General features: G+C 42.9%; 10 protein-coding genes, 1 long non-coding RNA gene and 7 other non-coding genes across 25 annotated transcripts in view; 11 read left to right on the forward strand and 7 right to left on the reverse strand.

Moving 5' to 3' along the window:
* Positions 1-2,115: 2,115 nt before the first annotated feature.
* On the reverse strand, positions 2,116-23,580 carry HEPHL1 (hephaestin like 1). Its single transcript, XM_090146950.1, has 20 exons — positions 23,571-23,580; positions 22,755-23,036; positions 21,641-21,853; positions 19,783-19,962; positions 18,555-18,809; positions 17,559-17,727; positions 16,736-16,875; positions 16,432-16,563; positions 14,186-14,397; positions 13,597-13,747; positions 12,248-12,460; positions 10,868-11,081; positions 9,556-9,695; positions 8,594-8,734; positions 6,144-6,250; positions 5,505-5,727; positions 4,694-4,833; positions 3,963-4,122; positions 2,872-2,952; positions 2,116-2,788 (listed from the first exon to the last, which is right to left on the reverse strand). Exons 1-20 carry the CDS (start codon positions 23,578-23,580, stop codon positions 2,586-2,588), a joined length of 3,366 nt encoding a protein of 1,121 aa, XP_090003076.1. The 3' UTR covers positions 2,116-2,585.
* A 25,877-nt stretch (positions 23,581-49,457) lies between these two features.
* On the reverse strand, positions 49,458-57,795 carry LOC149920318 (uncharacterized). Its single transcript, XR_016463432.1, has 2 exons — positions 57,732-57,795; positions 49,458-49,933 (listed from the first exon to the last, which is right to left on the reverse strand). It is a non-coding gene; the product is annotated as an uncharacterized LOC149920318 (long non-coding RNA).
* LOC116244470 (transmembrane 4 L6 family member 1-like) lies at positions 49,721-63,462 on the forward strand. The gene is made up of 5 exons (XM_031616158.2): positions 49,721-49,891; positions 53,808-53,873; positions 59,957-60,102; positions 60,871-61,057; positions 61,560-63,462. The coding sequence occupies exons 1-5, from the start codon at positions 49,721-49,723 to the stop codon at positions 61,578-61,580; spliced, it is 591 nt and encodes a 196-aa protein (XP_031472018.2). The 3' UTR covers positions 61,581-63,462.
* Positions 63,463-65,451: 1,989 nt separating this feature from the next.
* Positions 65,452-73,978, forward strand: LOC116244469 (high-affinity choline transporter 1-like). Its single transcript, XM_031616157.2, has 8 exons — positions 65,452-65,629; positions 66,621-66,734; positions 68,352-68,507; positions 69,429-69,577; positions 70,051-70,194; positions 71,191-71,344; positions 72,196-72,413; positions 73,144-73,978. Exons 1-8 carry the CDS (start codon positions 65,452-65,454, stop codon positions 73,663-73,665), a joined length of 1,635 nt encoding a protein of 544 aa, XP_031472017.2. The 3' UTR covers positions 73,666-73,978.
* A 14,034-nt stretch (positions 73,979-88,012) lies between these two features.
* Positions 88,013-96,248, forward strand: VSTM5 (V-set and transmembrane domain containing 5). 2 transcript variants are annotated; one of them, XM_090134033.1, is made up of 5 exons: positions 88,013-88,539; positions 90,568-90,897; positions 90,997-91,134; positions 91,926-92,050; positions 96,110-96,248. In XM_090134033.1, the coding sequence occupies exons 1-4, from the start codon at positions 88,455-88,457 to the stop codon at positions 91,967-91,969; spliced, it is 597 nt and encodes a 198-aa protein (XP_089990159.1). In that variant the 5' UTR covers positions 88,013-88,454; the 3' UTR covers positions 91,970-92,050; positions 96,110-96,248. The 2 variants fall into 2 exon arrangements, with proteins under 2 accessions (XP_089990159.1, XP_031471973.2); XM_031616113.2 differs by having other exon boundaries at positions 90,568-91,134.
* Positions 94,046-108,633, reverse strand: MED17 (mediator complex subunit 17). Its single transcript, XM_031616111.2, has 12 exons — positions 108,262-108,633; positions 107,048-107,214; positions 106,367-106,586; positions 105,006-105,142; positions 104,807-104,891; positions 104,129-104,281; positions 103,275-103,405; positions 102,394-102,578; positions 101,864-102,001; positions 100,674-100,791; positions 99,351-99,510; positions 94,046-96,399 (listed from the first exon to the last, which is right to left on the reverse strand). Exons 1-12 carry the CDS (start codon positions 108,491-108,493, stop codon positions 96,194-96,196), a joined length of 1,932 nt encoding a protein of 643 aa, XP_031471971.1. The 5' UTR covers positions 108,494-108,633; the 3' UTR covers positions 94,046-96,193.
* An 84-nt stretch (positions 108,634-108,717) lies between these two features.
* On the reverse strand, positions 108,718-118,232 carry BKGD (beta-keto-L-gulonate decarboxylase). Of its 2 annotated transcripts, XM_031616112.2 has the most exons (9): positions 118,095-118,232; positions 115,940-116,062; positions 114,676-114,774; positions 113,730-113,803; positions 112,843-112,944; positions 112,437-112,613; positions 111,532-111,681; positions 110,824-110,940; positions 108,736-109,100 (listed from the first exon to the last, which is right to left on the reverse strand). In XM_031616112.2, the coding sequence occupies exons 2-9, from the start codon at positions 115,995-115,997 to the stop codon at positions 108,927-108,929; spliced, it is 951 nt and encodes a 316-aa protein (XP_031471972.2). In that variant the 5' UTR covers positions 115,998-116,062; positions 118,095-118,232; the 3' UTR covers positions 108,736-108,926. The 2 variants fall into 2 exon arrangements, with proteins under 2 accessions (XP_089990158.1, XP_031471972.2); XM_090134032.1 differs by lacking the exon at positions 110,824-110,940 and having other exon boundaries at positions 108,718-109,100.
* On the forward strand, positions 117,148-129,052 carry TAF1D (TATA-box binding protein associated factor, RNA polymerase I subunit D). Of its 3 annotated transcripts, XM_031616109.2 has the most exons (14): positions 118,282-118,341; positions 119,049-119,287; positions 119,385-119,844; positions 120,083-120,258; positions 121,259-121,319; positions 121,605-121,881; positions 123,086-123,129; positions 124,221-124,276; positions 125,340-125,377; positions 125,878-125,950; positions 126,687-126,739; positions 127,613-127,689; positions 128,286-128,352; positions 129,019-129,052. In XM_031616109.2, exons 2-6 carry the CDS (start codon positions 119,061-119,063, stop codon positions 121,722-121,724), a joined length of 1,044 nt encoding a protein of 347 aa, XP_031471969.2. In that variant the 5' UTR covers positions 118,282-118,341; positions 119,049-119,060; the 3' UTR covers positions 121,725-121,881; positions 123,086-123,129; positions 124,221-124,276; positions 125,340-125,377; positions 125,878-125,950; positions 126,687-126,739; positions 127,613-127,689; positions 128,286-128,352; positions 129,019-129,052. The 3 variants fall into 3 exon arrangements, with proteins under 3 accessions (XP_089990156.1, XP_031471969.2, XP_031471970.2); XM_090134030.1 differs by lacking the exons at positions 118,282-118,341; positions 126,687-126,739 and adding an exon at positions 117,148-117,727; XM_031616110.2 differs by lacking the exon at positions 126,687-126,739.
* Positions 122,878-122,949, forward strand: LOC116244474 (small nucleolar RNA SNORD5). The gene has a single exon (XR_004170200.1). It is a non-coding gene; the product is annotated as a small nucleolar RNA SNORD5 (small nucleolar RNA).
* Positions 123,928-124,054, forward strand: LOC116244473 (small nucleolar RNA SNORA40). Its single transcript, XR_004170199.1, has one exon. It is a non-coding gene; the product is annotated as a small nucleolar RNA SNORA40 (small nucleolar RNA).
* On the forward strand, positions 124,668-124,799 carry LOC116244476 (small nucleolar RNA SNORA1). The gene has a single exon (XR_004170202.2). It is a non-coding gene; the product is annotated as a small nucleolar RNA SNORA1 (small nucleolar RNA).
* On the forward strand, positions 125,523-125,595 carry LOC116244472 (small nucleolar RNA Z40). Its single transcript, XR_004170198.1, has one exon. It is a non-coding gene; the product is annotated as a small nucleolar RNA Z40 (small nucleolar RNA).
* Positions 126,505-126,636, forward strand: LOC116244477 (small nucleolar RNA SNORA18). Its single transcript, XR_004170203.1, has one exon. It is a non-coding gene; the product is annotated as a small nucleolar RNA SNORA18 (small nucleolar RNA).
* LOC116244475 (small nucleolar RNA SNORA8) lies at positions 127,361-127,499 on the forward strand. The gene has a single exon (XR_004170201.1). It is a non-coding gene; the product is annotated as a small nucleolar RNA SNORA8 (small nucleolar RNA).
* A 318-nt stretch (positions 129,053-129,370) lies between the features above and the next one.
* On the reverse strand, positions 129,371-168,748 carry CEP295 (centrosomal protein 295). 4 transcript variants are annotated; one of them, XM_090134026.1, is made up of 29 exons: positions 168,632-168,748; positions 166,520-166,653; positions 165,278-165,478; positions 163,985-164,109; positions 163,159-163,252; positions 161,114-161,227; positions 159,873-160,013; positions 157,753-157,936; positions 155,922-156,089; positions 154,816-155,040; positions 153,599-153,705; positions 151,941-152,138; positions 150,550-150,647; positions 149,371-150,427; positions 148,520-148,694; positions 148,220-148,372; positions 146,267-146,488; positions 142,079-142,182; positions 140,821-140,959; positions 138,493-138,726; positions 136,240-136,394; positions 135,884-136,043; positions 134,430-135,091; positions 133,477-133,650; positions 133,122-133,239; positions 132,234-132,437; positions 131,518-131,626; positions 131,041-131,140; positions 130,198-130,510 (listed from the first exon to the last, which is right to left on the reverse strand). In XM_090134026.1, exons 2-29 carry the CDS (start codon positions 166,625-166,627, stop codon positions 130,424-130,426), a joined length of 5,616 nt encoding a protein of 1,871 aa, XP_089990152.1. In that variant the 5' UTR covers positions 166,628-166,653; positions 168,632-168,748; the 3' UTR covers positions 130,198-130,423. The 4 variants fall into 4 exon arrangements, with proteins under 4 accessions (XP_089990155.1, XP_089990152.1, XP_089990153.1 ...); XM_090134027.1 differs by having other exon boundaries at positions 168,592-168,668; XM_090134028.1 differs by lacking the exons at positions 130,198-130,510; positions 131,041-131,140; positions 131,518-131,626 and having other exon boundaries at positions 132,233-132,437; positions 133,122-133,211.
* On the reverse strand, positions 141,229-141,311 carry LOC116244478 (small nucleolar RNA U2-19). Its single transcript, XR_004170204.2, has one exon. It is a non-coding gene; the product is annotated as a small nucleolar RNA U2-19 (small nucleolar RNA).
* A 26,279-nt stretch (positions 168,749-195,027) lies between the features above and the next one.
* Positions 195,028-211,777, forward strand: part of SMCO4 (single-pass membrane protein with coiled-coil domains 4) — a 27,429-nt gene continuing 10,679 nt past the window's right edge. Inside the window, exon 1 of the mRNA XM_031616104.2 lies at positions 195,028-195,182. The gene's annotated coding sequence lies outside the window, so the exon portion shown is untranslated. The remainder of the gene's footprint in view (positions 195,183-211,777) is intronic.
* Positions 210,570-211,777, reverse strand: part of DEUP1 (deuterosome assembly protein 1) — a 65,379-nt gene continuing 64,171 nt past the window's right edge. The window contains exon 15 of the mRNA XM_090134037.1: positions 210,570-210,629. Coding sequence (XP_089990163.1) covers positions 210,577-210,629 — 53 coding nt within the window. The 3' untranslated portion in view covers positions 210,570-210,576. The remainder of the gene's footprint in view (positions 210,630-211,777) is intronic.

Below are 211,777 nucleotides of genomic sequence, written 5' to 3' on the forward strand. Positions count from 1 at the left end.
CCTTTTGGCCCAGCTAACTTTGTCTCTGAACTATCATAGCTAAGGTTCCATTTTTGAGATGCATATGTGGTGCTTATACAGCTGGGACTGCTTTTTTCAGCCACCAGTAACTTATCAGAATGTTTTTTATCACTCAGAACCACAGTGTACTTTTGCAAGTTTTTACACTCGGCATCATTTTTCTTGCTGCATGCACTTGTGTCTGTCACTTAACTCAGCCACCCTTTTTCTTTGCCCAGAGAGCGGTGGTGCCCATCACTGCAGGTGCTCAAGGCCAGGTTGGATGGGTCCTGAGCAGCCTGAGCTGATGGAAGCAACCAACCCATGGCAGGGGTTGGAACTGGCTTCAAGGTACTTTCCAACCCAAACCATTCTGTGATTCTATGATTTTTTCACATCACTTGCAGAAAGCAGTGAAGCGCAGAGGTCTTTGTACCCCATGGGTGATTTCCCATCTTTCTGTACCCCATGGGTGATCTTGCTATCTGTCCACTTATCCCTGTCTCTTAACCAGTTAGTTAGCCTGCAAGGGCCTTTCCTCTCACCCTACAGTGACTTTGAGAAACTTTAGCTAACTTTGACTTCCCAGATGTTTTATGGAGATGTAAGCAGGCTATTGTTCAAAACCATCAATAAGGCACAATTTCCTTTGAGGGAAAAAAAAAGAAAAAAGAAAGGTTTATTCTGCTATCATCTGCTTGGCTCTTTTGATCACTTTTTCCGTGGTTTTAGAACAGTAACTGCCAGTTTCAACTTTTGGGTCTCAGGGCTGCTCACAGAGCCTCTCTGGATGGCATCCTGTCCATTGGGCACGTTGACTGCACCACATTTGGTTGATTTGCTCTGCATTCCTGCTGGTGCTTAAGCCCATCACAGATGCTGCCCTTCACTGAAGATACTTTCCACAACTCCTCAATACAGGGCATGCCTCTGCCTGCACGAGGCAGGCAGGTAAGACTAAATGCTGTGCTTTATGCTCTCTGTGACACCTCCTGGTCTCTGTGACAGCCTCTGTCACCCAGGCAAACTGTGATGACGTCCCAAGGCCTTGAGGGCCTCTGGAGGCTTCGTTCTTGTTTCTCAGCCACCATTCAGCTGAGAAGTGTGCCAAGTGAAACAAGCTGTGCCAGAAGGTTTGTACAAATAACCAGATCTTTATTAGCCTTGTCATCATTTTGGCTGGCTACTATGGAAAAAAATATATTTATGATTCTTTTTCTAAAATGTCAGACCCGTTAGCTACTCTAAAAGGAAAAGTATCAAATAATTTCCTTTATTAACTGAATGTTTAAGTGAAAGGCTTTAGTTTTTGTATGTAGACAGAGAGCAAGTGTTCTGTGCAGTGCTTTTGGACAGAAACAGATCTCAATCTTAATGTTTACAAAGTAGAAAGATAACAGGGTATGGGGGTATCTATTTTTATCAGCTCAAGGGATTTAGAAAATGAGTGTGGAAGTGTTTATTGCTATAGCATAGCTCCTGTGTGGGCTCAGTCTTGCAGTTCTACCTCACGTGCATGCTCTTAAATAACTGCAGAAAACAAGGAATCAAGAATCAACTGATAAGCACCCAGGAAACTTCTGCATCTCAAATACCCAGGCATCGACCCAGGACATCGCTAAGCTGCAGAAGGAGGGATGGGCAGCAAAATTCCCTGCATTTGAACGAACTTCAAAATACAGAACTGAAAAGAAAAAAAAATAGAAAAGAACAGCAAAGTGGATTTACATTCAAAATCAGCATTGGATCAATAGTTTCACAGATGTGTTTGTTCTGAAGTTCCTCTGCAAGAGCTGTAGCTGACGTGAGCAGCTGGCTGGCAAGAGTGAGTGCTATGTAATTAGACATGAGCTATAAACATTCAAGTAGTATTAAACATGGCCTGATTCTGTCTGTCTTTTCTGCAGAGCACAGATATCAGCATCCCAGTTAAAGTTTGGGAATGAAGCACTGCTCGATGCAGAGAAGAGTTACAGAATCAGGACCACAACGAGCAGCAATCACAAAGTATTACTTCATTGGGGCTGCTCAGGGCTAGATTTTTAAAGGGATTAACAAATCTGTCGCAGATGCTGAGCTTCATCAGGTGCTAAAGTATTTTGGTAGGTACTTAAATGCCTTTAAAAATCTGTCCCCAGTGCACAGCTTCCTCATTTAACAGGACAAAGGGAACAAAAAAAAAAAAAGGGAAAATCAGTTAAATGCCAGTGAATTCATTGATGCAGACTCTGGTGTAAGACTGGCTTCCCTTTGGGAAACCTCAGGGAACTTCCAAACTTACACCTGTGCCTTCAGGAGCTGGATGCTGAAGCAGTGTGTGCCCCATGGTTCTGCACAGAGCACGTGGGTGCAAACCTGCCTGCTCCATCCTCCAGTGGGAACGTTGGCCAAGAGGTGTGGTGCCTCAGGCACAGCTGAGTGGTGGTGGGGGTGGGGATGGCAATGGGTGATATGTGGACCTTTCCTGCAGTTCTCAGGAGTGCTGGCAATGGGATGGGACTTCCAGAGTGTGTCTTGTTCTAGTTGTAGCAGCAGCATTTTGTGAAACCTGGCACAGCTCTGTGGATGGTGCTGAAAGTGGGGATTTACAGGGAATCTGCTAGAAGTGCACTTTTGTCATGCAGAGCCTGATATTGGATCCTGCTTCCTTGGCGGGTGATGAGGGAGAGGAAGGCCAATGTTGTCAACAGCAGAATGAGTCCAACAGAAACAAAGGCTGCGAGCATCAGGCTGGCTTCTCCAGGATTCAGAGTTTTGCCAAAGACGTTGTCCCCTTGGCTGTCAGGATCTGTGCAATGAGAGGTGAGAGCTTCATGAGAAATCCACACATAAACATGGAAAGTTTGAAGTGATGTTGTAAAAAATCCATACCCTTTGCAGTGGTCCTGTTTTGTGCAGTAGTTGTACCGTAAGCTGCGGTCGTCAGTCCTTCTTCTGAAGGGGCTTCCAGCTCTTTGCAGGGAGAGAAAAAATGCAGTGGAGTTGAAAGCCTTGAAAAATAGTGGGAAAGTAGCACTGCTTTTCCTGAGTTCCTTCTACTTTTCTAATCTGAACAGAAATCCTGATTACATCAGCACAGTTATAAATATATTGCTCCAGGCAGCTCTGTGGACTAAGTCCATTTTGTCTACAAGGATCTGTTGCTTCACTTCTGTATTTGCTTATTCATTTGAAATTTCAAAGCCAGGAGGGGTAAAATGCATAAAATAAATTCACCTTGTCTAAGGAAGGATTTGGGCTACATATGGCATTACATTTCTCATTCTGCCCCGCCAGGGTTACAGGTACAAGGCGTGCCTGCTGGGGCTGTGCAGTCCCTGCAGAGGAATGTGGGAAGCATCGACTGTGCTGCCTGAGATGGGAGATGCTGAGCCTGGGTGTTTTGTGAAATTTTGTGACATGGAGGTGCTCACAAAGCACTTTTGACTTCACTTGCAAGTGGTGGAAGGGATCAGCAGCTCTTAAAAAGTTTGCCAACTTAACTTAATTAAAGGAACACCTCTTTCTTGGGCTGCATGAACAAGAAAATGGAGCATCTTATAGCCCAGCTGATCTCTGCCTGGGCAAGAAGGAATGAGAGCATTCCTGGGAGCCAGAGCTGACTGTAGGAAGGAACCAGCCCTGTGCTTGTCTTGCAGCAGGACTAAAAGACAACTTTGCAGTTGCCTTCTGCACCACCTGTGGATGACTCATGCTCTGCAGGCTGTCAGTGCCTCCAGGGAGGCTCTGTTGAAGCACCAACTGCTTTCACATTGCACAATGCAGCTAAGCTAACTGTTCCTTGCCACGTCATTCAGGCACCCCCATATGATGCTAACTGCACAGGGCAGCATGATATGATTTCCAGGTGCTTCCCTGGAATGTGTGCAGTGCTGATAACTGAGTTGCCTTATTTCCCTGCCTTTCACCCACGTCACTGTGATACCACTTCAGAGCCCTAGGACGTATTTCTGCCACTGCACCTGATTTATTGATGGTGTAGGTCGTTTCCATGCCAGCGTGTATGTGGTCAGCTACATGGCAGTGCAGAAGCCACGTTCCAGGGTTTTCTGCTACAAGTTCAACAGTTTGGAAAGTCCCAGGAAAAAGGTCATATACATCTCCTCTGTGGTCTTTATCTGTCTGTGGCAAGGCAAAATCAGCATTGTAAGTGTCCTGCCTTACTGCATCCAAATACCCCCCAGGCACTGAAATATTCCAAGTAGACTTTTCCCTTTTTGAGGCAGATAAAAGGCTTCTTGTCAACCTTACAGAGGGAAGCTGAGGCTCCCAGGAAACCTACATTTTATCAACTAATTAATTAGCAAAAGGGGTCTCCTCCTAAAGACTTCAGGTTGAGCTCAGGTACTGATAGTCATCCCAGTGCCAAGCTGTCACAACATCAAACTGTTCTGTAAGTATGCAGAACTCTGCTCTCCTCCCTTCATCTTCCCTTATAGCTGTGGATAAGCATGCATTTCAACCCACATGACCATTTCCTCTAACAGTGACATGCATTCATGTTCTATAATAGGTTCAGACTTGTAGAACTTGCAAGAAACCCTTTCATTTTGTGTCTCCTTTACAGGCATATCTGCCACTGATCTCAGTATCAGTAGGGCTATGTGCTCACATTGCAGAAATAGCCCAGAACTTGGACTTTTTTTTTCAGGAATTTCCCATCACACTGTTAAATGTGATTCATTTTACCAACCTTGAAGATGAAGGTCTGTGCATGGAAATGGACTGTATGTACATCTACTTCATTACCCATTCCTATCAAATACCAGTTTGTCGTATCACCTTCATTCATGGTCAGACCCAGGAGACTGTTATAAATCTTCCCATTGATTGCTGGAAGAATGACAAAATAGGACTGATTAATAACTGGCTATGAAATGGGTGATGATAACCATCAGGCACCATCTGTACTTTCTCTCCAAGGAGAACGGGTGCCCAGCACATGTGTCAGGTCAAGGGCTCTCTGTAGTGGCTGCAGGGAGACAGTCATGTTTTTGTTTCACCTAAGTGCATAGCAGCAACCATTTAGTTGTCTCGAGAAGCACCAGGTAGTGTTTGCACCTGTTGAGATCAATCTCCTGAACAAACAGAGGTTTTGCTGACAAGCCTCGTGGAAGAAGAGGGAACAGTAATTGCCTAAAATGGGTAGAGTCTGTAGAAGCAGAAGTTTGCTTTGCCAGAGCTGTTCCTGCCTCCATTTGTTCTGTTCTGTCTGGCTCTGGGCTGATTGCTTCTACAGACACAGATTTAAAACGTCATCCTTGCATTCCTACAAGTCAGCAAGGAAGGCAGCTCCCAAATGACAAGGGAATTTTGGCAAGGCAGCCTCTCCCCACAAGGATAAGACTGAACTAGCTTGTCTTGGCTGGGCCTCATGAAATCTTTTTGTTTGCTGTGCTGCAGTTTATGAAGGTGTCACATGGTTGGATAGTTGCAAGCTAAGCCAACATCTTCCTAAAAGTAAACCTCTATCCTCTTGGCTGCTGCCACCGAGTCCTACATACCATGCTTGCTGTTGCCTTCCACAAAGTTCTTAGTGTAATTAAAATCATCAGGACTCTTGTGAAGGTATGTTTCAATATTCTCTTTCAAATACCACGATTTGTTTTCATCGAACACCATAAACAGAAGAGTAAATTCACGATCAATGTCTTTTCTCAGGCCATTTTCATCTAGAATTCCTTTTCTGCAAACTACAAGAGGGCCAATCAGACCACTATATGTGTCCTGAAATGAAATAAAAATGTGTTACAGGTTTTCTAGTTCATCCAGTTATGAAATAAACACAAATAGGCAACACATTAAATAAAGATAGAATATCTGAGGAAAAAAGTGAGAAAAAAATCATGACTACATCTGCTTAAGCATGCCTTTCTTCTTACATTATAGTCCCAAGTTTTGAAGTGCCATCACCCCAAATCCCTTCAACTATTCTTTAAGGAGGGAATCACATTACCACAGTGTATCCCTGAGGATTTCAGTAGATTAAAATAACCAAGACACATGCAGCTGTTAGCAAAGATGACAAAGCATCCAGCTCAGTAAACCTTTCCTCCAACTTGTGCTCCTTGTGGAAACATCTTGCAAGATGGGATACTCCATCTAAAACAACTAACTGTAATAATAATAACCGTCTTGGTTACCTTTACAAAGTTTGCTGTTGAATAGTAAACCCAAGTGATACAGTTGGGATCTGTTTTCCCAGGGCCAGATCGCTCTGGGACATTCCATCTGTAGGTGTTTATTTCCCCTGAAACAAAGAAAAAATTTAGCAAGAACAGCTGCATGTCAGAAGCTTTGAATAGCATGTTACTGATAGCTGTTACCCTCCCCCATCAAAAAATGATCTGCATCAAAGCTCCCTGTGAAAGCATGCAGGAATGGCATGTGCTCATGTTCCTGTATTCCAGAATGTCGGTGAGGTTCCAGTGGTGTAAAAGAAAGCAGATACCACCTCCAAAAGGAGATCTGCAAATGGTGCTGGAAGCAGTAACACCCCACAGAGGGAATCTGTTCAGAGATTCAACTTCTCAGCCTTACTTCTCAGCCTTCACCCTGGGCAAATTGGTAGATAAATGGTCTTGGAGGCCAATGCTTTAGGTCTGTTGAAATTGTAGGGAGCCAGGCTCCAGAAAATATTTCCTGGACTTTCTCAGTTGAAAGGGGCACCACAACATGGCCATTGCCAGCAGGACTTTGGAGAAGATGCTGCAGCACTGTATTGGCTCTTGTCTGTGAAAGGAGAGCTGATTAAATATCAGAACTGCTGCTGACTGGGAATGCCAGGAAGGGCGGAAGGGCCCTTCCCTCTTCCCACTAAGCCACTGTTCCTCTGCAGTTGCTGAAGAGCCCCTGTTCCTTCCCCAGATCCATCACCTCTCTCACGTCCTTCCTGAGGGTGAGCAGAGATTCACTGATCTCTCACTCTTAAAACAATCTGATGAGGAAATGACTTGTTTGGATGAGGCTCAGTTCTCTGCATTGAACACAAACGTGTCTGTATTCAGATGAACTGACTATGTTATGTGTTCCCATTTGCTGGGAATTTATTTTTTTTCTGGTGCTCCAGCAAATAAAGGTCAGAAGGACAAGAAGTGGTCAACACCTTGTCCTTCTAAGTGCCAGACAAATGCTGAACAATTTATTTCCTAGAAGTTTTCAGGGCAACAAAACCTGAGAAAAAAACTGGTAACATAGAATCATAGAACCACCAAGGTTGGAAAAGACTTCCAAGATCATCCAGTCCAACCATCCACCTATCACCAATAGTTCTCACTAAACCATGTCCTTCAACATGCTACAAGCCAGGGTAAAACAGAAATCCTGGAACTGTTGACCATTGCCTTGGTACAGCCACAACCCAACAGCTGCCAAGGCTGTGGGCACTGGACCAAAGAGAGTTTTCAAGCTTAAATGGTCATGAATTGAGTGGACTAGCTTTCTGTCACAGAGCCACTGCACTGTTTTGGTGGTTCAGGGACATGGTTTAGCAGAGGGTTATTAGGGTGGTATGGTTAGACTGCAGTTGGACTTGATGATCTTTATGGTCTTTTCCAACATGAGCAATTCTATGATTCTGTGATTATGATTCATGCAATAGTGGCTGCTACTGTATGCAATAACTGAAGACTCAAATAGCACTGTATATAGGATGGGTCTATACAGGATGGTCTCACAATGTAAATTAAGCAATGTCATTTATTCTTATAGCAGAAGAATCTTTTGTGCATTACAGCACAGGCTTATTGACCTAGCAGAGAACAAAAAGGCTTTCAAGATGTACCACTACACTAACAGGACTGAAAACTAACAAGAAGCTCATCAGTCTCAGAGCCATTCAGCCATTCTTGCCATGGGGGCATACATCACTTCTATAAGTGGGAGTGATGACTTGTTTGGCTTAAATAGGACTGGATGGGCTCTGGGTAGCTTAGGGTGAGCAGCCAGCCAGGACCTCTAGGTGCAGGTGGGGGTGCTGAACAACCTAGGAATTATTCGGGCTTTGAGACATTTGTTCTCCTTGTTAACTGCTGCTTGCAAAAGCCTGAGGAAAAGCCTGCCCTGCAGTCTGGCTGACAGTACTCCTTTTGCAGACACCTTCCCTAAACCATCCCAAGCCTGCTCCCATGTGGATACGGGAGATATTACAGCAATGTGCACAGCACGCCTCCACTCAACAAACCCGGTGAGCAGAAAGAGGCAGGGCTAAATACTCCAACTGCAACTGTACCCCCGAGTTTCTCCATTTCTGAAACATTTTTAGAGCATCGCCCTGGCACTGACCACTTTTAGGCTTCCCTGACCGTGACTACGGGCTTTCTAATGCATTTTGGAAATTGCCAAGGGAAACTACGTTCCTGTTTCTACCCTGATAGGAACAAAGGCTCATTCTGTGCCTGAACGTGCTCACTTGATCAAGAACCTACACACACAACAACACAGAGAATTGCATCTGAATAAAGGCTAAGCATACTTTGCCTGGAAGAACACATAAGTGTGAATAAGCTTGAAGGAGGGAATATCATTCATATGTTAACATTTTTTTTATATATGTCCTTTGTAGCTGAAAGAAAAACAAAAAGCACAGCCTTACCTGGGAGAGTGATTGGTGCCTCGGTTTGTTCCTCACAACCCACTTCTTCTACTCCATGTGCACTTACTGAATAAGGCCTGCTGGCTTTGTTCTTAAACACAATCAGCACCGAGTCACCCACCTCGGCATGAAGCAATGGCCCTAAATGGAAACAGAAGACGCCAGTGATTAATGCTTCTTTTCTGAATTGTAACCATCTTCCAGTAGCTCGGCCTTGGAAAGGAGCCTTGGTCTGTCCTGAAGCCCTCAGGTTCTTCTGTTCTTCCCATGAAGCCATCAAAACCGGTCTGTTATCTCTGCCACTGCAAAATTCCATATATAGACATTATTTCTTTTTTCTTTATAGACAGTAAGAGAGGAACAGGTCTCTGAGCAGCCTGTTTTTCAGGAAAACCTTTGTGGATAGTTTTCAGTAGCTTTTGACAGGTGTTTATCTAATATCAAACTATTTCTTCAGTTTCGCTCTTCAAAAATAAAAAGGAAATGTCAAATATATTCCTATGTAGAAGTAGCATTTATATGGAGTTGACTATTCTATGATTGGTTGTTGCCCACTTCTCATCCCATAGAAAAAAATGAGCTGGTGGTTGTTTTATGACATATATAAAACTTTATCTTGCCCAGTTCCAGATACAAATCTGTCCCCTTGTTGAATTATCTACCTACAACGCTTTCCCCATATTGCATGCTCTGATGTTAGGGTGCATCCTGTAAGGTCCATTTTCGCATCTTCCCTGTTAGGATTCTTTCAGAAACTCTGTACTTCATATCTGAGAATAAATCATCCAACTGAAAGCATTCTTACACTCAGCATTTATGCAAGCTTGATGTAAAATCACCAATAGCCAGGAATAGGCATCAGTGTTATCTCTTTTCCATGTTAACAAAGCTGGAAAAACTCTTTGTTTCTAAGCTACCCTCTCACTTATCATGTCAGTCTATGAGCCATGAGAGCTACTTGCCCAGGATTTCCAAGTGCTCCTCCTCTTCTGTCCTCTCTTTGCGCTGCGTAAAGTTGCCGTTTGTGTACTCCCTGTAAACCACTTTCTTGTATTTCGTACCAATTAGATCTTCCCCTTGGCTGAGAAAAATGTGCCCGTAGCTGCAAAATAAAAGGGGGAAAATTTAAAGCACAAAGCTCACCTGTCTAAATGCTCATTATAGTTGTGTTATACATTATAGATGCGACAGGAATGTATGGCTTGGTCCAACGTGATGATTTACACAAAGCCCTGTGTGCTGTAGGAGCTTTTAAACAGCAAGTAACAACAGTGATAATCCTCCCTAAATGCACGCTGTCTTCAAAGCCAGGGACATACTGCACTCACACAAATATCTGGGAACACAAATCCTTCAGAACAGCCAAGAGAACAGCTTCAAGCTGTGGGTGGCTTTGGTCACTCACCCCAGTGCATCCATACCCCAACAAGAGACACTGTCTTTCCCAGCAGACCTGAATCATGGAATGGCTTGGGTTGGAAGGGACCCCAAGGATCACCAAATTCCAGCTCCCTGCCACAGGCAGTGTTGCCAGCCACTAGATCAAGTTCTAGATCACATTGCCCTGGGCCCCAACCAACCTGGCCATGAGCACCTCCAGGGATCCACCACTGGGCAACCTGTTCAGCATCTCACCACTCCCAGTAAAAACTTCCCCCTGACATCTCACCTAATTCTCCCCACCTTTAGTTTTGAACTGTTCCTTCTTGTCCTATCACTATGTAAGTTGATTTCCCTCAAGTTTATAAGCTCCCTTTAAATAATGGAAGGCATGTTATCACAATGCCTTCTTTCACTATTTTTGATATGGGTGATATCAGGGAATGTTAGGAAGATAATCACAGTCTAACCTTGCGAGAGCAAATGCAATCACCAGAGGTAACAGAAGGCTGCTTTACCCTGGAGAAATCTCCTTTCCCCTCCCGCACCTTGCTGGAAGATGCTCTTTGTACCCCCAGCACCTGCTGCTGAGGCGTGTCCTAGCGCCGCCTGGCCGCCAGGGGGCACTGCCGAGCTGTCCTGCTTATGGCTGCTCCTCCCCGAGCTCCCCCTGGCGGCCGAGCTCCCAGCGCACTGCGTACGAGCTGAAAACGCCCAGCAGCGTGCAGTGAACAGCACCCTTTGGGCAGTAGTGGATTTAATACGCTCTTCATCACTCATAAGACTGTGCGGTAGAAGCCTTAGAAGCCTTCTGCGCGGAGCAGAATGGACAGTCCCTTACCTCGGCTGGCTGGCATTGCTGCGCCCCACACCCACCGAATTTGTTTCGCGTACCTTTCCTCGTTGCTGCTGATGTTGTAAATCTTTGGTGCTGAGCTCTTATTTGAGGCGTAGTCCCACTCCACCTCCTCCGCAGCGATGTAGTAGAGCCTGACGGCACTGCGCTGCTGCCGGGCTCGGCTGGCATTGCGGCAGCTGCTGACCTCGTAGAGGTGCTTCATCCCTCCGACAAAGTGATCGAAAGTCCTGCAAACCACTTTGAATGTGCCTGGGAAGGAAAGTTCTTGAGATGGAGGTGACTGTGAAAGCAAGTAACCTGGCACCTTGGCTCCCCTGCTTTGTTCATCTCTGGCCTGTCCTCCAAAAAAATGAACCCTAATCTGTGATGCTGTATAGAAAGCCAGGTGGTGGGCAGTTTATATCAGCCAGAGCCCATTTGCAAAACTAAGATGGCTGAAGGGGAAACTGGTTGGTAATGTGGGCAAGCATCAGTCATCTCCTTTAGTCAGCACATGGACTGTGGCCATGAGATGTCTCAGAGTGGGCACCCAGGAGTCCTACATGTACCTCACCAACCCCAATTAAGGCATGGAGGAACAGAGTGTGTGTTTCAGTTATGCATGCTCAGCTCAGCGGACCAAGATTAGAGGCATAATCCTGTCTAGTCTGGATCTCAGTCTATTCATTCTGCTTCTAGGGTAGGAGTGGGGGAAAAGGTAAAGTAACATGCTGTTAAAAAAAAAAATCACAGGTGGTGGTGACTGTAAAGATCTGATCATTCATTCATGTCTGCTTGTGGCCGGTACAGGGTTAGCTCTCAAAAAATAAAGGACTCCCAGACACTGTTGTTCAGTGTAATTCCTAAGGTGCAGTTTCATGATGGACAGTGGAGTGTATAGAAAACACACAAGAAAGGAACCTGCTGCCTTGTAGAGCTCTCCTCTTTGGTGTACATATACATTTCGTTTACAGCACCTTGCCAGAAAAGCAGTCCTGCCTGAATTCTCAGCTGCACTAAGTCCCCAAAGTCCAGATAGAATCACAGAATGTCTGAGGTGGGAAAGGACCTCTGTGTTCATCTGCTCCAACCCCTGCTTCAGCAGGGACACCCAGAGCAGGATGCCCAGGGCCATGTCCAGGTGGCTTTGAAAGTCTCCAAGGAGGAAACCCCACAGCTTCTAGGCAGCCTGTGCTCTGTGCTCTGTCATCCATGCAGCACAGAATCACTTTCTGGTGTTGAGAGAGAACCAACTGTTCTCCAGTTTGTGCCCATTGCCTCTTGTCCTGGCACTGAGCACCACTGACAAGAGCCTGGCTCCATCTTCACTGCCTATCCCCACTCTCCCTCCCTCACACTTCCCATCTCTCTGGTTGCTATTTAGGCTGCCTGATTTCTGTGAGTGCCAGAACACCAAGATAAGCAGAGGAACATACCCACACGGTCTGGCTGCATCAGTGCTGTCCCTGATAAATGAGGAAACAAGGCCAGGCCATCCCTCGTTGTCCCTCTTAGGTCGATATTGTTTCCTTGAAACTGAACTCCGTGCATGTCATAGTGACTTCCCAGTCCGATGAGGTGCCAGGAGACCTTGTCATCCTTGCACATGGCCAAGCCTGGCAGGTTACCAAACAAGTAACCATTGATGGCTAGAGGAGAAGGAAAGAGCCTGGTTAGTGGCTCAGCACAGAGCCTCCCATCACCTCTGTGGCAAGAAGCTTGCAACTGAGCAAGTCATAACATTAATTAAAGGAGCATTCTGTGAAGCAAAGGTAGCAGCAGATGACACCACGTTAATACTTAAATGCTGTTCTTACAAGCTCTTAACTCCTACATTTCTCTTAACCTATAAAATCTTGTAATAATCCTTTGCAGGGGTTTAAAGATTCTCCTCCAAACCTTCCGCAGTGCTTCACAGTTGCTGGTTAAATATATAAATTAGGTGGCTCCTTTTCAGTCTGAAGAAAGTATAACCAGATAATCACGGACATGGAGTGGGACATAAAAAAATTCAGTTCTGATGCAGCTTTCCTGTGTGATACTGACTTCTGATTTCCACCTTTACTCCCAAAATGCCTCTATTTAAAATTTCATCATGAGATGCCACCTCATAATAGACAAATAAAATAGAAGGCTCCAGAAAGTCTAGAGGTGAGTTTACAGTAAATGCATTCAAAGAGGAGCAGTCACTGCAGGGTGACATTTCACTCAGTAGTTAACTGTTCACTATCAGTACATGTTCTCAATGCTCTCAGTACAACCAAATCACGGGTTGGGTGAGTTGCTCAAGTCTGTCATGTCAGGAATAATGTTGAGGATATCTGTGCCAAAGTCAGGCATTTATATACAGAAGTGATGTTTTAAACCGACTGGACATTTCCTTAGTCTTCATCCCTCCTTTGCTGGAGTGGTCACTGCCCAAGTGGATCTGGCAGAGCAGAGAGGATGAACCTTCATTGCTGGAGTCAGTGCCAAGCCCTGTAGCTACACTGGAATCACCAGTGAACATCAGCTGTTTCTGCAGCTGATGTGTGACTCTGGCATGATACCTTCTTACAGACCCAAGGCTACACTTCATTCTCTTTCTCCAGCTGTAGTTGATAGGTGGTTGCAGTCCTTGTTAATATGACAAGGATTCAACATTCAAAGGACATCAGGAACCAGCCATATCCTGACTGACAACTTCCCACCTCACCCTGCAAGGCACTGCAGTCACCTATGAATGAGGATAAATTTTGCCATTGATGACTGAAGAAAAGATATCATTAACAGATATATTTCATACCATGCATTTTGTTGGATTCCTTGAAATCTGCATCATTTTCATCTACTTTTGAAGGGTCTCCTGTAAAAGCTTCAATATTCTTGTTCAGATACCAGCTGTCATTTTCATCAAAGATTGAAAAGAGGAGGTAGAATTCTCTGTCTATTCCTTTCTGTAGCCAAGAAGAAAGCCAACACACTAAAATGAGTCTGCAAAGAATTATCCTAGTGAAAAATTATCTTTTTTTTTATAACAACAACAAAAAATATATATATATATATAAAGCTGCAACTGCTTTCTTACTATGTTCTTTTAGAGGATTTGGATTGGCACTCTTCCATAAGCCAAAAGAAAAAAGAAATCTAGAGAGGATGGAAAGATGCAGTCATTGCTAATGAATGCATGGAAAAGATGGAAAACCAAGGGAGTGGTTCCCCCTGAGTGCTGGGGAATACCAGTTTCGCCTTCCTATCCACCCCGTAGGTCAGCTTTTACCCTGAGAATGACATTTCTTCAAACTCTTAAATTTGAGCTGGGAACAGTGAAAATCCATTCTCCCCACAGCCCACCACCCTGCTGTTTCGGAGAAGCCATTCTCCACTTTGAGCACCTGCATCCCATCCTCATTCAGTGAGTTCTTCCGACAGACCAGCAAAGGCCCCACCAGGCCAGAGTTGGTGTCCTTGACAGCGTCAGTGGCTGAGTAGTACAGGTAGGTGAGGCATGGTGGGTCACTCTCACTCGGACCTCCATTTTCAGGCACTCTCCACTTGTACGTGAAGGTTTCACCTGGCTTAACGTGGGCTCCTGGTTTCATATATCCTGTAGAGAGAAAGTAGAGAAAGACAAAAGTTATTGGAAGGTTATGTCCTCCAGAATACAGCTGTTGGATGGGAGTCAGGCATAGCCTCTGGTTTCTACAGACAGGTTCAAGCACCATCCTATAGACTGGTGACTTCTACCATAGGGACATCTCCCAGAGCCCTGTGCCATGGGGATACATGGAGCCACTCCTCGCAGAACAAGTTTGACACAGACACTGACATAAAGCTATTTGAATTATCTGGATTTGGTGAGACTAAACATGCAGAGCTCATCTTTTCTTTTAATTGGCTTCCTCTAATGTCTGTAGCTTACCTGCCCTATCGTGAGATTCATCTGAGGTGCAACCGCAGACTCTGAATTCTCATTAAGCACCAACAAAGCAATTACATCAGCAAGTGGAGCTAAAGCTGTGACTGCTTAGAAAATCAAAGCAAATCCTATAATTGTTTCTTTTTGATTTTGCAGCAATGCACAGGAAGCTCTGTCAGAGTCTCCAAAGAGAGGTTGGTGTTACTTTTTTCAGAAGTTAATTCTGGCGATTGTCTGTTGTCCTGTATCCTATCCATAGGGTGGATGGAGCATCACTCAAGCAGTGTAGCCACATTAAGAGAGAGCTGATATCCACACAGAGAGCATTGTTATGAAGAAATAAATCTGGCATCAAATCTTCCTCTCCAAAGACCCAGAGGTGAACCAGTCATACTACTGCTTCATGGTCAGATTTGGTTTCATTCTGCTCCACACCAAAGGGTGCAATGCCAATGGATGCTGTTAACACAGGGTTTAAACAGAAGCACAACAGGACTACAAGGAGAGAGAAGAAGCTGCCTTTCCATTAGGGAACTATATCTGGTGTGGGTGGTATTAGAATACAGTGACTTCAGGGCTGAAATCAGCCTAGATATTTTAGGATATACATCAGAGCCTGCTAGAAAATGGGCTGTGTTGCACAGTCAACAACTGGAGACAAAAGAATTAGATTCAAGCCTTTTGTGTGATTTTATGACTTTATGTGTTGACCTAATTCCCTTAGCACAGTTCTCCAAAGAAGGATTATATCGTGGGAGTTTCTTTTTGATGTGTTGTGGTGGAAGCAAAACAATTTAGACAACAAGAAAACTAACTTTATCTTCAATGCTGCAAATGAGCAAACACATTTCCACCATATTATCTCTGTAGGTGCTATGGTTGGGATTCAACTCATCTAACACGAGCTCTCTAAATCTTGGATATGTTGTCCTTTTGTAGTCAGCAGAGACAGAGACATCTGCAGGGGTGACCTACTGTCTCCTGAAATAAGTGTTCAAAGTAAATGGGACTTTGCACCTTCTGAAGGGGCTGTTTCTTGCCTCTGACTGAAGGAGTTTCCTACCAATTAGACATGACACAGCACATTTAATGGTTAAATTTCTATTATAAAGATCCTATCTTTGCACAAAATGAGAGGAAGCCTTGGTGAATGTTCTGCTCCAGTATTTATGTATTTAAGAGGATCAGTAAGAATCATTACTGCTTCACATTCTGGGTCAATCAGATAAAAGATGCCTGGATGTTGACTATCCTGGGAATGAAGAAACTAAAATACCTGACCTGGGTTAGAAGATCAGACGTGAAGCAGTTCAGACCTGTGGATAGCTATATGCAAAAACTCTGCAAGATCATCATGGCATCATCATGCCAGATCCTATGCAATACTGTTTTGGAGCATGCCCAGAGTACAGCAACTAGCTGGGGATGTATACTGTTAGATCAGAAATAATGTGAATTGGACTGGGCTTCTGGCTTGTACTCGGTGTTAATGGATGGACCTCAGCTAATTTCAGCCACCTTGCTGGGCACACGTCCAAGGGAAAGAACCAGAACAGAGGCAGACGAGGGGGTTCCTTGTGGCATTTAGGGAAGACACGAACTAACCAAATCATCCCTTCTATGCCTTACTATCCACAAAAAGGGCAAAGCTACAGAGCAACAGAAGATCTGTAGATTCATGCATTCTGGATGCGACAATGCCACGTTGCAGTAAAAACTTACCATCTAAGTAGGGTGCACCTTCTGACAGTTTGCTGAAGCTCACACCGTGGGCCATAATGCTATAGCTCCTTCTGGCTTTGTTGGCAAAAGTAACTAGCACTGTATCTCCCACTTCAGCTTTTATAACGGGGCCTTAAAGAGAGAGGGTAAGGGAAGGTATTAGTAGAACTGCCAACAAATGTATTTCCATCTAAACAAGACGAAGCTGGCTGGCAGCTGAATCCATTAATTTCCCCTCTGGATCCAAGGGGACATCTGCTTTCAAATCCAATGGAATTGCAGGATGGGAAAATATTCACTGTACCAAGTATTCCCAGGTGTTTCATGTTCTCTGGCTGAGTCTTCCTTTTACTGAATGTTGCGTCGGTATATTCCACATAGCGAACCTTCCAGTACAGCCCTCCTATTCTGTCAATCCCTTGTGTAAAATATATTGCAGATTCACTGTGGAATTAACAAATTGAACTGGTTAATTAACTGGACGTTCAGGCAGAAACCTTAATTCAGGATAAAGGTATCACCCCAGCCATGGGAGACATGATCTCCCAAGTCATTAGTTTGCATACACTTTTTCCAGTTCTCTAGAGGAGATGTTACTGACCTGAATTACAGCTATATATTAGTTAACAAATGGGCATTCACTCTGCATTAGACTTCAGGGTGTTCAACTTAGGACAAGTGCCATGTCAACTTACCTCTAACTACCTTAGGGCAAGACCTGTGCCATTGCTTGTTCTCAGTGGGTTTCTAATCTTTAGTTTTCCTGGGCTGCAATACAATTCATCTCCATCAGCAATCCCGAGGAGGTTATCTGCCATTATGGCACCCTGTGATACACTCATTTCAAATGTGAAAGCTGCCTGAGGAATCTCAACATAAGGGCTTGCTTACATCACCAGGGCTCACTTTCTCCACAGACATAATTGCGGAGAGAGATAAGTGCTTCCAGAAGGCAACTACTAAGCATCGCAGTTACAGATCCAATTTCTCAACAAGGATGTTTAAATCCTCCCTGCCCTATGCAATTAAAATTAATAACAGTGCAGGCCCTAGCCCTGGTGAATCACAGCGGGATGTCATCCAACTCTTGAAATAAAAGCATGGCAGGAGAAGATGAGAAAGCTTACCTGCCAGTGGCATTTAAGCCCTGCCCAGTGAATTTATCATAACCGTCAGGTCCGTAATTCCAGAGCACTTCTTCAGCAGCAATATAGTATCTTCTTTTGTGACTGAGTGGTGAAGGTCGAGACAGGTTTTTTTGGCAGACCTGTACATCATACAGTGCCTCCATGCCACCTGGGAGGAAAAAGAATCTGGAGACAGTCCTTGGCCAGCTGCGCAGGCAGTAATCTCATGGATACAGATGCACATTCAGAACCCTCTAGGCAGGAGCTACACGGGTTGGAAAACGTGACTAGGATCATTTGTGTAAATTTCTATTTCGAGACACTTCCTCCTTCTACAAGGGTCTAGATGCTAGCATGCTTCTATTGCAAGCAGTGCATCATCCCACTGGTGAAAACTGCTGAAACCTATGATGCACTTTCGTGGGTTTATTTACTCAATTCCCCAATCTGGGTAAGGATGCAAGGGGATTCTGGGGACTGCAGTGCCTGCTGAAATGTCAACGTGGTATCACCTTGTCTGGACTTCCATTGAAAAAACTGGTTCATTACAGCACTGAAGATGTTTGTTGTTTGCCAAAATCAAGTCTCTTTGCATAATATAAATCCCACTGAATGCAATGTGTAAGTTCTTAAACGTAAAAATGATCACAACTCGTGACTGTCTCTGATATCATAATTACACATTGCCTGCTGCTGCCAACCTAGTTTATGCTTTCAGGCTCTTGCACCATACAAATACATCATCATTATCATCATTAAATTGCTTCACGTAAAGGTTTCTTACCAATCCATATTTACAACTTTGGCCCAACATATATAATTTACCCTGGAAACTGAACTCATGATATATTTGTGGTGAAGTACTTCTGAAAGTGCCAGATAGTCAGAAATGTCAAATCTCACTTCCAATGGAAACATCTCTGCCTTCTTTTTCTAGAGCAACAGAGGCTGAAATTTCTGTATCTGAAAAGATCAGGGATATCAGTCACACCATACCTCGTAAATGCTCGTTAACTTGGCACGTTATCAGCCACCTCCCGGGGTTCCCAGGAGTCATCTCTGCTGTGATGAACGTTGCTGCAAACAGACCGACGACATCTGCCCTCTGGTCTCTGTTAGTGAACGTGTGGCCATAGAAATACGCAGCGTGGATATCTATTTCACTTCCCATGCCAAACAAGTGCCAGGACATGGGAGTGTCAGCACACATCTCCAAGCCAGGGAGATTTCCATAAATATAACCATTAATAGCTAAAAACAAAAGTAGAAGATTTTATGAGAGGGAAAAGAGAAGTGCCAAATGCATCTGACTTCATTTCAGAAGACAATTCTTTCCTGACCCAGAAAAGAAACTACCGATACCCACACTCGTTCCCTAGCTGAATAAAATATTCACAGGCTCCCAGATGAATGATGCATTTTTGAACAGCCAGCTTACAGCTCTGGATGATCAATCTGCCCAAATTCACTGGTTGGATCTATGAAAAACTTCCTGGGTCATATCAAGATATTACAAAGGCCCAGTCAGCAGCAAGAAGGCCTGATAATGAAGTTAATTTGTTCTGCAGGCACTTAAGATGTCTGGAATCTATTCTCTTTAATTCTGAGTCACAAGTACACTGCTGTACATCCGGCTCAGGCAACATAAATTAAAAAATCATCTTATCAGACAAATCAGTTCAGTCAGCCTTGTCTTCTTGAGCTTCCACACCTGACAACGTATCAGGACATTAGAAGAATGAGATTCACATTTTGCAAAATACTTTAGCTCCTAGGTTCCATGGAATGACCAATTTAGCTTCTTAGCCCAAATCTCCAAATAGCACAAAGTACTCTTACTGAACTCCGAAGGGCAGAAATAGCAGTACCAGCCAGCCCACCAGTCTTGAGGCCTTTTGAGAGCCAGAATTGTTGGACTCTTCCAACACACACATCTCAAAGTGCTCTTCAGCCTTCTTTTCTCTTTTCACAGCTCATTAATTTTACATCTGTTGCCCTAGGTAACATGCTAAACAAGTGGCAGAGCTGGATATGAAAGCCAAATCTCCTTACCATGTTGTGCTATGTTTAGGGAAAGGCTTTTATCAACACAGTACTTCAACATCTCAATCCGTTTCATACTGACACAGATAAGGGAGAGGCATCACAAGAGACAGAAAGTCCTAGTGATATGAAGAGCCTGATTACTGCTGTAAGTCACCATTTGCTCAAGAGTCCTGCTCACCATGCATTCGGTTGCTGGTCTGGAAACCTTCATCCTCTTTGTTAACTGTGGCTGGTTCTAAGCAGAAGGTATTTATATTCTCATCGAGGTACCAGCTGACATTTTCATCTATAATGCTAAACATCAGGGCAAAAGCATTAGCAGCACCAGTCCTTTCTATTGAGGTCTCATCTGCAGTTCCTAAATCGCAAACGAAAAGAAGAGTGCTAAAAAAAGACTTGGAGGGGATTGAATTTTAAAATGACAGTAGCTTTGGAGCATTCAAGGAAATACAGCAGTCTGCCCATGGTCAGGTTGAATCACCTGACTTTACCCTTTCAAGACACCTTAGTTCCACCTCCCAAACCTTTGAGTAGATGGGTGCATCCAGTAGGCAGCTTACCTCATCTAAGTCATATCGAGCTGCTATTTAATGAGCTTGACACAAGCACAAGTAGCTGCCAAAAGCTGTGGTGCCCGTTTCCCTATCTTTGTGCTACTGCTTCCAACCCTGCCCCTTAGTATTACCATCTGTGTGCCAATGCAGTAAGGCAGATCAGAAAGCCTAACCCAGCTGGTCAGAAATTAAGGAGAGGCAAGTGATGGCCTGCATTCCTGTTGCATTGAAGCAGCCTGTGAGGTGTGCCCTCAAAACAGCTAAGCATATGTGGCTCACTCTCCATGGAGTAGCAAGGAATGCTAGACAGTTAACTAGGACTAAATATTTACATTTTAATAGTTTTAAGATGGGAAGAGTACAATCTATTCAGGCTAAGCTGAGAATCACTATCTGAGGGACCACAGGAGCAACAACACTGAGTAGCTTATTATTAACCACTGACAGATTTATATTTCATCTACTTCTCCTGCCTGTCTCTGAATCCCTGAATACTTTTTGCTTCCCCAGTGTTGCCTGGGATGGGACCCCAGAGCCTCCCAAACCACCCATCACCATCAGAGGGAAGAGAACTGAGGCAGTGGCATGATGTAGATATCCACCTTGACAAAGTCAAGACTGAACATGCAGATAAGCCAGGCTCTCAGGCTGGGATTGTTTTGAGCATGTTATCTCCCAGCTTCATGTATTATCCTACAGTCTTTGGATCAGTTTCACCTATTCAGGAAGTGCTGTACATTCCCCAGGATAAAAAAAAATCTGAGACATTTTATTGTCAATTATTGGGAAATCAAGTCTGTCCTCTCCACATTTAAGCCTTTTTCTGGACATATAACCATTGTTTCTGGTATATGTTCTGTACTTTTATAAAATTAGAGCTGGTTTTGTACTACAGGAGATACTGGAAAGGTGGAAAATTTACATGTGTCCCAAATGGAGAAGGGACAATTGCTCACCTGACAGATAGAGTTAGTACGTGGCTATTGCAATACAGTACAAGGGACAGGTGTCCCCTCAGCTGTTTAGGGCACATTCCCACGTGGCTGTGATATAAAACCAATATGCAAAACTCCATAAGAAAAAAAAATGACAAGGAACATTGGGGTTTCAAGTATGTAAACGCCAATGTTGAAGCCACCCACCCAAATCTAATTTCACTTCCTGGGCCAGGAGTCTTTTGATTATCCTGAAATGATCCCAGTTTGGTGTCAGTCATGAGCAGCTGGCCACAGAGCATGCTGTAGTACCTTCACCAGCTGAGGGAAATCTCTTGTGAAACTAAAGGGAAGCAGAAGGGGATTGTCCCAGAGCCATACCTACCCTGGGATGCTCCTGGAATGGCCCAGCTATTCCTTGCCCCTTTTTATGGGCTATGTAGGGATAGATTCTAGACCATCATGTTTATACCTGTAAGCAAAAATGACTGTTAAGATGCCAAGCTTGGCAGAGGGGCTTGCTTTATCAGTGTTTCTAGCTCAGTACCTTTTTTACAAACCAGCAGTGGCCCAATTAAACCAGATGCAATATCTCTTGGGGTGTCAATGTGAGAATGGTAAATCCAAGTCAAGCAGTTTGAGTCTGCCAAAGCTGGGGAATAACTTTTCCTTACTGGCCATGTGTAGGTGTAATTTCCACCAGGAACAACAAAATCATCCTCTTTGCTTTTACCACCAGTTCCATCAGGGTAAAGTGCTCCTAATAAATTTAAAAAGAGAGAAAGAAAGTTCTTAGCCTCACCTTAGCTGTTCTCCTTCAATAAATGTGTAATTTCTTCTTTTTTATCACAGCTTTCAAAGACAAGAACTGCACTCACAAACTAAGAATCACTAAAAAACTGTGAAAATTTTCAGATGTTCTGGTAAAAAAGCCAAAACATGCTGACAGTTAAAATCAGTTACTTGTCAGTAGATGAAACTTTACAGTTTATTTAAGACACTTTAGTTCTTCTGTTTCTCTTTACTTTTATCAAAGATATAGACATCTTGTTTGTTAACACTGTGTATCTTCTCACGGAATACTGGTGAGAGCAACAAGTATGGGCACGTCATGGAATTGTTAAGGTTGGAAAGACTGCTAAGATCATCTGGTCCAGCCATCAGCCCATGCTTGTGACAGCTCTAGAACATGTCACTCAGTTATCTTTTTTCTTGGAAACCTCCAGGAATGGTGACTCCACCACCTCCACCACTTACACAAACGTAAGTTTTGGATTCTGAAAATGAAATCATGCATGTTACAAGCCTACAAAGAGTAAAAACATTTACTTACAAGAACTTTATCAATTGAAACAGGCTAGAAGTAGAAAGAAGGAGGGAAAATACTTCAGTGACTAATAATTTGGGAAAATAATTCAGGAAAAAAGACCCACCCAACCTGTTTCAGTGCTGGATTTATCCTGGGCATCAAAGGTTTGTGGCCAAAAGTTTTAAGAAATTAGTATGTTCCTGGTTTTAGTCATCAGTTGCAACCACCAATGAGTTTATGAGAGGATGATCTAAAGTCCTCTGATGTCAATGGCCAGAACAATAAGTACTTGGACATTCACTACTCCAGGGGAAATGGAGAAGAAGAGAGAAAGGCGCAAACCAGCTTTTACCTTCAGAGTCCTTGTCGTAGAAGACCCCATGTGGATGCACTGAGTATGGACGGGAAGCAAAGTTTTTTAAATGGACGATAAAGACATCCTCTTCTTCTGCCTTCAGGACTGGTCCAAGGAACCCCAGCCAGGCTGCCTTGGGGATTTCCTGGGAGTATGTGTCATCTGTGTATTGCCTAAACATAGCCTTTTTGTACACACGCCCTATCCGGTTGGCTCCTCTTGTTGCGTACACACTTGCAAACCTAATGTTGAGAAGGGAAAATAATTCAGAGACAAAAACTCATTGGAGAGTTGATCAACTGATGCTTACAGTGCAGATGACTGGTTCCCTGAGGCATATCACACAGCCTGACATGTGAGGAGTCAATCTGGACAACGCTATTGGCGCCCATTCCCCTTTCTGTTCAGTAACAGCTATCCACAGATCTGGTCTTTGGTGCAAGTGCTACAACTCCTTCCTTGAGAACCAGGCACTCGGGCCCTTCTGTGCAGTTTTAGCACCTTCTCCCTCTTTCAAGAGGGTGAAAACTCACATCTAAATGCTTGACAATTCAGAAAGAGAGGAAAACCAAATTCTTTAAAGGTTTCTCTAAAGCCAGTAAGAGTGATTGTAAATGATTAGTTTGGCAACCCAGAAGAGTAGCATATTTTTGCATGAAATTAATAATTTCTACATTCCAGAACCTATATCTTCTAGCAACTTCAAGTGATGGACAGCACATCTCGTGGTCAGTGGTTGGCTCTTAAATTCCTACTCCCTTTAATTCCTGAAATGCATTTGCAATCTAAAATCATCCAGCTCCACGTTCCCACTGGTTCCCATCGTGCCCTTCCTCACATCAAAGAGGCCACACACCATCAGGAATTTCTTTTCTATGCAGGCACTTGCACAAGTTTTAATTAATTGATTAAATTGCCTCCTACCTTTCCTCTGGACAAAACAAATGCACTGACATTCTTTATGCCACAAGTTTTCCCTGACCCTCTTTTCTGAAAGCTTTCCAATATTTCTCTTTCCCTTTTGAAGTCAGAAACAAGAACTTCACATAATATACAAATAATATTCCAGCTAAAGGAGGACATACACCCAGTCAGTACTTCTTACACAACCAGAAATTGGTTTTGCTCATTTAACTATAACTGTAAACCAATTTTAGGCTATTTGTTATGATATTTAATCTTCTTTATTTCTCTCTAGACTGCATCTAACAAGTACAGTGCACACTCTCCATGTCTAAATATCTTACACAGTGTCTGGAGGACACCTCCTTGCCACACAAACATGGCTATTACACCTCTGTGGCCACTATCTAAAGCAAATCCATGAAGCCATTCATATTTAAAGGTCTCCAAAAAGAATGCTTTTACATTTGTTTATAACATAGACTCATCAAGAGCTACTTTGGTATAAATGAAAGCACTGCCATAACACTGCTGTGTCAAAAGCAGTCGCTTAGGACAGAGGGGGAGAGACAGAAGCTTCTCAGTCTGATCCATCACTAAATAAGTTATGGTAGATATTAGTTAAGGAATGAGTTGCCAATAAGTCTGGATTTTTAGCAAATCAGCAGCTCTGCAGTAACTATCTGTGCACAGCAAGACTTGGCATGTAACCCTGTGCTCACTGAGGAGAAGATACCTTCCACTGCCTGGGGGAAGAGGTGCTACCTCAGAATAGTAGGTGGTGGTGGTAGTAGTGCAATGTAAACACCCATGCTTTCTTACCTCATGGCAATGTATTCCTGTGGCTAAGCCCTAATTTGAATTATAAATTGCCCTTATGGCTCTGGCTCTCTGGCCAGACAACATTGCACGCATAACTACGGACCCCTGGATACACTGCCTGCTCTGCAGAAAAACTCTACTCCAGAGAAACTGTACGCTTTTGAACAGGCATGGCCATGCTTGACATGAGCCTCATTCCTGTGAATGCATAGAACAAAGATCCCAAAACTCATTTAGGAATTTAAGTTCCAAGGAAATCACCCTGGTAAAAACCTGTAGGTTCAGGCACCAGAAACTTCCTTGGTCCTAAAGCTGCGCTACAGGACTTCTTAGATAGCATTTCTCTTGATCTGATCTGTGCCACTTAAGGACAGCTAGGAGATGGGAAAATAAAGTCCTTTTAATGCCAGCTTTCTGAAAGGATATCCATTCAAATCCTCCATCCTTTCAGACCTGCCAAGCCTGCTGTCCATGTAACAATTACCAGCCAGTCACAAAGCAGGTGATGCTCTTCTGTGCTGAACATCAAGGGATAAAGCAGTCATGGGGCCAGAAAGGGATCGCAGCGCAGATGAAGCAACCACCTGACTCTGTTTAACCATGGGTTTTAGTTAAATATTTTCCAAGAGCAAACATCAAATCAGCTCTGAGAGACAAATTCCCACACCTCAATACTCCCTAAGCTGTGGTTCCAGATTCAGGCTCATCCATAGCTCCCTTCCTTCCAGACCAACACTTTCCAGAGGGCAGAATAGTTTCCTGCTCAAAATGCCCTGATGATGCCCTGACATTTCTTGGAGTGCAGACACTTCAGCCTCACTCCTTCTACAATCCAGGAAGGGGTAGAGTCCACTTCTTCTGCTTATACAGAAACATGCATGGATTTTCAACATGTCCTTATTGTCACCCTCAACAACTTGAGAGCAGAGCACAATGGCTGTTGTGAGTTCCACTCTTAAGTATCTGGGCTTCCCCATTTCCTCCCAGAGGATTTCTGCAGTCCCCACCTCATCTTTTCAAGCAGCTGGTAGCTCTGTGTATCTTTACATGTGTTGCTGTGCTGCACAATACAATGTTTAAAATCCTTTTCAGAAAGACTGACTACACTGGAACTAATGCTATCAGCCATGAGAAGCTCATAGAAAAGATGCATGGGCGTGAGTGACTTCTCCTTTTCAACCCCATTTGACTGGACCAATTGGTCACCATCATGTGAGCACATTGTGGGGCTGATAGCTCTACACAGTGCCAGAAAGCAGCCAGAGGATGGGTCAGAGGGTGCTGGCACTGGCTTGTTCCCATGTCTTCTGCTTCTCTTTCTGTTTCACCCCTGTCCCTCTTTCTTTCATCTCAGTGTTTCACAATGTCTCTGCTGTTGTTAGCACACCCTCATTCCTTCCTATTTTCAGAGTCTCTTAGAGAGATTTTCACTGCTATGGGACTTCATCTTGCATCTTTGACAACAGCATTCTCAAAGTTCATTCCCATCTCCTGATGGAGTGTGCTTCCTGGGGAAACACAGTCCCATTTCAGCCACCTAGTTAAACATCCCCCTTCGCTGTATCTCCTGTTTCATTCTTTCCCACTCACTGTCTTTCCAACATATATTATTACGGCAGCAACTTCTCCAAATGCTGTAACAGGTAAACAAATCCAAATCTCCAAAACTGCCTTCGCTTTTTACTTCAAGTGATTAAGATGTGTCTGTTCTACTTGGTACCATGTGCCAAATGTCCCCTATCTCTCATTTGTCATGCGCTTCAAGCAGATAAATCTCCCTGTTTCTTCATGACCGCCTGCTCACTAGAAATCATTTCATCTTCCTCATGGCTTCATGATATCAGTGCCCGAACCTCCTGAACGTCCTGTGTGGACTTCTCTTGTTTCTGCATCTGATTTCAATTTGCCAGTTGACCATTCCCAGCCATTCTTAAGCTCCAAGAAAAGAGGGCAGTGCACATGAGAGGGACAGGGAGTTATTAATAGGCAATGAACTCTCATTCTTTTACATGAATATTAATGTAATTATAGTAAGCCATTCCTCTGCAGAGATGAGTATTGCATCTCTTCCAAACAAGAGTGTCGTGTAGACTCAACTTCAATGAATTCAAGATGAGACATACAGATAATCTGCCATCTCAAGCAAAGACCGTGAGCTAAGTGTAGTTTCCACACCTATTTGTTTTATCACACAAAAAAAATGCATTTTATCTTATTTATGTTACCTTCGATCTTTAGAAATAAGGTGCTTCTGTACAGTAAGAGAGCTGCACACTAGAACAAATGGTACAGTGCATGGAGTCAGATTCCTCGCTGATACAGTTCTGAAGCCTGCTGAGTTGGTTTGTCACTTTAATCCCCGCTGAAAACACTTCAAACAGCTGCCAGATGCAGAGCCTTGAGTTTTCTCCCACTGTTAACATGCCCAATAGCTGATGCATGCTCCTAGGTACGACCATGGGTAAATACGAACTTTCTTTTCTGGTTATTATTCCACTGAAGTCCCATAGGTTTTGCACTGGCAATACAAACTTTTTCCCTAAAATCCACTGCTGATGAAACTTTTTTCTCTGTTGTCTTCACATAAACTCTACCACGGGGTTTATAAGAGATCTTTTCTCTGAAATCCCCCCGCTTTCCGAGGGATGGAGTTGGTGGGAGAGTGCCCATGGTTCCAAGCTGCCCCTGTCACGTTAACCTCTGGATGGTGCCTTCTGTTCAGCACAACCCTCTGCCAGCCAAGTTCAAGATCTATGCCATGGGGGTGGCTGGTCGAGGGGTTCAGTGCTACCTGCTACCATTTGTTGATGGTGTCCTGATCACACAGCATCAAAAAGCAGGATGAACTGTGTGTCCTCAAACAACAGAGAAACTTTGTGCTCAAGTGACATCTGAGACCTTATCTGAGACCCACAGTTGCAGCTAGCGAGGTCAATAAAGCCCCAAAACCTTCGATGAAGCTCTGAAGTGTCATTGGTTAACTATGGCTATAATGGTTAGGATGATCTCTTCCTTCCACTGGATTCAGTGATGAAACTCCCCCTAGACTTCACTATAGCCAGGATTTCATCTTTAATACCCTTTGGATGTTGACTCTTCCCACAGGGATCTTTTCTGCTGATGCAACTGGGTCATTTGGCCACATAATGACTCAGCCATGAGTTTAGCACCTGTGACGGCAGTTTTACTGTCATCCTCTGGGTGGGATCTCCTCACAGGCAAGTTACACAAACTGTGTTTGACATTGTGGTAACAAAAAATACCCGTTAGTGCTGGTGGGTGCATGACTTAACCCAGATAAATGCAGGCTTGGTGGCCTAAGGAAAGGGATGAGTGGTTACATCAGACAAAACTTAATGACCTCTATCACCAGCAGAACAAGATTTAAGTGCCTATCGTATAAACTAGCACCAAATTAATTTAAGAGAGGTTATCAACCAAACTTTGATCCTGAGGGCTGAGCCATAGCAGGGAGGGAAAGACTAATGTAAGTCAAACCACATCATCCTGTTGCATTTTTCTTTTGAAAAGGGAGCAGGCAATATCTGAACTTGCCTTCCCACTGCAGCGATATCCATATCCTAACCCACAACATCTCACAGGGATCTGCAGCATGTCTGGCAAAACTGACAGCATCTTGCATCCTGCACGTTCTATCCACTATGGTTTAATGATGTCAGCTCTTTCACCAGTTGTATCAGGTGGGACAGGATGCTGAACACCTCAGCTCGCCCATATCCAATGGCTGTAATTTGGATCCAGCTGTAGTTTCCAAAGTCCTGGGTGCTTCAGCAAATGTCACTTTGATGTTTGAAGGAAGAACTGAGAATGTAATGCTTTAGCCTCATTCATAACAGCCCAAATTATGAGAGCTGACAGAACAGCTTAAGGCTTCAGGTAGACTAGACAGATGGCAGAGGCAGCAGCCTCATTATCCTCTTTACACAAGAAGAACTGTTGCACAGCGAGATACACGAGCTGTGCAAGCAGCAGGCTGGCCCTTGAGCACTGCAGCAACACAGATCATCATGAAAATTAACATCCAAGCAGAATAGTGACGTTAACACAGGGCTGCGTTTGGGTTAATCAGCTCTGACGAGAGGCAGCCTTTTCCTCTCACACCCAGGGAGGTGCTGATGCAGCTCCATGGCTGCTGGCTCACTCAGCACCAGCAGGAACCCAGCAGCACAGCCTTGTGCCAGATCCTACTCCCCTAATTTTTATCCCCATGCCTCAGCCACAGCAGTCTCCTTTCTTTAAAGCAACCTCATAGCTGCAAAGAACTGAAGACTGAGGGAGAACTCAGCTTTGGCATGGCAGTGTTGAAAATCATCTTTATAATCTCACTATCTGATCCAGGTAATGTGACACTCTCCATTACATGGTTGTAAACTCAGCACTTTTCTGTTAAGTTGCAAAGAATAAGTGGTTTTGATTATATCTCTGTGGGCTAGCTGGAATCAAAGCGAACATCCCTTTTTGTATATGCACCAGCACTTCTAGAGATAATCAGTTTGTCTGCAAGGTCTTCATTTGCACTCCCCTATCAATAAAACTGGGATAGTGCCCCATCAGATGGGTGCTGCAAGGATGCATCAGTAGGTGAGAAGTGCTGGGCTCAGCAAGCCTGAGTGCTGCTGTATGCAGAACACGGCTGGCTCAAAATGCATCCCTGCCTCAGTCTAGGAGCTGATCCTTAAACTTCATTAATGCAACTGTGCTTTTCTTACCACCCATAAGAACCAGTTAGTTAGCTGAAGGGTTAAGCCATTAGTATGCACCTTTAAATTCACATTAGAAGCTACCCTAAAGAATAGTCCAAAAAAACTGCTATTTGTTCACTTCTTCCACGTGTCCATGCCAACACACCACTAATCTAGAATACAGCAGCTTTATTCCTAATTTTATACAGTTTACAAAGTAAACTAGTTACAGGAATCTTTTTTTTTGCAATAGAAGGCTTCATGTAGGGACTGCACCACAAACAATTCCCAAGCTTGGGATGCAGAGTCCACCTTAAAATCCAGATTACATTTCCTCTGTGGGTAAAGCCTTTGGAATTTGCATTCTCTAATTATTACATTACAACACTGACTGAAGACGCAAGCTATCATTTCTCCCTGTTGTGCCATGAAAAAGGCATTACATTAATGTCTCAGACTTTAAAGTAAATGTGCCACATGGTATCCAGGGATCTCAGAGCACAGACAGACTTAAAAGTACATTTTACAGAATAGTCTTTCTGCAAAATGAGGGAGGATCTGTCAATAGCTGCCCTTCACTTAAAGCTCCTTCCTTTCCAGTGGGGAGAAAGTTTTCCTGTGACAAAAAGTAGGACGTGAGAAATTCCAGCATTTGACACAACTGAAGAACAACTTTTCCAGCAAAGAACATTTTAATAGGCTGGGAAAAAAGTATCACCCTGAATTCAGTCTAAAAGGGTAACAAATATTGACTTGGATGCTAACTGGGACCTCCAGTTGTTAGTAGCGTAAGATTTTGGTGGAAAATAAAACTCCTTCTTGCCTCCTTACAGTGGAAAAAATATTTACTTTACGAAATCTATACAATAGTGATTCTGAATTTGCTAGCCACTAGAGAAAAGTCCTGCTTTGCCTGGGGCTGTCAGAAAGGACATCCATGTCTAAATCATGGGACAAAATACAGTGCTTTCAGTGTGCCTACAGACCTGGTATAGACACTGGGACCTCTTCACTCACTCACAGCTCTCATCCCATTCCTAAGCTTAAACTCTGAGGAAAGATCCCAAATTGTGTTGCCAAAGATACTGATTAAATCTGAAACTATTCCCAGGCACGTCTGAAGGCCACATGGCAGAAAGGCACTGAGGGTCTGTGCCATCTCCAGTTCATGCTTAAGGCAGTTCTTCTGGCACAGGAAGGATGTGCAGCCAATCCCAGCAGCGTGGGATGACAACTGATGCCTGCTTTCCTCTGAACTGAGGCAGTTCATCACAGTGTTACCTATGCAGTCCACTTTCAGCACAGGCAGTTGCCAGGACTTCAGTGTGACCATTCACAGTTGTACGTAAATACTTGCTTAAACAGATATCCTAAATGGAGATCTTTACACCTGCACACATTGCAGGGCTGTTCAAATAATATCCTTGTATCACGTTGCAACTATTATACACATTTGAATTTTACAATGTTATATCAAACTTCCAAATTATTCATCTCACCAAGAGCAAACTCAAAAGTGTTTGCCCACCAAACTCTCGTCTATGTCTTATTGCCAAGATATGTGCTTGACTGTGGTGAAGTTTCACTTTGGACGACATGTCCCAGAAATGTTTGCCTCTACATGAAATGCACACAGATGATTTTTTAATCCCTTTTGAACCTGTTCTAAAATCCTCTCTTGTATTGTCTAGAGTGACTGTAGGGTCTCCTCCTTTCTCCTCCTTGGAGATCTTCCAAAGCTGCCTGGACATGGCCCTGGGCACCCTGCTCTGGGTGTCCCCAATGGAGCAGGGGTTGGCCAAATGGACCTGGAGGTCCCTGCCAACCTCAGCCATTCGGTGATCTTGTAACCCACCATGTGTTGACTCTCTGACGAATACCAGTTACTTAATGTCACCATCAAGTACACAAAAACTACCACGTGGCTTAATCGGCCATGATGGAAGAGAACTCTTGCCTTGAAGACAAAATCCTGCCTATGAGAACATCACCGATAGAACACAAAATGAAAAGAAATAAAAATAGAAAAAGCACATCATACATCTTAAGACACTTACAGTGACATTAACCACGTTAGTCTATTTCATTTAGAACTGTCACTACCTCTCCAAAATGAGAGCCCCAGGTGACTTACTTGTCCTCTAAGAGGTTCTGTCCCGTGATCAGATTCTTCCCAGACGGTGCATAGTCCCAATTCTCTTCCACAATCCCGAGGTAATAGGTTCTGATTCTTGTTTCCACCACCGTGAACAGGCAGAAGAACCCAATGGTACGAAGGCAGCCACCACCCCACAAGGGAGGCATTTGTAGTGATTGCAGGCTGGCAGCAGGCAGGCAGCAGCAGGATGCACCAGGGAGAGCTCACCCCTCCCTCCTGGCTCTTGACAAGTTATAAATAAGGAATGGACAGAGCAAAGCTCCTCCTTTCCAGCAGGTTAGGACTGGGATAGGTAGAGAGCTCAGCTATGCAGAGCAGGGTTAGGGAGGAGGTTGCTGCCATAGCGGGACTCTTGCCAACCCTTTGGTGAATGCATAAATTGCTCATCTACCTGTCCAGGCTGCAGCCAGTCAGTGCTTCTTGGAAGATGCACTGTTTTTTTTGAGGGGGGAGTGGGACTGGTTTTTTATCCTCCCTTTTCCAGATTGATTGGTATGGCATATTGGGATAAGGGGTTTTTGTTTGTTTGTTTGTTTGTTGTTGTTATTGTTTTTTGTCTCTTTACCATCTCTTTCAACTTCTTCTTTTCTAAAAATTTTATTATTTTTAACTCTTTAATCTGAGATTTATAAAGTTAGCATCTTGCTGCCTCCATTGGGTTTATTCAATGACATATCAACAGTTTATAATTCAGCTTTATCAGAGAGAGAAAAAGGGAATTTGCCAGTACCTCTTGCATTTCTAGGATTTTCTAACCAATTTCTTAAGATGTCACATTGTCTGGATGTCAGATTTGGGATGACCAAAAATCCCAAGGGACAAAAAAATCTTTTTACAAAGATTACTGGAAATCAGCGCTTCTGTAAGGTCCTTCTGTTTGGACATTAAGAATGAAGGCACAAAGATGAACTCTATCTTAAACTTGCAAGTTAACATGCCCACGTAGCCCTCTAGAAATTCCCTTCTTTTGTAGTCTGACTCCCTCTAGGAGGATATCATAGAATCATATTGATATTACATCTTGGCAAAGACAAATGCAATCCTATGTGAGTATGAATCAATAGAGTTTCCTAAACCATTTAGGTAATATTCCCAAGAAATCATCTAGGTCTCAAGAGCTTTGAAGTCATTAAGAGAGACATTAAATATTGCTGTTCTGGAATGCAGCATTACACTCGGAACTCATTTCCAGCTGTGACAGTTGTGAAATTCCCTTTCTACTGCAGAGCTATCTGATTTGTTTCATTCGCAATTAATGGCTACCATTTGCTAAGGATGTCAGAGGCTTCTCAGATGAATTTGGTGGCCACAAGTTTATCTACATCAATAACAACCTATCTCTGCAATGTAAATGCATTTTACACGGCAGTTGCATGAGGTTCACCCTCTGGCATTCAACAATAACAGCTACACATACCTTCAGCAGCACCAGGTGCCACTCTGTCACTGGCGTGCGAGTTGCTCTGAAGCCACATGCAGAATAACTTAAAAAAGCAGGTGAAGTTCACAACAGCCCAAAAGGACTCACCTCGAGTAAGACACAGTGCACAGACGCAAGGAGGATCTGACCAAAGAAGATGTCTATTTCTTCAAGTTATGTTTTGCATCTCTTCAGTGGGAAGCACTGACATACCAATACACTTGGGTAAGGATGCAAACAACTGCAAATGATCGTTTCAATTTAGGTGTAATAGCAAAAGACCTTTAGCTGTGAGCTGCTCTCTGATACATGCTGATGCTCATTATCCCAAGGGGATATGGTTTATCCCAAGGGGGAATGGTTTTAAACTGAGACAGGGGAGGTTTAGGTTAGATATTAGGAGGAAGTTTTTCACACAGAGGGTGGTGACACACCAGAACAGGCTGCCCAAGGAGGCTGTGGATGCCCCATCCCTGGAGGCACTCAAGGCCAGGCTGGATGTGGCTCTGGGCAGCCTGGTCTGATGGTTGGTGACCCTGCACATAGCAGGGGGTTGAAACTGGATGAGCATTGTGGTTCTTTTCAATCCAGGCCATTCTATGATTCTATGATTCTCTGATCCCAGCCAGGCCAACTGACCAATGGACAATGAGAAGAAGTGACATAACAGCACAGATGCTGTTCAGAGATGCAGATCCTCAGAAATGGCACCCACTGGCTTCCTGGTAACCTTGAAGACTTTGCTCATCTCTGTGCTCTGCTGCTGAAAAGCTGTGCTTCCCATCCTCTTCACATCCCACATCAGCCCAAGTCAACTCTTTCAAAATACCAACACTTAAAAATCCGCTTCCACTGCTTTGTTGGGTCACTCAGTTCTCAAATGATACCAACTAATAGTACTGGGATAACTGGGAAACAAAAAAAAAGACAATGACTGCAGTACAGGCAGAGGCTTTCCAACTGGTGGCACAGCTGTCAAACATGCAGCTATGGTGGGACCAGCATCCAGCTGCTGGCGATGGAGCTGGGAAAAGGCTGAAATGATGCTTACAGGTAGATCCCACTGTGGTCTTTGCATAGAGCCTAGGACCCTGCAACTCCTGCTCTCACTGCTCTCCTTTGCTCAGTGTAGGTGTCTTGAGCCCAGGCAAACTCTGAGCATTGTGTTCTGTCTTTCATGCACTTGAGTTTACAGAACTGGGTGCCTGTTATGTGAATGTTTATTGCCAAGGTTTTACATTTGAATAGGACAAACCTTTCTTTAGAAGTTAACGTGCACTCAGAATGAGATTGTATACAGTTCAGTTGCTTAAATCAACAATTTTGATTGGCTTTGTAGATATTTAATAACCAGATACAGGGCAGATTTCATCCAGACATATATAACCTGCTGTCTCTTTGCTTTTTTGTAACCAAGGAGTTCTGTTACATGTTTAACAGAAGTCTATGGATATGGACTCTCATAATTCAAAGTACTTCGAGCTGATGGGGAAGAGGAAGTGTCTAATTGTGAGCTGGCACGTGATGACACTATGGGCATATAAACAGTGTTATGTCCTAGTTTTCCTATTGCTTCTCATGCCTGGGATTGGGTCCTGGCTGCTCAGTGCCAGAAAAATCACTCAAATTCCAAATAGAAAGTTAACTTCCTTGTCTTGTACTGTAAAATTTATTTGTGTAACAGGAATAATGTATAGACACCAGCATCCTATATCAGAAATGTGTTGTAAGCCTGGTAAACGCCTTAGCTTGGCTTCAGTATTTACTAGATCTGGCACCCTGTATACCCTTTGTATCCACATATTAACACTTAATTACCTTGTCACATCATTAAAACCAGGCACATTTACATTCCGGAGAGGTGCTGTGGAGGTGAGTCAGAGAAAGATGAAAGAATGGCTGTTTTGTCCTTGCATCAGGAATATTTCTGGGAAGTTCCCCTCCGGCAGTGAAGTAATAGGATCAAGTCTGTCCCTTTGTTCAGGATCTTTTCAGCAGCAGGGTTGGACACAGGCTCCTCGGAGACTTTTTGTCCTTCTGAAGGCTAAAATTAGTGCATGACTGGGTTTTGAAGTTTTGTAATGAGGAGCAATATTTACAGGTCTGAAGGGCGAATATCTTGAGTACCATTTTGTGCATGAGCCCTGAAACATGACCAAAGAAATTGGAGCTTTCTTTTGAAGTACATCAGAAATGATTGCAATAATTAATCTATTAAAACCTCGACTCGTGCCACCTAATGATAATAAATTAACTACAATACCTCAGTTAACCTCATGATGGACATAAGGTCAATGGAGAGAGATTTTGGATATGCTAATCTGGATTGGCTAGCCTTTAGTTCCTTTATGTTAGCTGTCATGAATTCAAAGATGAGCACTTGAATTAAATTACCTTCTGCTAAAAGCTGGTTTGTACTCTCCACTGAGCAGAGGATGAGCTGCTGCTCAAGCAGATTAGCTCTCCAGTTCCCTCTGTTTCTTCCTGAGAGCAATACAGCTCCCATTCCTAAATGCTCATTCCTGGTTCATCTGCTATCACAGAATCACAGAATCACTAAGGTTGGAAAAGACCTATAAGATCATCCAGTCCAACCATCAATGGAAGTTTAGTGTCTGTGCTGCAACCCAGGTTGGGGGATTGATCCACCTGCTTCCTGGTGGACAGGCCCAGGTAGGACCAGGTACCTGAGCTGGTACTGCCACCAAACCTGGAGCTGTGCCTATAGCTATCCCAAGGGGACAGAGAGCACCTGTAGTAAGGCTGGAAACTGAGTTACACCCTCCCAAACTTCACACCACTCTTTTAACCAAGCCATCCTTTCCCTCCCTTTGTTTTTCCCCACTCCCCAGCCATGAACACGTTAAATGCAAAAAACCTCACACTGGCAAAGAGCAGTTTCACTTGCACTTTCTGCTTGTTTTCTGAATCACAGCAGTAGTAAGCAGAAGGTAAGGCTCACTTCATAGATTTGGATAGTCACACAAGCTGTATTTGAATAAGTTGAATCTTTTGAGTTCGGACTGATAGGTTGGGAATCTGAAAAACCATCTTATCTCTATGGCTTCCACCATTTCTGCTTGCAGTTCTGCTTGTGACTTTAGTGAGAAAGGCTTTCTTGAAAAGTTGTCCAGATACCACTACTGCAAAATAATTGCCTGCATGCACCTTTGTGCAGACATTCTCCTTGCACAACAGCTACTTTGGTACATTAGAATTTGCAGCCAAACCTTGAGCCAGGGTGTGCCATGTAAAGAGGGCTCCTGCTATGTCAGAACCAGGTCACAGATACTTTCTTTCCCAGCATGTTTTTGAACCGAATCCTCCATCTGCCACACTGAGGATGTAGGGAGATTTCAAAGGTGATTTTAGACTGGAAAAACTGATACTATGTTGGACAAAAAGCGACTTAAATTCAAGGATTGTAAACAGTACTATAATAGGAAGAAAGACCTTTAACACCGCATGAAAGGAGGTACTAGTTTGAAGAGATTATAATAAATTGCCAAATAGCCTGGGCAAGTGAAACACAGTCAGCCTCAAAAACCATTAAAGAACAGCTGAAAAAAAAAAAGAAGTTTTGATCCTAATTAAGAGAAGCTTCTTATGTATGGTAACTCATGTAACATCTGCACTGTTAAAACAAGGCTAATGCCTCGACAGAACTTCAAGGCACACTATTTATGAGTTTTTATAGTGATGCCCATTGTAGCACCTAACAAACATGAAAGGACTTAACTTTACGTCATCACTGTGGGGCAGAGCGTGTTTATTAACCCTGTTAAACAAATGAGGAAAGAGGAAGGTTAGGTAACTTCCAGGCACTCGTGAGGGACTGCAGCTGTGTCTTCTGGCTCCCAATCCAGCACTGGGATCAGGAGCCCTCCTGCCTCCCCACTCTGCATGAAGACAATGTAGATGGGGTTCTTGTTGGACTTGCCTTCTTCACAGGAACAGAGTTTGCATTGTGAAACCCCTTCATATTCACCTTTGCTGCCAGCCTGTAGGAAAACCATCACCAAAGAGTCTTGTCTCTCCTCTGAGCAGCTCTGCTGCCTGCCCACTTTCCTCCATCTACTCCATGGGCCCCATGGGCCTCGCTTCCATCTCACCTCGTGGCATTGACCTACTTACTCTAGAGAGAAACAGGCTCTTTTGTTTTCCTCCTATGAGATCATTGCCCCATTTTCTGTCTGGGTAAATATAGGAATTGTGATGAGAAACCTCAGCACTGGAAAACTAACCCAGACTATTTAATGCCGATAGCACAGAGAACAGTATTGAGCACTGTGGGGGAAAAAAAAGAAAGAAGTGATGCCATTGTGTCTACACAAGTAGCTTCCAAATGATTCCCTGCTGTAGACTCACTCTGTCAGAAAAGCCATCCCCAAGAGTGGTGTAGATCCCCAAATTCCCAGCAGGCTTTCTTCACGTTCTTTGGAGTCTGCTGATTGAATGTGGAGGTGATTTGTCCTCCACAAACCTCCAGGTTTTGTCCTCCACAAACCCCCAGGTGATTTGTGGTGGAGCAGCTAACAGAAGTTACCTGTTGTCCTGACATCTCCTTCCATCCAGTCCCTCCATCTGAAAATAGCAAGTGGGGAAAATGTCATGACCCTGTGAAGGTCTGGATGACTGCCCACAGCGAGGTGATTTATGGGATCTGAATGTGACTGCCAGCACTTGTAAAATCTTTCATTTGTGTCTACGAGGCTTTGCAATAAAGACCAGCCCTGTTGCTCTTCACTGACTCTGGTTCTTTCTATTTAAAGAAGCCTACACCACAGCTGCAGTGCCATGACACAGAGTGAAAACCTTTCAGGCCTGGCATTAAAAAGAAGAAGGCGCAGTATGTGGAAAGAAAAAACAACCCTTTCCCTTCCACCAACCAAATTATTCTTCTGAGTAACTCGACTGCACCTGACCGATCACCTTGAAGATTTTGCTGTAGTCTTCCAAAACATCATTTGCCTTTGTTTTGACATCAAAAGCTAATATTAAATCTTACATAGTTCCTTCTGAAGGTTTCTTCTCTGCCTAGCTCTTACTCAGTCTCTCCTTTCCACTGCCAGGGATGATGTGGTACAAGCGAGACATGCAGGAGGCAAGATGAACATGGGTTAAGACCCTGGTGTTGACTCAGAGTTCCTGTCATCCTTGCAAGTAAGGGCTTGCACACATCATGGAAGGGATGCAGCCTGGTAAGCCCTCACCATGTACATAGGACTGAGTAAATTTGCCAGCTCATTCACAGATCCTTCTCTGGAAGGGTTGTGAAGTGAAAGACAAATATGCCTTTGCAACTGTGGCAGCTCCAGGCTGCTCAAGTGCTTCTGCACTGGACTCCACTTCTGTTTCTGAAACTGGGAATAACTCAGGTCGCCTCAGCTCTGTCTACTCCTGCTGATGCTGACAGGTGGAGCTCCCTCCTCTCCCCAGCCAGGTTAGTGGTTCACATGGGCATCTTCATGAATCACAGTGCTAAAGAAGCCTCCTCCAGCTCCTGCAGGTCCTAGGGCAGATCACACGTGTCCACAGGCTGTATGCTTTGGAAATAAAAAGTAGACATCAAAACCCAAATTTGAGTGCTTGAGAAAACAGCCTGAGCCTCAGAAGTGCTGAGCAACCTTCCCCAGTGGAGGAGACCTGGTTTTAGCTGACTAACTGTAAGCATTCAGTTAGCCTTCACTTCTCTGTGTGTTCATCTGCAAAGTCGGGATCATTATATCTGACTCCCTCTCCAGGTATTTGGAAGCTAATTTAGTTAATGCTTGTTAAGCACTTTAAGGTCTTCAGATGAAAGGAGCCGCAGATAGGCAAAGCACTGCTACTACTATTAATTATTTCTATTGTGCAAGTAGACATGAAAGCAGCAAAGGTGGTGATTACTTGCTTCCTTTACAAGTGGCAAGACACAGAGCAAATACACAGACAGAGACCCTCCCTGCCCTGCAGCGCTCCTAATCTCACCAGCCAGATAAACCAGACAAAGGGCAGGGAAAGGAGCATCAGCCCAGGGAAAGGCGGTGCATGCAGTGACTTACTGCACACGTATTTTTGGCAACACGGCTTTTAAAATGTGCCCTGTTAGCCAGAAAGGATGGTATTGCCTTTCTAGGGTATCGAAAGTCGTAAGTCAGGCTCTCAAGAGCAAGAAGATTTTCTATTTTCTTTCAAGAGATAGTAAATCTACTCCTTTATTTGACGTCTAACTTTTGGGCAAATCAGATTTTCAAGATTTTCTCTGCAGCCAGAAAGAGTGAAAACGTTTCACATACAAGGAAATGCTGACATTTTCAAAATGCAAGTTTCAGTTTGGAAGCATCAGGCACGTTACCAGCAGTACCAGCTCACTGCCAGCTGGCTGCTGTGCAGGAAGGACGTGTGGGGGCACTGGATGGCAGCTTGTCCTCCCTCCCACATGCCCAGCAAGTCCATCACCTGTCTTGGTGGACAGGGAGGCTGTGACAATTTGCTCTCTATAGTGATGAGACTCTGCAGTGTTCATTTATCTAATGCCTAATACAGGCAGACGTATGGAGGAGAGCAGAGCAATACCAAATATCTCACAGCCAGTTGTTGAAATTCCTCGTGTGGCTGCAAAAGGACTCAGTGGGAAGCAGAGCCAGTGGTGCAGTGGGATGGGGATGCTGTGGGGTGGGGTGTGCTGATGGAAACCATCACAGCCTTCCTTCAGAGCAAGAGGATCATGGAGGCAAAGCTTGGGCAGAGGGGCACCAGTTGGCACCTGCCTGCCTCTCCTCCTGCAGGGATGGCTTCAACCCATCTGTGGAAGGAGGTTGTAGCTGGATCCACAATGTCCCGGGGGAATCCAGCATCCTCTGAACTCCTGGTTAAATGGCATCAAGCCTCCTTTGGCTGCTGTATGAACACAAGTGGTTTTCCTGTTTGCTTTATCCCAAGTAAAGGCACCCAGTTTGTTACCAGTTGGTGAACATGTCTGGGACAACATCAGATACATTTTTTGGTGAGCTAACTGTGTGAGGAAGATGCCTGAAGCTAGCACCAGATATGTGCTGTTACAACAGTTCTTAAAAGAATCCCAGCCTCCTTCATAACCAGTGCTTATAAGGAAGTTGCAGCAATGTTTCTGGAAGGTCATAGGTAGATGTATCCTTACCTCGTAACAGCCATACACCATAATGCAAGCATCATAAGGAGATGAAGATAGCTTTAAAAAGCTGAACCAGCTGTCCACCATGCACTACTTCAACTTTCCTGCATTACATCCTTTGGCTTGCACTAGGCTCCATCCCATGAACACTGACGATGCATTTCTTGGCCAGATAAGATGCAGGCACAAAACCTGGGGGAGAACAGGGTGAGATGTGACTCCTGGAGAAAGCCCTCCAGGTTTTCATTTTTTAAATGTGTGTGGGTTCATCTTTCTGAGCTCTTTTACGACCCTGTCTCCACCCAATATCCTCCCACTCTGGATTCTTTCCCAGTCTCTGCAGACCTGCCATCATGGCAGAGTTAAATTGCATCCTGCCCTTAGCTCAACTTTGGCCCATGTCCTAAGAAAAAGAGCCAAGAAATGAAATCAGTGTATGCCAGACTCTTTGTTCACCTTTTTTAAGTCTTCTTCGTGCTGGCTGTGATATAGCAGTAGGACTGAACCATGGACTGGGGACCAAAACCCATAGCAGCACAGAACCACCTCTATGGACATGACATGGTGATGGGCACAAAGGGCAGTGCAGCTGCTTCTAAGCCACACTAATGTGCTGCTGTCTTCTCTCTCTGATATATCACAGTCCTTTCCAAAACCACACAGCCACACAGAATCTCTGGAGTCACCTGGTCCAAGACCCTCTTCGAGGGTCTGCAGGGCCACCTCCAGAAGGCTGCTCAGAACCATATCCAGCCATCTTTAGGGATGGAGATGATATACCTCTAAGGATGAAGAGATGTATGAATACATGGAGACAGGCATTTTCAGAAGGGACCTGTAATTATATCTCAGTATCAAATTTTAGACAACAAAAAAGGTGCCTACCGTCTACCTTCTACCTTCATCCTCTAGAAAACTCCTGAAACTGCCTTCCAGTGGTGACAGAAACAGCAAAGTCTAATTGGCTTGAAGATGGAGATTGCTTCATTTCTCTGAAAGTTCTGTGATGCAGTTGTCTGTGTCATCAGAGAATCACTTTCAGAAACCAAACACTTTGGAAAGTATTGCCCTAATTGCCGTGGGCCGTTCTGTTGCAGATGGTATGTAAAGACGTAAAATATCCTTGTGCCATTTGTTGGCCCATACTAACAACTCCTTGGGCAGAGGAGATGCACTACACTCTCTTCAACCAGCTGGAAAAAAAACAGACAGATCTCTGGACTTGAAGAGCTGATGCATTTCCAAAGGCTCATCCATTTTTTCCCATACATATGTATTTCTCCTGTGCAGGTTGAAGTAAGCAGTAAGCAGATATGCTGGCAAGCAGTAATTCTGCCCAGAAACCTGGCCTTGTTTACACGTTTGAAACATCACAGTTACACCAGCACAACCAGGATTGATTTTCTTTTTTTTTTGTTTGGCATCAAACCAGATGGAGACATTGGAAGTCAGGACAGTCCCCTCAGAATAACAGGACACCGAGTGATCACTCTCAGCCTATAGGCTGATGCTCTCCTCTCTCTGCTCCACCTGCTGTCACAGGTGCCTCAGCCTCAAACTAGGTTTTCAATTTCCCCAGTCAAATCAAATAAAAGGTTTCTCCGTCTGACCAGAAATATCAACCTGAGCTACAGACATCTTCCCTCCTGATAGTGTCAAACAGCTTTCAAGAACAATCAGCAATTTTTAACAAAACATAGATTTCATACAATCATAAAACGAATTGGGTTGGAAGAAACCCCAAGGATCACCACGTTCCAACTCCCCTGGCACATGCAGGGTTGCCAACCACTAGATCAAGTACTGGGTCAGATTGCCCAAGGCCCCATCCAACCTGGCCGTGAACACTTCCAGGGATGGAGCATTCACAGCCTCTCTGGGCAGCCTGTTCAGCACCTCACCAATCTTTCAGTAAAAAACTTCCCCCTGACATCAAATCTAAATCTTCCCTCCTTTAGTTTAAAACCATCCCCCCTTTTTCTGTTGCTATCTTTCCATGTAAAAAGTTGACTTTCCTCACGTTTTTAAACTCCCTTTAAATACTGGAAGGCTGGAATGAGGTCTCCATCAGCCTGTCTTTGTAGAGGAGGTGCTCCAGCCCTCTGATCATCTTCATGGCCCTCCTCTGGACCCTTTCCAACAGCTCCACATCTCTTCTGTGTTGGATGCCCCAGACCTGGACACAGTACTCCAGCTGGGGCCTCATGAAGGCAGAGTAGAGAGGGACACATTCACCTCCCTTGCCCTGCTGGCCACTCGTCTTCTGATGGAACCCAGGATATTATTGGTCCTCCGTCAGTTTCTGTAACATATTCCCAATGTTTACTCCTCATTGGTGATGGCTGTCTGGGGGAAAGATCAAGTTAGGAAGAGAGAAGAGGAATCAGCATAAGAAGTACCATTTCTCCCATTTAATCAGGTAACCAGGGGTATTTCCAATGGATCCTGTTTTTAGCTCTTAATTCACTTGCACTGAGCACAGACTGGGACAAACCCCAGTGAGAAAACATGGGGGTGAGAAATGCCTCTCAGCCAAAACCAGAAAGTAGTGTTGCATGAAACCAGCAAAATGAAAGCACAAACCTCTAATTATTTTAATATTGGAGAGCGATGTTGTTGCTCAGTGTGAGGTGCACAAACAACCCCTGGCCACAGGTCACGGTTCACTGGCATTTCAGAAAACATGGGCACTGGCACCATGCTTTCCTTGGACAAAACAGCTGGGTAACAAAATAAAATGAGCTTTGGGATAAAACCAACAAGCATATATCCACACAGGAGGTGGGTAATTGCTTTGCTGGGTGGTTTTTGCCAGATGTCATTTCAGTACTGTTCCACCCCAGCATACAGGAGATTTCATGCAGAGCATCAGCTGTGCAAACCTAGGGTGCTCTGGGCACAGAGACTGATAACCATAGGCTCATTCCCAAAACAGTGTCTCCTGGTGGTGATGTGGGTGTCGCTAGAAGCAATGATGTGCCAGAGGGTGAAAACCTCTGGTGCTCCTGATACTCCTGGATACAGGCAGGCCTGTTAGCTGGGTGCCTGCTACGGAACTGTAGGGCCAGCTGGGGCTCAATGCCCGCCCTACAGACCTGCTCAGGGCCAGCTCACCTCTCCTGACAGCAGTTTGACTGAGCACAATGGTTCTCCCTCAAGAAAACCTCCTTTTCCTTCAAAGCGTCATGGGAAGCAGCAAGGACAGATTGTTTGTGCCCTTGGTCCAAAGAGGAGTACGTTGAACTGAGTGGAGCATCACTGTGCACCTGGGATAACTCTCTGACTTCACTTGGAACTCAAATAAATGGCAGCAGAACTGCCTGGCTCCTTTTTACACAGAGTATCAACAACAAAAAAGCATTTTCTGATTAGCGCTGGAGCTGCACTCCAAGTGGGACACATCTATTAATAGAGTAAGTGAGCAGTCAGATATGCCCTTCAGTTTCTAACTCACACGTTGCACCACCCAGGGAAATTGTAATGCTGGATCTGTTTTGATGCCTAGCTTGATGAACTGGAGTATTTGCATGTTTACATCTCTTCTCTACGTGTGCTATGAAATGAAACTGGAAAATTAACTAAGAGTTTTTGGCTAAAAGGATAGAAATAAAACGAGGACCAGAGCTCATGCACAGTAGGTCAATATAATCAGGAGGCATTGATCAGTGGAACACAGAATGCTTTCATTGCCTTCAAAGTCGATACTGCAGAGGGAAAAATAGATGTACACAATTGTAAACACTCAGCCACAAAACACTTCACAGACAGCATTCAGTTCTTATGAATATTTTATAGCTTTTGGTGTTTTGGTTTGTGTTTTGTTGGTTTGCTTTTTCACTTCTCTAGTCTGTCACTTCAGAGAAGTTGAACACTTACAAAAAAACAGACAACAGCCAAGCTAAGCTCTCTGATGCTCATGCAGTCTTCACTTTGGTGACTGAAAACATGGGATTAAACATCCTGTGTTCTGTTTCATTCTGTGCTGCTCTTCTTATTTCAGTGGAAAAGTCTTCAGCAGGCATAAAATGAGCCTGCTCCTACATTTTTAATGCCTTAATGCTCACAGGGAAAGGGCTAAATTTCTGTGTTTTAAGCTAGACAGAGACTGTCCAATACTCATCAGAGACTGACTACAGATCTTACTCAATAATCTGCAATTCTGAACTGCAAATCTAAACATATTCCCGAAGCAGTAACACAGAACTGTGTTTAATACAGTATATTTATTTTTCAGTAATGGCTTGAAGCCCTTGTCATTGGCTGAGCACTTGAGCACAAAGTGCTGCACAAACACTGATGACAACACTGAATTTGTCCAAACACAGAGATTTGTCCAAATCTCTGCAGCAGTACAAAAGACAACAGCTTTCTGTAGCTAATGGGAAAGCACAGTACAATATTTGTTCTACTCATTATGCTTGTTTGGAAAACTATTAAATGTTCTGTGGCAAATGGCACTGAGAAATAGCTGAGAATAAGAGGCAGTTTAGTCCAGGTATCAAGTCATCTAGATACTAAATGATGTCACAGATAAAGATAGGCTGTGGAAAATGAAGGGAAGAAATTTCCAGAGGTCAGCAAAGGAACACAGAGAGGACACAGTTTTGATGAGAAAGTGCAGGGGTAAACCTTGCACACCATCCCAGAGGCCTATGAGCAGGGCAAAATAAGAGAAAAGCAGAATCCAAGTTACAGATACTGACCCCAAATGAGATCTTTAGCTAGGAGAGAATAGGAAAGACAGGATCTTGGAGGTATAATAAGAGTCTACCAAAACTCCAAGCAACCAGGATATGAGACTTAAGATGAGGTTCATCTTAAGTATCATTATGAACTTTCCGTATTTGCTTCTTAACTCAGAATTACAGAATCTGGCAGTCTTCCCCAGCTGGCCCACCTGGCAGCATAAACTGCTAATGGTCTTTAAGCTGTTCTAAATTGAAGTCTTTACATGACATTAAATCTTTTGCTTTTGCCCTGTGAAAGACTACCTGACACTTACTTGCAAATTTTAGTTTTTCTGTTAATTCATTGTTTCTTTCCTGTGAGGTTAAAGCACAACCAGGTGAAACGAGGTGAAATGTTGTGGATACTGATGGTATCTGAATTTTGGGGCATGGATTCAATAGTTCAGCTCAGTTGCCACGTCTTTTGCAATTTACACTATAAATAATTTTATTTGCCTGAGATTACTCTATGGGCTTTTTCAAGATTTTCAGTACAGTTGAGTAAGGATGATGACAGCTTTTCTTGCACCCTCTGCTGCTGGTGGTATTAAGTATGCAGCCTGGGGTCTGATGTCCCAGGCTTTGCCCCGTGCTCTGCAGCCATGCTGCCACACTGGTTGTCCTCATGGATGAGATTCATCTGACTGCAAGATCCCAACATCTGTATTTCATGTATTTCACAGAATCACAGAATTGCCGAGATTGGAAGGGACCTCAAGAGATCATCAGGTCCAACCCCCTGCTAAAGCAGGTTCCCTACAATTGGTCACACATGTAGGCGCCCAGATGGTTCTTGAGTATGTTCATAGAAGGACACTCCACAACCTCTCTGGGAAACCTGTCCCAGTACTCCATCACCAATACTGCAACAAGGTTCTTCTGCATGTTTGTACAGAACTTCCTGTGTTCAGGTTTTAGGCCATTACTCCTTATCCTATCGCTACACACCGCCAAGAAGAGCCTGGCCTCATCCATTTGCCTCCCACCTCCCTTCACATATTTATAAGCATTTATCAGCACCCCTCTCAGTCTTCTTTTCCCCAGGCTGAACAAACCCAGGTTACTCAGCTTTTCCTCACACGGGAGATGCTTCAGGCCCTCATCTTTGTAGCTTTCTGTGGACCACTTCCAAGAGATCCCTGTCTTTTTTGAACTGGGGAGCCCAGAATAAGTATTTGAACAACCCTGCAGTAGTTTCTTAAATAGGTTGAGTGCTTTTTTTTCCTCCGAAGAGTTTTTTCACCAGGAATAAACGTAGCCTAGGATGGTGTGTACCTTACAGACATCTAAAGTCATGTGAATTGGATTCCACCCAAAATGACCAAACTTTCAAAGTGTGAAACTTTTTCCAAAGATGAGCACAGGCCTGCTGTGCAGAAGACAACTCTGCACCAACTGCTGGACGTTACTGTGCCACTGTCTTGTGCTTTGAGCACATTTTCTGCAATGCAGAGTGTGCTTTTCCACCTCTCCTCCCCTCTTCGTATTCTCACAGCTGAAATGGTTGTGGCAGCACAGAGGGCTCCACGGATCCCAAATTTGTGTCCTGGGGCACCAAGGCATTGACCGTTGGAACACTGCCCTCAAATGATCAATTGGACAGGGTGGCACGCAAGCATTGCGCTGGCCAACCAGCGGCAAGTTGGGGTATTTCCTCACTCTCTGGAGAGGAACCACTATTTGTTTAATAGAGGTCACCACCTGAAAACATTGCTGTGCTCTTTTGGGCTGCCACACTCCAGGAAAGAGGAGCTGGGAAGCCGGACGCCGGCTGTGGGAAGCTCTGAGACCTGGAGGCCATTTTGGTTCTGGTAAGCACAGCTGTTTGCCTTCTTCCATTTGTGTCACGAAGAAAAACCTTCTAAAACCCTAGCTAACAGTTAGAAGCTCACTCTTGCTGCCTTGCCTGACAAAGCTGCAGACAGAGAGTGCTTTTGTTTGCTGAATTAATAAAGCATTTTGAGTGCTTCTGGCGATCCAGAGTGTTTTCCTAAGCCATAATAACATGGCCATATCATCTGATGTGCGCAGGTACAACAGCTGCATTGATTCTGGCAGTGAAGGCTCTCATTAGGTCTGGTAATTGTGGCAATTCTCCTTTCAGCAGGAAGCGGTGTTGAGATAGGTCAGGGCTGGAACCCTCCCAGAATAAATCTGCACTCTTCCAGCCGAAGCAACGTTGTGCTCCTGTGCACTGGGTGAGAACCAGGCCCTGCGGCTACGTGTGAAAGATGCTCCCCAACAAGTCTCAGCTAAATGGGAGGAGGCAAGGCTGTGCCTGTGCTTGCTTGCTTCTCTCTGTGAGGGAGCAGATGAGGTTGGGCAAATGTATGGAAAAGCAAATGTGGGAACAAAGCGAGAAAGTGGGCAGGAAAAGGTCAGCATAAAAATGCATTGGATATTTAGGTAAAGACAGTTAAAATGTCCAGTATTTTTTCCATCCCCTCCCTGCTTCATCCTTCCTTTGCACATTGTCTATTTGGTTAGATTTTTATCTTTTGAAGCCAGTTGTTTTGTTTTGTTTTGTTTTGTTTTAATCCAGATGCTTGCAAGATGCCTTGCCCAAATTTGAGCATTATATAAACAACAGGTAATGACCATAAACTAAGAAACATGTCTGTTAAATGTTCCTTTCTGAAATAGTTTAATGATGGATAACTCATTTTATGGCTGGATTAAAACACATGATGTGATTATGAAGTACTCAGAAGATAATGCAGATAAGCAGAGTGCTCTTATTAAATTCATAGTCACAGAGATCAGTTTTTTGCTGTAGAAAGGCAAACTCAGAAGTCTCTGGCAATCTCAAAAACCTTGCAGCAATATCCTGCATCCCTGCAAATCAGAGGTCTGTCTTCATGCCTTACCTCATTTTTTTCACTGTCTTCATTCTGTCAATGAAGCTGGGTTCAGTACGCCTCTGGTTTTCTCAAATATGTTCCTGCTCTCTCCCATTTGGGCCTTTTGCCTGGGAACACAACCCAGACTGATTTATGTACTCCCAGCCCGCTTAATACCTTCCCAATATCAACTTTTGACACAGAACTTGCAGGATTAGCCAATGCGCATGACTAAATTGAGGCACATTTCATTGTTTACTGCCTTGGCTATTATAAAAACTATTTGCACATAACAAACGAAGGCATAGTTGTGTGCATGGGTGTGTGTGCATGAAGAACACAGTCTACCAAAAGGATGGGTATCCAGATCACCTTCCTTCTTTTATAACTTGCTCATTGTAAAGCAAAGCCTTCTTTGTGATAAGCCATCAACTTTCTCTGAGGACAGAAAGTTACAGATTTAAATGTTGTGTTTTTATGCATTTGAAAGCCTTAAACTGTCATGAAGTGATGATAAGAACCATAGAATGGTTTGGTTTAGAAGGAACTTCAAAGATCTCCTCTAATCCCCTGTCATGGGTAAGGACATCTCACTAGATCAGGCTGCCCAGGACCCCATGCCACCTGGCCTTGAACTCTTCCAGGGATGGGGCATCCACAGCTTTCTTGGGCAATCTGTTCCAGTGCCTCACCACTTTCATTATGAAGAATTTCCTTCTTAAATCCAATCTAAATCTACCCTCTTTCAATTTAAAACCATTGTCCCTTGTCTTGTCCCTGTGAGCCCTGGTGAAAACCCTTTCTCCATCTTTCTTATAAGCCCCTTTTAAATACTGAAAGGCCACAGTAAGGTCTCTCCAGAGCATTCTTATCTCCAAGCTATACTTCCTGATCATGAAGAAGTTGTGATCAGTTTATTCCATAAAGTTAACAGCAACATGAAAGTTCAGTAATCTCCTTTCCAGGAGTCTGAATCTCCCAGTCTTACTTGGAGAAATGTATATGGATCCAGTTTTGTACTGATCAGCCTTCTCTTTGGCTATAGATTGCAGCTTGGGTGTAGTAGGAACTGGAGTCGTTTGGTTTGGTGAAGGGAATCTAATAGCAACCTACACCACTACTGGAGGGAGTGACAAGGGTGACGGAGTGGTAGGAGAGGATAAAATAAGGAACAACAGCAGTGTTTCCATCTTGTGAAGTTCATATAAGACATGAGGAAAGATTTATTCACTTATATGATGTGGCAGTCCTGCAACAAGTCACCAAAAGTAGTGGTCATAACTTCATGCTTGGGGCTTTTCAAGGCTCAGCCAAACAAAGCTAGGGCCAATGCAGATACCTAGTGTTGGTGGCAGCCCTGGTTTCAGCAGGAGGTTGGGCTGGAGACCTGCAGAGATCTCTTCCAAGCAGAGCCTTATCTGTGATGATTCTTTGATTGCAAAAAGTGATTCTTTGGGTTTAAAAACCACTGTAAAATGTTAAGCTGCAGTTTTACACATTAAGACAGATCTCTGAAAATGAGGTGGAATGGCTCTCTGACCTACCCTTAGCATATAGCCACAGAAGTAGATGTGCTTACAGTTTTTCTGGATACTTTATCATGGGTGCCAGCAGTCCCATAACCCATAGTCTTATCTACCTTTATCTGTAGATTTAGCATGTCACAGGAAACAGCCATGAAAGTTTATCCACCTCTTACTGTCCCTATAGTTTTGACTGAAGTGCACCCATAAAATCATAGAACGGCTTGGGTTGGAAGGGACCCCAAGAATCAGCAAGTTCCAACCCCCTGCCTGTGGCAGGGCCACCAGCCTCCAGGTCTGGTACTAAACCAGGTCATCAGGTACTTCACCATCTCATCTTCTACACAAGGCCTAAGCCCCACTTGAAAACCTGCCAGGTAGGGTATCCATTTGTGTGGCCACAGTGGTGTTCTCGATGTTCCCAGTCAGGCAATCACCCATTAACAACTGAAATATAACCCTCCATCCATTTCATACCAACATCTGTTTATTCCTGGTAATTTTAAATAAATCTAATTTAAACAATCCAGTTTGGAATAATTCCATTTTAAATAAAGGCTATGAAGAGAACAGGCTTTGTATGACAACATTGCGCATGTCAGTCTTAACTAGAACATTTCTTGTTTCACATCTGATTCCTCTTTCACTGAGAAGGAAAACTGCTGAAATTCCGTGCCTCCAGTGCAGCAGTAATCCAAACCTTCCTCCATCTTTCCCCAGCAGAGAGCCACCATGTGCACAGGGAAGTGTTCGAGGTGCATTGGGATCACCCTGTTCCCGCTGGCTGCGTGTGCTATAGTCTCCAACATCCTCCTGTACTTCCCCAATGGACAAGTTCTGCAGCTCAGTGAGATAACCGATCTGGTCTGGTTTTTCCAAGGCATTCTGGGAGCTGGAATACTGGTAAGAGAGAGGAGTTTCTTCTGTTTGTGTTTTGTAGAACTTCTGTTAATGTAACAAAAATCATGTTAATTCCTTTTCAGAAACATCTGAGTAGGTTAACTGGGAAGGTAGAGTGCAGAGATGAGAATTTAAGACTAAAAAAGTCCCAGTTCCTGAAATACAGTCTATTCCTGAAATAAACATCAGCTTTTCCACATCATGAGTAAGACTGCCTTTCCACTGTGAAGAACAGTGATGTGGGTGATCATGTCTTTGCAGTTGAAGCATAGATGAGGTCCTAAGCTAGCTAGAGGTGGTGAGCTTTCACCTTGGATACAGTCCTTCTTTATTCCTCTCACTGATTTTATTCTCACAAAACCTACCTAAAAATATTAAGGGCAAAACTGAAATGTGTTCTGGTGGGTGTTCATTAGTGACCCAGCCACCATCATGTGAATGTGGAGCTGAAAAGGACTTGAACCCCAAATGCCTCCCACACTCCTCCATACTCAGCTTCTCTTGGATTTGGTCTGATTTGTGCGTGCTGTTTTGTGACCAGTTCTCCATTCCAAGACTTAGAAAAAAATTGAATATCCGTAACCAGAAGGGAACATATTTGGGAATAGTGATATTTCCAGTTCATTAGAAGCCTACTCTGTGCATGTTCTTTCAGTTATCCACTCAGGTGCAGACAAAAAGCTGAGCAAGTGACATGCATATGACAAGCAGTGAATGTCATGCAGCCCAGGCAGATGGTAAATTGGTGCAGAGATGGCTATCTGCACATCAGAAAACTGAATGTTTAGAAATAATTAACTTAGAAAGAAGTAAATCTTATTCAGTTGGGCCAGCTAGCACTTAAGTCTATAGAAAACTACAATGGATGTGGTTCAGACTTATATTTCCCCCTGCAGAAATGTGGTATAGGATCATTCAATAAATTGCTCCCCACCAGCAGCTTGCCTGCTTCTTCTTCTAGCTGCTACTTGGGCATATTATTCACACTGAGCTTGAACGTAAGCAATGAGTGTGTGGCAGGAAGCTTAAAGGAAGAACTACATGAGAGACCGGTGGAAAATTGGTATCACTGCAAGCCCAGGAGTCATTGGCGTTCAATGAAAGAAAAGGCAAATGTCAAGCATGAAAGCATCACAAGCTCATTCAGAACGTGCCTTCTTTTAAGGCTGCCACAGAGGCTTTCCTGTGGTCAGCACTGCATACTTTAAAAATGAGAACAGCAAAGGGAGAGGGAAGGAAGCATTTGCATTGGCCTTCAAAACACAGACACCAGCAGTAGGAGTAATTATCAATCCACAAATACTGCCATTGAGTGTACATGTTTTCCAGAAGACAGTATGAGAAATGCCCACAGGTGGAGTAGGGAAAGATCATCGGCTCCATCTTCCAGATGCTGGAAGCATGGAAAAGTGGCATCTGGCTCCTGGGCCATAGGAGAGGTAATGCAGAGGGCAAGAATAAAACCATAACTGGAGCCTGGGCAGTATCCTGACTCCACAGTAAGAAAGACTGGGCTGCACAGCTCTCCGCCATGAAAACATACTTGCCTCCAACTGGAAACTCACCCACTGATGGATAGCCAGGTCTTCAGCACACTTCTTAGCTGAGCAGCCAGTCTCGCTCTTTCTTTCTCCTCCTGTTGCTTCTCTAATGGGAATTTACATGACATGAAAACCTTTCCATTTACTTATTTCCAAAGTTTAGGTTATAAAGAAATGAAGATTCTCTCCATGTGCCATAGTAACATCCTACCTGATGGGAAGCCTCTGTGAAGCACTGGGAAATGCCTGTTTGAATCATGGCTTACTTGCAGTCCTCATTTTACAGACAGCAGCCAAATCTAACAAATTCTCATTCCTGGATCAAAAAGCAGGTGTTTATAATCAGATAGAGAGAAAAAAAAAAAAAAAAAGCTGCCAGGCAGATCCTTTATGATGAGCCAGGCTAATAAATTAAAGTGCTTACAGCTTAGATGAGAAACCTCTGATGGAGAGAGTTCTGAAGGACAGGGTGCTCATTCAATGGGATGAAGTGCTAGCTCACCCTGAAAGCCAGGTGGCAATGTACTGCCTTGGGGACCACTTGTGTTTAAGAGTTGGCTATCTCACTTCTCTACCCTTGCAAGACTCCATCTGTGGTTGAACAACCACTGTAGGTGCTGAAGGCTGTCCCTGAGGGGAGCATAAAATGTACCTAGGAGTAAATGCACCAGGAAATGTTTTGGGGCTACAAGTCTAAGGAGGTTTTGTAACACTGTCCTGTACAGTCTTAAATGGATTTTCACAATATACACATAAATTCCCTGGACTTCATTCACTGTGAACATTCTGCTTTTCATCTCCTACATGAGACGACATCTCATCATGCTGATTTTACATCTTTTCCATTTTTCTTTTTCTTTTTTTTTTCCCTCCTCCTTTCATTAACTTTACAGGGACCATTTCCTACTTTGTATGATACTGTTCTCTTACACAGCTCTGTGAAATCCATGCAGTAATAGTGGTGGACAGATTCAAAGCAGCAGGAGTGCTTTGGCTGCAAAGCTAGACTGATAAAAAGCTTTATTGCCCTCTAGCTACCAAACTAAATGCAGCCTTTCCTATCTCCAGAACACCTGTGTAAGTGGCATGACATCCTGAGATACAGATGGTAGCTGACTGCATTGTATCTGCCCAGATCCACCTGTTCATTACCATGGAGAAAGCTGATGTGAACTGGGAGTTCCCTGCTGACTAAAGTCCATTGTGAAGGTTTTCTGGAAGCTTAGCACAAAGAACAAAAGCTTTGAAACACAAAAGTGTTTCAGGAAGCTTAAAACCGATTTCCCAATTATAATTTAGACCAGGATGCATAAAGAATTTAAACTACCATAACTCAAGTTGTGCCAGGGAGGGTCAGATTGGATATTAGGAAAAATTTCTTTTCAGAAATGGTGGTGTTGCACTGGCACAGGCTGCCCAGGGAGGTGGTGGAGTCATTGTCTCTGAGATGTTAAAGAACTGTGTGCATGTGACACTGAGGGACGTGGTGTGTGGGCATGGTGAGGATGGGTTGTTGGTTGAACAAGGTGATCTTGGAGGTCTTTTCCAACCCTAATGATTCCATGAGTCTATGATCCTATAAAAGAAATCTTGCTGCAGGGATACAGAAATCTCTTTAGATTCTACTAAAGTGAAAGTCAAGAGGGAAAGGTTTTGTTTTGGCTCATGGAAGTTTTTTACTTTCTCAAGATAACATGTTTATCTTTATTATATTTTTTTTCATGAAAATTCAAAATTCCCATTCCAGCTGAGGCAGTATCCCACAGGACAAAACATTCAACTGAGGGAGAGGAAGGAGGGCATGGCACAAAATATCACTATGGCTTATGCAAGTAAGATGTGGATGGCTTTATCTACACCCCAATGACCTGACCACAACCTGCTTCCTCCAGGCCCATCCATTGGAGCAGTCCCAGCTTGGGTCAGGGAGAGAGACTGACTGACCAGTGCAGCCTTCCTAGCACTTAAATGGGAGGTGGAGGATGGAGATTCAAGTTTGAGACCAGCAAAAGGCAAAATAGTTGGCCTCCTACCTCCATTGCTCCAGCAGCAAACTCTAATAGTGGAGCAGGAGGAAATATTTCAAGAGCAGAAATTATATTTTGTCAGAACAAAACCAAACAATCTCCTGCTAAGAATAAGCAGTATAGCTTCAGATAGCTTTAGCAGGCAGAATTACTGTGTTAGAAGCTTGCCAGGCAACTGTAATGCCACTCTTCTTCCTTAGTTACTTTCAGCAAACACAGCACCTCAACTGGTGTAACTCACAGAGAAGAGCCCGAAAGTAGTTTGCATTTGATGAACATGAAGCTCCTAGACTTCAACAGCCACCCAAGCAGAAGGACTGTGTGCCAATCCAACTTGTGCTTTTCTCGCAGGTTATTTTGCCAGCATTCATGATGCTGGGAGCAGGCGGAGCAGGATGTTGCGCTAACAGATGTGGGGTAAGTAGATGTGTTGAAATGGTGCTGTGGGGTTTGCACAATAGCTCTGAAATGGCTGCTCAGCAGGTGGAAACGTAAAATAACAAACCGTCACACCACCATCAGCAGCCAAGTCATGGAAATGCAGAAGAAGAGCTTGATTTGCAGCGTCCCTGGGCTGGGGCAAAGAGCTCATTTAGCTGACAAGAATGTAATGATATTGCAGACACTGATATGAAGGGAATTGTACTCAGCCAGGGCAGGTACTGGGGCATTTAGCCACAGCGCTGAGGGTAGGGGAAGCAAAGATACTTCACCTCACCCTGCAAAAAGTAAAGCATGTCTCCTGCTTCCTCCTGCTTGAAGTGATGGTCCTCTTTCCTCCAAACTCCTCCATGGCAGTTTTCTTTTCCATAGATTTATCCCTGCTTACCTCTATAAGGGCAGATAGGGCACCTACTAAAAGCCTGAGCTTCCATGGCTGGCACTTAGGAACCAGCACTGCTTCCCAAGGGCTGGTCCCCATGGGAGGCTCTCATCCATAGCATGCATTTGCCCAAGGGCTGTGTACATGACAGGTGCAAATGCAATTTGAGCTCTCCGTCATCCAGACAAAGGCCAGAGAGACTTTTTCTCTCAATAATTAAGAATATTATAAAGCAGCATATTATACAGACATCTCCATTAATTTTCATGCCCAGGGCACAGACTTCTCTGAGGCCATCATCATTAGCAGGAATAAACTGACTTACGTGTTTTTTTTTCAGTCTGTATCCTCCCCAAGAGCAACCTATAGTAAGAGATTCCATGCAATAAAGCACTTCTTCTGCACTCTCCAATTAATGTTTAGTTTGATCCATGAAATAATCTTTACCTCTTCAAGATTTTTCATTTTACTTAGTTCACTATGAATAATACAAAAATAACATTCTTCATTGGGATGTCAGTGAGTTCGTCCCAAAGGACAAGCCATTACATTGATCTTACTGAATGTCATGTTCACATCAAGGAGGATTTGCTAATGATGGCCAAGCGGGCCAACTGCAGAGCTGGGATGTGAGCTCTCCCTTCCTCCCAACAATAAATAGTACACAGTGAAAGTCAAATGTCCCAGGACAGGCTGTGTTTCTCCCTCAGCCCATTGACTCTGGTGGTATCACAGTGTTGCCAGTAGCCCACATCTGCAGACCTCCACGTGCTCCTCTGCTCACCACCACCCTCCTTTTGATCTTTGAGATGTCCCAGCTATCACGGAATCACAGAATTGCCAGGGTTGGAAGGGACCTCAAGGATCATGAATCTCCAACCCCCCTGCCACATGCAGCTATGCCCCTTGGTGGCCAGATATCCTGTCTATATTTTCCCAGCACTGATAGGTAATGGACAAACTGTTCTTCCTCTGCCTTATTTGAACTGGATAATCCTTATAGGTCCCTTCCAACTCAGTATATTCTACAATTCTACGATTCTCATTTGCTGTTATAGAGGCATACAACAAACATCACTGAGAAAATGGTTTATGTTCTGCTCTATCTGTAGAAAGAAAGCCAATGGCCAAATGATGGAGCTTCTCAGACTACACTAGGGAAAAGTCTTGATGAGGACAATACACATTTGAAATATCTGACTTCTAGGATAATGGAAATTGCCCACCTCTTGACAGTGGAAATGAAAGTAGCTGTACAAGCCATCCAATTGCATAAACAGCATGTAGCCCAACACAGATATGAGGTGGGTGCACAGGTGAAAAACAAGCTGCTACGAATGGCAGTAAAGAGCATATTCCCTGCAAAGCCCTAGGGGAGAAGTGATTTCTAAGCAGTGTAAAACATAGGAGTTGGACTCAATGATCATCGTCAGTGTCTTCCAACTTGAGATATTCTACAGTTCTATAAAAGAGGCAGCTTTTGTAGGGAGATCTGAAGACCAATGATGTGTTTCTTCAGGATAAAGAATCTTAGGAAAAATTTGCTTTGGACATAGTGGGAAAAAATGTACAGAGACCCAGAAGGTTCCTCAGACATCCTGACCATATGGGCTGCGTACCCAAAGCTGGGAATGATGTGAGTCACCAGGCTCTGGAGAGCAGAGAGCTCTGGGACTGGTTCAGACACGCACAGTGGCAGTTCTGCGAGGATCTGAAATGAGATCCACAGGTCTTGGTGTCTTGTCCACCATCTTCTACCCACCAGTAGAGAAATAACACTCACTGGAGCTACTCAGGCATCACTGAGGTCCAAGGATAGTTTCTGCTCAGGTACCTTAGATGTAAAATGGTCACTTAGACAATGCTCAGCATTGCTTTTCAAAGAGAAAGGAAAAGGGCTAGAGAACCCATAATACTCCAAATTATTACTCAATCAGAACACTGCCATTTTCCTCAGGGTTGAGACTCTATCCTATGATCATTTGTGCAATTCCTAGTTTAATAGCTCCAGACTTCATCACAGTCCTTCCATGCTAAGTATCAACAACAGCAGTAATAATAATTACTATATTTCTCATTGTTTTATTCATCTTTTGTGTTCTCCAGTTCATAGTGATGATGTGCTGCATTGAGTAATTTTTTTTATTAATCCATTTAAAATTGTTCCCAGCCGACGCATCTGGATGGCTTCTTGTTCTTGCATTATGAAGTAATGATTTTGGAAAGTAAGAGATGTAGAAAGTGATTCAGTGTCCTGCAGCTTAGCATGCACACCACTGAAAGGATTAGCAGCATTGGCACAACAAGGAAAAAAAGCCCCTTGAAAAACAGCTTATGTCATTGCCTCAGCAAACACACTGCAGCATGTCCCACTACACCTTCCTTAGTAGTAACTGATGGAACAAGAATAGATGTAACAGCTTTCCAGAACAAACAACTTAGATAAGCAAGATATCCAGATAGCCAGATAGGTTATTAATTCCTGAAAAACTAACACAAAAAAAAAAAAACCAAACAAACTCGGAAACAGAAAAACAGGGCAAAAAGGAGCAGTGCAGAGCAGTAGCAGCTGGGACACAAGAAACTTCACCAAAGTGGCTGGTGCAAATGCTCAAAGAATGAATGCTAAAAGTCTTCATTAGCTCAGCACAGACAAACTAACTGTGAAGAATAAAGCATTGAAACTGCAGAAGAAAGCAAAAACAGTCAGCAAAATCAGCAAAAATGATAGCAAAATATTTTCAGGAGGTAGTCAGGCCATGAAAAAATAATAATTTCTACAAACTCAAGCATCCCAGCTTAGACTTAATACTGCAACTGAAAAATGAGGAAATTACATAAATATATATATATATATAAATATATAAAACAAGTAATAAGTGAAAATAGTATAACAAGGGTAAATGCTGAACAGTTGAGATGATGAGACAGTTAATAAAACTGGATTTCCATAGAATGTGCAACAAGCCTATAGAAAAATCTCCAGAACCATAGAATTAGTGGGGAGCTGTGTCTAGTAAATGCCAAGAAGAGCCAGTTCAACAGCTACACTGCAGCAACAACTGCAGCTGAGTCCCCTTCAGTGACAAGTAAACCTTTGGCTATATGATCAGAGGCACAGTAAAAGAAGCATGTGAGATGAAGGCAAGCATGCAGCCAAGAAATTTCAAAGGATAAAATCCTGTGTTAAAGAACAATCACGAAAGCTAGAACCAACAGGTACTACTAGTACTACTAGTACTAGCACTAACCACTGTAAAACAGTAATAGAAAGAAAGCATTTGTCTTTTTTTATCATAATTGTCAATAGGTCTGTTGTGCTGAGCTGAAAGTATCATAAATGAAGTCCTTTAACCAAGATGTAGAACTCACAGATGAAGTAAATGAGGAAACAGACAGGGAGTAATGGTTCAGCTCAGGTAGGAGTTTCAGGCACAGTATCAGTCACTCACCGTCACTGTGAAGCACAGCTGGTGATCTTATTATGAGAGGCAAGGCATCAGCTACAACCCAGGCACTGCTTTGATCCAGGACAATACCAGACTACCTACATTTTGCTGACCATAACCCTCCACTAAGACACAACTCAGCCAACATGCAGATAAAGACAAGAGCATCCAGCTCGGCAAAAATCAGACAGAATTGTGAATCAGTATGATGAAATAATTTTCCCAAGATACCCCAGCAATTTGCAATCCAGGGATTGCTATAGAGGCAAAGAACACACAAAATGAGTCAATTCACAGCTGACAACAGGCAAGAATGTACAAAAAGCAGTAATGTCATCCTCTGGCAAGTTGGAAACTGCGTCCACCAGCTTGAACGTGCCTGTATAGGGAATTGTTTTCAAGATTGTGTCATAAATCTCCATGGTGGACAGTGGATATTTCCATCTGGCTCTGCAGTACAGAGCTCTGCAGAGCAGCTGACATTAGGGCCTTCCTTTTGGACTGATAGTTGTCACTGGGATTTGCTGGCTATGGGGAAATGGAGGCCTGAAGTGCCTGGCTTCAAACCCAAGTCATGGATGGGACTATTCTCCATGTGCTTCCTCAGGCTTGCTTGTGCCCTGACCCTCAGGCCACAGGGTTTCTTTTCTCTTCTTCTTGGCAGAGCTGTGAACAACCACAAGCCTTGTTAAGAACTCTTCACTGAACCAGTGGGTTGCCTGTCCCAGATGCAATGTTAGTAGCACCTGCCTGAGTGTCTTATTCCTATTTACAGACAGCAATACATCCCATTCACTAGTGGAAAACTGCCCTGGAACAAAGGGAACAGTTCTGTGGAGGTAAAGAAACACAGAATATCCCAAGCTGGAAGGGACCCACAAGGATCCAGGCACTGGAATGGGCTGCCCAGGGAGGTGGTGGAGTCCCTTTCCCTGGAGGTGTTCAAGGAACGTTTGGATGTTGTGTTGAGGGACATGGTTTAGCGAGAACATTGGTGATAGGTGGATGATTGGACTGGATGATCTTATAGGTCTTTTCCAACCTTGGTGATTCTGTGATTCTGTGATCACTGAGTCCAACTCCTGGCTCCACAAAGAACCACCCAAAACCCCGATGTCTGAGAGCCCTGTCTAAAAGATGTGTTCTGCCTCCAAAGGAATATGTTCCTGACAGATTATAGAGAAAATAAAGAGTATATTATAAACAAAATGTATTTTTAAAACATGATTAGTATTTGTTAAAATTCCTTGTGCTAAGGTGCAAATATAAAATCTGAAAATACATAATGTCTTACTGTTTGAAAATCTTGGCACCTGATGTATTACTGGTTGACGTAAGATCTGAAATACACTTGAAATTAAACAGCTTTCTATGTATTTAATTATTAAAACCAACATTACATTGAGAAGTGTTAATTCTCAGTTTATGCCAGTTTTTGACTTAAGTCAAACAGAGCATGGAAATAAATGGAGAAAATACCTTAAAAAGGGTACCCAAAATACTATCATAGAAACAAGAATGGCTTGGGTTGGGTTAAAAGAGACCTTAAAGCTCATTCAGGGAACCTGCTGTGGGCTGGTTGCCCCCCACCAGCTCAGGCTGCCCAGGGCCCATCCAACCTGGCCTTGAGCACCTCCAGGGATGGGGCACCACAGCTCTCTGGGCAGCCTGTTCATTTGAAGCCACCATTTATTCACTGCCACATGGACCAGAATTCTCAACGAGTGGTGTTTACCACATTTCAAGCTATTGCAAAATGAAGGAAAGCAGCAATAAGAAAGACTCTGTTACATTTCTCATCAATTGACAAAAATTACTAATGCATACTTCACTGCTTTCATACCTGGTTCAGAAATTGCTTGCTTCAGTTGGTTCAAGGGCTGAGAGAGGTGCTCTGGGAGAATAATTTGGAATGACAAGTCATGTGAAATAGGCCACATCATATCACAGTTTCATTCATGGCTCATCAGATTTATAACAATAAAACTAAGAACGATTAAATCTCTGGTCTTACCTACTTTTAAAAGTAAAACACGTACAATCTGAAACCCTTTAATATCTAGGATAGCTGAACTAGTTAGAAGTCAGCTATCTTTTATTCCACAGATATCATCCTATGACTTTTATCATACAGTAGGAAACAGATAGCTTCCTTCCCATTCAGTGTAAGCTTTCCATGATATTCGGTGCCTATGTGTGTGTGATACTGAAGGTCTTTTCCCTTTCAGATGCTGCTGTCAGTGCTTCTGGCTCTGCTGGGGTTTGCAGGCGGAGTGTACTGCGCAGTCTTCTCCTCAATGGGGTTGATTGGGGGCCCTCTGTGTGACACAGGTGATGGAGAATACCTCTATCCTTTCAGAAACAACACTCTAGAGTGAGTATGACTTACTGGCTCCTCTCAGTTTGTGTTCCCTGATTTCACTGTTCTTCTTTTCATAGAAAACTTATTTTTTTTAAGTGAACAGATGGTCAACACTGTCTACACCCAAACTCATGCTCCTCTGAGCTGGCATGTTCCAGCTGGTCATCCCTTTGGCCAAGAGCTTACCTATAGGCAAAGTGCCTACGTTTCTCCCATTGTGCTTGTCAGCAACCCCTTGTGCGTGTCGCACCATGCCTTCAAAAGGCAGCTGAGCGATGAGCTGTGACTGTCATCAGAGTCAAGAGGAAGCATTTGATAATTATGCCATATTAATCTGTTAAATCAACATGAATTCAGTCTACTCTGCCTACTTCTGAAAAGTAAAACAAAAATCTCCTTTGATCCTTTAAAGACAAACTTGGCAACCACACTCTTCAGGCCAGACCTAGAGATGATGGATGGGCTGAGATACCTCAGCAGAAAAGGAGAATATGGAGAAATATTTTAAAACCATTGGATACTTTTCCCCTTAGGTTTTAGCACTGCTGTGAGCATGCAGAAAAACATGGGTATAGTCATTAATTGCACCTCTGCAAAGAGAATCCTGAAGAGAATAATCAGATTTACGAATTGCAGTATAATTTGAGACTCCCTTTTCACACTGTGCAAACAAATTCAAAAAATGTAAAGCCAGAAAATGCAAAGCTGTTCTATAATGGCATACAGGTGAAAGCATTCTCAAATTCTCTAATACATTGCCAATATTCTTCTTTATAATAGATACAATTATTTGTTCAACCAGACAACATGGAGCATTTGCAAAGAACCTGAAAACATCATCCTTTGGAACACTGTCCTTTTCTCTGTTCTCCTGGCCATTGGTGTGATTGAAGCAATTCTTTGCTTAATTCAAGTCACCAATGGACTCATTGGCTTTGTGTGTGGCACATGTATGAGGAGAAGAAAGGTTGGTATGCAGTAAAAGATAACAGAGAGCTTTACATTCTTACCACTTCTTTAATGGTAATGGTACTTAATCAGAGAAAGATGCACAAACCCTGACTGAATACCTCTGGAAAACAGAGGCAATTCAGATGCATTTGCACATTATCAATGTGCAAAAAAAATCATTTCAATGTAGACTGGGATAACTCAGCTCTCAGATATTTCAGAATAGCTGAGAAGTGTGATACTTCCCATATTCAGCTGCACATTTGTTTTCCTGCTCAAGAAGACTTTTGAATAAAGTGTAATGGCCCTCCAAAAATGTGTAAGTGGGAAATATAAGAAATAGAGGAATTTTAATTGGTAAAAGTGTCATTTTACAGAACAGTAGAAAACTTCTTTCCTATTTCTTTTATCACCACTGCTACCCTTCCAATCTTTGCTTTCATTGTACAAGATGCTTGCATGAAGTCTGATGTCCCTCTGGAATATTAATTAACCATTTTTCATTCACTGCCTTTCAGACAAACATTTCGGGAATGTGAACCACCTGCAGGGGATACCAAGACATGCCTTGAGCTGCAAAGTCAGATATTACAAAAATAATGCATTGTGCTGTATTTATGAGGGGGAACAAAGAAACCCACAAATTTTCAGCAGCTTCAGGGGAGTAAAATGGATTTTTTTAATGAAGAAATCAAGACTGAAAATGGCTAGGTCATTCACATCTGAGAGAGATTTTCATCTCTCTAAATACTCCTGCTGAAACTTAGGTAGTGCCAAAAACACAGATCTGTCTGCTCCAGTCTGCCATGTTTATGTATAAAGTAAGGTCCCCACATAGAAGCTCATCATTTGCCCTCTTGTGTTCACGGGAAACCGAATCACTGACAATGTGTGCATTTATCAACTGCACAAAGCAGGATGTAAATAGCTCTGCCTGGATGTAAATAGCTTCCTGTCTTCTCCAGACTCACCTTGAGCTCACATGTGTGTTCCTCTTACCTTGTTACCTGGGAACCCAGTTTTAATTTAGAATCCACAGAGAATATATTGAGCTGCACCCACAGCACTTCAGAGTCAAATGATGCACGCAGACTTTAACCTCCTTCAGCCACCCTGGATCCAAATCCCTGTGTTTGCTATCTTGCTGTCACCAAAGCTCAATTCTTCAGGTGCATCTGCTACATGCAGTAGCCCTGGCAGAGAATTTTGGTCAATGCAGACCATATATTTTGGAGCAAGAGTTTAACTAAGTGCAAAGGAGAACCTCAGCATCAATCTTGCCCTCACAAGACTGTGTAGAAGTCTCACTAAATTCCACACAGCTTTGTAGGGCTGTTCTAGAATAGATCACATGCACGAGCAATTAACTGGTAAAGAAAAACATTAAATCAATAAGGTGAGTAATTACACACAGCTCAGTAACAAATCAGAGATATAATCTGAAAGGCAGCAAATTGCATAAGTCTTACTGTTACAGCAACAGTAATCCCAAGGAGGAGCTGCATAATTCTTCACCACCATTCACAGTCAAGCCTTTCATGCCAAAGCCCATGACTGGCAAGTTTCAGAATCCCCATCAGTCACTGTCTTCCTCAAAGGCTGTTCTTGGGCATGACTTCCCTGAGTCAGGCAAACTGTAATTGTTATCCATCCTGAATGCCTGTAGAGAGTTATGAAAACCTGAATATATCTAAAACTGTTGGAATCCATTTTCCAAAAAGAGGCATTTACGTTTTCTCAGTCAACTGTTCATATTTCTGTATTGTAGCATTCTGTGCACACCCAGACCTTCCATACACCATATTTGCCATCCTCTAATGCAGCACACGAACCCTTTGCAAGAACTGGTGAAGGAAATGTCAGTAGTGCTAAGACTAGCACACAGACACTTCCTTGAAGCATAACTTCACCCCTGGAAGCAAGCAGAATGACCTATGAAGTTTAAAATGCCTGTTGTAAAGAGAGCGTAAGACTGGTTGAGGTTTGCCAATGTGATTTAGGTGCATCCAAACTTGTCAGGTGGCCTCAAATCTGATGTGCATTGTAAGCAGCAAAGCCTGTGCAATACCACCATAAAAAAAAAACAGACACCAATTGATTCAACTGCAAAGGAAGTCAAGGAGGCAGCCAGAAGGATGCTTAGTATGTAGTCAGATTGAGAGACGGGATTGATGAGATCTTCATGGCCCTTAAACATCAGCCCTGCCCTCATCCTTGAAGTTTTTTCACCCTGTTTCTTATCTCAACAAGAGATTCAGTTTGTGCTGCTCCAGAACCAGTACAAGGAAAGATACTCACCTGTATCTAGCATTCCACGGAAAGGTAAATGTACTGCTGCCACCTCTTTGTACCCAGCTGTCCTGCCCCAGGGATGCTTAGTGTTGTGTCTGTATACTAATGGGGACACCTCTGTAATCACTGGTTTCACTGATAGATGTAAATATTAAATATTGCTATTCTGAAATTGTGTTCTGCTTTGATTTGTGTGACCTAAATGGCTCAAGGCTTCAAACTAGAATTTCAGAATTGGTGTTGCTACTGATTTCAGTTGTGGTCTTTTTTTTTCCAAAATGGAAAGAATTATTTCTTTTATTTTGTACTGGACGCATGAAGAATTTAGTAAAACTAAGGAAATCACAATATTCTTCTTATCTTTTATTTCTACTTGTCCCTTATCTGTCTTCAATCTAACTATCTATCTATACATCTATCGTTTCCATATCTATATTTTCACCCTAAAGAATTAAAGTCAAAACTCAGACAGATATAATGACCAACTATTTGCAAGGATTAAAAAAAAAAAAAAAAAGTTGAATTCTTCTCTTCCTCCTACAGCTGAAAATGATGGAGAAGATCAGCCAGATACAAAGCTGTGCTGGTCAGAAGAGATAATACTCCTTGTTAGGATAATGCTCCTAATAAATGAAAGAAAGTGTTCCTGGGGTTACAGTAATAAAACTGTAGACCAAGCACACTATTTGAAAAACTGCTTCAGAGACCAATGGCCTGGTGCTGTAGCTGCCAGGGCTAAGGATGTGATTAATATCTGGGCTGGAAACCACAGGCTGGGTCAGTTGAGTATCCCAAATATTTATCCTTTGTGTCACTGAAGGTATCCTAGAATATCCTGACTGCAGGTCCAGAAGGGCATGTGCCTTCACAGGTGCTCTATAATATCTGCTTGCCCATAGGGACATCTCAGGGGCATCCTCTCCTCTCCTCTCCTCTCCTCTCCTCTCCTCTCCTCTCCTCTCCTCTCCTCTCCTCTCCTCTCCTCTCCTCTCCTCTCCTCTCCTCTCCTCTCCTCTCCTCTCCTCTCCTCTCCTCTCCTCTCCTCTCCTCTCCTCTCCTCTCCTCTCCTCTCCTCTCCTCTCCTCTCCTCTCTCCTCTCCCTTTCTCCCTTCTCTTTCTCCTTTCTCCTTCTTTTTCATACAATAGATGCAATAACTGAGAGTCACCTAGTGGCAAAAGAACACAACAACAGACTCAATGGGAAATTGGTCTTAATGCAATTTCATGCCCGTACGATGCTTCTTGTAGACACTACATATCAGCAAAACCACCCCAGCTTCAATTAGATTACATACACTTTTTCTCCAGTCTCTTCCATCTCAGTGTGTAAAGTTCTCACTTACATTTTGTCCTACAACTGCTCTACATTCTTCTCAAAAGAATGGTGATGCAGTGGCACAGGCTGCCCAGGGAGGTGGCGGAGTCACGGACCCCGGAGGTGTTCAAGAAATGTGGAGATGTGGCACTGAGGATGTGGTGTGTGGGCATGGTGGAGTTGGGTTGATGGTTGGACTGGATGATCTTGGAGGTTTTTTCCAACCTAATGATTCTGAGATTCTATGAAATGAAGATGTGCTGCCTTTGTATCTCAGAAAGCAGTGCCTTCGGTGGGTCAGCAGTAAATCTCTTTTTCCCGCTCCCTGGGCTTATTTTGATTATTATTGTAAGTTTAGTTCAGACAGTTTTGAACAGACGCAGTCTCAGCCCTCGCTGCTGCATTAGCCTTGGACCTAGAACCTAGAGAAACATGGACTATTTTCATAACATTGCATATCAGACAAAATATAACATTTCCCCTCTTTTAAGCCAAGCTTATTACCCCTCACATCAGTGCTCGTTGGCTATTACCAACAGTAATTCCTGCTCTCTTATTCCCCACTCCTCATAAAAGTAAGATTTAGGTATTTCCTGAAGAAAGAGGAAGACAGAAAAACTGCCACTTCTCAACATTTTGGATTTTGTATCTGTTTCATCTCTTGCAAAGGACAAGAAACAAATACTCAGCAGTTTATAAGACAACGCTATTTTTTTTTTTCTGATTTTTTTTTCCTGTGACTATCAAAGAATATAGCCATCAATCCACTATCCATATCTAAGACCTAAATTAAACAACAGAAAATGGCTCTAAATATACCAGGATTGGTATCTTTGAGTGTATTTTTTACATTCACTTTGGCTGCTGGAATTTGGGCTTCATGGAAAAGCAGAAAGGAGCAGCAGAACCGAAACCCAACTGAAATGGCCATCGTTGGAGGCAGGAATATAAATGTTTGCATGGGATTGTTTACTGCAACTGGTAAGCTTTCTTAAAGGTCTTTTAACATTCTTCTTAAAACTACCCAAATCTAGGGGCCGTTTTCTTTTCAAAGCAAGTTGCCTTTAATGTCAGGGCAGATTTTACCTGAGTGTGGCTTTAAAGGAGTATGGTTTCATGAATCATTTTGGGATGGATTCTTCCAAACCTCTTCATACTGAGCAGAACCTCATGTTTATGTAGATTAAATTAAAGAGCTTAATTTAGGAGTTTAGTTAAGAGCTGGAGAATTTAATTTAAGAGTGCCTGAAGAATGTGACACTTTTCATTAAGGAAGAGTGTGGTCTTAATCTTGAACTAGTTTCTGTTATCCAGCATTTTTCTCCTGGAACAAACCAGTTGAAACAAACTGTTCCTGGCACTGAGCACTTGCTGGGAGCTACAAGGTGAAGTTCCCCTTCCCTGCCCTCCACTTGCATTTTCTCTTCTTGCTGCCTGGCATCGCCTGAAATTTGCTTTTCTGCCTCTTTTTTTTTTCTTTCAAAGGCAGCTCAGATGATATTTGTCTGAGTAAGACACCTAAGCCCAGCTGCAAGTTTGTTCTGCTAACTGCAGTGCCTGCTTGCATTTCCTTTCCTAGAGTCTACTTCATTAGCAGTGTAAGCAGTACTCACAAAGGATGGCCTATCAGCCACAGCAGAATACCAAACTCAGTTCTTTTTGTTCTAGCAAAAGTCTTCCAGTGAGAAAAAAATGAAATGCAAAATGAGCATATTCAAATTGCCTTTAAGTATCCGAACACTAAGCTTTTCTATGCATGAATTCATTTTGAACCTCAGGAATTATTTAGAGTGAGACTCTAACAGTTACCTTCCCTCAGCAGAGCGCTCACTCTGGGATGAGATTTGTATCAGAAACTAGGAGTGTGATTAACTGCTTGTTTAAGAAAATGGTTTCCAGGCTCGCCCTGTCCTACAGGACAAGATGAAGATGTGCACCACAAGATTTACCTTTGTGTCTTTCATGTTTGCAGCCACCTGGGTTGGAGGAGCGTACATCAATGGCACAGCTGAAATTGTCTACCTGCCTTCCAAAGGACTGCTGTGGGTCCAAGCACCTGTGGGGTTTGCCTTGTCCCTCCTTATTGGTAAAGAATTCACAGAGTAATCAGGGAACAAAACCATATGAGCGCATTAAGCTGTGTAACAGAGTGTAGAGTACATTATAAATGTGATTTTGTTCCTCCAGTTTCCAAAAAACCCAGAATAAGCATTGATGCTGCTGCTTTCCAAACAGAAACATAAGGAATCAAGGTAGCTCAGAGCTGGTGTAGAGCTTTGTCTGCTTGGAGCAATTTATGCTACAAAAATCTGATCTGATAATTTTGGGAACCTGTGGATATGTGGATGTCACTTTTTACCATAGTCTGTTAGTCACAAACAACTGAGAGTACCACTATCATCTGATTTTTTGCTTTGAAATTTTTGTGTGATGAATTGGTGATGTATCCAGCTGTGTCCCACTCAACAGCTGTTCACAGTTTTGTTGAAACTGAGACCCAGTGGTTTCTGATCCAGTCAAGTCTGCAGTTTCCTACATCTGTCCCAATACCCAGAAATTACTGTGTTTGCACTGAGGTTCTTGCTGAGATTGAGGTTTCTTTCAGTCCACAGTGAGTTATACCATAACTCTAAGGACACTGGAAGATTAAAGCGAGGAGACCTGTACAGACTTTTGCACAAGGATTTCTAAAGGAACAATAACCTTTATTCTCATGTCAGAGAAAAGAGTCCAACTGACGTGAATATGAATCAGGCTTGGAAATATACTGCCAGCATTTCTTATGTGAGCAATTCTTACTAATGAAACTGGGGAGTGCAGGTCTAATCCTGCAATCTTTACTCAGGTCAGTAGTGCCCAGACAAGCAGTTCTGTTGGCTTCAGGGTTAGGCACAATACGTACTTTTTGGTTTTAATGAGATGGCTGTATGACTGAAGACTAATATTTAGATGAGGGTGGGTGAAACTCAGCTCAGTGCACAGATTAAAACAATATAATTCTGGGAAGAGACAATGAAGACACCTAAATGAAAATGTGACCAGAAAAGTAAGTTATATCAACATGTTGCATCACATGGACAAGGACAGAAGTTCATCTATTTTTAGCCAAATATTCAACACCTCTGATGTTTTCCATGGGAAGCATTTCAGGAGACTGTGTCTCAGGTTGGTTGGTCGTTGGAGATGAAGACAGACCAAGTCTGGATAGGTATGCTCTAAGCTAATGTCTGAATTTCTGCTACAGTCAATGGAAATGTCCTTCATATGCTCAATGAATCGAGGTTTCAACTCAGTCTTAAGTCTATAGAATGATAGGATTGTTTGAGTTGGAAGGGTCATCTAGTCCAACTCCCTTTGCAGTGAAGGTGGGGACACCTACAGCTAGATCAGGTTGCTCAGAGCCCCATCCAGGGATGCCCCAGGGGTTTGTGTAAGAATTCCAGCAGCCACTCCTGAGACTTGTACGACTACCAAAAGTGGAGGAGCACATCTATCAGCTGTAGATGTCCCTGATGACCTAGAATTTCTCAGATGGATGAAATCCCCCATTTAAGCAAGTGGTCTTTGCTGTATCATTCCATAGGCTCCGTTAAGGATGAGTTTCACATTCACTATACAAATTTGAAATGTATTCAACTACTATAGCATTCTTACATTGTTCAAGATGTGCAAAATTCTATTAAAATGTAAACTCTTCTGATAGGTGGTTTCTTCTTTGTAAATCCAATGAGATCCAAGAATTACATGACAGTGATGGATCCCCTTCAGGAAGCATATGGGAACATGATGGGAAGCTTACTTTTTATTCCTCCACTGCTCGGAGAGGTGTTCTGGTTTGCAGCTATCCTGGCATCTCTGGGTAAGTAACAATTTTGCTGTTATATTTATTGAAAATCATATGACACAAACTGCAGAGTGAAATACACTTGTGGTAACTGAATTGGACTAAACTGTGGAAAGTTGTGCTTCATGTCTCCTTTTCTGAGAGGAACAAAAATATTTCCAATTTCTGGAAAATATTCTTTTAAATGGCAGTATCCACGATATTGTAACAGAAGATTCTGGCAATATGATCAAAGAATCATAGAATCGTAGAATCACCAAGGTTGGAAAAGACCTAAAAGATCATCCAGTCCAACCATTCACCTATTACCAATAGCTCCCACTAAACCATGTCCCTCAGCACCACATCCAGTCTTTCCTTGAACACCCCTGGGGTCGGTGACTCCACCACCTCCCTGGGCAGTCCATTCCAGTGCCTGACCACCCTTTCTGAAAAGTAATACTTCCTAATGTCCAGCTTGAATCTCCCCTGGCACAGCTTGAAGCCATTCCCTCTGGTCCTATCACCAGTTACACAAGAGAAGAGGCTGACCCCCAGTTCACTACAACCTCCCTTCAGGTAGTTATAGAGAGCAACGAGGTCTCCCCTGAGCCTCCTCTTCTACAGGCTGAACATTCCCAGCTCCTTCAGCCTCTCCTCATATGGCCTGTGTTCCATATGAGGAGAGTTCCTGTGTTCCATATGATTTAGTACCTTCTTGTCTGTGGAAGAAAAGGTGCAAGGAGTCAAACTGATTGGGCTAAGGCCATGCAGCAAGGCAGCAACAGGAAGGGTACATGGGCTCCCTTGGGTCCTCACTGCACTCCTTCTGCTAGATCATGAACTCCTCCACCAACATGGTGAGCTGACTTCAAGGGCGGAATGTATCCTTATTTATTCTGTATTCTAATGTATGAAATCTCCATTAAAATACTTGACTGCTGTCCTTGTCTGCAGGAGCAACAATGAGGGTCATCTTGGATATCGGAGGCTCTTTAGCTATCACCCTCTCAGCGTGCACAGTCATACTCTACACTCTACTGGGAGGCCTCTACTCTGTTGCATACACAGATGTCATCCAGTTGGTTTTCGTTACCCTCAGCCTGGCAAGTCCTGTGCATTTCTTTGTTACCAGTTTCCTAACCAAGGGACAAAATCTTTCTCTTTTCAGCATGTCTTCATGAAAATAATTTGATCAGTATTATTTCTTTATCCTCTTCAGAACAAGTCTCCTGAAAGGTCTTAAAATCCTTATGCATTTTAGACATTGCTGACACAAGCTATTGGCCTTGCTGGATGACAAGCTGCTCACAAGTAAGGTCAGCAGAGCTTGTCCAGGACAATCTTGGCTGGAAATGAGAGAGATTTGTCTACTGAAGTGATTCATGTACTTGATGATGCCATGAACCAGAATCACGTAGACTTAGAGTAAGGAAGGCGGGGAAAGGAAGACTCCAAGTCTGGGTTTAAGGTTATGTAGCTTTATACTCTATACATTAACTGGATTTCAATGTCTGAATAAATTTTCCTAGAACAAGAATCCTGGAGAAATGATAAACTATTTCAATTTCTATCCTAGCTGGTCTGTATTCCCTTTGCCCTGATAAACTCTGCAACAGAAAGTATTTACTACACTGCAACTCATAAACATTACCAAGACCCCTGGATTGGAAAAATAGAAAAACAGTATCTTGGAAGGTGGTTGGATGACTTCTTCTACCTGGTATGGAATATTTTCTTGGGCAAGTGATTGGGAGAAGTAATTATGTGGGATTTTCTGTATGGAAAGCTTATGGATTCTTCCAGTAGTACTAAAATGCACTGGGCAGGGGCAGGACGAGGTATAAAACTTTCTCTCAGCCGTTCTGCTGAATGGACCTCAGCACACTGAATGGACCTGGAAAAGCCAGGGCTTAGCCCTGAATAGGAAAGGAGGGGTAGGGAAGCATCCTGCACCCGTGTAAAGGAATATACCTCTTGAGTAAGACTATCCAGACAACTAATTCTACTCCAGACACAAAATGAGGCACTTCCTACCACCTGATATCTTGGTTGTTCAGCCTCAATAATGTGCTTTTAACTTATTTATGTAAAATTTCCTCTATTTAAGAAAATCTATTAAAACAGCTCTATTGCAGGTCATCACCATGGTGCCAAGAATGATGCCATTGGCTCCACTGCACAACTTCGCTTTTGAGCTACCAATATAGCCAGGACTGCAGTGGGTTGTTACAATCTCACTAGATTGGTAATGTGAACACTTTGCTTGGTGAGGACAGAATCTTCAGATTTCATCTGATGCAATTTGTCTGTTAAGCAAGTGAAAATAATTATTCACATTTTAATATGATTTTTTTAATAAGTTATACCCTAGTTAACTTTAGGCAGATTTTGACAAAAGTTGCATTCTTGAAAAACTTATCTTCAGCTGTCCTTCCTCTGATTCTCCTTTACCATGGCAGAGAACCTATTTCCCAACTTTCTCCACCTGCAAAAGCATTAACCTGCTTTGATCAAAATTTCACATCCATGGCAATTAAAACAAAGGACGCCCTTAATGAGAAATATTCAGCCTCAATGACTAAAGCTGGGCAAAGTTTATGCATTTGAAGAGAGGGTTTAATAACAGGAAAGATTATCAACCATCTGAATGAATAGATGATGCTGTATAGCAAGCAGGAATCCAGTAATTACTGCTGTTAACATCTGAATATTTCAGGTGCTTGGGAGCATCCCATGGCAAACTTTCTTCCAAAGAGTGCTCTCTGCTGCCTCACCCAGCCAAGCAAGGTTCATCTCCTACCTTTCTGGACTAGGATGCTTTTTAATGGCCATCCCCTCCGTGCTCATTGGTGCAGTTGCAGCATCAACAGGTAAAGCTGAACTATTTGTACAAACATGTTTTTTTCCAAAGCTGTTTAAAACAAGGGATAAAAAAGCCCTGATCAAATTTCCTACTAATGCATGCCAACTGCCTAAAAACCCACTATGGGAGATATGGCCACCAAGCTAGAAGCCTGTACCAGAAATGTAGAGCTCTAGAAACATTTAAACCATCTCCAAATCTGTCTAGAGCTGTTTCATTGTGGTGAAATGATCTTTCATGCACATTGCAGTGAGGAAAGAGGAAGGCAGAACCATAAAACATTGTATAATCTGGTTTTCCTAGAAATGTTATGCTTGCTTCTCTTAATGCCTTCTGCATGTAAGACCCAGTAGTACTACTGTAGATTGCTTTTGATGTGTACGAGAAAATCTGCTTGGATGAATCAAATTCAGTCCCATAAACCCACAGCCCCCACCCAAAGGAGTTCAGTTCTACGTTGACTGTGAGCAGGGTTAAATAGCAGCCAGATCACTGAGTATTTATAGAAATCAACTGAAATTCATCAGTCATTAGGGACATCAGAGCAAAACTTCCTTCTCCTCTGAGAGACCTCTGATAAGTGAAGTCTAGAAGACTGATCTTCAAACATCCTATTCCTAGAAACACACAAAGCACAGCTATTTCTACTGATGCTGATGGTAAAAAGGAAAAACTTTAAACTAGTAAGAACTGCAGCATGCTTAGGAAATCACAAGAGATCATAAGAGAATACAACAAATGAATACAAGTCTGAAAATGCTTAGCAGGCTTCAGTCCTTAGCCCTGCTGTGACTGGTTTCTATCGAAAGAAATGTCAACGAAGGATCTGTTGTGAGTTTTTCTTCTTCTGTCTTAAAGATTGGAACCAGACAAGCTATGGTCTTCCAAGTCCATTCGAGAGAGGAGAATCTGCTATGATATTGCCATTTGTTTTACACTACCTCTGCCCAGCATACATCTCCATTGCTGGCTTGGGAGCCATCGCTGCTGCCGCAATGTCTTCTGCAGACTCAGCTCTTCTCTCTGCTGGCTCCATGTTTGCTCACAATATCTACAGAAAAATCTTGAGGAAAAAGGTACTTTGTTACAGCATTCAGCAGCTTTGGTGTCAGGATAGATGTTTTTGTTTCAGGACAGATGCAAACTTAGTCTGCACTGCCCACAGTTAGAAGTGTCTGTCCTTCAGCTGCTGAATTGAGCTCTGGAGGCAGATTTTGAAACAGAGGTCAGGGCTATTCATAGAATCATATTATCCACAGAATGATTAGAGTTGAAAGGGACCCTAAAGCCCATCCAGTTCTAATACCCTGGCACAGGTGGGGTCACCTTCTACTAGACCAGGCTGCTCAAACCCACATCCAGTCTGGCCTTGAACACTTCCAGGGATGGGACATCTATAGCTTCTCTGGTAACCTGTGCCTTTTTTTTTTAATTCAAAACCCTACCCCGCTACTACTTTTCCACCTCTCCAACCTGTCCAGGTCCCTCTGGATGGAATCCCTTCCCTACAGTATGTCAACTACACTATGCAGCTTGGAGTCATACCCTCAGCAGGGATACAAATACCCACAGCAGTGAGCTTTGCTCTTCATAAGACGACTGATAAAAAAAAATTTTGACCATGATATGAACAGAAATAGCATAAAATCAACCCTCAAGATTAGAGGGTGCAGCTCCATTGTGGGCTGTGGGAGCCATGATCAGAGGGGAAACCCCAGGTGACTGCTGGAAGCAGTGAGGCCTTGGGTGGCACCCAGTCTAGGGCAAGGCAGTGCTGTGGTAATGTTACAGTCTCCTCTTTTACAGGCTGCAGACAGGGAAGTCTTGTGGGCCATGAGGACCTCCATGCTGGTGTTTGGGGCTGGGGCTGCCAGTCTGGCTTTTTACTCCAACTCTGTCTACGACCTGTGGTTCCTCAGCGGGGAGCTGGTGTACGCCCTGCTCTTCCCACAGCTGTGTTGTGCCCTCTTTGCTCCCAGCAGCAACACGTATGGTTCGGCTGCTGGTTTCTTGGTTGGACTCCTCCTGAGGCTGCTGGCAGGGGAACCTACCCTGAAAATCCCCCCCATCATCTGCTATCCAGTCTGCACCCTCCTGGATGGGTCCTACATGCAGCTCTTCCCCTATAAGACATTCATCATGCTTTTCACTTTGGGGACGATCATTGCTGTTTCATATCTGGCTACAGTTTTGTTTCAGAGAAACCTTCTTCCCCGCAGATGGGATGTTTGCAATGTCCTGGGGGAAACCAGCACTCACACCCCCCTGCGTCAGATGGACAAACAGACCGGTTTGCAAACAGTGCCATTTGAAGAGAATCATGATTAAACGCGGGACCTTGAAGGGACATGTTGCATTCAGCAATTAGAGTTTGGCACTCTTCCCTTTGCTTTCTCCAGTAACAAATTATTTAAAGTCCTCACGGAGTAATAAAGACACACTCCATTCATGCAAGGAGAATGAGTGAGCTCAGAGTCTGCCATGATTAAAGGCACACAGTGATGGGGCATGATGCTGTGGTAGTGACCAAGGAGCACCCTGGGCCCAAGTGGTGTTTGTTTTAGGGTGTCCCTTGTTCCCCACCTGAAGGCAAGGCTACCAGTCGTGCTCCAACATTTATGATGTTCTCAAGTCACGTAGTTTTCTCACCTCAAAAGGGACAAATTAATGTTTAATAGATTGAGCACACTTGATTAAAAAGGAAAAAAAAAAAAAAAGTGCACAAATCTGTTCCCATTGAAACAGCTAGGGTTTTAGTGTAAACTTTCCTGGGGAGGGGATCAGATACAAAACAAAGATTATTGAATGCCATGTAATCTCCTCAATCAGTAATATTAGTTCTACATTAGTCTTTGTTTTATTTAGGAAGCTTTTGCATACGCTTCTCCCCAGCTGTGGTCTAAGGTTACACCGTCCGTCTGATGCTACGTGGCTGTAGTGAGGACGTCCCTTCTCCTATGACCTGGTCTGGCAGATCAGATGAGCAAGATCATGGAGCCATAGAATCACAGAATCATTCAATCGTAGAATGGTTTGTGTTGGAAGGGACCTTAAAAGCTACTTAGCACCACATCCCTGCCATGGGCTGGTTGCCCTCACCAGCTCAGGCTGCCCTCATCAGCCTGCTCTTGAGCACCTCCAGGGATGGGGCACCACAGCTCTCTGGGCAGCTGTGCCAGGGCCTCACCACCCCATTTAGGGGCCTAAATCCATCCACCACAGCCAACAGAACTGGGCAGCTCCTCACCACCAAACCTTCACAGAGCAGTAGTGGGAGCTGCTGTGCATGGAAACATCTGGCATGGGAGAGAAGATGCATACTGACATATCCTCAATACCCCACAGCAGAGCAGCTGGTGGTCAGCTGAGTGGAGAGGATGAAAGCAATATGCTATTTAGTGAGCTGCATATACACAGTGAAAAGCAATGCTGATGCCACCATGCACTCCTGTGTCACACTCTTTGAGGATCCACGTGCTACTCCCATTTATATCAAGGCATGGTGCAGTGGCCTGGGACAAAAACTGGCAGCCCATTACTGTAGATACGGCTTCCTGCCCTCCACAGGGAGCACCCTTTAAAATACCTTCCCCACTGTCATCCTCGGGAAGATAGAAATCCTGATGCTCATCAGAAAGATATCGTATAACCTTGTGCTATTGTTGGTAGGCACCTGTATACAGCAGTTCTGTTGATATGCTTTGTTAAACTCAGTCCATAAGTTCATTCCTGTGTATCTAGAGACAGTGTTTAATTAGAATACATGTTTAGAGAAAGGAAAAACAGATGTTTCGAGAATTAAAAGCCCCAGGCAGTTACCCACTGAAATCTTTCATGCTCTAGTGATGTGAGTGGGAGTATGGGAGGTTGTACTTAGCTAAGGGAGACACCAAAGCTATCATTACTATAGCGCCAGAAGAACTGGGCTGCTGTTAAATCACAGTTGGTATATGTTCATTCCAGCATACCCTCCTGATTTAGGGATGACCTAGTTTGGGTACCCAGACATCCATCTGTGTGGAGCAGGTGGAGCAGACCAAAACTTACAAAATGCACTTGCATAAGGGCACAGACCTGCTGTGTGGTCCAGTCAAAAACATAACTCCAAATTCCTCATGTCAAGGTAAGCATCCTAACCACTGACCACCCTACCCAATGGCAGTGAAGGGTAACTGACGAGATCTGGGCATATCTTTTCACCACTCAGGTTGCCCAGAGAGGCACTCAAGATCAGGCTGGATGGGCACCTGATCTAATGTAGGAGTTCATTGCAGGGGAGCTGGACTAGGTGGCTTTTAAAGGCCCCTTCCAACTCAAACAACTCTATGGTTCAATAATTCTGTAACATTGCTGAAGAGCGTCACCACCACAGTCACATCACCACTATGCCACATCACAGCCACATCACCTCCTGACATCACCACAGAAAACTCGCAGTGACTTCAGATAGGAATGCCTTGGTGCTGTAGTGGGGTACCTGGCACACTCAGCACGCTTTGCCCTTACAAATTCAATTCTGAATTCAATACTGCTGAAACACACTCTGCTGTGCGTGGAGAGACTGAAATGGCAAAGATACAATTACTGTAACTCTCCTGAATGTTTACCATTTTTCATCCTTATATGACTCCCTCCTCAGAACATTAAAAGGAAAACATTCATCAAGGTCAGACAAAGTTTTGAAAGCAATTAGCTGCAAGTAAAATAAATACAAAAGCAATTCCAGTCTGTACTTAATGACAAAATGCCTCGTTGTTCCAGTCCAGCACACCCAGTGCCTTTTTGGTACTGCCAGCATAGGGGATGTTGACCCAGCACACACAGAATCATTCTTCCCACAGGTTGATGCCTCCAGTTCATTTAAGTCTTTTTTCTTTGCCCCCTCTTTGTAAAGAAAAAAAAAATTGCCTGGGGACTGGGGGGTCCCAGTGTGCCCTTCTGTTTGTGGATTTACTGCCTTTGTATCCCAGATATGTCCGTGACAAGGTGTCTGTACAGCTCAAGTTTTCATTAACACAAATGACATATAGCTCAGTTTTCCTTTAGTTTTGCTGGGAAATGTTTTTCTTCAACACCAAACAACTTCAAGAAGAGTCAATATTTTGTTTCAGTTCTTTGGCCAAATGGACAAATAGGATTGGGGTTCTTTGTTTTTCTTCTTGGATCAGTTTGTGTTTTTCTAATATTTTGTCGGACTCTTGGAGCAATGTAGGAACTGTCTTGCCAAAGATGTCTGTTTTCCTCCTTGTTGCTGCAGTTTCCCCAACCATCTATCCTGTCTGACTCTGGATGTGCTTCTGGACAGGTTGGACTCCACAGATACGCTTTTAGGAACTCATTTGGTTCACTTCTGCTTTATTTTCCCAATTCCTTAGAGAGGGACAGCATTTTAACATTTAATTCCAAGAAGGAATTGTGAGAGCTTTGAAAGAAAGCTGTGTTATACATCGAGAACACCGATTTTACATGAGTTGAGACCTTCTGTTCACAGTTGGAGGGCAGTTTTCCTGCTCTGTCTAACTCACAATCCTGAAGCACTGGAGGTCCAAGATAACAGAAATCCAGCTTAGCTTGCTGCATGTCCTTGTTTACAAAAACTGGGGAAAAGAGACTGGAATGGTCTGGATCCTTAATGTGAAAATAAATGTGATAAGGACTCTTCAAGGCTCAGGGTTTCATTGCAGTTTGTCCATGACAACAAATAGAAAGATTATAGAAGTGGAGAAAAGAGGTTAAAGGTTAAATTAGCAGCTGGATGGGGTTTGGGTCAGCTGCCTTAGAGGAGATTAAGAACCCTCTGAACATTACTTCTGCTGGACACTCCATGGAACAGGGAAAGGATGCAGGGGGACTGAAATGCTAAATGACTGTTGGAGTAGATAATCTTAGTGGTTTTTTCCAACCTCAATGATTCAGTGATTCTGTCATTATGTGAAATGCATCAGCATGGTGAAGCATGCCCAGGCTCCTATGTCAATTAGTGGAGAGAATACAGTCAGACCATGGGGGATGTTAGAGCTTGCATAGCCCACTAGAATAGCAATGGAAGACCACAGAAGCTGGAGGAACCAAACAAAGGGGAAGGGTTTAAAACTAAAAGAGGGGAGCTTTAGGTAATATGTCAGAAGGAAATTATTTACTCAGAGGTGGAGAGGCCTGGCACAGCTGCCCCAAGAGCTGTGGTGCCCCATCCCTGGAGGTGCTGAAGGCCAGGTTGGATGGGCCCTGGGAAGCTGGTGGGGGCAACCAGCCCATGGCAGGGGTTGGGGCTGGCTGGACTTTGAAGTCCCCTCCAACCCAAGCCATTCTGTGATTCAATGAGTCTGTGATTCTATGGTTCTAAGACTCTACAATTAATACACTAGCACTCATGCAAAGACAATAATCAATGCCCCAGGTCCTGGGAATGAACTGAGAGGATGAAATATTTACAGCAAGCAGACTTGGAGCAACAAACACCAGTACCTGGGTATGACAACATCTCCTGGCAGGCAGGATCCAGTGTGATGCCCAGAGGCTTCTGTTGCCTTGGGCTTCATTGACATTTTTAGACTTCTTCTGTGAAGCATCTGGGCTGCTATCAAACATCACTTTGATTTAGAAGCAAGAACAATGAAAAATCAGTGCTTTGTACGTTAGGTAAATTAACTGATTAACTGAAAGGTCTTGAAATGTAATTACAAGCAGAAAATCATCATCCAGTATGTGAATCTCTAGTGAGGTTGATTCTTGGCTCTATACTACTGAACTGCATTTATCGATGGCTGAGTAGGCAATGAAATGCAGTCCTCATCCTGTCCTCAGCCAGGCAAACAAATGTGATGCACTTCAATATGGGCTAATGGACAGTCTAAAACAGATGATTAGAGCCAGATCAGGTAAATGGAAGCCCAATGCTCAGTACAAATACTTGCTGAAAGGAAACCCTGAATGATGCAATGAAATGTAATGTTGAAAGTTATTTTGGATGAATCACAAGAGCATGTTCCTGTGGCTTTGGTGACATCTCTTCATCTCACAAATAGGGCTTATGGAAAGATCACAGAATCCGAGAATGGTTGATATTGGAAAGTTAAAACTAAACAAATTCAGAATACAGACAAGGGTCAGCTTTGTAAACTGTAAGGTCCATTAAATGTTATAAATGTTAGAGCAATTTGCAAAGGATTGAGATGGATTCCTCATCGCTGAAAATGCTACAGTGTAATGGGAAGCCTTTCTGAAAGTTGTGTTGTGTTTTAAATGGAAGTTTATTCAGGAGAGATCTGAATGTGATGTCCAGCCCCCGAATCAGATCGGTAAACACCAGTGATGCATTCTGGTTCACCCTCACTACCTGGTTACAGGTAGCATCTTAACACAGAATCATAGAATAGCTTAGGTAGGAGTGGACTGCAAAGCCCAGCCAGCCCCAACCCCTGCCATGGGCTGGTTGCCCCCACCAGCTCAGGCTGCCCAGGGCCCATTCAACCTGGCCTTGAGCAGCTCCAGGGATGGGGCATCACAGCTCTCTGGGCAGCTGTGCCAGGGCCTCATCACCTTCTGAGTAAAGAATTTCCCCCTAACATATAACCTAAACCTCCCCTATTTCAGTTTAAAGCTATTCTCCCTTGTTGTATCACTATCAAACTGTGTAAAAAGTTGGCCCCCTCCTGCTGTAAGCTCCCTTCAAGTTCTGGAAGGCTGTGAACAGGGACCTAAATACTAGATTTAAAACAGAGACATTTGATTTTCAGAAATGCACCACTGATATGCATTTCTTCTTGGGCAGATGTGGTTGGTTTGAGACAAGAACTGCTCTAGACTGAGGAAAAAGGAAAGGAAGCAGACAGATCTACAGAGGGAGTGCAGGAAGGCTGCTTTAACCATGACCCCCCTGATGTGCTCAGGTACCAAGAGTAACACACCTCTCTCAAAATGAACTCTTTATGCCTTAATGAGCAGTGGTGGCCATCTGAGCATTCCATTTGCCTTGGATGGCAAAGCATGAAGGAAAAGATGGCCTTTAGCAGCATTGCAGACCCTGGAGACAACACAAAGATTGTGTCCTGGAACAGTTCAAGGAAATTAATGTCTCCTTGATGTGAGTTCATGCTTACTATGCTTACTCGCCTGCAGTCTATGAAAGATTACTGTTCAATCCCATTGGGGTAGAACTAGAGTAAGAATAAGAACATTGAAGCTGCCTGGGCTCATCTCTGAACACATTTATCTGGGAGTAAGACTGTGAAAATAGTGGAAATGAGGCTGAAATCTAACCCATGATCTCTGTCCTTGGGTTCCTCCCATTCATGCAATTAAAACGCAGGCTCTCCACAGGCCTACAAGAAGTTTTCAGAAAGCAGAAATCAAGCATCAAACATATAATGAGGCTCAGAGTCAAATACAGAGTGAGCACCAGTCATGTTTTTCCACTTAATTTCATTGCAATCTCTACAACAGTTCCTTGAGTTCCCCTTCTTGGAATCTCCAAAGGAATCCCACAAGGTAGAAGGACCATGGCTGGGAAGAACACATAAAATGCAAGAGCTTGGATCATAGGTTTGGCCAGGTGACACTCTGCTTCTCAGGTTGAATAATGAGGAAAAACCTCTTTTCAGAAAGAGTGGTAATGCTTTGGAACAGGCTGCCTAGGAAGGTGGTGGAGTCAGCATCTCTTGCAAGTGTTGAAGGAATGTGGAAAAATTGCACTGAGGAACATGGTTAGTGGGCATGTGGGGGTGGGTTGACTGCTGGATTAAGTGATCTTAGAGGTCTTTTCCAACCATAGTGATGCTATGATTCTAACTTTGCAGAGGAGGTAGTGTCTGACATTCAGGCACACTACTGTTGAAACCAACAGCAAAACTGAAAACTGGCTAGCTGGATATAAAACCTGTGGAGCCCACCATCATCATACTCTCGTCAGTTGCCTGTAAAGCATGTATAATGTCTGAGAGCCCTTATCCAAGTGTCATCTATGCCAGGACAATAAAACACTCATGTAGAAAAGAATGCTTACTGTCAACAAGTGATACCAAAACGCACTCAGACAATCCTGCAGGCTGGGTCAATGTGGGAGAACCCCCACCGTACTCTCTAGGAGCTGAATGTCACCACAGTCAGCCCTCCTTGTCCTGCACGACTTGGAGAATTGGGTTGGTTTGGAATTTGGAAGGTTCAGGAGGTGATGTACAATAGAGGCTGCACTCACTGCTGCCCCTGCTCTGCTGTTGTAGGTGAGAGAGCACACAAGTCAAGTCTGGGTCTGTGAAGTTTTATTTGGACCACGATGCTCATCGTACCCCTCTGGTGTGAGTGTCAGGCAGGGGGTTTGTCACTGCTCAAGACTGAAGTCTTATTCTTCAAATCAGGTTTTGAGAAAATACTAAAAAGTCAGGACGGCTTAAGACTCGTTTCCCTTAAACCTTGCAGCTCTGTCACGTCCTGTGAGATGTGCCCTGTTGTGCAGTGTCAACGCTCTCACCTCCTGACTAAATATTGTAGGGACAGATTTCTTCCAGCTTCCCATTCGCACACCTCAGATGCAGAGGCTTTCATTATTTACTCTCTAGCACCACCTAAACGCAGCTCTGAGTAACAGAAACCAGCTCTCCTTTTACGGAGCCCAAACGAAGCCCTGCCAGTGTCCTCACCAGGTGGCACAGGTTGCCACCGTGAGCCATCTCCTGCCACTTGCTGGATAGAAGTGTACCTCCCAAAGTCTTCGAGGTTCCTTCCAACCCAAGCCCTTCTATGATCCTATGCCTGCAGCCCCTCCCTGCTCACCATGCACCATGTTGGGAGGTCCACTGCTGACTGTGATGGTATGCATGACCTCCTCCACCAAGCACACCACACTCCTACAAATTAGAGGCAAAAACTAAATGAAGTTTTTACCTCTGGAATGTTCATGGCAGTCCTTAAGTTCTTCCCACACACAGGCTGAGATGGGGAGCTGGGGCCACAGCTCGAACTGCTGTTGTGATATTCATGATGCTCCATGAGGAATCCAATCCTTGTGCATGCACAAGGGTCTGAGCTGGGGCTGCCCTGGGTTACCCACACTTGCTGCCACAGCAGACACCATAATTACACCAGTATACTCAATCACATCATTATTCAAAAGACCACATGCTTAAAATGCTTCAGCGGTCATTCTGCAGGGCTGGATGGGTTTGATTTGATTCACTTTGCTGCTGCCTATTCCCAGCTTCCCCCACATGCCCAGACAAGGGTAGTGAGGCCAGGAGCACTGAGCACAGCTTGCTGGGGGGGACGTAGCTCAGAACTTCTGCAAGCTCAGAGAGCTAAAACAGAATGATAGACTCACAGAGGCATAGAATGGCTTGGGTTGGAAGGGACCTCAAAGATCCAAACCTCATCATAAAACGAGGAAAAAGGCTTCTGCTTTTGGCAGCTTGGTTAGATCAAGTGAGGACACAGCTGTGCTGACAGAGCAGGCCACAGGACATCCTTTGCACCAAGTGTTCACTAAGTGAAATGGAGAGTTGTCAGGTGATCTGCATAAAAACACCTACTGAGATATTTAAACGGTCTGTTTAATCTAGACTTAGTTTAATCACGCTTAATTATTGCCTTGTGTAATTATAACTCAGGCTTAATTCTTTTTAATTTTTCACCCAATCTGTGCATATCACTCCTCTGGCATCTCAGGATAGTGACCAAATTAGAGAAGGGCAACAGGCTTAATCTCCTGAGACATCCCAGGGTTTGTGATGACAAAGTGCTGGTGTGGTAACGGAGAGGAGAAAAGCAAAACTTGCAGGGAAAGGAGGGAAGGTTGAAGAGTCCCTCTGAGTATTTGCCCTTTTTTTAAGATTGTTTTCCTTTTACACGCAGTGGATAAATGTGCCATTCCTATAGCTGAAAATATTTACACTCCCAATAGTGAATAATACAAAATCACAGAATAGAATCATAGAATCATTAAGATTGGAAAAGACCTTAAGACCATGCAGTCCAACTGTTCACCCACCACCAATATTCCCCACTAAACCGTGTCCCTAAGTACTATATCTACCCTTAAACTCCTCCAGGGATGGTGACTCTACCACCTCCCTGGGCAGCCTGTGCCAATGCCTCACCACCCTTACTGTCAAAACTTTCCCTTATATCCAGTCTAAATATCTTTGGAAATGGCTTGATGATTCTTACAAGTGACAAAAGCTGCTTTTGTATCTTTATTTGTGTGGTATCACACTAATTAGACTCTTTTCTAGATAACACACAGTAACCTCAGACCTCAGATACTGATGTCATGTGAAGGGTTATATGATTACTGACCTTCTGGTGTCATGGCCAAACCAGAACGTAAATATTGTTATTTTACCACAAACATATTGTTATTTTCCTGGTATTACCTTGTCTTTGTTTTCTGTTTCTCGTGGGGCTAACATTCCACAATAAATGAAATGGACATCCAGTTGTTCCTTTCCATCCCACCTCCCCAGAAGTGTCCACACTTGCTCTGCATTTCCCATTTGTTGGGTGAGAGCCTTGCTGTTGAATGAAAATCAAGATAAGAAAGAGGGCACAACCTGCTTGTGGGATCTTGGAGCCTAGCCCAGGGAAAAGAATCGTGAAATTAATCACTATAAAGGAATCAAATTCTTGGACAGCTTTAGATGAATCAAACAAGATTTTGAAACTACCAACTATTCATCTTGATGATGCCTGGGATTCCTTATGCTGCTTTATTTTATAGAGCCGGGCTATAAAATCTGAGAAACAAGCCTCCAAATGGCACATATCCATCTCTCTGGGTGAGATGGTGTGCCTGTGTCACCAGATGCTCACCAACCACATCAGTCTGGGTATCCCACCCCAGCAGCTTTGGTAAAAGTGATGCAGGGATGCAGCCATTGCCTTCCTTCAGCATCTGGGAGCATCCTGATGGCAGATCCATAGAATCATAAAATCTTTACAGTTGGAAAAGATTTTCCAACTCTCTAAGATCAACTCTCTAAGATCATCAAGTCAAACCATGGACCCATCCCCACAATGCCCACTGAACCATGTCCCTCAGTGTCACATCTCCATGTTTCCTGATGTCCTCCGGGCAACTGGAACTGGAAGGGGGCTAAAAGCAGGAGGAAGGGTGCCAGCTCCTCAATACAAACAAGAATCTCTTCTAATTTAGCAGGGTGTGGGTATGTTTTTAAGGTCGTCACACTGCCTTGGCTGGTTCAGTGGCTGCTTCTTGGGGTGAAGCTGTTTCTCCTGGCACGGTTTGTAGGGTACAAATCACATCTCACTTTAATGGTTTTTGTCCCAGTGTCTTAGACATCATCTGCAGGTGTGTGCAGTGTGCATGATGAGCTGGACCAAGAAGAGGGAAGGAAGATCACAAGGGTACTCAGTGGCACTGAAATCACACTGACATCCCTACTAGAGATACTTTGATTTGATAAATGTTATTTCCAAATGGGAAAGCATTTGTGCTTCCTCATGTATTCATTTCTATGTCATTCAAAGGTGAAATTCACTTTGTTTCTTCTTTTCCTCTATTTTCCTCCCAACTCCACAGACCTCAAACCGCAGAGAGACTCAGCTCAGATAGCTCAAATAACAGAGGAATGCTGACAGACCAGCACTGCCCTGAGCCTCTCCTATTGCAGCTATTGATTCATCCGGGGTGAGGGAAGGGCTTTTTGTGCCACACATCTGCCAAAACAGTGAACAGACAAAAAGAAAACGTTTACACCTAATGAAGATTTGGCCATTTTCTACTTTGAAGGGCTTTTTTCCATCTTCTCTGGAAGGGAGGAACATTTTTTAAGACTGAAATCTCACCATCCTCTCAATGAATGTCCTTCCCACTTCCAAAAGGATGGAATAAGGCAAGCCTGGACCACTGACAGCATATGGAGGAGGGAGCTGCCTCTTTCCCTTGTTTCTCTGGCACACAGATCTGTTGCTGGCCCAGCCCTCCCCATCAACTGCATCTACCAAAAGCATCTTGAAGAGACATGGAGCTGAGCCTCTGACCCTGCAGATGCAATGTCATCCAATCCATGGGGACGTTTCTTTTCTGAATTTTCTCCGGTGGTGAAATTGCCTCTAACATAAGGTTAGAACTGCTGTGCATTTTTAACACTGGGGAATTTATTTTTTTTTGTTTTCGTTAGCAAAAGGCAAGGTCAGGCCTTTGTCTTCTGTCCAAAAACACATCAAAGGAAAAGGGTGAGCAAAAAAAAAACACAACAACAACAACAACAAAACCTCTGTCTAAAGCATTTCAGAGTACTCATGCAGCATATTAGAGAGTGAAAAGAGCTTCCTGGCTCCTATCTGACTGTTGTTGCAGTTGTTAATGTGGTTTTGTTCCATTATTAATGACACCAGCAGAAAAAATCAGACCTTGCAGACAAACTTGAGAGACTCTCAGAGAGCAAAGAGGAGAGGGGAGCCTTTAAAGCAGGGGGAATAAGTGATGGAAAGGGGAAATCAAATAAATACTGGAGTTAATCATGCAGCAATAAAGCTCTCCAGGTGTCTCTGGAGCTGCATGGATGGTGAAACGAAATCTTTCACAAAGTCTGTAAGTCATTCCCAGAGCTGGCTGCTTTAAGGGCACTTTGTAATTAAACATGAAAAAACTGCTTACTTACAGCCTGTGCTTTATTGTTTGATATGCTCGTGCTCTCTAGAACTGCTGCTTGGAAAAGTGATTCAATTACACCCAGAAGGGCAGCACTAATGGATGAAACCTCCATAAGCCAGAGCAGCGTATCATTCCTCCATCTGAATGCAGCAGGACAGGATTTCAATAAAAAGCTTAGTTAGGAAAATGCATGATGAATATGCCGAGGTAAGTAATCTCAGCATTAATGACCCACTTTACAGCTTTCCTGTAAAGTTTCTTTGGTTTAGCTGCCACATCTGCTAGAGCTCTCCTACTGCATTTTGGGTGCTTGGGGTGACTGAGGCTACTGATCACCTGGGCTTGCTACAACTCAGGCATTAAGGTTAGGTTAGGTTAAACTAGGTTAAATTAGGTTAGCTTATTTTCAATATGTTAGATGTTAATAAAAAACAGCCATTATATGAACTCCTTGAAGTCAAACAGTTTGTGCCAGGGGCCACAAACCACTGTGTTCAGACACTGCTGAGGGCATGGATGGCCTTTCTAAAGCCATTAGAGCCCTTAAGTGATGCTTCTCATGCAGGAGGAAACTCACAGAACCATAGAAAGGTTTCATTTGGAAGGGACTTCAAAGCCCACCCAGCCCCAACCCCTGCCATGGGCTGGTTGCCCCCACCAGCTCAGGCTGCCCAGGGCCCATCCAAGCTGGATGGGTACCACAGCTCTCTGGGCAGCTGTGCCAGGGCTTCACCACCTTGTGTGTACAGAATTTCTTCATAACATCAAACCTAAGCTTCTCCTCTTTCAGTTTAAAGCTATTCCCCCTTGTCCTATCACTATAAAAAGTTGTTCTCTTTTCTGCTTGTAAGCTCCCTTCAAGTACTGGAAGATCACAATGAAATCTCCCCCAGAGCCCTCTCTTCTCCAGACTGAACAAGCCCAACTCCCTCAGCCTTTCTTCACAGGAGGGGGTGCTCCAGCCTCAACCCTTTGCTATTTGGGAAAGAAGATTGGGATTCATCCTGTAGATGGGCACACATCAGGCTGGCCCCTACCATCAGGCACTGCAGAGCTCCTCAAGCCATCCAGCTCACAGGGATGAGGGATACTGAGACAGAAGGTGAAAACTCCTCCACACATATGGTTTGCTGTAGAAGTTGGCACTTGCAATGACTTCTAAGGCAGTAAATCCTGTGAGCTGCTGAACTGAATCTTGAGAAACTCCACAAGGAATTGGGGCAGGAGCAACAAGGCTGAGTTTCCTCCTTGACCCCTGTCCCCAGCAGCAGCCCTATGGCCTGGAATCTGATTAAATATTTCCTTAATAGTGATTATTTTCTCATGTGCTGCAGAGTGTTTCTTGAAGCACAGGTTTGGTTGGTTGGTTTTGGTTGGTTGTTTTTTTCTTAATTTGATGTTCAATAATTTTCCCTCTAAAATGAAGGAACAAAAATGTCTTTGCTGTTAATCATTGATGCTGAAAACAAACACCCATTTCTTATCCCAAGACTGAACACTGGCCATATGCTGCAAAGCCAAAACTACCACTATCTGGGAAGCACTCGTGATCTGGATTTCAATTTCATGGCTGCCACCTGTCATCAGAACAGAATTAAATCAATGGAACCAGTGTGATACATTTTAAATTACTCACAGTTAAATCCATTTGATATGAGCTCTTGCCCCATATGTTACGCTGCCAAAACAGGTCATTGAGCCAAGAGCCCAAAACCAATTTAATAAAGGCTCAAAGAAATGAATAGGGATAATGGCATAAAGTCACATCGCCATGAGACCTTCAATGCTTTGAGGAATAAAACTGCCATGAAGAGATGGATGAAATTTGCCACTGGGGCTCTCGTGGGGGAAGGACCCCATTGCTTTTTGCTGTAATATCATTTTCAGCACAGGCACAATGCTGGGTTGATCGAGAGAAGGGGAAACCAGAGGAGCAGCTCACACAGATGTGGTGGAGGGAGAGTATTTTGTGGGCTCTGTGCAGAGGATGTGGACCCTCAGACATGCCAGCACCATGGCTGTGCAGGGTGCAAAACTTGTGCAGAGCTCTCACTGACCTCTCTTGCTCTTGTACCCTCACCTGACATCCCTTTCTTGAGCTTTCAGGGATGTAGCAGGTGTCAGGTAAGCTGGAGAATTTACTGCATTGTGAATAAAAGCTGAGCCTGGAGTTCATGGAGGTTGCATCCTCTCTAGTCAAGGACTGAGCTAAGAGCTTGAGGGCTCACTTCTCACCTCCACTTTGTTGCCTCCTGTATTGGGGCTGTGCTCCTGCAGGAGCTCTCTGTGACCCCTGCATCAATCAGGGGATGCATATGGCATCTGGTAGTGACCATTTCAAAGCAAGGATCCATTCTCAGGATTGGGGCACTTGCATGTTTTTCAACCCCGTTTCTCCTATCTCTTACTGTCCTAGCTTTTCTGAAGGGACGACCAGCATTTCTGGGGGCTTCTTCCAGAAGGGGAGAGAGAAACTCAGTACTTATGCTGGACATGGAGCGATGGGAACGGACTCATTTTCCAGTACGGTCATCTGAGATGGTGACTGCCTCCTGGGGACAGAGGTGCTCTCTCTCATCTTTATCCATATGAGACTGTTCAAAGAATCACAGAATGGCTGAGGCTGGGGGGCTCTCTGACTCCATCTGCTCCCAACCCCTGCTCCAGCAGGGACACCCAGAGCAGGGTGCCCAGGGCTGCGTCCAGATGGCTTTGGGAGATCTCCAGGGAGTAGACTCCACAGCCTGTGCTCAACGTGTGCCACTGCTCCATCACTTGCACAGCACAGAGGTGCTTCTGGTGGTCAGAGGGAACCTCCTGTGTGCCAGTTTGTGCCCACTGCCTCCTGTCCTGGCACCGGGCACCGCTGACAAGAGCCTGTCCATAAGTGCCACCCCTCAGGTACTTATGAGATCCCCCTGAGCCTCCTCATCTCCAGGCTGAACAGTGCCAGCTCTCTCAGCTTCAGACAAAGGGTTTCAAATTTGGGTGGCTCTGTGTAGAGCCAGCTGGATTCGACCATCCTTGTGGGTCATTAAGGTTGGAAAAGACCTCTAAGATCACCACGTCCAACCGCAGCTCACCCCACCGTGCGCACGTCGCTCAGTGCCACATCTCCGCGGTTCCCGAACCCCTCCAGGGACGGTGACTCCACCCCCTCCCCGAGCAGCCCGTGCCGGCGCCTCACCCCTTGCCGAGAAGAAATGTTTCCTAATACCCCACCCGAGCCTCCCCTAGCGCAACTTAAGGCCGTTCCCTCTCGCCCTATCGCCGTTACGTGCGAGCAGAGCCGACCCCCACCTGGCCACAACCTCCCCTTCCAGCTCGGGCTCTGCCACGCGGTTCCCTTGGCGGCCAATTGCATCCCGCGATCGTATCGGGGCAGCGAGGAGAGGAGCGGGGAAGGCTCGGCGGGGAGGAAGAGGAGGGAGAGCGGCGAGGAAGAGGCCTGCAGCCCGTTCTCGCGGGCCCCGCCCGGCGGGGTCAATGCCGGCGCCGCGGCCGCTCTCCGATGCGATCTCTCCGGAGCTGTCGGAGACGCGGTGCCATCGTGGGGACCGTCACCCTCTGCCTGGCGGCCGGCTGGGCTCTGCAGAGTAAGTGTGCCCGCTCCCCTTCCTTCCTCCTCCTGCACGCACTTGGCCGCGCCGTGGCCGCTTACGGGCGCTGGGTGCGATGTTTGCTCTGCGGGCTGCCGCGATTCTCTTGGGATCCAAGCGGGAGGACCGCGTGTCGCAAATAGTCGTCGGTGTTTAGATCTTGCGTTGCTGCGTTTGGCCCCGTGGGCTGCGTGGAGAGCTCACGTATTTGCAGCTAGTTCAGTGGAAGGATGTATCTTTTTAACATTTACCTTGCAGTCATATATTCGAAAGAACTGCCTTTATCACGGCATTAGGAGGTGCTGCAGAGAGACTGTCAGCTCAGCTCTAGTCAGAAACACAGCAAAAGGCCTTTAAATAAACGCAGGGAACTGAAAACAATGAGAGCAATTTGCAGCGGTTACCAGAAGTTCCCATCCGCTCTGTTTATCTGTCACAAAGCTCTTTCCACGGGTCTGCTCTGTCTCTGCTGAAGGCAGGCTGAACACGGGCACAGCCTGGCCGACAATGCCAGGGTGCTGTGGGAGGGCAGCAGGCAGTGTGAGCACGGTGAGAACCCACAGAGGGAGAATCCCAGCGGCCGTGTCTTGGGAAGGGCTGAGGTCCCAGCTCAGCAGCAGCAGTCAGGCTGTGCCCATGCCATGAGGGTGGCTGAGCTGAACCAGGAAAAGGCCGCCCCTGTGTTTTACCTGGTTTGATTTCTGCAGTCAGGAAACCCAGTTTGAGCCTCTCTCTACGTGTCATAATGTGCCATTAACTCAAAAACTACGTGTGCCCATTGAAACTCAGATGTTTGGTGTTCTTCCAAATCCTCATGCAGGAAAACCCTCATGCAAGTAGGGCTATTGCAGTTACACATTAAACAAAACGATCCGTTCTGTTTAGCAGTTATGAGCTGCTCCATCATCACATCAGTGGGAAGTGTGTCATAATTATTCTTTCGTATACATTTTTGCCTGGAAGTTGGTGCAAAACAGCAACGAGGTCCCTCTGATGATACGTGATTTATCTGCACTGGCAGATAGCTGACTGTCCTGATGTAGCTGTTCTCTCAAACGCTGCTAACACATCAGTTCTGATTTAAAGCCCACATGACATCTCCAGCAGCCTGCTGTGTCCCTCTCATCATGCAAACACGATGAAGTCCTTGCCAAGTCTTCACGTATTTAAGCTTGCTACAGCACTTGCTTTTTGGGGATGATTAATTGATACAACAGCTTACTTTGGCCATGGCAATTAAGATTTCCATTTTAAACCTAGAAACCTTCAAAGGCAAGTTACTGGTGAACACAAAAGCATTACTCTTGATCCACAGCATGAGGTAAATAAAGCGGGTTTTGTATTTCTTCAGAATGTTTGTTGTCATTTTAGTGGGGGCATTAGGCTGACTTGGTCTGTCTGAAGTCCCTATAAACTGGAACATTGTAATTGACTTTAGAAATCATAAATGCCATCCCTGTTTTGTTTGTTTGTTAAGTGCTTGGCAATTGAGTTGTAAATACATTACTGTGAAACGTACCGACTTGGAGGACATAGGAGAGGTGGAGCTTTGGACTGTTCATGAAAGACAGTTCATTTACCTTTGAGGAGGTGGTGGGTTGCAGGGCCTTGAGAGCTTATGAAGAAAGTGCAGCACCTACTTTTCCCATACATGATAAAATGCACTAAGGATGAAGTTTATGAGAACATGATGTGATTTCCATTTCTCCATTTGAGATAATCAAAAGACCAGAGCTTCACACTTCCTTCCCAGAAAGACCCTTCCAAACTGGTTCCTCGAAACACTGAAACATAAGCTGTTACTTGTCCTGTAGGATACAAACATTCCTCCTGACTACAACCAAATAAAACATGTATTTAGTCTTAAGTTAGACACGTGTATTCCTACTGTGGTCAACAGAGAGAGCAACTCCTGTCCTGAAATCACTAAGATAGGATGAATTGCCCTCCCAAGAGGTCCCACCCTGCCCAGGATACTCAACTGCTGCATCCCTCCTGCACTCATTGCCCCCCTTTGTCTTTCAGCTCCTGGAGGAGTGTCATTAATTGTCCCACAGCCCAACATCAACGCAACAGTGGCACAAAACATCCTCCTCTCAGTTGAGTACTCCTGTAGAGGCATTGCCACTGTGGAGTGGAAACATGTGTCGAGCTGGGGCACCACCAAAATTGTGGAGTGGAAAAGTGGGAATTACATCAACATATCCAGCGCCTACAAGGACAGAGTGACTACTTTTGAAAATGGTTCTATACAGCTTCTGAACGTGGGCATGAGAGATGCTGGCTACTATTTTATCACAGTCACAGAGGAGTATGGAACCAACACCTACGGCACCATCATACTCAATGTTTATGGTATGAACCTCATGGGAGTTCTTAGCCTTACCCTGTGTTTAAACACTAACCTGCTCTTAAGCAATTTCGTAACATCACGCATTTCTGCCCTTTTTGCAGAGATTATCTATGAAGATTTACATTTCGTAGTGGTTCTCTTTGTATTTCTTGCTGCAGTATCTGCCATTTTGATCTGCTTCATGTGGCTGTGTAACAAATCCCTCTACCTGTTCCAGAAGAAGACACATAAGCTAACAGGTATCTAAGAATGCAGCCAAGATACACGTTTTTCCAATCTGAGAAATTTGAGAAACTCACTCATGGTTTGAGCTGTAAAGGTGTGAAGCGGTGACACAGAAAAACAAATTGGAAGGGCTTGGCTGAGTCATCCTGTTTAACTCTTTACTAACACAGGCAACTGAATAATAAGTATTTAATTGGAAAAGATCCACAGGACATCCACCTTATATTTTATATCAGAAACCAGAGAACTCTTCCCTACATTGTTAGCTGCTGCTGTTTTTTCACAGTGGATGCACAGCTCATGAGATTCTGTAGCTAACTGAAAATGTTCTTACCATGCCAGAATACAGAGTTTGGTAAAGCCTCTCCTTCCTCCTGTTAAAGCCAATTTTCCTATGCAGGAAGAGTTCTTCAAAGTCTGAATTCAGTGCACTCCTTGGCAGACTTCAGGAATACTTCAGTTCTGGAGACTTGCTCTGTCATCATCCAGAACAGGATCCAATGACTTATGTCTCAGTCCCACCTTAGGAGAGCCCTCCTTTGGAAGTCATGGAGCCCTGTGGACTTTGTTTCACTTTTCATAGTGCTTTTTGTCTTGTACTGGACAGCCACTGTCACATTCAGGGTTTTGAGGGACTTATTGTGTGGTCAAATATTTTGAAAAGATGTACTTAAAACCAAATTCTAGATGAGTAAACTGGAGTTAATATTAAAAATGCCTCAGCTATTAACATGGAGTTGTTAATTTTGCAATGCTGACCTTCCCATCCATTTGCCAATCAATAATTTCATCCTTTCATTTGCAGCAAGTACAACTGAAGAAATTGAATTGGAAACCATCGAGTGTTAACCAAGGACTGTCTCATAACAAAAATAACAACTCTACCTCAGGAGAAAGTATTGGCAAGAAAAGCAAGAAGGAACCTAAAAGGTAAAGTATTTGTGACTAGCATAAAAAATTCCTGACTTACAGAGCTAATACTGGACCTGAAATCAGCAGTGTCTGATGGAGTTGTTTTGACCTGTTACGATTTCAGCTCTGCTAGGCAGAGTACGTGTTCATGGCTGAGCACAAACACATTTTTGTGGCTAACTAATAAAATCCACAGCCTCTGCCACTCCTAAAAACATCCAACCAGTAATATCTACCTGTAAGAAAATGATAGTGTTCCTGAAGGACACTTGCATTTTGGCTAAGCAAGTCCCCTGTTATACACAGAATAGCCATTAGGATCGCTCTACATAATAAATTTAATGTCTAATTACAGTATTACATTAAAAAATTAACTGCAAGGGTTGGATCCTGTTTATTATGCACGTGCTGCTACTTTCAGTCATGAGGAATTTCCCAAAGCTCTGAACACAAGCTGTAATTCTCTCTGAGACAAAACTGACATTGAAATAATGCCAAGATGGTCAAAGTTCCTCTGCTTATGCTTCCAGTTGTTTACACTGGGACATGAACACACATTTTATGACATTACTAGGAAAGGCTGTCGAACAAGGAACTGTGCACAGGCTCTGAAGATGATGCTGTCTGAAATGATTGGAGGATAAAAAACTGACCCCACACCAGTAGAGTGGCAGAACATTGAAAATATAAGAGACCAAGGGCCAGTCTGTGTCTACAGGAGCCACATGGCTTTTTGAGCTTAACTGCTGCTACTGCCTCTTCCACACTTCAGCTCCCTCGCCTCATAAAGCTTTTACGAGTCATAGAATCATAGAGTTGTTTGAGTTGGAAGGGACCTTGCAGGCCATCTGGTGCAACCCCCCCTGCAATGAACAGGGATATCTACAGCTTGATCAGGTGCTCAGAGCCCCATCCAGTCTGACCTTGAGTGTCTCCAGGCGTGGGTCATCCACCACCGGGTGACAGTTTCCCTCTTCTCAAGGACAGCTGTGCTCAGCAGCTGAGGTACCACAGGTTTGATCCATGTGAACAAAGAATTTCCTATCAGGTGCATAACAATACAGATAGGAGCCACAAAGGCTTTTTCCAAAGCACTTGGAACACAACACTTCTGAAAAGTCAGCCCCAGACTGAACTGGCCATTTGCAGTGCAAAGGGCCTTGCACCCCCTCATTAATTCAGGTGTTAGATTCAGCTGGTTGCTCCTTCCTACAGTAAGAAACTGAAAAATAAATGAAAATCCCAGATAAAAGACAGTTCAACAAAAACAATTTGTTCCAGTTCTTCACACTAAGTATGTATTGCCAGTCCTCTGCATGTCTGACTGAATTAAACCTAGGTGACACAGAAGCTGAAAGTGTTCCCTTTAACTTCTTCAAGTTTGAAGTACTCTGAAAGGTATGAATGTAGCATACAGAATACTTTTATTTCTGCATACCTATTTCTGTTTATTACTTTTAATTCCCAAATCTTAGAACATGAAGTGAATAGGCTTAGCTGAGCACGTATCTAGAGTTGCTTAGAAAATATGATAAGAGCAGCTCACATTTAAAATCATTTCTTGCCTACAGACATTTACTTGAATGAATGAGACAAGTCAGAAAATGTATGCTGGCATGAATGCCCTGACTTGAAAGTTGGAATGAAGTAGTTAGTGACCACTGGAAACCCTTACAAGGAGCAAAGAGAAGTTTCCAGCTAGCATAGTAGAGCCCTGCAGAGAACAACCTGGGGGTCCTGGTGGATGACAAGCTTAACATGAGCCAGCAGTGTGCTCTTGTGGCTCAGAAAGCAAATGGGATCCTGGGCTCCATCAGCAGAAGGGTGGCCAGCAGGGACAGGGAGGTGGTTGTTCCCCTCTACTCTGCTCTTGTGAGGCCCCAACTGCAGTACTGTGTCCAGATCTGGAGCCCCCAGTACAAGAAAGACAGGGAGCTGTTGGAGAGGGTCCAGTGGAGGGCTGGAGCACCTCCCCTATGAAGACAGGCTGAGGGAGCTGGGCTTGTTCAGTCTGCAGAAAAGAAGGCTGCAGGGTGACCTCACTGCAGCATTTCAGTACCTAAAGGGAGCCTACAAACAGGAGGGGAATCAACTCTCTGAAAGGGTTGATAACTGCAGGATGAGGGGAAATGGTTTTAAGTTGAGGGAGGGGAGATTTAGGTTGAATATCAGGGAGAAGTTCTTTACTATGAGAGTGGTGAGGTGCTGGAACAGGCTGCCCTGAGAGGTTGTGGATGCCCCGTCCATGGAGGCCAGATTGGATGGGGCCCTGGACAGCCTGGTCTAGTATTAAACGGGGAGGTTGGTGGCCCTGCCTGTGGCAGGGGAGTTGGAGATTCGTGATCCTTGAAGTCCCTTCCAACCCTGGCCATTCTGTGATTCTGTGAGAGCAAACGTGACAACTTAATAGCACCAAAGTGATTATTTGGTAATGAAGTGCTTCTTTGGCAAAAAGGCCACTGCTCCATGCGGACTTGTCAGTTTAGTTTGAAAACAGTGAAGTATACAGTTCAATTTAATTAATTTTTCATACATACATCTGATTTTGGGTAAGATTTGTTGTGCTGCCAAGAGTCACAAGAGCTTCACTGCAGTCAGGTGCACGATGTGCATCAGGCTGGGAGCTGCACTGCCACCCGCTGTTCAGTAAGGAGCAAAACCCCACCTGCCAGCCAAGCAATATGGGAACAGGCAGTTGCTTAAGATTCACCCACCTCGAGATGATCAAGAGACCTGTGTGCTATTTTCAACCATTATTTTTGCAATTTCATGAATTATCCAAGACACCTTATGAGAAATGCCTTTCTCTCCCACAGTTCACTTGCACATAAGTAAGAACTTCAAGGAACTGAAATAACAGTGTGTTCCACAATGGAAAATTTCAACACAGTATAATAGCTGCTTTGGATACACACTAAACAGCAGCTTGCCAAAAACAGTTGCTTAATAGGTATCTCTAACAGCTATTTCATATTGCTCAAGAACATAGCAAAAGAACAACTGTCACTACAGAAGTATGATGTTTAATTCAAGCATGTTCTATGTGCAAAAAGTTCTATGTCTGTATGTATATACACACCTTGTAACACAATATGGATGAAAGTCTTAACCAGCTTACACAGACCAGTTTCAAAAAGACCTTTAGCCATTAATGACAGAACAAAAGGAAAACTGGGCAAAACTTTAGTAGAAACATCAAGGCAGCTATAATTACAACAAAGAAAGAGAAACAAACAAAATTACCTCTTGAAGACCTCAAGGGAGCTGACCTCTAAGAGAATACTATCATTTTTCTGAATGGCAGTGAATGCCAGGGCAGAAAACAAAGAACAGGATGACTATGGAGATCCAAGGCTTACTGCATGAGTTACCTGCTCTTCCTCTCTTCCCAGCCTGTTCTTTCTAGACATGACTTTACACAAAAAAAGTTACACACAAATTCAAACTGGCAGGAGAATTTTACACGTAGGTAAACATCATTTCCTCTACAAGCTTGCAAACAACAGAAATTGCAAGCAAAGTAACATATACTGCATAAAGTCATCTACAGCCACATCACAAGCTGTGACTTTATAACCCTCAACACTGCTGTGCCTCTCCACAAGAAATTCAGTGTGTGACCCAGAGCCACATCAATGTAGCACTGAGGTATTCCCTCAACCCCCAAGCCAAGAACATCACACACTGAAGACTTGTAACTTGAAATTTAAGCAGTGGTACTTTCCTTGTGACATAAGCCACTAAAAGGTTTATCAGTTGCCCAGCTTATGTCAGAATTCTCTTTTTGTCAGAAACATTTGTAAAAATCTGTTCAGAAAAAGCAGAGGCTGGGAAGGAAAGAGTGTCATTTTCAGCAGGCACCTTTCATACAACAAAGGACTCCTGAATTTCTCTTTATAGAAGAAAAATACAATAATCACTCAGGTATGTTGGTTTAGATAGAGCAGCCTGCAAAGGTACAGCTGAAAGGAACTTTGGGAAAAAGTTGTATCGCACATCATTGATAATGCTTTATTATAAACCCTACAACAGATGCATCTGTACAGGAAATAAATTTAGTTTTGTTTTCTTGTATAGCCCAGCCCCACTGGCTGAATTATCCTCTGTTGCACAGGCAGCACAGCAATGACTCAGAGACCCCACGAAGAGACTGAGAGATGATCAGCATGGAGTTAGGGCTGCCATGAGCAGCTCCATTTTATACACGAAGTTGCGCCCTTCCATTTTATTCCACTGGACTTCCTTGAAGGGCCCTCGAAGATGGTTCCATTTGTTGTCCTGCAGTACGTCGCCCTTGGGGAGATCTTTGCACTGACTCCGTGGAAACTGAACCATAACTTTGCTGCCACTTTCAGGACCATTACGTACTGTGATGAACAAAGATTTTATGAGTATTTTTACTCGTGTTGAATACCCTCCCTCATGTGTGCACTACATTGAGTCAATTCCAAACATGCTGGAAACAAATAACAAATTGCCTTACATACATCTATGTTGTAAGCTGGTTTCACACTTTTTCACTGCAGTTTTTATGTCAGCACTGCTCTTTGCTAAAGCAAACCAAAGAAACATTTGACAAACTATCCAGAGAATACACATTACATGTAAACTGCAAGGAAAAATAGCCTTAATAATATCAAATTGTTGGGTGGTTTTTTTTTCCCTACTTAATTCTTATTTCTAAGGTGATCCCTAGCATTCTACTCCAAAAGTACATTTTAATTCTCATGAGCTGCATCTTTTAAATATTTATTTCTATTGGATATCTCTCTGGAGAGGAATGAAGTCAGGACTGCTGTTATCATCAAACTGCAAGACTGGTGGATAGAGGGTGGTATTCTCCATGTTTAGGTGACAGTTTTTTCGCTTGTGTTTCTTTGGTGTATTTATTTTTTTTCTTTTGGCTCATTATTTGGTTAAGGAGGTAACACTCAGCTTTCCCAAACATTACACCTGTGGCAGCGGATCAGGACTGCTGTATGACCACTTCAGATCTGGGAAGCACAGGTGGACACACACCTTATGCACCAACCAAAACTAACACATGTGGATCCAGAAGCTACCTCAGCTGCCAGTTCTTTGCCTATGAAAGTTAATCTTCAAAATGTAGAACAGAGGAGGGGGGAAAGCACCTTCATCTGGTCCAAATCCCTGATACAAAGCAAGGTCTTCAAGAGCAGGTTGTTCAGAAAGATTTCCAGTCAGGTTTTGAGTATTTCCAAGGATGGAGGCTCCATAGCCTCTTGGGGCAACCTGGGTCTGACCATCCTCACAGTGAAAAAGACTATTATGATTAAATGAAATTTCCTTGTATCAGTTTGTGCCCATGGCTGGGTGCCACTGAAAAGAGCCTGGCTTCATTCTCACTGCACTCTCCCTTCAGATATTTATGGACACTAATGATGTCACCCCTCAGCCTCCTCTTCCCCAGGTTGAACAGTCCTAACTCCCTCAGCCTTCCTTACAGGAGAGGTGCTCCAGTCCCTTAATGGTCCTTGTGGCTGTTTGTTGGAATTGCTCCAGCACATCCATGCCTCTCCTGTACTGGAGAACTCAGCACTGGACACAGGACTCCAGCTGTGGCCTTACCAGTGCTAAGCAGACAGGAGAGATCCCTTCCTTCGACCTGCTCGCAGGGCTCTGTGTGATGCAGTACAGGAAGCTGCTGGCCTTTGTCACAATTCTGGCACTCATGGGCAGCTTGCTGGTGTCTGGGCTTGTTCCTCCCCACGTGTAGGACTTAGCACTGCCATTTACTGAACACCCTGAGGTTCCTGCCAGCCTAGTTCTCAATGTGTTCAAGTCTCTTAGGATGGCAGCACACACATTATCACTATCAGCTACTTCTCATTTTTGTATCACCAGCAAACCTGCCCCAACATCCAGTTGCTCTAGACAGCCATGGCCCCAGTACTGAACTCAGGGTTACACCACACTTGTGGCATCCAGGTGGATTTCATGGCTGAGGATCACAACCTTTAAAGCCTGGCAATTCAGTCAGCCTAGCTCCTATTCCATCACTCTGTCGATCAAGGGGGATGTTGGCAGACAGTCTTAAAAATCCTGCTAAAATATAAAACATCCACTGTTCTCCCCTCACTTACTGAATTAGTTATCTCACTGTAAAAAGCTTTTGGGCTGACTGAGTGTAATTTCCTCTTCATAAATTGATGTCAGCTACTCCCAATCACCTTACATCCTTAATATGTTTGGAAACTGCTACATTTTTTTTACCCCTTCATCTTCTTAGTAACTGCAATGAGGCTGACCATTCTTCTTCTTTAATATATGACACAGGCCTTCTTCCAGTCTTCAGGAATCTCTCCTATCAACATAACCTTTAACAGATCATCAGGAGTGGATTTACAGGACACTAACCAGGTCCTTCAGTGCTCACAGACACATCCTTCATCATTCTTTGTTCTAGACTCACAGAATCATCATTTAACCTCGGAAAGGAGGGTCAAGTTAAGTCTGTGATCCAAGTCATGGGGACGTGGGATTTCTGAAGGTCAGTCTTAAGACCAAAGGAAAGAAGACATCAGGTACTCTAGCCTTCTTCATGTCCTGAGCTACCAGGTCCTGCCCCACTTAGCAGCAGGCCCAGGATTTCCCTAGGCTTTCTTTTGCTGCTGACATATTGACTGAAGCTCTTCTTACTACTCTGTATGTCCCACACCTAATTCAATCCCAGATGCTCTTTAGCTTTCCTATTCCCATACCTGAATTCTTAGACAGCATCTCTATCATATTCTCAGATCACCTGCTCCTATTTTTTGTGGCTTTTTACATCTGAGTTGAATCATGGACTCTCTGTTCATGCAGATCTTCTGACACCTTTGCACAACTTGGTGCAATGCATCTGAAAGAGGTGATCTTTGGAAAAAAAACCACAAAAACAGTCAACCAGCTCTTCTGGACCCCTCTGTCTCTTCATAGAACAGCATCCCAAGTGATTCATCCAAGCAGATCCCCACAGAGAACTCTGTGCTCCTTAAGCCCAGGGTTGTGATCCTGTTGTTTGCCTTATTCCCTCCTCTCAAGATCACAACAGCTTCTGCAATCTGTTTCTTCTATGCCAGTTCTAAGAACTATTTTCATGCTTGTCTAAGTCAAACCTGGTTTAATAATTAAATGGCTCCTTGGCAAAGTACTCATTCTCTTTAGGTGCCAATTCCATACACAAGAGCTTGTTTCTAGAATATTTTGCTATAAGTTGTCATTGTTCTATGAAATCCTGGAGACTGATTTTAGAGGAAAACTTAAAAACCCTTTAGAACTTAAGAATTCTGTACATATTTGAAATAGAAAGTATTACCTGAAATGGCATAGTCTCCATTTGGTGATGCTACAGTTATTGCAGATGCATTGCCAATACTCTCCACTGGCCCCAGGCCAACGTGATTACTGAAGCTCAGCACGTGCCATCCCATAACTTTTGCAAGCTGCTGAACTGCATGTACTTGGTGTTGAGACATCTGAAGGGTGACAAGAGGTTCATCTTCTCATCAGTATTTGCACACCATAAGATAAAATACAAAGGAACTATGGCTGTGGTTTATTTGTGTGTTTTTGTTATTGTTTGGGTTTCTTTTTTGTTTTTGTTCTTTTGGGGTTTGTTTGTTGTTGTTTTTTTGAACATGTTATATATGTCAATATAGCTTTGTAGGCACAGGCAACCACTGTATCAAGTACACTACTCAGCCAGATGACTTTTTAAATCCTGCTTTCAATTAACAAGAAAATAACCCAACTGTTATGAAAAGGATTTTGAAATATCTTTTCTTGGACAGAGATCTTTGCTGTAAAATATCTAAAATCCCTTTGTAAATATGTATTAACATTGCAAACTCAAATAAAAGCTGAGGTTCTCTGGCACATGATTATCTCCATTAATGCTCAAAGGCTTTAAGCTTTGAACTTCAACAACTTACAGGTTTAGAAGAGAATGTTTTTCCTCATCAGAATGTAACACTTGTTGCAAAGAATAACCCAGCACTGCTAGCAGTTCTTTGAAAGTCTAAAGACACCTCTTCATGAAGAGATACCATCAGCAGAAGCTGTTTCAACTTGTTTTCTTTGTGTTGTGGAGTTTGATGCAATAACAGGCCAAGTTCTGTTATTGAAGACCTGTATTTTGCCTATTTACAATGTGTATTAGGGAGACTGTCACTTCTGAACAGAACCAGCAGCTTGCTCCATGCAATTAACTAGCCTGAGTTCAAATATCAAATATCTGATTTAATAATGGTTGCTGAAGAGCAATCATTAACAACACAGTGCTGAAATGACAGTAATTGCAGGCTCATTAAGATCTCTAGATTGGATATAGCTAATACCTTGTAGCCTGTTCTCACTGGCTTGTTTGAAGTCAGCAAAAAAGCTATTGCTCTGATAATGAGTATTAGTATCAGTAGCATTTTTAATGGAAGGGCAAAAAACTGATTGCTGCTAGTGACCTGGTATTACATTTTAGTAGCAGCTGCTAAATTCACTATACAAACATGCTGGGAAATCCAGTCATCCACCTTTTCATTGGCAATAACTTCAAGTTTTCTAAAGTTTTCTACATAGATAAGGGTGAGATTCTCACTTCTGTTCCCCAAAATACCAGAAGGAAGAACAAAGTATATGAGTATACCTGAGATAAAAGGAAATCCTGCAGCTCTTGCTCTTGATGAGACAGTGTAATAACTCTTCCATCTCTGTGCACTACTCTGATTTGTTCAACTCCAATGTTGAGTTGTAGTTGAATGGATCTTTGAAGACAAAATATACATTTATTCAAAATGTATTATAACACTTCAGAAAATAGGAAGCTTGTTCTAAGAACACAGAATTTTTCTGATTAATTGATAGGAACTCTAAGATAAGGACAGTGCCAAGCCCGTGGAATACAATAACAACTTCAAACATCTCAATTACATCATTCACCACAACATCCCCCTCTACAACGCAGGGTAAATGTATTCCATGGCTCATTCCCAGTGCTGGTCCACTGCTTGGTCAAGTCAAGGAACCTCCTGAAGTACCTCACAGCTCCCTCCCTGCCACTGTGCCCATTTCCTTCCAAAAGACAGGAGAAAAATTACTAAGGGATGGTTCTATCCTGCTGTCAAGACTTAAGCAGCATATGTACTTTGACAGAGAGACTGCAAACTGCACCAGTGCCCACAATGTGCTCCACAGTGTGGACATATCCAAAGAGGACTGCTCAAAATAGCAAAAAGGGTGCTAAGGCAACCAGCTCACCCACCTGTACCTATTAGTGAACACACCAATGATCAGCACTTAGGTATTCGTTTCCACTACATGAAGTCTCTTATTTCAATGACAACACAGCAATAACATAAATTACATGAGCTTCATGTTTCAGTGCCTCTGTAACAAAGCTAGGGCAGAGCAGTGACTAGCTCTCCATACCCAGATTGGAAGCTTAAAGACAAGCATGTACAGAACCACTCTATATTCAGCTATCTCCATACACTCCTGTCCTAAAGAACCACTTTCTTTGAATTTTTCCCTGAAGGAAACTGTGCTAGTTAACTACTTCCTAAGTTTCTTCATTAAATGTACTGTAAAGTGAGCGAGGTGGTAGCTGTTCCTTCCCACCACTCAGAAAAATACAACAGTTGTACACAAAAAACAGGCTGCTAGCTTTCTGTTTTACAGCAAATCTAAAATTGGGAGTTGAAACTAGATGATCGTTGTGGTCCTTTTCAACCCAGGACATTCCATGATTCTATGAAAATTGCAACACACCACTTGTATATGTTGTGCTACTGCAATGCCAGTTTACAAATAGAAAGATGCAAATATTTTCATACTTACTTGCATATCTGTTCATATCCTTGAGAAGTTATTAGAACTTTAACACTGGATTCATAAACATCATTTATATTTGACCAGTGGGCCTGAATCTGAGGATCCTCAATACGACTAGCCAGGCTGTCAATGGTTCGAGCAGTTCTAGAGGAAAAAGACACATTCCACTCAAAATAATATTGCTAATTTTGTGCTGTTATCTTCTTTAAAGGAAATGAGTCGGTGTACTTCTAGCTACAAATTAAGTATGGCCATTTACTGTGTCTATTTCACATATATTCTGCAGAAATATTGATGCAGTATTACTCAGTATCAACTGCTCAGCAAAGAACATTAAAAAGAACAACTATCAGCAGCCTCCATCACAGCTGTCAGAGACCTCACTAAAAGGAAAAATTCAGATTTCTCTAGCCAAGTACTGTATGATCATATATTGTCATCCTTCTTAGCACTTAAACAGCCAAAGTAGAAACTGAACACTGACAAAAATCCTGTTTTTCATAATGACACATTTCATTACACAGCTCATGACCCACCTGCGCCTCAGAAAGATGTGTTTTGCCTGTTTTATGATCTTTTCCAGAAGCCCTTCATTTGACTGCAAAGAACTGATTTCATTTTTATCAAAAGCCTGTGGTCCCGCTAGTCTCATCCTCTTGTGGCCAAAAGGGGCACTTGCTGGATGTGGCATCACTGTGGAGCTCAAAGTTTGCTTGTGACACTGCAAACAATTGTTAAAAGAGAAAGTAACCAAATAACACAACTGCAAGATTTAATATGCATACTCCAATATGCTGCTTCACACCAAATCTTAAAACTGTTACCTTTTATACATGACTTCATGGCTTGTGGAGCCACGTCCTATGGACAGGAACACTTTCTGGAACATGCTTTCACAACTGCTTAGACATCTGCACTTTCTCTGTTTGGGAAGGGAGCACATCTCTACCTATTTCCCCAGGTCTTCCCATTCAATTACATGACAATCTAAAGCACTGAAGCAGTGATCAGACCTCATCAAGTGAAGCAAAGTTACTGTAGACATTTATTGTTCTTTTCTTGTGGAAGTATAGTCCGAATCAATACTCAATTCATTATGTACTTGACAAACACTAATTACACACAGAGGTAGAAAAGGGAAACTGATGAGCTGGACTGAAGAAACCCTTGCATGGCTTTTCCCAAGTGAGCAGCCAGGCTTAAGCTTTGGTTCAGAACTACTGTAACATTAAAGCACAGCTGGAACTCCTTAGTCACCAATGCACAGTAAACCTGACCAGCAGGTTGCTTCACATAAATGGACAGAAATTTACTGGCCTCTAGTGGCCATCTGTTATTACAGCAGTGCATCAGGGCATGCAGGTCTAACCAAAAGCCAAAAAAAGCCCCCTCCAATACTGGACTATGAATGCATTACCTCTCTGATAAGTTGATGCAAATTATGTTCCAGAACATAGAGATGATCCTCGGGATTCTGTTTTTCTGAAGCAGACTTTTGTGATTTTTTGTCATTGGAAGAGTGACACAGAGAAATAGACAACTGCAAACCTGTGCAAAGCAGGTTTTAAAAGATGATTAAAAAATAATAAGGAAACAGTTTCCAAGCAGGTTGTTGAAAACTTATTCTTCACCTTATACAGACATTAGCTTTACAACCAGCTTTTCACTATTTCAAAGAAAAAAAAATGTAGAAATCAAACGATGGAGAACACAGCAGCAAAAGCAGGTAACACAGTGTTCCCTGAAGTGTTGACAGGCCAACTACTACCTCAACAGATTTATTTCATATCTATTTCTATAACTCAAACCCACACACAGAAAAAAAAAAAAAAGGTTTCTTCGTAAGTAGTTGTGTATCCCTTGTATGAATTCAGCAGCTCTGACCCATCTTCATCTTCTCTAATTGTCCCCATTGAAGAGCATCACCCTTAGTTCCACAGATAACACATTAACTCACCTCTGAAGTTTCACCTACATGAAGCAAAGATCTATGCAAAGCTCCAAAATACGTACCTATCACTACAGTTGACAAAACAATGTTAAGTACTACTAACAAAACCCAAAGTTTGTATAATAAAATATGAGTAAATTAGAAAATAAAGAGTATTAGTTGAATTTTACTATAATTAGCAAGTAAAATTTGGGGAAACTCTTGATTTTCAAAATCTTTGAAAAGCAAGGTTAACACTTTGCTTTGATACTTAAACTGAAAAAAAAAAAAAAAGTCTCATAAAACAGAATTTCAGTCTGTATTTAAGCAAGTAATCCTACCTGGGAAAGGCTGAGAGATGATCTGATTTTTCACAACAATGTGAGGAATTTGTGATTTAATTTGAACAGCTTCTCGTGACAGCTGGGCAAAGATTTCTTTACACAGGAGAACATTCTGTGCAGTCTCCAGTTTTGTCTGCCAATGTGGAGTACCTGAAAATATAAAGTCATGTCTTCAGAAAAGTAAAGAGAAGCTGCTTTTCTGTTCAGATACCAGATATTCTACAGTAGTTGCCTGAATGTCATCACTAGACTAGTAAGGTGGTATTAATGGTTTTAAACTGAGACAGGGGAGGTTTAGGTTAGATATTAGGGGGAAGTTTTTCACCCAGAGGGTGGTGGGTGACACACTGGAACAGGTTGCCCAAGGAGGCTGTGGATGCCCCATCCCTGGAGGCACTCAAGGCCAGGCTGGATGTGGCTCTGGGCAGCCTGGTCTGGTCGTTGGTGACCCTGCACATAGCAGGGGGTTGAAATTAGGTGATCATTGTGGTCCTTTTCAACCCAGACCATTCTATGCTCCTCTGATTCTTTTACAAATTGAGTATTTTGCAGAATTTATTTAGATTAAATAAGAATATTCTTGTCCACTCTTCTTTAAAGCTTTATGTGAGAACTTTCAAATTAAATATCACCCACAAATGTATTTCTTGAGAACACGCCCAGAAAATAACATACCTGGTTTTGATTTTGGCATGGGTCTTTTAAAGAGATTGACTGTCCCAAGGTCACCAATGTCTGGAGCTTGTTTCTGAATAGAAACCTACATGGAAAAAGAAAAAAAAAAAAAAGAAAAAGGTTATCTGAAGTTTATTCTTTGTTGCAAGCATGCAAATAGCATAAAATCCATGCTGTTGTATTGAAGTTTCTGGCAAACCTTTATGTAGGCTGATCCCTCTAAATCACTTGGGATTTGAACATCCAAAGGACAGTAATCCTCAGGTATCTTTTTATCCAGGTCGATGTCGGTGTTCTTAATCACCTCAAATGTGCCATGATGAAGGAAAAGGGAACCTAATCAAAGAAGAACAAAGGCACATATAGTAGAATCCTAAAATCATCCAGATTGGAAAAGATCTTCAAGATCATCAAGTCCAGCCATCAATCTGATCTACCAAGTGCCATCACTAAACCATGTCCCTTGGTACAAGTCCACATATCTGTTACTTATCTCCACATGGGGACACCACCACCTCCCTGGGCAGCCTTTCCAACCTCAAACTACCCCCTCCATGAAGAAACTCTTCCTAGTACCCAATCTAATTTCTCCTGACACAACTTGAGACCATTTCCTTGTATCCTATCACTTGTCACATGAGAAAAGAGACCAACACTCTCCTTGCTGTAACCACCTTTCATGTAGTTGTAGGGAGTAGTGAGGTTTCCTCTCAACCTTCTATTCTCCAGACTACACAAGCCCACCTCCCTCAGCCACTCCTCATAAATTTCATTTTCTAGTCCCTCCAGCTTTGGTACCCTTCTCTGTACACATTTGAGCAACTCCATGTCCTTCTTGTAGTGAAGGGCCCAAAACTGAACCCAGTACTCAAGGCGTGGTCTCACCAATGCTGCATGGAAGGGGCAATCCTTTCCCTAGCTCTGCTGGCAGCACAATTTCTGATGCAGGCCAGGATGCCATGGGCCTTCTTGGCCACTAAGGCACACTACTGGTTCACATTCAAACATTTTCTAACCAGCATCCCAGGTCCTTTTCTGCCAAGCAACTTCCCAGCCACTCGTTCCCTCACTCGTATTGCTGCAATGCATTTGTTGTGACCCAAGGGCAGCACCTGCCATATAGCCTTGGTCAGACTCAAGGAGATTAACAGAAGATGAACAGCTCTAAATCTCTGTCTACCTTCACTACTACAACAGGTGCCCAAAATAATCAGTTTAGATGCCTATGAATCTGTGTTCAGAGAAGATACTCCTCAACTTAAAAAAATGCTTCCTGAGCTCTTGTCTATAAGGCCTACTTGTCAGCCAATATAGAATTGTTCTGTAAAGCAATTTTACTAAAACTCTTCCCGCCCTTAAAATCACTTTCTAGGATAAGGATGGTGGGATATTTTCCCTGATAATAAAACAGGTGTCCTCTTGCAATTCTGTCTCATAATTGGGTGTTGTTAACTGATATGTATTATTAAAGATACTCCATCTGTTTTTTTCAGCTTAAAACACTCTATGTAAAATCTAAATATTCATTTCTGAGTAAAAGCAAAACACCCTACTGCATACCTGCACTTCTGTAGCTCAAATCACCAAGAATTTTGTCTCCCACTTTTCTCAGCTTCCAGTGCTGTCTCAGTCTCAGTAGTTCTGAGTTGAAGTCTCTTTGTCGCTTATTTTCCTGGTTTTCTGCAACTGATTTGGATAATCTTTCTGCTCCTTTTAGCAGGATCTGAGCTGCACCTGCTAATGACTTCTTTTTTGAAATCAGCTGTAGAAACTGAGGATTCTAGGAGGAAAGTAAAACCCAACAAACCTGTCATGGTTTCTGCTGGGACAGTTGATTTTCTTAACAGTGTCTTGTGTTTTGGCTTTGGGAGAGAAATAATGTTGACAATACACCAATGTTTTAGCTGTTGCTGAGCAGTGCTCCACAGAGCCAACGATGTTTCAGCTTCTGACACTGTGATGACAGTGAGGGAGCTTTTGCTGGATGCTGAGTAGTCTATTTAGAATTACTTTCACACCAGTATTATATGGCCACAAGAAGCACTTTGATTTACAACTCCAAGAAGCCTCTGAGCTCAGCATCTTCTCCCACTCTGAGCCCTCCCAATCACCCAAACAGCACAGCATGAAGACACCATCTGGAACACTACCAGATTTTGTATTTATCAATCATACAAAGAAGCCTCAGCATAACAAAACCTTCAGTACAAACACACAGGAGATGAATAAACTGCAACGTACCTGCTTGGCGGGAGGAGGATCCTGCACCACTGGATCCAGAGTCATGAACTTTTTATCCTTAACAATGCTGAGGACATCATACAGCACACACATTTCAGTCAGGGCACTTCTTAAGTTGTTTCTCACAGAGTCCCAAGGCCAAAGGGATGGCTGAAACTTCACCAACCCTGAAAACAAAACAAATACAGACACAAGATATGTTTTGAGAAGGAGACTTACACCCTATTTTTTTACAAACCTGTCACAAAAACATAAAACACAATGTGATATATAGATTTATCTCATCTCCCTTTTACCAAGATGTTTTCTAAGCCTCCGTCAGCAGTATTTTAGAATCATTTGAGTTGGAAGAGACCTTTAAAGATCATCTAGTCCAACTGCCCTGAAATGAACAGGGACCCCTACAGCTACAACACGCTGCTCAGAGCCAAGTTCAGCCTGACATTGAGGGTCTCCAGAGACATCTCCTTCTCCCTGGCCAACCTGTTCCAGTGCCTCACCATCCTTATAAAAAAGTTCTTTCTTATATCCAGACCAAATTCCACTCTTTTAGTTTGAAACCATCTCCCTTGCCCTGTCAAAACAGACCCTGCTTAAGATCCTGCCCCTTTCTTTCTTACAGGCCCCCTTTAGGTACTGAAAGGCTGCTCTCAGGTGTCACTACAGCCTTCTCATCTCCATGCTGAACAGCCCCAGCTCTCAGCCTGTCCTTATAGGAGAGGTGTTCCATCCCTTGGAGCATTTTTGTGGCCCTCCTCTGGACACACTCCAACAGCCCCACGTCTCTGCTGTACTGCAGACTCCACACCTGGACGCAGTGCTCCAGGTGAGGCGTCACAGCACAGAGCAGAGGGGCAGGATCACCTCCCTCGCCCTGCTGGCTGCGCTGCTCTGGCTGCAGCCCAGGATACGACTGGCTTTCTGGGCTGCTAGGACACACTACTGGCTCACGTCCAGCTTCCCACCCACCAGTGCCCCCAGGCCGTTTCCAGCAGGGCTGTGCTCTATCCTTACATCCCCCAGTTAGCATAGATAGCAGCGTTTGCCACGCCGCAGATGCACGCCTTGCACCAGGCTCAGGGAACCCACGAGGCGCTCCCGGCCCGGTCCCGCCGCCCTCCGGGGACGCACAGAGCGGCCTCAGCGGCCGCAGTCCGCGCACCCCCGCCCAGAAGGCCTCAAGCATCCACACCGCCCGGCCCGGCCGCCCTCACCTTCCTCATCCTCCGCCTCGCTCGGCTCGGCCCAGGCGCGGCCCGCCGAGCCCGGCTCGTCCTCCTCGGAGCCGGAGCCCTGGCTGAAGTCGATGCGCTGAGCCAGGCGCGCCAGGTTCTGGGACATGGAGAGGGGCTGCAGGTAGGTCTCGCTGCCATCCAGCCCCACCTCCTGCACCTGTTTCTCGCACGCCGACTCGATGCTGATGCGCACCGCCGGCACGCCCGCCATCTTGGCGCGCCCTCCTCGCTTCCTACGGGTGCCGGGCGGAGCCGCGCGCCGAGCGCGCTCGGCTGTTTCCGGAAGCGGCGCTCGGGCGGGGCCGGCTTCCACGGGAACGCGCTCGGGCGCGGCCCCGACGGCAGCGGGCGCGTATTGTTTGCCGGCGCTATTCCTGATTAGAAGCGGGTTTATTCTGCATTCTGAACGCAAATCCACTCCTAGTTCCACATCACCCAAACAATCGCACAGGAAAAGGCACCAAGCAATGAAAAAAAGTGCAGCATCAGTAATATTTTAGTGAAATTACAGCCGTAACCCCTCCGGTTACAACTCCCGTTTTCCCCCTTGACGTGAAAAGTAGGCAGTCGATCGCCGTGCGTAATTAAAAGAGAGCAATCGGCATTTCCTCAGCGCAAAGCCCGGCGCCCGTCCCGCGGGCGGCTCAGTCCCGCCCCACGCGGTGCGTGTCCTTGGGCCGGTCGATGCGGAAGAGCAGCTCGGCGGGCAGCAGGTAGCCGCGGTACTGCGCCGCGTCCGGCGTGGTGTCCGCGTGGTAATGGCCGCCCTCCCCGTGCTGGCTGAAGCAGTGCGTGTGCTCCAGGCGCAGGTCGAAGCCCTGCGGGCAGAGAAAAGCCCCTCAGTACGTGCGGGGGGGTCGCTGGTTTGCGTTTGCGCCGAGCGCAAGGGACGCGACGGCAGTTAAGCGCTGAAAAGGTTGAGCAGCTGCACAAACATCCCGCACAAGATGAAGAGCGGCTGCGTGAATCTGTAGCACGGGACGGTGTGGAGAAAAGAACTTAGAAACTCTATCAGACATCAGCTTTTGGTGTTCGTCTCTTAGAGATTTCGTTTTTTTGAGTTGGGATTCTATCAAGCAATCGCAGCAGTGAATCACAGACTAGAAATAGAGAATCGTTAAGGCTGGAAAAGATCTCTAAGCTCCTCTCATCCCAGCACTGAGCCATCACCAGCACTGAGCCATCACCACCACACCACTAAAGCACGTCCCTCAGTGCCACATCTACACGTTTCTTGAGCACCTGCAGGAATGCTGACTCCACCACCTCTGGGCAACAGTGAGGAAGGAAGCCATACTGAAAAGTAGAACCCCCCTGCAGTGAAACCCATAGGAATGCTCCCATAAGAAAGGCTGAGGGAACTCAGGTTGTTTGGCTTGGAGAAGGGAAGGCTCTGGGGACACCTCAATGGGTGCAGCCCTGGCACTGCTGCCCAGGGAGCTGCGGGTGCCCCATCCCTGGAGGTGCTCAAGGCCAGGTTGGATGGGGCCTTAAGAAGTCTGATCTAGGGGGTGGTAATCCTGCCCACAGCAAGGGGTTGGGAACTGGATGCTCCTTAAGGTCCCTTCCAACCCAAACCATTCTATGATTCTATGAAACAGAACAATTCGTTCACTGATTAAAATCATTTTCCACTGGTGTCTCTAATGACACTCAAGTATTTCCAAGCACAGCCTCCACTGAATGCTGTTGAGCTATCAGAGGATACAGACAGGAATAACCCAGCTGCCTCCACCACACAAGTCATGTTGGTTCTGAGCAGATCAGCTGACTACAGCTGTTTTCCAAGTAATGTTCAACAGATTCTGGGAAGATATACACAACCAAAAGTTGCCAAGACACAACATCTCACCACTGAGAGCATTCAAGCCAACAGCATGTTTCATTTAACTCTGGAAAATTATTTTTCTAATTATTATTTATGACTGCATTGTTACTTATAAAACAGTTGTTTTTATGTATGGTTTCCTGGTTACTTTTGAACAAAGTCTTCCTAAAGGTGAACATCTTAATGGCTTTTGAAACTAGATTTTCTTTCCTGAATTGTTTGCTGTTGATTTCAATGCTTGTGAAAGATGCTAGCTATCTTTTCAGCATGAGGATTTGCAGGCTTTAATTTGCATCTGCAATTGAGACTCATGCTGGAGACATTTGGACACAGCATTGTCCAAGACAGTTCCTCTGAAAGTGAAGAACATGAGCATGTGACTGATCAAGCTGCCATACTTTTGACATTCTTCCTGATGTGGCCAGCTGTGAATGCCAACTGTGCTGATAGGTTTGGGATGCAAACTTGTACATTGCAATTGTAACAGAACCACTGAGGTAAATCCTCTATGAACACTCACTACATTCCAGAATTGGTTGGCCAAGTCTCAACTGAAACCAATGACAGAAATAAGAGGCTGGTATTTTATCACACCCTCTCTGAAAGCTTTTAAGAGAGTATATACACACTCCTGTTCTTAAAGGGAAAATCACATCCATAACAAAACTCATTACAAGACTCAGTTTATACTTAGAAATGTGGAGAAGACTCACTGGGTCTCTTGAAACGATTACTGGCTGACAAATCAGCGGAGCCTTCATTTCAAAGAATTTGAGCCAGTTATTCACATCCTCATCAGTGTTCAGAGGACAGGCAGAAAATTCTGGAGGCTACAGTAAAAGCAAAAGCTTTAAGTAAGATAAAGATACTTACATCAAGGCATTTCTTCTATCAACTTTCCTTCATCTTTCTCCTCCCCACTATTCTGTTCAAGTTTGTTTTTGCCTTTTAGAAGCCCATTACTGTTTCTGCCAAAAATGGAAGTGACCAGAATATTGCTTCTTTCATTGCAGATACCTTGTGGGACAATTACTGATGATTTTCCTCCTGGTATTTTAGAAGCTCAGCTATTTTTTAAAATATAAATGTTTATTGCTTTCTGTAAGTATCGTCTCAGTTACTGTATTTTATTTTATTTCACTTTACAACCATCATACAATTCCTTCTCTAGTTGCCCATGGATTTCAGAAGGAAAAAAATCAAAGAAGCAAGGTGAAGTAAGATGGCATCTTTAGTTGTGATAGATCAGTTTTGCAGTATTCACTTCTTAGTTTAATCCAATGCTTATCCTAAGAGTTTACACAAATTTAAGAATACAAAAAAAAAAAAAAAAGTCCAGAGAGCAATAAGTTATAGCTTGATTTATAATTCTGCTTTCAGAATGATTAAAAAAAAAGTTATATGAATTGAGAGCTACTTACCATAACGTGAATTTTTGCTTTTCCCTTCTGAATGATAAATGTACCACCCATCCCAACTGGCTTTTCTCCATAGTGTTTCTCTAAAATTTGTCTTAGACAAGACACAAAGTTAAGCTCCCCAGTTCTTCCGTTGGCTTTCACTTCAATAACCTGGAGGATAAAGTGATTTCATCACTGTTTTCTCCTACAGCAACAGTCTGCAAACGCCTATAAAAGCTGTTCTGAAACTCTTCCATGCTTATAACCTCAGATTACTTTTTCAAAGCATGAGTTTCCCCCAGAACTGCTGCTCCACATCCTTCCAGTACTGAATCCAACTTTATTTCTGACTTTCTGTTCAACGTTAGCTTTGCTTGTAAAGGGTACTGAGTCACACAGTTACAAAAGTTACTCATACATAAAACAATTGTACAGGTAACTCCCTTCCATCTACCAGCTGGCTTCAGCTCTGTTATAATTTCTCAGAAAGAGAGAAAACTGCTCAGTTTCCATGCTATAATCTGGTTTTTGGCTGCTCTGCCAGCACTGCTTTGTGCCAGCTGTGATGAGGATAAAGCTTAAAAAAAAACCTAAGATTTTGTACATCATTTGTGCACAAGTCAATCATTGTACAACAACGACCTTACGTCAGTGTGCCTGGACTGGTTTTGAATGAATGATTTATGAGGGAAAAGTTTATTATTATATTACTATTATTATTATATAATATTACTTATTCCTCAACATTTTATACATTTCTTTGTATCCAACAATTCTACTCATTCACCAGCCCTGGTTTTTCACATTTTGATATTTCTTTCATGGAATTGCTCTTTTACTATTATCACAGAAATGTCATTTAAGGATACTGAAAGATGAATTTTCTTTCAGCCACAAGAGAAGTCACCTTTGATCCAAATACGCACCTTACCAGGTTGGCCCTCGCTGGCATAAAGGTTGGCCAACAGCCCAAATTCACAGTCTGAATATTTACTGCTATACTTTTCGAGAAGGCATCCTTTATCTGCAGGATTTATCTGAGCAATGTAGCTCCCATTTATAGCAGGCTTTTTTTCATTCTTAGTTTGCACAATAGGGATAAGCTGAGACAAAGAACATGTAACAAATTGATAACAATAAGAAAGAGTCAGTATAATGAACATAACCAACATATATGCAGTTTAAGCTTTGGACTACATGGCTTATGCACTTTTGGCATGAAAAGTGTTTACTAAATGATTCATTTGTTCTAAGTGGGAATCATCAAGCATGATACCACTCTACTATTTTGATACTTAATCACTGAGAACCATCACACTTCTAGGTACTAACCTCAGCATTTACACCAACAACTCTAGATGAAACAGCCCCAGCTCCAAGAATAAAAGCTCCAGGAAGCTCTATGTCTTTTGCAACAGTATTTAGATCATAAACCTGCAAGAGAGATACAAGTCTGATTGTGGTGTGGTGCTCTGGTCTGGAGTAGTCATTCTCAAATTGTCACTGTAACCTCTGGGTGCATCCACAACACTCTCATTAGTATGTCAGATAGTCAGGATGTACACGGCACCCAAGTCTAAACAACACAACATTTGATAGTAATAGAACAGATACATCCCTACCTGTTTTTTTGAGAGGGAAGGTTTGTGGGTATGTTCCCTTGCCATTTTACCCAAAAACTGAATTACTGTTTTTATTAAAAATTATATTTGCATAAAATAAAAAAACACAACATACAAGACAGATGGGGCTGGGTGTCAGAAAGAAGACATGATATTCTTGGGAAAGGACAGAAATGTCAATCTACTGTTGACTTGAAAACACAAATACAGCCAATTGTTACTAAGAAGCATGACTTGAAATCACTGACATCCAACAAGCCATTTATAAACTTATTGCAGACAAGCTCCTCTAGTTCCTTCCGTGGCTTCTGTCACAGATCATCTACTTTCAATACTGTCCAGTATTTGCAGGCAAGAGAAGATGAACCATCAGCCAGCATATGATATTTTTGCTAAGATGCGTAAGACTTTCTGACACGGTCTATGTTTAACATACATCAGAATCAACCTTAAAGAACATGGAAAACTCTTTCACGAGTGGAATCATACAGTATCTGTTAGTCCTGGGTTTTGATTTTATTTCGACAAGATACCGCTTTTCTATTAAGAAATGAATTTAAATCCCATAGCTAAAGGAAAAAAAACCCAAGAACTCACTTTCTCTTTCTTTGCAAGTGGTATGAGGTATGGAACACCTCCCACATCTGCTATTCTAGGCTTTCCACAGATTCCTGGAAGAACAAAGCCAGTTAATTTGGTACAGTGTTTTCCCTGACAATCTTGGATCAGCATGCAGCCCAACACAGCAAAGAACAAGTTCCTCAAACATCTAACACACCTGCAGATCACGACTTCCCTAGCACGCTTAGATAAGATGCTGCACTATTAAGAAATGTAAGGACTGTAAGCCATAAAATGGTTCACAGTAGTGGAATTTAATGCTAGGCAACTTGTAAAATAAGCACAAAACAAATTTACTGTGGGCAATAACTTCCATTTGCTGTTTCTCCAGTAACATGCTCTGACCACACAGCTGACATTCCCATTGGGAGACTCCACTTGGGAAATTTCTGCAGTGTTGGATGCCCAAGTCATCCCATTTATTTGGGATGACTTTGGGCATATACTGGGTCTGAAACACCTTCCCAAGGTGCTTCTTGCACTGCACTTATAATAGAGGGAAATCATGACTAGCACAGATGAGGTACCTGTCTGCCAGACAGGTAATGTCAAAGACTATGAATCCCACACAAAATAAGACAGTTTAACTTATAATATATGGATGGCAGGAATCTTAAACAAATGGAAGTGCAGCTCCTTAGGTTTGGATAGTGATTGTCATGGATCTAAAACATTTATCCATGTCAAAACCTTTTGAGCACATTAATTGAAGTGTATGAAATAAGTGGGAATTGCAGACATAGATTAAGATAAAAAAGGAGAACAACTGCTTGGATTATTTGTGCTTGTTCATTCATCAACTAGGAAGCAAATCCAGGAACAAAATGTGACTTTCCCTTCGCCCAAATTCTTCACCTGAAAAACACCTGAACTCTTCTAATAGAGTTAGAGAGATCTGCAGAAGTCAAGAGCACCAGGTTACCTTTAGCAGGAAAATTGAAAGGCTCCTGAGTCAGATCAGGACAGTCTACAACAGAGACTTGGGCATCAGCAAAGTTTTCCTTTAGTCCTTTCTGCAAAACTATAATTAAAAAATAATTAACAGCAAAGTTATTGACAAGGAAAAATTACAGAGAGGTCGACAAACCACTAACAGAAATCTGTGTCTAGCCTTCACTTCAGCAAGACACTTTAAAGAACACAGATACCCTAAGAAACTCTACTGACTTAAGTGTTAGTGCCTGTAGGTGCACTTCTTCTTGACTCAGAACTTTAGAGAACAGCAAGAACTTGTTCAGAACATTGCTAGTTACCAATTAATTAAGAATTTCACAAAGTACAGCACCTGTGAAGTAACATGGATAACCTTAAACTACATTCAGCAGTGTTTGTTTTTGTTTTGTTTTTTACAAGGTCAGACAGTTGCAATCACAGTCAAGTATTATATGAGAAGAAAAGAAATAAATGTCAGCTGAAGTAATGATGACTTTTTAAAATATATGAACTGGACTTCCTTTGGCCTGATTGTAATCTCAGACTGCTGTCTGGAAGCACCTCCTTGTGCCATGTTTCTGTCTATGAGAAGCTATTCTGACAAGTGCCACTGGCAATACAGGGCAAATAGTGAACAGAACTGATGGTCAGTCCCAAATCTGAACTTTTTCTTTTGTTTCATATCAGTGTTTTTAAGCCCAAAACCTGCCTAAGCACCTCAACAACAGGGATGATTTTGACTTAAACAAGTTCAGTGTTTAACAAGAAGCTTTTAGTGCATTTTGTGAAGACTTTGGAAAGAAAGATAAGTTGTTCCCCACAGTCTGGGTATAACTCAGTCACCAGCAGATGAGCCAGCTGAGCTCAAGGAAGACCATATTGCATCTTGTTAGGTGTGTTCTGAGCAGTTCCAAAAGAAATACTGAAGGCAGAGGAGAGCAGGTGATCCCAATTGTGTAATTAACCTCAGCCTGTGATTGTCAAACTTTCACAACCCCTATACAAACCTACAAATGCAGCAGATTAAAGACACTGAGAGTTTGCTAAGGTGCTCTAATGTCACCTGGGGTTTTGAAGGGGGAGTTAGCCTTTGCTTTAAAGAAGTAACAGTGTATAGAAAAACAGGGCTTAACATCCCAGTGGACCAACAGCAAGAACGTTCTGCATGCATTAGCTGTACAGAAGATTAGCTGGGAGCACTAAGGAAAGTTTGAAAAACATATTTCTAGTTTATAAAAGGTTACATGACTTACCTCCAGCAAGCTCCTCCAGGCTTGGAACATGAAAAGCAAACTTTTCGACCTTCGCCATTGCCCTCTGGTTCTGATTTCTTCAGGTTAGAAATGACAGTATAACACACTGCAGAAGTGACTGATCTGTCAACAAGGATAATGGTTTAGCGATTAAAACACACTGTTTTTAATATGCAATTTATCTGCCAAATTCACACTAGAGTACATAGACAATAGTAGAATTGTTATTACACCATTGAGGGAAAAACTGACAGCTTCAAGATTAATGTTTTCTCACGTGCTTTGGAACAAGGTGTGCCCACCAGCTCTGCAGCTGGCTCAGAGCACTACATATGCTAGTCCTCAAACTTCCAACTCAGTGCAGACAAAATACATAATATGCTGAATCTAATTCAAGGGACAGGTCAGTTATCTTTGTATCCTTTGTAAGCCTGAAGCCACACTGCGTTGGAAGAAAACCAGGATCTTCTAAGCACAGCAATTGCCTCACTGTGTCTTTGCTACCTTAATGTTTACTTTTCCAGCATTGGCCACTATGGACTTTCAACCTTGGCTCCCAGTTTCTTATGGACACGTGTTTCCCTTTCCAAAGGGGAAGAAACTAGTAGCATGTCTCAAAGAAAAAAAAAAAAAAAAGCAGCAGCAAGTTCTACACCATTGGGCTCTATATCAGTACAGAGCCCTTAACAAAAAGCTTTGTTCAGAACAGAAATGCTGGAGCTTCCTTTGAAATGAGCTGTATTTCAATCAGCCATGCAACAGCATAATCAGCTGTGAGGGCAAACCACCAGCACTAGGCACAAGCAGCTGGTTAAGTGCTACCTATAAACCAGCCCCAACAATCATTAACTCCTTAGGCACATGCCTGCTGCACAAGACAGAAAATGGGTCTCAGGTCTTGGAAGAAAAGGTAAAGGCACTCTGAGATTTGACAGAGCTTTAGTTAGAAAGGACTGTGATGTGACGTAGCTACTTATAGATACTTTTAGCTTCTATCTAAATAAATAAATTCCTGGCTTTTATGATTGTCAAAAATATGTGGGGAAAAAAAAAAAAAACAACAAAAAACAAACTGTCCTCTCACAGGGAAAAAAATATAGTAAAGAAAAGGATTGAGGGAACACAGCAGTCAGCCAAGTCTTTGAGTCCAAAGGTCAGCCACCCCAAGTTCCTCCTGGAGCAAGCAGTAGAGAAAGAAAGAAAGAAAACTATCTATGTCGAGTGATTTCCATCTTAGTTGGGCTTATCCACTTCCACGGTAATTCTCCCTTCTCTGACTGTGAAGGAAAAGGAAACGGGCTGGATGTGGTGCCTGTTGCCTGATGGACTGAGTCAGAGCCCGGGGCTTTTAAGAGCGCACTGAGAAAAAAGGAGCAATTAAATCAGAGAGGGAACAGCTCCAGCAGCCCTGTTGTAAATCAGGTCCAGGAGGACGCCGGGATCCTCGAGACACCGGCTGAAATAGTCCTGAAACAGAGCCGGCATCGCGCAAAGGGCAGAGACGAGACTTGGGCGCAGATCAGCCAGGCGGGTTCCGACGCAACACCGCGAACACCGCCTGCTGCGCAAAGGAGAAAAGCGCCGCCAGCTCCCGACGCGCCGCCAGAAGCTCCGTGTTACACCCGCCTGAGCCAAGCGAGCGGCGCTCAGCGGCAGGGAAGCGGGGCGGCAAGCGCGGCGGGGCACGGGGACTCGGATGGGCGGTGATGGAGCGATGTTAGCGCTGCGAGAGGAGCTGCTGGCTGACGGACGGGAAAGGCGCACAAAGAACAGGTCCGGGATGGCACGGTAAGGACAAACACGTAAAGACGTTTCAGATTTTCTTTGCCAGGCAGAAACCGGAAAGGAGAAGTTAACAGCTGGATAAAAACGCATCGGGGTGAGGGGGAGGAAGGAAGTATGAGGGACAAACTGGAGACAGCAGCCAGAGAGAGAAGGGAAAATCAGCCATAACATAGCAGAGAGAGGCAAAACGCCGGGAAGAGGAGGGGGAAAAGGCAGCGGCGGGGGAAGGCTGCGGGCTGCGGGCACAGCCCGAGCAGAGCCAAGCAGAGCCGCGACGGACCGCGCCAATGTGCTGCCGAACTCAGCGCAGAGTACGAGAAGGGAAATTCTGGCCACGTAGGCGAGCGTAGAAAGAGCCCCGGAGCCAAACCTGTGAGAGCAGCTCTCCGAAGTCCCACAGCGAGCGGAACAGTAGAGAAATCCCAGAAACTGCGCCCGCTTCTGGTCACAGCCCGAAGCCAGCCCTCCCCACCGCCCCGCCTCTCCCCGCTCTCCTCACGGCGCGCTCCGTCCCGCGCGACCAACAGAGCCCCGCCCCCGCCTGATCTCGCGAGAGCCGAGCGCTATTTAATCTCGGGGGCGGCCATTGCGCGCCCTTTGCGCAGGCGAGCTGTGAGGTGAGTTGTGCTGCGGGTGATGGAGGTGCGCAGCATCCGCTGCCATCCGCGACGGGGAACCCGGTGCGGGGCTGAGACGGAACGAAAGCCCGTTCTCTCGCTGAGCGCTTCCCTGGGGGAACGCGGGGAAGGCACTGGGCGGGCTGCGGGCTCCTCATGGCGGCGCGGCGCTGCGGTGGTGCGGCGGGAACCGCGCAAAATGTCGGCCCCGGGATGCTGGGCGGGCAGGGCCGTCCTGAGGGGAGGCGGAACGGCATCGAGCGATCGGCCGGCTGTGGGCGGGCTTCCCTTCCGAGCTCGGCAGCGGCCGTGTGGAGGCAGCGCAGACTCCCGGTCTTCCTCAGTTTGGGGCGCGTTGTGCCGCTCCGGTTCGGTCCCTTTGTGCGTATAGCCATGAGCGCTGGATTGCAGATGCAGCTGAAAGCAAATGTTTTCTTGTGGGACTGATCTGTGCTGATGACCCGTGAATGAAATGTTGGTAGGTTGTTACAGTAGGAGGGTCTCAGGGCTGTGTAGTCAGCAAAAGGTTGGGAAAATGGGGTTCTTATGCCCAGATCCTTAGCTGAAAATGATTGAGTTACAGTGAAGTGTTATTATGTGGCTTAGAACTGCAGCATCCCTGCAAGCTAAAGAAGCTGTTGACTTACATGCACGTGTGCTTGTAGGTGAAAAACCTTGCCTGGGGTAAAACATACTTTATTTTTTAGGCAGATTAAAACATGACTGATACAGATGAATCCCACACTTCTGGTTCTGATTTTCCTGATGCCCAAGATCTCATACCTACTCAGAGGAAAAAAAGATCTGAAAGACCTGGGTGTGCATCAAGTGCACACAAGGAACATTTGTGCTCAAGGCAGAAGGATGCCAGTCCTGAGGAGTCTTCAGATGAGATGAGTAGTACGTATACGTCTTCAACTGAGGTGGATAGCAGTGATTCGGAAATGTGAGTTATCTCTAGTTCCTTAGAATTGCTCATGGACAGAACTCGTGATACATCACAAATGTACGTGTTTTGTTGAATATACACATTTCTTTTTTAGGGATGTTTCAGCTGCTAGTGGCAGCAAGCAACATAGGAAACACTTTGTTATACCTTCAAAGCAAAAGAAGAAATCGCAGCCTTCAAGGCAACAAGCAGAAGCTGATGCAGGAATGCCTGGCAGTGAAAGTTCCGATTCTTCTCTGCCCACTCAGAGCCCAGTGAAGCCGCCTGAAGCCTCCCAAGAGAAGAAATCTAAGCTCAATCTGAAAGCCATTTTTGCCTATCACTTCAGAGGAAGGAAGTTTAAAGCTGCTGCACACCGGAAATACAGGAGCAGTGGTTCACAGAAGACAAAGAGACCCCCTGGGGGCTCACGGAAGCGTGGTAGGAAGCAGCCCATGACAGCCTCGCCTCAGGAGCGAAGGAAAAGGCTTAAGGATCGAGGCTTTCAGTTCCCTTTTGTTGAAAAACATTATGGGAGAAAACATATTCCCTTAAAGATGGTTCTTAGCTACGAGGTGAGCCCTCTGTTTTGTGGGAGATAAGTGATTTTAAATTTAAGTGAATGCTTCTATCTAAACACCACAGTGAAATGAATCCACTTTTATTCTATTACATGGGATGATTGCTGCTTTCCATTCAGTACCTTAAAAAACAAGCTGACCTAAGGCTGTCATTTAATATTACAGTTCATTTGATTATATAAGTGCTTCATTTCTTTTATCGTGGCATTTAAGATGTATTTCTTTCTTTCAGCAAGCAGCTGCAAAGGGATATTTCCAGTATGTTGAAATGCTCAAATATGAAGAACACCTCAAAAAGGCTTTGAAAGCCCTTGAAGCCAGTGAAGACTTAGAAAGAGAATGCCTGGCAGTGCGGAAACACAAATATTTGGATGACGAAGGCCCCATTTCTCCTATCCAGGAGACAAAGTAAGTTCACATTGAGTAGTATAAAATTTGCTGTTTTGTTCTCAGCTTAAATCTAAGTTTGTGTGTGCAGCATTACTGTCTTTATTGTCTGGTATGTGCATTATATTCATTGGTGAAATAACTCTTTAGATTTTTCTGTAACTCGGTAATGGATTCTGGTGGCTTAACACCACGGTGTTGTGTGCTCACTCATCTTCAAAAGAGCAGAGACAGAAGATAGATAACAACTCATGGCTTGTGATAAGGACAGGGTGGTCACTTACCAGTTACTGTCACAGGCAGAACACTCTCAGCTTAGGGAGGTGAATGTAATTTCTTATGTTATTGGTAGCAGGTGAAAGCAGTGAGAACTAAAAGTGAATCCCCCCAAGCAGTGCAGTGGGGGCTGTGCTCATTTCATAATGCTTTGCCTCTCTACCCCTGCTGTACGTGGAGTCGTAGAATCATAGAATGGCCTGGGTTGAAAAGGACCACAGTGATCACCTAGTTTCAACCCCCCTGCTATGTGCAGGGTCACCAACCACCAGACCAGGCTGCCCAGAGCCACATCCAGCCTGGCCTTGAGTGCCTCCAGGGATGGGGCATCCACAGCCTCCTTGGGCAGCCTGTTCCAGTGAACAATGAGTCCTTCCCACGGGATGCTGTCCTTCCCCAGCTGACCCCAGGTGGGATCCTCCTGCTATCAAAACGTTGCCACTTCAGTCCTATACACGTGTGGAAGTTGGCTCCAGCCAGTACCTAAGCACCTGCATTCACTCCAGTAGGAGAAAAGAGAAACATGTGAGTTGTAGTGGTGGAAATGGTTCTGCCAGTGTCAGTAGCTGGGCTGTAGTTCCAGAAACTCAGAGAGCAACCTCGTGTAGAAGTGGGAGTATCCTAGACTATAAGCTGTAGTGTTTCCATATGCATTATGAGAAAGTGGTGCTGCATTAGGAGAATAGCTTATATATGCTGTGCTATTGTAAAAGTACAGATTTGATTTTAATTTTATGTATTTCAGTGATGATGATAATAACTGCTTGGGCTCTGATAATCCAGAAGACTTCGATGTCAGAGTAGTGGTGAGTAAATACTCCTTAATTTGAAAAGTACTGTAGCCTTTTTTCTCTCTTGAGGTGTTAAAGAAGAAATAGATGATCCTTTGAGTACTTAATTCTTGAGCTTGGTGTGGTTCTGATGTGTAGTATGGGAGGAAGTTGGTTTGAGAGAAGCTTGCACTCTTTGGAATTGTGTTGAAATGTGTGGAAATTGTGGAGTTCTCTGAAGCATTCCTAAATCTTGGGAAATGAGTAATTGTTGATGATGTTTCCAAACCAGACTTGTGAATACTGTTTTTTCATTCTTAGGACAACAGCTGTTTCATTATAAGCAGCAAAATTCCCAACAAGAAGAAATCAAAGGCCAAAACAAAGCGAGCAAAGTCAGCTGGAGTGGTTGAAGTAAAGAAGAGTGGTGCTGCTAACTGAATATTTGTGTGGTTCTCTTTGAGTGAACAGAACATGAACGAATAAGGTGGCAGCAGTCACTTCTCAGAGACCTTATTAAGGTCTGCTTGTCTTAAAATGTTGATCTGAAGTCAGCATTGAGCTGTCAGCCAGGCAACTTCATCAGAATCAATTTAAGGTGAGCTTGGGTTTGAGACAGTTAGGAGAAAAGTGTGACCTGTCTTTTTGCTAAGCATTTTTGCAGTTGGACTTGGTGATCTTTAAGGTCTTTTCCAACCTGAGCAATTCTGTGCTGTATGAAGTCTGCACTAGTGATTGAGAGGCTGGTAATCCTGCTGAAACACCAACTTCTGCAGCTTGACTTCTGTCACCAATAAGTCACAGAGCTACAGAATTAAAAGTTCCAGATTTTGTAATTAAGAGGTGTTGTATAGAAATGTATATAAACATGCATATGGACATAGGTGTGCTCATCTTACAAAGGGGAACTTAGACTCACTTCTCTCATGGCTTTGTGAAGGAAGCTTGAGCTTTTCTTATTGTAACTTGGAGGGAGTAAGGCTTTTGAAGAGTAATGCTTGAGTGATGTTTTTCTGTAAAATTCTTGCAAAATCCCTTTGGTGCATTTGAAATAATGATGAAATAATTGCCTATGGCTGTTTGTCTGTCATGTGGAACAACACTTCAGAAAACTAATTCTCCTAAATCCAATATAATCTAAAGTTGCTTTAAAACAACTAGCAGTGTGATGAAAAGTTCTTTTCCCTTCTTCCCCTCCTCAGTCTAGAATGGGGTTTTATGATGGTGACTCAACAGAAGAAGGAAGCTCTTCAGCATGATAGGGACTATCTGCTGATCTCATAGCATGAGGGGAATTTGCTGCAGTTGCTCAGTCTGAAAAGAGTTGAAATTGCATTTCTAAATCATTGCAGAAGAATCTTGAGACTTCCCTGTTACAGCTTGATAGCTCTGCAACAGACTGCAAAAGTCTGCTCTTTGCTAGTTAAAGATCAAATTTATTGACAGTCCAAAATTAATGGCTAAGTATAATTCTTTTAGGCACCTACCTGAGAAATACTGTGTGTGGCTTGAAAGGCTCATCCTATGTCTAGGAGTGGGGTTCTGGCGGGGTAAGGTGTAGTGAGGTGGGATGTGGAGTCCTGCTCATTCTGCAGTTCATGTGATGAATATTTCTGTTCAACTGCTGAGTGACTCAGAAATGAACTAAATTTCAATTCTGATTAGAACTGGATGTACACACCTGAAAAGTGAGTGCATTACAACTGCCAAATTGATTGCTGAAAAGTAGCTTTTGCCTTTAGGGATCTCAGCTTATTTTGACCATAATTGATTATTTTTGTTCCTTTTTTTTTTCTCTTCAGTTTGTTGCTTTTGAATGATGAATATTGATCAACTGCTGTGAGAGGTAAGCTGTTACTGGTATGCAGTTCTTTTCTCCATGTAGCTTGTGGGCTTCATAACTCCTTCCAGTCCAGCTGTGCTGGAACAGAAAGCATCTATATGTTAAAAGCAGTTTGTGTTAGCAGTGATACACAGCAATGCTTGTGTCAGCTGGTGTTGAATGCTGCAGGGCAGATGAACCAACTCTGGTTTATGTTGGGTGCTCCCTGGAGCCTTGTGCTCCTAGTGGTGATGTCTGTACTGGTGTCTGGTGCAGCTGCAGTGTCTGATCAACTGGCCTCTGGTAACAAACTGCAGGGGGAAGGAGCATCAGGAAGTGGTCTTGGATGTTACTGCCAAAGCTGTGCAGTTTCTCACAGAGGGATGTTATCAGATGTGTGCCTCTTCAGGAGGGCCTAGGATGTAGCAGAGAAGAAAAACTTAAGGGTTACTTGAGTTAAAACACAGGGAACTGGGAGGTACAGCTGCAGCAGTAATGAAAATGAGCATGTTTCCTTGTAAGAGAATCAAACTGGGGCATCTGCTTTCAGCTTTTGTTGCAGTAAGGGTACTGGAGTAGATAATCTGTCAACTTGACCCAGTGTAAATTGTCCTTACAACAGTATCTGATAGTAATACTGGGCTTGTTGCATCTGTTACGTAGTCCAAATCATACCTGTCTTAAAAACAGGAGGCCCAGTAATGGATGGTGAAAGTTAATGGAGTAAGTATATAGTTGAGTGAGAAATAACTTTGTGTGTGGTCTTCAAATGCTGTTTCAGGAACAGTGGAAAATAACAGGAGAGCAGGTGCATTCAGTTTCAGCACGTGTTCAGTTTTTGTCTGGTGCTGTAGACAAAAACCTGGAACCTGGTGCTTAGAAAAAACCCTTCTTTCGCAACCCACAGCCAATGCACGTATTGGCTGTGTTACTTATATGAAGGGACAGTGCTTATATTTATTCAAGCAGCAATTAATCCAAAGGGCACGTTTTGTATTGCATGTGCAGAAATGTTGTCCAGTTACATTGTTTCCTTCCTTCATAGAGTTTTTCCAGCTATGAGAATTGCAGCAATGAGCTATTGTAACTGTTTTGATTTGTTTGAATTCTTACAGCTGGTGCACAAATCTGTTACCTCTGTGCTGTCCTGTGGAACACCTTGGTTAAGGAGGTATGCTTTGTTTCTGCTGAGTTTCGGAGTGAGGGAACTTGCATCTTTGCCTTCTCAGAGAGGTGTTGGTGGAGCTTGTCAAACACAGCAGTGGGGAACTGTTGGACAAGTTATGTGATAAAAGTGCATTTAAGTTGACCTGGTTCTTTAATGTTTCTTGAAGTAGAGGAATATTTGAGGAAGTTTTTTTCCCTTTGGGGAGGTTGTGGTGTGAGGACTGTAAGCTGAAGGCTTGGCTGTTTTTTTTTTTTTTCTTCCCCCTAAAGAAATATTTCATTTGGAAAGACAAATCCAGCTCCCAGAGGGCAGCTAGTGACGTGTCCATGTTGGAGTTAATTGGCTGGGCTTTAAAACAAGCTGTTCTGCAGGTGTAGTGAAGAGTTAATTGTTGTGCCTTGTTATTCAGCAGGCAGACACAACCCCATGTGTGTCTCAATTGAACAACGGGGCTAGAAGAGCAACAGGTTGTGCTTTCCTCACTGTAACACCCATTGCAGTGGTGACAATGAGACCTGTAACAGGCTTACATACTGAGAGAATTATGCAGACACAGTTCAAAATGTGGTTACTCTTAAATTCTGAAGGACTTACATGTGTGGCGGTGTGAATTCTTGAATTCATAGGATCACAAGGTTGGAAAGGACCCACAAGATCATCCCATCCAACCATCCTCCTATCAACATTACTATCCACTAAGCTACTAAACCATATCTCATAGCATTCTGCATCCTGCTGGCTGTGGGAAGTGGAAGAAAAACACACAGTACTGAATTCTGTAAATAGTTTATCAAAGCACTCTTGGAAGCTGTCTTAAAGTGCTGTCTTGTAGTTTCTTTACACTGCAGTGCCAGCTGATGTAGGTTGACACCCTCACATGCATCTTCTGTGCCATAGTGCTTTGATTTCTTGAGTGTGGGTAGATTTTGTTGATAGTTTTGTGACAGACTTTGATTTGAAGTTCTGCTTGTTCAGTGTAAGAGTAATTGAATCTTGAAATTACTAAAATGCTGAAGAAACTTAGTACTGTTAATCAGTTCTTCTTTTAATCTGCTCTTCTTTTCAGCAAGCCCACCTGACAGTGCAGACCAGAGGAATGCCTTGGTGAGTTTGATACCAGATTAATGTAACCATTGCTTAGTGAGAGTTAGATGTTTTGCTACAACTTGCTGAGCTGACATATGGCTGTTCTTACTGAGTACTGCTGCATCAGAGAAAACTGACCATGAAGCTTGATGCTATCCAAGGCAGTTGTTGTGATGATTGGCAAAATGTTCAACTGCTCTGAAGAGAGTGAGTGAGAATGGCCTTTCTGAACAAATCTACTGCTTGACTTCATACTGCGTGTCCTTGCTGAGGATGGGGCATGCAGAATGTTCTCAGTGAATAAAGACTGGTTTTTTTGTTGTTGTTGATAAAACTGTCAAATTACATTTTGAATGTTCACTGTAGTAGCTTGAAGTGTGATTGCAGTGGGAGAGGTCATCAGAAATGCCTGTGCTGATTAGAAATGGCTTCTGAAGGTTCTACAACTCACTGCTGTAGCTTCTATTGTATGCACATGCATGTCATTTTGTAACCCTGTGGTGATGTTCTTTTTTCAGGTGGCAGGTGATATGAGGAAATGGGAGAAGATAGGCAGAAGGCCACTTGACAGAGACAGGAGCTTCCTTACAGGTTAGTGTGCTGTCTGAGCTTTTGCAGATGCATCAGTGTTTGAGGGGCTCTGGTTTTCAGTGGCTCTAGCTTTTCACCAGATGAAGCTCAATGCCTTTTCGAGTGTTGCAGGGGCATAATTCAGTGATGTTAGTATATTTTAAAGTAATATTCCCTTTCAGTCTGTTAAGTGAAGATTTCTTTAAATCTGGTTTATCCCAAGAAAGATCTCAGTCTGAAATGAAGCGACGAGCTTAACTTTCTAAACTTGGGCTTCACTTTAAAAGTAAATGAGTACTTAGGGAAGTTAGGAGTGTTTGAATAAATGTTGTAGTTAATTCCCTCCGTTTTATACTGTTCACGTTCATGTAATACAGTTCATGTAATCCTAGCTTTCAACATTAAACTGTTGCTGATGTGGAGTTATTACTGCATCTTCCAAATGAAATGGTAGTGTAACATTTCACTCCCTTTTCCCACAAAAGTCATGACAGAAGTAAGAAGGCACTTTATACGAGTTGTATCAGATGTTTTCCAGTCTGCTTGGTTTTTGTTTGGCTTATGGTCACAGAAATGTTGAGGTCTATCCCGATAGGATCTCTTCTGTAGGTTCATGTCGTTGGAAACGCCTCACAGAACAAACTTGTGGTTTAGTTTTACCCTTTGAGCTACCTGTTAGCTCTGTGGGATAGAACTACAAGACAAATCTTCATGTACCATTTCAGGAATGGAAGTAACATGTCATGTTCTCCCTCAGGTACTGGCTCATGCATTTGATATAGATGAAAAAAATTCAAATGGAAAAGCTTGGTAAGAGTGAAAAAGAGCATGTTCTGAGAGATGAAATGTAACTAACATGTTTTAATTGTGTGGGTTGAACTTGCTCTTCAGCCAGGTACCAGACCTCTGTGTTTTTTTCTGGTTGGCTTGAAGCAGATTCTTTTCAATCTGAAAGTGATTTACTGTGCCTTGTGGTGGCTTTAGGTTTAAATTAGAAAGTCTTGCCCTCTAATGTCTGTCCAGTCTTAAAATAACTCAATGAGCATGCTGGATTTTTGCTCTGCGATGTAATTCAGCAATGCTGCTTTTCTGTTGTTAAGTTTCAAAGATTTAAAGTCTGAGTTAATTTCTGAGCATCTCAGCCAGTTTACTGGTACAGTGTTAGAACTCCTGAGTTATATGAAGCATAGTGCTATTCTATAGAACATAGCTTAAAGTAAAAGAAGGACAATACTCACATAAGCCCACTGTGCTGGGAATATAAAGAATACTTGAAAGAATTGTGAGGCTGCTGAAATTGATGAAATTTCTTTTCCCTCTTAGCATGGCAACTTCTGTGAAATTGGTACTTCATTTTGGCTTATCACTAACTCGTGTATGGAGAACTTGAACCTTAACATGCATCTGTTGATGGAGGACTGCTGCGTCTGTTGCACTGAATGGTATCTGCACCCAGCAGCATTCTTCTGATGGGGTGTTCAAAAATCAGTGCTACAGTAGTTCAGCATTTGGCATCGTTGGTTTTCACTCTGCTGTGGTTGTTAAACCTGGTATTCTTGCTGATACAGGCTTTGTCCTCTTCAAGGATTTGAGCACAGTCCTTTTTTGTTGGGCAGGACTTGTCAGTGTGAGAGCTGACTGTGCTGGTTCTCCCTGGTGTGCTCAGTTTGTTTCTCTAAACAGGTCCCCTGGGGTACAGAGCAGTCAATTGGCTGTGTGAAATGGACTAGCTGTGGAAGAGGAAACAGCCCGTTGGACAGGTAAGCACTGAGCTGTCAGTTAAGAAGGTTTTGGGCAAGCTGATGGAAGCTCAGTTGCTGATATGTGACTCTAGAAGATCAAAACTTCAGTAAATTGCCTAGAAACAGAAATGACTGTCCAATAACAGGCGGTCCTGGGCAGCACTCCAGATTTTGGCAGTGTCTGGGTCAGGGTGTGTGCCTGCAAGTTAGTCTTATGTGCTTGTAAAAACAGCAGTAAAGGGAAAAGATCTGGTCATTACCAAGGCTGCAAGGATATTTCTGTTCCTGGTGAGCTGTGGACATGACCATAAAGCAAGTCCATCAGACTCCTGAATTGCTGCATTGTGTGGCAGTAGGTCTGCTGGGAATAAAGCTTTGGTGTAGGCCACAGACACAGCACTACCTTCTGCTGGGTGTTAGTGGTTCTTTTTTGCTACCAGGGAACCCAAGTGCTAGCTAGAATCTTTAGCTGTTGAGCTTAAGCCCCAGAAGCTGCTGTTGACAGAACTGTCATGCATTCAGAATGGAAAACAAAAATCTACTTCTTGTACTTGGCATCCAGCTTCAGTTTAACTCTTCATTTATACTAACCAGATGTGCCTTTGTGTACCCAGATTGCTGCTGTCACTGAATGTTGGGGTTAAGAAGCTGTACCTGAGTGCTGCCACAGCAAGTCTGTAGGTAAGATGTTTAGCAGCAGTGCTGGTACCCAGAAGAAATTCAAGGTCACTTCAAAGAGGGTTTGCATGGCTGGAAAACCAGCAGCTCTTAACGCAGTGACCATACATTGAACTCCTTTTAGCAGGATGCTGTAGCCACTTTGTGTGTGCTGTGGTCTATTTCAGAGGAGACAATCCTTAAGTTACATTGCTGCTTAGAAAGAGAAATTACCTGTAGCTACTGCTGGCAGAATGCCACTTGGTTTCATCTTCAACCATTTGACTTCAGCAAGCATGTACAGGGGTTGGAAGAGAGTATTAATATAACTGTGGCATGATGAGCTGTCTTGTATCTTTACTGCTTTTCCTTCTGCTTGGGTGTATGGCCTGTTCTTGAAACTGCATGGAAATAGATAATCCCAAAGAGGTGAGGAGGTGGGCAGTAGTGTTGAACTGGAATATTATGGATAGAGTGCATATAGGAATCTGTAATCAGAGCAAGCATGCAAAATGATGCTTTTTGCCCCTAAACAATTTAGTAAAGGATGTATATTTGTGTGCCTGCATTACTGCTGTTACATCAGCACCATGTTATGAAGTTAGGTTGCTTCAACCTATAGGAAGTCAGTAACTTGAAGTGCTTTTCTTTCTCTTGAATTATGGTGCTAATTATTTTTTCTTCCCTCAGGTCCTGATGTGATGTTGCTGCAAGTCTCTTGCAAGAAAGAAAGGGCCAGCTCTTACATGCTCTTAAACACTCCTCTATTTCTTGTAATAATGGAGAATTTAAAATATTTTAACTTAATTGCCCTCTAAGTTGAAGTAGTGGATCAAGGTGTGGCTGTAGTAGGGAAGGATTATCAACTGTGTTCAAACTGTTCCAAGTGTGGAAAAGAGGCTGTTTACTTCATACAAAAAGTAACATTCAAATAAAACTGATGCCTGAAAGAACCAGCTGCAGCCAGAGAATTATTTTGTTATTTTTTGCTACACTGTATGAAGCTAAAGCAGGGATTGTAACTATGTCTGTGTTGTAGCCAAGTGTTACTTCGTCTTCCTTTCTCACCTGGTTACAAGAAAGGAAAAATATTCAGACTGTGAGCAGCCTGTAGAAAAACACTACAGTGAAGGTGAGAGGAAAGCCTGCAGGCTGAAATGAGCCCTCTCTTCCTCCCTTCAGCTGTTTGTCCTGTGTGCACAGGGGAAGGTGTAACAGTCTGAATCTCTTCAGAACTGCAGTACCTCTAACTACAGTGTGAACTGCAGTGTATGTTAACTCTTTACAGAGAAACTCACTAGCTGCTACTTCATACTGCTGTATTTAAAATTTGAATAGACCTGATGGAAATAGAGATTCTTGCATTTCAGGTGTTCTGTTCTTACCTACTGCTACAGCAATCAGCACTGTAGCTTAGAACTTGTGCTGTTCTGCCCTTAGCTCTGAAATGAAGCAAATAAACTTGAGTACAGTGATTAATAGGCTCCTCAGGGTGCTGGTTGAGTCACCATCCCAGAAGGTGTTAAACAACTGTCTTGATAGATGTATGTAGTGCTCAGGGACATGGTTTAGCAGTGAGTTGTTACAGCAGCATGGTTAGGTTGAGGCTGGAATTGATGATCTTGCTGACCAACCCAAGCAGTTCTATGGACAGTTTTTGCAAGGTGCAGTTGGCTGGTAGAAGGCAAGCTTAAATCCACAAGTGGAGACATATCCTTAAATGATGTTATTCTGTTGGCTTCAGGGACTTTGAGATGTACATCTGCTGCCCAAACCTGTACTTTGTAATGAGGATTATGTGATTAATTACTGTTCCTACTAAACATGAGAAAAATGAAAGTTTCAGCTTTTTGAAAAGGAATCTTATTGTCACAGTACTATGAAATCAGTGTTTTTTAAAAACACTTTATTTGATATTTATATTACAAGTAGTATAAACTCTTTCAAACATTAAGGCACAAAGCTTTCCTGTGGTGTCATTCTACTCAGTGCTGGTTGCCACATATTAAAAGTAGATGGCACTGTAGAAAGCATCTGTCACTCATCACCTGAATTAGTTTAATGCAGTTCCTACTGTTAAATACTCTGAGTTGTATCAGCACAGCAATGTTTCTTGGTTAGAGGCTTCTCCTAGTCTGGGTGTTTTCCCTGGCTTCTTAGCTCGTAGTTTTTCCAGCATTTTCTGCAAGATTTAAAATCATATGAGAATAGCATAACTTAAGAAACGGTGATAATAAAACTAAGCTGTACAAGTGAGATAATGCTGCTGTATAACAGAGAGAAGTATAACAGCAGGTGCAAGAGTCTTTCCAGGGAAGCACCAAGCCTTCTGCTTGGATCACACTCAGCAATACTGTTTGACACTAGCAGCTGGATCCCCTCAGTCCTTTTATTTGACCTCAGGTCACTACAAGAATTCACTCTCAGGCTGATGCCATTTAGAGAAAACCCAGCTATAAGGGCTGCACTGTATTAGCACACTGCCTTGACTGGGGCAGTCTTAGACAGACTAAGCCAATAGCAATGCTTATGAAATCTCTAAAAGCTCACTGAATGAGCAAAGGCAGTAACTCCCAAGAGGCCATGCTGAAATGTTAAGACCTGGTTTATGGTCTGTTCAGTCATCACCACAGAATTATTGTTTTCCAGGCTGATTAGAAGCTAAGGGCCATGAATTGACCAGCTTGAGATGCTAAGAGGGGCTTACTTTACCTTTTGAAACTCCTTAGCCTTTTCTCTGTTTTTAGCATAAGTCTCCTGCCTTGTTCTTTCTTCTTTTCTGATCTTTACTTCTGAAAGTTGATTATAAAGTCTGTCAAAACATTAGAAAAAATATTGTCAGGAAGGAAGGTGGGAAAGCAGGAGTACATTAACAGCCTTAAGGGTTTATACTGTCAACTGCGAGAAATTAAAAGCAATTCTGACTTAGCTATCCTCTGATTTGGCATCATTTCAACTAACTCTTCTAACTGACCTAACAAAGACCCCACTCTACCACTGCATTTGTACAGATGCATCATTACTAAATGCTGAGTGCAGCTAGGCAGGCTGCCAGTGCTTCTTGCTGCAAGCTTGGCAAGGGCATGTCTCTGTGCATACCTGTATAAACACACACTGTTAGGGGCTCACATCAACAACTTTTCATTTATTTTGTTTAAATCTAAACTTCTTCCACTGTTCACACAGTACCTTGAGGTGCGCTGATACATTTCAGCTTCTCCAGCCTTCCTGTCTTCTGGAGAAGATACTTTCACTTCTCCTACTTTCTTCAGCTGATTGACAACTGCACCTTTTTTCCCTTCAAAAGACACAAACACAAAACGTATCCTAAATCTCTAATCCAAATAATACATCCATTCCTAATACAAACTACTGCACTCCAGTAAAGGTTTGCTCAGTACCCAGTATTAGTTTCATAAACTAATTGTAAAAAGAAAAAAAACAATTGTCAATGACAGAGTTTTTCAGTATACAAGAACTCAAAAGCATAAGAGGTTTCAAAGGTTGAGATGGAACTAGAAAGAAAGAAGCAGAGTTGGTACAGTGGAGATGACTGTCATAAAAACCACTGTGCCTCATCACGAGGCTGGTGGCTGTACTTGGAGCTAGTTGTGCTTCTCAACAGCTGCCTGCCAAATTGCTAAGAGGCATTAGAGATGCATTAGTTCGCTTAGTACAGTTCTTTGACAATCAGTTATTTTGCAAAGACACATTATGTTGATAAATGCAGTCTGCTTACAACATGAGACACAGCCAAACTGGGGAAGAGGAGCTCCCACATCCCTAAGGAATTAAAGAATATCCCCAACTGCAAAGGCGAAGATGCAACAAATAGGAAAGCTTTTCTTTGATATTTAATCACAAAAGCAGTCCTAGGCCCATGTCACATGCCCAAGTAAACATACCAGGGGTAAGGCGACGTTCCTTTTGACTGCTTAATGCCTCAGACTTTTTCCTTTGAAACTGTCTGCCTTCTGGCTTTTCATTTTTTCTCTCTCTTTGTTTTATTTCTTCAACTCTTCTCAGGGATTTCTGGATGAAGTCCTTCTTTCTTTTTAAGAACAATTCTTGCAAACTCCCTGGTGCAGAAGCAGACTCCAGCAGCATCACTGAGAAAGAAAAGTCCAAGTGTTTCTCACTTTCTGCAAAGAAACCACTTTTACTAATTCAATACATTTCAATGCATTTCTTCTAAGATGTTGACCATGACCTGTTTTGACAAACAGTGTCAGGAAGTGACATTTTTGCACAATAAGCAGTAATTCAGAGCTATGGAATCTAGAAACCATAAGCAGTACTGCCAAAACAGATACTGCACCAAAACACACCAAAGACCTGAAAAGCTCCTAACAAATGGTTACATCCTGGTAGATCCTTTCTTTTCTGTTTCACTATTATGTTCTACACTGTCATCAGAACAGAGTAGGACACCTTTTAACTGAGAAGTTCCCAACTGATAGGAGACAAAAACAAGGGAAGGTGCACCACATACATAATGACAAGCAACAAAATATCACAAGAGTTTCAAAATTAAATAGTTACACATAAAAGCAAATAAAGTCTCAGTAATTACAGCCATTACCATCTATAGTTTAAGATGGCCTACTATAGGAAGAGACAGGTATTTCCTTGTCAGTAAAACACACATCAAAACTGGGCCAAACATACACAAATCAAGGCCAAACAGCAACATGCACCTGTCTAAGAGAAGTTATGTTTTCCAAAGGAGAGGTGTATCTCAACAATGACTTTGTAAGTTAAAACTTCAGTATAGTGAAGCTGTACAGAATTACCTGCAGTCTGATGTGATGGACACTGACCCTCGTTAGCACTGTGGGCTTTGGAAGAGCCGTCAGGCCTTGCGAGCACTGAACAATCTGCATCTGGAACCAGTGGTAAAAATTCTCTTTTCTGTTTCAAAAGGAAACAGAAAAGTTGAAAACGCAGAATATACACCACAAATCTGAAGTAGTCATACAGTACCCTAGCATGGACAAGATATAAGAAAAGACAGTCTCTTCCCTTTAGCAGATGCAAGAAAACATCAGAAATGGATAGTGACAGTATTAGAATGCTTCTAAAACATCCAAAAACTTCAAAAAGAAACCCATTGCAGTCCTTTTGCCCAACAGATGAACTAAGACTCACCTCAGTCAGAACACTGACAGCAGACCTGTCTGCACATGCCGGGTTATTTGTTTTATCCTCACTACTTCCCTCTTGGTTCATATGTTCAGTATCTGATTCTGCAATACTGATGTCATTTGAGCTCACAAGAGTGAGTTCAGGTTCTTCCATAATACCACGCCCTGACTCAGTCTCCTAGCAAATAGAAGACACAAAACCTCAGTGCAAAAGCTATGTATCATTTTATATAATACAAAATATTAATGTATATAAAAGATATATGCATTAAAATCTATTTTAATTATACATATTTTAAAACCATTATTACTAGAAATAGCAACAGCTGCTAGCTTGTAAGAGGCTCATTCAACACAGAAAAAAAAAGAACCTGCCCCAAGCAATAATGAAATCCAGAAGGATTGCCTTGCCCAAGGTGTTAATTGATACATCAAACCAATCCAACATGAAGTACAGTGGTTTGGTTTGTTTTTTAAAATCAGTAACTAAAAAACAAATAACCCAAAGCAATCAAACAAAGCTCTCTTCTATTCACCTCAATTTAAATTGCTGAAATCTAGTTTCAGGCCAGGTTGGTTGGTTTGTTTTAAAAATGAAAAAGGAAATAAGTTTCACATAATTTTCAATTATTTATGCTTTGGTTCTATTATTTACCTCCCAGACTGGGTTAAGATCAGTTATGTAACTGTGCAGTTTCATGCCATGCTGCACCAATTAACATCACAGCTAATTGTTTCAGTGCTGTGATCTAAAAGAGCAAGGAGAGCAAATGTCCAAGAAACATGCAAGTCTGAAACCAGAACTATAAAAAGAACATTTGCCAAGTTTTCAGATGTTAAAGATCTAAAATAGCTTGGTAAAGGAAAAAAAAAAAAAAAGGACACAAGTAAAAGCAAGTAAACCACCAAAATACCTGCACAAAATAGTACTTACTTTGGGAAAACTGTTCTACTTACCCAGATTGGAATACGAGATGAGCCTCCAGCCACAGAGTTAGAGTGTTTTTCATGCCTTCCCAAGCAGAAAGCATTCTGTTTTACTACTGCCTGTAAATTAACGTCTGGGGCTTCCAAACTGATGTCTTCAGGAATCCTTGAAGACTTTTGTATTTCAAGAAAACTTTCACCTGGCTCCTTTGCATTTGTACTGCAATGCAAATCCACCTCCACAGCTTTATCTGCTTCAGGTACATGAACTAATTTTTCAGGGAGCTTCACGTACTTCCTATCAAGTACCTTGACAGGTAATTTTTCAGAAGACAGAATCTCTTTTTTGAATGCTATGCCCTCTTTCAATGTGTGTTGAGGGAAAGGTTCATCCACTGTCACTGGTGTGGTACTGAGCTGATAAAATGATTTTTGTTCTTCCAGCGAATTCAGACTTTGGTTTCGCATATCCTCCACTGAACACTGCAGACTAACACATTCCATACTCCTCACCAGTTCTTCATATTGTCTGTCAGATGAAACACCGTTCTCACTGCACCCATTTTTAATCCCAGGATTTAGTTCCAAGGAGCTCTCTGACACCACATTAATGCCTGCTGGCTGAGCAGCATTCTGACAGCGATTGCTCAGAGCAGGTTCCAATTGCAGCGGGTGAAAAGATTCTTGCAAACCTGTTCCAAACAGTTAGAGTCAAAATGTGAGCTTAACACCACCACATTTCAGCTTTAAAGAAATTCCTCCTTAACAGGGCTTTTGAGGAACGCGTGGACATCTATGCAAATAACAAGGTTAATAAACTACATCAGACCTCCCTTCAGTCTTCTTTTCCCCAAGCTGAACAGACCCAGGTCTCTCAGCCTTTCCTCATACAGGAGATGCTCCAGGCCCTTTACCATCTTTGTGGTCCTCCGCTGGACTCCTAGGAGATCCCTGACCTTTTTGAACTGGGCAACTCAGAACTGGATACAGCAGTCTAAATGTGGCCTCACCAGGGCAGAACAGAGGGGGAGGATCACCTCCCTTGACCTGCTGGCCGTGTTCTTTTTCAGGAGGTTCCATAAATTGAATAGTTCAAACTTACAAAATGAGGGAATGAACAATTTTTTTTTGTAAAACTTAACTTATTAATTTCACCCACCACTGGAATTAATGCACTATCATCATAATTGCTGCACCAAGTCAGTGCCATCTGCTATAGCACCTTCAATACAAAAGCAGATCCTTGCATTCAAGCAATAACTGCTAAGTAAAGACCTTAACATTTTTGAGTTCTACACATTAAAGGTGGTGAAGATGGTGTCTAAGAGAGCAGAAGTAGAGTTAAAACATTTCAAAGCAGAACTTATTTAGAAGTAAAGAGTTCCTTCCCAGTTTCAACACAACAAAACAAGCTTAAAGGTTGGTATTTACATATTGGCAATGGTTCCATGCTTATAGCATTGATCAGATTGCACTGTACACACCCAGAGCAACGTTCTCTTTGAAACACTCTTCTGATGTAACGTTGTTTGGCTTGCTTGTTTCAAGACTGCCCATCAGACTGCCTCTTTGTATATTCAAATTGGAGGTTCTCACTTCTAGAAACGTAGACTGATCTTCACTTTCTGTTGCAAATGTTGAAATCTAGCGGCAGAAAAAAATCCTGATTAGGCTTCATTTCATTTTATTTTTAGGAATATGAAGGATGAAAAGTTAATGGCTTTTTGGATCACATTTCTCCTACAAACAGCAGAAATGCTTCCAGTTCCACACGTGTAAAAAATTGCTATGGCATTTCATAAAATGAAATTTCAAGCCAAATAGAGCTTTTCTGCAGTACCTTCTTCAATTCTTTGTTGCCCTGTTGAATCTTGTAGTGAGAAATTGGTGATGAAACACTGAAGGCAGGACTTGGTTCCAAAGGCTGAAATAGCCCACGGCAGAAGTTAGGAAAATGCCTCTCAGTTTCAGGAAAATCAAACTCAGCTGCTAGAGCTGTAAGAAAAGAAAAGAGATCATTTTTAAAAAATGGAAACTGACATCTCCTACCTTGCTTGTGGATGGAAAAAGGAGAGGATATAGATTTCCACAGGTAAACAAATGCTAGCTTGCAAAAACACATCTTCACAGCACTCAACTCCTTCACACTGACACAGTGCAAGTACAACTGCTGCAAGAAAGTGCTGAGGTCAAGAAGCTCTCTGTTAAGCACCTGAGAGATTGCATTAGAAGCATTGTCCTGTTCTGGGTTTCCCAGTACAAAACATACACACTGATACACTGCAGCAAGCAGCCACACAAGCAAGCAGCTCACAAGCAGTGAGCAGCCACAAAAATGATTAAGGATGAAACACACAATGTTCAAAGAGAAACTTAAAAACTGGGTTTGTTCAGTTTTGCACAAAGTACTGAGAGCGTGGGGGAACAGGCACAGAAATCTCTGCTGTCTATGCTATCCTAGAAGGAAATACAGGGAAGGGGCAGACAGCCTCTTGTTGAAACTACTCAGTGAAAGAAAAAGAGGCTCAAGACAATGGACAAAAGATGCAACAAAGGAAATTCTGGTTACATACCAACTCTTTGAAAGGGTAGATAACAGCAGGACAAGGGAAAATCGTTTTAAGTTGAGGGAGGGAAGATTTAGGTTGGATGTCAGGGGGAAATTCTTTACAGAGAGAGTGGTGAGGTGCTGGAACAGGCTGCCCAGAGAGCTTGTGGATGCTCCGTCCCTGGAGATGCTCTGGGTAGCCTGGTCTAGTGTTAAATGGGGAGGTTGGTGGCCCTGCATGCAGCAGAGGGGATTGGAGCTTCACAATCCTTGAGGGTCCTTTCAACCCAGGCCATTCTATGATTCTGTGATGTAAAGAAAAAAATTCCCAATTAAGGTTTTTAAGCAAGATGTCTGAGTGGTATGAAATTCTTCCACTGGAGATAATCAAAACTTGGCTGGACAAGCCCATAAGCAAGCAAATAACCTCTCATTTGAGCAGGAATAAGAATTTCTGGTCTAGATTCATAGAATAATAAATGGCCTGGGTGGAGAAGGACCACAATGATCACCCAGTTTCAACCCCTCTGCTATGTGCAGGGTCACCAACCAGCAGACCAGGCTGCCCAGAGCCACATCCAGCCTGGCCTTGAGTGCCTCCAGTGATGGGGCATCCACAACTCCTTGGGCAACCTGTTCCAGTGTGTCACCACCCTCTGTGTGAAAAACTTCCTCCTAATATCTAACCTAAACCTCCCCTGTCTCAGTTTACAACCATTCCTCCTTGTCCTATCACTATCCACCCATGTAAACAGCTGTTCTCCCTCCTGTTTATATGATCCCTTCAAGTTCTGGAAAGCCACAATGAGGTCTCCACAGAGCCTTCTCTTCTCCAAGCTAAATAATCCCAGTTCCCTCAACCTTTCCTCATAGGAGAGGGGTGCTCCAGCCCTCTGATCATCTTAGTGCCCCTCTTCTGGACCCGCTTTTAATTAATATAAAGATTAATATAATTAATTTAAAATTAATATTAAAAATAAAAATTAATTTAATTAATATAAAGATTAATATTAAACTCTATGATTCTGGATTATCCAACACATTCCTGAAGGAAGCAGTTCAAATTAAAATTCTACTTATCACTACGACAGCTAATAAGGATGTTTTTATTGTTATGAATCATTAAATGTGCACAGTTAAATAGCACAGAACTTCCACTACTTTGTTATCAGTGATTCTTCATCTATCAGCTCTATCTGAATACTATAGTATTATGTAGATTCTGCTGTAAACTCCTTAACAGAGTTGTACATATGCAAACAATAATACTAGCACAAATAATGAAGAACAGTGTTGCTATGGCAGAAGGAAGCTGCACATAACTAGACTGTGATCCCATTACTTTTTTGTTGCACTACACAATGCTACATGTAGATATACATAAAGCAATGAAGAACTTGCTTCCATTAAAGCAGGAGTTCTGCTGTGCAGAACATTTATTGCAAATGTAAGCTAAATGTAAGGAATACTGAATACACATAATCCTGATTAAACTCCTCATTCTGTATGACAGCACAGGCACAGAAGCTTTAAAATAGAAAATACCTTCAAAACACGTATTGTTGTCTGATGAAGAGTTCAACTCTCCACAACATTTCTCCAAGATCTGCTGAATCTGACTTCCTTTATCAAGGCACGTTACTCCTTCGGGCAACTCAGTTTCAGGCATTCCAGACAGATTCTCCTGCCTCTGCTGCAAGGTAAAAGGCAGTGAGGAGTCCCATGGGCTGCTTGTGATTCTTTTCAAAATTTGATCTTCCATGCTGTCAGACGACAATCCTGAAATAAGAAGCTAGATGCTCACACACTTTTATATATAAAGCATTTACATGAACTCACCTGAAAAGATGCTGCTTAATACCCTGAAATGTCCATAACACATTTTATTATTACTTTTTTTTTTTTTTTTTTTTTTTTTTTTTTTTTTTTTTTTTACATCCATTGCAGATAGAAGTGTCATAAAATCATTTGAGTTGGAAGGGATTCCCAAAGGTCATCCAGTCCAAACTCACTTCCATGAACTGGGACACCTACAGCTCAGGTGCTCACAGCCCCATCCAGCCTGACCGAGCAGGGAGGAAATCATCCCTCTGTACTCAGCACTGGTGAGGCCACACCTCAAGTACTGTGTTCAGTTTTGGGTCCCTCACTACAAAAAAGACATTGAGGCCCTGGAACGTGTCCAAAGAAGGGCAACAAAACTGGTGAGGGGTCTGGAGCACAAATCTTATGAGGAGCAGCTGAAGGAGCTGGGATTGTTCAGTCTGGAGAAGAGGAGGCTCAGAAACCTCACTGCACTCTACAACTTCCTGAAGGGAGGTTGTGATGGGAAGGGGTTTGGCCTCTTCTCCCAGGCAACAAACAGGACCTGAGGAAATGGCCACAAGTTGTACCAGAGGAGGTTTAGATTAGACATAAGGAAAAACTTTTTCTCTCAGAGAGTGGTCAGGCACTGCAATGGCTGCCCAGGGAGGTGGTGGAGTTGCTGTCCCTGGCAGTGTTCAAGAGGCATCTGGACGAGGAGCTACGAGATGTGGTTTAGTTTGTGGTACCAATGGTGATGGGAGGATGGCTGGACTAGATGATCTTACAGGTCGTTTCCAAACTTGTGATTCTATGATTCTATGACCTTGTGTGTCTCCAAGGATGGGGCATCCACTACCACTCTGGGCACCCTGTTCCAATGCCTCACCACCCTTAGTGTAAAATACTTCCTCCTTATATCCAGCCTAAATCTCCTCTTCGTTAGTTTGAAATCATTTTCCCTTGTCCTGTCACAACAAACCCTGCTAAAGAGCCTGCCCCTTCTTTTTTACAGCCCCCCTATAGATACTGCAAGGTCTCCCCAGAGCCTTCTCTTCTCCAGGCTGCACAGCCCCAGCTCTCTCAGCCTGTCCTCATAGGAGAGGTGTTCCATCCCTTGGAGCATTTTTGTGGCCCTCCTCTGGATGTGCTTCAACAGCTCCATGTCCCTGCTGTACTGAGGACTCCACATCTGGACGCAGTGCTCCAGGTGATGCCTCACAGCACAGAGCAGAGGGGCAGGATCACCTCCCTGGCCCTGCTGGCCACACTTCTTCGGATGCAGCTCAGGATATGGTTGGTTCTCTAGGCTGAAGGCACACTGCTGGCTCGTGTCCAGCTTCCCATCCACCAGTGCTCCAAAGTCCTTCTCAGCAGGGCTGTGCCCTGTCCTTTTGTCTCCCAGCTTGCACTGATAGTGGGGGTTGCCACAAGCCAGGTGCAAGATCTTGCATTTGGATTTGCATCATGAGGTTCACCTGGGCCCACTGCTCAAGCCTCCTCTAGGTCTTTCTGAATGCAATTTCATCCCTCAGGTGTGTCAATCACACCACACAGCTTGGTGTCAATCCTTTAATGTAACCTTGAGCATCTTTATGACATAGGGCAATAGTTTTATTCCTGTTTAAATAGAAACAACCTAATATAAATGCAACAAAATTAAAGGAATTGCGGAAACCACAAGTGGGTTCCTGGTTAGCACACCAGTCCCTCTTCGTCTCTCCTCTTACAGAAGCAATCAGAAAAGATCTTAATAATCACTGAGTGTATGGAAGCACACTGAGGAAGCACAGCCAGACTTGAAAAATGTATTCATGTATTGGAGTAACCAAAACCTTAATGTTACTTTTAAAAAAATTTCTTCAAAAATAATCTTCAAAAATTGATTTATAAGCACCAAGTAACTGATATACACATATGGGTTTGTCTGAGATCAGATACGACTCAGATTAGGAAAATATTAAGCCTTAACTAAGTAAACTCACAGGACACTATATCATCACTTCCAAATCCACCTCAAATGTTTGCAGGTGATAAAGTTTTCCATTATGAGAACAATGAAACACTTACCAGTGTCAACAGGGCTGACATCCAGTGTTTCAGTAGTCAAAAAGCTTCCAGTGGAAATAGTTGAAGATAAATCACAGGGTATTGCTTGCATGGAAGCCTCTGAACCTACATCCATGGGCTCTACCTTAGAAAGTACTTCCTAGGAGGAAGCAACATATAGGTTACCATGTATTCAGACCCTCATAATCAAAACTACAATCACAGATTTTATTCTGAGCTCAGTTCAAGTGTAGAAGCCTTCATTTCTTTGCAGTCAGGCAAATGAAACTCATCATTGCTCAGTACACGACATTCACATCCAGTCTCCCAGACACAATTCCCTCCAGCAGCCCTCCCTCCTCCCCCAACACACACACACACACACACACACACACACACACACACACACACACAGACATATAAGAAGCCTCTCAGAACTACCTACAAATCACAACACCCGGAAGATTATTTATCTTCTGGTGCTCAGATTTGGCTATTTCTCATCACAGACCCACTTCAGTAGAACTGTAGATCTCAGAGGAATATAGATGTAAAACTCAGGAACATTTCAAGTACTTTCAAGACTGCAACTTCTGAATACAGGAGAATGACTGGAGAGATTAATTCTACTTTTATGATTAAACATATATCAAATTTCCTAGAAAATGGTATTCCTTAATTTTGAAGCTCTGCAGCCACAGAATAGAGACTGAGGGTTCTTACTTTCAAATTCTGAAGGATGAGATGTGAACATTTTACTTCTTCCAAAACTTTGAATTAAAACACACATCAAGAAAATAAAAGACAAAAACCTAAGAAGCCTATTCCTTATACTATTTTTCATTATATACTAGCTATAGGTATATTTAAAATACATTTACACATACATATACACACTGTATGCACAAATAATGTTCTATATCTATAAACAGTAATTGTTAAACATTGTTTTTTTTTATCTACTACCGAAATAACAGGATCATTGGATCAGAGAAAAGCAGTGGGTCTCCTTGATTTTGGTGAGGCTTCTGATACTCTCTCTTCCATGTTTGGAATTTTTCAAGATTCTACATAATAAGGCTCTGAGCAACCTTGTCTGATTCCACAGATGTCCCTGCTTTGATCAGGAGGTTGAGACAGGGACCTCCCTAGGTCCCTTATAACCTGAATTATCAGATGATTGTATAAGATTCCTACCATGTTTTTCCTTTTTGTACAACATCTTTAAAACACATCTCAAGGAGTAAATTACATTACACGTTTACTCTGATTGACTAACCGCATGAGTGCCTCCGAACGATGGGCCAGAATGCAGTGTGCCCCCTCCAACTGCAGCAGCAAGAACTGCCACATCTCGAGCCACAACAGGATCTTGGAACTGAGCTAAAAACAAATTTAATAGAAAGCAGTTCACATTGTTAGTGCTTTTTTTTCTTTAATTGCTATTATTTTTTTGGAACACCAGATGGCAGTAATACCCCACTGCTGCTATCCTCACTGCTAGGGCACTGATTTTGCTTTTTTTTTTTTTTTTTTTTTTTAAAAACCTTTTTCTTCTCACTTTCTGCTCCATTGCACCACAGTTACTGATTAGCAAGACTGCTCTTTGAAGAGCATGCACGAAGAGCTATAAATGCAAGCTTTGGCCTTGAAGAATAAAATACATCTCTGGTAGTGTTAGCAGAACCATTTATTGGAGTGGAGAAATCTTTCTGTCCTCTACTATTGTAACGGTTACAAAGAAAATCAGACTTGAAAAGTAAATAAGAGAAACCTGAAACAGTGAATTGTCTAACTAATGCATGATTGCTACCACAGAACTGAACCACCTCTTAGACACAGAAATAAGATCAAGATCTGTGGAAAAGGTACCATAGCAGCACTAGAAAAATACAATGTACGCATTCAACGCTGACAAGCACCTTCAGGTCTGGCAGTTCTTTTAAGACCTTAAATCAACATCCAGCAGCAAACACTTCCATATTCTTATCTTGAGTATTATTTTTCAAGGAAAATGTTAAATATCAAAAAGAAGTTGCAGTTAATAGAAGCAGATACATTTTCTCCCAGTTCTACAAGAGTTGATAACAACAGAGATTTCAAATTCCCAATTCACCTGAAATTTCTAACAAGAAGCAGTGGCAAGAAACAGCTGTAAAACATACAGGAACTGGAAACAGACCACTTATTTTAAAATGGAATAAAAACTGAGATGCTGAAACAAGCTACCATGGAAAGCCAGGAATTCTCTTCTTCCTGTTCACTTTACATCAATATTAGATATTTCTATGAAATAATGCTTTATTTCATGAAGGACATCAGAGTGACAAGAGATGACACTCGAGTATCCAGCACAGTTTTGTGTATATATTCTATGAAGAGCTACTCTACAAACATTTGATTCCTATACTTGCATTGTTCTGTGATATAAACACAAGGGACAAACAGCAGCAACTTCAAGCTATAAACCCAAATTAATTACTAATTTCAGAGTTAAAAATACAACACACCCATATCTCCTGCCTTTATTGCAGTAACATCCTTAAACAGCTGCACTTAGTGACTCAAAAAAGAGGTGGGTTTTTTTACTTTAATTTTTTATTTCTACCTCCAAAATAACAGTGCAGAGTTCATGTTCCTCACAGCTTCCTGACGTCTGCACCAGCCTTTCATTTTAGCCTCCTGGCCACCATACAGTGACAGAAAGAAGTGCTAACTGAAACTGAAGGAAGAAGCAGCAGTAGGAATCTTAGGATGCAGCTGAGACCTGAATGACAAATCACTCAAAGACAACGAAAAACAGATTAACCCAAATCTTTCTATTAAAAAGAGGAAAAAGAAGTCAATAGTTGTACTTGCTTTTAAATTGGTGAAGGGTAAGACTGTCTGTTGTAATAATGAATTATGGACAAATATTTGAGATTATTAAAAATAAATTGAAGTCTTAATCTCAGGTCACACAGAAAATAATCATGCTTGCAATAACACCTGCTTAGGGTAGCAATACATGAAAATGATCACATCTGGAACATTGCCCAAGGTGACTCTTAAAGGCAGGGACGAATGCAGAGAAAGGCTTGTTGATATGCGGGGAAGGAGAACTGTGAAAAAGATGCATGCATCAGGTCTAGTCACTGTCTTCAAGACAATTTCCCTAAGGAACTGAGGTTTATGTGATCAAACTGCCTGTCTTATCTGTGGGATTACTCTGCAGTTCCCTATTAACAATTTACATTCTATTCACCCTTTTTAATTTTTCTGCAAATTGAATTTAGAAGGAGAAAACTCAAATATGTTAAGTTCCTAACTCATCTTGAGAGATATCAGTGCCATGGTAAGAGGAAGCAATCTGAATCAGTGCTACCAGTGAGGCAAACAATCTAGCCCTGGAATGCATCCAGAAAATGGCAACAAATGAGGGGTCTGGAACACCAGTCTTATATGGGGAGTGGCTGAGGGAACTGGGATTGTTCACTCTGGATGAGGCTCAGAGGAGACCACATTGCTCTCTACAATTGCCTGACAGGAGGCTGTGGTAAGGTGAGGATTGGCCTCTTCTCCTGTGTAAGCAGGGACAGGACTGGAGGGAATGGCCTCAAACTGCACCAGAGCAGGGTCATGTTGCATATTATTGAACTTTTTTTTCCCTCCAAAGAAGTGGTCAGGTGCTAGGATGGGCTGCTCAGGGAGGTGGTGGAGTCACCATCCCTGGAGGTGTTCAAGAAACATTGAGACTGGGGGACATGGTTCAGTAGGACAACACTGGAAGTATGTGGATGGCTGGACTGGATGGTCTTGGAGATGTTCTCCAACCTTGGTGATTCTATGATTATACAACTTATTCTGAAAACACAAGCCTTGTCTCCAAACACTGTTAAGAAACAAAATACTTAAGTTATCACTAGTTTAAAGATATGCATATTTCAATCAGACTACTTTGAGAATTAAAGGAAGAAACTGAGAGAAAATCAGCTTACATGTACTGATTTAAAGCAACTTTGATCCCTAATAAATCTTAATTGAATTCAAAAGAATGTTTCAGCACAAACTAAATTAAAATTTACCTTAATATTTGGAATAGCATTGAAAATTCTAGTAAAACCAGGAGTTATGTGTTACATAGCTATATTGCTTGTAAAGATGTACATATAAGGATAAGGGGCTGAAAACAACTGTGCTGCAGCCCTATTAATATATTTATTTTGGATAGATACTGAAAACTGCACTGGATGTCGAGGTGCTGTCAACTTGTATTCAACTTCACATTGCTCAAGTCAGCGTTTCACAGAACACGGAACAGTTCACAGCAAGTCAGATATCCCATCTGCCAACTGGAACTACAATAAACTGCATTTCAATCTGCAAGAAATTTTAGAAGCTGTAAATGCACTGCAACTGAAAGCACTGGAACCCCAGGTTCACTTTATCCCGAGACCAAAGAAACCTGAATTACTACAGGCAGAAAAAACCAGCAGGATTCAAAAACCTTGACTCCACTTGTTAGGCCAAGTACTCAAAAAAACCTCTTTCTAACCTGCTTTCTTTGATCATCTTTGTCCTCTTAGAAGCCAGTTAAGCCACCCATGACATGCTTGAACACGTCCACAAATTGCTTTGTTTGTGATAACCAAAACAACTGCTTTCAATTTATGATATCAGATTAACATTGTTGCACATGGACACAATCTAGTCTCAAAGGCTAATCTCTAATTAAAGCTCTTCACAGATGAACAGAACATACCAGAATAAAGGTAAACCTTACATTATTGCATTATTTTTCCACCAGTTGATTCTTTCTAAGTTGTTTTTTTGCACTAAGGGTAACAATCAGCCTTTTATATTTTGTCTCAGTTGTACTTTTAAGCAATTTCTTACAGAGATCTCCCTGTGGCTGTCTATCAGTACAGTAACACTCCACATTTCTTCCTAAGCATGAATCTCTTGTGTCTTCAGAAGGAATCACAGAGTACTGCTGCAGGCACACCATTGGTCTGCTCCAGGTTCTCACGTGGAGAAGGTACACACCTGGGCTCCTCACATGTACTCTGGGAAGAAGTTCTCTCTCTCAGAGGAAGAACACAACTTCTAATCTAGCATTTCACTCTGTACACACATGAGAGTCTGCTGCTACAGCAGGGCAATCAGGTGATGCAAAAGAGGTCTCTACAGACAGCTCCACAAGCTACAGATTCACAGTGCATGCTTTGGATGAAAAACTGACTGGCAAAGATCTGCAGTGTGATCACAGATTGCTACAGTGGTAGTGGGTCACAAAGAAAGCAAAATCAAAACTCAGTCTTAAGAGGCACTTACTGAAATATCACTTTTACAATCGAAATTAAACAGTATTTAAACAGCACTCTATGATCTTTAACAAGTCAGGTCACATCGTCCAGATAAACAGCAGTTAAGTTAGCAGTACAGAATGGTACTCACAAAGGTCCCAGAAGAAAGAGGATTTCCTCACCTGAATCATATGAATTTTCAGTAGACATCAGCAGCAGCTCCTGTAATAATCCAGGCTGTTTGCTTTGCCTTGGGCTTTCAACAGAGATTTGCTGCTCATAGCTTGTTATGCTCCCAGGTGACCTGCCTTCTTCATGAAGAGCATCACCATAACATTTCCTATGCACAAACTCCCCAACAGTTGAATTTGGAGAAGGTTCTCCACCAGCAGAACCTGTTTTAGCTGAATTTAAAACAGTTCATCAGTTCAGGTATAGACACACAATGTTCTGCACTTTATGAAAGAACATTTTAAGGTGGGTATGCTGTTCTACAGAAAAAATATACTGATTTTGCTCAGTGCTCCATGTAAATTAACCATACCAGGTTAGTAAATCCAGATACCGCCTGTCTTCTCTGCTTTGAAGATCTCCTTTCTCCCCAAAGCTCTCTCCTCACCAACAGCCCTTTTCAGCCACTCAGTGCAATTAAACCACTCAAGTTTGTTCCTATCTAACATGACCAATAATAGTAATAATGGAATGAATCATCTGTCACATAAACTAGTGTTCACACAGCACATAGAGAGGCTGTTTTTTCATAGAATCCTAGAATGGCCTGGGTTGAGAAGGACCACAATGATCATCTAGTTTCAATCCCCTGCTATGTGAAGGGTCACCAACCAGCAGACCAGGCTGCCCAGAGCCACATCCAGCCTGGCCTTGAATGCCTCCAGGGATGGGGCATCCACAGTCTCCTTGGGCAGCCTGTTCCAGTGTGTCACCACCCTCTTCTGTTTTGGTTTGTTTAATGAAAGTGTGTATTACTAAGACAATTGCTTTGAAGAATATATTCTTCCATCAAACACCTCAGATACAGGAATTTGTTGTTCTGCTCTTGGCTGAGATAGAGTCAGTTCTCTTCCTAGTAGCTGCTCTGATGCTGTGTTTGGGATTTAGATTGAGAATAAGCTGTGTTCAAGAAAGGTTTAGATGCTGTACTAAGGAACATGGTTTAGCAGGGAGATATGGGTGGTAGGTGGACAGTTGGATTGGATGATCCTGGAGGTCTTTCCCAGCCTTGGTGATCCTATGATTCTAAGCTTTACCCAGCCTGTAGTTACTTGAATTGTTCTGCTTAATTCTTTTATGAACACTAGCACAGCATTAAAACATGTGTTACATTTTAGCTGTAAAAAGACTTGAGGGAGAAGGTAAGGGGAAAAATCAGAAGTTTACATTTAGAAAACATGAGTTTGTTTTACCCGTTACTTAATGTTGCTTACAAAGCATTACTAAGAACTGCATACAAATGGTAACCAACATTCCTAGAAACTGACAATTGCTTTGCATGGTTTTTGTCTGGAATTGTTACAGAATGGTTTGTAATTGAAAAAAAAAAAAAAAAAACTATAGTTTGTCTGAAAACTTCTGTAGATATTTGGTGCTAGCTTCTTATGTAAAAGATTTTAAAGAAAAGGAACTTCCATCAGCTGCTCTTGCCTATTCTCTTTGCAATTAACTGATACATTCACATCTGATTCAACCCTCAGAATAAACAAGGCATGAATAGCTGCATAAAAATGCAGACCCTCTCCAGGGTACGAGTATCTACACACAGCTTTCTGCACTCAAGCTTCTATATTTGCTATTGAAGACATTTTCAGTGTAGAACCTCCAAGTCTCATACATTCAACAGAAAAATCAATCAGTCCTGGGATTACAGTGATTTTTTTTTTTTTTTTTTTTTTTGCTACATTTCTTCTAGGCTGACACTGATAAGGAAAGCTTTTCTCAACTATAATTCCCTTGAATAATATTTAAATTATATCTTATGGTAAAAGTACCAGCTATTATTTTATTATCCATCACCTTAAAACCTTCAGAAAATAATTATTTCCTCCAATCTATGCTCCTAAGAACAGAAGCATTCATATATCCTATATGTATACACACATTTTGTACTCTTATTTTACCTGCAAAAGAAACGTTGCAACTCCTTGGTGTGTCTACTTCTGGAACAGCACTAAGTTCATGCTGCTCCAAACCAAGCCCCAACTTCACTTTTGTCACAGGAGGTCTGGAAAACCTCCATTTCTGTTCTCTATGCAGAACTTTTTCAGGCTGTTCTGTAAAACAAGGTTTTATGGTTTAGGCTCCCTGAGCATGTTACAATATACCTATCAAATCAGCTTGGGCAAATGGAAGAGAACTCCATCTCAGAAGCAAAATGAGAAAAACAAAATACTATAATAAAACATGCCATACAGCCTTACCAATTTGCCCAGCTAGACTGATGTACTGTGAAATCATTTCATCTCTGTAAAATTTACTCATGTCACAGTTCTCTTCCTGGTAGTTTTCTGAGTCCTGGAAAAAGTCACTCCTCTTACTAATCCAGTCAGGCCTTTGTGACTCTGTCATTACTCCATTTATATTGCTGTGTCTTACCTTAAGGGGAATAAATAAATAAGTAGCAACAACAGCACTCATATTTACAGTCATTAAGAAAGTCAGTCTTTTTTTGGGTGTACATTTCACACTATTATGCTTTGATAAACAAGCTCGAGTGTGCATTTTGAGAAAGTTAAAGCATGCAAGCTCTACCCCTTGCACAGCTTGAAGAAGCATTTGGGTATACAGATATCCTACTTAGCTCTAGAAACCAAACATGACAAAACATTATTTGTTACATTTTTCAAGGCATTTGTTAGATTCTATCAGAACAGTCAGCATTTTTGAGAATAAAAATTCCTAAAATTTCTGATTTTTCCACTCCTAAATTCAGGAACTTTAGCTGTATGGAAACTGCAATAGTGCAGCTCACAGCAACAGTTCTTCTTAACCCAAAGCCTCCTCGCCCAGAAATGAGCAAAATTCCAAGTCAAGAGTGCAACTTCCAAAACAACTTTTATATGTGCGTACATATAGAACTTTTTGAAATACAAAGTTGCAGAAAAAAAACTACAAATAAAATTCAATTAAGATGTTCAATTAAGATTTCCAATACAGCAAATCACTTGAAGCTCCCAACACTCCATGAGATACTTTACCAACTCCTAGCATTCACTCTAGAGTTTTATCCCTTATTGGATGACTCACCAAACAAAGCACTTACAAAGCTTACCTGCTTCTTCAGAAATTCTTCCAAAGCCTCTTGTTGTTTCTGCATCTGTTCCCTCAGTTTATCCTGTTTCTGTATAAGTAGTTGTTCTTGTATTTTCTGTCTAGAAAGAAGGGCTTCTCTATGTGCATCTAGCTGTTCTTGCAATTCTTTCAAATACTGCTGCTGAGCTTGGATGCTTTCTGATGAGGCCAACGCTCTGTCCCTTAAATTCACTATACAGGAATAATTCAACAAAGATGCATCTCCACCTTCTGATACTAAGGATTCCTCGACACCTTCTTCATGAGATAAAGACACAGGTCCAGAAAGAGAGCTGGGTTCAAGGCTTGTTCTGGTGGGGCTCTCTGCAGACCCCTGCTGACAAGCCAAAGAATCAACTGTGGCTGCCTGCATTATAGGACATCCTTTTGTTGCTGCCATAAGGGGTGTCATAGGCGGAGGCTCTTCTTCAGCTTGTGTTTCCATTTGATGGTTAGACCATCTGAGGTCTGATTCCTTCAAGTGCTCTGTTTCTGAAGACTCAGAGGAATGTTCTGCAGGTAAGGCAAATCTAACCTGTTGTACACGTGCTTCCAGTTGCATTCTGGCTGGAGAAACATCTTGTGTGACCAACGCTGATGGTAACTGGAACACAGATGGTTCTCTGACCTCACTGTTGGAGGTGTCCAACATTCCTACTTGTTCCTGCAAAGAACAGCTCCGTGGCAAACAGATCTCTCCGAACTTCAAATTTGATGGTTCTAGAGAATGTAGGTGCCTATCAGGATAAACATTGTGCATTCTCTCTCCATGTTTCTGTGAAGATCCATTTTCAGGAACATTGCACATGTTGTAGGGAAGAGGTAGTGACAGTGTGTGGTTTTCTGCAGGTGATTGGGTCTGCATAGACTGTGTTCTCTGTGTCCGTTCAACTGGTTCTGAGATAAGCTTTAAATTAACTGATGTTGTTTCCACAGAGCTTAAAATTTTCACAGGATCAGTCAAGTATCTTTGCTTCAATTTATTCTGATATTCTTGTAGACGCATTCTAGCTTCATTGATCGTCTGTTTGTGCAGCCTAAACAGAAAGAAAACCCGCATCTTTCCAGACTGGTGCACAGATTAACATCATTTTCAATAATCAAAGCAATTCAAATTACTTTGAAACAGGAAGGTCAGAACTTTAATAAAGCAGTTTACCTATTTTGTTGTAGAAGACGCTGTTGATAATTACGAATCACCTGTAAGTGCCTGTCTTCTCCAGGACTTCTGGCTTCTGGCACAGCAGTACTTCCAGACTAATTGAAATTAAGTCATTTTAAGTAAAAATAAACAATAATTCATAGAAACAGTTAAAGCAACAATCTCAAGCTGTATGTTCATCCTCTCAAGAATGCAGAAACCACTCCGTAACACCGCTTCAAGTCTGTGAGCTTTTGGCCTCAGGCAATGAAGCTAAAGCAGTTTCTGGAACACACAGCCTACAGCTACAGTCCCTCTTGGCAAGTCTAGCATCCACCATCAAAGTCAATGGTGCATGTAGGAGCTTAGCTCAAAGAGCTAAATGTACCCAGCAGCAAATTAAGTGAGCAATGATCCAGCACAGCTGCCTTTATAAGGCAAATAGATTCTTTTAAGAGTGCACACTGTGGAAATGGTTCAAAACTAAAAAAAAAAAAAAAAACACACCTTTCTCCTCACTCTCCCCAGTGAACTCCCCTTCAATTAAGTAGATATTTAAGAGTTTGACAAAGACAAAAATGGATAGCTCTTTTTTTCCTAAGATTATTTTTCCTTGAAAAAGGATATTTGTACATGCACCCTCATTACACAGCTCTAATTAGGTTCTACTAACAAGCATTTTATATGGACATGCTGTCCCAAGGCCTCTGCAAATAACCCAACATTTAAAGTCTTCAGTGATACATATAATGTGATATAAAAGCGTCTACATTAGACAAAAAAAGTTACAGACTTCAGTACTGTTCAGTACAGTTCTGATTTGTGACCTGAGAAATAAAAACAAGGTCTTCATTAATAGAATTTTAAACTGGCAATTCACAGAATCACAGAATCACTAAGGAAAAGACCTATAAGATCATCCAGTCCAACCATCCACCCATCACCAATAGTTCTCTCTAAACCATGTCCCTCAACACAAAATCCAAACGTTCCTTGAACACCTCCAGGGTCGGTGACTCCACCACCTCCCTGGGCAGCCCATTCCAGTGCCTGACCACTCTTTCAGAGAAGTAGTATTTCCTAATATCCAGCCTGAGTCTTCCCTGGCACAGCTTGAAACCATTCCCTCTGGTCCTATCACTAATGACACGAGAGAAGAGGCTGACCCCCAGCTCACTACAACCTCTCTTCAGGTAGTTACAGAGAGCAATAAGGTCTCCCCTGAGCCTCTTCTTCTCCAGACTGAACAATCTCAGCTCCCTCAGCTGCTCCTCATAAGGCCTGTGCTCCAGACCCCTCACCAGCTTTGTTGCCCTTCTTTGAACAATTGGACCTCTTGATTCTATAACAGAAAAACAACTGAAATATACAGGCCTCACCCCCAAACACCCCGTTCCACAATTCCTCACCTCATGTTCTGCTTTATTCTGTTGATCTGTAGAAGGAACACTGCAGCTTTGTACTGGCTGACTTCTCTCTTCCTCCTCCTTTTTGTTCTTAGCTTCTTCCAAACAGGTTTGCATTTGGATTTCCAGATGTGCCCTCTCTTCTTCAATTTGTTTCAGCAAGGCCAGCTGTTCCTGTTTCTGTTGCTCTATTTGCTCAAGCTATTGGAAAAAAAAAACAAAAACATCTCTAGAACTCAAGGAAAAAGACCCATACATTTGTACACAAAACTTTGTTCCAACTTTTAACTTGTAGTAAAAACTGTATCACTTATGACAGGCTTTTTCAAGTTGTAAGCAGCCACTAAAAGTAGTGCTGAAACTGTCAAGAATCATTTCAGTAGTGACTGAAATTTCTAATGGCCCCTGAATCCATTTACTGTTGCACAATTATCTGCCACTGAAAGAATAGAATGGATAAAAATCCAAACCTAATCATTCAAGATGCATCATAATTTTCCAGAGGAAAAGGAAGTCCTTCTTTTGGATTGAACTCAGAAGCCTATTTTGCATTTTATAGAACTTCTCATCAAAAGTTCAAGGCATTTAAATGCTAATTCAAATCTTACCCAGCTTCTGAAATGGCTCGTGTACCACCACTTTAAGAGCACTCCAGAAATCTCTCAAGTGTTTTGTTTATTTTTATTCTCTTTCCAAGTATCTTTCATCTACAAATCACTCACAGCCACATGAAGTAACAGCACATACACTTTTAGAATGGGAGTGAAGAAAAATTTCTAAGTAGTGATGAAGGAGAAGCTGGGAACAGTTAACAGAAATGGAAATATAAAAATATATACATCTGGACATGTGTTAAGTGCAAGAAAACATGTTAAAGAAAGTAACCACACTTCCACAGGAGACCTGCTGCCTTTTGTTCCCCTCCTCACTAAAATATTATTGTGAAATTTATTTCCTGAATTTCTGTACTTTAAAACTACAATTTAAGGTTGCAGTAGGACCTGAAATTCAACTTTTTTTTTTTTAATTGATAAACAACCACATAACAGCTGGCAGGCCTCCACCTAAGATACAGTAAAAATATAATTAAATACATATAATATAGATACATCATGCACATACCATTAACAAAGTTATCTTGTAAATACAGCGTGTTCATATAGATAACAGAAGTCATTCTGCACTTGATTTTATAAACTGAGAGACAAAATACTCACGGTTTGCAAGCTTTTTCTGTCACTCTATGCAATCCTAGAGACTTTCAGATACGATTACACAGGGTTAGTAAAATCTTCACAGTTCTGTACTGGTGATGACCTTTTCCTTAAGCCAGATAGATAATACCTGACAACTAGAATTCTTACTTAATCACGGCATAGAATCCTTTGCCTGCAGTAGCTGTTAAATTTCACAAAAGAATTTTTCTCCACACTATTGTACATTCCAGCTAGCGTTCACTAATTGCTATAAAATAAAAGTTACTACACAAAGGCCAAGTATAGATAATGCTGCAGTAGAAGTTCCTTTAAAATGTTAACAGTATGGTGAAAGCGTCTGTTGCAGCTTTATAACCTGAAGCATTTTATCACCTTTATTACCTTCTGTAAATCACTTCTTTTTACATCATAACTGAGACAAAAAGTATATTCACTCACACTTACCCACTGCTGTCTCTCATTTTCCATTCTAATTTTAGCTGCTTGTTCTTGAGGATGGATTAGAACTGAATTTTCAAGCACAACTCTATGTTCCAACATCTCCTCGGACTCTAAAATAAATATTATTTAACTATAAATGCAACCAGAAAGAGCTTCGTATCTTGTTTACATCCTGCTTTAGTTTCCCAAGCTCTCAAAAGAAAAAACACACAAGCAGGCAGCCTTGACATGATGACCATCTGCATCCACTCAGCTCATCTCTGTGAGCTGGAAAGATCAGGTTTTGCATTATTTAAGTCATTAATGGCCCTTTATCACGTGCCATTCTTGAATGTAAAGAAATCATAGAATCACAGAATGGCTTGGGTTGAAAAGGACCACAAAGACCATCAAGTTCCAACCCCCCTGGTATGTGCAGGGTCACCAACCACCAGACCAGGCTGCCCACAGCCACATCCAGCCTGGTGAAAGGCTGAGCAATGTCTCAGTTCTAGCTGGATTGAACATTGGTTGTTTTCTAAATCACTTGGTAGCCTGATAGCAAAATCATCCTCCTCAGGTATAGAAAAAAAAAAAAAAAGTCTTAACCTCTAAGAAAAAAAGGAGGGTCTAAAACCAGCAATCTCAAGGCAAATGTAAAAGCACAAAAATCAAATCTTCATACACATTCATCACCTTCAGCACTCACATAACTAACATAGCAACACAGGGCTGGAAACTCCAAACCAATCGGAGCTACTAAACAAAATGGGATGTTTGACTTCTGTAAGATCAGTTTTACACTGAGACCTTTTGGAATGGTGCTTTAAGTCCAGGAAAAATCCTTCGCTACAGACATGTCAGCTCATGCCTGTCAAGCATTTCTAGCTGTGAATCTCACGAATTCAGCTTTTCCAGTTTAACAGGTAAAGAACTCCCACAACCAATACTGCCCTGCAACTTCTGCCCCCATAGGTAAACATCTTTTAAAACACACCAGCATGAAGTCTGACCAAAATTTGGGTGAGATTTATAATACAGAGATATTTTAGACATCTTTCTTCTGAGAAATCTTTATGGGTAAGACGAAAGGCAGAGATGAGAGAACTGTATTCACTTTCTGGCAGCATGATAAAACAGTACCACTGAAAGATTCATTCGAATTAAAAAAAAAATTTGTTACAGTCCACCCTATGGACTTGCTCCTACATAACAAACGTCAATGCAAGCATATTCCATACCTTTGGCTTCACATACAGAATTTTTGCATTGCTCATCATTCAGATCTAAATCAACCTGATGTCTCTCCTTGTCAGCAATAGTTCCTGATTCAATAGTCTCAATCTTGCTTGGAAACTCTTTCCCACTTTTTGATATCCACTCCTCTTTTTGGTTTCTAATCTTGTTCAGCAATTTCTTCAAGGCAAGTTTTGATTGAGGTTGATGAGGTTTTACCTCTTTATGACCTACAAATAACATAATCCTTTAAGAGATTTAGGTAATGATTATCTTCATGTTACAGGAAAAAAAAAACAAAAAACAAAACAAACAACTTCTTTTATTTGCTTACATAGCTAAATAACTAACTATATTATCAAGTTTCAAAGCGTAAGTATTTTCTTCTCCTTGCAAGACAGAAGCAGCAACGTGTCTCAGGATGCAATAACAGGAGGGCTCAGCTTGTAGCAGCATTTCAGAACCAGATTCCTTACAGACTACACTGCTGCAGAAACCAGCAGCAATACTTGTACGTTCCTGTCCTCCCTTTGTAGTAGAGCTGGCAACACAATGAATGCATCACAGCCCCAGAAATGGACAGTAGCAACAAAGCAACGTGGCAGAAATGCTTGTCATGCAGCAACATTCAATAATAGATATCTTGTTCACATTATGTTATTCTGCTCATGCCATGCACACATGCAACTAGTGTGGCCTATGCACAAAACGAAGCGACTCAAGCACAATGCAGAGCATAAAGGATGTACTGTAAGTAGACTTTCACATGAAGTCAAGTTAAAGCAAACTTCACTCTTCACATGGCTAATATTTCATATACTGTACCATCTCATCATTTGCAATAGTTATATAGAAAGCACTATAGCTAACATTATAATAGCTGCAAGAACAATAATCTCAGTATTCTAATGAACTGAAGTGTGTTAGGAAAAGTAATTTCTACTTCAAACTTGTATGTCAATATTCATCATCAGTGATGAGCATTACAAATCACTTAACCTTGAAACACCTCATATTCATTATGGAATTTTAGTACTTAGACATTTTAGTTAGTACTAACATACAACCTCTTCTGCTATAATACAAGAAAGACTGAGTTTAAAAGTGTTACTTTCTGATTCAGCAGGGACCTCCTCCTCCACCATCTGTCCTGATTCTTGTTGAGTGTCACAAACACATTCTTGCTCCAAAGAGAGATCAAGATCATTATCTTGAGATCTATCAGAAGGGGATGGCAAAGGCTGTGGTTCAAACTGCAAAATCAAGTCTCCTTTCATTTCTAATTAAAGGAACACAAACACAAAAAAAGTGACCAATTAGAATAAAATGCAAACACCCCAAGTTACACAAGTTCCAATATCAACAGTTTGTTTCACAACAGCTTTATTCCAACTATTTTTCTCCCCAAAACAGAAGACTTTCAAAATTGAAGCCATTTAGATCATTAGCTATCTTTTTAATTCAGACTTGTGGTTTCCCATAAAACATGTTCAAAATCATTCAAAATAAGAGGATATAAAGTAAAAGTTCTACCTCCATGCAAAAAGCAGTGCACTAAATAGAGGTGGAGCCCAGTAACCTCTTCAGAGAAAACAAGCACCCTAAGCTGGCTGCTCACAGGGCAGCCATTGATCCCATCGTCCAGGTGCAAAATCCTGGAAGATGAATCCATGAGAGGCTTTCTGAGGATCACTGTGTAGATTGAGAGGGCTACTGCCTAAGAGGGATAAATGGGTTTGTACAAGACTTGTGGACATGTAGGGAAAGAATCAAAGGTTGGGAAAGGGAAGGATCAAGTTAGACTGGGAAGAAACAAGTTTTGGGGTAGAAACAGAGGAGTAAATATATATAAATTTTAAAAAGGCCAGACAGTACGCAGGGTCTGACTTGTCTTCTTGCTAAATTCCATTTTTTGTGAGTGAGGAACCTTCTACTTTGTATGCATGCATATGGGTGCATAACAGGCAGCAACCAAAGCAGAGACCAAAATGAGCACATACATATTAGTATGCAAGGATTAGCAAACAGCAAGCCAGACTAGTCCTTGCGAATAACAAGGGTCTTAGAAGCCAAGTATCAGAGCAGCCGTAAGACTGGGCTGGATACCAGAGAGACCAGAGGGTCTGCCTGTTGGCCACTGGATCCCTGTTGGCCCACAGCAGATCCCTGCCAGCTACACAGGGGATGGTGGGGTCACAAGCTCAACCAAGAACCTGCTGGCGTTAAGGCCGGCATAAATACATACATGGCTTTGACAGAACTAGAAACGAAAGGATCCAAGGTCAGTTACTGCTGGCATTGACAACATGTACATGTTTGCACAGACATGTTTGCAGACAGCGATGTCTGCATATCAAGCAGCAGCTCACACATCCAGGTGCCAGCTACCGTGGAGCCTAAGGAGCCAGCACCAGCTGGGTAGAAAGAGTATTTAAAGTCACCTTAATGAGAGATCCATAGCACATATTGAGCACAGCAGTGCATCTACAGACAGTGGAAGGCTACAAGGTCTGTGATCAGCTACTGGACAGAATGAGCACCTAACTTTAAGTACCGAAGTATCCATTCCGTGCTGAGAGTGCTATAGGGTATGTGTATGCATATCTGTAAGCAGGGCTGCCTGAGCACAAGAAGCTGGAGTGGGGCTGTGAGCCTCAGCATCTTGTAAGTTCAGATGCCAGCAACTGGGTAGGTCTGGGATGCAGAGACTAGTTACTGGGTTGACAATGTCTGGAACTAACTGCTGGAGGGATCAACACTGTACAGATGTATTTCCCACAGTCCCATACACAACAGGGAACAGGATGAAGCAACCTGTACTGTTTGTGTGCATACCCACCAGGAAAAAATGTGCAGCCTCACTACTTGCTGCACCTGGGAACACATGGCTGCAGCAGAATCTCTGGGCAGCCAGAATCAGCATCCTCCCACAGATTACTCACTCCTGTCCTCACTGTACATATCTTCAAAGGCAAACTCCAATTCTCTCTGCCACTCTTCTTTCATTTCCATGCGTCTGTATCCAGGTACAAAAAGTTGAGGTGGCATCTGTGCTACCATCTGTCTTCTGCGCATTCGATCCATTCTCTGCATTTGTTCCAGTTCCTTCAATAGCCTTTCCCTATCCTTCAAGTAAAGGGGTGATAAGCACTGTGTGTTAACTTTCAGACAGTAGTATGTCAGGATTATAAAACACTTCCATTTGGTTACCATGAAGTTAATCTGAGGAGTTTAGAATTAAATTAATCTTATTCTAGGAAGCAAGTGCTTCCTTGGGAGAAGACTGTATCTGACCTTTAAACACGAGAGTGTTTTCAACCTAGAAGATCTGACAAAAAACAAAGTATGGGATGGTACACTGCAAGCTGGCTTCCCTAAACAGAATTAACTCTTTTGTTGTATAAAGTAAAGGAGTACTTCCATTAATAAGCTACTTCTTAGCTTGTGCTTCAGTAACTGTTACTTTTAAGCAAGCCAATACTCTTGATGCTCAATGTCACATTAAAGCTGTTTTTTATTTTTAAAGTTTTATCTATAATTTGTTAAGGGGAAAAATTCATTTTAAGTTAAAATGTTGAAAATTAAAAAAGTCGTCTTCTTAATAAGAAGAAACAATCTGAAATCTGAGATATTTCAATATATTCCATGAGAAAATCATGATGAAAAAGTCATGATGAAGCTTAAAGGTTTTTGTCAGCTTTGGGTAGAATTTGATAACAAAACAGTTATGCCCACATACTGAACCATGCATATAATACCATATTTAACAGTTTCTCTCCTATATACACATTTAATAAAATGGGTTTTATGCCAGCAACAGATTAATAGAAAAAGAACTGCAAAGACCCAGTCTGAATCCAAGTGTGGATTTGAAAACTGACTGAACATTTGTACCTGCTCACATCAATAACAACAAAGAAAAAAGAAAGCAGCGCGAGAATTCACAAGCAGGCTCTGCAAGAAGCACATATTTGTATGTAAGTGTTTGTCTTTTCACTGCAGCAGTTCTCCTAACAGGTCACAGCTGGTGCTGCAGACAGCATTATTCAGCAGCCTTTGCAGTTGAGGAAGAATTAAGTTCATGCTATCCGCACCTCTCGCTGTATTGGGTAGCAAAAGGTCCTTACACCTCTTGTCTGAATGGGATGCAAAGGTGAGGAAAGTCTGAGAGAAGCACCAACCCCTGAATGAATACTTTAAATACTATTTTAAAATGTAAAATGAACTATAAAATGTAAGGGAGGGAGAAGAACTGAAAATGAGTATATAGACTCCAATTTTCTCAAAGGACATTAGTGAGATTTAGGGCGGCTGATACTCTCAGAGGTGCTTTGAAAAATGATACCCATCATTCTGGACATAATTCAAAATCATTACATGCTTTCTCCTCAATCTCACATAGTTGTAACATAAACAAGCTTTTAAACAATGGCAGTAGGAACAGTCGATGAAATGAGGACTCAAACCATTGTTCTTCCAGTTCTGTGATTCATTACCTAAATACTTCAAGCACCTAACTCATGAGGCATTTCAGCTCAGAAGCACCTTCATACCAAAAATGTCAGGCAAAGCAAAAAGTCACGAAGCACAGAGCAACTTTGTCAAGGTTCTTGAAATGTGAAATGTGGTTTTTTCAATGCTATCATGTATTTAAAAGCCAATAATTCCATTTCTAGTTCCCACTGAACTGACACAGAGGATTTCCCTGACCTCAGCTAGCATGTCAACAAACAGCAAATACTTTAAATAAAGACACTGTAATGGTATGATATGAAGAGCTCTGGCACAAGAAAAGCTGACTGGTAGTGTCTATTCTGCATCCAAATGTTTCCAATTTATTTTGGTGAAAGATCACCCTATAGGCTTCCAGACAGCTAAAATAAGCAAGTTGAGTTTGATCATGTTATGAAAGCATTCTGAAAACCCTGTTAAGTCTAAACATCTTACCCTTGAAACCGCAGCCACTCTGGCAAATACCAACTTACAGCTTTCTTAACATTGGTCACTCTGGCAGTAAAAAAACAGGTGCTGGTATATGACATTAAATGTCTGCTTTGCCTACCTGAGCCAAATGGACCTTCTTCAAGGCATGACTTCCTCTGAGATGCGCCTTCTCAAGCTGCTCTCTTCTCTCCCTCTCTGCCTCTTCGTGTAGCTGCTTCAAATGCTTCACCTCTTCTTCAGCCGCCAACCGAGCATCTGGCTGGCAGACAATTACTAGTTTAGTCCACTGAGTTCTTCTGGTAGTTTAAAGTGTACTTAATATTAAGTGAGTAATTCTGTAGCAAAAACACTTGGGATTTATAAAGTACAATATTAACCACCTTCAAAGACTTCACAGAATTCAGTTGCAAGCAGGACCAAACAATATTCATACACATGAAAAAAAAAAAGCAAATGTACACATTTTACAAGGGTTAGGTATCAAAGTATTCTAGTTCCAAACTCCACTAGAGACAATCATTCGTCCATTTTTTATTGCAGTGATTATTCTTCCTACAATACCAGGTAAAAACGAATAATGCCATCAATATTACAAATTCACTGCTTATATGTTTTAAAGTTTTAAATAAGATCAGAAATGTTTCCATTCTAATTTGAGAAACCAGAAAAAAATCTGCAAGTTTTAAGTAAGTACAAACTTATTAACACTTGAAAATTTAAAAAAAAAAATCCAATAAACAAGGCTATAAACATTTCAGAGTTTTCCAGAAATTCCAAGAGTTCAGACTAAAGCACCCGCTCTTATAGTTTAGTCTTTATTGTTTACACCTTAAAATTCATGAACAAGAACAATGCCACTGGAGAGAATACTTGTAAATTTGTGAGTCTCAAGAGAACTCCATCTAAATAAGGGTGATAGCAAACAGGAATTTAGACTGTGGTCTCACATCACAAATAAGCCAAACAACAGATCACCACCTCTAAAAGCTGAGTTCTTATTTCATCTTTTACTTTTCCAGCTCCTCCTCTTCTTCTGATCTAACTTTGACCTGGGATTGTACTGCAATCCTGAGTAAACCTTTTCATCTGGCAAATCTCTACTCAGGATTCTTTTCCTCAAATCAGACTTTTGCAAGTTAAAGCTGTTGACTGCATCACCATCTGAGCATGAATGTGAAGTAAAGACTGCGAGTACACAGCTAAAAGAGGAGGGAGAAGAAAAAAAAGCTGGGCAAAGACAACAATTAACTTAGCATAGGCCTTAAAATGGAAACTTAATTGCTAAGGTGATATCCAGATACGGAATGCAGTACAAAGAAAGATGGAAGTGTATATCACAAACACTGGGAAGTTAATCACCTGTTCTGCATCCATTTCTCTGTCTGCGTAAGGTTCTGAAATATGGTAACGTGTAACAGAAAATTTGCCAGCACCATGGGCCTTCATTGCAGCAATCTTCTTCACTTCCAGATTCTAGAAAGAAAAGTAGAAATAAGCCATAGAGAATGGCTTCCTCTGGCAAAGCAGCTAAATGAAAGATTTAAGTGTGGAGCTCATTTCTTAGTACCAAAAGAAATCAAAAAATTAAAAAAAAAACATAGAAAATTATCTCCAGAAAACATTGTCATTTCAATCTTTACATACACTTAATAAAAACAAAATCATATCAACATAAAGAATACTTAGAAAGCTTAATAACTGAGAGCATCTATCAGCACACAGCTGAAACTCCTCCACAAATGTTGGCATTCATCATGGAGCTGTACCTTCCTCTTTCAAGAGCATCAGCTTAGTTCAGAAGTGCCTGGGTTTTAATGCTCTAACACAAATCCCACGCAACAGCTGCCATATCCACCTGCATACAGGGCAACCTCAGATCCACCATATCATTACACATAATGGTAAGACAACCTTTCTCAAGTACAGACTTTGTATATAGAACTCAGGGTCCATTACATTCAGTTTATTAGACAGCCAGGAAAAAGAGCATTTTCCATATCCTCACTGAAAAGTGTTCATACAAACAGCACCAAGATCTCTTTTAATAAGTTTTAGGCATACAACCACACGTCAACTCTTATCTGAAAGGCATTCTGAACACTGAGCAACCAGATCTCCTCTCATTTGGCTCAGATCGATGTTCTCAGTGGGAAAGAAATGAGGTAACTTCACAAGGAATAACCCCAGACACTTTCTATCACTCCTTTACAACACTTGCTTTAACCCACACACAGCCAATTTCCATAGTAAGAAAATGCTGGGCAGCAAGTAAGAAAATCTGCACAGAAGTATGCAGTAAAGGATACAAATAAAGGTATTTAAGTATCCCTTCCTTTAATCATTCTGAAAACAGTGAGGATCAGTCCTTACTCAGTTTCTCCAGATGCATCAGTTCCCTATCTTTCAAGCCACAAACCTATACCTCATGTGCTGAGTGGAGCTGGGAAAAAGCTCTCATTACAGTGGCTCTGAGAGAGACTAGATTAATCTTTCCTCAGTAAATACCCAAATTCTCTATTTTCTTGTCTGTGGTCTGAATATTACTGAATCTGGTGGTCTGAAAGGTCACAATATGTTAGGCAACAAACTCTGTATTAACAAATTCTGTATTAAAAGAGTTCTGTTAGTAAATTTACCTCAAAAGTTAACTACACAATGAAAAAGCACATAATGTTCTTTCTGTAGTTCAGATCTGCAGTTCTACTGTGACTTCTACACATATTCAGAATATATCTGAATTCAAAAGAAGCATGAAGGAGACGCAAAGTCATTCCCCTAAAAGGTACAGAATAAAACCACAGCTTTTAGCTGAGCCGAGTTATTTTTTTTTTTTCTATCAAAATTCAACAGCTTACCATATTTTTTGTATTCCCTGCAAGAAACAGAGGAAAGAAAATAATAAACACAGCAAATAAGGCAGAAGAAAGCAAAATACAATGCTTACTGCTGAGCAGCCTGGTCTAGCAGGTAGCAACCCTGCCAGCACGATCCTTAAGGTCCCTTCCAACCCAAGCCATTCTACGAGTCTATGACACTGCGCCATCAAGGCAGACAAGTGAGGCAGTAAGTGCATACTGGGATAGACCACAGAGTCTAAGACCACTACAACTTTTAAATGAAAATGAAATTACAATGAGGTTCAAAGCAGACATCAACCATAAAAACATCTCCTGGCTACGAGAAATAAAATCCACACGAACAAGAGATAAGAAACCAGAACAAGTATTGAAGATCGGAGGTCTGTTAATACATAATTCATTGGCTTTCTTGATTATTACCAAACCACTCTCCTTGCAGTATGAAAACAGCAATTTCAGATATCCCACTGTGAGGAGTCAGAGCAATGAAGCATTGTACTGATATGGTATCCTGCAATGATGCACTATCCCATCACAGATACACACCTCAAGAGGATGTGGAGGAGGAGGTGGCAGGCTTGCAACTCTGGCTGCTCTTTCTCTTTCCACATCCAGAGCGTGCTTACGTGCATCTATTCGTCTTGCAAATAAAGGAAGAAAGAAAATGATTCAAGAACCAATGACAGCACTGTGCAAAATAATAGACAATCCAAAAATTTGATCAATCACTCCACTTAACTGCTAAGAATGAGCAAGCAAGCACACAGAAGAGTCAACTGAAAGACAGCACTGAAAAATTAACCTTGTGAAGTAATGCAAAAATGTTAATAACATACATGTTTCTTGAGATCAAAGCCAAATTTCACTTTTCACTTCTGTTTTCAGAACGCTCCACATTGCTGCCACATATTTTAATTGCTCAACTGTGCAAAGCATTAAATCAGTAGGTGTGAGCTACCCAAGCTCGTCTATCCCCAAGAGTACACGTTCATTTCTCATGCCAGCTCAGGTTCGGACTGTGTCAAATTCAACAGGTCCTTTTTTCAAGTGAGTAACTTTCCATGGTGACCAACTTGAGAACACATGGCTACATGTCACTGGATAGCTGCCAGCCAACTGTGTGGACTAACACAGTGACAAACTGGCCTCCAAGAGTGGATCAGGTCTGCTTGTATACTTGGCATTGGAGTTTTGGATGTAAAACTACAAATGTTATAAAAAAAACATAAGTCTGTCCACAAACACACTTGAATACATCAACCCATAATATTTCAAAACTACACAGCTCCAAACATTAGGAATTTTGCCTTTCACTATGTAGCACCATTGAAGTACACTCTGTGCTTCATGAAACTAAATAACTGTTGCATACCGGGCTTGTTCACGAAGTAATTCCTCTTTCTGCAACTTTTGCTCTTTCAGTGCTTTCTTATGTCTCTTCTCTGCTTTTTGCTTCCTCTCCTCTGCTTGCTTTGCCAGGGCTTCTAAATCAGGTTCCTTAACAATAAGGATATTGCAAGCATTTAACACACAATTTTATTTACTTCTCATACTATCAGTATCAAGTTCAAAAATAAATACTTTAGTAGGAACCAGAAACCTGAAATTCTTCCCCACCATATTAGAGTAAAAATTCTCTTAATAATCACTTTTTCTCCTCTGCTATCTTCTTTATTCTCCTCTTGTCTACTGCCAACAGCAGAAAACTTGCCTCAGCCAATGTAACCAAATACTGATTTGGAATTCTTAGCATCTCTCTTAATCTCCTCATAACAACAGTAATATAAACATACCTGCACATCTTAGTAATGCTGATTAATCTGTGAAGATAAAGCACCTTACTATCTCTTGGCCATTAATTAAAACTATTACGTATCAGTGCAAATCTATGGATTTTCACCCAGCAACCTCAGCAGTCCCTCAAACTGAGTCTACACAGGCAGAATTTGAAACAAAGACAGTATAGTTTACAGCTGCAGAATGGAAAAGTAACACAGTCTGCAGCCTGTGCAAAAGCCTCTGAAGCCCTTAACAATACTTATGGCTGGAGATCTAAAGAAGTGAGCAAAAAAAATCGAATTTGTCTTCTTAAGCATAGAAGGGAAACTGCTAGATGGTAGAGACAAAAGGTTAGGCAGTGACTGGCACATCTGAGACACCAACTCACCTTGTGCAATGTAGTCAAGTACCACAGTTACCTAACGTACACTACCATGCTAACAAAGGTTGGATCATACATACATAATTCAGGATTTGCACAGCAAAAGCTGCAGCAGGTTGGTCTGCTGGGACATTTAATTTTCCAAACACAGAAAGTTGTACAAAGCTCCTGGAAAAATTATACGCAAAACCTACAGACTCAAACAGGCTTCTAAAAATAATTCAGTAGGTCATCTATGCCTAAACAGAGAATAAGGATCTCCCACCAGCAGCAGTGCTGCTCTAAATCTTTCCCGACAAAAAGTCACATTCCTTCTCACCAAGCACGGTCTCATGGATAAACATCTGCAAAAGTAAACATTCCATTCTTCATTCCTCAGACTCAAAGACCAGGAATATTAAAACAAACAAACAAAAAACAACAAACCAACCAAGAAACAGGCAATCTCAGTACTTCTAGAACACTGAGTATTTCTATGACAACAACATTAAGCTGTTTACTTACATTCTCCTTGGCTTGTCGGTGACCCTCACCAACAGCTCTTAAGCTCGATAAAAACAGTTTTTCTAAAGCCTTCATCTTCTCCTCTTGTGCTTTCTGCCATTCAGCTCTCAGTGCCTCCTCTAACTGATGCAGCTTCTCTTCCCTCCTCTGCTTTACTTTCTGTCTTATCTGCAAGGATATATACTTCTGTTGCTCTCTGACCTGCAGAAATAGAAATCACGTTTTGTCAGTAACATTAAAGGGTGCAGTATGTTTTTTAACAAGTATTTCCATAACACACTCTACTTTTCTATCTTTCCACTTACCTACTTTTACATTAAAAATCTATCCAGAAGATGCCTTAAATTTGCTATTAGCCTTTTCCAAAATGAATAATATATTCTAAATTTAATCTTCATTAAGAGCTTAAAATGAACGAGGAACAAACAGTAGACATACAAAATGCAAAAACTGCCTGGAACAGCCTTCCTGACAAAACTACAACACAATAACTTAAAGACTTTTTACAACACAACACACTTTAAAGAAACTCGGAACCGTACTGCCCAATTAAAGCTTGCTTACTAAGTTTGTTCTCCACCTTTGTCAGTAAAACTCTCTTCTCTGAACAGAAGTACATGCAAGAAAAAAGACATCTTAAAGAATGTTAGTGTATATGATTTTTGAAGGTAGGAAAGACTGGGACAGCTTGTACAGGACAGCACAGAGGAAGGCTGGGGAAGGAAAGAAATATATTAAAAAAGAAAAAAAAAAAAAGGAAAAATAGCCTTGTGCCCTTACAGCAACACAGCATAACAAAAATGAAGAAAAATAAGACAATGAACAGGCACTCAATTCTAAAAGGAGCAATATTTAAAGCATCAAGAGCCGCAACATCATAACAATTCAGTTGATCAATTGGAAAGCTGTTCAGTTCTGTATTTGCCTCAGCTGGCTTATTTGTGCTCCGCTATGTGAAACATCAGAACGACCTGCGTGCTGACTGCCAACAAACGAACACGTGAAACCACAGTGCAGTTGGCAGGGAAGCAGTAGTTCTGGAACAGAGGCCCATGTGAATGTAACAAACTGAGAAGGTACCCACAATAGAAATACACACATACGTGTAAATAAATATGGCAATGGAAAATAATTCACAAGCTAAATCTAAACCTCATATTATTACAGTGAAGATGCTAGCTTATATGAAATAAAACTTATTTTCCTTTTCAAAACAGACAACTTGCAAAAATGAAAGCATACTTGCTGCAGCCTCAGCTTTCTTCTTCTTTCATATTCTTCTTTCAGAAGCATGGTTTCTTCATTAGGACTAAGCCTCAGTTTCCCAACTTTTGACGCTTTCCTCTTCATCTTCAGAAACAAAGAATAATCAATTTCTATAGGATAACAGAAAACAGAGATTTGGGTATAAGTAACACAAGATAGCTATAAGGTAGGAAAAAAACCCAAACAACATATTACCATAATCTTACAAAACTATCAAGGTACTAAGAGTATGAGCTACAAATGTAGGAGCTACAACTGTTCATGCCTGTTCCATTTGTATCCAACAGCTCTGCCAGCCACAAAAGGCAGTTCCATGAACTATTCTGTCATACAATCTGCCATAGGGAACCTGCTTTACAAGGGGAGCTGGACTTCATGATCCCCAAAGTCCCTTCCAGCTCCTATGGTTCAGTGACTCTATGTAACAAACATCGCAACAATATTACAGTCTACACCGCGCACTAAAAAGTCACACCTGAAAGTGAATAACAAGCACCATTCCAGTCCGTGGAAGCCAAAAAGTTACCACAACCCTCTCCACACAGATAAAGCAGGCTGGCCAGGTCTTATATTGACTTATACTGAAATATTAGCATAACAATAGCAAGATGTAAGAATCAGAGACTGTTCACATAGCCAACTGCAGCCCAAAGTTCCCAAGGTTCAGTACAGGATAAACAGGGACAAAAGGTTGTGGTTCCTGCCAGCTGCCCCTTATTCAGCTGCTGAGGTACAAATCAAGTTTCACAGAATCACAGGGGTTAGAAGGGACCTCTGGAGATCACTGATTCCACCTCACTGCTAAAGCAGGCTCCCTACAGCAGTTTGCACAGTGAAGTGTCCAGATGGGTCATGAATATCTGCAGAAAAGGAGATTCCTTGCTTCCTGTGTTCCAGCTTTAGCCCATATCCTCTTGTCCTGTTACCAAGCACCACTGCAAAGAGCCTCATCCCATCCATTTAACTCCTGCTCTTTAGGTATTTATAAACAGTGATAATATCTCCTCTCAGCCTCCTCCAGGCAGAATAGCCCCAGATCGTTCAGCCTTTCCTCATGCAGGAGATGCTCCAGGCCCATTATGACCTTTGCAGCCTTCCTCCAGACTCTAAAATTTCTCTGCCTTTCTTGAACTTGGGAGCCCAGCATTGGACACCACTCCAAATGTGGCCTCATCAAGGCAGAGTAAAAGGGTAAAGGATTACCTCCCTCAACCTCCTGGTCAAGCTCTTTTTGATGTACCCTAGGATACATTTGCCTTGGCCACCAGGGCACAGCACTGGCTCATGGCCCACCAGGACACACAGATCCTTCTCCTCAGAGCTCTATTCCAGCAGATCAGCCCCCAGCCCATGGGTGTTCAACCCTCTGGCTTTGCCTGGGCCTCACCGAGTAAAGAGGAATTGAACAGCGCTGCATATACATAAGTTGCCCCAAAAATAATGCCTCCTGTTATTTCCAAAGAAACTACAACCAATACAAAGAGCGCAATTTGATAGAGCAAATTCTCGTCTATAAAAAAGTATTTTTCAACACAATCACCACCATTAATTGTGTGTTTTCATCAGTGATCAACAAGAGCCTGCATGCCACACTCATAAAAACCTGCACGAGTAGAGGTGACCCAGTGTTGCCACTGCTGAAATGCACCAAGCAATGCCTCACTGTGCTCACATCCACTGTTTGGTCTCCATAAAAGGTTCAGCAAGCACCAATGAATGCCAATAGGTGCCATATTTTCCACATGGAGGACACCATTTTGTCAGACTGTCCCCCTGCTGCCATTTGTCACACAGCAACAAAATGTAAAGGGACACTGAGGGGAACGTTCACCCTCTGCTGCCATCCCACCAATATCTGCCTCTGACATCATGGGCCAAAAAAAAGCAACCCGCCAGCACAACCCTGACTGGGCAGAAAGCAGCGAGGAAGCACGCAGCAAACCGAACTAAGGCAGGCTGCTCGCGAACGCATTCCCCCTCAGCCCCTCACGCCGAGCCCGCAGCCCTCCCACAGGACCGCAAAACGTCAGGGTTAACGGGAGACCCACCCCCCTGCCAGAGAGCCCTGCCCGGAGCCTTCACGGTCACCTGGAACCGGGCACAAGACGGCTGGAGAGAACCGACGAGGAGAAAAAAAAGAAAAGAAAAGAAAGGCACAGCCCGGCCGCACACCGCCTCAGGGCCCAACGGCCCGCAGCTCCCGCCTCCCGCGACACCGCCGGCAGCCAATCAGCGCGAGCGCGGCGGGAAACCGAGAGCCCCGGCGGGTCTCCAGCTTTGCGCAAGCGCAATGCGCTCCTCTCCACTTCCCGCTCGCCGAGACGCTACGTGAAGGTTGGCGGTGCGCATGCGCGATGGCGCCGCGCCTTGCGTCGCGCAGCTTTTCCCCAGGGTTAGGGCAGCTGTGTGGGTATTTGACGGAATCACAGAAACGCCAAGGTTGGAAAAGACCTACAAGATCATCCAGCCCAACCATCTACCTATCACCAATAGTACTCACTAAACCATGTCCCTCAACACAAAATCCAAACGTTCCTTGAACACCTCCAGGGTCAGTGACTCCACCACCTCCCCGGACAGCCCATTCCAGTGCCTGACCACTCTTTCAGAGAAGTAGTATTTCCTAATATCCAGCCTGAGTCTTCCCTGGCACAGCTTGAAACCATTCCCTCTGGTCCTATCACCAGTTACACGAGAAGAAGCCGACCCTCAGCTCACTACAACCTCCCTTCAGGTGGTTATAGAGAGCAGTAATGTCTCCCCTGAGCCTCCTCTTCTCCAGTCTGAAGACACTTCAAAGCCCACCCAGCCCCAACCCCTGCCATGGGCTGGTTGCCCCCACCAGCTCAGGCTGCCCAGGGCCCATCCAAGCTGGCCTTGAGCACCTCCAGGGATGGGGCACCACAGCTCTCTGGGCAGCTGTGCCAGGGCCCCACTGCCCTGAGAGAGAAGAATTTCCCCCTAAAATCTATCCTGAATCTCCCCTCTTTTAGTTTAAAGTCATTTTCTTAACGCTGTTCTCCCTGATTAAGAATTTTTCCCTATCTATGCTTTAGGACCCCTTTAAATGCTAGTGCAAAATATGACTGCTTTTTACAGCAGTTTTCCCTAGAGACAGGAAAAAGTAACTTTTTACTACCAGCTAACCAGCACAGTAACCCACTGTACTGTGCCCTACAGGACCCAAGTCAGCAGGGTTAAGATTACTTCATAAAACTTACGTGGTATTGGTGTATGTGGATGCCTGGCTGCGCATGAAACACACTGAAAATTGAAGGACTGCAAAACAGAAGACATAGGTGTAGAAGCATTAAGGTTGGAAAAGGCCACTAAGACCACCATGTCCAACCATCAGCCCACACACCACGTCCCTCAGTGCCACATCTCCACGGCTCTTGGACACCTGCAGGGACAGTGATTCCACCATCTCTGGGCAGCCTGTTCCAAATAGGAATAGGAATTCCAACTTGCTTAGGAAGAAGTGGTTACACAGCAGTTATATAGTGCTGAATTGCCTTCTTATTCAAAGACTTCCGTGCTATGGGACCATTTAGGGAGATCATTTGCTTTCTATGAAGCAACTTGCTGCAAACTATTGCCTGTAATAGCTGGTTACAAAGTTAATACCTGATTGTACCTTAAAGACAACCAGATGTTTCACAGTATGTGTATTGAATACATTAAACTTAAACAGTGTCCTTCCAAATGTATTTTCCAGTATCCTTATTGGATTTTTTTGTCCTTCAGCATTTTCATTTGCAGTGCTCTCCACAATAACAGCTCTTCTAAATAGCTTTATCCTGCAGGTCAGCAGGTAAAAAAAAAAAAAATTGAAGACAGTCTATTAAGAGAGTAAATGAGATTATAGATTTTATAGCCCTCTTATAAGATGTGAAAGAGGTCAAATATATGCTCTAGAAGAAAAAAAAAAAAGTTATGAAACCTACGTGTACTGGATAAGAACTTTATTTCAAAGGTGTTTTCTAGTCAACACACTTCAGAATTATTTCTTCTGTCCCTTAATTTTCATACATAAACTTAAAAACAGAGATTTAGCAGCTATTTTAATATGGTAATGCTTTCCATGTTTTAATACACCTGTTTGAATTACAATATTACAGGCTAATGTTAATTCTTTCCTCTTTGGAAGTATATGTGTTCCCTTTATACAAGCTGTGTAGTGATGCAGTGATATGGGCAGCTGGGCACATATGAACCACCAGTCATATTTCTCCTACGGATAAAGAAATGTACTTAGAGGAGTTATCTACAACTTTGCAAAATTGTTAGGGGGAAATCTGAATTTATTTCCAGGACAGGCCATCAGCTATCTTGGAATATGGCTTTGAAGTGCAAGACCATCCATAATTCCGTACTGCAGAGAGCATTTGTTTGACCAACCTATGAACCACCGTGAGAGATGCTGGCACAGATACGTTGTCTTGGTATGCTCTGTTTTTTGGATCTAAGATCAATCTTAGAGAACAGATTCCCTGCTCATGGGCATGATGAATAGACCAGCACAGATTTATCTCTTATTACCACATAGGGGTGCTTGCTTCTTTCTACGTTATAAATTCTTTGCTGGCTGCTATGTCCCTCACTCTTATGGGGGAAGGATGGTCTTTGCAGGCTTTTCTGCCTTTTTAGAAGAAAAGGCTGTCTGAGATCTGCTAATGGAACAGTACAACCACCTGACAGCTCACCCTTGGCAGGACTTGGCACTCTGCAAGAATTCAGTGTTCTCCTTCATAAACTCTGAAAGAAGAGCTCTAAAGAAAGTGTCATATTCAGACACTACTCCCCCTCACACCCCACCCGAGAGCTCCAACACCTCATTAGACGGTAATGCAGTTTTTTGTTTCTTGTCTCCTTCTTGCTGATTACTGAAGTATCTGAATAAAAGAAGAGCTTCACTCAGTTTGAATTGGCTATTCTCTGCATTCAGCATTCCTCAGTGTCACATAGCATATTATCATATGCTCTTAAATGTTTCCTATGGTTCATTTTGTTTTGATCTGTGATTACTTTTGTCATGCTGTTTCATCTTTTTTAGCACTTAACAATGAATATCTAATTATCATGACCACCAGGAACTAACAGGATGTGCTTTTACAAAGGTTTGCAATCCTCCATTTAATACTATCTCAAAATAACAATGTGTTTTTGTTAAACAGTTTGAATTAAGCACAATTTTTATATGTAAACTTTGCAAAGACAGATGGTTCCTAACAAAAAGAAAAAGCAGATCTTCATTTTAGAGACTGACTAATACAGTGTGTGCAGCCCATGCAGGCACAGCCTACGATAGTCTCTGCCCGAGACTGATTTTGAAATAAATTTTCTTGACAGTTGAGGAAGAGTAACTTTCATTATTATGCTCCTTGTCATGTAAGAAGGCTGCAGAGTTACACATTCTAGTGCCATACTAAAATAGCGACTGTATAGATTCCCCACATGCAGTTTCTAGTCATTAGAAAGATGCTACAGGCTAAAAGAAAACTAAATAAAACAAAAACTGCTACTATTGCTCCAACCTAAACTGACTTGCTTTATACTACTTACCTTCTCCATTTGATTGCTTATGTTTGTTATACATAGGAAGACTAGCAGAGGGAATCAGAAACTGGATAATGCCTTTTGGCATGAATTCTCCCTTAGCATTGTCCAGCACATTAAGTGTATATTGAAAAGTGTCTTCACAAGCCTCATATTCTCTCAGAAGAACATCCAAATGCTGTACTGTAAGCAATAAAATTAATATAAGAACATTTTGTAGGCTTTAGGTCTACAAATCATCAAAGAACACGTTAAAGGTTGTGGATGATGTTAAAAGGAAAAAAGAAGAGGAACTGTTCAGCTGTGGTCAGTTTAATAAGTGATGAAAGGATTTGATCAGAATACCTTTGAATGTCTCAGTAGTCATTTACACATAGGTCAATGAAAGCTACCTGCAAGGTGCTCCATTTCCCAGCTGCTGGTTTCTGCCATCACTGGCATCTTCCACACTGGTTGAAATACAGAGTGAGATACAGAATATGGGTTCCTCTCAGAAGTGTACCTGTCATTATCCTCAGATATCCATTAAAGTACCATGATATTCTTTGTGAAATACCAGCAAAATGTTCATGGAGAAAAGAGTTGATCCTGGTTTGATCAAGGCCCACAGTCTGAATCAAACAGACTATATGATCAGACAGACCTGCGATATACCAAGTTACCATCCTATCACAAATTATCTTTGATGTTTTCTTTAGTAGAAAGAAACTGATTGTGTAAATGGAGTCATTAAAAGGCTTTATGGAAGGAATATGTCTCAGAGAACCTTGAAAAGTCAAGAAAAGTAAGTAAAGAAAAATTTACAAGGCATGAGAATGGATTTGCACCAGGATGAGGGACTTGGAAAAAAACTGCAAGTGAGCAAAGTAGTATTTTAAAGAAAGCAGTGAATATGTAACAGTGATATATTGGTTCTTCTTGCTTCTGTTTTGTTCTTTGTAATGGAAACTAACATCTCTACAGACAGGGAAACGATTCTTTGCTAAATATTAGAGGATTCAAGGAGAGATCAAAGAACAAAGCATCTCTAGTGGCTGAGGTAAATGTAGCATCACCTGAGAGAGGAAGATCTGTAAGAGAAGCTGGTTCACGACTTAGATGCTAACTTGGCAAACTGGAGTCTGAGTTTGTTTTCTGGGAGATCATAGATTTTAGAGCAGGTATTCTCAGCTTAGTCTCTTAGGCCTTAATCTGATAAATGCAACTGAGCTCCAGAATCCTAATCTTGGTAAGCCTTGCTAAACTGCTGAAGACTAGAAGAACTTAGAATTTTTTTAATCCTAAAAGTCTCCAAACTTCTAGTCTTGCTTTTACATGCTCAAGTTGTTCTGATGTCAGCAGTTCTGTACAACACTTTTGTTGGGCAGAAGAGATGATTAGAGAGACCAAACCTCCCATTTTCCGTGTTTTATCAGAACAACCTGATTTCAGAGTCAGCTGCTCAATCTCTCCATGGCAAAATTAATAGTACATATATTTTCTGGCACAGTGGCATGGTTTCACAGGAAGAGGCAGACAATCCTCACCAGCTTCCTTTCCTAGAAAGAGATATACCTGATGGTTAGAACACCTCTGCGAAATATGGCTCTGAGCTGCATGGAAAAACATGAATCTGCTCCCTCTGCAAGGGCTGTAACCACCAAAGTGCTGTTCCTCCTGTCTGCTCCTGTTAGGAGGGAAAAAAGGAGCTTTGACAAAATTTTTTTTATGAAGATGTGGATTTCTGTATTTAGTAGCCAACTGAAAACAAGGGCATATTTTCTGAAAAGCATCTTCCTGCAGGTGTGAGAGGGCGGATTGAAGGTGTATTCCTTGTGACAGTAGTTTCTATCAAGTAGTGCTAGGTAGCTGCAGCTTTGACTTTAAGTGGCTGCCTGTAAGTGTTCTGACATCCCTGGCTCATACCTTGAGTGCTCAGTAATGCCTGGGAGCTGCATGGGAAACTGATGTACCGACCCATGTGATCCTACATCAGCCTCACAACTGGAGGCTTCTGTTGGATCAGGCGTTTTGTTTCCGATAATAAAGTAACAAAGAAATCATTAAAGGGGACAGAAGCAGTAGTGGAGAAAGACAAGGACAGCAGTATTATTTGCCCCTGTAACGTCCTTGGCAAAGGAAAACCATTCTTTCCCACCGGCCCAATAAAATTACTTCAATCTGCTTCCTTAAGTGATTGTTGCTCGTCTATAATTTTATTGCTGTCCTTTTTAGAGGATAGTTCAATCGTTTCACGTTTATAGATGCGAAGTAATAACCTTAGATTTACATAGAGCTAATTTCTTTCTTTGTGAGTGGGTTCTGTAGGATGTGTGCAATTAAGCTTCAGTGGGAGGATACAGGAAACATGATTAATGGATCAAAGAGACACCATCTAAGGGAAATGCATATAATGCCAAGGGAGATAATGCTTCATTTCATAATAGTTATGCAAATATGCCAAATGTTGGAGAATTCAATTAATATTTGACAAATAGATATTCTGTAATGCAGGGTAAACACATACTGAGGAACAAATAAAGCCCTATTGCATGCCATCTATCAGCTTCCTCTCACGCAGACTGGGTTGGCTGGTCAGACAGCTCATTCCACTGCAGGTAGCAAATAGCAGCTAGGCATGAATCAGTGCCAGACAGTGTTATATTCTGGATGAAGGAGAATGACCAAGGTTAAATTTTATGTACACGAGGCCAATCAGCACTTGTCATTGTGTGTAGGTCTATTGCTCAATCCTCTGCTCAAAGCTAAATTTTACACCACATTAAATAAATGTTGTTTTGTGATAAATGAGACAGAATTATACAACATCAGCCTTCTCAGCAGCAAGGCCACGCTGCTGGCTGATGTTGAGTTGGTGCCCACCAGGATCTCCAGGCCTTTCCCTGCAGAGCAGCTTTCCAGCTGGGTGTACTCCACATGTTCTGCTACCTGTGGTTGTCCCTCCCCAGATGCTGGACTCTGCAGTTCTTGTTGAACTTCAGGAGTTCCTGCCTGCCTACCTCTTCAGCATGTCAAGGTTTCTCTTGACGTCTGCACAGCCCTCTGGTGAACCAGCCACTCCTCCCAGTTCTGTGTCATGTCTGGGTTTACTGAGGGTGCACTCTACCTCCTTCATCCAGATCATTAACAAAGATGTTAAACAGGACTGGATCCAGTATTGACCTTCGGAGTACTTCGCTCATTACTGGCACAGACTTTTTTGTGCCACTGTCTAGAGGTGGACATTCAATCAGTTTTCAATCCTCAATTTTTCAATTTTGATCTGAATAATTATGATCCAGAGAAAGAAAACATTTGAGAATTTGAACGTGAACCAGCAGTGTGCCCAGGTGACCAAGACGACCTGTGGCATCTTGGTTTGCATCAGCAATAGTGCGGCCAGCTGGAGCAGGAGGTGATCATCCCTCTGTACTCGACCCTGGTGAGGCCGCACCTCAAGTGCTGTGTTCAGTTTTGGGCCCCTCACTACAAGAAAGACACTGAGGTCCTGGAGTGTGTCCAGAAAAAGACAACAAAGCTGTGAGGGACTGAAAGCATGAGTTTTATGGGGGGCAGATGGGGGAACTGGGATTGTTCAGTCTGGAGAAGAGTAGGCTCTGGGAGACCTTATCACTCTCTCCAACTGCCTGAAAGGAGATGGGGGTCAGCCTCTTCTCTTGCTTAACTAGTGATAGAACTAGAGGGAATGGCCTCAAGTTGCTCCAGGAAGGCTGAGGTTGGATATCAGGAAAAATTCCTTCTCTGAAAGAGTGGTTAGGAGCTGGAATGGGCTGCCCAGGGAGGTGGTGGAGTCACTGTCCCTGGAGGTGTTCAAGAAACATTGAGATGCTGTACTAAGGGACATTGTTTAGTGGGGAAATACTGTGTTAGGTGGACAATTGGACTGGAGATCTTTTCCAACCTTGGTGATTTTGTGATTCTATGATTCTATAATTGTAAGCAGTGCATATATAGGTGCTCTTATTTCACCTGTGCATCATTTAAGTGTGTATTTTGTCTTTGCTTTTGATTGTAGGGAAAGATATAAGCTATATTTTGCACTTTGAGACATGTGTTCAATCATTTTGATTCACCATGGTCAAGTCACAAGCTCTTAAGAAATCCTCACCTCTTCTGCTAAGCCATCTGTTTAAATCAGATATAATAAATTTCCATAAACGTTGATGTTTTCCCAAATTTATGATTTTTTTAACAAGCAGTTTTGCTGTGATCTTTGAGTTACTGCTTCTAATAGATGACTTCTCTGTTGTCAGACCCGATTCTGCTCTCAAAATGTATTAACCTAACCCAAATGCACATTTTAGTTAAATGTATCCTGGCAGACATCCACCACTGGAATCAAGTAATGAACACCACTGAGTATTTTTCTAATTGGACATAAAATTCATAATTTTAGCATACAATTCTTTACTATGCAGTAAGTCCAATTAGTTATAATGAGCTCTTTTTCAGGACAAGTTGTCCAAACCAGTGCTATTGCCAATTTATAGAGGCTACAGGAAGAATCACTTGATTAATTTATTTTCAAAATTAAATTGTTATAGGCAATATTGTGGCTTCTTTTTTCTTTTATCATGTGGATATCCAAGCACCTGATTTTGAAAATAAAATCCCTTCCCAATGTGTAATTTCCAGTGTTTGTTGTAATACCTTTGTTTCTTATTGCAGATATTTTTGCAACAAAGCATGTTTTAGCTTATCTTTCTTATATCACATTGATGAGACCACTCTAAGCACTCTGACAATGTGAAACTGGTAGCAATGCTGCTATCACAGCATAATTGTACAAGCCAGCTTGAGATCCTGTTTAAATATTGTCATTTGGAAGGAAAAAAGAGATCCAAACACTTAAGACAGTGATTCACAAGGAGGGGTTCTCTAATGAGGGGATGGAATTTTATGTAGCACATTTATGGTTGTTTGGCAGGCCAGCTTTGCCATGGCAATAGCAGCAATGGGAGCAGCTCTGTGGAATGGCCCCTGTGGAATGGGCCTCACTCCCACTCTGCTCTTCCCTGTGTGGTCTTCCCCCACATCATTCTCCAGCCACTTTGTTCTGACAATGCACTTCCTCAAGTGGCATCACCTTCCACACTTGCAAAATAGGAATAATACAGTTATTTTTTGTAAAATGCATTGAATACTGAAGTGCAGAGTGCTGTTATTGCAGTTTTCCTTGCTCCCAGTTACTTTGTGAGTTTCACAGTGCCAAATCTTTACAAGTGTAGATAACAGCAGGACAAAGGGAAATGGTTTGAAGTTGAAGGGGGAAAGATTTAGGTTGGATGTCAGGGGGAAGTTCTTTACAGAGGGAGTGGTGAGGTGCTGGATTAGGCTGCCCAGAGAGGTTGTGGATGCCCCGTCCTTGGAGGTGTTCAAGGCCAGGTTGGATGGGGCCCTGGGCAGCCTGGTGTAGCATTAAATGGGGAGGTTGGTGGCCCTGCCTGTGGCAGGGGGGTTGGAGCTTCATGATCCTTGAGGTCCCTTCCAACCCTGGCCATTCTATTATTCTGTGATTCTATGATCGCTTTGTGAATTGCTAGTTCTGAGGTATTAAGAAGTAAAGTTACATTCTAGTTTGCATTGGATAGGTATATGCCAGGGCTTTCATGTCTGGTACCCTCGCTACTTCTTACAAAGATGGTTCTCGTTTATATACAGGAATAACAAGACAGAAAATGTTCAAAGGGTTGCCTGAAAGCTGCAGGTCACTTCTGGCAATCATTAATTTTCAGACCACCGTTTTGCCCATGTGTATTTTATTTCTCCTCACCGTAGATATATAACAACAAATTGCTTTGCAGAACGAGAGATGCTGATTTTAAACTTAGGATGTTCTCTTTGACTTTTCACAAATGAACAGCACAGCAGAGGACGTATGCACATTTTACACTTAGTAATGTTTTGCTGTTCATTTATTTATATGCACCTGGGTGCTTTCCCAATATAACAGGCCATACTTCTTTTTATAATGAGAGCAGTCATTATAGCACAAGGTGCTATAATGAAAGCCAAAATATTATGATGGCTCTTTAGCAGAGTGGGCTGAGCATGAATACCTTGTGTGCTGTTTCTTTCAGCTGTACAGTACAAATTCTGCACTAACAGTGTAGTAGCATTTTACACAGAGAGTCAGCATTCCCTAAATATCCTTGTCATACCCCAAGAGAGGGGAGAATCCCATTAACCCCTTTTACAGATGAGGAAACAACATTGGATTCGCATTGTAACTCCATTGATTTCCATGGAGTTATTCCAAATTGACACCTGTAGAAGTAATACTGAAATGAGTCCTTGGAAGATGAAGCCATTTGCTCGCAGCTATCCGGCCAGCTTCACGCTCAGGATTTAAAACTCAACACATCAATGCTTCCTTCTCCCTCACAATAAGACTTTCTATTGAATCACAGAATCATAGAATTGCTCTGGTTGGAAAAGACCTTCAAGATCATCAAGTCCAACCACAACCCAACCATACTACCCTAACTAACAACCCTCCATTAAATCGTGTCCCTGAGCACCACATCCAAACGGTTTTTAAACACATGCAGGGATGGTGATTATGGTGATGACAAATGGCACGTTTATACCTTTAGCCATGGTCATCTGAAAACAAACAGCGACATAACCAGAATCTGACACTGTTCTACCACTTTGTGCCTAGAAATAATTGCCCTGTGTCCAGCTTTGCATCCTATGGAAATAAATGAAGAAGAAATTATTTTTTACGAAATTCTATCTGACCAGCAATGTGAATGTTTTTTCTAGGTAACTTTAACAGCAGGGAGGAATAATGGGCTTCTGAAGATTGCCAATGAGCAAAGAATGTGAGTTAAAAGCCTTTTTATATGCAAATACTTTATTATGGCTTTTTTTTTCCTTTTTTTTCTTTTTTTTTTCAATTTTTGAAAGCAAAAGCACAATGGGACATCAGTTACTTTCATTTACATATGAATACCCAGAATTCACTTTCAATTTGCAGCTATTCCAGGGCCCTTGTACTACCTGACTGCATTTGAGGTCTGGAGTGAAGTGGGAGTGTACCGACTCCTCGAGTCTGAGTGCAGAAATGAGGGGCCCACGTTTTGCTCCAAAAATTGAAAACCTTTTTGCAAAATATCTGTTCATTTCCGAGTAAGTGGTGGCAACAGCATTAGTGGTGAGGCGGTACAACTTGAAAACACAAATACAACTCTCATGTTTTTTACTTAATCTATTTCTAATGCATGCATTCTAAAAATGGTTAGCTGTCAGCTGTTGTTTGCTCACTGCGGGTTTGGGAACTAGAGCTGAAATCCAGCCTTATACTGAGGATCAGGACGGAGATTCAAAACAAGTCTAAGTCCTACTTCTTAATTTCCATGTTTGAATGGCACTCACTGGCTGAACGGGCAATGACTGCACAGGGCAGTGGCTGAGCCATTCCATAAGTGTTCAAATTCCTTCTTGAAATTAGGTAAGAGGCTTAAAGAAGGTGAGTGTAACCAAATTTTGAGTATTTGAGATGAAATAATACTGCATCTGCAGGCAGAAAAGCTGCTTTCATGCATCAGAGCCAACATTAGGGCCAGCTTGTGTGTAACGATTCATTGACACCTGTGACACCATGCAGATGTAAATTTATATGGAATCTCTTCTGCTGAGATTAATATTCCAACTGAGTTTGATACTCTTGATATTTAAGTTTTGAAAATCAAAATAGGAAATAAAACACTCACTTATTCAGAAATTGTTTCTCACCTGAAACTCCTTCCAAGGGTAAAAGTCAACAAGAAAACCAATTAAGCTGAAGTTGCCAAAGCCAACTCTGAGTCAGAAAATAAAGTCTGTTCAGATTTCTGCAGAACTCCAGAGACTGTTGTCCATTTCCAGAACTTTGCATGAGACAATCAGAGATTGAGAAAGCTTCTCTAATCTTAAAAACAAAATGTATCATTTAAGAATGTATGAATTGATTTCTTTATTGTGACTTATGCAAGTAATAATTTACCGTAAAGTTGCCAAAGAACAATTCACTAAGAACTAATACTCAGAACCTCAACTTGTAAAGGCAGTTTGGAAAATACTTATCACTGTTTCATTATTTCCATCATCCACAAGTACTGCTTTCCTTTCTCTGTCATGGATGGCTCTTTCCTAACACAACTTACCATCAGGTGGGATCTATATCTGTCTCATGTGGCAGCACTTGAATGCGTAAGAGATGCTGGTGGGTCTAACATTCTGTGTGGGAAACTTCTTTTGTAAACATTAATAAAAACCTTACTGTATCATGAATTAGAAAGTCTTTGGATTTCCTGAACCTTGAACTGTTTTAGCCAAATAGCCAAGAAGCTGAATTCTATCTTATTGGCTGATGCTTGCTTATTCACCTTTACATTTAATTAATTGGAGTAGTAGAAAACAATGAGTCTTAGATGATAAAAGCTGAGATACACAGATATGTTCTCCCTAAGGAAAATGAGTGATTTACCTGTGGATTTTTGGTCTTATGTGGTGGGGATGTGACCCCACACTGCTCTGTCCATTCTCTGTCTTCTCACCTGCACCAAAGACATCAGCTGAGCACCCCACACCACAGAATATTCTTTCTCAGGCTCAGAGAGCACCAGATATGTGCTGTGATAACTTACCCGGGGTTACATTCACCCAATGTTTGAAGAATTCAGGCTCCTGTTAAGCTTGCTTCCTAGCAGAGGCTTGTCATAACACAAAATGGCAGGTCAGTCTGGGCTGTGGTAGGATCAGCCAGTGCTTACCTAGCATGGAGGCTTCTGATGCCTTCAGAATTGTGCTCTCCTCATTGTCATTGTAGCTTTCAGAAGCACAGAGTAGGAACTGAGGAAAACACATGCTGTCAAGGTGAGTTTCCTTACAGGATCTGTCTTACAAATTCCTATCATACTATCAAGTGTTCAAAGACAAGTATTCGCACAGCTACTGCAGTAGCAGCCAAATGAAGGGCCCAAAATTTAGGGATTTTTAGGTTATAATAATGCTTCCAGTTCAGAAATAAGAATTTTCATCTCTCTTCTCTCCAAAGAGGCCTATGGTTGCTGTGCCAGCACGGAAATCCAAGAATGTGGATACGATCCAGCTCTTCCACAAACTTTTGTTTTGCACTTAGGCAAGCAAGCATCGCTCCAACTCCTTCTGCAGTCAATGGAACAACTCCAGTTGACAGCTTGGTACGGGCCCTTATGCTCTCAGAACACATATCCATTTGAGCAGGCAGCAGTCATTGATATTACCAGACAAAAAGATTGTGACATGGACCTATTTCCAAACAAAAGAGGCTTACGAGCCAGTTGGAAACGCAGTGTATTCATTTTCTTTAAAGATAATGAGCAGCGTGATCCAATAATTTTCTCTTATGCTTTTCATAAAGCTCTTAAGGCATTTCATAATCAATTAACAGCTCAAGCACGTCATCATTACAGAACATTTTGCAATAATCCATTAGGAATTAATGTAGAGGGAGCGTTCCATCACTGCTAACAAACTGCAATCCAGCTAGGATCCATGCCAAGCAGATGGGCTCTGCATTTCCTAATGAAGACAAGATATGCTCTGCAAGCATACTGCTGGGACTTGCTCTTCCTCTCCTTCCCAACACCTGCATTTCTGGTGGTTCATATTTAGCCTTTTCTCATTCTGCTGGTGAGATTAATAAAATCCAGGCTTGCTGTGCTGCATGACCTTCAATCCAAATAGTTAGGCCTTGATGGATCATAGAAAATGTGTTATGGAGTGGTTATATATCTAGAATGCAAATAAGTCCCTGAAGTGGCTTCATGTATTTCTGAAGTCTTTCTTAACAACTCTCTTTTAAATATCCTTTTGCCGCCTCTTCCTAAATCTTCCTGTGTTTTTTGTTGTTGTTGTTGTTTTTCCATTTAATAGAACTGGTTGTATCCCTGCCTCCTTGGATCAACCTCAGCAAGAGGGAGATATACCAGTGTGGGCCCTTCCCAGCTGTTGTCAGATGCAGCAATCAAGTGCCTGGCTCTCAAGGTACTTAGAGCAGCAGTAGCACCTTGTATTCCAGGCATGTGTGGCTCTAAATTCAAGCTTGCACCTGAACAGCTCCCTCGCCTGGCAAGAGCAGTCTGTTCCTTCCCATCGTCAGCTCTTTTCGTGGCTCACAGGCTCGTCTTCTGCCCAGCAACAGTTTGCAGCAAGTTTAATGTAAGCATCTTATCCTGAGATCAGCAGCAGGAGCTTAGAGCGTGATTTGCAAGGAAAAAAGCTTTACAAAGATTAAAACGCCTTTAGATGTCTGACACTGGGGCCCCATACTGGCAGCATCACACGAGATGCAACTTTTAAGCAGTTTAAGCAAGGCATGTTTTTGTTTTACAAAGGCAGCACGCAGTCTGTTATTATTAATATTTTGCACGAGAGACGTGGCAGTTTCCCAGTGCTATGCCAAACAATACAATTTGATTGCTTCTGCCTCTTGTCAAGCCTCCAACTGTAAATATGCAACGTGAAACGAAGTCCAACCCGACAGATAAGGGTGTGCTGAGATAGATAGTTACAAAAATACCAGCATAATTAAGGATTGGTATCAATACCAGAAACAAAATAAGCCCAGAGTTTTGAAGGTTCAATTAACACTGCGGGATTGTAAGGCTACCAATTATATGTACTCTTTATCAAGTTGACAGAAAAAAATAATCATAAAATAGAAAAATTTGACACTAAATGCTGCACACTAGGAATGTTTAATTTATCTAAAGGTTTTCAGGAAGATTTTTCTGTCAAACAGAAACAGGAATATAAAGTGTGTTTTTGCAGCAGCTGTTGCAGCAAGGTAGTGAGAGACTGCTCTGATCTTTTTGCTAATATGTACTGCATCACTATTACATGCTCAGACCTATGGCAAATGCAGCAGCAAGAGAAGGAGAAGCAGTAAGGAGAATGAATGCCAGTGGCAGAAAATGCTAACAGTAACAGATTACATAGAACATGAGGGATTCCTTCTGTGCATGCCGCATTTGTAAAAAAAGTGAAAAAAAAAAAAAAGAGAAAACTGAGTTCCTTCTTTTCCTGAACCAGAAAATGAAGAAGTACTGCCTGTAAGAGCAGTGCTAAACAATGAATTGTTCTTATTACCACTGTACCATTCAACTTCAAAACCAGCCTGCCTCGCTCCAGCATCCAAGCAGTGGAGTGAGGCTTGCTGTTACCTGCGCGGTCCCTAACTCCTGCTCTTGTGCATTGTTTGTGAAAATTATATCTGCCCTTGATACTTTTCAAGGATTGGTCCCTCCTGTGTCCAGCTTGGCTATCAAAGAGAGTAATTAATTCATGAGTCTTTAATTCCATATTTACAAAGATATGACCTCTCTTCTTTGGAGAAGAAACGCAGCCTGCACACAACTGCTAATTTATATCCACAGTCAGGCACTGTGAGGGGAAACAGGAGCTAGGGAAAAAGTGAAAGAGTGAGTTCTCATTGCCTTCAACTGCCATACACAACCAATACAGAAAACAGAATCTCCTTTGGGAATATCCAAGAAAAAAATGAATGAAACAATTCCCTCCGAAGATATGTTGTCTCTCTTTCTCTCCCTCCTGCTAATCACACCTTGCCTTATGCACACTCTGGTTGTGTCTCTCTTTTAGTTGAGGGGGATATTCATGCAGTGCTAGCTTCACTCAAAATGAGAATATTCTTAGTTTATTTCCCAAAGTGAATGTATCAATTCAACCAGCTCATCAACTGGAAATTGCTGCGCTGTGAGCCAACCCAGCTCTCTGTGTTGACAACTGAGTGATGCGGATTGCTGACAAGCTCGACAAAACAGCCATTTCACAGTTGTGAGCTGCAGAGGGACGGAGCCAATGTCGATTTCCAGCAGAATGCTTTCCCAAGGAGTTACTGCTTCATATCCCTCTCACGACACATCAAGCATTATGGATGCTCTACCCTCTTTCCTTCTGCCTCGAAAATAATACTGCAGTGATTTTTCTAACTAACGATTAACACCAGAGGAAGGAATATTAATGTCAGCAGTGGCCTTGTGACTAACGTACTGCTAGGAGGTTGCTCAGATTAGATTCAGGCTAAGCTCAGCTGGATGGTCTTGATAAGCCTGTTCTAGCTAACAGCTCTCTGATAAGGAGCCCAGATGTGAATGCAGTCCTGGATACATGGTTGCTTCTTCTGGCTTCAAGCTTTGAGCTTGTGTTTCCCACAGGGAACCATAAGGACCAGGTTATAGGGCACTGCTGGCCACCTCTGCTGAAGCTATTCTGCTTTGTGTAGAATAATTAATATTCACAGGGACCTGAGTGATTATGGCTCTCAAACCTAGTGACTAACCCTGGTGTCTGCAGAGGGAAGGGGGCTTCCCATCTATTCTCCAGGGAAAGTATGAGTTTTAATTTACTAAGTACTTTAATGAAAATGTATGATGAGTGCTAGGCAGGAAATGCACAATGATGCAGGCTTACATTTGGCCAAGACACAACGTGGCACCAAACCTCTTTGCTTAGGAGCATCTTTTCTACTTGCTTTTGCAGAGTTGCTCCGGTGCCTTACTAAGTGACTTGTAACTGTTATCAGTGCAGCACTCCAGGTTAATTCTGGCTGTTGTAGGATCAAATAAGACTGCATGTGTTCAGCGTGGTGGAGGAGTACCTTCCTCTAACTACAGCTGATGAAGAAGCAGGCAGCTACGTGCTGCATGGATGTGCAGGGGGATGTTTAATCATTACCATGAAACTGCTGGGCAATAAAAGCAGGATATGGCAGATCTGAATAAGTTTCTCTTAGAAGTGAAACCTACTTCCAACCTGTATTATGAGTTTGACACAAATATTTTGAATTACAACACTTTGCAAACACGATTCATCCACTCTTCAGAAATTAGTAAAAGGTTCCCATTGATTTCAGAGGCTCACAAAAAAGGCTGACTCCAAACCTTCGGTGTTCATGTTTGATAACTGGTGATAAACCAGATTAGTTACACCTGTTATCGAGACAATTTTCTTTGATTGTGCCATTTCAACAGAAGTGGAGTTTTTATATGGAACTATCCATTTCAAAACCATTTCTATCAGGAAAGAATTCCAATCTTCCTCTTAGGACATTCTTCAAATGAGAAATGTTGGTCTTTACCTTCAGTACTCTGTCATTTAGCAATGAAGATCACATAAGAATAACTTAAATTACAGAATCATCATAGAATCATAGAATGGTTCGGGTTGGAAGGGACCTTAAAGCCCACCCAGTTTCCCTGCACTGTGCAGGTTGCCACCACTGGACCAGGCTGCCAAGGGCCCCATCCAACTTGGCCTTGAAAAATGTTTGGAATAGATTAAGATAAGACATTGTAACTCACCTAGGACTAATTTATTTTTGTCTGACAGTTTCACAGAGATGATTCTCATCCCCTTTATCTCCCTGCTGCTCCAAAAAATACTAATACATAAATAAACAGAAGCTTTTGTCCCACTAGGAATACAGAAACCTTCTGTCCCATCAGGAATAGATTTTCACAGTCTAAAAAAAAAAATTTCCCGGCCAACTCTCCCAAATCTACGATGGTGTCTCAGAGCTGTAAATACCATTTGCAGATCTCACACCTGTGTTTTGCTTATAGTGAAAGAAACGTATCTGTATAGCTAGGGCAGGTTTTCCATGACAACGGTGTGTACTTCTATATTTCTAATAGTGGTAGTTCTTAAAAGCACAGGAATAAGAGAATACAGACAAGAACATTACAAAAAATGGCACCAGCAAGTATATAACAGCTGAGAATTGGGTAATGCATAGAGTAGCTGAGCTTGTTTAAGTGGGTAATTGTGTTAGTATTGACTCAGTGTAACTATATCTCATTCCTAAATGAATGCTTTGCATGACTGGTTTCCTGTGAGTATAAATGCATTGGATTTTTTCTTCTTATTGAATTTCATTAAAAAAAAAAAGAAAAAAAAATGCACCAAAAAACCCCACAGCTCCCTAGATGGAGGTGAAAGGAGCTAATCTCTAATATTTTTATAAGAGGAAATATGCATAGCAATGAATCCAAATGTAACCAGAGATTATTTCAACTGCTAGGGTGCATAATCATACTTATCTCCACTGGAAAATTTCTCAAATTAGAACTCCAAGTCAGAAGACATCAGGAACCTTCTATTTGAAATACCCTCAGTCCTGACTGTGGTTTCCACATGAGTCTGGGTCCAAAACAGCCTTTCATGCCCATCTTGCCTGCATGAGACTGCTCCTCTGGCTGAGGAGCACCTATTCATGCAAGTTACGAGGCTGAAAAAGGAGAGGTATAAAGAACACCTCTTCCTTCACTTCTCTCAATGCTCAATATATGTTTGCACTATAAATATAAAACCTTGGGGAAAAACAGTTGATGAACTTTGTCTCTGGGATAATATCAGATGTTATATCCATGATATAATGTGAAAGAAGACCTTGGAAATGAGCCCAGACAGAACTGCAGAAATTAGACAGAGTGCCCTTCATTTATTCTGAAATCTGAAAGTCTGACATTAATAAAGAAAAGAGTTTTTAGTCTGGAATTAAGCTTGCATAGTTTTGCATGGCAATACAACCCTCAGGCTGCACAAGCTTTCAAGAAACACAGTAGTTAGGAAGATAAAGACCAAGGAGTTGATCAAGTCACCAAATTCTCTTCAGCTGGATCCAAATAAACATTCTATCTTTATCATGAAATGATGGAAGTGTCTTATATTGACATAACTGTAACCAGCCTCTCTACAGCCACAATCTCCACCCAACTGTAAGCATCATCTTCTGACACCCTTCCTTCTGCCAACACACACTTCCTTTTTGAGGTCCACACCTGAAGGATCTCTCTTCTGAGGCCCAAAGTTGACCTGAAGCCCCCACCCATGAGATCCATCACAGACACCATCCCAGTACTGAGAGGCAGGTGCTGTGAGCAAAGCGAGGGCTGTGCACACTGTTCTACTCACCAGGTAAGGACTTGTGAAGAACAATTCTACACATTCATGGTTTCTGAGACCAAAAGGAACTGCAATGTCTCCAGTTCATAATGCCAGCATACAGGCTGTAAATTTCCTCCAGATGACTAATGCACATTTTATAAAAAGGATATTAGTAGTTAAATTAAAAGAAACTTAAGTTATAATGAATCTAGTGCTTCCTTGCTAAGGCATCCTACGATTTAATTATTCTCACAGATTGCATTTTACTTCAAGGTTGAAACTGTCCTACTTTAACTCACAGCTTTTGGATTTTGCTATGCCATCAAATGTGAAGGGCCATCACAAACAATTACAGTGATGTCTACATCAAAAAAGCACAGGGTCCACCTCTCTGCTACATATGCTAAGGACAAAGCTTGATAATATTGCTATGTGATTTTCTAATAGTATCTGGGGATAACTACAGTCTCTCTAATGACATGGCTCTATGTCCAGGTGGAGGCCGGTAACGAGCGGTGTCCCTCAAGGGTCTGTCTTGGGACCGGTGCTCTTTAACATCTTTATTAATGACATCGATGAGGGAATGGAGTGCACCCTCAGCAAGTTTGCTGATGACACCAAGCTGAGTGGTGCAGTCGATACGGTGGAGGGAATGGAGGCCATTCAGAGGGACCTTGACAGGCTTGAAAGCTGGGCTCGGGTGAACCTAATGAGGTTCAATAAGGCAAAGTGCAAGGTTTTGCACTTGGGCCGGAAGAACCCCAGGCACCTGTACAGGCTGGGGGGAGTTGTCCTTGAGAGCAGCTCGGCAGAGAAAGACCTAGGGGTCCTGATAGATGAGAAACTTAACATGAGCCAGCAGTGCGCTCTGGCAGCCCGGAAAGCAAATGGGATCCTGGGCTCCATCAGGAGAGGGGTGGTCAGCAGGGATAGGGAGGTGATTGTCCCTCTCTACTCTGCTCTTGTGAGGCCCCATCTGGAGTACTGTGTTCAGGTGTGGAGCCCTCAGTACAAAAAAGACATGGAGATTTTGGAAAGGGTCCAGAGGAGGGCCACGAAGATGATCAGGGGGCTGGAGCACCTCCCCTATGAGGACAGGCTGAGGGAGTTGGGTTTGTTCAGCCTGGAGAAGAGAAGGTTGCGGGGCGACCTCATTGCAGCCTTTCAATATCTGAAGGGAACTTACTCCCAGGAGGGGAGTAAACTCTTCATAAGGGCTGATAATAGCAGGACACGGGGAAATGGTTTTAAGTTAAAAGAGGGAAGATTTAGGTTGGATGTTAGGGGGAAGTTTTTTACTAGGAGGGTGGTTAGGTCCTGGAACAGGCTGCCCAGGGATGTTGTGGATGCCCCGTCCTTGGAGGTGTTCAAGACCAGGTTGGACGAGGCTCTGGGCAACCTGATCTAGTAAAGGTGTATGTTTGGTGGCCCTGCTAGGCAGGGGGGTTGGAACTACATGATCCTTGAGGTCCCCTCCAACCCAGGTCATTCTGTGATTCTGTGATTCTGTGATTATTTTACTTTCCCCAGCACTGTAAGGTGATCATCTGTGCAGCAGGAAGAAGCAGAAGGCTTCGTTACGTGCCAGAAAGAATAAAGGCTGTGCTGTAAACACTATCTACGTGCTGAAAGCCACCAGGCCTTTAACAGAGCATTGGGCAGTCAGCAGCTATGGTCTGGAATTAGCCTGATTGTTTAGAGAGAAAGTCCTCAACTGAGTCAGTCTTTTGGATATCCAGCTGCAATAATTTAGGTAAAATATAAGAGCTCACATCATTAGTGTGTTTGTACACACAAGGGAGGCAAGTTACCTGCTGATCATTGTGGAACTGCACATTGACTTCTAAACATAAAATCTTTGTACACTCCAACATTTTGTCCTGTGCCACTGCAAGCAGCAAACTGGAGATAACGTCATCAGCAACAGGCAGCTGATGGCTGGTGTGAGAATCCCAGAAGGAAATGACAGCAGGTGTTTGCCAGCTCAGTAGATTTTTATGTGAAGAGAATAGAAAACGTCAAACCATACCTGAAGGTATTTACAAGTATGTAAGCTCCTAGAATTAGTTCGTGCTCGATTCTTTAAAAGTCTCAGCCCTTCCTGTAAATAGTCACGTGTGTTTGGTTCCTAACGATCAATAGGAGTTGAAAGCATTTAGCAGGAAGCTGCTCAGCACGATGCAATTGCATTTACAGTGCAGGTTTTGAAGGTCTGACTGATATGTTATGTTCTTCATTAAGAAAGAAATCTCACAGCAGAGAAAATCTTTTCTCAAGCATACGTCTATGGGTCACATAGCTGCTCATGTATTTATGATGACTGAATGTGGAAATGTTGTACATAAACATCAACTCTCAGAACAGTTCTGATGTAGAGAGCTGGAGGTGTAGCTTTTGTAAATTTCACATTGTTCAGAGCAACAAGAGGAGATAGTGAGAAAAATTATAAGCAGAGCTATTAAAGCATTTATATCAAGTCTGTGCTGAAGAAAGCTTTGTCATGACTTATCTCTTCACTTCTGTAAAACATGGTACAGATGTCACTGTCTAATCTGACTTTTAGTCACAATATTTAGCTACCTGGAAGATAAAGTACAGCGTAGCACCGTACATTTCTGCTCTCAGTCTGTCTTAGCTTTGGAGCCTTTGAAGGCAGATGACATACTCAATTATTATCAAGTCAGTTTTGTATCTGTCATTTGATCACTTGTGACAGCAAAAGCAATGTAAAAAGAGTAAACGCTCACTACAGAATTAGCCTGCAAAATATAATAGTTATTGTAGGGTATCTAGCATACAAAATGTATATCAGCTGTCAGAAGTTTCTGAATAATATTCTTGTGCATTTTGGATAGGACCAGCCAAAGTTGTGCTGATGTCACATTTCAGGAGCACCTTTCAGTACATTATGCATTCTTTCCTGATGAAAAACAAGCTCTTTTTTCCTGCTGTAAACAGAATTTCTGGGAAAGAGAGACAGTGTGTTAGTGCATCTCAGCCTTAGTTTCAGATATTCGTGGATCAGAATTTTTCCTTGTAGAAACTAATATATTTTCATTGGCTTAAGTGAAGCCATGACATTATAGCAGCAGACAAATCCAGTCTTTTGTTTTCCATCACAGCTGACATATTCTTTTAAACGTTCTGTCAGTCTCTACACTGAGCAAACCAATGGGATTGTGAAAGCATTTTCCAGAGGAGTTCTGCAGAATGGTGATGATGAGCACGACCTGTTTTGCCTTGGCAATAGAGACACGCATTCTGTTGGAAGAGCTTACCCACAGTTTGTGCAGTCAGAAGAAAGCACTGCGATAATTTACTCTGTCTTTCTGTACATGGAGATCATCAGAAGTTCTGGGCTCAGTTTCTATGTGAACTACAGCTATATATATATATATTTTTAATGAGACCTTCCAGTTGGAATTTAGACCTTCCCAGAACTTTTCAAGTCTTACTGGTTTGTAGCTGGCCCTCCCCATTTATCTGCTTACCTGCTTTTAAATTCATTCTTACTGTGCATATGTTGAATTTTAACTTTCATCTGAGAGCATGAAGACTTTGTTTCTGAAGTCTTATTCCCCGCATGGGTACTTCTAGCTCACAGCCAATTCGCTCCCAAAAGCACCTCTTTGAGAAACTTGTTCTGCAACACTTTGAGCTCCATGAGTCCCCTCTCTCAGAAGAGAGCAAAAGAGCATTTAATAGAGTCTCCAGGGCAGTTTGGCGAGTGACATCTATAATGAAACCATCTCAGAGAATACAGATGAAGAGCTAGACGGATTCTCTCATTTTTCAGCCTGCTCAACTACTTTCAGACAGTAATAACTAATGGTCACTTGTGGTCCAATGTGAAACCAGAAAAAAAAACTAAAGAAAAAGTGGAGGAGTTCTTGACAATTTTTGAAAGGTAAAAGACCAGCACGGTGCAGAGGTGGGACTGCACAGAGATGGGATGGGTTTGCTGTTGGTCCCTCACCCTTCGAGGAAATCCAGAGCTGGAATCTGTGAAAATCACAAATCTGAAGAGTCCAGACAACCCACAGCTGCTTCTCAGTTGGGAAAGATATTACCTATATTATTCATTAGAACAGGCTGCCCAAGGAGGCTGTGGATGCCCCATCCCTGGAGGCATTCAAGGCCAGGCTGGATGTGGCTCTGGGCAGCCTGGTCTGCTGGTTGGCGACTCTGCACATAGCAGGGGGTTGAAACTGGATGATCATTGTGGTCCTTTTTCAACCCAGGCCATTCTGTGATTTTATGATTCTATGATTCTATCTGTAAGGTATTACAGGTGTAAGTTCCTCCACAATGGAAACGCTCTCCAGGAAAAGGTCCTGGTAGTGTTTATGTGCATGCACCCATAACATTACATTTTGTATTTGATCTTGTAACTACAAAAAAGCTGTACTGCAATTAGTACAGAAAAAAAATAATAATCTGAATGTAATGACAGATTTTCCATCATTTTGTTTACAAATACAAAATAAGTACAAAATCTATAATTCTAAGCAGGTTTAAGGGAAGATTACTGCATGCTCATGATTTAAAAAAAAAATCGAAAAAGCCTTTTTTTCCTAGATTAAATATAAAATAATAAAGATTACAATGTAATCCTGGCAGCAGATTTTACATCTACATCCAAAGGAGGAGCAGGTTTATTTATTAAAGAAGAGTGCAATGTCTTGAAGTGCAAACCAAAGCTTTTTCTGAACCGTACTGCAGGCTGCACTGTTGTAATCAATACTCCAAACAGACCTATTTTTCTTGGACAAAAAAACATACATATATCTGACATTTGAGGAAGCCAGGTGAATAAATCAATAGCTAAACAAAAATGCACTTAATCATATCTATTGCGGATAGATGCAGTTTGGAAAAAACCTGTATGGCTCATGTATTGCTTTCTGCTTAAAGGTTAGGAATGCAACTCTGTTTCCTAAGTCACGTCCTTCATCAGAAGCATTACTGAAGCCAGAATGATGGCAGCAGCCACTGTGTAATGGCGTCTGGAGCCCCCAGTACAAGAAAGACAGGGAGCTGTTGGAGAGGGTCCAGAGGAGCCACAAAGATGATCAGAGGGCTGGAGCACCTCCCCTATGAAGACAGTCTGAGGAAGCTGGGTTTGTTCAGCCTGGAGAAAAGAAGGCTGCGGGGTGACCTCATTGCAGCCTTTCAGTACCTAAAGGGAGCCTACAAACAGGAGGGGAATCAACTCTTTGAAAGGGTAGATAACAGCAGGACAAGAGGAAATGGTTTTAAGTTGAGGGAGGGGAGATTTAGGTTGGATGTCAGGGGGAAGTTCTTTACGGAGAGAGTGGTGAGGTGCTGGAACAGGCTGCCCAGAGAGGCTGTGGATGCCCCATCCCTGGAGGTGTTCAAGGCCAGGTTGGATGGGGCCCTGGGCAGCCTGGTCTGGTATTAAATGAGGAGGTTGATGGCCCTGCATGTGGCAGGGGGGTTGGAGATTCATGATCCTTGAAGTCCCTTCCAACCTTGGCCATTCTGTGATTCTGTGATATCGCTGGGCAGGTCTTTCCCTACGCCTTCAGGAATGTACTTTACTGGGATATGTAGGAAAGATTCACACATTCATTACAACCTTAAATTGACTGAACTGTTACCCAGAGTCAGGCCAATGTACAATCTGTTTTATCTTTCCTAAATGGCTTTAAGTGATGACTGTTAGAGCACATTTCTTGTGCCATTGCAGGTGATCATTAAACATACATAATAGCCCCATTAAATGATTATGGATAACTCTGGTGTCTTGGCCAAAAAAACTCTATGTCCAAAAGTACATTGGTGCACAGAATACTGCTGAGCTTAAAGGTGGCCCTTTACCTGGCACTGCTTCATAAGGCCCTTTGAAATAACCACAGTGCCAGGGATGCTTTAGTTTTTATTATATAAAAGTTTTGACTTCTCTGCTTTAGCCCTAAGCAATTCAGCATCAATTGGAGCATCAGGAGCACTGCTTCTTTACAGCTTCAAAGCCCAATTCTAATCTCACATTGGCAGTGCACCTTGAGATTAAACATCTGCCCCCAGCTGGAAGCAGTGGATGCTTTCAGGAGAGCAGTGCAGTGGGAGGCACCAGCCTGACATTGTGATACCGCTCAGTGAGAGGCTGAGCTGAGGGCACACCGAGGTGCCTGACCTGAATACTCTTCCAGGAAACATTCTAAGCTCTAAGAAAGGCACCACACATTGCCACACAGTGAGCGTGGGAGCTGCTTCGTGCCTGCTGTTAACCTGAAGGATGGGCAGATCCCTCCTGAATGACCTTTTCAGTGCAAACTTCTGTCAGGCGTTCTGAAACCACGCAGCCCAGCCAGCGTCACGTATCTTCCAAACGTGTAATCCTGCAAAGAAGAAAATGCAAATAGATGTCTGAGATCTTTTGTTTCCTTCCCGCTGCAGCTCCTGTCTCCTCAGGAGCACAGCAAGATGCTTCTCCTCAGTATGAAAGCAGAGCATGTCTGCAGTGCAGTCACCCTGAACCATGGACGTGCCCAGAGAGGCTGTGGTTGGGTGGGGCCCTGGGCAGCCTGATCTGCTGGGTGCCAACCAGCCCAGGCATGAGGTTGCGGCTGGATGGGGTGCATTCTAAGGGCCCTTCCAACCCAACCCAAACCATTTGGCCCTGGGCACCATGATCTAGTACCAGATCTGAGAGCAGCCTTGAGAGCAGCCCTGGGGAAAAGGACCTGAGGGTCTTGATAAATGAAAAACTTAACATGAGCCGGCAGTGTGGTTTGGAAAGCAAATGGTATCCTGGGCTCCATCAAAAGAGAGGTTGCCAGCAGGGACAGAGAGGTGATTGTTCCCCTCTACTCTGCTCTTGTGAGGCCCCAGCTGGAATACTGCATCCAAGTGTAGAGCCCCCAGTACAAAAAAGACAGGGAGCTGTTGGAGAGGGTCCAGAGGAGGGCCACGAAGATGATCAGGGGACTGGAGCACCTCCCCTATGAAGACAGGCTGAGGGAGCTGGGCTTGTTCAGCCTGGAGAAAAGAAGGCTGCGGAGTGACCTCATTGCAGCATTTCAGTACCTAAAGGGAGCCTACAAACAGGAGGGGAATCAACTCTTTGAAAGGGTAGATAACTGCAGGACAAGGGGTTTTAAGTTGAGGGAGGGGAGATTTAGGTTGGATGTCAGGGGGATGTTCTTTACTATGAGAGTGTTGAGGTGCTGCAACAGGCTGCCCAGAGAGGTTGTGAATGCCCCATCCATGGAGGTGTTCAAGGCCAGGTTGGATGGGGCCCTGGGCAGCCTGGTGTAGCATTAAATGAGGAGGTTGGTGGCCCTGCATGTGGCAGGGGGTTGGAGATCCATGATCCTTGAGGTCCCTTCCAACCCTGGCCATTCTGTGACTCTGTGATCTGGAGGTTGGTGGCTCTGCCTGTAGCACTGGGGTTGGAACTGGATGATCCTTGCGGTCCCTTCCAACCCAAGCTGTTCTATGATTCTCTGGCACAGATGTGGGGGTCCTGCTGGCTCAGACAGCTGAGGCGGGGCTCCTCGGCCGCTTTGCCCTCCCGCTGTCCCCATCCCTTTCCGGGAGGACATTCTGGGAGCTCTCTGTATTTGTTTTGGGCCAATTACTTCAGAGCACGTGTAACAAGCTTCCCTCCCGCTGATACACTCTAATTCCATCTACATTTTTGCATTCTCACTTCTAATTAACCAACAAACACGACACCACCCGTGTTGGAAGATAGTTTTCCTCTCAACCCCGCAGGCAGAGGAACCCCGCTCGTTTCGTCCGACACGAAGGACGACCGCAGCTTCTCCCCTCAGCGCTCCCACCCAACCGCGGCCCCGCGCCGTGCCGGCCGCTCTCTCCGCTTCCCGCCGCAGCGCCGCGTCCCCCCGGCGGCGGGCAGGCAGCGCCCCCGGCATGCGGCAGAGGGCGCCCCGCGTTCCGCCACGGCGGGGCCGGGAGGAGCCTCCGGCGCGGCGCAGCTCGGCTCGGCCGGGGAAGGAGGGAGTAGGAGGAGGAGGAGGAGGAGGAGGGAGCTGCCACGTCCTCTGCGGAGAGCGGAGCGCCTCAGCCCCACGTGCGGCGGAGCGGGGAAGTTGCCGGCGGCCGCCTCGCGCTCTGCCCCTCTCTCTGTCTCTCTCTCAGGCGAACGCAACTCCGGGTAAGGGCGCGCGGGGCCGCCGTCCCGAGGTGGGGAGAGCCGCTCCGGGGAGCCGCTCCGGGAAGAGCCGCGGGGCTCCGTGCGGGCCGACTTCCTGCGGGCTGCGGCTCCCAGCGCTGCTGGCGGAGCGCCGCGGGGAGGAAGCGCAAAGTTTGCAGGCGGCGGTGCGCTGGGGGGGGAGCGGCGGCGGGACGGGACGGGACGGGAGGGGACTGAGCCGCGGCCCCTCCGGGGATCCACGAGGAGAAGTACTCTTAGAAAGCCCCGCGGCTTCCTCGATCGCCTTCACTTTATTCGCAATTTCAGTTCTCCGGCCGCGGGTGCTGTTGAGTGTGGGAGACGAGCGGGGAGCCGCGTTTGTGCAGCTTGGTGGGGGGGGTGGGGAAGCTCAGAAAAGCTTTTAAAGGTGAGCCGGGTGTTGGGGAGCCGAGATGATCCGTTCTGAACGTGGAAACGCGGCTTCGCTCTGTTTCTTAACGCGGCTCCCGTTTGTTCCGGCGCTGTCCTCGCCGAGCGCTGACAGGGGCGCAGTTCGGAGCTTTTCTTTGGTTCTCTTTTTTTTGTTTTGTTGTTGGGCACCTGGAGAGCAAGTCGTTTTCTTCCCGCGTGTGTTTCTAAAGCGCCCGAGCTTCAAATCTGCTATTAAAACAGGGGGAAAGGAATGTTCAGTGCTATGGAGGTCTCCCTTGCCTGGTCCCCTCCCGATATCCGTGCCAGCCCCTCCCGCCTCCATCTGCAAAGCTCTGTTCTTTTTAGCTGTGTTCAAATTACTTCTTCGTAGTGGAATAAAAGTCTGGTGGGAATTCCCCGTTGCCTTATTAAAAAAAAAAAAAAAAAAGAAAGAAAGTGGGATGAGTTTCTCATTAGTGCTTTTGTAATAACTTTCTGCTCTCTGTCCTGTAGCGGCCTGTTTATACCTTGCAGAGCCACGAGGCTGAAGTTAGGAGGAAAGCAGGTCTGGGCTGTCCTCAAGCATCACACGTGGAAACCTCAGCCATCTTTCTCAGATAAATGAGCAGCTCGCTCTTGGAGCAGATTGGGCTGCACCCTTCCCTCGTGCTGTGTGGGAAATGTAGAAGCAAGGCTGACCAGCAGTGATGCGGGGTGCTGCTGTCACGTATCCGGGCAGGAGGTTGATCCTAGGTGGTCTTGGAGGTTCTTTCCAACCCAAACCACTCTGTGATTCTGTACTTTTATGACAGGACGTTCTGGGAACCACCTGTTTCTCCAGTGCTTTTTCCAGCACAGGCATGCAGAGGTTTTTGCTCTTCAGTCAGGTTGTAGTGAAGGTGTTGACCCAAAGCAAAAAGTACAGAAGGTTATGGGCAGCACTGATAGATAGAGCTAAAAATGAGCCATTAACAGAGCCGAGCACCTTCAGGTGCTGCCAGAGTGGGTTTGGAAAGCCCTGTTTGCACAGCCCTTAGCACGTGGAACACCCCTCTGTGCTGTGACCAGTGCTCTCAGAGCCATGGGACCAATCCACTGGAGCCATACTTGTCAGTGACTGCATGGCTGCATCTGTTTGGGGAGGAGCAGTCGGGCTTTGAAGCTATCCCAGAGCAGCAGGCTGCAGCACAGCTCGCGCTGTGTGAGGTGGCTGTCGGTCACACTTGCAGCTGCACGTTTGGAGGTGTGTACTGTTAACAGGTGAGAGAGTGCACTGTTTCCTCTAGTCACTCCTAGAGCGGTGTGCTAGCAAAATAATCTGATTCTCTTTTTAATCCAATCTAACCATGTTTCTCTGTGCATTAGGCAGTGAAATGCTCCTGTATCTATATACATGCTGATTAGGTGATGTCAGCTGTCTTATGGGATGGTAAATAGGCTGGATAGTAGATCTGGCTGCAGAACTTCTTGTGTGATGTAAGGCAGTTTCCTCCTCTGTTTTTGTTACGTATTTTCCTCCTCCATCATCTTTCTCCCTTCCCTGTTAGCTTTGGAGCCAGCAGGACTTGGCCTGATGGTGTGTGCATTACTTAGAGGCAGTGGTTCAGGGGAACTGAAAAGGGAGAGTTTTCTCCACTAGGAATCACAGCCCTGGTTCAGCAGGGAGCAGTGCTGTCATGAGGACTGTGCTTACAGGAAGATAAGTTCATCTTTTGCTATCAGGATCTGAGAGAACTGAGCACTGATTCTCTCTGCTGAATTGGGCTGTGTTTGCCGTACCCTCACAGCTCATGTCCCATCTGCTCCTGAAGTCTGAGCTCTTTGGGAATTGCCCTGGCATTTCTCGACTCAGCTGGTAGGTCTGCCTGCTCCAGAGCAAAACGATCTGCCTGTTTTCCTGTTAGTCCATCCATCCTGCTCTGCAAGGAGTATCTGGATATGGATGTATATGGATGACTGATGCCCATGCTGCCCCCTAGCAATTCTGCGTTGTGTGCAGATCTGGATTTCTCTGCTTTTTTGACACTTGGCTGCTGCGCTTCAAGAAACGTCTGGCAAGCAGATCTTGGCTGTGGTCTTCTTGAGAGGTCTCTGAGGTGAGTGCTGTGGAGGGCACCAAGCCAACAGCAGGGCATCTTTTACCAGGTGGTGTTTTTATCACGAGGTGATATATCCTGAGGAGCCTCTATGGTTATGATTTCTGTGTTGTTCTCCCCCTTTCTTCAGTTTTTTTTTTAAATTATTGTAGTATCAGCTTTCCCTTAAGTGCTCGTTAAAGCTGAGAAGTTACCTTCCTTTCCGTCCATACGGGAAATAGTTAGGTTGACAGATGTGGGTTCTGTGAGGATTTGCTGAGCTCTTAATCCTGTTTGTGGCTAATAGGCCATGCTAATGTGGAAGGGCATCTCTTTCACTATACAAAGATCTCACCTGCTGCTGCCTTGGGGAGATGTGCTGTTAAAATGCTGTCATTGCCTTAGCAGTAGTGGTGGGCCAGAGCTTGTCATTGTGAACCTCTGCAATGCTGCAGGTCTCCCCTCTATTTTTTTTATGTTGGTGAGAGATTTTTTCTTGTTAAGACAAACCCTGCAGGAATTGCTGTAGGCAACAGAGGAAGCAGGCTGGCTGTGGCAAACAGCTGGAGATGGGCTGTTTGTGAGCCCTTTGGGTATTCTGAGGGGATGAGATGTGTGATGTTGTTCCCTTTGTTGCCTTTTGCCCTACCCCTGGTTTAGTCTCAGGGTTTTTCACTCTCCTCTGTCCAGCTTCATTTGATTTCTTTTATGCTGCTTTTGGTTGCAAAGAAGTTAGTTACTTCTTTCTCCTTTAAAATGGGAGTTCTCTGATGTCAGTGTGACTAGAAGTTTCTGATCACTCTGGTCATTAGAAGTCTTGTGGAATTTCATGAAGCACAGGACGCAGAGAATTTAAATTGTTCTGTATGGGAGTTATCATAGAATCACAGAATGGCCTGGGTTGAGAAGGCCCACAGTGATCACCTAGTTTCAACCCCCTGCTATGTGCAGGGTCACCAACCAGCAGACCAGGCTGCCCAGAGCCTCATCCAGCCTGGCCTTGAGTGCCTCCAGGGATGGGGCATCCACAGCCTCCTTGGGCAGCCTGTTGCAGTGCCTCACCACCCTCTGTGTGAAAAACTTCCTCCTAATATCTAACCTAAACCTCCCTTGTCTCAGTTTAAAACCATTCCCACTTGTCCTATCACTATCCACCCTGTAAACAGCCGTTCCCCCTCCTGTTTATGTGCTCCCTTCAAGTACTGGAAGGCCACTGTGACATCTTCCCAGAGCCTTCTCTTCTCCAAGCTAAACAAGCCTAGTTTCCTCAACCTTCATAGGAGTCTTGAAAGCGTAAGCATAATTTTAAATATATTAGTGACTTGACAGAGCCACCTCTCCATCAGCATGCTAGTCGAAACCTAATCTAAATAACTACAATGATGAGTCCTTCCTTGCAGTTTCATGTGAGTGCAGAAGACACCACTGTCCACCCTAATTATTGTATGCTATTTCAGCAGCTGCTGTTGCTGACACTCCTTGAGGCTGAAAGGCTTTTGAGCAAAATACCTGCTTGCCTTCCTTCTTGCTGGTACGCTGCACTGAAAGTATATGCAAGATAGTGACCTGAGTTCCAAACCTCTGGTGGAGGGTGTCAGTGAAACCAGGACTGAGTGTGCAGATGGAAGGCATGGTCAGTGATTTGTGGCACTGAATTGCAATTGCAATGAGAGATTCTTTTTTTTTTTTTATTTCTGTTTGGTTTCTCTTGAGTAGAGCTAGCTAACAGTACCAAAATACCTTTATTTTCCTTTTTATATCGAGCATTGTCTGGGACAGCTGCAATGGAAGGCTGCTATGACCCTCTGCAACTGGCTTTTAAAAATGGGACAAAACAATATGAAGACTCAGTGTGTCAACCTCGAGGAACTCTTCTTTCCTTTACACAGGTGGTAATGATGTTGCTGGGCTTTTCTCAGTCTGTTCCAGCTGCTGGTGGGCATGAGAGGCCGTAAGGAGACTTTGCCTGCAGGTAGAGTGGGTGGGTTCTGGCTCATGCAGGTGGGCACTGGGTCAGGAGGTGAGCGGCCAGGGCTTGGTGAGTTGGCCAGCTGTGCAGCAGCAGGAATGCTAACGCTCATTACCAGGCTCATCAATGCCTGGGAACCAGGCTAGAACATGAACTCGTGTCTGCTGCCTTCAGCCTTAGTGCCAGCCAGCCTCTTATCTGCTCCCTTTCACTGTTTTTATCTTGTTTGGCTTCTGCATGTTTTGCATTAGACTTTTTCTAATGATCCTTCCCTGGGCAGTCCAGTTTTACGCGTTTTTCTTCCCTTTTTACCCCCAGCTGTTCTTTGTCACTTTGTCTGATTTTTTTCAGTTGTATCATTAGATTTTTTTTTTTTCTCCTTCTGTGCCTCCCTCCCACAACGTTGTTTACATTTGTTCTTCCTTTACTTTCATCTTCTTATATTTTTTGCCTTTTAACTCTTATCCTTAGAGGAACCCAGCTTTACTTTTGGAGACCAGCCCTTTCTTATTGATTGCCAGCTGCTTTTTTTGAAACTAATTTGCATTCTCTGCTCTTGTTGTGCCAGACAGAGGACCAGTGATTTTGAGTAGAGCTCTTTCCCCACAGGCTTTGCTTGGAAATTGTCTCTGTATTTCACAAAAAGAGTGGAAAATGAAGGGCAGCATCAGTGCAAAAGCTGCTTTTGCCTAAGCAAACGTGTTGGTGTCTTTGTTGCATGAAGAGCAGAAATGTGGCCTGCCCTGAATCACAGAACCACAGAATGGCCAGGGTTGGAAGGGACCTCACGGATCATGAAGCTCCAACTGCCCTGCCTCACACAGGGCCACCAACCTCCATATTTAATATTAGACCAGGGCCCCATCCAACCTGGCCTTGAACACCTCCAGGGACGGGGCATCCACAACCTCTCTGGGCAGCTGTTCCAACACCTCACCACTCTCTCTGTTAAGAATTTCCCCCTGACAGAGATGACTTCTCTGGGCTGAAATGAGCTGCTGGGGTGAGGGGGGAGTGCAGAATGTTTGGCCTTGTGTTTACTGATGCTGGCACCCTTTGGACTCTGGCAGCAACAAACCCAATCCATTTGGGTTGGGGCAATTTATTGAGGTGGTACTTTTGTTCACAAGCACTTGTGAACAGCTGTGTGTTTTTGTTTTTTTTTTCCCTGTGCCATGAGTAGCTCTAAAAAATTATTAAGAGTGCAAATATACTACAGATAGAGAGTTGAACTGTAGCTGTATGATGGGTAAAATGGGGGGAAAAGATTAAGCAGGCCGAGGTGGGAGATTTCAGTGCTCCAGTAGTATCTGCCTTCAGTTAGGCTCTCTGATAAAGGTCTAAGGGTCTTTAATAAGGCTCCATGAGGTTTATATTGCCAAACAGAAAAGCCTTGCTTACAGCCCATCTTGATTCCAGGCTTTGTTCTGTGCTAGCGGTATGGATAATCATGCCTTGGATGCAGACCTCGGGGTGTATATTTGTCATGCTCTCAGACTGCTTTCTATTTATAAATTGGTCTCACTGTTTTTACACCCTCTGTCAGTTTGATTTTGTTTGGCACCTTGGCTTTGTATATACAGAGAGCTGTTCTCTGGCCACAATGCAGTGCTTTGCGGCAGGTCCGAAGAGCAGGCGTGCTGCATAAATCTGTCATTGAAACTCACTGAAGTTCTTTGCATCTCAAAAGTCCATTTATTAGAGACCTGTGCACGTTACTGCATCGGGTCTTGCTGTAAATGCAGCACGCCTGCCATAGCAGTGCAGCCCACTTTGCAGTGTAAAAGCTTACTGCTGTGTTCAAGGACAGTTGAGGACAGAAGCTGTGAAATAAGCATCTATCCAAATGGTGTGAGGGGGATTAGGTGGCAATGCTGCATAGGATTACAAAAAACAAATGCTTTCCTGAATTGACATATCAAAGGTGGAGCTTGGAGCTATGGTATTAGGGTGAGTGACACGTGTTTGGAGGCTTGAGTTATGTGTGTTGAAGGGCCCTAGCCTGGAGGAAGGGGTGCGTGTCAACTTCTTGCCTGAATGTTTAGCTTTGATAGTCCTGCTCAGAAGCCTGGCCGCAGAGCTGGGCTGATTTCAGCCTGCAGCCTCAGCCTCCTTCCCCCCATTGTTCCAGTGGTTCTCACAGCGGTCGGACAAACATTCAACAGGATAGAAAACAGCGTCTGTAAAAGTAAGATTTGCTCTGACATCTGATTGCAGGAGCTACTTCTAAGTCTTACATTTCTGAAAGTTGAAACTGGCTCCTTTCTGCTGCTAATTTATTTAACGTGTTAGCTCATTGTACAGTAATCTCTAGCAGGCACACAACGGCTTACTTTTTATGGCATAAATTGGGAGAAGGGACAAAGATTTGTATACAGTCATTTTATTGTTGGTTTTTTTTTTGTTTTCCCCATGTCTTCCAGCTGTAGCACTGCTTCCTGTGTGGGACAATGAGAACGGGGGACCTTTCTGTTCTGTGTCCAGAGTACGACACAAACCAGTGTTAGAAGTAGGAGTGAGAATCCTTTTGACCTCTTGAATCCGTGCTTTTGTTAACAGTAGAATGGGTTATTACTATTGAACACGGTGGTTTTCTTTTGTAAAAAAAGAAAGTTTATATTTAGTATGTGCTTAAGGCAGAGCAGGCGGTGTTTCAAGCACTCAGAGAAGCCTGCAGGAATAAATCTTCACAGGAAATTCAGTTACAAGCGGAAATATTCAAGTTGGTCTCTATGTATTAACGTGGGGTTCCTCCCTGCCTAATGATGCCCTTCTTAGTAGAGCTGGCATGTAGCTGCACCATGTCCTACCAACTGCCTGCACTTCTCTGTCTGTACCCTCAAATCAGCAGGTAGGGGCTGGATCTTGTCTGTGAGCCATCCAGCTTTGTTATTTCAGTCCTGTGCTCAATAAAAATGCAGTGCTGGGAGGCTGGCCTCTTAGCTTAGGCTCAGCACTGCTCCAACAAATGGCTGCAGCTGTAGAGCTGGAGCTGGCTTGCAGGAAGGTTGTGGACCTAGATGTGCCCTGTGCCCAGTTTGATAAACTGCATGGAGGTTCATTCACATGCTGTCGTCATCCTGAGATGCCAGGGGGAGCTTCTGTCCTTGGTGACACTGGAACATTTCAGTGCCTTTTTGTAGCTGTTTTGTGGGACAATGTCTTTTGATTGTTTGTTGTTTTACTTACTTCATTCATTTATTTTTAAGGTACCTCTGTGCTTTTTGCTTAGTTTTTTTATCATCTGGATGTGTTTTCTTGGTGGAGGTTGGTTTTCCAGTGCCTCTTTTGCAACAGTGAAAAGAACCCATTGGCCCCTAAAGCTTTTCTGCTTAATCCGCTTTTTTGACCTTTTCAGTCACTTTCTGTTTCACAAGTGTACAGTCCTGGGTATGTTACCTATCCCTTGTTGCTGGACTAAACCACAGTTGAGGGTTTCCGATGATAAATGCGTATTTTTTCCTTGTACTGTGTGCTGGGCAGTCCTGAAGGGGAGGTTCCCTGTGAGAGGAGTCTGAGATTTTGGCCTTAGCAACTCTTACAAGTGCAGGAGAGGAAGAATTAAGGAGAATGGCTGTGGTGTGCAGAGCCTGAAGAATCCATGTCAGTGTATCCAGTCCCTTTTTCATGCAGTATATGGAAGAAGGTGATGGGAGGATTCAATCTTCCCCGTGGTACCAGCAGAAGAGCAAGGACAGCACCTGAGAGCTAAGTGAGGCCCTGTGAGCTGTGAAGCTTCCTGGGCTGTCTTCAGTCTTCTAAAATACAGCTGAAGAAACAGCCAACAAAATGTATTTTCCAGGGGCTGAAAAGGTTTCCAGGTAGGGATTCCTGTTCATCTGTCAGCTTCAAACTCCTTTGATCCCCATATAACGTAATTCAAAAATATTTTTAAGCTTAGCCTTATTTTAATTAAAAAGAAGTTTTGTGGCAGGGTTTTCGACGTTGCACGTTTGCTGAGCCACATCTGGAGGCTGGATAAATGACAGGAAATTCTGCTCTGTGGTGTTTATTTGCTGCTGCCTTTTGTGCCAGATTTCAGTAGATGCAGGATTGTTTTCTCTCGAGCTGAATGGGCATGTGTTTTCTGCTAAATATCTTCCTCCTGTGAACAGTTTCGTTTGTTGTGTGAAAATAATATGATGCTGCGTTACTGAAAATAAAGAGAAGTTAGATTGTAGCACGGGCTGTATTGTCATCTGCTTTTTTTTCCTGTTGTAATTTCAGTAAATGCTGAACTGTTCGTTAATCCTGGGGAGACGTATTTGCTTTCCAATATAAATATCATTTATGAAAGTTTATTTCAAGTTATCTACGGGAGAGTGCACCCACGAGGTGGGGATATGTGGTGTTTTCTTTGGAGCATACCTTTTTCCAAAGACATTTGTAAGGGTTGCTAATGCATTTCCTGCCTAGGAAGCCGAGGAAGTCAAAGAGAGAAGGAGATTACAGACATACCTGTTAGTGCAGTGCTGTGGAGTTCCTGTAACCTCCATCTCCTGCGCAGTTATGAGCTCTGCAGGAAGGGGACATGCACCTTGTGGTGGAAATTCTTAGGCTTCCTGTTTCTATGAACAAGCTGGTTTCTGGTGGGGCCTCTTAACTTTTACTGCTGGGCCCTCTCTCCTTATTTTCCATGGCCCTAGAAACTTGCTGGTTTCCACTAGTCCCAAATAAGTTACTGATGTCTTCACAGTACAGCAGCATCAGCTGTGCGCCAGTCCCTTGGAGTTCTGCTGCAGGTAATATTTCCTGTGAATAAAGTGTTGCTGTTATAGAATTCCAGGGAGCCCTGAATATAAATGTATCAATTATGTGTCAACACAACAGCATCTGTCGTTGAAATTGGGTATCATTTATTTGGCATCAGCGTAGTGAAGATTTGGCTGACAGCCAGAGTGAAATATTCCAGCAGAAAAAGCTGCAGCGGGAGCCGTCTCTGAAGTAATTCTCTGAAATTCAGGTGTTCTAACAGCATTTAATACGTTCTTAAGACACGAGGGACCTTAAGCAAAAAGGTTCCATGTTCTTGTCTGCTTTTCTTCCTTTTTTCATGTTGTTATTTTTTTGTTCTTGCTCTCCGCAGAGACGCACGCAGGCTGTGGAATGTATATATCCTGTGATTTGAGATCCTTCTCCTGACCGCGTTTCGTATTCCAGCGCTTGTTTACATAAAAATTCCAAGTGAATGCAATCAGTGATGGCTGCTTTGGGGGAGATTTAACTGTGTAAGAGGCAAGGCTTTCAAAATAGGAGAGTTAGAAATGACGTCCCTTTTCTCCCAAAGATTTGCAAGTGTTTGTGTTTTTCTTAGACATTACCTAAGTGAGCTGCACCTTCCCAGGGATGTGAATCAGAACGGTGAGTTCAGAAAGTTATGCACAGCCCTGGATATCCTGGTTGTCGTGGCTGCACTTGCTGTGGCTCAGTAAACATTTTGCAGTACCTGGTGGAAATCAGAAACAAATCACTTTGCTTTTATGGATGCTTCGTATCGTACTTGAACAAGGCAACCCTTCTGTTTAATGGAAAAGCTTGTAATGGGCAGCTCTTGGGTTCTTCTATCTTCTTAAGAATGAAAATAGGGAGCTCGGTGTTGTAAAGCAGAAGATAAGTCAGAAAGATTGGGAGGTTGTGTGACATATCTGAATCCTGCGTGGTTTCTTTTAGCTGGCTGGGGCTCCTTGCGCCAAATCAAAATGATTCCACCTGTGTGCCAGAGAAACTCTGTTCTGAGGAAGCATTGAGAACAATGCAGAGATAAAAGTAGTTGGGAGAAAATAAGCATTGGGCTTTCAGTGCTGCAAGAAAGGCTTCTGGAATAAAGATGAGGTTTTTTAAAAGGGTTTTTTTTGTTGTTGTTGTTTTTTTTTCCATGAGGTTTGAAGGTCTGTGAAGTTCAATTTCTCTTGGAGGGGAGAGAGCAGTGAAGGGGAGGGAGGTCTGTCATATTCTCTGCATCTCAAATGAGTTGGTTGCTGGTTGGGTAGGAAAAGCATTTGGATTTACTCTAAACTTTAGACTGTCAAAAGAAATCACAGTATAGAGTTAAGTAATGAAACCTCTTTAGGAAAATCGATGCTACCTTATCCAAGCTCAATTTATTCAAGAGGTCAGCTCTGTTGCTGCCCTGGAAAAGCTTGAATTTAATGATTAACCTCTTTGTGAATGTTCATGTAACTTCAGGCTTTCCATCTGATGTGTTATGTAAGCATGAGGCAAGGTGATAATGGAGCACTCTATGGAATGCTGTGCTATTTGTGGAGGAGATCCCTACGTGCAGTATGCATCAGCCCCAGTGAAACTGACAGAAGCCCATGAAGAAATCCTAGTAGCTCTCCAGATGAGTTAAAACCTCTGCCCAGTGTCTAACTGGTGGCTTCTCTGGTAACTGTGCTGTCGCCCCTTCTGGAGAGGTGCCTTTTTTGCAGCTCTGCCAGGCTGTTCATCTCAGTACGTTCATCTCAGCCACGTATAACATCCAGAGTCAAAGTGATACCTTGTAATAAATGTTAAAATCCTCTTCAGTGTTGAACCTGACACTGTCTTGTTCTGTTCTGTCGGGCTCCCATTCAGCAGATCTCCTTGTGAGGTCTCAAGGTGTCACACAAGCAGTAATGCACGACAAGAGGGAGAAAGTGTGTATTGTGTGAAAGCAGCTCTGAAAGGCACAGTGTTTGGGCCAGGAGTGCTGTCAGACGGTAGGTAGTGTGTTTGCTGTAGCAATATTCATCTCTATAATTTTCTGTGGCTTAAAGCAAATCCAGAGTTCTTGTATTTACTTCCCAAAATTCTATTTCGAAAGTAGCTTTAGTTAATGTAATAGTCCGTAAAGTCTAAATTGTTTTTCTCTTAAAACAGAGAGTATCAGAAAGAGTAATTCTAACACCAACTGCACATCTCTCATGAAATACACATCTGCAGTCTGCTCTGTGTATGTAGATGCTCATGTCCGTGGAGTGGCCTGAAACCTGCCAAGTACTGCAGTAGCATCTGAGGCAGACTGCCATGCTGGATGTGAGCTTCTTTTGCTTCCTTCCTCTCCAGTTTTTCCCACATCTAGGCAGTTCTGTATCTTTCCAAAGTGATTTCTGTTGGTAGTTGTTGCTTCCCATCAGCGTTTGACTGTCTTCTGTCTTTCATTTTATTTGAAGGAGAGGAATTTGGACTGCAGCTACCCTCCCTGTTTTTAAGTGCTGTACTTTTTGCTCTTGAGCTCCGCCAAGTTACTGCAATCTTTGCCTGTGCAAAATTATTTTGTATTTCATTCTAACGTGGCTATTCTGAGATGTATGAATACTGTGTTATTTCTGTTCAGATGTTTATGAACAATTTTGACCTGTTGCTGCCCTCTCCAGTTGTTTGAATCATTAGCATGCCCTCAAGGGAGGTGAGATGGCACGTATATGGGTACAGCAGGAAAGGGCAGTGCAATTCTTTTTCCCTTCTCAGAAGTGGAGACGTTGCTGTTGTAGCTCTGGCTTTAAGGCTTGGTTAATTGCTGCAGAAAATCTCAATTCTCTGTCGCACAGTGGGATAAGCAATGGCTGATGGATCCAGGTCATGGGAGGAATACATCTAGATATCTACTGACCTATCTAGCCCTTTGTAGGAAAGAAGTTCTGAACTGTGCAGGAGGTGATGTGTGTTGTCCATGTTGTTTGCCTACAAAGGCACAAAATGAGCTTTTTAAATGTTTTAATGTGGGGTTTTGGGCAGCCCATGTTCAAGAGCACAGGTTTCTGCCCTTGGCTTTATTTAGTGTGTCCAGGAGCTGTGTTGGTGGGTAGCCAGAAGCTCTGCTAACCACTGCCTGATTCTCTCTCTGTCCATGTGGTTTGTTTATCTGTATCTGTCGCTTTTCTTAGCCTCTCTTCTTCCTCCAGTCCAGATTAGTTTGAGGAAAACCACATTTTCTTTTCCGTTATACTTGCACTTGAAATTCAAAGGGCAAAAAGTCCCTTCTTCACTCTCAGGAACTGAGAATTGCTATTGCTCAATGTCCTCATATCTAACATTGGGGGCTGAATCTACTTCTGGCACTGCAGCTCTGGCACTGAGGAGCAGCCTGTTGGGAGCAGTTTGCAAAAACATTTTGCAATGTGTCAATATTATCAAGTCAGTACTGGAACCTTACGTGAGCGAGTCTCTATCTGCTTACCTCATGGGGAAGTTGGAGCTTTCATGTTTCCAGAGAGAAATTGTCTCAACTCTGCAAAGAAACGCTGGCTTTTCCCTGGTGAGTCGGTGTGAAAAAGCTCACAAAGGCTTTCAGCAGCCCCACGTCCCAACCAGGCATCGGCAGCAAAAGAGGTCATCTGTAATTCAGTATTTCGTTCTGTGAAATTGCCAAGAGAAATTCTCCAAGAGAAACAATGCATTTACATGTACATTAACCAGTGTTTGCCAGCTCTTGGAATAAAGCCAGTTCTCTCAGGGCCAAACAAACACTCTGAGTGAATAAGTAATAATCTGCTATTGTCACTCTTAATTTATGGATGGGTAGATAGAGCAGTGTTTGCCATTTTGAGTTGTCCTATTTGCTTGGAAGGCTAAAAATCACGATTAGCTCTCAGCTTGGAATTGTGGAGTATCTCTGTTATGTCTGCTTATGGCTGATTTGCTGAATGCAGTTGTTGCACAAGGTTCAGAACCTCCTCTTATGGTATGAATAGTTGTGGCAGAGGATGAGAATGCATGAAGGTTACAGAAGCCTTAATTTTTCAACAAGTGCACTTAAAGGCAGTTTTAAAAACTTCATACAAATGTAAATGTGTAAGATTTACAGTTTCATGAAGCTGACAGCAACCTTTGTAAAACCGGGATGGTTAAAAGCATCCTCAGAACATTCTTCCAAGGACAAAGATGCACGATTTTGAATAGGAGCACTTAAAATTGTTCAGCTGTAAGGCCTGGCCCATATTAAAGACTGCAGTGAGGCAAATAGCACAGCGTCCCTGTGGAGCAGAGTTTGAAGCATTACAAGTCGCTGGTAAGATGAAATTCTGCTCAGAACGCCCTGTGAAGTCTTCTGAGAGATCTCTTGGCAGGTTGCAGAGAAGCGTGCAATATCGCACCTAAACACATAGGCAGGAGATGGGTGAGAATTACAAACCTCACGCGCCAGCTGCTGAGAGTGCAACAACATGGTGCAGAGATGAGAGTGGTAACTGGTGTCTGACTTCTCTAACAAATTGGCTTTCCCATCCACTTCTTTTAGCCTTTCTTCCACTTCCGTACAACTTTTTCTTCCATGTGTGTTTTTTTTCTTTCCTTTCTCTACTTTTCTCCTGCACTGTGGGAGCTTTCTTGCTCCTTCTGTCCAGACCTCAGTGTCTTACTCACCTCCTTGTGCTGCATCACTGTTTTCCCCCTCCCACACAGTGGTGTTAAATTTCCTCTCTATGCTTTTGCTAAATGAAATAACAGCAAGAGGGATCAGCATTGATGCTGTAGATGAGAGGATGCCCACAGCCTGGGGTGCTGGGCTGCAGCCACTAACACTGTAAGCAGTGGAGGAGGATCAGTGGTTTCTCAGCTCTGAAAGGAGGTTTCTAGACAATGAAAGAGGGTTTCTGTGCTGCAAAGCCTTAGCTGCCACTCGGTCTTGGTAAGATAAAAAGCTAAAATATCCCCCACTGGAGAGAAAGTCAAATCATATGTGATCTAAAGCTGTCGTGTCCTGGACTGTGGGCATCCATGCTCTGCACGTGAGCATTTCCCAAACCATCCGTGTGTCCTGGTGCTGTGATTTACACTGCTCCAGGCTCAGGGTACAACCCAAAGTTTTCATTGTTGTGTGCCTGCTGTTGTGTTGAAGAAAGGATCTACTGGACTGAGTGCTCCAGAAGATGCTCTACCAAATGTTGATGTGAGCAATGAAAAGAAATGAATTGTGTTCTCAAGACAGTTGGATCTTGATAAAAGTGTTAAAGAACCAAACCACCACCACCATACAGCCCACAGACCCAACAGCTTGGAGGAATGTTTCTTGAAATTGCTTTAAAAGATGGAGCTATTGAGATTAATGTGAATTAATCTATACAAAGTAAGAAAGATACCTACTTAGATCTCAGCAGCAGCAGCAGCAGGTGCTTGCTGCATTATAAATAGAAAGCAATACAAATTGAGGTGCTTATTAAATTTGCCTTTATGATGCTTTGAAGAATTGCAGAGGAACAGAAAAGAAAAATTACCAGTGGTGCTGGCTTAGGAGGGTGACTTAAAATAGCTGTGCTGCCAAAGAAACCAGAATGTAAGCTAGAGTAACTGATAGATTTGTTCAGGAAGGTTATCTCACAGCAATTCGTCCCTCACACGGAGAGGTTGACTGAGAGCTGTGCAGGGATGTGATTGAACAGTGGAGGGCTTAATTTTTTGGACAGTTTTAATAAAGTGTGGCATTTTAATATATTTTCCAACAGATTGCACTCTAATCCTTTCTGGGATTGCTGGTGTTTAAAAAGTTTTTCCTTGTTTCCTTTTGGCCCTTCTCCCTGTTGACAAAAACCGATTCTGTAGGAAATGTTTATGGTTGGGAAATGGATTTGTTCAGAATTCTTGCTGTCTTTTTGGATAAGGCTTTAGTGAGGATCCTGTGTGTCCTTCAGCATTTTGTACAACTTTGGAAACACTGCAGCATCTCCACGGAGAGGTGGCTGAGCAGGGTGGCTAACAAATGGTCTTGTGGACCAGATTGGAGCAGCAGGCTCAACGAGAAGAGACACCATTAAAAATGAATCAAAATGAATGATTTTTTTTTTATCTTTAATGAGATACTCAAATTGATTGAATTTGGCAGGGAGCGCACTAGGAAATTGCAGCGTGGGGAAATCAGGTGTTGCTGCTGGGATCAGTGAACTGGCCTGTGTGAGATGCTGGTTTCTACCTGCTGCAGCACTGGCAGGATTGGTGGTGGAGATGAGTTCTGCTGGGTCACAGCATCGCTTCTGTACCCTTCTCATCTCCTTCTCTTTTGGGAAAGGCACAGCTGGTGTACGGACAGTGAAGGACCTGCATTAGAAATGGAAGTAATGCACATACACACATGCAGAACAGGTGAAGTCATTGCTGTGTGAAGGGAGAATAGTGAAGCTCTGCTGATGATAAAAAGACTCCTGGCTTCCACCCAGGATCTCCCTAGGACTGCACATATGGTGTTACCTGCTCTGAAGTTGTTTGTGTGCCATGATATAAGATATATTGATATATTTTAGCTGTGGTTAGCAATTCTGCTGCATCCCTCATACATTGCTACATAGGGTGTGTAAAGTTCTGGTGTTGCTGAGTGTTCTAGAAGATCACTTGCACTTACTGCTGGCTGGATGACAGCGTTGAACCCACAGCTGTTTGATGAATGCTGTAGAGGAACTTGCAAGATATCCTTTGACTGCCTCTGCTTGTTTCCATTACACGCTCTGCTCCACGCTGTTTGCTTTTGCTTCTGAGCTTTTAGCTGATGGAAACTCCTGCAAGTAGGATTGCAAGTAGGATTACGTGATAGGTGGTGCCAGAACCAGTGCTGCAGAGGCAGAAGGTGGCTGGTGCTTAGGGAATGGCTTTGCTGGGAAACTCCCTTTGTTTAGACCGTGCAAAACTTCTTTCTGTCCTTGTATTTTTTCTTCTTCTTCTTCTTCTTCTTTTTTTTTTTTTTAGGTCTTAATTAAACTTTCTGCATTTGAATTAGTTTACATTAATGTCACACTGTCCTATTATGTGTAAATTGACAGACACTAACAGGGATTTGATCAGCCTAATTCAGCTGTATGTAATTATGTGCCTTCTCCTTAAATAATTGCAAACAGAGTCTATCAATCATGGCAGGGGAGCCTGCTGCTTTATAATAACGTGGGATTGTTTAGTGAAATGTAATAAGACTTCAGGTTTCAGATGGGAAGTAAACAGAATGAGATTTTAATGAGACTAGTGATAGGAAGAGAAAACTCCACACCCATCCTCTGTTGCAAGCCACACTTTTTATCTTCCTTTCCCCTGAAAAAAGGTGTCCTGATTGCATTGTTGTCACACTGATGTTTGAGAACATTTCTGTAATTTGAAAGGAATTTGGGCAAAGCGTCAATTTCTGGCTGCCAGAAAACGTCCCGGCCCTCCCACTGGTGCTGTTCTAATGTAAGGTGGTTTTTGTTTCATTCACTGATGAT

The sequence above is a fragment of the Phasianus colchicus genome, chromosome 1 (genome assembly GCF_987193195.1).
Source record: "Phasianus colchicus chromosome 1, bPhaCol1.hap1.1, whole genome shotgun sequence".
In the NCBI taxonomy this organism is placed as follows: domain Eukaryota; kingdom Metazoa; phylum Chordata; class Aves; order Galliformes; family Phasianidae; genus Phasianus; species Phasianus colchicus.

Coding starts and splice junctions, on each gene's coding strand:
- LOC116244469 (XM_031616157.2), top strand. CDS start 65,452: ATGGCTCTAAATATACCAGGATTGGTATCTTTGAGTGTATTTTTTACA. Junction 68,508..69,428: donor AGCTATCCTGGCATCTCTGG/GTAAGTAACAAT, acceptor CCTTGTCTGCAG/GAGCAACAATGAGGGTCATC. Junction 69,578..70,050: donor TTTTCGTTACCCTCAGCCTG/GCAAGTCCTGTG, acceptor TTTCTATCCTAG/CTGGTCTGTATTCCCTTTGC.
- BKGD (XM_031616112.2), bottom strand. CDS start 115,997: ATGGCGAAGGTCGAAAAGTTTGCTTTTCATGTTCCAAGCCTGGAGGAG. Junction 112,614..112,842: donor TTGTTGGTGTAAATGCTGAG/GTTAGTACCTAG, acceptor TCTTTGTCTCAG/CTTATCCCTATTGTGCAAAC. Junction 110,941..111,531: donor AAGCAAAAATTCACGTTATG/GTAAGTAGCTCT, acceptor CTTTTACTGTAG/CCTCCAGAATTTTCTGCCTG.
- CEP295 (XM_090134026.1), bottom strand. CDS start 166,627: ATGAAGAGGAAAGCGTCAAAAGTTGGGAAACTGAGGCTTAGTCCTAAT. Junction 148,695..149,370: donor AAGAATTTCTGAAGAAGCAG/GTAAGCTTTGTA, acceptor ATTCCCCTTAAG/GTAAGACACAGCAATATAAA. Junction 133,240..133,476: donor CTGTCAGTGTTCTGACTGAG/GTGAGTCTTAGT, acceptor CTTTTGAAACAG/AAAAGAGAATTTTTACCACT.
- HEPHL1 (XM_090146950.1), bottom strand. Junction 18,810..19,782: donor GACCAGCAACCGAATGCATG/GTGAGCAGGACT, acceptor TTTTGTTTTTAG/CTATTAATGGTTATATTTAT. Junction 2,789..2,871: donor AAACAGGACCACTGCAAAGG/GTATGGATTTTT, acceptor CTCATTGCACAG/ATCCTGACAGCCAAGGGGAC.
- VSTM5 (XM_031616113.2), top strand. CDS start 88,455: ATGCGATCTCTCCGGAGCTGTCGGAGACGCGGTGCCATCGTGGGGACC. Junction 88,540..90,567: donor GGCCGGCTGGGCTCTGCAGA/GTAAGTGTGCCC, acceptor TTTGTCTTTCAG/CTCCTGGAGGAGTGTCATTA. Junction 91,135..91,925: donor GAAGACACATAAGCTAACAG/GTATCTAAGAAT, acceptor TTTCATTTGCAG/CAAGTACAACTGAAGAAATT.
- LOC116244470 (XM_031616158.2), top strand. CDS start 49,721: ATGTGCACAGGGAAGTGTTCGAGGTGCATTGGGATCACCCTGTTCCCG. Junction 49,892..53,807: donor TTCTGGGAGCTGGAATACTG/GTAAGAGAGAGG, acceptor CTTTTCTCGCAG/GTTATTTTGCCAGCATTCAT. Junction 53,874..59,956: donor GTTGCGCTAACAGATGTGGG/GTAAGTAGATGT, acceptor TTTCCCTTTCAG/ATGCTGCTGTCAGTGCTTCT.
- TAF1D (XM_090134030.1), top strand. CDS start 119,061: ATGACTGATACAGATGAATCCCACACTTCTGGTTCTGATTTTCCTGAT. Junction 119,845..120,082: donor AGATGGTTCTTAGCTACGAG/GTGAGCCCTCTG, acceptor TCTTTCTTTCAG/CAAGCAGCTGCAAAGGGATA. Junction 120,259..121,258: donor TCTCCTATCCAGGAGACAAA/GTAAGTTCACAT, acceptor TATGTATTTCAG/TGATGATGATAATAACTGCT.
- MED17 (XM_031616111.2), bottom strand. CDS start 108,493: ATGGCGGGCGTGCCGGCGGTGCGCATCAGCATCGAGTCGGCGTGCGAG. Junction 103,406..104,128: donor CATCTCTCAGCCTTTCCCAG/GTAGGATTACTT, acceptor TGCTTTGCACAG/GTTTGCAGTTGTCTATTTCT. Junction 102,002..102,393: donor CACATCTTTCTGAGGCGCAG/GTGGGTCATGAG, acceptor TTTTTCCTCTAG/AACTGCTCGAACCATTGACA.